The 288,358-nt window shown below is 46.4% G+C and overlaps 2 protein-coding genes across 9 annotated transcripts in view; both read right to left on the reverse strand.

Moving 5' to 3' along the window:
• Nucleotides 1-8,982: 8,982 nt before the first annotated feature.
• On the reverse strand, nt 8,983-161,571 carry abca4b (ATP-binding cassette, sub-family A (ABC1), member 4b). Of its 3 annotated transcripts, none has more exons than XM_038793871.1 (51): nt 161,262-161,570; nt 145,173-145,281; nt 129,877-129,970; nt 129,215-129,356; nt 124,387-124,526; nt 120,763-120,890; nt 111,759-111,956; nt 110,986-111,075; nt 108,784-109,024; nt 104,983-105,122; nt 103,200-103,316; nt 101,792-101,989; nt 98,871-99,076; nt 93,383-93,559; nt 92,050-92,272; nt 89,741-89,962; nt 86,657-86,861; nt 83,062-83,148; nt 81,019-81,423; nt 79,929-80,124; nt 77,639-77,770; nt 76,561-76,700; nt 75,386-75,523; nt 70,464-70,657; nt 68,785-68,872; nt 66,310-66,515; nt 63,995-64,034; nt 61,595-61,675; nt 55,114-55,385; nt 52,411-52,535; nt 49,122-49,220; nt 48,144-48,333; nt 46,753-46,847; nt 46,183-46,215; nt 41,693-41,798; nt 38,044-38,118; nt 35,967-36,136; nt 35,594-35,771; nt 34,686-34,801; nt 34,387-34,534; nt 32,107-32,230; nt 25,445-25,574; nt 20,847-20,964; nt 20,698-20,760; nt 20,470-20,576; nt 19,095-19,236; nt 15,289-15,423; nt 13,475-13,578; nt 13,288-13,380; nt 12,310-12,559; nt 8,983-9,875 (listed from the first exon to the last, which is right to left on the reverse strand). In XM_038793871.1, exons 2-51 carry the CDS (start codon nt 145,236-145,238, stop codon nt 9,756-9,758), a joined length of 7,287 nt encoding a protein of 2,428 aa, XP_038649799.1. In that variant the 5' UTR covers nt 145,239-145,281; nt 161,262-161,570; the 3' UTR covers nt 8,983-9,755. The 3 variants fall into 3 exon arrangements, with proteins under 3 accessions (XP_038649799.1, XP_038649800.1, XP_038649801.1); XM_038793872.1 differs by lacking the exon at nt 161,262-161,570 and adding an exon at nt 160,938-161,078; XM_038793873.1 differs by lacking the exon at nt 61,595-61,675 and having other exon boundaries at nt 161,262-161,571.
• A 14,319-nt stretch (nt 161,572-175,890) lies between these two features.
• Nucleotides 175,891-288,358, reverse strand: part of LOC119964422 (rho GTPase-activating protein 29-like) — a 128,811-nt gene continuing 16,343 nt past the window's right edge. For 3 of the 6 annotated variants that reach the window (XM_038793874.1, XM_038793876.1, XM_038793875.1), the window contains exons 3-23: nt 255,479-255,619; nt 248,717-248,810; nt 243,854-243,926; nt 242,719-242,779; nt 238,124-238,261; nt 235,540-235,604; nt 234,190-234,300; nt 233,608-233,688; nt 233,280-233,468; nt 232,755-232,892; nt 230,621-230,811; nt 228,958-229,133; nt 226,730-226,855; nt 223,669-223,767; nt 219,465-219,628; nt 203,786-203,974; nt 200,221-200,358; nt 199,897-200,129; nt 197,097-197,406; nt 181,955-182,063; nt 175,891-178,334 (exon numbers count right to left, since the gene is read on the reverse strand). In XM_038793874.1, the coding sequence (XP_038649802.1) occupies nt 177,433-178,334; nt 181,955-182,063; nt 197,097-197,406; nt 199,897-200,129; nt 200,221-200,358; nt 203,786-203,974; nt 219,465-219,628; nt 223,669-223,767; nt 226,730-226,855; nt 228,958-229,133; nt 230,621-230,811; nt 232,755-232,892; nt 233,280-233,468; nt 233,608-233,688; nt 234,190-234,300; nt 235,540-235,604; nt 238,124-238,261; nt 242,719-242,779; nt 243,854-243,926; nt 248,717-248,810; nt 255,479-255,619 (3,728 nt within the window). In that variant the 3' untranslated portion in view covers nt 175,891-177,432. Of the gene's footprint in view, nt 178,335-181,954; nt 182,064-197,096; nt 197,407-199,896; nt 200,130-200,220; nt 200,359-203,785; nt 203,975-219,464; nt 219,629-223,668; nt 223,768-226,729; nt 226,856-228,957; nt 229,134-230,620; nt 230,812-232,754; nt 232,893-233,279; nt 233,469-233,607; nt 233,689-234,189; nt 234,301-235,539; nt 235,605-238,123; nt 238,262-242,718; nt 242,780-243,853; nt 243,927-248,716; nt 248,811-249,068; nt 250,176-255,478; nt 255,620-288,358 lie in introns of those variants that run through there. The other 3 variants (XM_038793877.1, XM_038793878.1, XM_038793879.1) reach the window with 3 other exon arrangements.

Below are 288,358 nucleotides of genomic sequence, written 5' to 3' on the forward strand. Positions count from 1 at the left end.
CCAGGCCACCACCACCCTCTGTGTAAAAAAAACCTCCCCCGCACATCTAATGATGACCGTTATCGATTGTTGTAAAAACCTATCTGGTTCACTAATGTCCTCTAGGGAAGGAAATCTGCCATCTTTACCCGGTGTGGCCTACATGTGACTCCAGGCCCACAGGAATATGGTTGACTCATAACTGCCCTTCAAGGGCAATTAGGGATGGGCAATAAATGCTGGGCCAGCTGGTTACATCCAATAAACAAATACATTTAAATAAAAGGTACACCCACAGTGCTGGAGATCCAGTGCTTTGACCCAACGATAGTGAAGGGACGGCAACATAGTTCCACACCAGACTGATGTGTGGCTTGGAGAGGAGCGTGGCAGGTGGTGGTGTTCCCAATGCATCTGCTGCCCTCGTCCTATCAGGTGGAAGATGCTGTTGAAGGAGCCTTGGTGAGTTGCTGCTGTTATGGCCTGGTATGTACACTAATGTATCACTGCGCATAAAGAAAGACGTGCATTTATATAGAACCGTTCACATTCTCAGGATATCCAGAAAGCGTTTTGCAGCCAATAAACTACTTTTATAGCGTGAACACTGTTGTAAATAGAGCAGTCAGTTTGCACACAGTGATTTCTTACTAATAGCAATTTGGTAATGGTCAGACAGGCTGTTTATTCTTGGTTGAGGGATACATACTGTGCAGGAGGGTGAACTCCTCCACTCTTCTTTGTAACAGAGCCATAGGATCCTTTACATCAGCGTGGGATAGCAGACGCTGCCTTGGTTTAAAGTCTCAGCTGGTGGTAAGCGACAGACTGTGGTTTACTGTTGACCTGAGAGGGCGCCAATGGTGAATGATTTCAAATTTGCGACACCAAACATTGTGAGCGTCATATTTTCGGGGCGTGACAACAGGTTCTGCTGACTTGATAGCTGGAGAGCAGGCGGCCGTTGGAAAGCTGTTTTATTAAACAGAAATTAAGGAGGCCGCTCAGGGTCCAATGTCTTTTGTCCATCACAAAACCCTCAGATGGCAGGTAAGTGGGGGGGTTCTGTGATGGGCCTAGGGCAGGGGTGGGCAAACTTTTCCGTGCAAGGGCCACATTCAGAAATTCACAATTCACAAAGGGCCGCATAGTATATTAAGTAAAATAATTACTTCACCCGGTTATGATTCTGGGCGCCTCATATAGAACATAGAACAGTACAGCACAGAACAGGCCCTTCGGCCCTCGACGTTGTGCCGAGCAATGATCACCCTACTCAAGTCAACGTATCCACCCTATACCAGTAAGCAACCCAACAGCCCCCCCCCCCCCCCCCCCCCCCCCCATTAACCTTAAAAAAATTTTTTTTTTTTTTTTTAAATGACTTGGTGGGCCGCAGAAATACCTTTGGCGGGCCGCATGCGGCCCGCGGGCCGTAGTTTGCCCACCCCTGGCCTAGGGGGTACTAGGCTCCGTAGGAAGGGTGTGGCTCCATTGTGTGGCTGTGTGCGCAGGGGTTTATTAAACCCCAGAGCTTTCTCTCCAGGCAGAGGGCTTGCACGTGATTGACAGTTAACTGCCACTCAGTCAGTTTCCTGTTTAACTAGGCTAGTTAATGATGAAAGATATTTACCAGCTGAATTCCCACTTTGATCCAAATTCCCAAATGAAATGAAAACCGTTTATTGTCACAAGTAGGCTTCAAATGAAGTTACTGTGAAAAGCCCCTAGTCGCCACATTCCGGCGCCTGTTCGGGGAGGCTGGTACGGGAATTGAACCGCGCTGCTGGCCTGCCTTAGTCTGCTTTCAAAGCCAGCGATTTAGCCCAGTGTGCTAAACCACTCAGGCTGTGTCTCACTCACAATGAGGTCTCGCTCACTCCTCCTGTATCACTTACTCTCAATAATTTAATGTTGGAAAATCTTTGATCTCTGTGGCATTTATAACAATGCCATTAATAGACTTGCTTGAGCTTCTGTCACCTGTGTGATATCATTCATCTGAGTATTGTGGTGAATGTAATATATAGATGTATATATGTTAATTCACACTGTCTTTGTAAGCGCAGTAGTGCTATCCTACCACTAGGGGGAGTAGCGCTGGGAGCACTCAGGAACTTGTACTGGGCTCCACCCTTGGCTCCGCCCACGACTCCTCCCCCTAGTGCAGCTGTATAAATACCCTTGTCCAGAGTCAGCCTGAGTTCACTACGAGTTCATCAACGGGTAACAGGCTGGCTCTGAAGTAAGTCGATTAAAGCCTAGATTCACATCGGAAACACGTGTCTGGTGAATTGAAGTTTCCATCAAGTATCTTCTTCAGTTGCTCTGGAGAGTGCATCTGCTGCTATAAGATCCTTTCCAGGTGTGTATACCAGTTGAAAATCATAATGACGCATTTTAATTCTGATCCTCTGTAAACGTGGTGACATATCATTTTGATCCATTTTTATGATATGTACTAATGGATGATGATCAGTTTCTGCTGTGAACGTTGGTAATCTGTAGACATACTCATGGAATTTTCAATGCCGGTCAGAAAACCGAAACATTCTTTCTCTATCTGAGCATATCTCTGTTCTGTCGGCGGCATCGACTGTAACCCTGAAGTGAGTCCACATTAATCTTGGAGATGAAGTTCAGCTGCAAACTCTTAGACAATAGAAGTAGATCACCGAGCAATAGTTAGGGCGGAAGTCTTGGAGTGAGGAGGGTGTTGGATTCCTGTGCTTTGTGGACTAGTATCAGATAACAAACCCGCTTTGGAAGCTAACTATGGACTGGATGAGAACCTGCCTTGGTAACTTGAGCCCTTTTTTCCTTTTTTATGACCATGATGCGGGCTACCTGCCTTCCTGTGTGTTAATAAATTGTTTATCGATTTGACTTGGTCTTCTGGTTGCTTATTGTGTGTCCTTCAACCCCCACCTATATCCTTGCCCGACGCCTTGCAACGTCACAGTTGGTGGAGAATGTGGGCAGATGTTATGGGTTGGTAACAGAGAGCAAAGAGACGTGGATGCTCTTATCCCCAGCAGCTCGCCCAGGCAACACTGACTCAACAGAAGGCAATCCCGGTGCAACAAGAAGCAACTCAGCCACAAGTCACCACCAACCAGTTACCGCTGGAAGAGCAAAGACAGGGGCCGGGATTCTCCCCTACCCGGCGGGGCGGGGGGTGTCGGTGTGTCGGACTGGCGTGAACCACTCTGGCGTCGGGCCGCCCCAAAGGTGCGGAATTCTCCGCACCTTTAGGGGCCAAGCCCTCACATTGAGGGGCTAGGCCCACGCCGGAGTGGTTCCCACTCTGCCGGCTGGAGTCAATGGCCTTTGGCGCCACGCCAGCTGGGGCCGAAAGGACTTCGCCGGCCGGCGTAAGTCCGCGCATGCGCCAGTGCGTCAGTGGCTGCTGACGTCATACCGGCGTATGCGCAGGGGAGGGGGTCTCTTCCGCCTCCGCCATGGTGAAGACCATGGCGGGGGGCGGAAGAAAAAGAGTGCCCTCAGGGCACAGGCCCGCCCGTCGATTGGTGGGCCTCGATCGCGGGCCAGGCCACCGTGGGGACACCCCCCGGGGTCAATTTCCCCGCACCCCCCGCCCCCCCCCGCCCCCCCCCCCCCCCCCCCCCCCCCCCCAGGACCATGGAGCCCGCCTGTGCCGCCAATTCCGCCGGTAAGAGAGGTGGTTTAAACCACGCCGGCGGGAGAAGCCTGTCAGCGGCGGGACTTCGGCCCATTGCGAGCCGGAGAATTGTCGCGGGGGTCCCCCCCCTGGGGGTCGGAGAATTCCGCCCAGGGTTAACAGCAGCTCTTCAATCCCCTCCATGCCCTCCAATCCCTGCGCCTGGAATGTGTAGGGATGTTGAGTTACAGAAAATGACAGGCACGGATGACATGGAGGCAGGCTTGAGGATCTCTGAGAGAACTGCTAACCCCAAAACCACGCCTTAAAAATAATGGGCTGGGTTCACTGCTGCTCACCTGACTGGGGAAGTACAGAAGGCCGGCGATGATTCAGAGGAAGCTGCCAGTGAAGATTACAACTGGCTTAAAGCAGAAATCCTGACATGGCTGGGGGCCACCATGACTGCGAGGGCTCGACAGTTCCACACTTGGGCCCACCATTCTGACCAAGATCCTCACTCCCGGATGTTCAATTTGATTCATTTGGCTCACAAATGGTCCCAGCCTGAGACCTTGACCTCAGCCCAGGTGATGGAGGGGGCGGAGCGAGAATACTTCCTGAGGAATCTTCCCAGAGACATCAAACGGACAATGAGCCAGGGAATCCCCGATGGTGGACCAAGCAGTGGACCTGGTCGAGCGACATCTGGTTACTGAAGTGCTAATGAAGTTAGGGAAATTGGAGGAAATGACCCCAGAATGCACTCGAATTTAAACCCCCAAAACCCAGAACGAGGACTGAGACACTCCGAAAGGCTAGAGTCCCAGAACTAGAAGCCCATCGATGTTATGTCTGCTGAAAAATGGGGCATCTTGCTCGACAATGCCCATACCAGACAGAGCAGGATAACGCAGGAGAGGACAGGGTGGAGAAAAAAAAGAAAAAAACAGTCAGCTGGTTTTAAACCCCCTCAGAACTTTGATCTACAAATCTTTCATTCATTTCTGTGAAATTGCTTCACTAGGCTGCGATTGACAACTTCCACACACACCCAGCTGTCTGCATTGTTTCATTCATCTCCCTTTGCTTGAGTAGCTTTAAAGTTTCTCTGCAGGAAGCACTTAACTGTCTTTGATGTGGTCCAGGAGCTGTCAATCATAGCTAGATTCTTATAAACTTTGTGGTTACTTTCACAACTTTGCCTCCCAGGAATTGACAGGTGCTGTTTCCTCTGCCTGAGCCGGCAGGTGTATTGCCCAGGTGAGTGTCCAAGCAGTGTTTTTTTTTTCCACTGCCTTTGCCTGGACTGCTCTCTAATTTCCAGGCAGGCATCTCTCTTACGTGGGGTCTCTGGTGGGAGTCTCTATAATTAGGGGGTCTCTGGTGGGAGTCTCTATAATTAGGGATTTTCTTGTAGGGATGTCTCTAATTAAAGAGTCTCTGGTGTGGGTATCTCTAATTGGGGGGTCTCTGATGGGGGGGTGGTGGGGGAGCTCTGATGGGGTGGGCAGGTCTTGCATTTTGTGGGGGGGGGAGGGTGGCCCTCTGATGCACATTGGGGGAAAATCCCTGAAAGAGTTACCCCCGTGGCCCACCGTGATGTCCACTGCATCAAAAATACACTTGTCAGGACCGACACTAATTCTCACTATAGGTAGCATGGTGGTTAGCATAAATGCTTCACAGCTCCAGGGTCCCAGGTTCGATTCCCGGCTGGGTCACTGTCTGTGTGGAGTCTGCACGTCCTCCCCGTGTGTGCGTGGGTTTCCTCCGGGTGCTCCGGTTTCCTCCCACAGTCCAAAGATGTGCGGGTTAGGTGGATTGGCCATGCTAAATTGCCCGTAGTGTCCTAAAAAGTAAGGCTAAGGGGGGGGGGGGTTATTGGGTTACGGATATAGGGTGGATACGTGGGTTTGAGTAGGGTGATCATGGCTCGGCACAACATCAAGGGCCGAAGGGCCTGTTCTGTGCTGTACTGTTCTATGTTCTATGTCTATGTTCACCCACGTGATTCCCAGCCCAGAAGACCGGAGAATCACGCGGCCTGGAGAATATGGTGCCTGACCCGTTAATAGGATGCAAATGGTTCTTCATGACCCGTTTCCATCCTCCCACTGGCACGGGGCACGATCCTGACACCATTGGGGGACCAGAACATCAACGCTGGATTCTCCGCTGTATCGGGAACTCCACCATTGACGACGGGAAGTGGGGAATCCAGCCCAGGATATACATGGGGAGGGGATTCATTATCCCACAGGAGAAAAAGGTGAAAGTTATAAGGGAGCCCACCCCAACAAAAAGACAGGACCGGGAATTTCTTTGGTCAGTTATTACTGACGATTCATCCCCAACTTTACATACATGGCCCCTCTTTGCAGGATTTGACCAGATTCAGATTGGCGGACCGGGTTCAGGGGTCAGAGACAGCTGAGGGAGATGTCTCAGGCCTTCAGGATGCACTGTGTGCCCACCCCACCCTTCACTCTCCTGATTTCAACAGGCAGGTGCGGCTACAAACTGACACTGGTTTGGGAGCGATATTGTCACAGGGGTTTGATGGAAATGAATATTCACCCCTCCACATCAGCCAAAAATTGTTACCTGTTTATATTGTTACCTTGGGTGTTTATAGTGCAGACTGTGGGGTGTTTATATTGCAGACTGTGGGGTGTTTATATTGCAGACTGTGGGGTGTTTATAGTGCAGACTGTGAGGTGTTTATATTGCAGACTGTGGGGTGTTTATTGTGCAGACTGTGGGGTGTTTATATTGCAGACTGTGGGGTGTTTATTGTGCAGACTGTGGGGTGTTTATAGTGCAGACTGTGGGGTGTTTATAGTGCAGACTGTGGGGTGTTTATAGTGCAGACTGTGGGGTGTTTATAGTGCAGACTGTGGGGTGTTTATTGTGAAGACTGTGGGGCGTTTATAGTGCAGACTGTGGGGCGTTTATAGTGCAGACTGTGGGGCGTTTATAGTGCAGACTGTGGGGCGTTTATAGTGCAGACTGTGGGGTGTTTATATTGCAGACTGTGGGGTGTTTATAGTGCAGACTGTGGGGTGTTTATATTGCAGACTGTGGGGTGTATATTGTGCAGGCTGTGGGGTGTATATTGTGAGATTGTGGGGTGTATATTGTGCAGGCTGTGGGGTGTATATTGTGCAGACTGTGGGGTGTATAGTATATCATGCAGACTGTACGGGTATATACAGTGCTGAGTATGGTGTCTATTATGCAGACTATGGAGTGTATACATTTCAGACTGGGGTGTATACAGTGCAGACTGGGGTGTATACAGTGCAGACTGGGGTGTATACAGTGCAGACTATGGGGTGTTTATATTGCAGACTGTGGGGTGTTTATATTGCAGACTGTGGGGTGTTTATATTGCAGACTATGGGGTGTTTACATGGCAGACTGTGGGGTGTATGTAGTGCAGATTGTGGGCTGCATACAGTGTAGACTGTGGGGTGTATATTGTGTAGACTGTGGGGTGTATAGTATATCATGCAGACTGTATGGTATATACAGTGTAAACTGGGGTATATACAGTGCCGAGTGTGGTGTCTATTGTGCAGACTTTGGAGTGTATACAGTGCAGACTGAGGTGTATATAGTGCCAAGTGTGGGGTGTATACAGTGCAGACTGGGGTATGTATAGTGCCCAGTGCGGGGTGTATACAGTGCAGACTGGGGTGTGTATAGGGCCGAGTGTCGGTGTATATAGTGCTGAATATGGGGTGTATACAGTGCAGACTGGGGTGTGTGTAGTGCTGAGTATGGGGTGTATAGAGCGCAGACTGGGGTGTGTATAGTGCTGAGTATGGGGTGTATAGAGCGCAGACTGGGGTGTGTATAGTGCTGAGTATGGGGTGTATATAGTTCAGATTCAGACTCCATTAATCTGAAAGAATATCCTCGGGAGTGTGGACCTTGCGGTGTTTGGTAGGTGACCATTCAGAAATGTTGGAACTAGCCCCCAGTGTCTTTGCTGCTTACACTAACAGTATAAAGAGATTGTGAAAAGCCAATTCATTATATGCTGAGATAAGCGACTTGCTGAGATAACTGCACCCACTTTGACACAGGGACTAATGAACGGATCAGTAGGGCTGCTATTTCCCCAGGCTTTTCATTGCTAGTACTGTTAATGGCATTCCTCCCACTCCGAGTAGCAGTTCAGCCACATCATCAATATGTAACCTATAGGATTAGTTAATATAAAACTGAAGAGTATGCAGCGTATTCAGTATTTTATGATGGGTTTTTGTGCTGAATGGATCAGGGATGGACTTAAGCAGAGATTAAACTTGTTGAAGGTCAAGCTGGGCTGTCTTGTTATTTATTAGAATAAACTTGCCAATATTGCTGATCGAAATGGAAATTCCTGATCACGTCAGCGTTTCCTGACTAAGAGATCATGAGGAACAACATTATAAACGCTCCAACTGCAATTTCAGACATGCTCATAACAACTCTGACAATTTATTATTATTCATGTGCATGACATCTGTTCTCATTTCGTATGCCAAAGGCTTATTAACATTTATCAATTCAATGGTCGAGCATGCAGTCTCTGTATACAACATTTCTCCAGAGTTGTCAGCTCATAATAATAATAATAATCTTTATTAGTGTCACAAGTAGGTTGACATTAACACTGCAATGAGGTTACTGTGAAAAGCCCCTAGTCACCACATTCCGGCGCCTGTTCAGGTACACAGAGGGAGAATTCAGAATGTCCAATTCACCTAACAGCACGTCTTTCAGGACTTTCAGGACCCATTGGAAAGAGCACCCTACCCAAGCCCACACCTCCACCCTACCCCCATAACCCAGTAACCCCACCCAACACTAAGGGCAATTTTGAACACTAAGGGCAATTTAGCATGGCCAATCCACCTAACCAGCACATCTTTGGACTGTGGGAGGAAACCGGAGCGCCCGGAGGAAACCCACACACACACACGGGGGAGAACGTGCAGACTCCGCACAGACAGTGACCCAAGCTGGGAATCGAACCTGGCGCTGTAAACAGCATTGCCAACCCAACTCTTCACACAAGAATCTTTCAAAGTGAAAAATGTCGTACTGAGTTGATTGTTTTTTTTAAAATATAAAAACATGTTTGTGTGTGTGTTTGTGTTTCTGTGTGTGAGAGAAAAGATGGTTTGGGAGGGGTTGAAAGGTAGGAGCTTAGTGTGGATGACAGTGTGAGGTCACTACAGAGAACTGTGGCTGGATTTAGAATTAAATCCATGATGTTTTTGACCCATTCTAAGTACCGTCAAAAATGTATTTTTTTAAAAACACCTTTAATAGGTGATGAGGCTCTAGGGACATTCACATGTCGGTGCTGATATATCCCAGCCCACTGTCTGTCAGAATTTTATTAAAATGCAGGATTCAGAGCATAGACTACATACCAAGCACTGCTTTTGCTTCAGTGGCAGAATCAGGCATTGTGGCAACACGCTTTACAGAACTACTTCCTGATAAAGCCTATCCAAGTGGAACTGTGAGAGAAGATTTGATCCATTATTCTTTACAAAAATGCAGCCAGGGAGGAAATCTTCCCTTTCCTTTATCTATTTGGGTCTAGAAGATGCTGCACAGTCATTACAGGTCTCCAACCCTATTTCATATTAAATATGTACAGAAAACCACTTTTGAAGGTGTTATATGACAATGAATGTACAGGAATTTATACATAAATGTTTAATTTCTATGTAAGTATATATTTGCATGTTGCAGGTTATGGGGAACGCACAACATTAAAATGAATTCCCCTGCAGACATCTATGTTACAACTGTGAGATGATCATAGCCATGAACCATTTATAGCTATTGTGCTCCGCGACAGTAGACTTGCCATTAGAGTTCTTCAAACTTGATCTTTGAGATGGACTGCCCACTAATCTGCATGTCACGAAACCCGATGTTACCGTTTGCTGATCCTGGGAATCGTAGTCACGTTGATACTGTAGAGTTGTCACATGTGGGGTTTGCTTTACTGTCATCACCCCGAGGAGAGATTGTGATTTAGTCCACGTGGTGCAATCTGTTTATTGCTGGTTTGTTGGCACTTCCTCGAGATCTCTTCTCCTTATTTAACTCCGCAGTGGAAGTGTTGGTACGTAGTACTTGGCTAAGTGGGTTCTACTGGAGCTGGTGTTACTTTCACCTCCCTCCTGCCCCCGGCTGCTCGTGGGTGAAGAGCGATATTTTCATCCTCAGCTGTTTGCTGTTTGGCAAAGTTGACAAATACCTGCGCAAAGGTAAATTGAGCATTAGGTCTGGGAACTCGGCTACAGCACTAAGCCAACGTTGGATTAGAATTTGAAAAATGAAAATGAAAATCGTTTATTGTCACGAGTAAGCTTCAAATGAAGTTACTGTGAAAAGCCCATAGTCGCCACATTCCGGCGCCTGTTCGGGGAGGCTGGTACGGGAATCGAACCGTGCTGCTGGCCTGCTTGGTCTGCTTTCAAAGCCAGCGAATTAGCCCTGTGCTAAACAGCCCCATTTTGCATCTCCAGCTAAATGTACGACTCAAACGGCCAGCCTTTAATGAAAGAAACATCTCTTATTTATACAGAGCATCTTAGATGCAGAAAAGTGTCCCAAGATGCATCACAGGAACATGAGGAAACATGGACCTCAAGTCAAAGAGTGAGAGATTAAGAGCGGGACTCCAAGCTTGGTCAAGGATGTGTCTGAAGACCAGTGGTCCTAAAAGGAAGGCAGGGAAGTGGAAGGATGGAGGGGTTTATTGACCAAATAGAGGGAGTTGGCGAACAATGGCAGGGAGAAGAGAGAAAAGGACGCAGAGTAACAAAGAGGTCAGGAGTAATTGCTAGGTTGGAGGAGGTTACAGGGATAGACAAATGGATACATGCAAATTTTAAATTTGAGCCTTTGGTGCGCTGGGGCACAATGTTGATCAGCAAAGACTGGGTGAGGGAAGAACAGGACATGGTGCAGGATAGGATGTGGGCAATATAGTTTGGATGAACTGAAGTTTCTGCCTGCACTGGATAAGGGTTTCAGTCTTTGATAAGCTGAAACACAGGCAGGGGTACGATTCTCATCCTGATGGGGAGGAATGGGATTGGAAACTTAGCTCGGTATCGAACTTGATGATCAGCCATGATCATAATGAATGGCGGAGCAGGCTCGAGGGGCCGAATGGCCTCCTCCTGCTTCTATTTTCGATGTATGTTTCTATATCTGTTTCTATGTAATGCAGGAAACGTAGCCACCAATATTGTGCACTGCAAGCTCCCACAAACAGTCATGTGATAGGGAGCAGATAATCTGCTTTTTCTGATGTTGATTGAAGGATAAATATTGATCAGTCAGAAAGGGGACTCTGCGTAGTCAAGCAATATTCAAAATATTTGACTGATTCACACCTATAATTTGGGCATTGATTCATTCTCTACTCAGTGAAATAGAAAACTGCTGATTTATAGAACAAGTTGCACAAGTTGCTATTTTATATTAAGACTGTCAATGCAATGGGCTTTAATTCCTCATGGATAACCAAAATGTAAAATGAAAAAGTTCAATTAAAAATGCCTTTATACTAAAGGGCTGCCGTTGGCTACAGACACACACCTTCCTCTGCCAACACCTCGATTATAATGTAAGAAGCTTCAGACTGAAAGGGCTGAGAGTATCACAGGCCCGAGACAACATGGAACAGCAATTCAGTTATTGGGATACAGGGGTTGGATTTTGCTATGTGGACATGGGTTGCTGGTAGAAAACTTTTTATTGGCTCCTTGTGTGAAAGGGAAGCACAATGTACCCATGGAGAATCCCTCCTGTCCCAGTCAGATAGTCAAAGGGACAGGCAGCAGTGTGCTGATGTCCCGAAGCAGGAAGCAGTGTTTGATACAGTGAAGATAAGCGACACCTTCAGCTTAGCTGGTATTTCCTAGTTCTGACAAGGCATTCTTGGATGTTGGCAGTGAAGTGGGAGCTGCTCATTGGATCTCCTGGGAAGGAGGGAGGCTCCTCTGGAAAGTCATCAAGAGAGAATGCTTAGAAGATGAAAACACATTGGGGAGGATTTCTTGCCCATGTTTTCAATGGGTGGGAATGGTGGAGTGGATAGAGAATCGAGGGGGAATGACTTTTACACTGACGCGATTTCCCTGTTCGACTGTTCCCACCTTCCGCCAGTAACGGAATGGGGTTCCCACCATGTAATGACAGGAATCCTGTTTGAGAACATTTAAAAACGATTAGTGGGCCTCCCTGCTGTAACATCCCCCCCACACAGGAAACTCACACCTAGCGTCACATCATGTCGGCAGGGTTTACAGCAGGTTTTTAAGAATGGTAAATTGGTGACCAGAACCTGGCCAGGGTGCACAGGTACTAATAACCCACGGGGACGTGGGGGGAGGGTAATGCTTTGTCAGTACTTTGGCAGTGCCTCCTGGAACTCTCTGGGTAGCAGGGGGCAATGCCTGGGGAGGGGGGTCTATGGGGGAGGTGCCAGGTGTTCCATGTCTGTTGGGGGGGGGGGGGGGGGGGGAGGATTCCATTGTGGGGAGAGGGTGGTTTCTGTTTCCATGGTTAGACTGTGCTTTCCCCCCACCAAAAATTGACACTTTGAAAAAAAATAGAAAATTCTGCCAATTGAGTTTCGATGGAGGCAAAGGGAATATTTGACATCCTGTTTCCGTTACCTGGTCTAAAGTTGTTTGTGCAACCGAGTACTCTTCTATCTTCAGCTGCTCTTTGTTCGAGATCAACAACTGGAAGATTTTGGATAGTGATGACGAAGACAGCTGGTACTGGATCATGTTGTGATGTTTCTCTATTTGTAAGCTGTCGGGGAAGTTGCTTTTGAAGAACGCTTCAGCTGGATTCAGGTCGGGCGAAGCTCCAGGCTGACTTGCTTGAATCTTCAAAGTCACCACATAGCCGTCGCCAAACCTGACGAATGAAGGATGAGCCAGCCGTTTATAAAACACCTTCCCACTGTGTGATATTCATTTGATCAATGAGTGACGCACAACTCACTAAGGAAAGGACATGGTCTAATAATTCATTACAAGCAAGCTGCTGGTCTTCTCAGCTCCATATTAAGACTGATGAGTTGGGATGGACTGAACGATATTGCTTAATCATTTTTTAAAATTAAATTTAGCCAATTATTTATTTTCCAATTAAGGGTGCAATTTAGCATGGCCTATCCACCTAACCTGCACATCTTCGGGTTGTGTGGGTGAGACCCACGCAGACATGGGGAGAATGACCCAGGGCCGGGATCGAACCCAGGTCCTCGGCGCCGTGCTCTCTGATCTTCCTTAATCATATTTATCTGGTGATCTTGCCAAATAGATCAAGAGTGCATCAGATTATAACAGCATTGCTGTCACATCATTCACCCTCCTCAACAAATAATTACAAGTGCTGGAGTAGCACAGATTGCTTCCGAACTGTCAAAAATAAAGACCACAGGGCTGGATTTTCCTTTCCAGGGCTTGGGTTGAAATCTTTGTAAGTATCCATTTCAAACTTTGGCGCAAACTGCACCTGAATCCCCTCCTTCTGAAATGGATGGATAGAAAATCAGGGGGGGTTTGTGTCCAAGATTGTGCCAACGACCTGTTGTAACCCACCCAGGGATCTGCGAAAGCGGGCAAAGGATTTGGACCTACTTGTATTTCAGGTGCTGTATGGTACCCAGACACTTGAACTGCCCATTCACCATGATGGCCAGTCTTGTACAGAGAGCTTCACATTCCTCCATGCTGTAAGTGAACAGAAATAAAGGGTCACTTCTGGATGTTTAGTGCAAGGAAATTATTTAAGTTTGACGCGAGATGACTGAAAATGTGCAATCACCTGTGTGAGGTCAGAACAACAGCTCTTCCTTCTCGGATAACACTGAGTAGACAATTCCAGAGGAACCGGCGAGACTTTGGATCCATGCCTGTAGTTGGTTCATCCTAACAGAACATAGTAACATCTTAAAACATGAATATTAATCATGTTGAAGGCTAATGACTCATCGTCCAACGATGATCTAATTAATACGGGATACGCAAACATCTGGCTTGTTGTCATGTTGATAAAATGCTCCCTATTTTTCCAGGCTGCTATTATAACACTAACACATATTTGTCATTGAGGAAGGCTTTTTTTCCCCTCTGGTTATGGTGGATGATGGCCTGGCCAAACTTGTTGTCCATCGCTATTTGCACTGAGATGGGGTTGGTGGTGAGGCTTCTCCTTGGGTCGTTGCCATCCCCGTGGTGACGATGCACCCAGAATGGGACGGGATGGGGGGGTGGTGGGGGGGGTAGGGAATCCCAGAATACCGCCCCAGAAACAATGAAGTGACAGGGAAGCATTACCCACACAGCATTGCCTGTTCAACAGGGCAGAACGTGGAGATGTTAGTATTCAAATGACATTGTTGCTCCTGTCTTACTCAGTGGTAGAGGGACGTCTGAGGGGAAACTTGAAGCAATGCTAGAAGCCTTGGCACATCCGTCCTTGGCTAACAACAGTCAGGCAGTTATTGTTAATAGTGATTATTCCCATTCCTTCAGCGGGGCGGAATCATCCTTGCTCTGAAGCTGATAGTTTCTTTGATAAAACAGGGGATCATTAAGGATACTTCAATAGTGAAAGAGAGGCATGATGCAATCCTGTAGAGGGGTGCTTGCTACAGTAATATCCACCTACTGCAGACACTCACGAACTAATGTGGAACTTAGCTCCACAAATGAATTTGTACTTCGGCCATCTCTCCGGCAGGAAAAGGGAGAAATTTGGAAAAGCTATCAAATAACCAAATGAGCACAACTTGACGCAGTTAAGCAATAATCTACAGTAACACTTCGGCAGGGAGGGGGTATGCGATGTATTCTTCATTTCCCCAAAATTACAGAACAATTAGGTTGAAGTGGTTAGATTGTAATGAATGTGGAAGATTTTGCCCTCTCCTACACAGCTGAAAACATTTAAAAGTTCCGAAGCACCTTTGTTAAGGTTGTAGATAAAGGAAATCAATACAATCACAGAATTTACAGCACAGGAGCAGGCCATTCAGCCCATCGTGCCGGTGCTAGCTCTTTCAAATGGCGATCCAATTAGTCCACCTCTTACTTTTTTCTGACAAATTTCCTTTTTAAGTGGATATCCAGTTTTCTTTTGAAAATTAAAATTGGATCTGCTTCCATCACCTTCTCAGTCAGTGACCGGAATTCTCCGGCTGTTGCGATCCATTTTCCCGCCGGCAGCGCACCCCTGCCCGTCGGTTTCGCGGCGCCGTGGGATGGCTTCAGTGGGAAATCCCATTGACTCGCGGCTGGGGCCCAGAATTCCGGATCATAACAACAGTGTAGGAAAAATGAATTCCCTTCAGCTGGCCGCTCCTTTTACTCATCACTTTAAATCTGGGTCCGCTGATTACTGACCCCTCACCCCCACCCCGCCAATGGAAACAGCTTCTCCTTATTTACTACTATTACTGAGATGGTGCTGTGTGACTCCAGCCTTTGACATGCCTGACTACTCCCAAGAGGGTTACCCGGATGTCATGGTCAGAGCTATCGGTTATAATGCTTCCCGAGCGTTCAGGCCAAGTGTCCTCCTTGAGCCCGATACAAGATCCAGCTGCGCTGGGAATGCAGAAGCACAACACCACCTACCAGCAACACTACCGGAGGACTGCCGATGAGGGCAATGGCCGTGGAGAGTTTGCGTTTGTTTCCTCCGCTGTAGGTGCCAGCTGTCTGATTAGCATATTCAGCAAGATCCAGCTTTTCAATGCCCCAGTCCGCAACCTACAAGCGGGAGAGACAGAAATTCAGCAGCTTTTACACACTATTGGAACAGTCAGAAGATCCTTTTCTGTGGAACACCCATGGGCTCAGAGGCTTGAACATTCTGCGGTCGAGAGGTCACATTCTGGGCAGTGAGTGCTCAGTCTAACCAGCCCACTGAATATCTGTGTGTGTGGTGAAACTAAATCCAATTAGCAGCCTGGCACGTTGGCACAGTTGTTAGCATGGCTGCCCCAAGAAGCCAGGAACCCAGGTTCGATTCCAGCCTCGGGTGACTATCTGTGTGGGGTTTGCACTTCTTTCCCCCGTGTCTGCGTGGGTTTCTTCCGGGTGCTCCGGTTTCCTCCCACAGTCCAAAGTTGTGCAGGTTAGGTGGATTGGCCATGATAAATTTCCCCTCAGTGTCCAGGTTTGGTGGGGTTACAGGGATATGCGGTTACAGGGATAGATCGGAAGAGTGGGCCTAGGTAGGTCGGTGCAGATTCAATGGGCTGAATGGCCTACTTTTGCACTGTAGGAATTGTATGGTACTATCAGCATATTTAATAATAATAATCTTATTAGTGTCACAAGTAGGCTTACATTAACACTGCAATGATGTTACTGTGAAAAGTCCCTAGTCACCACATTCCGGCACCTGTTCGGGTACACAGAGGGAGAATTCCGAATGTCCAAATTACCTAACAAGCATGTTTTTTGTGACTTGTGGGAGGAAACCGGAGGATCCGGAGAAAGCCCATGCAGACACAAGTGGGATTCTCCCATTGGGCGGCTAAGTGCTGACAGGAGTGTTTTACTCCGGCATCGGCGCCCGTTCTGAGACCCGATTCTCCAGCCACAGTGGGGTAGCACAGCGCTGGAGCAGTCCACGCTGATCCCTGCGTGAACCCAGCGCTGCGGGGTGCGCGCACGCGCAGTTGGCCTGGCGCCGACTAGCGCTTGCGCAGGGCTACAGGAGCCGGTGTGGAGGAAAGGAGGCCCCACGACAGAGAGGCCGGCCCGCCGATCGGTGGGTCCCGATCGCGGACCAGGCCACTACGGAGGCCCCCCCCCCACCAGGGGCGGACCCCCCTTCTCCCCCCCCCCCACAGGCCGCCCCCGGACTCTTCAACGCCGAGGTCCCACTGGCTCAGAGGATGTTAGAACGGCGCCGGGAGGACTCGGCTTTTTGTTGACGGCCGCTCGGCCCATTCGGGCCGGAGAATCGGCGCGCCGGCCCGTGCCGGAGAGTCGGCACATACCCCGACCGGCGCCGCGCTGACCACGCCGGCCCCAGTGGTGCCAATTCCCTGCTCTGTGGAGAATCACGTCCTGGCATCGGGGCGGCGTGGCACGATTCGCGCGGCCCACCGGCGATTCTCCGACCCAGTGGGGGGGGTCGGAGAATTCCGCCCAGGGAGAACATGCAGACAGTGATCCAATCCGGGAATCGAACCTGGGACCCTGGCGCTGTGAAGCAACAGTACTAACCATTCCATTTGTGCTGCATTTCTTCAATACACATTGTGCTCTATTAGTATAAGTGATTCCACACAAACAAAGCATTAAATTGGCAATAAAGTTTAAAGGTTTTGAACTTATAAACACTAAAATTTAATTTGGAACTGCAAGATGTTGTCAATTCACGTAAAAAACAGAAGATAATTTTCACAAACTCCGTATTACCTCCTTTAAATTGCGAGACCAGATTTCTAATCCCTCTGAGGACTCAGCCCCCCATCTCTGTGACCTCCTCTAATCCCTACCACTCTTGCGATCTCTGCAACCACCTCTAGTCCCTACCTGCCCTCCCTATCTCTGTAACACCCTTGAGCCTCTATAACTCTCCTTATCTCTGTAACCTCCTCCAGCTCCAACAATCCTCCCTATCTCTGTAACCTCCCCCAGCTCCAACAACCCTCCCTATCTCTGTAACCTCCTCCAGCTCCAACAACCCTCCCTATCTCTGTAACCTCCCCCAGCCCCACAACCCTCCCTATCTCTGTAACCTCCTCCAGCTCCAACAACCCTCCCTATCTCTGTAACCTCCTCCAGCTCCAACAACCCCCCTATCTCTGTAACCTCCACCAGCTCCAACAACCCTCCCTATCTCTGTAACCTCCCCCAGCCCCACAACCCTCCCTATCTCTGTAACCTCCCCAGCCCCACAACCCTCCCTATCTCTGTAACCTCCCCAGCCCCACAACCCTCCCTATTTCTGTAACCTACCCCAGCCCCACAACCCTCCCTATCTCTGTAACCTCCTCCAGCTCCAACAACCCTCCCTATCTCTGTAACCTCCCCCAGCCCCACAACCCTCCCTATCTCTGTAACCTCCCCCAGCCCCACAACCCTCCCTATCTCTCTAACCTCCCCCAGCCCCACAACCCTCCCTATCTCTGTAACCTCCCCCAGCCCACAACCCTCCCTATCTCTGTAACCTCCTCCAGCTCCAACAACCCTCCCTATCTCTGTAACCTCCTCCAGCTCCAACAACCCCTCCCTATCTCTGTAACCTCCTTCAGCTCCAACAACCCTCCCTATCTCTGTTACCTCCCCCAGCCCCACAACCCTCCCCTATCTCTGTAACCTCCCCGAGCCCCCACAACCCTCCTATCTCTGTACACTCACCAGCCCCACAACCCTCCCTATCTCTGTAACCTCCCCCAGCCCCACAACCCTCCCTATCTCTGTAACCTCCCCCAGCCCCACAACCCTCCCTATCTCTGTAACCTCCTCCCAGCTCCAACAACCCTCCCTATCTCTGTAACCTCCTCCAGCTCCAACAACCCCTCCCTATCTCTGTAACATCCCCCAGCCCCACAACCCTCCCTATCTCTGTAACCTCCTCCAGCTCCAACAACCCTCCCTATCTCTGTAACCACCCCCAGCCCCCACAATCCTCCCTATCTCTGTAACCTCCCCCAGCCCCACAACCCTCCCTATCTCTGTAACCTCCCCCAGCCCCACAACCCTCCCTATCTCTGTAACCTCCTCCAGCTCCAACAACCCTCCCTATCTCTGTAACATCCTCCAGCCCCACAACCCTCCCTATCTCTGTAACCTCCTCCAGCTCCAACAACCCTCCCTATCTCTGTAACCTCCTCCAGCTCCAACAACCCTCCCTATCTCTGTAACATCCTCCAGCCCCACAACCCTCCCTATCTCTGTAACCTCCTCCAGCCCCACAACCCTCCCTATCTCTGTAACATCCTTGCCGTCAGCTGCCTCGGCCCTGAACTCTCAAAAACCCATCCTAAATGTCTCTGCTTCTCTACCTCTGTCCCCCGAGACTCTCTTAAAAACCTATCTCTTTGGTCAAACTTTGGTGATCTTTCCTATCAACTCATCACGTGGCTCGCTATCGTACTTTGATAAATAACATTCTTATGAAGTGCCTTGGGATGGTTTACTGTATTGAAGATATTGTACAATAACTAGGGAAGTGTGAAGCTGGTTATATTTGTATCATTCTGTCGAGATTCTTGGCTACGTTGGTGCTCTACATTGTTGCCGCCTGACAGTACCATCAACACTAAAATGGGCCAGTTATCTGATATCTGTAACCTTCTCAGTGCTTCGAGATGACAAGCATTGAAGTTGATTTAATTCAATGAGACATTAAAGCAAGTCCTCTCTTCTCCTTATACACTGGTCTCAATCAGGCAAAAAGTAATCATTGGCTGAATTACCCGCTCAATCTCATCCTCTGGAACTCCGCGCAGCCTTGCGTACAGTAAGAGGTGTTCACGGCCCGTCAGCAAGTCATCGATAGCGTCAAACTGAGGACAGTATCCCATGTTCTGGTGAACATCATCAATGTGGGTGAGAATACTGAGGAAGATTCACAAAACAAAGCACCAGAGTTTTAGGAGAAAGCATCATTAGCTAAGGAGGCACTCTTGTTTCTGATCGCTGCATTTAATTTCATAGACCATAATGCGTAGGAGCAGAAGTAGGCCATTCGGCCCATTGAGTCTGCTCCGCCATTCAATGAAATTATGTCTGATCTGATATAATCCTCAACTCCACTTTCCCGCCTCATCCCCATAACCCTTGATCCCTTTACTGGTTAGAAATCTGCCTACTGCAGCCTTGGGCCTCACAACCACAGTCTTCTGTGGTAAAGAAGTCCACAAATTCACTACTCTGTGAGAGAAGAAATTCTTCCTCGTCTCTGTCTTGAATGGGCGACGCCTTACTCTGAGATTATGCCCTCTGGTCCTAGACTCTCCCACATGGGGAAACAGCCTCTCAGCTTTGACAAGGAGTCATCGGACTCGAAACGTTAGCTCTTTTCCCTCCCTACAGATGTTGCCAGGCTTGCTGAGATTTTCCAGCTTTTTCTCTTTCAGCATCTACCCTGTCAATCCCCCTGAGAATCCTATATGTCTCAATTAGTTCACCCCTCATTCTGCTAAACTCCAATGAGTACAGACCCAATCTACTCAATCTCTCCTCGTAAGAAACTCTCTCCATACCCGGGATCAACCTAGTGAACCTTCTTCGAATTGCTTCCTGATGTGTTAGGCAGGCTGGGTCGACGTGGACTGCACTTGATGCAGTGTAGCGAGAGACAGACCTCTAACACGGGATAAGATGCAACACGATTTTATTTAACGTCTTAACTAATATACATGTTCAACTGTGGGTTGGCACTATGCTGACTTGACTGGAGACCTAGTAGTAGCCTGACCAGACTTTCCAGCTACCGCATGGTGTTTGCACTGGCTAGCTCATGAACTCTGACTGTCTCAGTGGCTGGGTCCAGAGAGAGCGGGAGACTTGGTGCCCTCTGGCGTTATAGTGGTAGTGTCCTGTTGGGTGATTGGCTGCTGTGTTCTGTGTGCTTACTGGTCATCCTGTGTGTCAATCACTGCCTGTCTGCACTCCATTATATACAGAGATGTATATTATGACACCTCCAACATAAGTATATCTTCTCTTAGATAAGCAGCGAATGAAAACAATTGCAGACTCATTTTCTGAAGGACCTCGTTGTAAAATATCTCAATTCATCTCCTAATGGCACCTACAAGTGTGTAGTTTATCTATCACTGCGGTTACCTGTAACCTGCTATTGAAGCTTCACCAGACGTGGGGTCGATGTCCCCCGTCAGCATTTTGAAGGTTGTTGTCTTTCCAGCACCGTTGACACCCAGAAGCCCAAAGCACTAAAGCACAGCAGAAAAGTACACGTTTAAGATGTTATTATCCTTTTCATGAAACACATCTACCGAGGAATCAGTGCAGATATCTGGCTGCCTACGTATATGTTTGAAAGATGAAGCATACCTCTCCTGGCCGAACACCTATACTGAGTCTATCCACAGCTGGCCTGCTTCTCCCCATGTAATACTGTAGGAACAGAGTTTGACATTAGTTCAATATATTAACCTGTCGCCTGCACACCCACATTCACGGGCTGGCCGGCTTCCACTCACCTTGCTCAGTTCCTTTATTTTGAGGATGTCGTGTTTGCCCGTACCTCGAATTCTTTCGCGCTCCTTAGCTACATCATCATCTTCTTCAACGGCAGGCAAGTTGGTGAGACTCGGTGGCCTGTATCAAATAGCAATAATAATAATGATCGCTTATCGTCACAAGTAGGCTTCAATGAAGTTACTGCGAAAAGCCCCTAGTCGCCACATTCCGGCCCCTGTTCGGGGAGGCCGGTACGGGAATTGAACCCGCTCTGCTGGCTGCCTTGTTCTGCATCGCAAGCCAGCTGTTTAGCCCACTGTGCTAAACCAGCCCCAAGACATTCAACATAGGCGCTGACACAAAGGCTACAGGCTGTTTGAAGTTTGAATGGCCAGGAATTGTGATCTCTGCGCCGCATGGTGTAGCCAACAGTGTCAGCCCTTTCCTCGTTGTCGAGAAAATGAAAGTGTTTTAAAGATTTACATTTAAAATTAGATAGTGTACTAAGGGGGCCACTAATTAAAAAATAGATTCATAGCAAATTGGCAGTAAATTTTTCTTTTCACTTCCTCACTTGAAGCCAGTTTTGCAGCTATCAATAGCGTAAAGCAATTTTACCTCGTAGGTTTCCACATCCAATCCTGCCACCAGGTTCCACTCATCCATTAGCTCTACCTTACCTGATCTCCATTGTCTCCTGGTTTCCCTGCATCTCCGATTTAAATTTTTAATCTTTGTGATTAAATCCATCCCTATTCCCTACCTATCTCTGCAACCTCCTCCAGCCCTGTGACACCCCAGTTTCTCCAGCCCGAGCCTCTGTGCATCCCCCCAGTTCCTTCCACCTGTTATTGATGAATGTGTCTTCAGTTGCCGAGATTCTGTGCTCTGGGATTTCCACCCTAAACACTTCCACTACCCACTTCCTCCAAGACCATTCTTAAAAAGCTAGATCCATCCATTTCCTTTCTGATTGAGTGGTGTAGTGGAGTGGTGTAACGACAACAATCTCTCACTCAATGCCAGCAAAACTAAAGAGCTGGTCATTGACCTCAGGAAGCAAAGTACTGCACACACCCCTGTCAGCATCAATGGGGCTGAGGTGGAGATGGTTAGCAGCCTCAAATTCCTAGGGGGCACATCACTAAAAATCTGTCCTGGTCCACTCACGTCGACGCTATCACCAAGAAAGCACAACAGCGCCTATACTTCCTCAGGAAACTAAGGAAATTCGGCATGTCCACATTAATCCTTACTAACTTTTACAGATGCACCATAGAAAGCATCCTATCTGGCTGCATCACAGCCTGGAATGGCAACTGCTCGGCTCTGGACCGCAAGGAACTTCAGAGAGTCGTGAATACCGCCCAGTCCATCACACAAACCTGCCTCCCATCCATGGACTCCATCTACACCTCCCGCTGCCTGGGGAAAGCGGGCAGTATAATCAAGGATCCCTCCGACCCGGCTTACTCACTCTTCCAACTTCTTCCATCGGGCAGGAGATACAGAAGTCGGAGAACACGCACGAACAGACTCAAAAACAGCTTCTTCCCTACTATCGCCAGGCTCCTAAATGACCCTCTTATTGACTGACCTCATTGACACTACACCCTGTCTGCTTCACCCGATGCCAATGCTTATGTAGTTACATTGTATATCTTGTGTTGCCCTATTATGTATTTTCTTGTACTTTCTTGTATTTTGTTTAATTCCCTTTTCTTCCCATGTACTGAATGATATGTTGAGCTGCTTGCAGAAAAATACTTTTCACTGTACCTCAGTACACGTGACAATAAACAAATCCAATCCAATCCAATCCAATGATTATGCTCTGGAGCACTTGACCTCCCCTGTACGGCTATAAAGTCCTTCAACCAATATCCGTCAGTTTTGATAGCCCCATTATAGGGAAGATATAACATTGATTTAAAGGTACAGCACAGATGTCTTGAAATACTGCAGGAATGAATGGTTCCAGGTATGAAATGAGACTTGAGAACCCAAGGCTTTTTCATTATGGACTGATCTAATAGAGGTCTTCATAATCATGGTGTAGGTTTTCCGGGCAAGATTCGAGCCTTTTACGAGCTGGGTAAAGGACTTTGAACTTTAAAGCAGTAAAAAAACAGCCATGTTTGGGGCTGCAGGACTTTGACTAAACTTCCCAGCAGCCTCAGCCCTGTGTGTGTGTTTAGAGAGGCAACTCTCGAAATCCACAAGCAGCAGAAACCCAGACAGGCCGGTGATTAGTTTATCTGCAAGATAAAGGAGTTTGTGACATCACCAGACTAGACCGGCAGAAGAACAATGCACCTGGGTTAGTTTCAATACAGGCGCTGATGGCCCTGGCCCAGAGGGAAGATAGAACCCATTTCCATAATGGGATAGCATTCAGCAACCTCCGGAGGGACAATAGGGTGCAATCAAGTACCTGATGCCGAAGATAACGATGTTAAGTCCACGTATTTTACATAGATGATTTGGAGTTGGGGACCAAGGGCAATGTGTCCAAGTTTGCAGATGACACTAAGATGAGTGGTAAAGCGAAAAGTGCAGAGGATACTGGAAGTCTGCAGAGGGATTTGGATAGGTTAAGTGAATGGGCTAGGGTCTGGCAGATGGAATACAATGTTGACAAATGTGAGGTTATCCATTTTGGTAGGAATAACAGCAAACGGGATTATTATTTAAACGATAAAATATTAAAGCATGCCGCTGTTCAGAGAGACTTGGGTGTGCTAGTGCATGAGTCACAGAAGGTTGGTTTACAAGTGCAGCAGGTGATTAAGAAGGCAAATGGAATTTTGTCCTTCATTGCTAGAGGGATGGAGTTTAAGACTAGGGAGGTTATGTTGCAATTGTATAAGGTGTTAGTGCGGCCACACCTGGAGTATTGTGTTCAGTTTTGGTCTCCTTACTTGAGAAAGGACGTACTGGCGCTGGAGGGTGTGCAGAGGAGATTCACTAGGTTAATCCCAGAGCTGAAGGGGTTGGATTAAGAGGAGAGGTTGAGTAGACTGGGACTGTACTCGTTGAAATTTAGAAGGATGAGGGGGGATCTTATAGAAACATTTAAAATTATGAAGGGAATAGATAGGATAGATGCGGGCAGGTTGTTTCCACTGGTGGGTGACAGCAGAACTAGGGGACATAGCCTCAAATAAGGGGAAGTAGATTTAGGACTGAGTTTAGGAGGAACTTCTTCACCCAAAGGGTTGTGAATCTATGGAATTCCTTGCCCAGTGAAGCAGTTGAGGCTCCTTCATTACGTGTTTTTAAGGTAAAGATAGATCGTTTTTTGAAGAATAAAGGGATTAAGGGTTATGGTGTTCGGGCTGGAAAGTGGAGCTGAGTCCACAAAAGATCAGCCATGATCTAATTGAATGGCGGAGCAGGCTCGAGGGGCCAGATGGCCTACTCCTGCTCCTAGTTCTTATGTTCTTATGTATGCTTCAATGGGGGCTAAAGATCACAGTAGCAGATAAGGCCGTAGCCTTTGCAAACTACGAAACTGTTGGTTGGGAAAGGGGCGGAGGTGGCAGGAGACTCAAATTTGGTGTATAAAAAGGATGGTCAGACCGGCCAGCGCTCTCTTCCTTTTTGTCACTCTTCTCTCCTCGCTCCTGCTCATCATCATCGTGCTCCTGGTGCCTGCCTTTCATTTGTTCCAGCACACAGCCTGAGACCCACTGAGCAGTTTAAGTTTGAACTTGGATTGCGAGTATCCTCTGGAAGTTGGCGAAGTTCCCAAGATTACTATAGTGGATGAGGCTTTTTGGGGAAAGGAGGTTGCACGCATCTATCATAGTTTTAAGACACTGCTAAAATTGTGTAAAGTAAGCTTTTACGTGGTGCCCGTTTAGTATTCCTTCCATAGTCATAGTTTTGTAAAGCGTAAGGCATTTTGTGGTGTTTTCTAGCATTTGGTGATATTGACCTTGAACATTTAATAAATACCTATAGTCGGCTTTCAATTGGAGTCCGTTTTGAGTTTTCAATTCCTCACCAACGATCTCTGACCAAGTCACAATAGTAAATCTCCCTTACCATAATTCCCAAGATTACTAGGACCGAGGGGGACCCTGGGCGCCTCGAAACCGCCCACTCAGGAAAGACTGCCAGATAAAGGTGGGCAGAGACTTTCCTTTCTTCTCTCTCCAGGGGGCGCTGTTCAAGTGGAGTAGGCGCAAGGTGGTTGTGAGTCCACCGGTAAGAGAGAGGGGATCACCCGGGTAATGGTGGGGCTCGGACAAAGGGGTGTCAAACCCAATATAAGCCCGTTGGGTGGAGTTAGAAAAAGGGGATCCCGCTACAATGGTTAGTCCCGATTATTAAATGGGTCTTTCCATTGAACTGGGAGGTGTTAACGCAGAGGCACAAATTCAATTTAATCCTAAAGAAATGAAAGGAAGGGTCACAGGTGATTTCTATCCACGGAGCTGGTTAAATGTGGAATTTCGAACCGCAAATTGTTATTGAAACCAAATTCCTAGCTTTTATGAAAGAGGAATATTAAAGGATGCGGGGAGTGAGCATGGATTAAATACACTGCCTCCAGCTGCCACATGAGACAGAGGAGTGAAATGGTGAAAGTTGGAGAGAAGGTTGTACATACATGTGGTTGAGGAAGAAGCGGTGCTGGATAATGAGATTCAAAAGAAAGTAGACAACTCCTTCCAGTGCCAAGGCAGTGAGGTTCTTGCCAATGAACTCCCAGTGGAATAGGTTAAAATAAAAATCTTCACCTGCAAAGCAAGATCCAGGGTATTAACTAACAAGCCCGTATTGCTTGAGAACATTTCTGAACAAATATTGACTGATTTTCAATGCTGATGTCAGAGTGTACAACGAGTAGCCTCTCCGACTGTGCTGAATAAGCTTAACTTATCATAGAATTTACAGTGCAGAAGGAGGCCATTCGGCCCATCGAGTCTGCACCGGCCCTTACAAAGAGCACCCTACTCAAGCCCACATATCTACTCTATCTCCGTAACCCTGTAGCCCCCACTTAACATTTTTGGACCCTAAGGGCAATTTAGCACGGCTAATCCACCTAACCCGCACATCTTTGGACTGTGGGAGGACACCGGCGGACCCGGAGGAAACCCACGCAGACACGGGGAGAACGTGCAGACTCCGCACAGACGGTGACCCAGTCGGGAATCGAACCTGGGACCCTGGAGCTGTGAAGCAACTGTGCTAACCACTGTGCTACCGTGCTGCCCTTGGATGATGCTCAGGGCATTACAGTTGGCCTCCAGCAAGGGGACTTTCAACCAAGGCTCCTGTCCTGGAATGCCACCCAGTGTCCCCTTTGTGAGATGTCTGGACGCAATTAGACTCAACATTGGTGTCCCCACAGTATTCCAGTGAAATGTCTGAGGGTACTGCCTGACTAGACACTCATAAAGAATGAGCCACTTGATACAATTGCCTTCAAACCAGCTGTAAAATAAGAGAGCAGATGGCATGGTGGCTCAGTGGTTAGCACTGTTGCCTCATAGCGCCCAGTTCCCGGGTTCAATTCGGGCCTCGGGTGACTGTGGGGAGATTGCACATCCTCCCACAGTCCAAAGATGTGCAGGTTAGTTGGATTGGCCATGACAAATTGCCCCTTAGTATCCAGGAGTGGTGTGCAGGTTAGATGGGGTTACGGGGTTAGGGCAGGAGAGTAGGCCTAGGTTGGGTGCTCTTTCAGAAGGTCGGTACAGACTCAATGGGCTGAATGGCCTCCTTTTGCACCGTTGAGATTCTCTGATTCAAAATAAACAGGTGTTGCCACTGCACTTGAACAACCGTAGAATCATAGGCCTGGGTTTTTAGAATGGCTGGGTTTCAGCGGCCACCAGACCTTAAGGGGGCGGTGCCTAAAGTTAAAACGGGGTTTCTGCTGCCGGCGACTCACACAACACCTTTCTAGCCGTGACCTCAACCCAATTATTTTCGAGCTCCCCCATAACCGGGAACGTTTCTTAAAAATTGAGGCTGGGAGGGAAATGGCCCGTAAGTGGCCAGTTATCAGTCAGGGTAAGGGTGGGCGGCACATCTGTGGCCTCGCGCACTCCAGTGCAAAATTGCAGAGAGGTAGGGGTGCGTGGGAACCGAGGGGGAAGCCCATTTATCCTATTTCATGCAAACTCGCCAGTGGAGGAGTTGAAATGTCAGGCCATAGAACAGTAGTAGCACAGTAGGAAAATGAAAAAAAATAAAAATTGCTTATTGTCACGAGTAGGCTTCAAATGAAGTTACTGTGAAAAGCCCCTAGTCGCCACATTCCGGAGCCTGTTCGGGGAGGCTGTTACGGGAATCGAACCGTGCTGCTGGCTTGCTTTGGTCTGCTTTCAAAGCCAGCGATTAGCCCTGTGAGCTAAACAGCCCCTTAGGCTATGAAACCCTCGGAAAAAAACGGTGCAATGCCGAAAGAGGCATTAAGGATCACAATTGCACGTGCTGTCAAAACAAGGATTCTTTTATTCTCTATCTAGACTCCCTCAAGTGATTTTCCAATCCCTTTAGAAGGCTGCTGTCGAATTGATATCCAGGATGGGCTCACCTTCCTCTGAGACACACCCCTAATGTGTGGGGATGCCAGGCAAAGGGGATGATAAAGGGGTCAAGAGCCACAAGGTGGAGTCTTCCATGTTTTGCATTCGACAAACATTCTCAAACAGAGGCAGCCCTGTGATGGAGAGTCCCACACACACACACACACGTGATGTTGCATGCTCTGTCCAGATTGGAGATGGCCACCAAGAATCTCATGGGACCTCTGGAATATACGTTTATAAATTGTACAATACAGTGCGGTGATACAGTTATCCGGCAGCTGTTCCTGAGCACTGCCAAAAATCTGTAGGAATACAAGTGACCCCCATTCTTCAAATCTGATGCAGGCATCGATTTGCAACCGGCCAGGCAACTCAACAAAAATAATACTACGAATGCTGGAATCAACAAACAGCGTGGATTCAGCCAAGATGGACCCAGTGTGCATGCAAGCAGGGACAATGATGGGGAGACATCTTTTAATTAAAAAAAATATATTCTTGTGTCCAGGATTTAGGTAACCCTAAAGGTAGCTAGAGTGCGGAGTAGTTGTGGAAAATAACATAGATGCATTGAAGATAAATCTAAATAAGCACAAGAGAATAGAAGGTATGTTGTTAGCGTTAGATGAAGATTGGGAGGAGGTACATGTGAAGCTTAAACAGTGCATGTACCAGTGAGGTGGATTTCTATGGCCGGTTTCTATGCTGTACACTGTCCACCATGTACACAGCACAAGTCAGGAGTGTGGTGGAATCTTCTCCACTTGCCTGGATGAGTGCAGCTCCAACAACATAGAAGTTCAACACCATCCAGGACCAAGCGGGTCGTTTGATTGGCACTCTATCCACCACCTTAAGCATTCAAACCCTCTACCACCGACACACACTAGCAGCAGTATGTGTGGTGATCGTAGATCTGACTAGATGCAATACAACTAAGCAAACACTAGAGGGAGCACGGGAGAGCTATAAATACACCGGGACAGGAAGTGAGCACACACTTCACGGAAGGCAGAACTGGTAGCAGGACACAGACACAAGCAGGCAGCATTTGAGGTAGCCGTAAGTTAAGCTCTGAAGAGAGAACAAATTCACAATAAAGCATCTCCACATTTGAGACTACGAGCTTTATTAAGACACGAGGAACAACACAGTATGTATCACCTACAAGATGCACTGCAGGAACCCTCTATTCTCCTTTGACAGCACCTTCCAAACCCGGGACTTCTGCCACCTAGTAGGACAAGGGCAGCAAATGCATGAGAACATGACCAAATGCAAGTTCTCCTCCAAGCCTGACTTGGAAATATATTTGCCGTTCCTTCACTGTGGCTGGGTCAAATCTCGGAACTCCCTTCCTTAGAGCACAGTGGGTGTAGCTACAGCAAATGGACTGCAGTGGTTTACAAAGTTAGTTCACCACTACCTTCTCGAGGGCAATTAGCGACGGGCAGAAAATTCCCAGTGACTTCCACTTCCCATGAAATAATAAAATAGTCTCATTGTAATGCGGTCAAAACAATGTTTAGTGACTATACCTAGGTGGCGCTAGTGGGCCTTATCCTTGTACTGCAATCCTTGCAGTCATGTTGCTCCTACTATGGACTTGGCCACTCTGTCCCTATCCCAGTACAATCTCAATATTGAAGTACATTGTGTTCATCCAGTCCAGGCAACACTCAGGATGTTATAACAGATGTTATAACTCGCACAAGACCCACGGGGATGGACCAATTAGCCTCCCCATGAGCTTCGTAGAATATGAGCTTCCCTACTGAGGGGCGGGGGCCCGTCGGCGGAGTAAAAGCCGTCCCAGAGCCGAGCAGGGTCTTCCCGGCTGGGAGCAGAAGTGCGCACAGTTTGACTTTCTTCACACCTGTTGTTTTGGATTCCGCTGTGGCCACTAAACAGGGCTACGGACTGATTGCTGGTGTTTTGGGGGCAGGAAATGGGTACAGAAGCCTTCGATGTGACATGTGGTGTCCATGTGCCCAGTCCATGCCCAGAAGCGTGGTGCACGCTGCATTGGTTTGGGTGTCCCAAGGCACTCGTGTGAAACAGGGATTAGGCCCCACTGTCCATTCAGATGGGAGGGTTAACATCTGTTTCAGGCTCCTTTTACCAAACTGGATGGAGCCTGAATGCAGTTTGCTGCTTCCTCAGACACACGTCAGTGGCCTGACTCTGGAATCAGGATGAGTCAGTGTGTGCTCCTGATGGTTTCATCCAACCCAGGCTCAGCTGCTTCCCTTGGCCAGTTCCTCAAACTGGTTAGTCCGCAGCTGGTCAGCAGCCTCTGGGGTTATGACTGCTGCCCACAACATGCTGATTGTACACAAGTGAGACAGGTGGACCAGCGTTCGGCTTCCTTCGGCCTGTCCAGTCACTGCTGCACCCAGTCCGCCTTCAAGCCACAAGACCCTAATTAAGGGGCATTTTATGGGGCTGCAGTTGGTTTGTTCACAGCCCTCTGCCAAGTGGGGTAGTCACCAGCTTCAGGGAGGTGCAATCCCTGCTGCGTCCCAGGGCACCTCCCCCCTCCCCAAATTTTATTTAAATACCTGTCCAAAAGCACTTCTACCTTGTGGTGCTCCAAGCCTTCCTACCTGCTGTGGTGGTATGATTTGCATAGCTGTCTGCCATTGGTGCAGAACACCGGCTTACCATTGGCCCTGGTCAGTCATGTGCCTCTCGACCGATTGGTTGAGACCAGTCATGTGACGACTCTCCGATTGGTCAAGAGGCTGAGTTAACCACGCCTCCATACCAAGGTATAAATAGTCAGAACGCCCGGCGGTCGTCCATTTATTGTAGTCGACCACAGGGCTACGTTCTAGCTTATTAAAGCCTAAGTTTTGTACAGCAACTTGTCTCACGTGCAATTGATGGCCCATCAATTTAATAAGCTAGATTTTTGAAGATGGAGCTCCGGATCAAGCCTGAATGCCTCCGCATCAGCCCGCAAACTCAGAACTCAGCAGAAATTTTTCAACATTGGCTGGCATGTCTCGAAGGATACCTGGAGTCTGCAAACAGCCCCCCCACCATGGCACAGAAGCTTCACATCCTCCACTCCAGCGTGGGCATAGCAGCCTACGCGATGATCAAGGAAGAGAAAGATTACGATGCTGCCATGCTTAAGCTGAATGGACAATTTCTTAAACCAGTCAACAGAGTATTCGCCCGACCTCTGCTGGCCACCAGACAACAGCTCCCCGGTGAGTCATTAGACCAATTTTACCAGGCCCTCGTTGTCCTGGGGAGGAATTGCTCCTGCCTCCCAGTTTCAGCCACTGAGCGCATGGAACTGCTAATCAGAGATGCTTACGTGGCTGGGATGCAGTCCCACCCTGGGCCTCCTGGCATGCTTCCCCACCGCCATCCGCCGCTCCCGACCTCCCTCAGGCCTGCGCCGCGGGACGCCCCGACAAATCCAGGGGGCCCCGCTGCTACTTTTGTGGGTTCACGAAACACCTGCGCCCGCGCTGCCCAGCCCGCTCCGCCCTCTGTAAGAGCTGTGGGAAGAAGGGTCACTTCTCCACTGTCTGCCAGGCCAAAACGGTCGCTGCTGTTCTGCGCAGCGACCAGGGATCCCCCCCCCTGCGGGCCCTTGCTGGCCCCTCCTGGACGCTGCGCAACTCCCTCCCCCCTGCCCCCGGGCCCCTGCGCCCGGCCTGCGTGCCTCTCTCTCTCCTCCGGGCCCTCCCGGTCCCCTCCTGGACGCCGCGCAACTCTCTCAAGGACCATTGCTCCCGGACTCCAGGACGTCAGCGGAACCACCACCATCGGCTGAACCGACGTCACCTACTCCACTGCGGCGGTCTGCCAGAACGTCACGGGCCACGAAAAGACTGATCGAATCGATTTAAATTACAACAGCTCGATGGACTTTGTTGGGACTTTGTGTACTATTGCTAATTGTCTGGGCCAGTGGGAAGCCAAAAATGTAATAAAAGAAAAGGAGAGAAAATTTTTGTTCTCCCGGCTGCTACTCATACCACCAGTTCTCTCTCCCCCCCCCCCCCCCAGCCCCCAGCTCTCGTTGATACCTCCCCCCCCCCCCCCCCCCGGCTTCTTTCTCCGCAAGGGGTGAATGTGGTGGTATGATTTGCATAGCTGTCTGCCATTGGTGCAGAACCCGGGTTACCATTGGCCCTGGTCGGTCATGTGCCTCTCGACCGATTGGTTGAGACCAGTCACGTGACGGCTCTCCGATTGGTCGAGAGGCTGAGTTAACCACGCCTCCACACCGAGGTATAAATAGTCAGAACGCCCGGCGGTCGTCCATTTATTGTAGTCGACCGCAGGGCTAAGTTCTAGCTTATTAAAGCCTAACTTTTGTACAGCAACTCGTCTCACGTGCAATTGATGGCCCATCACCTGCCTCAGCAGCACCTACCTCCCTCAGTGAGGCTGCTGAGGCTTCAGAGCTGCCAACCTTCCGACTAGGCCGGCAGCCTCAGAGGTCTTCCCACCAGCCTTAAGTGCTAAAATCCGCTGAGCCAGTCCCACTGCCAGTAAGTGCCGTCTTGGGACGCACATTCTGGCCCGATATCAGGGTTCCAAAGCCGGCAGCAAAATTCGGCGCAGAGAGATAAGAGAGATGTTTCTCCTCTGGGAAATACCTTGAAAATCCCTCATCGTTGTATCACTTCTGCTCATACAACATTGTGAATTTAAAGACATTTACTCTCTGGTTTATTGTCGAATCTACACTCTGAAGACTTACCAAACCTGGCATATACGTCAGTCACTGCTTGATTCATCGCCATATCAATCAGACCCCTACCCAAGCAGAAGTGGGGAAATATTATCAGAATATTTTTCAACATTCTATTGAACATTTGCAATGCCTGGAACAGAAACAAAAAAAAACACGATTGTCAGAAGTAGACACTGGTCGCAAGCCAAATGCCACTGAACCAAACAATAATATTAAAGTCTGCTGCATATGACCGTGTCGTTTATTATGCTTTATGTGTGCCAGCCATCCATTATCCTAAACTGTATCAATGCCAGCCATTATCACCCTGTATCCTTTCCATCTATTACCCTCTATTACTGCCAACTGCTTAACATTACATTACTGCCAGTCATCATTCATGCTTTATCAGCACCAGTCATCTAATACCCTGTAATACTGCCAGCTCTTTAATACTATTGATGCACTATCAATTGACCACAGAAGCGAAGTTGTAGTCCAAAACTGAAGGCTTTAATAGACAGCTCAGCAGCTCAGGTGCAGAAAGGAAGCTGTGGGGAACACACGGGCTCTTATACCCCGCCTTACAGGGCGGAGCTACCTTACAGCTCTAACCAATGAGTGACTAGTGTTACATACCATTGGGCCAATGAGCAGCGTGCCTTCTCCACCAATGGTGTCTCGGCATTGCTAGTTACTGTAATACATCTAATCATACTACCACAACAATGAAGGCATTTTAACACTGCCATCCATCTATCAGCCTGTACCACTGCCACCGACCTATCAGCCAATGCTACTACTGGTCATCTATTACTCTGTATCACAGTTGGTCATCTATTGCTCTGCATCTCTTTTGAACTTTGACAGAGAATCGTAACTGTGCTGAATTATACTGTATTGTAATTCACACTGTATTGCACTGCATTGTATTATGTCCTTGTGGGCTCTGTATGTGAGCCGTTGCGCGGCTCTGCCCATAGGGGGAGATGAGGAGCTTGTACAGGGCTCCACCCTTGGCTCCGCCCATAGCTCCGCCCATGGCCCCTCCCACTACCACAAGTATAACGCGCTGCAGCCGTAAGCCCTGCTCTCAGTTCCTCTGGTCGCAGGCTGGCTCAGTTGTAAGACTATTAAAACCACAGTTTACTTCCAATCGTGTCTCTAGTGAATTGACGGTCACATCAATTTAATAGTCTTAGAAAACTTGAGGAAAACTACTATGGAATCAGCCCTCAAACCTGATCGACTAGAACTCGACCTGCAGGCTGCAGAGGCGAAGGAAATCTTCCTACACTGGCTTCGATGTTTCAAGGCCTACCTGGCTGAATCAAGCACATCCGAGACTACAGAGGAGCAGAAACTCTGCCTACTGCACGCACGGGTGAGCCATCGTATCTCTATGCAACTAAATTGTACCACCTCATATACTGAGGCCCTGGCTATGCTCGACCGACTGTACGTGCGGCCAATTAACAAGGTCTATGCGCGGCACATTTTCACGACTCGCCGCCAGCGCCCCGCAGAGTCGTTAGAAGACTTTCTGCGCGATTTAAAAGCCCTTGCTCGGGACTGTAATTTTCAGGCTGTAATAGCCTCCCAACATATGGAACTCGCTGTACGTGATGTATACGTTGCAGGGCGTAGGTCTAACTATGTGCGTCAGCGATTGCTTGAAAAAGGGGCCCAGAACTTGGAGGACACGGTAGAGTTAGCTACAACTATGGAGGTTGCGTTCCGCAGTTTGAACTCATTCCCCGCGGAATAGGCAACCCCATCGTGGGCCCATCGTAACCTCACTTAAAATTGTTCAAGAGCCATGCGTTTTCACAGGTGCAGTTACAGAACCAATATAATCTTTAACGTTGGCGTACATTTAGATATGATTGGAACCCGGAGCAACAGGCCGAGAAACCTGATTCTGCAATGAGTGGTTAGGATCTGGGATTCGCTGCCTGAGATCGTGGCAGAGGAAGAATCCGTCCTGGATTTCAAAAGTTAATTGGACGGTTCTCGGAAAAGATTTGCCGGGCTCCGGGGAGAAGGCAGGGGAGTGGGACTGGCTCAGCAGCTGCTGCAGAGAACCAGCACCACAGGGCAGGCCGATTGGCCTCCCTCTGGGCTGTAACCACATTACCATTTCACGATGACAGGCACGTTTATTGGGTTTTATTGTATCGTTCGGTCTGGTTTTCCCATCAACAAACGTGGCCACCACCTAAGATACCAAATCAGGATGTTGCTTTCACAAAAATAGTCAAGAGTAAGGTGCGATTGGCGGCCATAGGAAAATCAGAGAGAACCTACCCTGTTGTTTTCAAACAGCTCAAGCACAAACGTGGCAGCACTGCCATTGATACCAATGAAGAGATTGATGCAGGACAAAGCCACATAGGCCGTGCTGGGGACGCTGAACATAAACGATGCTGGGTACATCATGGGAGTCACTGCCCACCTGGTAAAAGGGAAGAAACAGGAGTTATAATACTGGTGCTAACATTGGGCTGGGGGAGGGGGCGGTGGGGGGGGGGGGGGGGGGGGGGGGGGCATGACACAGGAAAGGTAACAGGAAACAAATGAAGCAGAATCTTGGGATTGTGTCTCACCCGTAAAGCAGCAGCAAAGCTACAAAGGCCGGCAGGTTATTTGGAGCAGTGTAAGCTTTCTTGTTGAACCCAATGAAGATCAAGACCACCATCACTGTGGTTACCAAATAGTTACACTGAAAAAGAAACACACCCACAGTTTCATTCCGAAGGCACCGTCACAAATGCCAGTGGATAACGGCCAAACCGTTTACAGCCCTTCCCGCCAGCAGAATCAGCCCAAGGCCAACCCCTCGCGAACAGAACGTGGCTGCGACCCACCGCGACCTGAGACACGCAGCAACTTCAAACAGCGAAGAAGACTTGAAACGTCAACTCTTGTTTTTCACCCTTCACAGGCGCTGACGGACCTGCCGAGCTTTTCTAGCATTTCCTGCTTTTATTTGCAAACAGAGGATCTGTGCGCGATGGAACTGGGGGAGAAAGCGAGAACTCCAATCATTTCGTCAATGAACGGCTTGCATGAAAAGGGCAACTTCACCCAGCTACCAACGGTCAGCATTGTATTCCTGAATTACCGTATAATGTGGAATTGGAAAGATATTCCCAGTCCATTTAAATCACTGACAGAGCATGACACTGCACAGATTCCATAATGATTAGGTAAACAGGACTCTGACAATTATATGCTCACCTCTTCTTTGGAATTAGTTCAGCTGCAGATTTCACACCTTTATCACTGAATTCTTTAAATTATTCTAAAAATCACAAAGTTTCTAGTTACATTTTAGGCCTCACACGTTTCTAATTCCATTGTGCTTGTGAATTGTGTCAACGGTTTCACAGTAAAACTGCAAAGCCGACCATCTCGAGGTGTTCGATAACACGTTATTGGACACTGTTGGCAGCTTTTATTCTTCTGTTCTGTTGAAGCACCATTTCAGCTGAACGCCAGATTGTGACCTTACCATATCCCAGAGGAAGTTGGACACCCAGTAGGTGGTCGGGCTCATCCCACTGACAAACTGCAGGTGTTTAGCATTCGAAACCCTCTCCTGAATCAGGTAGAGCACGAAGCTGGCCGGGACAAATGACATGGCGAAGACCACACTGATAGAAATCATCGCATCCACCGAGGTAGTAAGACTGAAAGGTAAGGAACATCAGTAAGTCCAACCGGACCAGGAGAGAGACTCGCTTACTTCATTTGATTGTCACCGCAAATTATACTTTCAGGAGATCGCTTACCAAAGGTTGGAAATAGCTCATTACAAACTGTAAGACCCAGCAGGGTCGTAAATCACTGCTCGTTAAATGTGCCCCAAGCCCTCATGAACTTACACCGTAACTTCTGATAGCTGTTCCTTGGTCAGGTTGAGTGGGTGATTTATGACGGTTATACCGTATTCCTCTGCAGTATGCCGGTCCGGCAGGTTTGCTCGGAGAATTGCATTGTTGGCCACGTTCATGAATGCAACAATGGCGTGCCAGCCTTTGTTGTTGAACCACACCTGCAACGGAGCGATATATTGAAACACTAATACAGTGAGCCAGACTCTTCAACACTCAATCACCCGGTACCAGGTTAGAGAGCTCGAGTGGATAACGAGGAGCGTCCAAACAAGCAGACTTTTAGACCCGAGTTTACATTGGGGTACATCAGCTGCCCAACTGACTTCACAGCCTGATTGAGTGAAGTAGCTTTAAAAAGGCATAGCATCATACATTGGTGTGCCCCGATGAGAGTTGTAGGGCACAGCCTGGTGCCTCTACTCACCGCATGCTGAGTTCTCAATCTCGGGCCATTGAGAGCAATGCCAAGTAAAGACAAGGCCCTTGCAAACTCTGGAAATATGGCTACTCTCAAAAGCTGAAATGGCGCGACGCCTAGCAACAGGTTACAGAGAGTCACTGGTAAAAGACGACAGACGAGATTCTCCGATCCCTCGGCCCCAGAGAGAATCACTGGCAGCGGGATTCTCTCTTCCCACTGCTTGTCAACGGGATTTCCCTATGAAGCCGCCTCACGCTGCTGGGAAACCCACGGGGGGGGGGGGGGGGGGGGGGGGTGCTCTGCCGGCGGGAATACAGAATCCCAGCGGCCGGAGAATTCTGACCCACATGTCTAAGAACTGTTTTACGGACACCATGGAGACGGTGCCCGACACAGTCTAACTACTGGAACTATTTTATTTTTTAAATTTCACTTGGAGAAAATGTTGCCTGTGTTATAAAACATATCACTCAGAATCGTTATGGTGGTAGAAGAAGGCCATTCGGGCCTAATGAATGATGCCAGCTCAGCCCTCTCAAATCAATGAAATGTCCCATTAAACCCATCCCTCAGGGCACTATGTGGATCTGGAGTCACATATCGGCCAGACCAGGTAAGGACGGTAGATTTACTTCCCTAAAGTGACATTAGTGAATCAGATGGGTTTTTACAACAATCACCAATGGTTTCATGGTTACCTTAAGACTTTTAATTCCAGAATGTTTTTATTGAATTCATATTTCACCATCTGCCATAGCAGGATTTGAACTCGTGACTCCAGAGCAGGACTCCGGGTCTCTGGATTACTAGTCCTGCGACAATACCATTGCGTCACTGCCTCCCCCATATTTACTAACACCAGGTCAAAGTCCAACATGTTTGTTTCAAACGCTAGCTTTCGGAGCACTGCTCCTTCCTCAGGTGAATCCTCTTCATTCACCTGAGGAAGGAGCAGTGCTCCGAAAGCTAGTGATTGAAACAAACCTGTTGGACTTTAACCTGGTGTTGTAAGACTTCTTACTGTGCTCACCCCAGTCCAACGCCGGCATCTCCACATCATAATTATTAAGTAATAACGTTACATGGCGGCATTTTTAAAAATAAATTTAGATTACCCAATTCATTTTTTCTGATTAAGGGGCAATTTAGCGTGGCCAGTCCATCTACCCTGCACATCATTGGGTTGTGGGGACGAGACCCCGCAAACACGGGGAGAATGTGCAAACATCACATGGACAGTGACCCAGAGCCGGGATCGAACCTGGGACTGCTGCGCCATGAGGCAACAATGCTAGCCCACTGCGCTGCCTTGTTACAGGGCGGTATGGTGGCACTGCCGTCTCACAGCGCCGAGAACCCGGGTTCGATCCCGGCCCTGGGTCACTGTCCGTACGGAGTTTGCACATTCTCCCCGTGTCTGCGTGGGTCTCACCCCCACAACACAAAGATGTGCAGGGTAGGTGGCTTGAACACGCTAAATTGCCCCTTATTTGGGAAAAAAAATAATTGGGTACTCTAAATTTTAAAAAAAAAATAATGTTCGGCCTTTCATCTTTGCATCTGTGTGCGTTTCAACTTCAGCAATCACTTAAGTCTTTGTTAGTCGCTATGAAACATAAATGATTATAATGTTCAGGAACCCACCTTGATATTTTCCTCGGTCTCCAAATACTTCATGAAAACATTCAGGCTTCTGAATGCCACCTGTGTATTATTGCCCTATTGCGAAAAAAAATGTAATTAAACTAAACAGACAATCACTGGGAATAATACAATGTGAATTTTATAAAAGTAATAAAATGGTAGGAGCAGTACATTTTTCTATCACTAGAGGGAGCAAAGAACACATGGCCTGTGAATGAGGCACCTCGCCTTCACAATCTGTTTCATAGAATTTACAGTGCAGAAGGAGGCCATGCGGCCCATCGAGTCTGCACCGGCTCTTGGAAAGAGCACCCTACCCAAGGTCAACACCTCCACCCTATCCCCATAACCCAGTAACCCCACCCAACACTAAGGGCAATTTTGGACACTAAGGGCAATTTATCATGGCCAATCCACCTAACCTGCACATCTTTGGACTGTGGGAGGAAACCGGAGCACCCGGACGAAACCCACGCACACACAGGGAGGATGTGCAGACTCCGCACAGACAGTGACCCAAGCCGGGAATCAAACCTGGGACCCTGGAGCTGTGAAGCAATTGTGCTATCCACAATGCTACCGTGCTGCCCAAACTTTTATGTGCACATACTTTTTAAGCACAGAATTGTCAAGTGTTTTACCTGTTTATTTGGATATGGTCAACACATGTTGCTTTTAAGTGACAGTTACGTTTTCCTGAGAGCAGAAATTTGAACAGATCTACCCAGAAGAGAACAGATGGCAGCATGGTAGCATTGTGGGTTTTACAGGGGCATTCCACCTTAATTGGCATAGAGATGGGTCTAATTAATGGATACAAGATTTACAAGTGCAGGCCAGATTTAGGAAGCCCGTGGCAACCATTGCTGTAGCTACCGTTTCATTGCGTGATCTGACTCAGGGGGCAGGACCCCCTCAACCTTCTTTGCTCCCAGGTGACTGCCCCAATCCTGATAGCAGCCTTTCCCCCTCCTGTTATTTCCCTCCACCCCCCCCCCCCCCCCCCCCCCCCCCCCCCCCACACCGCACCATGATGTCAGGAGAGTGATGAGTCCCTGCAGTACCCGAGCACTTACTGTCCATTCACCCCACCACCTTCACTGGCCACCTATTTCCCAATGGCCAAGTGCCCTCCTGCAGCGTTTGCCCCATCATGGGATCCACTGAGTTCCACAGGGAGGCCATGAGTGACTCTCCCGCTGTATGTCCGCCTCCATCCAACTGGTCTGTCCCAGGGCAGTGCAGCCAGTGCACGCCAATCAAAAGCTCAGTGACAAGCTCACATGGCTCCCTTTAACAACGTCAATTGGCCTTCTTAGCTCAGTCGGCAGGACAGCTGGTTTGTGAGGTGGAACGACACCAACAGCACAGGTTCAATTCCCGTACCGGCTGAGGTTATCCATTAAGCCTTTTAAACATTGTCCCCTCACCTGAGCAGTGGTGACCCTCAGGTGAATCACCATCAGTCAGCTCTTAAAGGGGAGAGCAGCCTCTGGTCCTTTGGGACTGTGGCTACATTGACATTTTAGACTTAGATTATCTGGCAGTATAGTTTAGACTTTGAGAGAAATCTTAACAGTTACTTATATGTACTGGGTTACTGTCTGAAACTGGAAACTTTTTTATAACAACTTTCAAAGTGACATGAACCTAGAATGTCAGCTTTTGAACTTTTTTCCCCATTAATTTTTAAGTAATAGTGACGTATTCAGGGCGTATTGAGTTTCTTTTTAATAAAGGTTCTAATATTCATTCCCCAGTCACCGCCAACTTCTTAGGCTTAGGTTTGAAGAAAGGTTGTTGGAGTGCCAATGCTTTATCACAGAGAATGGTTGTGGCAGAGATGACGGCAACAATTAAAAGGAAAGCTGTATAGATACTTGAAGTAGAGGAAGAGGCAGTACAATGGGAAGAGGCAGGGTGAGGGGAAGAGGCAGGGCTATGGGGAGATACAGGGCTATAGGAAGAACAGGGCTATGGGATGAGACAGGGCTATGGGACGAGGCAGGGCCATGGGAAGAGGCAGGGCCATGGGAAGAGGCAGGGCCATGGGAAGAGGCAGGGCCATGGGAAGAGGCAGGGCGAGGGGAAGAGGCAGGGCTATGGGAAGAGGCAGGGCTATGGGAAGAGGCAGGGCTATGGGAAGAGGCAGGGCCATTGGAAGAGGCAGGGTCATGGGACGAGGCAGGGCCATGGGAAGAGGCAGGGCCATGGGAAGAGGCAGGGCCATGGGAAGAGGCAGGGCCATGGGAAGAGGCAGGGCGAGGGGAAGAGGCAGGGCTATGGGAAGAGGCAGGGCTATGGGAAGAGGCAGGGCCATTGGAAGAGGCAGGGCTATGGGAAGAGGCAGGGCTATGGGAAGAGGCAGGGCTATGGGAAGAGGCAGGGCTATGGGAAGAGGCAGGGCTATGGGAAGAGGCAGGGCGAGGGGAAGAGGCAGGTCCAGGGGAAGAGGCAGGGCAATGGGAAGAGGCAGGGCCACGGGAAGGGGCAGGGCCACGGGAAGAGGCAGGGCCACGGGAAGAGGCAGGGTCATGGGAAGGGGCAGGGCTATGGGAAGGGGCAGGGCTATGGGAAGGGGCAGGGCCATGGGAAGGGGCAGGGCCATGGGAAGGGGCAGGGCCATGGGAAGAGGCAGGGCCATGGGAAGAGGCAGGGCCATGGGAAGAGGCAGGGCCATGGGAAGGGGCAGGGCTATGGGAAGGGGCAGGGCCATGGGAAGAGACAGGACCATGGGAAGAGGCAGGATCATGGGAAGAGGCAGGGTCATGGGAAGAGTCAGGGTCATGGGAAGAGTCAGGGTCATGGGAAGAGCCAGGGCCATGGGAAGAGCCAGGGCCATGGGACGAGTCAGGGTCATGGGAAGAGTCAGGGTCATGGGAAGAGGCAGGGCCATGGGAAGAGCCAGGGCCATGGGACAAGTCAGGGTCATGGGAAGAGTCAGGGTCATGGGAAGATGCAGGGTCATGGGAAGAGGCAGGGTCATGGGACGAGTCAGGGTCATGGGACGAGTCATGGTCATGGGAAGAGGCAGGGTCATGGGAAGAGGCAGGGCCATGGGAAGAGGCAGGGCCATGGGAAGAGGCAGGGTCATGGGAAGGGGCAGGTCCATGGGAAGAGGCAGGGCAATGGGAAGGGGCAGGTCCAGGGGAAGAGGCAGGGCTATGGGAAGAGGTAGGGCTATGGGAAGGGGCAGGGCTATGGGAAGAGGCAGGGTCATGGGAAGAGGCAGGGCCAAGGGAAGAGGCAGGGCTATTGGAAGAGGCAGGGTCATGGGAAGGGGCAGGTCCAGGGGAAGAGGCAGGGCCATGGGAAGAGGTAGGGCTATGGGAAGAGGCAGGGCCATGGGAAGAGGTAGGGCTATGGGAAGAGGTAGGGCTATGGGAAGAGGTAGGGCTATGGGAAGAGGTAGGGCTATGGGAAGAGGTAGGGCTATGGGAAGGGGCAGGGCTATGGGAAGAGGTAGGACAGATTGATTTGGTAACTGAGCTGGCAAACAAGATGGACTAAATAGTATTATTCTGCGCTGTTAATTTTTTGTCCAGTCACAACTTCCTCATTTAAGTAAACCAATAAAGGACCTCATAATAAAACTATCCCGTTGGTTTGAAAGGAAATCTAGTTTGAAGTGATAGAAATCTTAACTTACCCCAGTGACATTGAACATCCGACCCAACTGGGTGAAAAAGGTGTTGACCTGTTTATGATCAATGTGTAAAACTGGAAGTTTTCCCCCGATTGAAATCCCACCATACCTAGAAACAGCAGAACACCAAGCTGATAGTGTGTACCTTGCATTCACTAAAATATAAGTAAATACAGTAAATATTTTCAAATCAGTTCTCTCTCTGTATCAGGAAGTTGCTGGAGGCTGATCATTGAACAGGACTTTGCTGCAGGAGTTCTTCAGGAAAGTGTTCTTGACCAATCCCGAGGCCACCAATCCAGGACAGTGTTATTGACCAATCCCGAGGCCACCAATCCAGGACAGTGTTCCTGCCATTCAATCCAGGATAACAGGCGGGTTGGAGTGGCGAAGGACCAATCAGAGGCCCCTGAATTTTGAATGGTTCGCAACCCCAGCAGGAGAGGTGGGTGCAGCTGAAGTAGGTAGGAGAACCCGGGAGCGCCCGAGAATGGAGGGAATCTCTGTAGCATTCTGAAAATCTAAGAGGGTGGCCATCCCATCCCAGTCGGACACTCCTGGAGGAATTGAGGAGGCATGGTGACCCCCTGACTCACTGCTAGGAGGCCATCTCCAGCTAGGCTCTGGCTTCAGCCAGGGAGATCCTAGCGACGATATCAACTCCCCCCCCCCCCCCGCCAAACTGGCCCCTGAATCGGCCTACGTGGCTAATTGCCGCTGCCAAGCGGATATCCTAGGCTCCCTGACCACGCTTCAGGCAAGCTTGGTGGCAGGAAAGCATCAGGTAGCTAAACCGACAGGTTATTTTCTATGTTTGTTCCCAGCCCCACTTCCACGGGGCTGGGAAGAATGCACCCTGTGTCTGCTGTCTATACTACCGACAGGAAGCTCTACAGAAACTTGCCAAACCTTCCGCACAAACACTTCCCAAACTCCCACCATGCCAAAAAACAAGGGCAGCATGGCAACACGCTCCAACTGCAAGTTCCCCTCTAAATGCAGACATGGAAATACATCGTGATTCATCTTTGCTGAGCTTAACCCTTGGAACTCTCTCTCTAACAGCACTGTGGAAGTACCTTAACCACATGGACCACACTGGTTCAAGAAGACAATTTACCACCTGTGGTGAATCACAGTAGCGTAATTCACACTGTTATTATATATGATGTACTGTGTCTGTGTAAGCTCGGCACACAAGCAGTTGCGCGGCTCTGCCCCTAGGGGGAGATGTACTGGGAGTGTACGGGAGTTTGTACTGGGCTCCACCCTTGGCTCCGCCCATGGCTCCTCCCACCAACTGGTTGTATAAAGCTTGGCAGTCTGAGCCTGCCTGCCAGTTCATCTCGTCGCAGGCAGGCTCTGTGGTGAGATTATTAAAACCACTGTTCACGTCCAACCATGTGTCTTGTGAATCGATGGTCACATCACCACCAACGTCTCAAGGGTAATCAGGAGTGGGCAATTAATTGTGGCTTTGCCAATGCTGCCCACATCCTGTTTCTTACCTCGCCACCTTAACAATTCATGGCACAAGAATCACATTTCCCAATCACTGAATATGAATGGTTCATAAAAAAAATAATAAATTGTTGGAAGCGCTCAGAAACTCGATCACGTCTGTGGAGAAAACTGAGAATCTGATGGTTTGGTTGTAGCTGCTTCAGGGTCACCAGGAGTTTCCGATTTTATTTCAGGTTTCTGGGTTCTGCAGCTTCGCCTTTTTGCTTTCTATGTTTGCTACCGAATATATTACAGGCGCAATTTGGAAACTATGCATGGAAACTATGTTGTACAATAAAAATCAATAGAAGAATGGCTCCATTAAAATAGCAGAGAAATTTGAACTGAACATTTTAAGTGCTCGGATGATATCGCACCGTTTAATTTCCAGGCTATAATCATGAGATTTCAATGCATTGCAAGTTGTTTTAATCATCAGGTAACTTAAAACACACACCAAAAACAATGTTACATAGACGTGTGTGTGTGTGATAGAGTGAGTGTGGGATGTGTGTGTGTGTGAAGTGAGTGCGTGAGATATGAAGTGTTTGTGTTTGAGAGAGAATGTGTGTGAGATGTGCGTGTGAGGTGTGTGTATGAGGTGTGAAGTGTTTGTGTTTGAGAGTATGTGTGAGGTGTGTGTGTGATGTGTGTGTGAGATGTGTATTGGGAGGTGTTTGTGAGGTGCATGTGAATGAGGTGCGTGTGAGGTGTATGTGTGAGAGTGTGGACGACGTGGGAGGCGTGTGTGTGTGAGGTGTGTGTCTTGAGATGTGTGTGTTGTGAGGCATTTGTGACGTGTGTGTATGAGGTATGTGTGAGGTGTATGTGTGTGAGGTGTGTATGTGAGGTTTGTGTGTGTGAGGCTGTGTGAGGTATGAGGCGTGTGTGTGTGAGTGTGTTTGACGTGTGAGGCATGTGTGTGTGAGTGTGGGCAAGGTGGGAGGCGTGTGGGTGAAGTGTTAGGCGTGTGTGTGTGAGTGTGGGCAAGGTGGGAGGTGTGTGGGTGAAGTGTTAGGCGTGTCTGTGTGAGGTGTGAGGCATGTATGTGAGATGTGTGTGCGGTGTGTCTGCGTGAGTGTGTGAGGCGTGTGTGTGAGTGTGAGTCTGTGTGAGGCATGTGTGTGTAAGTGTGGGTGAGGTGTGAGGTGTGTGTGTGTAAGGTGTGAATCTCTGTGAGGTGTGAGGCGCGAGTGTGGGTGAGGTTTGAGGCTTGTGAGTGTGAGGTGTGAGATGTGCGTGTGAGGTGTGTGTGTGTGGTGTGTGCGTGAGTTTCTGTGAGGCGTGTGTGTGTGTGGGTGAGGTGTGAGGTGCGTGTGTGAGTGTGGGGAGGTGTGAGGCGTGTGAGCATGAGTCTGTGTGAGATGTGTGTGTAAGGCGTGTGTATGTGTGTGAGTGTGAGTCTGTGTGAGGTGTGAGGCGTGTGTGTGTGAGCGTGTGAGGTGTGAGGCGTGTGGGTGTGAGTGTGGGGAGGTGTGAGGCGTGTAAGCGTGAGTCTGTGTGAGATGTGTGTGTGAGGCGTGTGTGTGAGGTATGTGAGTCTGTGTGAGGTGTGTGTGTGAGTATGAGTGAGGTGTGAGGCGTGTGTGTGTGAGTGTGAGTGAGGTGTGAGGCGTGTGTGGGTGAGTGAGTGAGGTGTGAGGCGTGTGAGTGTGAGTGAGGTGTGAGGCGTGTGTGTGTGAGTGAGTGAGGTGTGAGGCGTGTGAGTGTGAGTGAGGTGTGAGGCGTGTGTGTGTGAGTGTGAGTGAGGTGTGAGGCGTGTGAGTGTGAGTGAGGTGTGAGGCGTGTGAGTGTGAGTGAGGTGTGAGGTGTGAGGCGAGTGAGGTGTGAGGCGTGTGAGTGTGAGTGAGGTGTGAGGCGTGTGAGTGTGAGTGAGGTGTGAGGTGTGAGGCGAGTGAGGTGTGAGGCGTGTGAGTGTGAGTGAGGTGTGAGGCGTGTGAGTGTGAGTGAGGTGTGAGGCGTGTGTGTGTGAGTGTGAGTGAGGTGTGAGGCGTGTGTGTGTGTGAGGCGTGTGAGTATGAGTGAGGTGTGAGGCGTGTGTGTGTGAGTGTGGGGTGGTGTGAGGCGTGTAAGCGTGAGTCTGTGTGTGATGTGTGTGTGAGGCGTGTGTGTGAGTGAGGTGTGTGAGTGTAAGTCTGTGTGAGGTGTGTGTGTCAGTGAGGTGTGTGAGTGTGAGTATGAGTGAGGTGTGAGGTGTGTGTGTCAGTGAGGTGTGTGAGTATGAGTGAGGTGTGAGGTGTGTGTGTGTGAGTCTGTGTGAGGCATGTGTGTAAGGTGTGTGTGTGTGAGTCTGTGTGAGTGAGGTGTGTGAGTGTGAGTATGAGTGAGGTGTGTGTGAGTTTGTGTGAGGCATGTGTGTAAGGTGTGTGTGAGTCTGTGTGAGGTGTGAGGCGTGTGTGTGAGTATGAGTGAGATGTGAGGCGTGTGTGTGTGAGTGTGGGGAGGTGTGAGGTGTGAGGCATGTGTGTGAGTGTGAGTGAGGTGTGAGGTGTGTGAGTGTGAGTCCGGGTGAGGTGTGAGGTGTGTGAGTGTGAGTCCGGGTGAGGCGTGTGTGTGAGTGAGGTGTGCGAGTGTGAGTATGAGTGAGGTGTGAGTATGAGTGAGATGTGAGACGTGTGAGTGTGAGTGAGATGTGAGGCGTGTGTGTGTGAGTGTGAGTCCGGGTGAGGTGTGAGGTGTGTGAGTGTGAGTCCGGGTGAGGCGTGTGTGTGAGTGAGGTGTGTGAGTGTGAGTATGAGTGAGGTGTGAGTATGAGTGAGGTGTGAGGCGTGTGTGTGAGTGTGAGTGAGATGTGAGAGGTGTGAGTGTGAGTGAGATGTGAGGCGTGTGAGTGTGAGTGAGGTGTGAGGTGTGTGAGTGTGAGTCTGGGTGAGGTGTGAGGCGTGTGTGTGTATGTAACACATTTACATTGAGGGCCACTTCTACCCTTTAACATACTGGACAAACTAGGTAGCGGGGATTTACAATGTGTGAAGCAAACAATACAATACCTTTTTTCATTGACCCAATATTTGCTCTTCATGCTGAAAGTATAAAGAAATGAAAAAGGTTAAATCTCAAGTTTTCCAATTTTCAGATATTGAATGTTATAGCAGCTGATAACGATTCCCAAACCTTTCTTCACCATCATTAAAAATGATGAATGAGTGAAAGGTAATCAGTGCATTTTCCTTCTAGGTTTGTTCTTTCTGGGAACTTCAACGTGATTGGCCACTTAGTCTGCACGATGACATCGCTGTGACGGGATGTCTCCTTGACTTGGCGGCTGAATAAAACCATCATCGGGGAAGCGAAAGTCTACACTGCCCGGGATTGCGAGATCTTCCCAGAGTTTCTTTCAGGGCTGGAGAGGTTGTTCAACAGTAGTTGTGACCTTTAAACTCTGAGCATCGCCTCATTCAGCAAGGGTTTCTTTTTTTAACAACACCTATCTGAGCTCGATGATAAGCACTGTCCACTTCATCATAGACCCCCAAATCATTCTGCTACTTACACGCTAAAAGATTTTATTGGTGAATTTTGGGTGCTGAATATGGAGATGTGTACAGGATGGGCCTTACCTGCTTTTGATTAGTTTGGGGTATGTCTTAACCAGGAAGTCCGATATGTTTCTCTGGGTAAGATTCTGCAGGATATCAGTTGTCCGCATGATTCGCTGTAACGGAGAAAGCAACTCATTTTGTTGGAAGAGCTAGAATTTGCTTTACGTTTTAAACATCTAACAAGCTTCTGCTAAACAAACAAAAAACAAGAATTAATCAGCAGGTCGTGCAGTGTCTGTGGGGAGAAACAGAATCCGGAACTTTCCGGCAGTTCACGTTGGCGGGATCTTCGCTGGGGCACCCCGCCATTGGTTTCACGGCATCGAGGAAGTGCGTTCAACGGGAAACCCTGTTGACAACGGCGGTGACCAGGAGATCCCACTGCTGACCAATCCCCTCCCGACAGCGAGTTGCTCGGTGAATCCCACCCAGAGTTAACGTTTCAGCCGCGATGACCTTTAACCCTGTTTCTCGCTTCCTCATCTGCTAAATCTTTTCAGCATTGTTTGTTTTTATTTCAGACTTCCAGCATCTGCAGCATTTCGCTTCTGTATTCTAACCAAACAAAATTGAACTTGTCGCTGTAACCTTTCTTCCATTTACTTTGGCAGCAGACTTAGCATCGAACAATTTCACTAAGATAATCTGACACTATCTGACCACTGCATTCATACCCACACAGAAACACACACACTCACACAAGCACAGAAACAAACACACACACACACACACACAAACACACACACACACACAAACACACACACACACACACACAAGCACAGAAACACACACAAACACACACACAAACGCACGCATACACAGAATTACACACACAGAAACAGACAAACACACACACAGGAACACACACCGAAATGTACACACTGTAATGCACACCCACCCACAAATTAACACATAGAAACACAGACGCACACATACAGAGAAACACACGCACACACACATGCAGACACATCCACGCAACATACACATGCATATATACGCACACACACATACACACGCACACACAAACATGAAGACTCACCCACACAAACGCACACATGCACACACATGTATCCACACACACATGTATGCACACAGATGTACCTGCACACACACATGTGCACACACATACGTGTACACACATGTGCACACACACATGTATGCATGCACACACATGTACGCCACCCACACGTGTACATCACCCACACGTGTATGCCACCCGCACGTGTACGCCACCCACACATATACGCAGCCCACACATGTCCACAGCCCACAATGTATGGCATACATACATGTACATGGCACACACATGTACGGCACACCCACATGTACGCCGCACACACAAGTATGCCGCCCTCCCAGGCATAGCTTTCATTTATTCATTTAGAATGAGAAGAGAGTTTAATTACTACCTGGACTGGAGGAAGACCACCAGCAGCTTCAGGGCAGTCAGGGAGCATAATCAGGCGGCTTCTTGTACTGCACTGGCAGGATGGGGATGAGTTGCTGGCAGAATAGACTGGAGATTGTAGCAAATTGACAATCACAGGGTCACGTTTTGGGATTTCCCAATCAGAGGTCTGATTACTGCAGGGGTAACCCCTGGATTGAAATAAATACAAGAGGTGTAAGATGCAGGCAGAACCTTGAAACAGAATTTTTTGTATTAAGATACGAACAGCTTGTTTTTATGTCCAGTGTTGATTTTGAAACATGGGCTGGAATTTCCTGGGTTCTTAGGGGATTGGCTGGGAGGTGGTAAAGTTGGTAGGTTGGCCCCTGGATGGCTAATTGAGCCACCTAAGTAGCTATCTCAGGGCCACTTCCACCTCTGCAGGCATTTTCCAGCATCGGGAGGGCCGAGGGCCCAGTGAAAACCCGACGGCCACCCGGCGAGTTCCGGGAGGAAGGGGAGCCTTCTCGAATGGCCCATGGGAATGGTCCATGGACAACATCCCCACTGGCAGCGGATGTTGCCGGGGAAGCAACGCAGATGGTGCTCCCTCAATGCCACTCCCCCCATCCCCAATCGGCAGGGCAGATTTCCTTCACTAAAGGGCATTAGAGACAAGATGGGTTTGTATGACAATTGTTGGTAGTTTCATTGGCACCACTAATGAGACAAGCTTTACAATTCCTGGTTTATTATTTGAATTTAAATTTCGCCAGCTGCCGGAGTGGGAATTGAACCCTTGAACCCCAGAACATTAGCCTGGGTCTCTGGATTCCTAATCCAGTGGCATTACCACTGTGCCACCATTGCCACCTGCAGAATGGGGGGGGGGGGGTCTCCTGCATTTGACTCAGGCAGTGGGACTTCAGCCGTCTCAAGACGATTCAGCCCAGGAAACAAGTGACAAGGTGAATGAAAATGGAATCAACTGTCTTACGCAATGGGATTCTCCCTCATACACCGAGTCCCGAATCCGGGTTTATCGACCAACACCTCTGCCAGTAGACTCATCTTCTTATCCCACGGGCGGTCGTTGCTGTCAAAATTAAGGGAAAGAGAATATTATTCAACAAATACGCACAGCGCAGGTTAAGACAAAGATTTTTTTTTTCCTGCACAACTTCACCAAAGTTTAAAACTTTAAGGTGACTTAAATTTAAATGCATGCGGGTGTCCACATGAAAAAAAAAATTCATTGATGGGATGTGGACGTCGCTGGCTGGGCCAGCATTTATTACCCATTTCTAACTTCCCTGGAGAAGGTGGTGGTGAGTCGCCCCAGTCCCTGAGGTGTAGGTACACCCACAGTGCTCTCAGCGACGGAGTTCTGGGATTTTGACCCAGTGATAGTGAAGGAACGGCGATATATTTCCAAGTCAGGGTGGTGAGTGACTTGAAGGGGAACCTCCAGGTACCGGGGTTCCCAGGTATCTGCTGCCCTTGGCCTTCTAGATGGGTTTGGAAGGTGCTGCCGAAGGAGCATTGGTGAGTTCCTGCAGTGCATCTTGTAGATGGTACACACGGCTAACACCGCGCGTCAGTGGTGGGGCGAGTCGATGTTGTCACTGTGCCTGGTCTGTGCTTTTGTCTGAGTTGTTGGATTGTCTGGTTTGAATGCTGTGGGATTGAAGTTTCATTAAGGGCAGATCCTAGTACTGCTGAATACATTCCAAACCAAGTCACCGTGATATATACAGATACCAAGAACCTGAGATATGTACTCTAATGGGAAATGGGAAATTTTATACACTGGCTCCATTTGCACCTAAAGAGCCAACAAAACACAAAAGCATGGACATTGCTACAATCCACAAGGTGGCTTCGTTCCAGGTTACACTTTGAAGGTTGTAAGTGCATTCAATAAAAAGAAAAATATGTACAAATAGGAATCTAAATAGTACATGTTACCCACCAAGAGAGCCAGTGCTGTAAAAATCTTGTTTGTATTTTATAAAACGTATTTCATATTCAAATCGCACCAGGTTGCAGGAATGATGATTATTAGTTCTAAAATTAGTTTTAAAACTGGTTTTAGGATTTCTAATTCAGTTGAAGGATGGGGGTCGCAATTAACTGATTTGCATTTCTAAGGTGCTTATCGTATCCTCAGTAATTCCAAAGTGCATCGCAGACAATGAATTACTTTGTTAAGCACAATCAGTGCTGGAACGCTGTAGGCCTTCTGCATAAGGAGATGATTGGCCACTTCATTTGTTTCAGTGACAATGAGCGAGGGGTGAATGTTGACCAGGACTCTGGATGCATTAAAAAAGAAACAAAAAAACTGCTGGAAATCTGAAATAGAAACAGAAAACGCTGCTTAAACTCAGGTCAGGCAGCATCTGTGGGGAAAGTAACAGAGTTAACGGCCAGGATACTCCTTTCCAGGACCTAAGTCCCCTCGCCGGCGGGAAAACTAGCGGCAACGATTCCGGCGTCAACGGGCCCCAAAGGTGAGGAATTCTCACCTGTCTCCGGGGCTAGATGAATGCCGGAGGGGTTGGCGCTGCTCCAGCTGGTGTGAAAGGGACTGCGTGATCTCGCGAATGCACGGAACTGCCGGCGTGTTTTGGTGCATCAGCGGGGGGCTCTCTTTTCCGTGCCAGCCTTGGCAGAGCCCTACAGGGGCTGGCACGGGAGGAAGGAGTGCCCCCACGGCACAGCCCCGATCGCGGGCCAGGTCACCGTGGGGCCCTCCCTCCCCGGGGTTGGATCCCCCCCCCGCCCAAGGACCACCCCAGCCGACTTACCTGCCAGGTCCCGCCGTGTGGGACCATGCGTAACCCATGCCGGTGGGACTGGCCAAAAACGGACGGTCGCTCGGCCCATCTGGGCTCGGAGAATTGCCGGTGGGGGGGGGGGGGGGGGGGGGCGCACTGCCAACGGCCCCCGTCCGGCTTGGTGTGAACCCCGCCGCGCCCGGAAAACAGCGCCGGAGAATACGGCAGCCGGCATCGCGGCGGGATTCGCGCCGACCCCCGGGGATTCTCCGACCCGGCTGGGGGGAGGGAGGGGGGGGGGGGGGGGGGGGGGGGTTGGAGAATCCCTCCCAACGTCTCAAGTCCATATCACCGTTCTTCAAAGCTGAACAGCGGTAGAAATGTGATGGGAGGGTTAGAGCGTGTGGAGCAGAATAGAAGTTCAGGGATAGGTGGAAGGTCAGGCGAGATTGACAAAGATATCACGGACACAAAGCAAAGGGAGTGTTAATGACAGCATGAAGTACTAAAGAAGGTTCTGATAGTGGCATTAAGGCAAGATAGCAGAACGTGTCAGTAAAGCAACAAAGGTCAGTACTCAGTCAGCTCAAAACTGAAGAACAAGTCACATATTCCCGGGTAGCGGAGGGGGGGGGGTGGGGGGTGTTTGCATTGGGAAAATCAAAGGAAACAAAGAAAAGGGCAACAGGAAGGAGAAAGGCCACAGTCTAAAGGTGCTGGAGTGGTCCGGAAGGTTGTAACGTGTTTAATCAGAAGCTGTGGTGTTGTTCCTGCAGTTTGTGTTGGGCTTAGCTGGCCGAGGATGGATATGTGGGCATGAGGGCAAGGGCGAGGGATGAAAGGCTACAATCAGCACCTTCTTCAGTCCCTGGTGCTACCATTAACACTTCCTTTGTCTTGTATCCACGGTAGCACAGGTGGCTAGCACTGTGCCTTCACAGCGCCAGGGTTTCAGGTTCGATTCCCCGCTGGGTCACTGTCTGTGCGGAGTCTGCACGTCCTCCCCGTGTCTGCGTGGGTTTCCTCCGGGTGCTCCGGTTTCCTCCCACAGTCCAAAGACGTGCAGGTTAGGTGGATTGGCCATGCTAAATTGCCCTTAGTGACCAAAAAGGTTGGAAGGGTTATTGGGTTACGGGGATAGGGTGGAAGTGAGGGCTTAAGTGGGTCGGTGCAGACTCGATGGGCCGAATGGCCTCCTTCTGCACTGTATGTTCTATGTAATCTTTCCCTAGTTCCCACCTGTCCCCGACCTTTTATCCTGCCCCACTTCCCGCCATCTCCCTCTCCAAATATTAAATCCATCAATCCTTCTTTAGCTTTGAAGAAGAAACTTACAGAGCCTGGTTCTCTCTCCATAGATGCTGCCAGACCTAGAAAAGGGAGCTACCATTGATCCGGGATGTCACAGATGCCATTTTAGCTAGTTTTTCTTACGGCCTATAAATTAAATTGCACATAATGTTAAACAAACATGGAATGGTCAGAAATCAATTTGAACAATCCTACCTGAAGAAGGTGTACTGTTTCCCGTACATCCACGGGTGAATCACTAAACTTTTATACTCCCCAAACGGAGGGATTATGAGCGAGAAGATCAGAGCCAACAGCACAAAGATTGCAGGCAGGAGAAACTGTTAAAAAGGAAGAGATTTAACTCGGCATTGAATCAGTTGCAAATCGTCGCAATCAGCAAAATCACAGTTTATAATTCATAACCATCTTGTCTCCGGGACTCAATGGGCTCTCAGGGGATGTCTCTGGAGTTTAAGAAACTCACGACAGTATGTAATGTGATACCAACTTGGCAGATAACTTTCAATGTGATATAAAAGAATGGGTACAGCTATCCGACAACTCGAAGGTATTTCAGAGGGTCAGCCTGACCCTTCTATAAGGCAAACCAGCCCAGCACTCAGTCACGATATCCCAGGAGGATGGTTGCAATGATTCGAGGATGGTTCGAAAGTCACTGCCGATCTGAATGCTCCCTATTTCTCTTCAGAACGTATTGGCTGCCTTCAGACTGAAAGAGGTAAATTAAAAAGAACAGGGCGGGGGAGATAAAGACTTTCATCAGTACAGCGCCTTTTCCAAGACACGTGGGCTGGATTCTCCGCTGTCGGAATTCTCCGCTGTCGGCATTCTCCACTGTCGGGATTCTCCGCTATCGGGATTCTCCGCTGTCGGGATACTCCGCTGTCGGGATTCTCCGCTGTCGGGATCTCCGCTGTCGGGATTCTCCGCTGTCGGGATTCTCCGCTGTCGGGATTCTCCGCTGTCGTGATACTCCGCTGTCGGGATACTCCGCTGTCGGGATACTCCGCTGTCAGGATTCTCTGCTGCGCCGGCAGCCCGCGGGTTTTCCCGAAGGCCTGGGACTGCCCACAATGGGAAACCCCAGTGACCGGCTGGCGAGACGGAGAATCCTGGCCAGGTTGCCCCAAACTGCTGAACATGCTAATGATGTCTAACCAACAAAAACAAAACCCTGCATTTATATAGCAGCGGTAACATAGTGACAGGCCCACGGTGCTTTACAGGAGCGTTATCAGACCACATTTGACACCAAGCCCCAGAAGGAGATGGGCCCACTGGGCCAGATGACCCAGAGCTCGGTCGAGAGGTGGATTTTAAGGAGGACTGTATGTTCAAACAGGAAAGGGAGCATGAAACACAGACGGTGGAATTTAATGTACCCCCACCCCATCCCACCCCATCCCACCCCACCTCCCAGGGGAGGACTGGGAGCTTGGGAATAGTAGTGGATGATGGGGGATGGGGGGGGGGGGGGGTGCTATGGAACGAGGTGGGAATGAAGATTCCATCGCCTTCCTGACTCTCCCCCAGTTAGGTCCAGAACAGGAAGGGTCAAGGGCGGCTTTCCCAACAAGGGGCCAATTGAGGCCCCACGATTAGCTAATTAAGTGACAATTCAGCGACCACTGCTCCCTGTGCCACTGCCAGTACTGGAGAGCTGCCCACTTCTGAGTGGCAGGTCTCGGAGGTGGCACATCCCCCCTGTAGACACGGAGGAACCTGTCGCCAATCAGCTAAGTATTTGATTGCCATTAAATTGGGTTGGGTGGGGTGAGGGGTACTGAAATGACTGAAGTGGGAAGGCCACTGACTCTCCAACTGATGGAAGGACCCATCAACATGACCCTTAAACTCCACCCAGAGAGTTACAGAGAATTCCAGAGTTTAAGGTCTAAGAAGCTGAAGGCACAGCCACAGTGGTGGGGCGGCTAAAATCGGGTATGCCCAAGAGAGCAGAATGGAATCAATACAGGGTTACGCAATGTGGTGATAGGCCTGTGCACAGTTTTGTACATAGTTGTCCATCAATGTATACAGTTATCGATGCGACCTCCAACCAGCTGGTGGCAACAGAGATCTACCATGTGACTTGAGATAGCCGCCAGTTGGTAGTAAGTCGTATAAGAGGATGGTCGCACTAGAAGCAGCTCCAGGATAATTCACAGAGTTACGTTATTCGTTACTGTCAGTATCACAATTCATTAATTATCTTTCCACATGTTAATCATGTTAATAAATGATCTTACTAGTAAAAGAACTAGATGTTCAGTGTGCAGTTGTACTACAGCCATAACACAGAACATAGCACTCAGGCAAGTGCTTTTGGGAGAAGAGGGAGTCACTTGAAGTCCTGTAGTGGGGTGAGGACGGGAGCTGGGGATGGCTGGGTTTAATTTAATCTAAGTAATGTTTTTATATTGCTGAAAAAAAGTGACATACTGTTGAAGCCTTTCATCTTGCACACATCAGGACAACTAAAGGAAACAACAATTTCTACTGCATGAAAAGAGAATTCTGATTGGTTGACAAATGGACTTTGATTGGTAGAGGCATTACCATAGTGATTGCAGTAGTGAACGGTTAACTGCCAAGCTTTTGTTTAATTTCAAACCAGGCAGTTCAACTCTGATTGGTCAACGAATTGCCACAGGCAATGCACATGGAAATGGCTGTCCCCCAAACTTTGTTTAGTTGAAAAAGACACATTGTGTGGACATGCCCCATCTGTTTCACACGACGAGTCCCTGTCTAACTTTTGTGTGCTATTAGAAGCTACTGCAGTCTTTGTGTGTTAAGTTACAACACGCTGCAAACACTGTGCATTGAGCTCAAGGCAAAAGAACATTCTGGGAATAACTTAGATTAGCCTAGACCTGATACTTTTAATTGTACCTGTGCCAGGAAATCCTTCTGACTGCGAACAGCATGGTTGAATCTTTTGATAAACATTGCCTTGAACTGTTGTTTAATCAGGTCTGAACCCTTGATCTGCCTGGAGCCTTTTCCATCTTTTCCACCCAGTTCCTGGTTGTCCACCGTGGGGGCAGGATCTGTACCGCCTGCCACTGTCTCTCCATTTGGTTTTCCCTCACAAGCAGATGGTTTCCTTTCAATACTTTGCCTTTTCTCTGGATCTTGTCCATTCTGGGAAGATGCTTTGGGTGCTGAATAGATATAAATTATTACTGGCATTTCAATTTTTGAACAGAATTGTTAAAATATATTGGGCGGAATTCTCCAACCCACCCTCCGGTTCGGAGAATCGTCGGCGGGCCGCGTGAAACGCGCCACGCCGCCCCGATGCCGGGACGCGATTCTCCGCAGAGCACCGATTCTCCGGCCCAGATGGGCCGAGCGGCCATCATCAAAAAGCCAAATCCCGCCGGCGCCGTTCTAACATCCTCTGAGCCGGTGGGACCTTGCCGTTGAAGGGTCCGGCCGCGGCTGTGGGGGGGGGGGGGGGGGGGGTTTCCGACCCGGGGTGAGGGGGGCCTCCGTAGTGGCCTGGCCCACTATTGGGGCTACGGATTGGCGGGCCGGCCTCTCTGCCCCCCCCCCCCCCGGCCTCCTTTCCTCCGCGCCGGCTCCTGTAGCCCTGCGCCATTTGGCGTCAGGGCAGGCGCGGGGAAGAAGGCCACTGCGAAAGCGCTAGTTGGCACCGGCCCAACTGCGCATGCGCGGACCCCGCGGTGCCGGGTTCAGGCCAGGATCGGCAGCTGGAGCGGCGTGTCCATTGTTCTCAATCCTGACCCCTACTGTTTATCCCTTGTCCATTGTTCTCAATCCTGACCCTTACTGTTTAACCCTTGTCCATTGTTCTCAATCCTGACCCCTACTGTTTATCCCTTGTCCATTGTTCTCAATCCTGACCCCTACTGTTTATCCCTTGTCCATTGTTCTCAATCCTGACCCTTACTGTTTAACCCTTGTCCATTCTTCTCAATCCTGACCCCTACTGTTTATCCCTTGTCCATTGTTCTCAATCCTGACCCCTACTGTTTATCCCTTGCCCATTGTTCTCAATCCGGACCCTTACTGTTTAACCCTTGTCCATTGTTCTCAATCCTGACCCCTACTGTTAATCCCTTGTCCATTGTTCTCAATCCTGACCCCTGCTGTTTATCCCTTGTCCATTGTTCTCAATCCTGACCCCTACTGTTTAACCCTTGTCCATTGTTCTCAATCCTGACCCCTACTGTTAATCCCTTGTCCATTGTTCTCAATCCTGACCCTTACTGTTTAACCCTTGTCCATTGTTCTCAATCCTGACCCCTACTGTTTATCCCTTGTCCATTGTTCTCAATCCTGACCCCTACTGTTAATCCCTTGTCCATTGTTCTCAATCCTGACCCCTGCTGTTTATCCCTTGTCCATTGTTCTCAATCCTGACCCCTACTGTTTAACCCTTGTCCATTGTTCTCAATCCTGACCCCTACTGTTAATCCCTTGTCCATTGTTCTCAATCCTGACCCTTACTGTTTATCCCTTGTCCATTGTTCTCAATCCTGACCCCTAATGTTTATTCCTTGTCCACTGTTCTCAATCCTGACTCCTACTGTTTAACCCTTGTCCATTGTTCTCAATCCTGACCCCTACTGTTTAACCCTTGTCCATTGTTCTCAACCGTGACCTGTACTGTTTATCCCTTGTCCATTGTTCTCAATCCTGACCCCTACTGTTTAACCCTTGTCCATTGTTTTCAATCCTGACCCCTACTGTTTATCCCTTGTCCATTGTTCTCAATCCTGACCCCTACTGTTTATCCCTTGTCCATTGTTCTCAATCCTGACCCCTACTGTTTATCCCTTGTCCATTGTTCTCAATCCTGACCCCTACTGTTTATCCCTTGTCCATTGTTCTCAATCCTGACCCCTACTGTTTAACCCTTGTCCATTGTTCTCAATCCTGACCCCTACTGTTTATCCCTTGTCCATTGTTCTCAATCCTGACCCCTAATGTTTATTCCTTGTCCACTGTTCTCAATCCTGACTCCTACTGTTTAACCCTTGTCCATTGTTCTCAATCCTGACCCCTACTGTTTAACCCTTATCCATTGTTCTCAACCGTGACCTGTACTGTTTATCCCTTGTCCATTGTTCTCAATCCTGACCCCTACTGTTTAATCCTTGTCCATTGTTTTCAATCCTGACTCCTACTGTTTATCCCTTGTCCATTGTTCTCAATGCTGACCCCTACTGTTTATCCCTTGTCCATTGTTCTCAATCCTGACCCCTACTGTTTATCCCTTGTCCCTGTCCCATTCTACCATTAGCAGCAGATCATTCAGCCTTTTCAACCCAACTTACTGGAACTCTGTCACCCTGCTCATTTGCTTCTCTATTCCCCCCTATTAAACACTGTTTGAAAACCCCTTCAACTGCATTTCTTCGCTCTCCACCAGTTAACCCCACTTCTCCATTGAAATTATTTCTTGAGATTACAAAGTCTGGGCTGGATTGCCCGGTCCTCCAGCCACCTGTTTCACGACCGCGCGCTGTTCGCTGGTGGGGGGTAATTCACAAAATGAGGGGTAATGCTATATAAATTAAGTCACTGGAGTCGGCCATACTAAAGAGTATCAAAAGCAGAACAAAGATGACAATGGATATTGCTGAAAAGAGAGACACGTTACTGAAGTTTTTCATTTTGTACTCATCAGGGCAAATACAAGAATGCCAAATTTCAAATGGTCACAAGAATTTATACTTCAGGAGAAAATGGTGCTGATTGGTTAGCAAGCCAAATGCAATTAACGAGAAGCTTCACTAACATGTCACCCATCTCAGCAGTTTTCAAGTTCAAGTGAAAATCGACAATTTAATATATAAAAGGGAATGTACCAAAATCATTCCTTCCCCTTTAGAGTTTCGAAATCACATTTCAATGTAATTACATTTGCAGGCTCCCAAACACGTTAATTTGTGCTTCCACGCAAGTATGCGTCTGACAGCCTAATAATTAGAAACCCATGTAATTACACATCTTCACATCAACGAGACACCCCTGTTCCATAACTCTTCTGTTCTTCCATTTAACCTGACTATCACTTAAAAGTGTCTTCTGCACCAGACATTTGTGAAGTGATTATTTTCCAGACGATGAGAGGGTACTCTTACTGGGGTAAAGCGTTGTGGATAGTGATTAAAGTGCAGGCACGCCTTGCCTGATGGCTCAGCAAATTCATTCAGAGAGAAGCTGAACCATACACATGAGGAAAGACTGATTATTACACTGCACTGATTACGCTCATCACATTCAGAGCAGCAATACCCTGGGATTTTCGATTAAGAAGGAGAGAAGAATAAAACTCTGCCAGGGTTCTCGACCCTTAAAACTACCCCGGAGCGCCCGAGGTCTTGTGGTACAGTGGCTGTGTACCTCTGGGCCAGCAACTCAAGTCCACTTTCAGGGCTTGAAGACCATGGTAGGTGCATTCATTACATGGCAAAGCAGGTTGATTATCAGTCCGTAAATCCTTCCTATATAGCTGGTGGCAAGAGTGGGAGAGTTTCCTGGTCGGCCATACTGCAGAAGACAGTGGCCAAATCACTGCAGCACTTTGTCAAGCATATTCATGGACCAGCCCAATGGGGAGTCCATGGTTACTATTGCCCTCTTAGAACTGGGTACCTGGAGAAGGAGTAGAAGTGCCCATGTGCGGACATTAGGTTTGGGCTGTGGTATCAGCCAACAATCAGATACACAATGCGTGAATGGCGGGCGGGTACCAGTTTAACAGTTCCTAGGCTGAACTATTAGCTTCAGTAGACTAGGAGAGAATAGATAATTGACAGAGGAAAAAGGTCAATGTCCTGTAGAATGTTTCACTATACTTATGCACTGGCTGGAGCATTGACATTATTGCATGAACTCTGTAGTTGCACGCTTCTGTGTGAGTTCAACACTGTGGGCTCGATTGTCTGGGGGTTTCGGAATCCCAATATTGGTACCAAGCGGGAGTCCCGAGCCCTGTACATCTGAAACCAGCAGCTTCCTCCTAAATGGCAACCTCCATTCCGCGGTCTCAAATGGTGACAACCCGGGAGTTTCAACAGCCTTGACTGAGGTGGGCACTGCTGAGGCAGCTCAGGGATCGGGCAGTGCTGCAACGCGGAGGCATGGAGGGAAGTAAAAAATGATCCGGGCAGAAGCTGCTGAACCCCTCAGAGTGAAGGGGAAATCCCCTGAGGGAAATGTTGGGGCCACGAGAGGGGCCTGACCTGCCGTGGCTATGACAACGGGGCATGGGGCCTCTGGCTGCAGCAAGACCACCTCCGCCGTGCCTGGCGGCAAAATGCTGGCGAGGCTGCAAAAGCATCCCCTAGAGGTGGCCTTAACTATGTTAATTGGCTGCCAACCTCATCCAAGTCCATTCCTAGTCCACCACTGAGAAGCTTCCCTGGTATTGGGAATGTGTTTAGGGCAGCACGGTAGCACAGTGGTTAGCACAGTTGCTTTGCAGCTCCAGGGTCCCAGGTTTGATTCCTGGCTTGGGTCACTGTCTGTGCCGGAGTCTGCATGTTCTCCCCGTGTGTACGTGGGTTTCCTCCGGGTGCTCCGGTTTCCTCCCACAGTCCAAAGATGTGCAGGTTAGGTGGATTGGCCATGCTAAATTGCCCTTAGTGTTCAAAATTGCCCTTAGTGTTGGGTGGGGTTACTGGGTTATGGGGATAGGGTGGAGGTGTGGGCTTGGGTAGGGTGCTCTTTCCAATGGGCTGAATGGCCTCCTTCTGCACTGTAAATTCTATGAAATGTGTTATGGAGCTGTCCCGTCGTGGCTGCCCTTTTCCAAACTCGGCAGCATGGGACCAAGAATATTCAGCCTCACATGGTAGAATTACCCACGTAGGCTGTTGTACCAGACAGAATAATTGTCAAGTTTAAATACACCCAGAAACTCATCAATAGGACAAGAATCAGGCTTCAGTCTATCTAGCGATTTTGTAACTTTTTAAAATTCAGCTCATTGATGTTTGAATTCGAATCATAGTCATATAATTCTTACAGTGCAGAAGGAGGCCATTCAGCCCATCAAGTCTTCACCAACCCTCTGAAAGAGAACTCCGCCTAGGCCCACTACCCCTCCCCATCCTATTAAACCTGTAATTCCACCTAACCTTTCGACATGATGGGGCAATTTAAAATGGCCAATCCCCCTAACCTGCACATCTTTGGACTGTGGGAGGAAACCGGAGCACCCGGAGGAAACCCACGCAGACACGGGGAGAGCATACAAACTTCACACAGACAGTTACCAGAGGCCGGAATTGAACCGTGAGGCCGCAGTGCTAATGTTCATCTCATGGGTTAGATAATAGTGTCCCTTCTTGGTGATATCTTGGTGAGCTGTACACTGTGGTTTAGTGAATAACTTGCTAAGTTTTGTCATGGATATAGGCTGCTGGATGTAGACTTCTGAATGTTGGCAACAGACATCATCTGTTGTTGGTACGGTGCCTATTCCAACTCTTCTGGTATTTTATCCTTTGAAGTAAACTTTGAGGGTTTTTTTAAAAGCTTGGAGAGTAAAATCCAAAGAAGTAGAGATTAGCTTCTTAGTTAATAATGTGGAAGTCATTAAATTTAATGCCCCATAATTACTTGTTTTCCCCTGTCAACAGAGTAGTTCTAAAGAACCTTTTTCATGGTGGTGATGGCAGCGGCGGGGGGGGGGGGGGGGGGGGGGGGGGGGGGGGGGGCAGAGATTTTGGAACTGTGATGTTTGTATACGTGTCGTAATGACGTTTGAACTGCCGCACTGGTTTCTATCACAGATAGCGTCAGGAATTGAGTTCAAAGGGCAAGATCCGAAATGCCGATAACCAAAATGGGAATGTAAAAAAAATATAGTTAATTTGCTCGTTGAACCAAGAATGTGATTTCCTTATTTAAATTTTGTTTGTGACGTAATAGTGAATTATGGAATGAACCATAGCTTTGCACGTCTATGTAGGGGGGATTGACTTTGTTTGATAACCAATTGGCAAGCAGCATCTTGGGGGGGGGAAATATCCAATCAAATGATTAGAACAGAAATAATGGAAATTTGGGAATGTAAGGAAACAGACTTTGACAGGACCAAGAACATTAATGTATGGAATTGAATCACAGAATGGTTACTGTGCAGAAAGAGGCCATTCAGCCCATTATCAGGGCCTTTACACATTCGTGTCAGTGACCTGCATATGAATTAAAAGTGAAATCTGCTGTAAAATGGGATATCGAAGGCTGAGATTATTCAGGATTCATATTTTGGGATAAAGCTACTGTCACAGAAGATACTGCTACATTCTCATCTAAATTATGGTCTGATATTTTATGTCTTGCTTATCGAATTAAGAGACCAAATGATTTGAGCTTCCTTTGTGCTCACCATTGTTAGCTTCAACATTGACAACTGTTGCTTTGCGTTCCTCTCTAAGGCTGGCTTCTGATTTTCTTGGTACCAGATAGTCTTGCATAGACCATGATTAGCAAAGAAAAGAACAAAGATGAAAGAAATTATTAGTAACTTGAATTAGTAATTTGACCTATAGATTATGCATTGGGCCAGATCTTGCTGGAGGGAATTCCGCATTAGTTCGATCACAGTTAGATCTTGCTAGAGGGAATGCCCCATTTGTTAGACTTTGCTGCCCTGTAATTTGTTGAAAACAGCAGTAAGGGCAATGGGGCACTTTCTCCGTCTCCTTATCAATGAGATTGAAAGGTTAAGAAAGATACAGCGGAATAACTGAGAAGGAAGAGTTTATTAGAGTTACCATAAATTTGATACAGAAAGAAAGAGAGAGAGAGAGGGAAGGAAGGATTGGATTAAGAGAGGAAGAAGGAAAAAACAACATAAAAAGTAATGCCTTTTTGAATTTGACATTTTTAAGGACTTGTAATTTACCTGACTGAAAGAGCCATTCTTCATTTTCTGGGCAGGAGAGGATGCTTGGCATTGTATTAACAATCGTTACATCATTAAAAAGTACTTATGCTGCTAATTATCAAAGTTAACTTGCACTGGTGAGATTAATGAGCAATTAATGTGCAAATCCAGCAAGTAGTTGAAAGTAACAGGGAAGCTAAGGCAGTGATGACATTTGTGTGAAACTGGCAGAGGAGTCACACATGTCAAACAGTAAATTCTCCTGAAGCCGCTGAATTTGCTGACTGATTGTTGCCTGAATAATGCATTGTTCCTTGTCCAGCAAGGTCCAGCCGGTGATATATAGTTGGCAGAATTCTTGATGGTTAAGGCTGATTCAGTGCAACGTATTCTATTATAGATACACAGATTTGCAGTTCTATAATCATTGCAAACATCATCAAAAGCAAAACCATAGTCTGTCCTGACAATTTCCTTTGCTACGTATGTACATTCTCCCAGTGAATATAGAATGTCACAAAGTCTTTACTTTGTTCAGCAAATACTAATTAACTGTGCAAAAGATGCAAATTTCTACTTCTCTTAATTTGCAATGTTGTTTTGGACATACTTTGAATAGATTTGTAAGCTTACGCTTCACTATCAAAAGAGAGGATATAGCTAAAACGTAGTCACAATGATCACAACAAGATGTCAGGCGAGGTTCAGTAGTAACACGCTTGGGAGAAAGAAGGTTTCAAGCCACATTCCACTCCACAATCTAGATTGCCATTTCTGTGCAGTACTGAGGGAGTGCTGCACTGTCTGAAGTGATGTCCTTCAGAGGAAGCATTAAACCCAGGCCCTGTTTGCCCTTCCATATGGACATAATTCACTAGACTATTTGGGCGGGATTTACCGGCCGTTCACATTGACGGGAAATTCCGGTCCCACGTTGGCACACGGGTTTCCTGGCGACGAGGTGTGCTGTCACCGGGAAATACCATCGGTAGATCCTGCTGGCGGACTGCCTCCGCCTCCAGTAAATCCCGCCCTTTGAAGACGAGCATGTGAGGCCTCTGAGTGCCCTAGGCGATATTTATCGCTTGACCAACATCAATAAAACAGATGACCTGTTCATTCATTTCCTTGCTGTTTGTGGGACCTCTCTGTGTTGCAATTTCTAATGTCACAACAATGGCTACTCTTCAAATGTGTTTCGTTGACTGTGAGGCACTTGAGGTGTCCTGAGCATATTCACTTTGGTGATGTTTTGTGTTACACAAGCAATTTTTTTGTTAAGTGCGTGGGCCCTTTAAGTGAAGGGGATGGTTTAGAACATTGGGCTAAACAGCTGGCTTGTACTGCAGTACAAGGCAAGCAGCGCGGGTTCAATTCCTGTTCCGGCCTCCCCGAACAGGTGCCAGAATGTGGCGACTATGGGCTTTTTACAGTAACTTCATTGAAGCCTACTCGTGACAATAAGCAACTATTAAGGGGCTGGTTTAGCACAAGGCTAAATTGCTGGCTTTGAAAGCAGACCAAGGCAGGCCAGCAGCATGGCTCAATTCCCGTACCAGCCTCCCCGAACAGGTGCCGGAATTTGGCGACTAGGGGCTTTTCACAGTAACTTCATTTGAAGCCTACTTGTGACAATAAGCAATTTTCATTTCATTTCATTTTCAAAAAGGTGGTGATTTAAAAGGGCCAACATGTGTCCAGCCCTCGGGGAAACTTCAGGATCCCTGTGAAACCACACACCTCAGAAGGAACGTGTCCTGAGCTTGTGAAGGCCTGTATATAAATGAAAGCGTGCTCATTATTCAAGCTGTATTTAAACTTCATCAAAAGCACAACCTGTACAGCCAATATGTTCCATATAAATCGCATATTTATGAGTTCTTAGGCTTGCTTGCCTACCTGTTCTGTGCACAGGATCTTCAGTAGCCTTCAAGAATATCTGAAAATAAAAAATGGCATTTAATTATGGGTGCCTCTCAGCTCTTTGACAAAGCAAATATCATTTGAAAATGTCAGGTAGAAGGAAGATACCCAACACTGAGCTCACAATACGGACGAAGGGTAAGCAATAGGTAAGTTTAGACATTAGATGCCGAGTTATTTGGAATTGCCCTCTGGGCAATAAGGTGGCAGCCTGGAATCCTGCTGGTTATGATGATGTTTGAAGTGCTATTTGACAATGCAAAGCAAATAGTGTCCAATCAATTTAGTACTGGCTTCCTTCAGTGCTGAAGGGTTTTAGGATTCTATGAATGGATTAGCTCTAACTTTGAGTTTATACTCATTATCTGGATTCCCCGGCTAGAGGAAATAGCTTCATTCTCCCTACCCCCAGCTCCTTTACTGGTCCTTAGCACCTCAATTAAATCACCCTTTAATCTCCGATATGCAAGTGAACACGACCCTAATCGACACAAGCCAGACAAGAATACATGCAGTATCTTTAAATGACAGGTGCTTCTAAATTCCAAACAGGGCCAATGTCCAATAAGTGTGAATCCCAATACTTGCATTGATTGTTCCCACTGATGTTATGTATTCATACAGCTGCTGAAAAGTAGAAGTATATTATCGCATTTCGCAACAATGAGATTTGTCATATTGGTTATTTTGCGCCATGGTAAGTACGCAGCAGTGATCTGGTGGACTAACACAAAATACAGACATCATTAATCTCTGTGGCGGTTCCTCCTCTTGGCCGCCGTGACTTTCATGGATGATGGGTGGGTACCCCGACAAAGAGGGTAATTTGTCCTTCCTGCATTGATGTGTTGCGCCCTGTTACACTTCCTCCCGTGGGAAGGGAAGCTTGGCAGGCTGTGGAACAGACAGCTGAACCAATATTATTTGTCTTGCTACTTGAAATTTAAATGACCTCCAACTCCTATTTACGCCATTATGCCAGGAATTCTGCAGATCATTCACCAAGGTCATGGTGGACGAGTGGGTGAATTCCTTCACGCCCTAAATTAATGACGGCATTGCAGAATCCGTGGACTTTTACGATAGAAATATCGGCGCAACACTTGGACCAATTCCGCTACTATTAAAGGGCCGACACCTGTGCCACGTGGAATACAGTCGATTCCAATTAAAAACGGTGCTGGATTCACCGGGTCCATGATCGACACTCAGGGGGCTGACAAGCTGCAGCCGCACAGACACACTCCCCACACACACCATCCTAACCAACAAGATGGCACTGGTTGTGCTGGGGCGTACCCATACAGCTGATGGGTCCACTGGAGCCAGAGGGCACCCAGGGCGTGCCCTGGGGGGGGGGAACACCTATACGACTCGTGGCACTAGGTTCAAAGTAGGCTGTTAGCGGCGTGCGCAGCTGCACGGCTGCCTCGCCGGCTGCTGCAATGGTGTTCTGTGCCCGTCCACCCCCACCCCAATGCCCAGCTCCTCGTCACCCCCCGCTACTCCACTCCTGCCCCTCCCCCCCCCCCCGGCCAGCGGCACAACTGTCAGCAAATTGTGGATTCTATTGTCTGGCATCCCACTCGCCTGAGTGCCAATTGATGCTCTTAATTGGCCAATTAATGGCCACTGAAGGGCCTCCTCCCCACCACCACTGTGACTGTACCCAGTGCCAGTGCCAAGTGTCTACCTGGCAGCCTTGTTGCCAGGATGGTTTTGGGAGGGGATGATGGTGGTTTGGGCAGCCCATGCTCAAAAGAGGCCCCTGAATATAGTTTCTGCAACCCCCCCCCCCCCCCCCCGCATGATGCTACCCTCCCCTTGCTGCCCCCCAACACTGATCAGATTCCTGACCAGCCCTGAAAAAACGGCCCCCTCGCCGCTATCTGCCAGCCTGGCCCTGCCTGAAACCTTTAGGCTCGGGTCTATGGCAGCTCTTCTTCAAGGACTGTCTACCTTCTTAGTAGTGGCCACCACTCCCGGTCACACTGCACGGGTTGGAGAGCTGCCGGCCAATCAAATGGAAGTCCCACCTCGCGCCCGTTAACAGCCCGATGGCTGCAAAATGGCTGCAGGCGGCGCAGACAAGCAGCGGCGAGCTCGGAGGGTCACTGCCTCCGCATAAACTTCAAGCAAGCATCATTTCAGAGCCTTCGAGTTTCTTTGCAATAATACATTCAACGGGAGACAGACAACTTTTGCAATTTCCAGTGAAAATTGTTTCAAATCAGCCATCAAGGAATTGATAAAAAGAACAGTTTCTTGTGATAAGTAAGAATCAGCCTTACCTCCTCCAGCGATGTGTCAGACACGCCAAAACTGCTGAGCCCCAAGTCTAGAAGAGTCTCCTCGATTTCTCGGAACAGGCTAGCATAGGCCCGATGTTTGAAGTCTTTACTGGGCAGCAGATAGTAAAGCTCTTGTCCAACATTTTCTATCAGCTTGGCCTCAGGGACATGATGTTTGATGAGATTTGTCAAGGCGTCTACATTGCCTGGATGAGTGAAAGAGCAGTAAAAGTTATGAGAGGTTATAGACTGCTATTTACTGCAGCTTTACTGCAGTCGCTGTCATCTTTATAACAAGAGGGCCAAGCATTCACATTGATGGTCCAAGTTTAAAGCGCACTGGGACTCTCACTATGGTCTGCACCCTGAGTACAAAGCTTATCACTGATAACAAAGGACAAAATATAGTCAGTACTGAGGGAGTGCTGCACTGTTAGAGGATACGCCATCTTTTTGATGTTAAATCGACATCCCTTCTGTCCGCTTTTGAAACAAAAAGCTGACGGGGGAGCTAATAGAGGTGTTTAACATTCTGAGTGGTTTTGATAGTGTGGATACAGGGAGATTGTGTCCTCTTGTGGGGAAAAGCACATCTAGAGGCCATCAATATAAAATAGTCACCAGAAAATCCAATTGGAATTCAGAACAAAGTTCTTTACCCAAAGAGTAATCAGAATGTGGAACTGGCTACCACAGGCTGAAGTCAATAAAATGGATGTATTTAAAAGGAAATTAGACAAGCAAACAAGGGAGATGGGAATAGACGGTTACAATGGTAGAGTTAGATCTGGAAAGATCCGGGGTGAGGTTTGAGTGGAGCATAAATGCTGGCATGGGGTGGTTGGACCATATGGTCTGTTTCTGTACATACCATGTGAATGTAAGAGGTATCCCATTTTTGATGAAAAGCAGGGACATTCTTTGCAATATCCCTGGGCAATATCTATTCCTCAATTGACATCAAAAATGGATCATCCGGCCGTTCTGACCTTGCTGCTTGCGGGAGCTCGTATACAAACTGGCTGCCACCTTTCCTCCATTTAAACAGTGACTGCACTTCACAGGTACGTCCTTTTCTGTAAAGTGCTTTGGGTGCTCCAATGGTTATGAATGGCACGAAAGAAATGGAGTTCTTTCATTCTGATTAAATGCTAAACACGCTGACATGACATTCTGTAATGCACCCGATTTTAACCCAAGTGTTAACCCTGTTTTGTTATGCTCTTGACGTAGCATAAGCTGCTTCCTTGATGTATACTCTGACAAAGGAAGATTCAGACTTGGAGATAGCTTTAACACATTTAATAAACTATTAACAATTCTCCTACTTGGATTCAACTCTCCTGTTGATCCTTCTATAGCTACTCAGACTGATGAACCAGTCTGCTACAATCCACGTGGTGGGTGTGATATGTTTCAAATTAACCCTGTGTACTCACTGAGAGTCTCCACTGGAAAGAGGAAGATCATGTGTGCTGTGTCCTTATATATGGGTTGGTGTAATGCCCTCCTGTGGTAGTGTCACCTCTGTGTGTATCGTGAATGCCCATTGGTCATGTCCTATCTTACTGGCCTATTGGTTGAATGGCTGTGTGTCATGTCTCTGGTGCTCCCTCTAGTGTCTATCTAGTCTATGTGTATTTACATTAACCCCTTGTGTATTTACAGTGATGCATATCACCACAAACCCCTTTCCTTTGAGTGGGTTAAAATCTGTTAAAATAGTGGAGAGAGTAACATTTTAAGAATAAGAATTCATTGAGCCGTTGCAGGTTAGTGTTGCAGTTATTTCTGGACTATCCACGTTATCGTGGAATGGGCGGCTAAAAGGTGGGAGCCCGTGCTCAGTGAGTGACAAGCAATGAGACAGACACTTCCATGCTTTACAAAGTGATGTGAGCTCCCATTGAATCACAGCCTTATGTAAACTGTTGTGTTGCATTTGCCAACCCGAGCATTCTTCCTGTTGGCCGACCCTGTGGATCTAACCTTTGGAACACTGTCAAACAGCTCCTCTTCCTGTCAACACACACACACACAACACTGAAAATAAAACTTGTAACGGCTGGGTGGGGTGGGGACGGGGGGGGGGGGGGGGGGCGGGGGGGGAACGGGGCATTGTGGCGGCGGCGGGGGGGGGGAGATGAGGGCTCAAGGAAATAACAAAGATGTGAAGTGGGATAAATTTGAACGGGTGACGTCACAGGAATGTCACCACATTAATACATGCTCATGTGCCATTTCATGAAAGATACACAGATGAATGGATACAAATGCTAGTGAACCTCTAAGAACCTTTTAGTGTTGACTAGCATTTGGGTTTGTCCGTAAAGATCTAGAACAGATCCAATACAATCCACAAAATGACCCTTGAGGCCCCAGCATAGCAGGGACGTAAGATCAGATGAACAAGCATGGTATTAAACAGTGCTCGGCTAACACTGATAAAAGCAAGGTGGAAAAAGCAAACCTTACCGTCTATTTCTTCTTCTGGCAGGGTTTCATCAATAGAGAAACAGTTGGAGCAGGAACAGCAGCAGCCTGATTCACAGGTACAGGTGGGCTGAGGGTTACAGAGAAGCAGAGATCAGCTGGAGGGCTGGACACTACCAGGAGCAAAGATCTTTCACCGCGTTCACTTGCATCAATGTGGAAGAAACCCTTTGATCCCTTTTAAATTCTACTCCTGACGCCATTTCCCCAAAGTTATAGTGTTTCTGCGGAAGTGCTTCCTCTGTGTGGGTTAGTGCAATTTCCTGCTTCGTGTGAGGCTGTTTAACCTTATTCCTGCAGAACATGGGTTGTGTGTGCGTGGTGGTGTCTGACAGTTCACTCAGGGAGGTGGGGCTGCTGTGGCTACATATATTTTTACATGAAAGTGATGGTGGAGACCCAACTTTCTTTCCGTCACCTTGCTGGCCAGGAATCTCTTCTCCTCTTACTGCCTTCCATTCGGAAGGAACTGCAGGTTGATACTCAACCTATTTGGCCACATTAATGAGCTCACCTGCAGCGGCGTGGGACTTGAACCGGGAGCTGCTGACTCAGAAGCAGCGACGCTACCCACTGCGCCACAAGATGCCTCCAATGGTGGCGTGAGGGACTCACAGCCCCCAAAATCGGGGGAATGGGTCAGTGACACGGCCGGATTTCTCAGGCTTGAGATGATTAAGTTGGCCCTAAGCGGGATCGTTGCTAGAGTTTGCCCAGAGGTGGCAGCCGTTTATCGACTTCTATGGGGAGAATTAAGCTGTCAGCGGGGTGGGGGGTGGGGGTGGGGGGGGGGGGGGGGGGAGGGAGGCAATGGGGGGTTTGGTTGAGGTGGAAAATAGTTAATAGTAAAAGGGGATTGAGGAATTATATTTGTAAGCCATGTTGGCTTGGGTTTGATTGTTGGATGGGTGGGTGTTATTTATTTTGTTGTTGTTCCTCTTAAAAATTGTTAAAATTATATACGCCTTAATTTTTTTAAATTATAAATTTAGAGTACCCAATTCAGTTTTTCCAATTAAGGGGCAATTTAGCCTGTTCAATCCACCTACCTTGCACATCTTTGGGTTGTGGGGGTGAAACCCACGCAGACACGGGGAGAATGTGCAAACTCCGCACGGACAGTGACCCAGAGCCGGGATCGAACCTGGGACCTCGGCGCCGTGAGGCAGCAGTGCTAACCCACTCTGCCACCGTGCTGCCCCTATATACGCCTTAATAAAAAATATTTTTACAAAAAGATGTCTTCAATGGGTAGCGTATACCTTGATATGTCTTGTCAGTGAAAGTGAAGTTGTCATAGGCTGCTTTCCCCTGTGAGGGGGAGAGCTGACTGGTGGTGATTTAACCTGAGGATCACCATTCCTCAGGCGAGGGGCAAGGTTGAGAAGGCGGAGCCTTCATGAATAACCTCATCCGGTACGGGAATTGAACCCGCGTTGCTGGCTTTGTCCTGCATCACGAACCACCTGCCCAGCCAACTGAGCTAAACCGCCCCCCCCCCCCCACCGTACATTATGGGTGAAGTTAGATTCTCAACGGCCTGTTCATTAGTGAGACCCATGTTCTGATTTTACAACCCAAGATCCTTGAGGGCAGTTTCCGCACGGACTAGGTGATCCAGCCTGTTATGTACCCAGTGAGATGCAGGTGCACTGACTTACTCCGACATCTTTTTTCCTTTGCTTTACTTTCTTCATCCTGCGAACCAGGGTAAGGTAGAAACCGGACCCAAAGCAACTCTTGAGAAACAAAGAGGAGCCACAACACTGCAGCTTTCCCTGAGAAATGATTGCGATCCGGTCACCAAGAAGATCCGCTTCGTCCATGTGGTGAGTGGAGAGAATGATGGTCCTCCCTAGAGTGTGAGAACGTGAGATGCTTTATTATCGCCGTTACCAAAACCGATGCTGCCACTGGAGGGAGCCTTCATACCAACCAGTGCTTTGTTGAACCAGACTCAACTTTTGAGACGTTTTGTTAGTAATGTTGCATTGTAGTTCTGTCTGGAATTAATTTGTTTCTGAACCAAAATGACTACGTGACCCGTGGCCTTTAGGATCAAATACAGGAGGCTGGAGGCCCAAACGTCTCTGCTGAGGATACAGGGGCTCTTTCTGACCTTTTAAAGCTTAGGGTTTTTATAAACCCTCCATTTATCTTGCTCGATGTAATGTATTTCATTACTCTTTGTTTATTGGTATAAGCGTGTGTCCATATTAAAAAAGGGAAGGTGATTGCCAGAACTAAGGGTGGGTTGGAAGGTCTAATATCAGCATGTTCTGCCCTGGGGCTGTTTGGCTACGAATTGATTCCAAATGTCCTTACACATTAGGTTACTGCTCATGACAGAACAAATCTGTGCTCCAGCTGAGGGACTGCGCTGCTCTGACTTTGCAGCCCAAGGTTGGCAATGCATAACAGCAAAAGAAAACAGCACTCGCTCGCAGCAAGGTGCAGGAGAGATGCCATCTGGATCTCTCTCAGCCTGGAGGTGTGACGCAGGAACATGTATCTCCTCTCAGGAGGGGAACACATTTCAAAGTCTTGTCTAGCAGGGTTCACAGGAGAAGAACGGTCCTTTATACTTCCATTCCCCACCTCCCCCACAACCTCAGGAGCAAAGTTTTCATATTGAGAGCCAAGGCTTTATGCATAAAAGGGTGCAGGCCAACCCAAACTAGCTCCCACAGGTTTAGATATCGTCAGCGTTAAGTTACTGCATCCTTACCTCTTTGCAATGTGAATATTAACCTGGTCCCCCTCCTTGCATGACCTCAGTGCTCATTAATGGAGGAGATGTCACCCTTGAAACACTACGTTCCTGTTTTGTTGAACTTACTGAAAGTGCCATTATCGCATGAGTTCAGATCCATGGGAGGATCCGGCTTCTCCCAGTTACTTTATACATTGCTGAGACGCAAGAGGTTTCGGAGCTGCAGACCTGCTGAAATTCTTCCCCCCCCCCCCCCCCCCCCCCCCGCCCATCCCCCCTTGGAATGTTCCCTCCACAGGGGAACATTGAGGCTATTAAAAACAAGCTTAGAAAATTGTTGTTATACTTGCTGAACGTCACTGACCCCAAGCTGGAGCATATTCAGAATCAATCTTTTTAAATTTGTCCTTGGGTGATTTTTTTGAAGAATTTACAATTAAGTGAAACATCAGATATAATATTCAAAACTGGGGGATGGTTTAGCTCAGTTGGTTGGACAACTGGTTCGCAAGGCCAGCAGCGCGGGTTCAATCCCCGTACCAGCTGAGGTTATTCATCAAGGCCTCGCCTTCTCAACCTTGCCCCTTGCCTGAGGTGTGGAGAACCTCAGATTAAATCACCACCAGTCAGCTCTCCCCCTTAAAGGGGAAAGCAGCCTGTGGTCATCTGGGACTGTGGCGACTTTACATTTACTATTCAAAAATAATAATGTCAAACCATCGGTGGAATCGTGTGCTCTTGCTAGTGGCGAGCTTGGAGGCAGGATGGACATTTCCTTAGGCAGGATGGTGGCCTACCTGAGCCTCGCTAACACTTTGCCTCCACCAGAATGAAGCTCTGTGCACTCTGCCCCGCCGCTAATTGAGGCCCTCAAAGTGGCCAATTAATGTCTTCTTAAAGGCCTCATCCTTCTGCCACTGGTATTAACCCAGCGGCAGACGGGTCTGTCGCCGTGCCACCTACAAAACAGGTGAACTGGCGGGTTGCTTGTCACCTCAGTGGGTGATGGGTGGGTGGGGGTGTGTTGAGGGGGAGGGGGTGGGGAAAGGGTCCTTTGATCAAAGGTCTGATCAATGGACTGAACATCATGAAAGGGAGGGTGGCCAGTAAGAGACAGCCCCTGCTCTTGCTTCCAATGCCCATGCTGTCCCTTCGACTCTGCACCGACTCTTGGAAAGAGCACCCTACCCGAGGTCAACACCTCCACCCTATCCCCATAACCCTGTAACCCCACCCAACACTAAGGGCAATTTTGGACACCAAGGGCAATTTATCATGGCCAATCCACCTAACCTGCACATCTTTGGACTGTGGGAAGAAACCGGAGCACCCGGAGGAAACCCACCCACACACGGGGAGGATGTGCAGACACCGCACAGTGACCCAAGCCAGAATCGAACCTGGGACCCTGGAGCTGTGAAGCAATTGTGCTATCCACAATGCTACCGTGCTGCCCAAACTTACTGTGCCAACAGATAATGTGGCACCTTAAAGCAGCAGTGACTGGATTCTATCTTATCAATCTCCCTTTCTATGTCTGGTTCACTGAAACCCCAGGGAAACTCCTGCAACGCTCCTTGCAGAACCCAGGAAACAAAGCCAAACTTTGGAGTCCGCTAAAACAAAATCAAATTACTGTGAATGCTGGAAATGTACAATTAAAAACTGCCATCAAGCTGAACATTAACTCTGCCTCCCTGCCCATGGATGCTGCCTGACCTGCATGATGTTTTTGAACGTTTGTTGTTTCTGTTGCTGAATCTTATTCTATAATTTTCCCTTTGTGCAGAAGTAGATTGCCGCATGTTCCAGCACAAGTGTTCTCCTGTGGCTGAGTAAAGTGATATCATGGATGTGATGACAGCCACATCTGAATAGACAGCAAGATCGGACACATTGGGCGGGTATCAGGAATGATAACTTGGCACAGCTACTGCAGCCGTTTCCAGATTTCAGTCATTCATCAACTCCCAATCTCCAGAAACTATTTGCGTGTGAGTCAGACGAGTGGTCGTTTTTCACTTGTCCGGGGACATCTCCCTTGACTCTGTGTGACCTTCCTCGTAGTTGCTCAGCTTATGGGCTGATCGTAGCTGCCCAAGTGTGGGGGAGATGGTGGCGTAGTGGGAATGTCATGGGACCAGTCATCCAGAAAACCTATGCTAGTAGTCTGGGCACATGGGTTCAAATCCCACTCAAGGCAGCTGGTGGAATTTAAATCCAATTAATAAATCTGGAATATAAAGTTAGTCTCAGTAGTGGTGACTATGAAACTATTGTTGATTGTTGTAAAACAAAACATCTGGTAGACTCATATTTTTTAGGAAAGGAAATCTGTCGTCCTTACCTGGGCCGAGATTCTCCCCTACCTGGCGGGGCGGGGGGTCCCGGCGTGTCAGAGTGGCGTGAACCACTCCGGCGTCGGGCCGCCCCAAAGGTGCGGACGTCACCGCACCTTTAGGGGCCAAGCCATCACATTCAGGGGCTAGGCCCACGTCGGAGTGGTTCCCACTCCGCCGGCTGGCGTGAACGGCCTTTGGTGCCACGCCAGCCGTGGCAGAAAGGACTTTGCCGGCCGGCGTAAGTCAGCGCATGCGCTGGAGCGTCAGCGACTACTGACGTCATACCGGCGCATGCGCAGGGGAGGGGGTCTCTTCTGCGACCACCATGGTGAAGACCATGGCGAAGGCGGAAGAAAAAGAGTGCTGCATGGCACAGGAGCGCCCGCCGATCTGTGGGCCCCGATCGCGGGCCCGGCCACAGTGGGGGCAACCCCCGGAGTCAGATCGCCCCGCGTCCACCCCCAGGACACCAGAGCCCGCCCGTGCCGCCAATCCCGCCGGTCAGGTAGGTGGTTTAATCCACGGCGGCGGGAGAGGCCTGTCAGCGGCGGGACTTCGGCCCATCGCGGGCCGGAGAATCGCCGCGGGGGGCCCGCTGACCGCGCGGTGCGATTCCCGCCCCCGCCGAATCTCGGGGGACGGAGAATTCGGGACACGGCGGGGGCGGGATTGACGCCGGCCCCGGGCGATTCTTCCGACCCAGTGGGGGGGGTCGGAGAATCCCGCCCCTGGTCTGGCCTAAATGTGAATCCAGACCCACAATAACATGGTTCATTCTTAACTGCCCTCCGAAATGGGGAGGGCAATTAGGGACGGGCAACAAATGTTGGTCTTGCCAGTGACACCCACACCCCATAAAATATTTTTTTTAAAGTGGGGCGAGACATTGGAGAGACAGTCCATGTAGTTTTCCTCGCTTGGTGCTTTAATTGTGAGCAATGTGATCGAGCAATGACGATACAAAAGCCCATCCTTGATTTCTATTAAGCCCATTTTTGGTCTGTAATTCTGATACAGCTTCATGTTTAGATAGGTTGCAGTTATTTGCAGTCTTTATTTTCAAGCTCCTATGCACTGATTCATTCTGTGTTATGGCTGCACAGGCTCGAGCAGCGCCCAGAGGTTTGTCTAAACTGGGGCAGTAAATGTTCGCAGGGTATTTGGTCGGGTGGAATATTGAGGCTTTAAGGACTATCTAACTCAGTTCCTACAATGGGCTGTGCATTTGCCCATCGAGCTAATGGGACCATTTTACCTCGTGGTACAGATAGATCTGTTAGAGAAATCTGTTACATCCAACTTATTTGTCTTAAATGTACTGGAATTTGAGAAACAGTGTGGGCTGAGAGTAATCGTACTCAATCTGATTAATGTGTCTCTTATCCTAATCCTAGTTAAATGGTAACTTTCTGGAGGAATAAGTCTCATAGTCTATAAGCAGAACATAACATAGACAAATGTTCATGGTAATTTAGTCACATGTATTAGACTTTATATTCGAGCAGGAGTCTTGGGAAGCACATCATACCTGCGCGGTATTTGAGTAAGAGGTCCCAGATGGACCGTCTGGAATAAGGATCTACTCCAGATGTTGGTTCATCCAAAATTATCACTTTAGCTGCTCCAATGAATGCTAAAGCTACTGATAGTTTGCGCTGCATTCCACCTGTGCAGGGAGAGACAGAAATCATTTATCATTACGACAACTTCAAATGTCTTTATTTTATTAATTCCTTGAGTTATAAAAGCGCACAGTGCTCAGCACATAGAATTGTTGCACATTCAGTAACAACAATTTATACTGCTTGAGAAGAGGTTGTTGATTGGCAAGTAGGCTGTATTTGATAAAGGTGTTGTCTTCTCTTGCAGTATAAATTGTTCTTCCCTTTGAGATTTGGTACTCTTCCAATTCTGTTCTGATGAGTGCAGGTCAAAAAGCTTCAACAGCATGTGGGATTTTTGGCACCCGCCCACCCAGGGACTGGAAATTTCTGATCAAGATCAATAAGCCTTTTAGTAGTCTGTCCCGCCCGTGTTAAATCCTTGGTGGGCGGGATTGGAAGATTTACCCACATGTCAAGTACTATACTACCGAGAGACTAACGATAATTTTGAACATATATTTGATAATGCAGCCATCATCTTCAAGGATAGAATATGCAGATGATGTCAATAGTATCCACGTGGACCATGACAAACCAGAACATATTCAGATTTATTCAATGTGACCTAAAGGCATTTGAAGAGAACATTTTCGGAGTGAAATCAGGAATCATGTTTTCACACAAAAGCTATTGGAAATCTGAAACTCGCTTCCTCAAAGAGCTATGAGAGTCAGGTCAATTTACACTTTCAAAACTGAGCTTGGTAGGTTTTTGAACTCGGCAAAGGTATTGAGGGACTATGAAGCAAAGATGGATAAATGCAGTCAGTATAGACCAGCCATGGTCTAAAAACTTGCATTTTGATAGCACCTTTCACTGCCCTGTTGTCCCGTAGCATTTTATACCAACGAAGTACTTTTGGACGTGAAGCCATTGTTGTAATGTAGGATTATGCATCAGTTGGAGCAAACTGTCACAAACCATAATGATATAAGGAAGAGATCATCTGTGATGAAATTAAATGGCAGAACAGGGCTAGATGAGGCACTCTACATACCGATGTGGTTAATGTCGTTCAGTTGATCATTTTTGAGATTACCTGATAGGTTTTGAGCCAACTCATCTCTCTTGTGAGGAAGTCCAATCTCATCCAGCATCACTTGTGTCTGCTTCTCTGCCTCCTCCGCTGTATAGCCTCTTAACAGGGTATAAAATAAGATATGTTCTGCCACTGTCAGGCTACCAGAAAAATAAAGATAAAAATCAGATTACTCCACATGCAGTTTCCTTCAAACTCTCGACTAAAGATCAACGTTTTAATCTTATTGCGAGAGAGACACAACCTTGCCCAGGTCAACATTCCAAGCATTCTGAGATTGGTTCACAGACTCACTCTGACAACTGAGCAGATTCTCAGACTGATACAATAGTCTTATCTTGATGGATGCCCCAGCTCTGGCCAGTGCTGAATCCTTCCCCAGAATCATCATCCCACAGGCCCTGGTCAGTGCAGCAGATGCTGTAGGGCAGCAACCAACATTAAATATTTCCCTGCACAAGGCATTCCCATACCAGGCATTCCCACAACGCGCCACTTTTTTTTTGGCAGGATAATTCAAGAGATGTCTTCTGGAGCAGAACCTGTCTCCGCAAAAAATAAAGGTCTGTTGTAGCCACGTCCACAAGCGAACGGGCCAATTTCAGTTTTTTTTTTCGTGTGGTCCTTAGCCCCAGTGTCAGCTCTAACGTGTATCATTTTGCAAAGCAACAAAACCCTTTCACAGCAAACAAAGTCTTTAACAAAAGTGCAACATGCTGTTTATCAACACCCACTAGGTGAAGCGTCTCACTTACTCTGGCTCATTGTTCAGCTCTATTAGTAACCTAATACCTATTAAAGTTTGAACTGAACTACATCTATTTTATGTGCCTTGTATCAATCACACAAAATATTAAAGCCAACCTTAACAGGGCTTATTCAGAATAAAGCAAAACGAAGAAAAGCGTTTTTTTTTTAAAACAGTGCACGGCACATGGATCCTCAAACCTAACACCTTCTCTTGGATCGAAACCTCACTTTCCACCATTTGCTTCAATCTCCCGTTTGCCTGGAAACTCATGCAATTGCCTTTACTGTTTAAAGCCAGATTCATTAGGATGGATGGCATCTTTCTTACTTGTTAAATAAAATATTGTGCTGGGGACACATGCCAATATCCTGTCGAATTGCAGCAATATTTGTTCGGATATCTTTGCCATTAATGACTGCAGTACCTGACGTAGGTGGAAACAGCCCTATCAGCATTGACCTGTTAAATACATGGGAAAAGCACATAGAAACCACTATTAGTAGATTCGAAAGATTCCACATGACCCTCAGCTCATGCAAGTTAAGCAGTGCCCATGAAAAAGGTGTTACGCTTTCTTTAAGAGGCGACGATTACACAATTTTGCTCAAATTTAATTATTATAAAAGGAAACCTGAACTTTTCAACACACAAATTCATCCTCAGGCACCATTTATTAATGCAGTCTGCTGTCTTGCATGCAACACTTGCTGCTTCTTTCTGTAGGGGTTAAGTTTGCATCATTACAATTCTTATTCTTTTCAGACTTTTCCCCTTCTTGAATATGTTAACTCCTTCCACTGTCTGCAAGTCAACCTCTGTATGGCCTACTCCTGTTTCTATGGTTCTTGACATTAGTGCGCATTTTACTAGTTATTTTGAATCTCTTCAAGGCTGAAGCTGTTTCATTTCCAATGGTTGATTGCACGTCGATGATTTTAAGGAAAAATGTGAATCTATCTTTCCCTCTGACACTCTCTGATTCTTTTTTTTTGTTTTTTTGTTTTTTTTTATAAATTTAGAGTACCCAATTCCTTTTGTCCACTTAAGCGGCAATTTAGCGTAGCCAATTCACCTACCCTACACATCTTTGGGTTGTGGGGGTGAGACCCATGCAGACACGGGGAGAATGTGCAAACTCCACACGGTCAGTGACCCGGGGCCAGGATTGAACCTGGGACCTCAGCGCCGTAAACAGCAGTGCTAACCACTGTGCCAGCATGCTGCCCCAAAACTCTCTGATTCTATCTGTCATCCTTTCTCCTCCTCTTTTTCTTGAAGCATTGGACAATGGTGCAATTGGTGCCTTCCTTACCTATTTCCTACGTTACAAACAGCATTACACCCTGAGAAACATTTCATTGGCTGTAAATTGCTTTGGGATGTTCTGACATTGTGAAAGGCTCTATATAAATGCAAACACTGATGGCAGGATCTTTTGGCCACTCCCGCCGGTGAGTCTTCAGGTCCTGCCGATGGTGACCCCCCCCTCCCCTCCCCCCCACCCCGCCACCACCACCACGGGTTCCCTGAAGGATGTGAACAATGGCAAACCCTTTTGACAGTGGGGGGAGCAGAAGATACCACTGTCAACCAATGCTTCTGTTGCCGCAAAACATGTGTGGGCGGAGGCGGGAAACACACCCTCCCTCAATTACTCCTCGCTTTATCTGTAGTATTTAGGTTTGTGGTTTGGAATTCCTGTGACAAATCTAATTGTTACATCAATTATGGCTACTTCTATGATCGCGAGGTCAAAAAAGTACCAAGCGCAGTGCTAGATTCTAGTTAATATTTATCTTATTATAGCCTTTGGGCTGGATTCATTGGAAAACCGGAAATACTTCACCCATTTTGAACAAACTGCAGCTTGTGATTCATATCTCAACACTCTCAAGCTGCTTCCTTCATTACCTTTTTGCACACGCACAGTCCAGTCTGGCATGTGCGCGAGCAAGAGTTTAAGAAAAGTGAGGAATTTTCCTGCTGCTGCTCTCTGAGGCAGAAAAGATTTGGTTCAAGATGAAGCAGTTTCACTATGACGTGATTGTGAAGGAGCTGGTGCTGGTGTTTGATCCCGGCTGGATTTATGAGAGTGGAGAGCAAGGAGCTGTGTAACTGAGATGCAGTGTGTTTCCAGGACTCTGTGCAATTGTGTGATTAACAGTAGCTATTACTGTACTTCAGTGAACTGCCACGTGTGTTACTTTGAGCCTGAATGATTGACTTTCCACAGTTCACCTAACAGTCGTGCGATGTATAATGATTTTAAAAATCGTATGCCGTGAAGTCACAAGGCTACCGAAGCATAAGGTTTAAATGAATGAAATTGAATTCCTTCCAATAACCCATAAAATAAATCTTTCACCTGTAACAGCAAGTACCTAAACTTCGTGTTTGAACTTTCAACATAAACCCGCTCATTAAAATTTGATTTGCATGGCAGCTTTTCCCAAAATGTGGTGCAACTATTTTCAATCTCTAGACAGCCACCAACCATGTTGTTCTTGTCGCGTTTGGCTTGCACAGGGATGTAAAAGGAACTGCGTGAAAATACCTTCTTCCTTTGCAACTGGCCAATGATTATTTTGGTCTCGTACAAAGGAATGTGAACTCTTACATTGTTGTTGTCTTCCCAGCTCCATTGTGACCCAGAAAGGAAGTGATCTGCCCTTCAAAGAAGTTAACGCTCAGTCCGTCCACAGCTGGCTTGTGCCCCTCTTCAAAAATCTTCACTAGGTTCTGAATAGACACTCCCAGTGTCAGACTTGATGGCTCCTTCTCGTAGAAAGGGTTTCCGGCCATGGCTGCCGTCACTGCCAACAGATAACAGCAAATAAACATAGTCACTGCTTCAATATTTGGGTTTGGGAATGGGGAACAGAGTTCAAGTGAAAATGTTACTGTTCCCATTTAAACATTTGGGATAACTGTCTGTGTGGAGTTAGCACACTGTCCCTGTGTCTGTGTGGGTTTCCTCCGGGTGCTCCGGTTTCCTCCCACAGTCCAAAGGTGTGCAGGTGAGGTGGATTGGCCATGATACATTGCCCTTAGTGTCCAAAGGTTAGGTGGGGGTTACGGGGATAGGGCGGGGGAGTGGGACTGGGTGAGGTGCTCTTTCGGAGGTTTGAATGGTCTCCGTCTGCACTGTAGGGTTCTATGGTTCTAGGAGGAACTTCTTCACCCAAAGGGTTGTGAATCTATGGAACTCATTGTCCAGTGAAGCAGTTGAGGCTCCTTCATTAAATGTTTTCAAGATAGTTTTTTGAAGAATAAAGAGATTAAGGGGTGTGGTGTTCGGGCCGGAAAGTGGAGCTGAGTCCACAAAAGATCAGCCATGATCTCATTGAATGGTGGAGCAGGCTCGAGGGGCCAGATAAGAACATAAGAACATAAGAACATAAGAACTAGGAGCAGGAGTAGGCCATCTGGCCCCTCGAGCCTGCTCCGCCATTCAATGAGATCATGGCTGATCTTTTGTGGACTCAGCTCCACTTTCCGGCCCGAACACCATAACCCTTAATCCCTTTATTCTTCAAAAAACTATCTATCTTTACCTTAAAAACATGTAATGAAGGAGCCTCAACTGCTTCACTGGGCAAGGAATTCCATAGATTCACAACCCTTTGGGTGAAGAAGTTCCTCCTAAACTCAGCCCTAAATCTACTTCCCCTTACTCCTGCTCCTAGTTCCTATGTTCTTATGATTACCTGGGTTGATTTTTTCCTTTTCCTGTTTCTCTTTTTCTTTCTTTTCTTTCTCAAGCTTCTCCTTCTCGAGTGTCTCCTTCGCCAGCCTCTCCTTCTCCAGCCTCTCCTTCTCCAGTCTCTCCTTCTCGAGCCTCTCCTTCTCCAGCCTCTCCTTCTCTAATCTCTCCTTCTCCAATCTCGCCGTCTCAATTTTCTTACATGTTTTCCTATCGTCCTTTGGTTTGTCATTAGATGCGGGCTGTGTTGCTGATTTCTCTGCAGCTTGTTCTGTAGGTTTGTTCGCTTGTTCTCCCGATTGTTCTGCTGCTTTGTCTTTCGATTTGTCTTCTGTTTTCTCAGCCGGTTTGTCTGCTTTCTGTTCTGCCACTTTCTCATCTTTTGCACTCTCTTTGACTTCCTTTTTATCTTATCAAAGTTAAAGAAAAAAGGTAAAATGTGCTGACTTTGTGTGCTGAGTATGAGAGGGGATTTAACCCATACTTAGTCAGTCCACAATGACGGTATTTAAAAAAGCGAAGCATTCACTCAAAATATATCTAAGGGCAATTATTTCAAACTAACTAGGCCGAGAATGCCGTTTTTCCTCAGTTTTCTCCCTCTGTCTTCTCAAGGCAGGTCCTACTGCTAGGGTAGCCTGTGTGTGTCAGTGGTTCATTTGACCACACATCAAAGGTGTTGGTTAACTATAGGGAGTCGGATCCTGTTGAATTTTTTTGTACATTGTGTCCTTAGCTGGAGCATTCAAACGTCCAGAAAAACTGGTAATTCTATTGTACGCATGCTCACTCATGTCCCAGTTCGACGGTGTGCAAGATAATACTTTAAAGCAAAGAACAAAGGAAAGTACAGCACAGGAACAGGCCCTTCGGCCCTCTAAGCCTGCGCCGACCATGCTGCCCGTCGAAACTAAAATCTTCTACACTTCCTAGGTCCGTATCCCTCTATTCCCATCCTATTCATGTATTTGACAAGATGCCCCTTAAACGTCACTATCATCCCTGCTTCCATCACCTCCTCCGGCAGCGAGTTCCAGGCGCCCACTACCCTCTGTGTAAAAAAACTTGCCTCGTACATCTCCTCTAAACCTTGCACCTGGCACCTTAAACCTATGCCCCCTAGTAATTGACCCCTCTACCCTGGGAAAACGTCTCTGACTATTCACCCTGTCTATGCCTCTTGTAATTTTGTAGACCTCTATCAGGTCACGCCTCAACCTCCATCGTTCCAGTGAGAACAAACCGAGTTTATTCAATCTCTCCTCATAGCTAATACCCTCCACACCAGGCAACATCCTGGTAAATCTCTTCTGCGCCCTCTCTAAAGCCTCTGGTAGTGTGGCGTCCAGAATTGAACACTATACTCCAAGTGTGGCCTAACTAAGGTTCTAGACAGCTGCAACATGACTTGCCAATTTTTATACTCAATGCCCCGGCCAATGAAGGCAAGCATGCCGTATGCCTTCTTGACCACCTTCTCCACCTGTGTTGCCCCTTTCAGTGACCTGTGGACCTGCACACCTAGATCTCTCTGACTGTCAATACTCTTGAGGGTTCGACCATTTAGGACAACGTTTTGTAGCACATCATCAAAACTACACCGTTACACTGACAGCTGCAGATTTGGCAATTTGCCAAAAAGGAAATACCTGAAAGATGAACTTGTCCCACTGAAGCTGTACACTGACAGCAGTATAAATGGCACTCAGTATCTAATGCTTCAAGCTTCAAATTTGACAAGGATTTAAACAGCTTGCTTGACCTTCTTTAAGTGTGCAATAATGATTGGAAAGTGTAAACCACCTCATCACTGTTAGTTAGAGACTACTGGGCTACATTTAAGTGTTGAACTCTGCTCTCCCCAACTCAGGAATGAAGTGAGCTGGCAATATAATCACAGGCTTCCCATTCTGGCTGTCTTCGAGATACTCCTGTAAACTACGCCAGTGTAATTAGACAGTAACAAGAATCGGTCATGCAGGGAATCTCAACAATGTAAAAAATGCCATTCTGTTCACTCAGGTGCCTCATTTATCTATGAACTCACCATCTGTGGCAGGCTGTGGCTTTTCAGAACCAAACCAGTAGGAGGTCTGTAGTGGAAAATACCAAGGAGAAGGTATTCCGTATTGACCTGTAAAGATGGGAAAGAGTGGCAGAATGAAGCATGATTAGCGGGTTCTGATTCTTGACTTTGACGACACAAAAGGAAAAGATTTGTCCATCCAGTCCCCCATTATGTTCCCTCCTTTACTGAAGGTGTGGACACTTGCTGACTGCTCCCAGTGACCTCTGTGGGTGAACGTATACATGGTCTGAGAACACGACCAATCTCCATAATGGACAGCCTGACATCCACTCACATCGGGAGTAATCCCTTGGCTCAGGTACTGGAGAGAAGATGGGAATTGTTTCACCTCTCCCCCAGTGCTGTGTGATTTCTGTCCGCTCCTAGCCCCCCCCCCCCCCCCCCCCCCCCGAGTGGGGGTGAATAAGGTGCGAGGAGCGGCCTCCGAGGCCGTCGTGAAACTCGGCCGAGTTCACGACGGCCTTCCCGATTCCGCGCGAGAGCGGAGATTCCGCACCATGAGTGCGGTCAGGTAAGAACGTACTTCTTTTATCGCTTATTTTGTGGTTCATCATTTGTGAGGGCTATATCCTGTTAGCAAGAGGAGCAGGGGCTGGTTTAGCATACTGGGCTAAATCGCTGGCTTTGAAAGCAGACCAAGGCAGGCCAGCAGCATGGTTCAATTCCCGTACCAGCCTCCCCGAACAGGTGCCAGAATGTGGCGACTAGGGGCTTTTCACAGTAACTTCATTGAAGCCTACTCGTGACAATAAGCGATTTTCATTCATTTAATTTCAGGGAAGAAAGGTCCCAGAATAATTGATATTATTTAATATGAATTGCTTCCAACGGCTTAATTTAATTTAAAGGGGTAAGTCATGGCAGGAGAGCTCAAAGCTGTGGTGTGCTCTTCTTGCTCTACGTGGGAGTCCAGGAACATCGTGGATAAATGTGGTAGAAAAATCAGGAAGGCAGGTTATTATTTGCATGGCTATACATTGAGAGAGCAGAATGTGCGACGAGACCTGGGTGTCCTTGTACACCAGTCGCTGAAGGTAAGCATGCAGATGCAGCAGGCGGTAAAGAAGGCAAATGGTATGTTGTCCTTCATAGTGGGAGGAGTCAAGTATATAAGCAGATATGTCTTTATGCACTTATATAGGGCCTTGGTGAGACCACACCTGAAGTATTGTGTGCAGTTTTGGTCTCCTTGTCTGAGGAAGGGTGTTCTTTCCATAGTGCAGCAAAGACTGATTCCGGGGGTGCTTGGACTGACATATGAGGACAAATTGAGTCAGTCGGGTTTATATTCACTGGAGATCAGAAGAATGATGGATTATCTTACTGGAACTTCTAAACTTCCAACAGGACTAAACAGGGTAGATGTAGGAAGGACGTTCCCAATGATGGGGGAGTCTAGAACTAGGGGGTCACAGCCTGAGGATATGGGGTAGAGTATTTAGGACTGAGGTGAGGAGAAATTTCTTCACCCAGAGAGTGGTGAATCTGTGGTATTCCCTGACACAGAAAGCAGTTGAGGCCATACATTTCAGGGGAGGTTGTGGCCTAGTGGTATTGGTGATGGACCAGTAATCCAGAGACTCAGAGTCATGCTGTGGGGATCGCGCCATGGCAGATGGTGAAACTTGAATTTAATTAAAACGAAACCTGGGATTAAACGCCGAAAGATGACCATGAAACCACTGTCGATTGTCGTAAAAACCCATCTAGTTCACTAATGTCCTTTAGGGGAGGAAATCTGCCATCCTTACCTGGTCTGGCCTACATGTGACTCCAGACCCACAGCAATGTGGCTGACTCTTAAATGCCCTCAGGGGTTGGCAATAAATGCTGACTCAACCAGCGATGCCCACAACCCACGAATGAATAAAACAAATATTGTATGTTTCCAAGAGGAATTAGCTTTAGCTCTTGGACAGAAAGGGATTAATGGTTATTGGGGGAAGGTGGGATCAGAGTATTGAGTTGGATGATTAGCCATGATCATAATGAATGGCAGAGTAGACCCGAAGAGCCGAATATCGTCCTCCTGCTCCTATTTTCTATGTTTCTATGTAAGATCATGGCTGATCCTCTACCATAATCCCACTTTTCCACACTATTTCCATATCCATTAATTATCTTGGGACAATTCACCACTGTTCTGAATATACCCAATGGTTGAACATCCACAGATTTTCTGGGGTGGAGAGTTCCAAGGATTCACCATCCTTTGAGTGAAGAAATGTCTTCTCATCTCAAATCTAATTGATCATTTCCTTATCCTAAACCTGTTGTAGTATAAAGGGCTAATAAATGGGGCATGCTAATCTATGACATAGATGTTGATGTATCTCTGATTTCAGTCAGTTATGTGTTAGACTCTTGAGAGAGAGGTTGGAACACCATGCTGAGGAGCTACGGGTCTACCCTGTTTAGATGTGGTGCTAATAACCAAGTCATAGAATCATCATAGAATTTCCAGTGCAGAAGGAGGCCATTCAGCCCACCAAGTCTGCACCAGCCCTTACAAAGAGGACCCTACTCAAACTCACGTATCTATCCTATCCCCATAACCCAGTAACCCCCACTTAATTTAACTTTTTTGGGGGGCACTAAGGGCAATTTAGCATAGCCAATCCACCTAACCCGCACATCTTTGGACTGTGGGTGGAAACCGGAGCTCCCGGAGGAAACCCACATGGGGAGAATATGCAGACTCCGCACAGACAGTGACCCAGCCGGGAAACGAACCTGGGATCCTGGAGCTGTGAAGCAACTGTGCTAACCACTATGCTACCGTGCTGAATACAATTTGCCTACTAACCAAGTACCACACCTAGAGCCCCTAGATTAGAAAGGCCACCTCATAACAACTTGGCCACGTTCTAGAATGTCCAGTCAGGAGAAGCATTTTCTCAGCATTGACCATGTCGACCTTCTTGAGAATTTGGCATTTTTTAAATTGGACTATTTCTCTTCTAAACTTCGGGGAATACAGGCCCAGTCTGCTCAATTTGTCCTCTTAAGACATTTTCCTCATCCCAAGCTGTGTTTGTGCTCATGCCAAACATTATCCATTTGACTCAAAACTTTAAGAACTTAGGTCATGGCTTGTGTCAATCTTCTTTCCCCTAATCAGGTCTCTACACCGTGAGACAGCTTCTACCGTGGACACAAAAAAAGGAAACACTTGAGATTCAAATTCGGTCCCAGCACTGGCCAATTACCATGTTAGTTCCAGATTATTTGATTGCAATAAAAAGCAAATGGCAAGACACAAGAAAAAAAAAATTACAATGCACACTGTGGACTATTGGAGACATCCCTAAAGAAGTGAATATAATCAAATTGTCCATCGCATAACAGCAATCAAACTGTTGGACCTTGAAGTGACTGATCCCTTGTATGATTTAAAATTTAATTTATACTCTGCTGAATGAGTTGCCACAGTGAGAGGTCCATTGAGTAATATTTGTTTAAAGGCCATCATTGCAACAAAGAAATGAGGCTTCTGTGAAACAATAATCTTCTTCTGAGGATACATTTTCCAATGAATCTCTTCTCAGCTTACCTGGGAATACAGCATCAAGATACCAGGCAAGTACTCCATACAGAAGGGCATCAAAGAGCATCATCTCGATGGAGATCAACATATTGTACCCATCTCCCTCAATGGGGCTGGCACGGATATTATCCCACTGAAGTCCCACACCCTGCTCCTCATAACGAGATAGATACTCAGTGCCAAAGCCAAACGCCACCGGAGACAGCAAACTCTGAAATTCGAAGAGGCGCAAAGAAGATTCCGTCATGGCCGCGTTGCAATAATTCTCGTTAACTTCCAACAAGGTGTTATCAATTGAACTGTGGTGAAGGATTTTACTGTTCTGTTTCTGGTCTTTTAAATCAAATCACACCACATAATGGTTTTGACGGGAAGGAAACTTTCAAAAGCCATTGCTTTGATTCCCTCTGCTCACCCAGAAGAGAAAAATGTTACGATTGGCTCATTTTCTCATACTCGCGCCGACACCTCTTGAATGCCAAGAGCTGCGGCTACCCTCAGTAAGAAAGAAATAATTTAGATTCATCTTGAGCCTTTTCCGACTTCCAGACATCCCAAAGCACGTTACAACCCATGAGCGACTTCTCAAGTTTAGTTACTGTTGTAATGCATCCAATTTACAAATAGCCACTGTCCCACGTGTATCAACGGGGTTTATGTCTTATTTTTCATAGAATTTACAGTGCAGAAGGAGGCCATTCGGCCCATCGAGTCTGCACCAGCTCTTGGAAAGAGCACCCTACCCAAGGTCAACACCTCCACCCTATCCCCAATAACCCAGTAACCCCACCCAACACTAAGGGCAATTTTGGACACTAAGGGCAATTTATCATGGCCAATCCACCTAACCTGCACAACTTTGGACTTGTGGGAGGAAACCGGAGCACCCGGAGGAAACCCACACACACACGGGGAGGATGTGCCGACTCCACACAGACAGTGACCCATGCCGGAATCAAACCTGGGACCCTGGAGCTGTGAAGCAATTGTGCTATCCACAATGCTACCGTGCTAGGGCTGGTTAAGCTCAGTGGGCTAGACAGTTGGTTTGTGATGCAGAACAAGGCCAGCAGCGTGGGTTCAATTCCCAAACCAGCCTCCCCGAACAGGTGCCGGAATGTGGCGACTAGGGGATTTTCACAGTAACTTCATACGTGTGACAATAAAAGGTTATTATTATTACTATCCAGATAACCTATTTTTTTGTGTGGATTGATGGATAAATGTTGGCCAGGACACCAGAGAGAATTCCCCTGTCCTTCTCTGAAATCATGCAAATTATGCAAGAGTGGGCGGGGGTGTTGTTTTAATGTGTTAAATAGACGATGGTGCTCCTGACAGAGCAGCTCTCCGTCATCACTGTACTGGAGTGCCAGCTTAGATTTTGTGCCCAACCCTCTGGAGGAGGGCTTGAACCATCAGCCTCAGAGGCCATCATGGCTAACGGAACAACAACAACAACTTGCATTTATGTCACATCTTTAATGTTGTAAAACATCACCCAGGTGATTATTGTAGTATAAAGGTATCTTGTTAATGCGGGACTGAGAAACAGTACCGCCCACAGTGTTATGTAACGAGACACATGACCTGAGACTAGGGTCAGTTGTGGACTGTATAGAGACCTGTGCAGAAGCAAGCATGGAGTTTGCTCATAGCTTAGAGACCTGTGCAGAAGCAAGCATGGAGTTTGCTCATAGCTTAGAGACCTGTGCAGAAGCAAGCATGGAGTTTACTCATAGCTTAGGCTATATATCCTGTGTATACGGACATTGTTATGTGTTATCACTAAACACTTAATGGTCAGCCATACAAGACTCAGAACTTCTTTGTGCAACCTACTGAACATACATCAATTATCAGGCAAAGCATCGACACTGAGTCACGTTGTGAGGTATTAGGACAGATGACTAAATGCTTGGACAAAGAGGTGGCTTTAAAGGGATGTCTTAAAGGAGGGAAGAGAGGCAGAGAGGTTTAGGGAAGGAATTCCAAAGCTAAAGGCATGATTGCCAATGGCAGAATTATTCAAATCGGGAATGTTCTGGAGCCCACAATTGGTAGGTATCGCAAAGGCTTGGGGGGGGGGGGGGGGGGGGGGGGTCGGAGGAGGTTTCAGAGAAAGGGAGGAGTGAGGCCTTATAGGGATTTGAAATCAAGGGTGAGAATTTAAAATCAAAGCATTGCCAGACCAGGAATTAATGTGGGTCAGCGAGCTCAGGGGGAAATAGACAAATGGGATGTGAGGCAGGTTAGGACACAGACAGTAGCTTTTTGGATGACCTCAATTTTACCGAATGTGGATAATGGGAGGTCAGCCAGGAGAGCATTGGAATGGCCGAGTCTAGAGGTAACAAAGGCAGGGACAAGGGAAGAGCTGCGACACAGGTTGAGTCAGGGGGATGTTACCGTGGCAGACATAGGCAGTTTTTGTGATGGAGTGGATGTGAGACTGTGTTCAGAACCTCTCTTCAGGGTCTGATACAACGCCGAGATTGCTCAGCCTCAGACATATTCCAGGAAGAGGGTGGAGCCAATAGCTGGGAAGTAGTATTTGTGACGGTGACTGAAGACAATGGCTTCAGTCTTTCCAATGTTTTGCTGCAGGAAATTTCTGTTCTTCCATTTCTGGATGTCAAACATGTAATGTTTTAATCAGAATTAGTTGAAGGGATGAGAGTAGTGATGAGAAGACGGATCTGAGTGTTTGTAACATACATAAGAAGATTAAGAAGGATAGATCTTTGTGAGACCCCAGAGGCAGTGATATGGGTGCAGGAACAAAGTCATTGCAAGTGATTCTCTGGCTATCACTATAGCTAAGTATACTTGTAAGTAGAAAAGTAACATAGCTACGACATACTTAATACATTACTGATACCACTGGAATGAGTTTGAAAGGTTAGAACAGCAACTCTGGATTATTTTTCAGGTGTGTAACACAAGCTCACCTCCACTGCATTGAAACTTGTAAATGGACACTCTAAAACACCTTCCATGATCTGTATCTTGAATGCCTTTGTTCTGGGGTCAATGTGAATGGGTGTGAAACTATTCAAAGATTTAAATGTTTGAATCCATTAAACTTACCGCGGCCAACTTCATGTTTGTGGTCATACGGTCCTGCCAGGCGTAGCAAAGGATGTGAGGCAGGTAGAGGGTGAAGTAAATGATCCCACTACAAGCTGCAGCCAGGTTCGCCTTGGAGAAGAAGACGCTTAGGAGGAAACATTGCATAATGGTGGCCACAGTAAACACCAGGAGAAACCCAAAGAGAAGGAAAGAGTTGCAGTAGTGAAGCACATTTCCTCTCTGTAAGGGGGAAAAAAACACATGAATAAAGTGCAGAATAATGGGTGAGTAAGACAAACTCCTAGAGGTTGAGAGAAAGATCACAGCAGCAAACATTCAGAGATTGGCCCTGATTAAACACGTGTTACGCAGCCTGATCTGTAGACATTAACAATAAATATACAAAAGATGAATGACAAAATAAGGTCTAACTTCATGACATCGATGGCGCTCATTAAACTCAGATGTCAATTAAGTATTTTTAAAGGACGGCACTCGGAACAGTGGTTAGCACTGCTGCATCACGGCGCTGCGGACCCAGGTTCGAATCCCGGCTCCGGGTCACAGTCCGTGTGGAGTTTGCACATTTTCCCCGTGTATGGGTGGGCTTCACCCCCACAACCCAAAGATGTGCAGGGTAGGTGGATTGGCCATGCTAAATTGCCCCTTAGTTGGGAAAAAATAAATTGTGTATTCTAAATTTATAAAAAAGAAATTATGTATGTTTACTTGTAGGATAAAGGTTGGATAAAACTCGATCCAGGTAATTAATAATAAACTGGGGCAGGATCTTCCAGCCCTTCCTGCCAGTGGAACCCCCCCCCCCCCCCCCCCCCCCCGTGGCAGCTTCCCTGGCAGCAGGGCAAGCGAGCCATGAAAAGGCCGGTAGACTTTGGCAGGATGAGAAGATTCTGCTGGTGGACACCGGCTCGCTGCGTTTGCTGCAGGAAAACCCACCGTGGTGGGCTGGAAATCCCGGATGAAATACATTTAAGAGCTGAGAGTTGGATCAATCTACAATCTTCTCTGTTATGACGTATTAACTGAAGCTTCATCGATATATTGTCTTGCTCAGCTGTCACCTTTTGCATGAACTCCAGGTCACCTGAAGCCATGGACAATGAGGCGGTTAAAACCTACCTGTGCCATACAATCCCATGAAATGCTCCAACCAAGGGTCACCGTGGCAGCATTATCATCTTGGAGTTGGAAGATTGTGGCTTCCAGCCCAACTCTGAAATTGATGTGATCGAGCTCTGAGTACTCTGTGCAGGACTGAGGGGGTGCTGCATTGTTTCAGTGGAGACATTAAACCAAGACCATAGCTACCTGTTCTGATGGATGTAAAAGATTCCATGATGCTATTCAAAGGCCAAGGAGCCCCCAGCCAACACCACAGACACACAAAAGAAATCTGATTAACTGGTAGGTTATTTATCTCACGGTTTGCGGGTCACAGAAGAGGCCCTTCGGCCCATCAAGCCTGCACCAATAAAAAAAACCTACTCTAGCACTTGGCCCATCACCTTGAATTTATGACATTCCAAGTGCTCATCTAAGTACTTTTTAAAGATTGTGAGGTTTCCCGTCTCTGCTACCCTCTCAGGGTGAGCATTCCAGAATCCCACCACCCTCTGGGTGAAAATCGTTTTCCTCAAATCGCCTTGAAACCTCCTGTCTTTCACCTTAAAACTCTGCCCCCTTTGCTATTGATCCTTCAACCAAGGGGATCAGCAGCTTTCTATCCACCCTGTCTATGCCCTTTGTGATCTAATACACCTCAATCAGATCCCCTCTCGGGCTTCTCTGCTCCAAAGACAATAACCCGAGTTTATCCAGCCTCTCTTCATTGCTAAAATGCTCCATCCCGGGCAACATCCTGGTGAATCTCCTCTGTGCCCTCTCCAGCAGAATCACATCCTTCCTTCCTGTGTGGTCTTTGCAAGGTGATTGCTGTGTTTGTCCACAAAAGTAATTAATTTGCTGTGAAGTGCTTAAGAGCATCTTGTCAACATTAAGCTGTTCTATATAAGTGCAACGCGATTGGTTAGAACAAGCAGCCACTTGGGTGTCTGCCTGCATTTGAGTGTCTCCACCCCCGCTTTTCATATCGCCACCATTTGGTGAGGATTTTGGCAACAATGCAAAATCACGCTTCAAATAAAGGAAACTATCCATCAATATTAATTCCCTTGCGACATAGGAGAACAGCTAGCTACCACTGTACTCAATCGCCACCTGCATTCATGCTTTCATCTTGTACATGCCTGGTATTCTCCGAGTGTGAATGCTAAAGGCTTAGATTGTGTTGATGTCCGAATTCTTACCATAATCACGATGGTCGCCAACACTGTACTGGCCGCCATCATGGTGAAGCTGTCGATGAACCAGGTGACCCAATGCACCCAGTTACTGACTCCCATGATTTTCAGGGTCTCTTTCAGCCTCATCTCCTTCTCAAGCACAATGCTCTTCACAATCATGGAGACGGTGTAGATCCAGGAAAGCACCATAAACATTGGGAAGCAGCGGGTTAACGCTAGCATGAAGCTAGGGTGAGAATCAGCAGGGGAGTTGGGAGTTTGGAAGGAATGTGGACAGGGGCAGCGGGAAAATAGCAGTAGAAAAGTATTTAATGAAAAAGATGAGACATGAACAAAGATATAAGATTTAATATTTAACATTAACACATCGGTAGCCATAATTGTCCACTTATTTCTTTTCTTTGCCCTTTTCTGATTCAATCCTTTAGGGGACTCAATCGTAAGGGGAATAGACAGGCGGTTCTGCGGACGCAATTGAGACTCCAGGATGGTATGTTGCCTCCCTGGTGCAAGGGTCAAGGATATCCCGTCAAGTGGTCTAACAGGAGCTGCAACTGAACACACTTCTTGCACGTGAAGGAGCCAGGGACAGTGGACGTGTCCCTGAGCTCCCACATCGCACACGAGGAGCATGACATGGGTCTGGGATCTCCTGCCATGTCTTAAATCTTCGGTTAACTTATACAACTACAATTCCAAAAAAAAACAAAGAAAGAAATAAATATACCAATGAAAAGAAAAAGAAAAAACAAAAACTACTTACCAGTCATTTACCAGGGATAAAAAGCACCTCCTCCCCCCCAAGCTTCGAATTCCCACCTCGCTTCAAATTCCCAAACTCACTCTTAGCTGTGTCTCACTCTGTCTGTGTCTTCTCTGGCTCACTGGGAGAACTCACTCCCAGGTGAAAGGTCTGAAATGTTAATGATGTTCCTCCCTCCACAGATGCTCCACAGATTTCCAGCACCCAGAGTAATTTGCTTTAGTACCACATTTTCTAAACTTGTGTCACACGATAAATGTCTTCAAGAGTTGAAGTACCAGGTGAGGGGTGGTTCATGATGTGTTTCAGCATGGCCACTACCTTACATAGCAGCCATTCCAGAATATGCTTGACTTAAAGACCACCATGGCAGTGTCTAGGGGCTAATTAATGGTTCTCACTCTCCCAGGAGTGAACCTCATGACTGAAAATCAGGTCCAAAAATCTTAGGCCGCTTTCACCTCGATGGGTTAATCTTACCACCAGAAATCACTTGCAAAGTTTTGAAGTTCTAACAATTTTTAAATAAATTAGGAAACTTTTAATAAAAATTCCAAATTTGACTTTACTCACATGTCATCAACAAAACAGGGATATGGCATCTGCTGGACATAGATCCCTGATGGCACCTCAATGTTGGTGTGAGTCTTGATAATTCCATGTTCAATCATGTCTTGTAAGTAAGCAAAACCTCCCCAGATGTAGCGCATGTCCTCTATTGGGTCAGCTCTTGGGCCTGGATCCCAGTACCTGAAGGAGAAAGAGTTATTGGTTCTATATAGCATATAGAATAATTGGGCCTGTATGGTTAAGACCATCATGCCAAGGAATAACAGCAGAGGCCTTATGACAGCAGGAATTAAACCAATACGTCACCATTAAAAAACACTTCCTCATCACAGATCCCACAGCCCACCCATGTGGCTTCAACCTGCCATGCCAGCACTGGGCACTCCCCAACCATTTCCACATTGACCAAGACCTTTGTGCAGCAAATGGGGCCTTGCAGGAAACCTGGACTGCAGCTGTGGTGCATCCCAATCAATGACTCACATCATTGAAAACTGCCCCCTGATAAAATGCAGCGGAGGGCTTAGAGAGCTCCATCGAACCACTGTGGAAGCTAATCTCTGCCTTGGTAATTACTGTACACACACACACACAACAAAATAGAACTAATAATGAAGTAAATAGGAGGTCACGAGCTGGGGGGGGGGGGGGGGGGAGAGGGGGGGGGGAGGGGGGGAGAGGGGGGGAGGGGGGGGAGGGGGGGGAGGGGGGGAGGGGGGGGAGGGGGGGGGGAGGGGGGGAGAAGAGAGAGGAGAGAACAGGTTCAAATTAATAAAAGACAAATGGAATATATTGGAATATATAATGGCATGGAATATATTTCAAAAGAGAATAAGAAAATAAGTCCCTGGAATGGTTTAAACACAATCAGACAAGGTGATGGGGTGCGTGCAATAATGTAGGTTTCTTCTGGAGTTGTTGACAATCTAAAATGTGCTCAGTGGCCTTTCTAATGTATCTTGTGATTTGTTGTGTTTAATTGGCAGCTTTGGGTGAACTGGTGCACAGGAATGGTTCAAGCAGCTCGTGATTATCGCCCCTGAATCTGAAGCATTACTGGCCCCTTGGCTCATTTGAAGGAAACATTACCTGAGGCATTTCTCTTTATAACATCATATTGCAAAATCGGGCGTACAGACACAAATGTTATATAATCCTTTAATGGTTTATTAGAGGGTATTTTCTTAAATAAATTAAGCATAATTACTCTGATTAGTTAATTCAATTTTTCATTATCTCTGGTTGTTGAACAACAGGCCTACATTTATATCTGATCACCCAATAAATCTACTGTTTGTGAAGAATAAGGGATGCACAGCATGCTGGGATTCCACGCTGGGGCTGGATTTTACACTCCGCTGCCAGTGTTTGAAGGCAGGGGGACACATGTAACATCCAGGAGGTGGCCTTCCCATCACCCCATACCTGTCTGGAATTTCAAAGGCGGCGGGGAGGGATGTGGGGGAGGTGTCAGGTGGCCCTTCCACCCTTGGTCCTTCACTTAAGGGCCTCATTCTACTCGCAGTGGACGGAGGCCAACACCATGAGAAAAGATCAGCAGCGATAGTTGCGTGGACTGGTGTCTGAAAATTAAGTGGACGGGGAACTTCCTTTATGGGCTCCCTGGGCCCAACTTAGGCACACCAATGCTCGCCCCAACTCCCACCCCACGCGTCATCCTTCCTCCCCAGCCACCACCCTTAGCCTCCTACTGGACCCTTGAGCCTGGCTCCCCAAGACCCCCAAGCCCAGACTTGCCTGGGTTCCTCAGCATGGTGAGACTGCCTGCAGTGCCAGTAGTCACCACCGCTCTCAGCTGGCGCCGTTGGGACTACAGAATTGTCAGCCACCAGGCAGCTCTCTCAGACGTGGCAGAAAGGAGCAGGAATCTCTCTTCAAGTAATTAACGCCACTCCCATCATTACATTTCTGCAGGGTAGCTGACAAGATGGTGGACAGGCTCTTCCCTGATATTTTAGCTGGGGATGGGTAGGGGAGCACAGTGCCTTGTAAAATCCCCCAGTATTTCTGTCAGCTAAGTCATCAACCACCAGGACTGTTACCCCATTCTCACCAACAGTGTGGACAGAGGATCTTTTTTTTATAAATTTAGATTACCCAATTATTTTTTCTATTAAGGGGCAATTTAGCGTGGCCAATTCACCTACTCTGCACATTTTTTTTTGGGTTGTGGGGCGAAACCCACGCAGACACGGGGAGAATGTGCAAACTCCACACGGACAGTGACCCAGAGCCGGGATCGAACCTGGGACCTCAGCACCGTGAGGCGGTTGTGCTAACCACTAGGCCACCGTGCTGCCCGGACAGAGGATCTTTAAAGGAAAAGACAGTTTGTGACAGAGTAGACAGGCATCTGAAAATTTTTCTGAATAGATGGGTCATAAGACCACTTTCAAAGATGGCGAGAGAAGACGAGGGATGGATAGATTTACTGAAGAATGTCAGAGTTTTTTTGAGATGTCTAGACTATCAACAGTGGTGGGCACAGAAAGCAAGCGACTCAATAAACGGGAAGATATTGAGAGGGGTTGAGGAAATGAGAGACGTAGGAGTGCATGTCCACAGGTTCTTGAAGATGGCAGGACAGGTGGACAAGGTGGTCAAGAAAGCATATGGGATGCTTTCCTTCATTGGGCGAGGTATTGAATACAAAAGCAGGGATGTAATGCTGGGACTGTTTAAAATGCTAGTTAGGCCACAGCTGAAATTTTGTGTCCAGCTCTGGTCACCACATTACAGGAAAGACAGAATTGCCCTGGAGAGAGATGAAGGAGATTGCAGCTAGGAGGAGAGATTGGGTAGAGTAAGTTGTTTTTCTTAGAGCAGAGGAGGCTAAGGGATGAACTAACTGAGATGTGCGAAATGAATAGGGGCTAGACAGAAAAGGTTGGTTTCCCTTAGCGGAGGGGTCAGTTACCAGGGGGGTAGACTCCTAAAGTTCAAGGGAACATGAGGAAAAGCCAGAGTGTGGTGGGTGTCTGGATTCCACTGGCTATGTCGGTGGTTGAGGCAAAGACTCTGAACTAATTTAAAGGTACTCGGATCTGCACCTGAAGTGCTGTAACCTGTGTGGCTATGGACCAGGTGCTGGAAAACGGGATTGACGTGAATGGCCGGTTCCTTTTTTCTCCTTTTTTGGCCAGCACAGACAAAATGGGCTGAATGGCCTCTTTCTGCACCGTAACCTTTCTATGCTTCTTTGGTCACATGACTGGAGAGCATGGGAACACATAGGACTGGGGAGGAGATTGCAAAAGCAGAACAAGTGAAGCTGTGGAGGGATTTGTGGATGGACAGAGCAGGTGAATGAACAAGGCTGGCAACATCTGGGAATGTGTGAGGAGCAGTGTGCAAAGGAGGAAGAGGAAATGGGGTCAATTCCAAAGATGTTGACAATCCTTTGGCACACCCCCAAGTGATTATTCTTCAGACCTGAACCCAGGTAGTATTGTTGTCAGACCTGGTGCCCACAGAGGGCTACATACCATAGGCCTTTTTCCACCCATAGTAAATGCTCACAAAAATGCATTTTCCAATGGAGGTTATTGGATTTTGATCAGGAGTGGTGTGCCAACTGGCATTTCCCTCTTTCCTCTGGACATTTCACCCTTCAACTATTTCCAGGTAACTTAGTACAGGTCAGACATCAGTCTTGAAGACTTTCTGAATCGGAACGGCCCAAGTCCACACCATGTGGTGTCTTTGCCCATTGAGCCATCACAATAACTGCAGCAGAAGACTTTTGTCCAAGTTTCTGCTCTGATTTAATCACAGTGGCCCTATAATAATAGCATAAATCCTACTTTTGGCACTAGTGCATTCTCACGCTATTGAAAAGATCAGATTATGCAGCTCAACACTACTTTTGTATTACTGTTCATTCGAGGGAGGAAGCCACCCTGCGTTCTCTTCTGCACGGAGTTGGCAATGGCACTGGGCTGGAGGCTGTTGGAATGGAGGTCCGATTGGCGAAGGAGGTATGAGTGAGTGGCATGTTTCGTTACAAGACAAAATAGAACACTATGGGGTAGATTGTGATCTTCAATGAAATGGAATGAAAATCGCATTAGCTCTTTAAAGGGTGGGCGAGATCCACTCTGCCAGATTATGCCCAGTCGATGAAGATACAAATCTGTTACGGTTGGCCGTGCGGAACGGGTTCGGGTGGCGATAAGGTAAAACGGAATGTCATGAAACAAAGAGGAATGATGACGAAATACCTACACCAAAGCTCAACGGAATCAGCCGCCTTGGGGAACATTCAACTTGCTCTACTTTGATTTATTGTGTGAAACATTCGTCCATTGTATTAGCGTTACAATTCCAGGAGAGAATGAATTGAGTTTCAATGTATTGAGCTCCCACCATTACGCTTCATGTCTCTGCCAATGGACAAGGCTTTTATTGTACTGTTTGGCCCATTAGAAAACACAAGCTCAGCAAAGGCTTGGATTTTCTTTTTAAAGTTAGATGCTGAAGCAACAGATAGGATATGCACCGTATACGGGATGGGGCCAGTGAGGTAGGGTCCATGGGACCTGTTCAATTTTCACCTCAACCAAAGAAAGCAACCCCATCTGGATGTAATTATTGTTCCTAATCTTTAGTTCAAGGCTTCGCATGGAAGGACCGAGGGCTGCGACCACGTGTGGTTACTTGCCACTTTCCTCCCCATTTTCTATTAGCAGAGACAAAACGTTTTCAAACCTATTTATGGCTCTACCCCACCTTATCCTTGCAATCCTCTACCAAACCTTGGAGCCTATCGTTCACTCGTCACTTCTCCATCCCTAGTCAACCGCACATGCCCTCTTCCTACATCACAGTACTGATGAAAAGGTCCTTTCGTTCGCTCCGCTCATGTTGCTTGACCTGCCAAGTATTATCAGCCTTTTCTGCTTCTATTTCAGATTACCGCATCTGCAGTATCTTGTTCTCGTGTACAATGCATAGCATTGATGTTGGTGGTGTTGGAGTGAGGGGAAATCACTCAAACCTGCCACCACCCCTGCCAATACCCAGCACCTCCCCAATAAAGTTGTGGCACTAAATTTCAATGGACCTCATGTGTAGTGATATCATGGCTGTGTTGTAATTCACAGACTGACCACTAGGAGTCTCATTGGCATATAGGTGAATGTTAGCGTCAGGTGACCTCAGAATGACTAGGGAGCTGGGAGAGAGGTTGTTTGTGTGTGTTATACTGTTATTCATCTGTTGTTTTGTATATATTTGACCCACAGTTTACATTAATAAATTGTTTTTAGCTTTAGCTACAAGTGTTCTTGTAATATAAATCAGGCCATCCAACAAGAACATTACACCCATGCAACGGAAGGGCGAGTCATTGTAGTTGGGGGTCAGATGGACAGGGTTAAAGGTGGTGCAATGCCTGCAGTGCCTTGCAGAGTTTGCAGCCGTTGGTGCTGTCCATTGACTGGAGCTCACTATCCTGTTCATGCAAACTGACCTGTCTTTTATTTTATTTGTTCTCTCCACTGCATCGATGTCCATTCGGATTTTGTACTTCACATGAGTTGGGAGCTTGTTCGACCAGGGGTACAAGTCCACAAACACAATGCCAGCCCAAAACTTGTTCTCCTCCAACAGATAAAGTGCCCGGTGGGTGAGCTGCCCCTCATCGGAAAGGCCTTCGAATTTATCCAGGTTCAAACACTGCAAATAACAAAAGAGGTTATGACCTGAAAGCTACGGCTTTGGCAAAAATCGAAGTGAGAAGATTGCAGCTAACGGTGCCTCTAATTATTTGCTTAAAATGCAAAGCAGTCATTAACCTGGCTTGACCCCCCCACTGCTGTCTCTAAGTTATCAGGATGCTTGTCTGGTATTCAACAACAGCAGAACTTGCACTTATTTCACATTTTTTGTTTACTAAAATGTCCCAGGGAGCTTCACGGGAGTGTTAGAAAAATATACCTTCATGCTATGTGTTCGGGCAGATTACCACAAACTTGGTTTTCATTAGCGTCTTAAAGGAGGAATGCGGGGTAGAGAGTCAGACATCATTATATCCCCCTGGCCCTTCTTCCCCCACTCCCTCTTCCACCTTCGAGACTTTCGTCGATAAAACGGCACACCCGAGAACTATTTTAAATTGAACGTTGACCTTCGGACAAAAGGTCACTAGGTTCAAACTGGGGAGAAAAATGCATGATTGGCTTCAGAAAGTTCCTCCCGTAAAAGCGATCAACAGAGTTTCACTTTCAAACAGAGGAATAAACAGGCCATAATCGTGGAACCTTTGAAGAAATGGTTGGACGCCACAATGGCAACGACTGAATAATGTTTCAGACTTGTGAACTGATACGTTCTGAATGACTTTTCTCACCTACATCTATCGCATGATCTTTGAAAAGATAAATTAAAAGGAGCTTCTCTGGGTACATTTTCCAAAATTAATAATTCTCCGGACAAGAAAGGTGGGAAGGTGGCTGGATATTGCGGGTAAATTTCACCAAGTTGTCAAGGATTGCAAATTGGGAGTTAGGCAGCAACTTTGATCTTGTTTTGCTGAGTGAGTTATCAGGAAACATTAACCCACAATTACTTTACCTCAAAGTATTGATAAGGTTTTTAATCCCTCATGTCAAACTGTTGTAACAATGTCAAGGCACCTTATCTACTGATTGGGTGGCCATTGAAGTAAATGCGGTTGCCAGGGAATGAAATTAAGTTCCGTAAACGGCTGGTGTAATTCTCACATTTCAAACTGGTTCCAATAAAATGTGTTGGCATAATTAGTTTGGTTTTATTAGCATTAAAGAGACGTCTATAGAAAGCTGAGAGTTTCAGCGTGAACGATGGAGCCCAGTACATTGGAAACGCAGCAATCCACAGAACCGCCAGCTACTCAACCAAAAAAATGGTGATCCTCAACTGAGATAAGGACCTCCCGAATAGGACTGAAGCAAAACAACAACAACTTGCATTCATATAGGACCCTTCACTTAGTAAAATACCCTAAGGCACTTCACTGGAGCGTAATCAGACAAAAACTGACATTTGAATCAAAGAAGGTGATGTTAGAATAGGTGGCCCCATACTTAGTCAAAGTGGTGGGTTCAAAGTAACATCTTAAAGCAGGCGAGAGAAGGAGTGAGCCAACAGAGTTTGGCAAAGGAATTTCAAAACATTGGGCTTAGATGGCTAAAGGGCATATCTGCCAATGGTGGAGGAAAGGAAGTGGGGTACTCACGAGAAGTGAGAGTTCTCGGAGGGCTGTCAGATTGGAAGAGGTTACAGAGATGGGAAAGAGAAAGGCCCTGGAGGGGTTTAACCACAAGCTTGAGAACTGTAAAATCGTAATGCGGGATTCTCCGACCCCCCGCCGGGCCGAGGAATTGCCGGGGGACGACATGTATCCCACCGGAGTTTTGGCGGGGGCAGGAATCGTGCCGTGCCGGTCGGTGGCCGCTGGCAGTGCACCCCCCCCGTGATGTTCCGTCCCACAATGGGCCCGTTTTAGACCAGTCCCGCCAGCGGAAATTAGACCTGGTACTTACCGGCAGGACCTGGCTCTGTGGGCGGCCTCCGGGATCCTCGTGGGGCGGGGGGGGGGGGGGGGGGGGGAAGGGGGATCTGGCCCCGGGGAGGGTGCCACCGCGGTGGTGTGGCACGCGATCGGGGCCCACCGATCCACGGGAGGGCCTGTGCCGTGGGGGAACTCTTTCCCTCCTCACCGGCTGCTGTGGACCTCCGCCATGGCCGCTGCGGAGAAGAACCCAGCATGCGCTGTGATGACGCCAGCACACGCTGGCCCGTGCTGGAGGATTCCGCACCTTCCGGGCGGCCCGGCATCGGAGTGGTTCACGCCACTCCTCGGCACCCTGCCGGGTAGGGGAGAATCCCGGCCGAGGTGTTGATGGACCGGCTCCAATGTAAGCAGCGAGTACAAGAGTGATGGGTGAATGGGACGCAGTGCGAGTTAGGGTATGGACAGCAGAGTTTAGGATGAGCTTGCTTATGGAGAGCAGAATATGGAGGGTCAGGCAGGTGAGAAGAGGCACAGGCACATGGGAGCACTGCCACCTTCATGTTACACGCCACCTTGGCCTGGAAAATATCATTACTCATTCATCGTCTTTGGGTCAGAATCATGGAACTCCCTCTATTTAGCACTGTGGGAGATTCCTTCACATGGCCTGCAGGAATTCACACCTTCTCAAAGATGATCAACCAATGCTGCCTTTGCCAGTGATGCCCACATACTAGGGATGAATAAATAAAAGGTGCGTATGTGCAAAGCTCAGATGCTTTATTTGTAAATATGTAGCTCTCTCCCCTGGCTGTGGCCAGCAAACAGATTCATCAAAAACAATAGTTAATCTTGGCAACACAATCAGTTTCAATTAAATTCAGCTATTTTCTTACCTCCATGTAATTATTGAATAGGCTTAGGAGCTGGTCTGTTAAATTAAAAATATTTTGCCAGTCAAAGTTTGGCATGCCTTCTGCACGTTCGAAGGATTGTCTGTTGTGCAGGAAGTTTAAGATGTCACTTGCTGTCAAATCTATGTCCTCCAGTTGCCTGTCTATGAAATATGACACTGTGGGGTTTTTTATTGAGTCCTAGGTGAAATAAAAAGCAAGAAATGTGTCAAGAAATGTTCACTTGCAGGTGGCACTGTGGCGCAGTGGTTAGCACTGCTGCTTCACGGCGCCGAGGACCCGGGTTTGATCCTGGCCCCAGGTCACTGTCTGTGTGAAGTTTGCACATTCTCCCCGTGTTTGCGTGGGTTTCACCCCCACAACCTGAAGACGTGCAGGTTAAGTGGATTGGCCACGCTAAATTGCCATTTAATTGGAAAAAAATAATTTATTTTAAAAAAAGAAACGTTCATTTTTTAAAAATTTGTGTTGGGAACGCTGTGCTAATGAAGCTTCACATTGATGTTGAGAACATTTTGCATTTTGGATTACCTTCAACAATTCTCATATTAGGTATAGAATTGTTATGTGGAGTTCAAAGCAACTCTATCCCAAGAATGCAGCATAGATGCAAGATCGGGAAATTATCCCTTACGGCACTGGTTTGACAATTTCCCACTTCCTAGGCCAACTATCTTCCAGAATCTGAGAGAATGATAATTAATGCCAAATGGTGGGCAAGTGGTGTGCTGTAGGACACTCTCTCTAGGAAGGAGCTTAAGGTGCCCAGACCCCTTTCATGTGGCACCTTAATAACATTGTAATTAAACCTCTAAAATAAACCCACATTCATGCAGGATGTGCGTTAAGTATAAAACGGGCAGCACAGTGGCGCAGTGGTTAGCACCGATGCCTCACGCGCCAAGCGATCCCAGGTTCGATCCTGGCTCTGGGTCACTGTGCGTGTGGAGTTTGCACATTCTCCCTGTGCCCATATGGGTTTCACCCCCACAACCTAAAGATGTGCAGGTTAGGTGGATTGGCCACACTTAATTGGAAAAAATGAATTGGGTACTCTCACTTTATTTAAAAACAGAAGTATAAAACTGTTGGGCATTTTAGAAGTTTAGCATTCTGTACAGCCATTTAGTGAGTCCCACCTCCAGTGTTTATGATCCCTATTAACCTGACAAGGAGATGCAAGGCACTGATTCAGAGAGAGAAAAACAAGCCACCAAGGCCAGATAGAGAAAACAATGAGAGTAGGAAGATGTTAAACATCTTTAATCTGTTGCTATCTCTATCACAGACAACAAAACGTTCACGGTGACAGAAGTTAAAGAGCTGAGAGATGGCTGGTTGGCAGCTGGGGATAACACTTTACTCACTTGTCCTGATGGTTAACACTTACTCGAATTATATTTATCTGTACGCTGTTTTGGAAGAAGTTCCACAGCTGAGGTTTCACCTCTTCCCAGATCTTTCCAATCCTCTTAAGTCTGTATAGTTCCTCGAAAGTGGCATTAGCCTGTAAAGAAAATTCCACCAACATGTGTCAATGTGCGCTGCATTTAACTATTTCGTGGCTGTACGCATGTTCAACGCGAGCCTGAACAAACACTCCTCCCGTAAGACCATAGGCTGATTATTCATCTGAACCACTATTACCTCAGGATGAGCTGTGTTAAAAGTTGTATATGTGCGTGTGTGAAATAAAATGGAGTCGATAAAATAAACTGACATATTCGAGAAAGATGAGGAAGGGACTTCTTCAAAGTGCAGTCGACTGATGCAGGGATCTGTATCTGATAATGTTTTTAAAGAATTCTGGCTGGCTGCACATTGCGCTTTAAACTCAGTGCAGAGTTGAGTACAAAAGGCCTGTCTGGCCTTTCTAAAGAGACCCAACACGTGCCAGCTTGGTAATCAGAGATTCTGGAACATGGACCGCCATTTACCAGCTTCGCCCTGTCTGAGCAAGGATAACATCTTTTCAAAGTTCTAGCAAAACAGAGAGGCAGATGTCTATAATTACAATTCAAAAGAGACAATGGCATTAAACATGGAGCAGAGAAAACGGGCCATTAAAATTCATTACACCGTGCCGCATCTAGAAATATTGTTCAGCCCTTTCTGGCACAACTTTAACCCTCCTACATCCGATGGGTGAAGCAATGATTGATTTATGCTTAACAAGAGAATAATAATTTGAGGAAGCTCTCACATGGATCCCACAAGGAAAGAGAAGAAATTCAAACATGTGGAGGCGGGATACCGAAAAGGAGATGAGAGCCGAGGGCTATACATAATAAAATTGCTTATTGTCACAAGTAGGCATCAATGAAGTTACTGTGAAAAGCCCCTCGTCACCACATTCCGGCAACTGTTCGGGACTTGCAGGAGGAAACCGGAGCACCCGGAGGAAACCCACCCAGACACAGGGAGAATGTGTAGACCCCGTACATACAGTGACCCAAGCCGAAAATCGAACCTGGTACCCTGTCGCTGTGAAGCAACAGTGCTAACCACTGCGCAGTTGACTTTCCAATCATCAAGTCATTGGAACAGAATGGTTTAAACTATTAGCAAAATATTACATTCTAATTTATCCAAAGTTTGCATCCATACCATTATGACAATACAAAACAGCTCTCTAATGCAAACAGCATTAAAAAAAACTCACACAATCAATTTTGCCCCTGATAATAATAATAATCTTTATTAATGTCACAAGGGGATGGTTTAGCTCACTAGGGGCTGGTTTAGCTCACAGGGGCTGGTTTAGCTCACTAGGGATTGGTTTAGCTCACTCGGCTAAATCGCTGGCTTTTAAAGCAGACCAAGCAGGCCAGCAGCACGGTTTGATCCCGTACCAGCCTCCCCGAACAGGCACCGGAATGTGGCGACTAGGGGCTTTTCACAGTAACTTCATTTGAAGCCTACTCGTGACAATAAGTGATTTTCATTTCATTTATTTCATTTCATTTCAAGTAGGCTCACATTAATGCTGCAATAATACTGTGAAAATCATTTAATTGATATTATACACTGAACAAACCTTCATGATATGTTCCTTTGAAGAGATTAGGGTTTTGCAAGTTACATAGGTATATTGCTATTTAGATGCAATGTATTAAATCACCTAAACGTCTAAAATTAATCATCAAAGTAAAGTAAAAATCATGCACTCTTACATTTTTGATCAGCTGCTGGGTTGCTGGGGAGTCTGGGGCAAACAGAACCTTTCCCATCAGGAGTGGTTTCATCACATTCCAGATTATCTTGGTTGCGGGGTTGGACTCCATGTTTTGATTAAGCGTGTTACAGAAAGGAGCTACAATGAACGTTTACCAAACATTAGTATTTGTACCATCACAGACTGCTTCTTAGTTCCAGTAAAGATCACCATAAATACACAAAACCCTGTCTATCTATATTCACTTCGACCTCCATCCCACCACTGTCAGTATTCGCCTCCCTCTTCTCTCTGAAGGTCATGACGAACATTTGGTTCATGGGCCGGGATTCTCCAAAATCCCGGCCAAGTGTTGACGCCGGCGTCAAAACCAGCGCGAGCGACGCCGGCATCAACAGGCCTCCAAGCCCAGTCATTCTCCCCTTCCTCGGGGTATAGCACGGCATCGGAGTGGTGTGCGCTGCACTGTCACTGAAAGCCAGCCCTACACGGCCGGCGCAGGTCCGCGCATGTGTGCCATGGCCGTTGCAGGTCTGTGCATGCGCGCCACGACCGTCTCGACACCAGCCTTCGGGAACATGGTGGAGCCCTACAGGGGCCCAGCGCGGAGAAACATAGCCCCCCCCCCCCGAAATAAGCGCCCCCACCACTTGGTTGCCATGATCGCGATCCTGGCCACCATGGACGCCCCCCCCCCCCACACCTGGAGACGGCTCCCTGCGGGTGGGACCATACGCGAATGGCGCCGGCGGGACTCGGCGAAACGTGGCAGGGAGTCGCCGCTTTAAACAGTCCCCGACCGGCGCCGTAGCGACCGCTGCAATTGCCGTTGATTCTCCGGTCACTGGAGAATCAGCTGCCCGGCGGCAAGGCGGCGTGGCGGGATTCACGCCGATTCTCCGACCCGGCGTGGGCTCGGAGAATCCCGCCCAAGATTTCTAAGTCAGGGTCACTGACTGATAACTCAGCAAAGTGGATATATTTTTTGCTTGTAATACATGGAGGGGAAGTAATGACACCTGTGAAACTGGGGAGGAAGAGAGGCCCAGGAATCACTTTCAATCACTTTACGCTTCCAATAGGCAAGGAGATTCTCCCTTCTGGGGGCTAAGTCCCCACGCTGGCGCCAACCACTCTGGCATCAACAGCCCCCGAAAGTGCGCAATTCTTCGCACTTCCGGGGACTAGTTGGATGCCGTTGGGGTTGGCGCCGCTCCAGCCGGCGCTGAAGGGACTGCGCAAGCTCGCGCATGCGCCAAAGGGCCGGCGTGATTCCGCGCATGCGCAGACCGGCTGGTGTATTTTGCCACATGCGCAGGGGGTTCTCTTCTCCACGCCGGCCATGGCGGAACCCTTCAGGGGCCAGCACGGAAGGAAAGAGTGCCCCCATGGCACAGGCCTGCCCACAGATCGGTGGGCCCCGATCGCGGGCCAGGTCACCCTGGGGACCCCCCCTGGGGTCGGATCCCCCCCCCTGAGGACCGCCCTAGCCGCCTTATCTGCCAGGTCCCGTCGTGTGGGACCAATAGTAACCCACGCCGGCGAGACAGGCTAAAAACGGATGGCCGCTCGGCCCAACAGGGCCCGGAGAATTGCCAGGGGGGTTGCTGCCAATGGCCCCCGACCGGCATGGCGTGAACCCCGCCCCCGCTCAAAAACCGGCGCCGGAGAATACAGAGGCCATTTTTCAGAGACTGGGGGGTGGGATTTTCCCTTTGGGTTCCTGGACCCGACCCCTGGGGCAAACAATCACTGGTCTGAATTTTTACTGGGGGGCCCCCCCTGATTGGGCCTGCAGATGGGCTTTTCATCCAAGTAAGGACAGCGGTTGGGGTCCTGAAGCTGGGGGCCCAATCTTGGGAGGCTTCCAGCTGGAAGGACTCAGCAAGCAAGGTTAGTCAAGGAGAGAGTGCTTCAAAATGGAGGTGCCTGTCTCCAGTTTTTTTAAACTTAAATTTTAAAATGGATCTTGCACCCAGACAAGGAGGGGGGCTGTAGGGGTTATGGCGACAGTGGGAGAATCCATCCGTACAATGGCCTGCAGCTGTTCCTGAATTGGTATTGGTCCCTTGGTTCTATCTCCATGGAGACATCTCCAAGGCATCTAAATTGGCACCCAGGGCCTGTGAACTCCAACTGCAAAACCCAGTCAGCCTCCTTTATTTGGTCTCAATATGCTCTTAATGAGCACTGTGAGCTATCTCCTTGTGTGAATAGCTGGTGCTACCAACTTCCCATTTTAGCTCTGCAGAAAATGGCTGGAGGCGGGCAGAGCCGGGCACCCAGCAATCCTGTCGGAGGCGAGGTGGGGCTATTGTGAACTTCGGCCGGCCTCTATTCCAGGTCCCTGGGCTATGGGGCACAGAGGGCAGTAACTGAAGATCCTGCTCTGGGAGTCTGTGATGTAAAGATTGGACATCCAGATCCTAACGATTCGGTGGGTGTGTGGGTGGGTAGCCGGTACGTTTGGTTAGTTCAGTTGGGTGGGAAGGAGGTTCCCATTCCCGGACCGTACACATCCAAACCCAGGGAAGTCCAATGTATCCAAACACCGGAATCAATGTGCGAGTGGACACCCCAGCCCAATAAAACTTGGACATAAAATTCTCAATTCAGTTTTTCAGATCTAGGGCTGGATTTTGCGGCCCTCCACCAGCGTGTTTGGAGGTGGGCGTGTTCATAGAATCTCCACAGGAGCACCCCACCCAGGCCCACACCCCCACCCTATCCCTGTAAATGCACCTAGCCTTTTTTTTTTGACACCAAGGGACAATCTATCATGGCCAATCCACTCATACATCATACATCTTTGGACTGTGGGAGGAAACCGGAGCACCCGGAGGAAACCCACGCAGATGGGGGGGAGAACGTGCAAACTCCACACAGTCACCCAAGGCCAGAATTGAACCCCGGCTCCTTGGCGCTGTAAGGCAGCAGAGCTAACCACTGCCAACGTGCTGCCCGACTTGTCTGCTGCCTTCCTGCCCGTCTCCAGCTCATCCTATTTTATGTGGATTTGTGGAGCGGCTGGGGGGTGGGGGGTGGGGGGAGGGGATAGTCACAGGCGACCTGCTCACCCTTGGGCCTATTGGGGTCCTCAATTACTGATCATTTAAGTGCCCCTTCCTGTCCCAGCCACTATTTTATCTGCGCAGAGAGCAGTCCAAACCAAACAGGTAGCCCAGCAGCCTTTACTTGGTGAGCTGGTGTTGAGCGAGAAGCGGGAGAACCACCCTTGGAGGCGTCCTCTGTACCCATCGGGAAGATTCCCCCCATGAGGTCATGCCCCCTCCTTAAAACAGCCCCCTGTCTTACAAACCTGCATCCCCGCCCCCCCCATCCCATCCCCCCCTTACAGCCCTGACCGGGACCAGCCAGTCAGGCCCTGCCAACACACTGGATTTCCCTTCAGTTCAGCTTCTGTAACTCTCTCTTCTCCGGCTTCTGGCTATTGATCACCCGTGGCCTTCGCTCGAACCTGCCTCTGATTGGTCAGCAGCTCTCTAAAGTGGGGACCCCCTCCCTAGCTGAGGGCAAAAGTCTTGGCTTGAGCCAATCAAAACCCTGCCAAATGTAAAGTTTCCACAGGGCAGATGGTTTTTTTTTCATGGACCACCTCCCAACTGACTTTAGTTGGTGCGAACAAACACGACCTCCCATAAAATCCAGCCCCCCCCCGACCTCCCATAAAATCCAGCCCCCCCCCACCCCCCCCCCCCCCCCCCCCCAAGTGTCCAAATTCTTATTCCAATCTAAAATCTCAAGAGAATCTATACAAGGTTTGACAGTAAACACTTACTGGCTGTGTCATCATAAGCATAATTTGACTCTTTCTCTGTGTTGTTAATTCCAAGGAAAGCCTTGTAATTGTTATCTTCGTACCAGTTGAAAGAAAAGACACGAGAGCCTCCTTTCTCAGGATAGCCGCAGATTAGATTTGATAACAATTCCGTCAACTGACTGAAGGATGCTGGTCCGCCTTCAGAGAAAAGCGGATAAACCACTTGGAGCAGATCTTTAACGCTGTCCCTCGTGATAAACTGGACGGAGAGCAATGAAACAAAAAAAAATCGTAATATCGATCTCTTGCACTTTGAATAAATATATAAAAGCAGCAATCAAAAGAGAAAGTTTTGAATGCGGGAAAGACAAACTCCCGGGAACTTGCAGCAGAATTGGCCACAGACTGAGACAGAAAGGAGTTAATGTTCAGAGGGAGATCCTTCAAATGAAATGAAAATCACTTATTGTCACAAGTAGGCTTCAAATGAAGTTACTGTGAAAAGCCCCTAGTCACCACATTCCGGCGCCTGTTCGGGGAGGCTGGTACGGGAATTGAACCCGTGTTGCTGGCCTGCTTTGGTCTTCTTTAAAAGCCAGCGATTTAGCCCAGTGTGCTAAACCAGCTGGGAGAGAAAATGATAGCATGAGATTCTACTGCTCCTTATTTCTTTTGCCAACAGTCCAGAATGTCCAAACACAGGGTGGGATTTTCCAGCCCTTCCCGTCAATGCGATCTTCCAGTCCTGCCAAAGGCACCCGCCACGCCTGCGCTGGGTTCCACGGCGATGGGACAGTCGAGCCATCCAGAACGCTGGAGACATCGGAGTAGCCCGGACGATCCCGTTGGCGGGCAATGGTGAGCCACCTCAGCTGCCCGAAAATACGCAGAGGGGGAGGCCAGAAAATCCGGCCTGTAGTATTTAAGAGTCTATGGCAAATGTCGGATTCAGTTTAAGATGATTAAAGGATTGCACAGGGTTGTTAGAGAGAAATCAATTTCCTCTGATGGGGGACGGTAAGGCCATTGATTATCCTTGAATCCCTGGAATGGGAGATTAATCTCCAGGATATGGCTCTGATTAACCTTGGAGACAAATCATAGGTTACAAAGTATCTTTCTTCATCTTTTTAACCATGTTTAATTACTAATTATTAAAAAGTAATTGGGGATGCGTGGGAAGGAATATTTTAAAAAAAAATTTAGATTACCCAATTATTTTTTCCAATTAAGGGGCAATTTAGCGTAGCCGATCCACCTACTCTGCACATTTTTTTGGGTTGTGGGGGCGAAACCCATGCAGACATGGGGAGAATGTGCAAACTGCACACGGACAGTGACCCAGAGCCGGGATTCGAACCTGGGACCTCAGCGCCGTGAGGCAGCTGTGCTAACCACTAGGCTACCGTGCTGCCCTCGTGGGAAGGAATATTGACCAACAGTCAAGGATCATCCAGTCACATAACTTTGAGGTTGGATGCTTTTCAATTGGGGTGGGAAGATGGGTGAGGCAAGCAGATGGACAAGTTAGGCAATAAATACAGGAATGCGGTATGAAGGCTTGGGTATGGAAGTGGAGGTGGGAGCTGAAACACACCAATCAGAGTTGGCAATGCTACCATGATCGCCTAGCTGAGTTTTGATTGCCCAAGGTCACCTGCTGAGCAATGGGCTGGTGCAGGTTGTTACTTCCAGCATTGAACATCATGTGGTCAGTCAGTAAGAATTGCATTGCCATATGGATATTGACCTAATGTATCATACTGCATGCAAAATTATTTTTTTTTTTCAGTTTCCCCTCAGTTCCATGTGGGTGTGGGTCCGTATAATTCAGAACTAATTAACCTGACCATCTAGCTCACAATAACAAAAAATACTGGACACTCTCAGCAGGTCTGACAGCATCTGTGGAGAGAGAAGGGAGCCAACGTTTCAAGTCTGAGTGACCCTTCATCAAAGTGCTGACAAAATCCAGACCCGAAACGTTAGCTCTCTTCTCTCTCCACAGATGCTGTCAGACCTTCTGACATTGTCCAGTATTTTCTGAGTTTGTTTCAGATTCCAGCATCCGCCGTAATTTGCTCTTATCTAACTCACAATGGTTGGGCGAGAGGAGTTTGGAGGTTCTGGTACCTTTCCATTGACAGTGATTGGATGGATGAGAGAGCTTATTACCAGCGCCCTCAAACACAAGAGGAGAATAAACGATTATATCCTTACCTCTTCCAATAGGGGGGATGCATCATTCATAATTCTCACCCAGAAATACAGATCGATTCCATCTGAATAACGGTTTAGCACTCGTGGAAGCTGAAAAGAAGACACAGCACATTTATCTGCTTTTATTTCTGCGCCAGAGGCTTAGCTCAGGGTCAGATATGATGCTGAGTTTGCCAATCATCTGGTTCAGCATCCCACTCCTATAAACTCCTCCAGTCCTACAGCTAACCCCCACCCCACTCCCTCACTGCCCCCTCTCCTTCACCCAGAACTCCCCGTCCTCCAAGTCTGGCCTCTTGTGCTTTCCACCATCCCATCACCCAATGACAGACATCAAGATTGCACAATCTGGGATTCATTCCCTAAACGCCTTCACCTCTCCTTCCTGATATCCATTTTTGTCGGAGTATCTGAGTAAATGTTGATAATCTATGCTGCCTTGAAAATATTGTGGATATTAGGAAGGAGCAATATATACATATGACATTTTCATATCACATTTGTCCTGTACTCCTGTGGCTAACTGGATTGTATCCAGTGCCATGGTGTTCAAAACATTTGGAAAATAAATAATCTGCAGTGGTCAGTGATAATTCCACCTTGACACTCAGGTAAACATGAGAGCAAGAATTAAATCGGACAACTCTTCACTATGCTATTGCAGATATCTGTACAGATAACTCGTACAAGTCAAAAAATCCATGTCTCGAAGACATTTAGCAGCATGCAACATGCTTTTCAGCAACGCCAAATGGCCAAAATAATGGACCTACTGTTTGGAAGAGTTTAAAGAAGTCCACGTTTGCGTAAAGTGCGTCTTCCACTCTCTGAAGCCGTTGCTGGGAGAGGATACACATTCCATTCAGAACGGTGCGCATTCCTCGGTGACTCAGGAAGATGAGGAAACGATTCAGGAGGACCTGGCTGCACGCGATGTCCTTCAGGGCTATATCTGGAACTCCGTAAGCAAACTAGAAGTAAACGGGACCAAGAACATTTACAAACAGCATTAGCGGACAATCCAGAGTAGCTGATAAAACCTATTCTTCATCGGCAAGCAACCATTGATTATCATTGTCAGGGCCTATGGACATTAGAAAAAAAGTTTTATGGAAGTATTTTTGAATATATAAAATAAAAATACATTGCGAGTGGAAGATGGCTACATGCTTTGAAATGTTGTAGATTTGGGAGTATCAAGGATTAGGATTTGAACAAATTCGACAACAAGTCTCTTTCTAATATTATGGCCAAAGATGTCTGGAGAGCAATGCAGAAATACAATGATTCTAGTCAGTGATAAAGCAGCTGTTGTTCAAGAACGCTCCATCTCTCCCATGTTCTTAACATAAGCTAAACAGAAGTGGGTGGGGAAGAGGAGTAGTACTAGAAGATTAACAAAAACTCACAACATAGCTTCATCAGTGTCCCCCCCCCCCGTGCCTCAGCTTGGCGGGGGACCTCCTGGAATTTTTGATGCTCAAGAAGGGGAAGTTTGAGCTGAGGGGCGGATGGAAGGGTTCTACAATTCATGGGCATTGTTTATCACGCGCCTTCAAGAATTGGATGCCATCGAACATTCGGGGGAGGGCGGCTATTGGGCGGGGTTGATCACAGCGTGTGGTAGTCACCACTGTTGTATTATATTGTATATATGGGTTTTACGGTAAGGTCCTTGTCCTACAGGTACGGGGGTAGATCCCTGCCTGCTGGCTCCGCCCAGTAGGCGGAGTATAAATATATGTGCTCTCCGAACAGCAGCCATTTTGTCAGCTGCTGTAGGAGGCCACACATCTCTGTGTAATAAAGCCTCAATTACATTCTACTCTCGTCTCGTCGTAATTGATAGTGCATCACAGTGTTTATGGGATGACCGTTTATTCTCTTTTGTTTTTGTTTTGTTTGTGGTATTGGGAATATATTGGTGATGTTTTGGTTTGTACGTTGAAGGGGATGATGTTTGGGGGATTGATACTGGATTTGTTATTATTGTTGGTTATCTTTTGTTGTTGCGTATTTGAGGAAAATGTGGAAAATGAGGAGAATAACATTTTTTAAAAACATAGCTTCATCATTTTCTTTCGTAATCCACATAAAAGTATTGCAAATCAATTCCCCTTCTGAAACATCCCTCAACACGCTGTAACACCATTCAATCCCAGCTCAGAAAGTCAAACCACAAATCTGAATCAAACTACTCGAGTGCTGTACCCCCCACTGGGACACATTTGCAACTATCTCATCCATGACATTACCGTCGATCATAATCGACTAAATTGCGTGGTCTCTCTTGTACAAAACTAACTCATGAAATGTACCAAGCTCACAACTCTGACCCAGTTGAAGTCGGCAAATTCTTGGTAACCGGGCAACCGACATCAGAAGCTTGTTATGCAATGGATGAGTCAGAGAATCGAGGTTAACTTTGCACATGATCAATATATCATCTTTCAACCCCACCAAAGACACAGAATGTGGTGATCTTAGGAACCTAATTGTCCCTCTGTGCATTGACTTCAACAAATGTTTTCGGACTGATTCTCGTTCATTGTCTGGGTAATTGGATTGCTGTGTCGTAAGCTTAATTACGTGCATGTCTGCAATGGGCCGGTCAAATATTTCAAGATGTTAAAAAGCCAAAAGGTTAAGCAGCTATGATTTTACGAGTTGAAATTTATCCAATTTATTTTGTTTTCAGTCCTTCTTGCTTTTATTATCCGTTTGCCTGATTGGAAAGCATTCCTTCCCTCCCTCCCTCTGTCCCAGATAATCCCAGGGAGGGTTTAGCTCAGCGAAACAGCTGCTTTGGAGCACACACCCGCCTGAAGGCAGATGTCAGTATATGGTTCCCGCCCTACTTTCCTTTCCTAAATACCCAGCCAACAGTGCAGTAATGTTATATTAAACTCCCCAGGTTGGTTTCAGTCTTGGCTTCCTCAGCATTCCGACACCCCAATAACAAAAGCAAAATCCCGCAGGTGCTGGAAATCTGAGATAAAAACAGAAAAAGCTCGGCGGGCCTGGCAGCGTCTGTGGTGAGAGAACCAATATGACTTCTTCTTCAGCACCAGTCAATCACATTGGCCGGCAGTTCTCCAGAGTTCATCTTCCCCGGTCCTGATGGGTGGACGTGACACCTCTGCACTAGCTAAAGCTTCCCAAGGGTATTGTCGCCTGGGGGCCAGATTTCACGCTCGCGAGTTGAGGACTGATTTTCAGATTGGCGGCGGGTAATCCCAGTTCCTTAAAACCCACCCTTCGATTCTTCCTGCAATTATTCGGCTGTTTGATTCTTTAATAGAATCAGGAATGTTGACTGTCATGAAGTGTACTGAATGAATGATTCAGATTTGGGCATCTTACAGAGTTGCTCCAAGTGGGAATGAGGGTCAGTCAGCAACTATAATTCAAGAATGGTCTCAATCTCTACAATTGTTTTAGACTACCAGTGGCAGAAAGGGGCAGAAACACAGATTTAAGGTGATTGGCAAAAAAAAACATTAACAATACGAGGAAAAGTTTTTATTCTTTTTCCACAATGTTGTAATCTGGAACACACTAACTGAATGGGGATTCAAATGTAACTTGCAAGGGGGAATTGGATCAGTTCTTGAAAGGGAGAAATTTACAGGGATAGGGGGAAAAGAGCCGGGGTGTGAGTGGGACAAATTTGATAACCCGACCAAAGAGCTGACACAGGCACAATGGGCGAATGGCCACCTTCTGTGCTTCTATAGCAATCTATGATTCCATAATTCTAAGTCTACTGTGCATCAAATCAGGAACATGGTTATCCATAGAATCCCCACAGTGAGGAAGGAGGCCATTCGGCCCATCGAGTCAGCACCGACCCTCCGAAAGAACACCCTACCCAGGCCCACGGCCTCCCCCGTAACCCCCCCGCCCCACCTTTGGATACTAAGAGGCAATTTTAGCATGGCCAAGCCACCTAACCTGCACATCTTTGAACTGTGGGAGGGAACCGGAGCACCCGGAGGAAACCCACGCAGACACGGGGAGAAAGTGCAAACTCCACACAGACAGTAACCCACGGTCGGAATTGAACCCGGGTCCCTGGTGCTGTGTTCAGAGGCAGCAGTGCTAACCACTGTGCCATCGTGCCTCGATATGTACTTGAAAATTCAAATATTAGCCATAAGCAGACTGCCTAGTGTGTGATTGAAGAAATGTGGAAAGGTAGGTGTTGTCCTTCAAATGCTAATTAAAGTTTAGTTTGTGAGAATGCTTCATCCTTGGGTAGTTTGGTGGGAGAAGGATATATATGTGGTCAAATTGTACTGGAAACAATGCCATCTGACTACGCTCAGTTGCATGTGGCCTGGCACTGTTCTGGTCATTTATGTTCCCTGGCAGTAGGGGATGTTGGGTTATTTGCCCAGTATTCTGACAAAAGTAAGGGAGGGGAGGAAAGAAAGAGAAGGAAAGAAAACAGAAGGGGAAGTATATTCACCTAGCATCTTTCATGACCTGAAGAAGAACTTTACAGATAACAAAGTGTTCCTGATTCGTAGTCACTGCTGAAGCGAACGGAAAGATGGCGGTTAATTTGTGCACAGCAAGCTTTCCCAAACAGCGATGTGACAATGATCAGATGATGGACAAAATTCTCCGGCCATTGAGATTCTCTTTTCCTACCCGCAGTGCGCCCCCACCCGCGAGTTTCCCAGCGGTGTGGGGTGGCTTCAATGGGAAATCCCATTGACAAGCGGCGCGTTGCCAAAAAACATGCCAATGTGGTTTTTGTGGAAGTGACGTTGGTTGAGGGATACATGCTGACCACGGCATGGGGAGGACTCTCCTGCGTTTCTTCAAATATTTCCATGGAATCTTTAACACTCAATTGAGAGGACATTGCTCTTGGTCTGAAGAGAGCCCACTTGCTACAAGTGATCTCAATGATGGCAACTGTAGCCCCCGACAGCATTGCTCTTTATGTATCGGTACTATGGGTCTAGTTTAAAGGCAGCAGTCACAAATACAATAAGACCTTTGACTTCAGATGCCTCATGAGTTACATTAACCTCTCTAGGTACAGGCTCCAAATCAAACAGAAACTTTCCCAGCTGACACCAATCTTTGGAAAATATCTTTCAATTCAATCGCGTGGTGAATAACTCACTTTATGTCTGAAGACACAGCTTAAAATGGGTTCCAACAGTAAAGCCACAAGTCAATCCTCTGTGAGCCTCGCTAAATCATTCGACATTCCAGCAGTTATGTGTGAGGTGCGGAGATATTGTACCACTTGTTTGCTCAGATGCTATTCAGGACTCATCCATGTGTCATAACCACAAACACCCAGAAATACACACGGGCCAACACTTCACAAAAGTGCTGACAGTTCTTTAGGAACTCTCCGGCTCGAAGTTTCCAAGAAGGTTAAGGTGGTTAAGTCTGGGTAATGTTGAATCACAGCATTCGTGGATGTTTTCTCATTATTTTATTATTTGCATGTGAAAAGGTCCTTTAGCGCTGTTGTCCAATTTTGTTATTATCCCAGCACTGTCAGTCAGTACAGCTTTCCACACTGGTGCATTCCACCCGTTAAAGAATTTGAGGCCACACACCATTACCAAAGGGAACATTCTGATGCAGATTGTAATTACTTCAACTCTCAGACATTTTGCGAGAGAAGAGCTGCTCTTTGTCTGCAAACTTTGGTGAAGGGCGCGCACAGCTATAGCAAGTAAATCTGTTCTGATTCTCATCAGCTCTTTTTTTAAAAGGTGTTTTCATTCATAAGGACCTGATTCTGATTTTTAATTATATGGAGGGATGAAATATCACATTAGTTTGGAAAATAATTTTGTTCATGACATTTTCCACTTTGCAACATACACAACACTCAACTCTATACAGTTTGTATACTAAACTGACCCCACAACCAACCCCATATGTCCCTCCTTTATGCAACCCCCCCCCCCCCCCCCCCCTTCCTCCCGCTTGCTGATGACTACCAATTCTTAAAGAAGGATATAAAGAGCCTCCACCTGGAATAGAATCGCTCCCCCGACTCCCTAATCGTGTACTTAATTTTTTCCGGGTGCAAAAACTCAGATAGCCTCCCCGCAAGTCATTGCCCTGGAAGGCCCCATGCCTGCCACCCTAGTGGAATCCTTCTCCAGGCTATCAGGAAGGCAAAGGCCAATACATCGCCCTTTCTCCTCCTGCAGCTCCAGCTCATCCGATACCCCAAAGATGGTCATCCACGGGCACGGTGCCACCGTTACCCCCAAAATCGCTGCCGTAATCTCAAAAAAGGAAGCCCAGAACCTCCCCAACGTTGGGCAGGACCATAATATGTGTGAGTGGTTTGCCGGCCCCCTTGAGCAACATGTATCCTCCACCCCTGGAGAAAAACCCACTCATGTGTGTCCTAGTCATGTGTGCTCTTTAGGGGCTGGTTTAGCTCACTGGGCTAAATCGCTGGCTTTTAAAGCAGACCAAGCAGGCCAACAGCATGGTTCGATTCCTGTACCAGCCTCCCCGGACAGGCGCTGGAATGTGGCGACTAGGGGCTTTTCACAGTAACTTCATTGAAGCCTACTCGTGACAATAAGCGATTTTCATTTTTCATTTCATTTCTTTGCGCCACTTTAAACTTAATCAGCTCAGTCTCGCACATGAGGAAGTCGAGTTTACCCCGTGTAGGGCCTCACTCCACATCCCCCCCCCCCCATCAAGTGTGCAACCCAACTCTTCCTCCCATTTGCTCAATCTCCTCGAAAAAAGCCCTCTCTCTCTCCATCAACTATCCATCAGAGATCTTCATAGAATTTACAGTGCAGAAGGAGGCCATTCGGCTCATCGAGTCTGCACTGGCCCATTGGAATGAGTACCCTACCCAAGGTCAACACCTCCACCCTATCCCAATAACCCAGTAACCCCACCCAACACTAAGGGCAATTTTGGACACTAAGGGCAATTTATCATTGCCAATCCACCTAACCTGCACATCTTTGGACTATGGGAGGAAACCGGAGCACCCGGAGGAAACCCACCCACACACGGGGAGGATGTGCAGACTCCGCACTGACAGTGACCAAAGCCGGAATCGAACCTGGGACCCTGGAGCTGTGAAACAATTGTGCTATCCACAATGCTACCGTGCTGCCCCTCCACCTCCATCTTCATCTCCATCCCTAGACACAACCTTATCCACCAGAGAAGGGGGGAGCAACTGAAGAAACGTAGAAAGCTACTTCCGAACAAAGTTCCTCACTTATAGATATCTGAACCTATTCCCCCCCGGAAGCTGGAACTTCTCCATTAGTTCCTCCAGCCCTGCAAACCTATCCTCCATGAACAAATCCCTAAACCTCTCTACACCTTCCTATTCCCAGGCCCTGGACGCCACATCCATTCCTGCTGGGATAAATCTATGGTTCCCATATAGCGGCGCCTTTAATGACATAATCCCTGGTTTAAAATGTTGCGTAAACTGTTTGCATACTCTTTAGGACGCTGTTACCATTGGGTTTTCATAGTACTTCGCTGGTGAAAATGGAAGAGGAGCCATCATCAGCGCTCTCAAACACAACCCTATACAGAGAATCGCCGGGGGCCGGCGTGAATCCCGCCCCCACCATCTCCCGAAGTCTCCGGCACCAGAGATTCGGCGGGGGCGGGAATCGCCCCACGCCTATCGGCGAGTCCCCCCCCCCCACCGGCGATTCTCTGGCCCGCGATGGGCCGAAGTCCCGCTGCTGTCATGCCGGCGGGAATCAAACCACCTACCTTACCGGCGGGACCAGGCAGCGTGGGCGGGTTCCGGGGTCCTGGAGGGGCGATCTGGCCCTGGGGGATGCCCCTACGGTGGCCTGGCCTGTGATCGGGGCCCACCGATCGGCGGGCGGGCCTGTGCCGTGGGGACACTCTTTTCCTTCCGTGTTCTCCATTGTCTTCACGATGGCGGACACGGAAGTGACCCCCTCCCCTGCGCATGCGCGAGGATGACGTCAGCAGCCGCTGAGGCTCCGGCACATGCGCGGACTTCCGCCAGCTGGCAAAGTCCCTTTGGCCCCGCCTGGCATGGCGCCAAAGGCCTTTCCCGCCGGCCGGCGGGGCGCCAACTACTCCGGCGCAGCCCTAGCCCCTCAATGTTAGGGCTTGGCCCCTAAAGGTGCGGAGAAATCTACACCTTTGGGGCGGTCCGATGCCGGAGTGGTTCACGCCACTCCATCCCACCGGGACCACCCGCCCCGCCGGGTAGGGGAGAATCCCGGCCCTGATGCCAGGCCATTACATGCTCACTTTGTACCAGCCATTAGGATGCTCATGGCCCAAAGGTCAGCCTTCCTTTGATCCCTCTGTACCAGGGGTAGAATGTGCTGATTGTGGGAATTCTGGGGACATGGCAACAAACTGTCTCTCCTGCCCCCAAACACTAAATAACGAAAATACCCAAATGTTCTGGATCCAGGGCATTAGATGATGCTATGAATCAGAATAAGACAGTGATATTAATTGGCATCTTTCTTCTGAACAAGAATGAGTATCTCAATCACCTAACACATTTCAAAATGAACTATAAGACCATAAGACAGAGGCCATTCAAGGGCAGAACGGTGACCTAGTGATTAGCATTGCTGCCTCACGGCGCTGAGGTCCCAGGTTCGATCCCGGCTCTGGGTCACTGTCTATATGCAGTGTTTGCACATTCTCCCCGTGTCTGCATGGGTTTCGCCCCCACAACCCAAAAATGTGCAGGGTATGTGGATTGGCCACGCTAAATTGCCCCTTAATTGGAAAAAATTATTGGGTAATCTAAATTTATTTTAAAAACCAAAAAAAAAATTAGGAAATTCAGCCCATCGAGTCTGCTCCGCCATTCAATCGTGGCTGATATTTTTCTCATCTTCATTCTCCTGCCTTCTCTTCATAACACCTGATCCCCTAATTGATCAAAAACCTATCTATCTCTAGCCTTCAAGACAATCAGTGATTTGGCCTTCACAGCCTTCTTCGGCAAAGAGTTCCACAGATTCACTATCCTCTGGCTGAAGAAATTCCTTCTCATCTCTCTTTTAAAGGATCGTCCCTTTAGTCTGAGATTGTGCGCTCTGGTTCTAGTTTTTCCTACAAGTGAAAATGTCCTCTGAATGTCCACTCTATCCAGTCCTCGCAGTATCCTGTAAGTTTCAATAAGATCCCCGCTCATCCTTCTAAACTCCAACGAGTACAGACCCAGAGTCCTTAACCGTTCCTCATACGACAAGCTCTTCATTCCAGGGATCATTCTTGTGAACCTCCTCTGGACCCTTTCCAAGGCCAGAATGTCCTTCCTTAGATACGGGGCCCAAAACTGCTCACAATAGTCCAAATGGGGTCTGACCAGAGCCTTATACAGCCTGAAAAATACATCCCTGGTCTTGTATTCTAACTGTATCAATATGTGATGAGAAAGGGACTTAAAATTATAAAGATGAAATAATTTGATTTAAGTGGACATCATGGAACTAGAATAAAAACAGATAATGTGAGAAAAACTCAACAGATCCGGCAGCATCTGCAGAGGGACTTACAGAGTTAACGGGCCTGATTTCAATTCTGTTCAATTGGATGGGTTTTGAATGTGTTAAATTCATGTTTCGGGTCGTTGACCGTTGGTCAAGAACTGGCATTACGGAGCTCTTGGTTGGGTGAGTTTGTGTCTGTAGAAAGCGGAAAGAGTGTGTCTGAGGAGCAGCGTGGCCTTTCCTCATTCCTGACTTGCCGAGGTTAGCACACAAGCGGCATAACCAAAGCAGCACTCACCTCTTCAGGCCGCACTTGGGCGTTGATCAACTGATAAACAACCGAGTCTGAAAGCCCAATATCCTTGAGTAAGAAGGAGGTCAGAGCTTCATCATCCTTCAGAATATCTCTGATCCGAATACCTCTCCCTGAGAATAAAATAGGAATATCGTGAAAACAGAAAAATAAGGAATGGAAGATCTTCTTATCCATCAACTTATCTTTTGTTTCACTTTGTTACGTTAGTCAGAATGCGATCTCAGATGTTATGATATACTCCTGATAGTTGGTGAAGGAAGAATTATGTCTGTTCTAGCTCTTTGTAAGAACAATTCAATTAGTTCCACTGACCTGCTTTCTCCCCAGCGCACTGCAGTTTTTCTCAAGGACATTTTCACAGTAACTTCATTGCAGTGTTAATTTAAGCCTACACGTGGCATAATATAGATTATTATTATTCTCTTTTGAAAGTTACTATTGAACCTGTTCCATCATATCTTGCCATATAAAAAAAATTCTCTTCATCTCACCTCTGGTTATTTTGCCTATAACTTAAACCTGTGTCGCCTAGTCGCTGTCTCTTCTGCCACTGGAAACAATGGGTCGCACCTACCCCGAGATCGGACATTCCTGCCCAGGGTCAACGGATCTTTAAATGGTTCGTCAACTTGTTTGTCCGGCCCGCGACGATTCCCTGCGGAAGGCAGGACTGGAAAATTTACCCCAATTTCTCCTTACTTACTCCATCAAAACTCTTCATGGTTTTGACACCTCTATTAGATCTCTTCTGAACCTTACCTGCTCTGACAAGAACCACCCCAACATCTTTCACCTATTCACGTGACTGAAGTCCCTCAGCCTTCGTACCATTCTAATAAATCTTCTCTGCATCCTGTCCAAGGCCTTCAAAAATACGTTTCCCAGAATTGGGCACAATATTCTAGCTGAGGTTTAAATTTTAAAAGTTCAGCATAACTTCTTTACTTTTGTACAATATGGCTCTATTTGTACTCTGTTTGTACTCAATGTCCCACAAAATCCAACATAATAATAAAAATACTCTTTAATTTTGTCACAAGTAGGCTTACATTAACACTGCAATGAAGTTACTGTGAAAACCCCCTAGTCGCCACACTCTGGCATCCAGGAGTGGCATATAGATATGACTCGCATTGTCTAAGATCCATTATTGGAAAAGGGAGACATGTTGCTGAAGCTTTTGGCCTTACACTCATCAGGACAAATGCCAAATTTCAAATGATCACAACAATTTATATCACAGGAGAAAATGGCAAGTTGACCCTGATTGCTAGAGGCATTGCCCATGGAGAAAGAAACATGGAACTATAGGCTCCCCACACTTCTGCACTATTGTGCGCTAATAAGTACACTAACAAGCAGTTTAATATGAGTCAAGTTTGGAACGAGGTATATTCATGCTTGTTGGAAGTGACAATACATTCATACGCAGGAATTTAATTTAAATAGGTATTTTTTAGACTGGAGGACGGTAGACATTAGCTACCCGAAGGGTCGGTGCCAGGATCATTTGGATATTGGAATACAGAGTAAAATTTCAAAATTTATCAATGATTACCAAACTTGGAAGAGTGGCAAAGAGAGAGAGGATGATATAAATCAGCTGAAATAGAACATAAAAATGGCTAACAGAATGGGCAGACAAGGGGCAGATGGAATTTAATACACCTTTTGACAGGTTTAAGTAAGAACATAGAACATAGTACATTACAGCGCAGTACAGGCCCTTCAGCCCTCGATGTTGCGCCGTCCTGTGAAACCCCTCTAAAGTCCCTCTACACTATTCCCTTATCGTCCATATGCCTATCCAATGACCATTTGAATGCGCTTAGTGTTGGCGACTCCACTACTGTTGCAGGCAGGGCATTCCACGCCCTTACTGCTCTCTGAGTAAAGAACCTACCTCTGACATCTGTCCTATATCTATCTCCCCTCAATTTAAAGCTATGTCCCCTCGTGCTGGCCATCACCACCCGAGGAAAAAGGCTCTCAATGTCCACCCTATCTAATCCTCTGATCATCTAACGAAAACAGCCTCAAGTCCTTCAGCCTTTCCTCATACGATCTTCCCTCCATACCAGGCAACATCCGTGTAAATCTCCTCTGTAACCTTTCCAATGCTTCCACATCCTTCCTATAATGTGGCAATCAGAATTGCACGCAATACTCCAAATGCGGCCGCACCAGAGTTTTGTACAACTGCAACATGACCTCATGGCTCCGAAACTCAATTCCTCTACCAATAAAAGCTAACACACCGTACGCCTTCTTAAAAACCCTCTCAACATGGGTGCAACTTTCAGGGATCTATGGACATGGACACTGAGATCTCTCTGCTCGTCCACACTACCAAGAATCTTACCATTAGCCCAGTACTCTGTCTTCCTGTTATTCCTTCCAAAATGAATCAGCCTCACACTTTTCTGCATTAAACTCCATTTGCCACCTGTCAGCCCAGCTCTGCAGCTTATCTATGTCCCTCTGTAACTTGCAACATCCTTCTGCACTGTCCACAACTCCACCGACTTTAGTGTCATCTGCAAATGTCCTTCTGCGCCCTCCTCCAGGTCATTTATAAAAATGACAAACAGCAGTGGCCCCAAAACAGATCCTTGTGGTACACCACTAGTAACTGGACACCAGTCAGAACATTTCCCATCAACCTCCACCCTTTGTCTTCTATCAGCTAGCCAATTTCTGATCCAAACTGCTAATTCACCCTGAATCCCATGCCTCTGTATTTTCTGCAATAGCCTACCATGGGGAACCTTATCAAACGCTTTACTGAAATCCATATACACCACATCAACTGCTTTACCCTCATCCACCTGTTTGGTCACCTTCTCGAAGAACTCAATGAGGTTTGTGACGCACGACCTACCCTTCACAAAAGGTAGACAATGGAACTATTCCTATTAGCTGATGGTACAGGGACTCTGGGGCACAGATTTAAAGTTTTGGGCAAGAGATGCAAAACCCAAATCTTAAGTACAATATTCAGTGAGAATTGCATACTCTCAATTCATTGTGAAGCAAGACCTGTTACTCTCGAAGGGACCTACATTGTCACTCGCTACTTAGGAGTGTGGCGGAAGTAGGGACGATCAATGAGTTCAAATGAAAATGAGATAGGCATTTGATAGAAATAAAATGCAGAGCTATGGGGATGGGGGGACACAGGGGGGGGGGGGGGGGGTGCGGAATGGAACTGACAGGCCTCCTCTACAGAGAGCCAAAGTAGACTGAATGGCCTCCCATACCAGAAATGAGTTGATGGCCCCATGACAAATGTGCTTACACTTCAACAGGTACTTCACTGGCATCATTCACCACTCAATCTCCTTTGTTTTGAAATGTGCTGGGGTCGTGAATGCACGTCTTTCTCTTTTATCACCAGGTTAAAGTCCGACAGATTTATTTGGAATTACTAGCTTTCGGAGTGTAGACCCTTTGGAACGAGCTGCGCTCCGAAAGCTAGTGATGCCAAATAAACCTGTTGGACTTTAACCTGATGTTGAAAGACTTCTTACTGTGCCCACCCCAGCCTAACGCCGACATCTCCACATCATTTCTTTTTTTATAATAAAGGTGATGAGAGCCTCTTGCCTGCAACTTTTCTGGGATTGATCCTGAGCATATCCATGAATTCAGACAGAAAACACACATCGTCCCAGATCTTTCTCAACTTATAGATTTCAGGCTTATCAAACAGCAGCTCTTGAACGTCCGCATATACTCGAGCAAGTCTAGAAATAAGCATAGGAGAAAGTTAGCCTCCATAGTCTGTGGTCCAAACCTATTAGAAACTGTTGTAACCTGCACAGATTCTATTGGGGAGGGACAATCGGTCACCCCATGGGTCTCGAGGAATATGAGTTCCCCCAATAAGGGAGTGGGGGAAACGTTAACCTTTTCTGTTGTATAAATAGAGCCGGCTAGTTTGGTACCGGCTGGCGAGAAGACCAGTAGCGAACTATTGGTGCTGTGTAAATATTAGTGTAAATAAAGTTACATTTTGTTTGACACACAAGCCCGTGTTGCACTCTTCGTGGCCCTCACAAAAGAAACTTCAGCTGATATCTTTGAGCAATGTACATGGGTAAATATCAATGTTGAAGCAGAATGTAAGTTTTTGGACCCAGCCCTTAGACTACACAGAGTCAACTGGTCACAGCCAGGGTTGTGTTGTGACAAGTTACCTCACTGGGCCTGTGAGAATTGAGAGGATGGGAGAAGTAAAACCAGTTCAATCTCCCTTTGCTGATTACTGCCACTGCTGTTTCACAGAATTTACATGGCAGAAGGAGGCCATTCAGCCCATCGAGTCTGCACCGGCTCTTTGAAAGAGCACCCTACCCAAGCCCACACCTCCACCCTATCCCCATAACCCAGTAACCCCACCCAACACTAAGGGCAATTTTGGACCCTAAGGGCAATTTAGCACGGCCAATCCACCTAACCTGCACGTCTTTGGACTGTGGGAGGAAACCAGAGCACCCGGAGGACACCCACACACACACGGGGAGAACATGCAGACTCCACACAGACAGTGACCCAAGCCGGGAACCGAACCTGGGACCCTGGAGCTGTGAAGCATTTGTGCTAACCACTATGCTACCGTGCTGCCCCCCTGTGCAACAGTCATGTTTTGATATCAGGTGAGGACAGGATTAGCCTCAGCCACAATGTTCTCCATTGTTCAGTACAGCTCACTGACACTGCTCACGCATGAGGAATAATTATTTTCAGCGAAGAGGTTGTTTGCCTCCTGGGACTGCGGTCCATCCAGAATCGGTGCGGTTACACGCAGAGGAGGGAACATTGACGAATCACTCTCCTCCTGTAAATCTATAGATTAAAGTGCTATTGACAGAATGTACAACAGACTGAATGCAGCCAACAGCAGTTAATTTCCCTAAGCTTCCTGATACAGGATAACATATTGTACCTTAACATTACAGGATCACAGAATGGTTATAATTGAACAACAAACATGTTAAACTAATTAGCACAATGGACTAGATCAGTGCACATACCCAAATAAAGACCTAAGCATCTGAACTTTCATGACACATTCCCAAAATCAGATTGTTCAGGGAGCGGGGTCGCATTAATGCACTGCACCATGAGTCAGGGGTCAAGTATTTGATCGCAGCCACTGTTATATGTTACAATTGAGCTCAGTCTGGCCATCAGTTGCAATAAAAAACCACGCCGGGTTGATGGGAGGAGGAAAACTAATCAGACTGAAGGGACCTCGTCATCTCCCAACCTTCACTCACAGGTCTCCTCAGTCACTGTGCAGTGGAACCACACACCAGCACCTGTCACAAACCTCAGGGTAGGACAGGAGGGGTTGTAGATATGTCAGAAAACAGTGAGAACGTATTCAGGGATAACTGAAACATCAGCAGCATTCACAACTAATTATTTTAGGGTCTTGTTAATGTCTTAAAATTGTTTTTACACTAATGTGCAAACTCCGCACGGACAGTGGCCCAGAGCCGGGATCGAACCTGAGACCTGGGCGCAATGAGACCGCAGTGCTAACCACTGCGCCACCGTGCTGCCCTATCAATAACTTATATTTGAATAGCGCCATTAATGTAATGAAGTGACCCCAGGTGGTTTACAGGAGCATTATAAAACAAATTCCGACACTGAACCATGTGAAAGTTTGGTCAAAGAGGTAGGTTTTGAGAAGTGTCATAAAGGAGAAAAATGAGTTAGTGAGGCGGAGATGTGGAGGAGGGGAATTCCAGAGCTCGGGCTTAAGGCATCTGAAGGCATGGCTGCCAATGGTGGAGCGATTGGGATTGGGATTGCACAAGAGGCCAGAATTAGAGGAGCGCACATATCCCAGAGGTCAAAGAGTCACAGTTTTAAGCACAAAAAGAGGCCCTTCAGCCCATTGTCTCTGTGCCTGCCATCATGCCTATTCTTTTGGGGGTTAGAGGAGATCAGAGAGTTAGGGAGGGACAAGGTCCCAGAGGAAGGAGGATGAGAATTTCAAAATCAAGACATTGCTTGTCTGAGAGCCAATGTAGGTTGCCGAGCTCAGGGGATGATGGGGATCAGGACTTCCTGTGAGGTACAATATGGGCAGGAGAACTTTGGATGACCTCAAGTTTACTCAAGGCAGAATGGGCAAACCAGCCAGCAGTGCGCTGGAATAATTGAGTCTGGAAGTAACGATGTCACGGATGAGGCTTTCAGGAGCAGATGAGCTGAGACAGGGGCAAAATCGATTACTGTTACAGAGATGGAAACAGGCAGCCTTAGAGATGTCGTGAATAGGAGGTCGGAAGCTCATCTCAAGATCAAACGTGACATCCAGGTTGTGAACTGATTGGTTTAATTTCAGCCTGGTGCCTGGGAAAGGGATGATGTCAGTAGCTCGGGAATATAGTTTGGGCAGGGACCAAATACAAATGGCGTCAGTCATCCAAATATTTGTTGGAAATATGCTAATGTGACACCCCTATTCAAAAAGGGAGAGAGGCAAAAAGTAGGAAACTATAGACCGGTTAGCTTGATCTCTGTGGTGGGGAAGCTGCTGGAATCAATCATTAAGGAGAAGATGACTGAACATTTGGAAAGACAAAGTTCGAACCACCATTGTCAGCATGGTTTAATGAAGGATAAGTTATGCTTGACAAACTTGCTCGAGTTCTTTGAGGATGTAACCAGGAAGGTGCATAATGGGGTAGCTGTGTATGTGGTATATCTAGACTTTCAGATGGCGTTTGACACGGGGCTGCATAAAAGACTGATCCAGAAGGTGAGATCTCAAGGGGTTGGGGGTAGCGTACTAGATTGGAGTGAGGATTGGCTGACTGACAGTAAACAGAGAGTTGGGATAGTAGGTCCTTCTCTGGCTGGTGAACTGTAAACAGTAGAGTGCTGCAGGGGTCAGTCCTTGGACCTCAACTGTTCATAACCTATATAAATGATCTGCAAGCAAGGACAGGGTGTAACATAGCAACATTTGAAGATGATAGGGTAGGTGGATTGGCCATGCTAAATTGCCCTTTAATTGGAAAAATTAAAAAAAAATCCATGCTGGCTCTTCATAATGAAACCATATTTTTCCATGTGACTGCTAATTCTTTTTTTTTTAATTTAGAGTACCCAATTCTTTTTTCCAGTTAAGGGAAGGGTGGCATGGTAACACAATGGTTAGCACTGTTGCTTTACAGCGCCAGAGACCCAGGTTCGATTCCCGGCTTGGGTCACTGTCTCCGCGGAGTCTGCACGTTCTCCCCGTGTGTGCGTGGGTTTCCTCCGGGTGCTCCGGTTTCCCCCCACAACCCAAAGATGTGCAGGGTAGGTGAATTGGACATTCTGAATTCTCCCTCTGTGTACCCGAACAGGTGCCGGAATGTGCAAACTCCACACGGACAGTGACCCGGGGCCGGGATCAAACCCAGGTCTTCGGTGCCATGAGGTAGCAGTGCTAACCACTGCACCACTGTGCCACCCGTGACTGCTAATTCTATCATGAATAATTGTTTCTCGAAGCTTGCCCAGTACTGATATTAAACTGATGGGTCTGTAATTGCTGGGACTATCTTTACAATCTTTTTGAACAAGGGCAGAACATTTGCAATTCTCCAGTCCTCTGGTACCTCCTCTGGGTCCAGTGAAGACTGGAAGATTATGGCCAGCGACCCTGCAATTTCCATTCTCACATCTTTCAATATCCTTGAATGCATTTCACCTGGCCCCGGTGCCTTATCAACTCTCAGTACAGACAGTCTATTCAACACTTCCTCCTTATCAATTTTGTACCCTTCTAGGGACAGAGTTTCCTCGACTGTCACCATATCATGGGTAGCATCAACCTCCTTGGTAAAGATGGATGAAAAGTATTAATTTAATATCTCAGCCATGCCTTCAGCCTCAACGTGCATTAAAGGAAGTTTTGCCGTTTGGGTTTCGTGGAAGAGAGGGACACGGCCGAGGTAGCCGATCTAATTGCCTCACTCTTAGTGACAAAAGACATCCATGAGCTTGTTCCGGCAGATGGTAGTGGAGGGAATTGGGGTTTAAGAAATAGATCTGCAGTGGAGATAAGGAGCCGGGTTAGATTTTGTGTTCCTGGATGATTCTGGAATAGTTTTAACAGTGGCGGCAGACCCAGCCAGATGTGTCAGTGGATGGCGAAGCCAGTTGTGCACCATATCCTTTCAAGTCTGTATCCTTTGGACTTAAGTGACTGGAGATGAGGGGTGTACTGAGGGGACAGCCAAGGCAGGAAAAAGTAATGGTTTCAGTGGGGAACGGTGGAGGTGCGAATGCAGCAGAGTAGATTAGGTACACTTAACTTGTTCATTTGTCACCAATGCTGTTCTGCCAGCATTCATTTCCATCGGTAAGGTTTCAGGGTGTTTAAAATGTTTACTGCCGCCGCAGATCCTTAAATGATACTTACATGGAGTTGTTGTAGTTTGAAACCACGCCGGGATGTTCTCCTGGAGTCGGGTAGCGGAAGCAGGGGTTCTTCACGTTACAGAAAATTCCCTGTAACCATGGCAACATTCCTGCAGAGGGCATCGCTTTATTGGGAAAATGGCCTAAATAGGGGGGGGGGGGGGGGAAACAGGCAAAGAGGTTTCAAAATATGTTGTCCGTAAGCTCATTCTTCCCAGAAACTTATTTAAATTCTCCTTTGAAAACAAAGCTGCTGATTCCAAAGAAAGGAGCTCTGTTTCTGACTTTGTTTCTTGCGATTGTACTGATACTTCAGCGAAAGCAAGTGTCCCTGGAACTGTGTCAACTATTCAGCTTCAGCAGAAAGCTTCTCCATGCCACCACTCTGCTGTTGCCATTCTGTATCCATGAAATATGCACCTCTTGGGGAAAGAGATTGATGAATCAGGGCAGCTTGAGCCTTGCAATTATTATCCCGACTAAAAACAGACGGGGGGAACTCCTGCCAACATTATCCACTTGATAAATCTTACCCTTGGCAGCTCCCCATGACACGCTGCTGTGCTCAATCTCTAGCTGATAAGGCCGGAGACTCCCGGCCTCAAGTTGCAGAGAAGACATTTAGAAATAACCAGACATGTTGCAAAGTTCACTTTCACTTACACTCATGTTGTTGGTAGAGTGGATTCGATTTCCGTAGCCAGACCAATACAAGGAAGAGAGAGAGAGGCCAGACAAGTTCCACCAGAAAGCGGAGCTGGTAAAAATTAAGAAAATGGGGTTAGTTCAAGGGTTGCATTTAAACAAAAAACAATGGACTCATGGTTTAGAAATAGCTTATTAAATTGTTTTGCATCCCGGTTACTTCCATTTCACCCCTTTTCAAGTTTAATTTTGGCTCAACGATTGTCCATAACCTCTTGCATAATCATATTAACAATTTGTCCGCCATTGATGTATACTTTTGTGAGTCCCTTTCAAGGTAGCTGCGTCAGTGTTAGGAATTGGGGGAAATTAAGATTAAATAATGAAATTGGGATGAAATAAAATAACAAAGGGAGCTTATAATGGCAGGTTTGGAAATGAGAATTAGCATACCAGTGAGAAAAGCAAGTGTTTGCCTATGTGACCAGGGAAAACATTGGAGTGTAGAAAAGGTAACGTTGAAGTGGAAAGATAAGGAATTGACATGCATATGTTAAACGCTGAATCCAGTGGATGGGTAACATCAAAGGAAAAGAATGGTATATACATAGCACAATGACGGGAGAAAGAGACACAGTAGAGCCAGCTACCACCCAGCTGCAGAAAACAGTCTCCCGAAAACATGTTGTTGCTAAACAGGCAACCGGTTAAGATCCAAAACTTGAACCGAGCAGATTTCGCCTGTACAGAAACTGAAGATGGTTTTCCCAAAAGTGATCGGGGCATTTTGGTGGCACAGCACCAGAGACCCGGCCTTGAGTGATGTCTGTGTGGAATTTGCACGCTCTCCCTCTGTGTCTGCGTGGGTTTCCTCCGGGTGCTCCGGTTTTCTCCCACAGTCCAAAGATGTGCAGGTTAGGTGGGTTGGCCATGCTAAATTGGCCCGAAGTGTCCAAAGATGTGCCGGTTAGCTGGGTTTATGGGAGAGGGTAGGGAGTGGGCCAGGTTTCGGAGCACTTTCAGAGGGCCAGTACAGACTGATAAACCAAATGGCCTCCTTAGAACAGTACAGCACAGAACAGGCCCTTCGGCCCTCAATGTTGTGCCGAGCCATGATCACCCTACTCAAACCCACGCATCCACCCTATACCCGTAACCCAACAACCCCCTCCTTAACCTTACTTTTTTTAGGACACTACGGGCAATTTAGCATGGCCAATCCACCTAACCCGCACATCTTTGGACTGTGGGAGGAAACCGGAGCACCCGGAGGAAACCCACGCACACAGGGGGAGGATGTGCAGACTCCACACAGACAGTGACCCAGCCGGGAATCGAACCTGGGACCCTGGAGCTGTGAAGCATGTATGCTAACCACCATGCTACCCTGCTGCCCTGTACTGCACTGCAGTGCCCTTCTGCACTGTAGGGATAACCTGTGCAAAGCAATTATCTGCTGGATTTAGCTCATAGAGTTATATAATATTGGAGTTGTTTGAGACCAAAGGGGTGTCGCATGGTTCAGGAAACATAGCTAGTTGGGAACCAAGGGGCAACTTGATGTAATGCTGTGTGTGTATAGCCATGAGTATAATTAAGTGTGTAGCGTATTACAGTCCTTGTGCATTTCTTTTTCCTTTTTAAGTTAGTAAATATTATTTAATAATGGATCACACAATGACTGGACTGTTCGTCCACAGTTTGTATACCTTTTCTCACAGTATACCAAATTGAAAATATACACCACTAAGAACCGGTGTTGCAAAATACCCTTCTGGGTGGTATACCCTTGCATTTAACATCAAAGGGGTTCTTAACAGTCAGGAAAAGATGTTACATTTTTCTGGAGTTACAACTTGCAAATCAGGCACACCGTATCTTAAAGAAAACTCACAACATAATTCCAATTCCACCCCCCCCCCCACCCCCAGCCCGCAATGTACTAAAATGGCACCACATTAGGCCGCAAATCATGTTGCATTTCAGGACTGATGTGTGCACTGGGCTCATGGTTACTGGGAATTGCAACAAGACTCCCAATTAAGTATAATTAGAAGCACGACTGCATTGACTGCCATCAGCTCTGATCAGTTTAGCACTCAGTTTAAAAAAAGATCAAAGTCAGCAGTGTCTTTGACCGACAAATGACATACCTCGGAGAAAGGATCAGGAATAAATCACACTCCTTCCCTTAATAGACTTAATGAAAGCTTTTACAGCATTGACCGCAACACTGCTCTTGCCAAGCTCGGATGACATGGTAGTAACGTGACTACTTAATGCAGAATAGGTACGTCATAAAACCAGCCATTTACCTGCCGAGTTCAATAGCCGGTATATTCTTTACAAACTTGTCCCTATGCTTTAATTATTGGCGACAACATATCAAAGGTGCATTGTATTTCAAGAGTTCTCCCATTTGACTCGAGCTAAGGAGTGTTCTGCCTTGGTTCCCTGAAGGCTAAAAATGACTTAACGTTGGATGAGCAAAATTCATATCATCAGCAACAAGATTCTACTCACAGTATTCTTTTAAAAAAAAATCTTTTGTCTCATATTTTTAAACAATTGTGTATATGCATCACATTTTCATACCTGTGTTAATTTACTTTATTGTACAGAAAGGTTTATTTTGTCTTTCTTTTAATTGACCCTTTCTACATTTCGCTGCCCTCTGGGTTGGTCTATAGACCCTCCCCCCTCCCGGCCCCCCTTGCCCCCCACTACCTTGCATTATCCCCCGTCCCTTCCTCCCACTTCCCCCGTTGGCTTCAGCTGTGCTTTGCTCCCCCCCCCCCCCCCCCACAGTCCTGTGGCTCCTCATCTATCTTGTTTTTTTATTCTTAGCTTACTCCTTGTTGCTGGCCTCGAACAGGTTTTGGAACAGGCCGATGAACTGCCCCCGAGTATCCAGGAAGCCTTCCTCTGACCCTTGGATGGCGTACTTGATCTTCTCCAGGTGGAGAAATTCCGAGAGGTCAGTGAGCCAGTCAGCAGCTTTGGGTGGTGCTGCCGATCGCCAGCCGAGAAGGATTCTCCGGCATGCGGTTAGGGAAGTGAAAGCAAGGGCGTTGGCCCCCTTCCCCATGTGTAGTTCTGGCTGCTCCGATACCCCGAAGATTGCCACTATTGGGCATGGCTTCACCCTCACCCCCACAACCTTGGGGCAAGCCCAAAACATGTGGGTGTGGTTGGCCGGGTCCCTCTGGCACCGTTCACATTTGTCCTCCACCTCCGGGAAGAACCTGCTCATTCGGGTTCTGGTCAGGTGTGCTCTGTGCACCACTTTGAGCTGCATTAGACTGAGCCTTGCGCAGGAGGAGGTGGAGTTAACCCTGCTCAGTGCTTCGCTCCAGAGTCCCCACCCTACCTCTGTCCCCAGTTTGTCCTCCCATTTTTGTTCTGTCTCCTCCAGTGTTGTTCGAACTCTGTCCAGTCACTATTTGTATATCTTCCCACATAGCCCCCTCTCCTTGCTGCCTGTGCCTATCAGGCATAGTACTGTGGTTTCTGGGGCACCGGGGTACCCTACTGTCTCTTTGCGGAGGAAGTGTTTTATTTAGAGGTGTCTCAATGCCTGTCCTTTTGTTAGTTTCCACTTTCTCGTCAGTTCCTCCAGTGTCGCCAGTCTGCGCCCTACGTAAAAGTCCCCGACCGTCAGTGTGCCCCCGTCCCACCTCCATCTTTTGAAGGTGGTATCTAGCATGGCTGGGGGGATTCTGTGATTGCCGTAGATGGGGGCCGTGGCGGACATTTTGGTTATCCCGAAGTGTTGTCTCAGTTGGGCCCAAGTTCTCAGCGTGGCCGCTACCACTGGGCTCGTTGTGTATCTTGTTGAGGAGGATGGGAGTGCTGCTGTGGCCAGGGCCCAGAGGGTCGTTCCTTTACAGGAGGCCTCCTCCATTTGTACCCAATCTGTGCCAGGTTCTTGTACCCATCCCCTCATTCTTTCTGCCGTTGCTGCCCCGTGGTAGTATTGTAGGTTCGGTACAGCCAAGCCCCCTCTGACTTTTCCTCTTTGCAGTGTCGATTTGGGAATTCTCGGGTTCTTACCCCCCACACAAACACTATGATTAGACTGTCTACGTTTTGAAAAAGGCCTTGGGGATGAAGATTGGTATGGATCTAAACAGGAAGAGGAACCTGGCAGGACGTTCACCTTGATCGTCTGCACTCTCCCCACCAGGGAGAGTAGGAGTGAGCCCCACCTTTGAAGGTACTTTTTGACTTCCTCCACCAGGCTGGTCAGGTTCCACTTGTGGATCTGTGTCCAGTCTCCGGCTATCTGGATCCCCAGGTAGCGGAATCTGTTCTGGGCCGTTTTACACGGGAGCCCCTCCAGCTCTGTCCCTCCCCCATTTGGGTTCACTGGGAATGCCTCATTTTTGCCCAGGTTACGTTTGAAGCCCAAAAATGTTCCAAATTCTTTCAGGATCTGCAGCCTTCAGTCCCTCCTGTGGCTTTGAGACATAGAGGAGCAGGTCATGTGCATAGAGTGAGACTCTGTGCTTTCTGACTCCTCTCCAGATTCCCTTCCAGCTTTTCGCGTCCCACTGGGCTATCGCTGGAGGTTCGATCGCTGGCGCGAACAAGAGTGGGGACAGGGGGTACTCACGGTATTCTCACAGATAAAGCTGAATCATTTACTCAACCAGCAGCCATTCCCTTTAGTAAAAGACAGCTGAGATATTTGAACAGGACGATGTGTCTGCCATGTCCATAAACTAGTCAAGCAGTACAGGTGGAAACATCAGACTATACTATGTGAGGGAATACTTCCATCAGCCCTTCGGGAAACTACGAATGGAGAGCCCACCTCAAGTATGTTAGATTGCACTGCAGGTAATGGACCCAATTTTTGTAATAAACCTGCAAACGGAACTCCAAACCAGCAGAATTTAACGACATAGTTTGCAATCAAAGGTGAAGGATGCGGTTCATCGGATTCAAGTTAAAGTCCGGTTTTGGGTGTGTTTGGCGGGGAGTTTTGCGAAGGCTGCGGTGGTGAGATTGTGGCCCATATTCAATGAACGGGATCCTCAGTCCCGGCCGTCGGCCGATGGGGTTCCTCATTGTGGGCACCCCCACACCGTCGGGAAACCCGCGGATGTGAGTGCGCTGCCGGTGAAAGGGAAGATCCCGCGGACGGAGAATCCAGCCAACAACACTTAGAGCCAGAAATTAACCCCCACGAGATTCTAAACATTCCTGGTTCCCTCGACGTCTGATTCACCAGACTCGCGCGTCAACTTCTCACAGCTTCTCACCGCTAACAAGGGGGGCTGCTTTTAAACGCTCCCTCACCGCTCACTCCCAGTCAGCACACAAACATGGCAGCACGCCGACGTGGCCAGGCCTCGCGATGCTGCGCATGAGTGGGAGGCCACCCTGTCCCCCCCCCCCCGAGGGGATCGGAGGACCAGCAACAGGGTCAGCAATGCAGCCTGGGAGGCAGTGGCTGTCTGTGCGGCCAACATGACAAGGTCGTCCAATGCCGGAAGAAGTCCAACGACCCTCAACGAGCTGCAAGGGTAAATTACCACCTGTCTCTTTGCATCAGTTCCGCCTCCCACTCCTCAAGTTCCCAAAACCCCTCCCACACCCCCATCCCCAATTGACGGGATGACACCTCCCACCTTCCCCAAAGAGCAGGAGGGGGAATTGGGAGGGAGGGGAATGGTGGGAGGGAGGGAAGTTTGGGGGGGGGCGGGGGAGAATGGGGGGGGGGGAGGGGGGGAGGGTTCAGCTGATGGAGACAGCCTTGTCCGAAGAGAATTAGGAGGCAATGAGGGACTTGCTGGTCCTCCTGCCATGTCAGATCCTTGCTGCGGCCTGTCCTACATCCTCCGGCTCCTCCTTAGGCTCAGTCTCCAGCCACTCCTGGTCCGCCTCAGACAAGGCTGCTCCTCCTCTTTCTCCTTCAGCATGTCGCCCAACTGCTGTGTCAGATTGTGGAGGACCCAGCAGACCATCACAAAGTGGGAGACACTCTGAAGGGTATCGCCAGAGGTCAAGGCATCAGAACCACATTTTCAGCAGTCTGATGCCCCACTTAGTGACAGCACGGGTGGCAACGTGGGCCTCGTTATAACCTCGGTCTCAGGCCTCTGCACCGGCATCATCAGCAATGACCTCAACAGGTATGCCTTGTCCCCCACGAGCCAATCTGTCATCCTGGGGTGTTCCTCGAAGACATCATGGATCTCCACATGCCCCAGGATGTTGCTGTTATGCATGGTCCCAGGGTAGCGGGCAACCACTGGCATGATTCTGAGGTGGTGGTTACTCACGATCTGAATATTCAGGGAGTGGAACCCATTCCTGTTAATATAGGGCACGCCCTGATGCCCCGGTGCTCGCATGGTGACATGCTTTCCATCAATCACCCCCTGGACCTGGGGCATCCAGGCGATGGCAGCAAATCCTGTAGCCCAGGTACTTTGGTACACCTGGCTCAGCTCAAAGGAGATACAGTCACCTCCCGGATGTACCTGTGGGTGGAAGATTGGGATATGCCAGTCAAGCCCTCGCTCGGGCCCTGGAATGACCCAGTGGCATAGAAGTCGAGGGATGCGGGTGGCCTTCAGGGCCACTGGGTGTGGGTGTCCGCCTATTCCATGGGGTTCCATGTTCGTAAGGATGTGGCACAGGTGCCGCACTGTCTCACTACTGAGACATAGTCATCTGTGGCACATGGTGAATGACCAACGACGCCTGTACACCTTGGGCCGTCGCTGACCTCCCCTCCTGGGTCTCTCCTCGGCCTGATGGGCAGCCGGGACTTCAGGGTGTGTGGCGGCCCCCTGCACATGGGGCGCCGCCTCCAGCCTGTGTTATCGCTGATGCCTTCTACAGAGGTCTTCAGGTGTTGTCTTCACCTGAGGAAGGAGCAGTACTCCGAAAGCTAGTGATTTGAAACAAACCTGTTGGACTTTAACCTGGTGTTGTAAGACTTCTTACTGTCTTCTACAGAGTCTTTCCTCACCTGCCAAAAGCAACGTGAGGGAAGCCTTTGCAGGATCGACAACAGAAAATATTGTTATATCTGCAAGGAATTGGAGAAGGAAGGAGACTGACAGTCAATGAGTCTTCCATCCCAGGACCCTCAAATCCCCACTCTTACCATGACTGTCCCACCTTCTCTCAGAGTGCCATCCAGCGAGCCAGTTGTGCTGCACACTCACCCCCGGCCACATCAGGATCCACAATGAAAAAATGAATGAAATGAAAATTGCTTATTGTCACGAGTAGGCTTCAAATGAAGTTGCTGTGAAAAGCCCCTAGTCGCCACATTCCGGCGCCTGTTCGGGGAGGCTGGTACGGGAAAGGCCCCAGACCTCAGCCAGCAGCATTAGGGCGGACGTGCTCAGCTGCCCTCTGCTCATCCACCCTTTGGCCATGAGAGGATACATTTCCAGGGCCCGTATCCCTCTATTCCCATCCTTTCGTGTATTCGTCAAGATGCTTCTTAAATGTCACTGTCGTACCTGTTTCCACCACCTCCCCTGCAGCGAGTTCCAGGCACCCACTACCCTCTGTGTAAAACACGTGCCTCGCACATCGCCTCTAAACTTTCCCTGTTGTACCTTAAATCTTTGTCTCCTAGGAACTGACTCTTCGATCCTGGGAAAAAGCCTCTGACTATCCACTCTGTCCATGCCCCTCATCATTTTGTAAACCTCTTTCAGATCGCCCCTCAACCTCCATTATGCCAGTGCAAACAGTCCGTGTTTATCCAACCTCTCCTCATAGCTAATACCTTCCAGACCAGGCAACATCCTGGTAAATCTTTTCTGAAGTCTCTCCAAAGCCTCCACATCCTCCTGGTAGTGTAGTGGCCAGTATTGGACGCAATATTCCAAATGTGGTCTAGCCAAGGTTCTATAAAGCTGCAACATGACTTGCCAATTTTTATACTTAATGCCCCGGCCGATGAAGGCAAGGTATGCCTTCTTGATTGCCTTCTCCACCTGCGTTGCCATTTCCAGGTGACCTGTGGACCTGTACACAGATCTCTCTGCCTGTCAATACTTCTCAGGGTTCTGCCATTTACTGTATATTTCCCATCTGCATTGGACCTTCCAAAATGTATTAGACTATAAGACATAGGAGCAGAATTAGGCCACTTGGCCCATTGAGTCTGCTCCGCCATTCAATCATGGATGATATTTTCTCATCCCCATTCATCTGCCTTCTCCCCATAACCCTTTGCAGCACAGTAGCATAGTGGTTAGCACAATTGCTTCACAGCTCCAGGGTCCCAGGTTCGATTCCCGGCTTGGGTCACTGTCTGTGCGGAGTCCGCACGTCCTCCCCGTGTGTGCGTGGGTTTCCTCCGGGTGCTCCGGTTTCCTCTCACAGTCCAAAGATGTGCTGGTTAGGTGGATTGGCCATGCTAAATTGCCCTTAGTGTCCAAAATTGCCCTTAGTGTTGGGTGGGGTTACTGGGTTATGGGGATAGGGTGGAGGTGTGGACCTTGGGTAGGGTGCTCTTTCAAATAGCCGGTGCAGACTCGATGGGCTGAATGGCCTCCTTCTGCACTGTAAATTCTATGATAACCCCTGATCCCCTTATTGATAAAAAACTTATCTATCTCTGTCTTAAAGACACTCAGTGATTTGACCACCGCAGCCTTCTGCGGCAAAGAGTTCCATAGATTCACCACCCTCTGGCTGAAGAAAGTCTGAGGTGGTGTCCTCTGGTTACAGTTTTTCCAACAAGTGGAAACATCCTCTGCAAGTCCACTCTATCCTGGCCTCGCAGTATCCTGTAATTTTCAAAAAGAACGAGTACAGACCCAGAGTCCTCAACCGTTCCTCATACGACAAGTTCTTCATTCCAGGGATCATTCTTGTGAACCTCCTCTGGATCCTTTCCAAGGCCAGCACATCCTTCCTTCGATAAGAGGCCCAAAACTGCTCACAATACTCCAAATGGGGTCTGACCAGAGCCTTATACAGCCTCAGAAGTACATCCCTAGTCTTGTATTCTAGCCCTCTTGACATGAATGCTAACGTTGTATTTGCCTTCTTCACTGTCTACTGAACCTGCACGTTAACCTTATGAGAATCGTGAACAAGGACTCCCAAGTCTCTTTGTGCTTCTGATTTCCTAAGCATTTCCCCATTTAGAAAATAGTATATGCCTAAATTGAAATGAAAATCGCTTATTGTCACGAGTAGGCTTCAATGAAGTTATTGTGAAAAGCCCCTAGTCGCCACATTCCGGCGCCTGTCCGGGGAGGCTGGTACGGGAATCGAACCGTGCTGCTGGCCTGCTTGGTCTGCTTTAAAAGCCAGCGATTTAGCCCAGTGAGCTAAATCAGCCCCTAAATTCCTCCTTCCAAAGTGCATAACCTCACATGTTTCCACATTGCATTTCATTTTCCACTTCATTGCGCACTCTCCTAGCTTGTCCAAATTCTTCTGCAGCCCCCTTGCTTCTTCAATACTACCTGTCCCTCTACAGATCTTTGTCTCATCTGTTAACTTAGCAACAGTGCCTTCAGTACCTTCTTCCAGATCATTAATGTATATTGTGAAAGGTTGTGGTCCCAGCACAGACCCCTGAGGCACACCACTAGTCACCGGCTGCCATCCTGAAATTGACCCCTTTATCCCCACTCTCTGCCTTCTGCCTGTCAGCCAATCCTCTATCCAGGATCTTATCCTTAACACCATGGGCTTTTAACTTATTTAACAGTTTCCTATGCGGCACCTTGTCAAAGGCCTTCTGGAAATCTAAATAAATCACTTTAACTAGTTCTCCTTTGTCTAACTTCCTTGTTACCTTCTCAAATTACCTCACACTTGTCCAGATTAAACTCCTGTACCATCCCTCCGTCCAAGTCTCCAAACGATCTATATCCTGCTGTATTCTCTGACAATCCTCTTCACTATCAGCAACTCCCCCAATCAGTCTTGTCCGCAAACTTACCAATCAGACCAACTACATTTTCTTCCAAATCATTTATAAAAATCTGTACTATGAACAACAAAGGTCCCCGAACTGATCCCTGCGGACCATCACTAGGTCACAGAATCACAGAAAAATACAGTGCAGAAAAGGCCCTTCGGCCCATTGAGTCTGCACCTCCGCATGAAAGGCACCTTATCTGCCGATCCTAATCCCATTTGCCAGCACTTGGTCCATAGCCTCGCGTCACAGCCTTCCATTCAGAAGAGCACTCTTCCACCGCTACCCTCTGTCTTCTATGACCAAGCCAGTTCTGTATTCACCTTACCAGCTCTCCTCTGATCCTCAGTCGTGAAGCCCTGCTCTTTAGTGTTTGATTGTTGGCAGCCGCCTCTATGGTTCTGACATTCCTGGAGAACAGGCACTGTGTTCAGGCATCAAAGGTTGTTGGACAATTACCCTCCGAGACATGGCACCTGTGCCTTTGAGGAGGCATTTGAGAATTCAGGAGCGTGAGGTGCTCTCACAACTAACTAGACTAATTCCTCTTTTGAAGTAGCCTTCACCTGTGAAGCTAGAGGCTGCTCACAGTCAAAGGGAGTGAAATTGACTTTCAGAGAGAAATTGAGAAAAGCCACAGCAGGGATCTGCCCCAGAAGAGTTTGATAGGACAGACAGGCTATAGCTGTGGTTGCCCCTGTTATGAGTCTCCACAATATGTAATGATGGCTTGAACGCCTCACAGACACAAAGCCCCTCACCCCAAGCCCAGGGGCCACCCCCGACCAAGAACCCTTCACTCCCACCCACCCCCCACCCCCGTCGAAGAACAGCCCCCCTGAAGGTTCCCCCGCCTCCCTGAATACTTCTTGAGCTGCATGCCGGTAAATGGAAATGGCTATTCAGCGTCACACTTTCCCTCAGTAACCATTGCGCCAGCTTCCTGTTTTTGAAACGGAGTACTAAACGGCCTGCGTGACGTCCCGCTGAGGAGTTGGGTGATTTCCTGGAGGCGGCTCCATTCGACTTCAATCTCGTTAATGAGATTGAAATGAATGCAAATTAGCGTTAATGATATTCTTGCCATCGGAAGCGGGTCAGATGAAACGCAAAATCGTCCGTGCCCGGCGTGAATCTTGATTTCGGCCTCTCCCGCTATTCGCCCAGCACGCCCAAAAACTCCCTGTATTAAATTACGGGAGCATCTCAACATCGATATTCCTAACCCCCTGTGGAAATTTTCATAAACTCCATGGAAACCCATTAGGAGAAATCCTAATGCATTCATTTTGCTCATCGGTTTTGAGCCTCCAGACAGTTATAAGTTTCCGGCTCTGAGCTCTCGCTCAGTTCAAAAGCTCCACTTTCCACTACATAAATCCTCTTTTTTCCCTTTTAATAAATTGCTTTGTTATCCTTTGCTAGGGATGCACCGAAGAGACAATCTACAGACCTAACTGTTTCCAATGCTTCCAATATCCAGCCACTAAGAGATAGATAATGATATCTCAGGCTGATCTTATTGCTACCTTACAACTACAAAGACCTACAGCACCTTCTAAGTATTATTCCTTACCAGAGGTGACTGGGAACACTCGCTTCTACAATCAGTCGAAAGCAACTGCAATGATTGCTTTATCATGCCCAATGTCAGTTAAGTATATCACATGTATAAATGCATCAAAATATCACTGTAATATTCCTATATTAAATAGTTACTGAGTATTCTTCCATGACATTGCAATATACGATGAATCTAAATTCCCAATTGCTAATTATTATTTTAACTTATTGCAAATAATTTATATTCCTTTTCGGTTTCCACTTAATCTAAAACATAGTTGTATTTAGCTTGTTTTTGTAGAAATATTAGCCTAGATTTTGCCGTGGGAATGACGGCGAAATTCTAGAACATAGAACACTACAGCGCAGTACGGGCCCTTCGGCCCTCGATGTTGCGCCGACCTGTGAAACCATCTGAAGCCTATCTGACCTACACTATTCCATTTTCATCCATATGTCTATCCAGTGACCACTTAAATGCCCTTAAGTTGGCGAGTCTACTACTGTTGCAGGCAGGGCGTTCCACACCCCTACTACTCTCTGAGTAAAGAAACTGCCTCTGACATCTGTCCTATATCTATCACCCCTCAATTTAAAGCTATGTCCCCTCGTGTTGGTCATCACCATCCGAGGAAAAAGACTCTCACTGTCCACCCTATCTAACCCTCTGACTATCTTATATGTCTCTATTAAGTCACCTCTCAGCCTTCTCCTCTCTAACGAAAACAACCTCAATTCCCTGAGCCTTTCCTCGTAAGACCTTCCCTCCATACCAGGCAATATCCTAGTAAATCTCCTCTGAACCCTTTCCAAAGCTTCCACATCCTTCCTATAATGTGGTGACCAGAACTGCACGCAGTACTCCAGGTGCGGCCACACCAGAGTTATGTACAGCTGCAGCATGACCTTGTGGTTCCGAAACTCAATCCCCCTGCTGATAAAGGCTAGCACACCATATGCCTTCTTAACAGCCCTATTAACCTGGGTGGCAACTTTCAGGGATTTATGTACCTGGATGCCGAGATCTCTCTGTTCATCTACACTACCAAGAATCTTGCCATTAGCCCAGTACTCTGCATTCCTGTCACTCCTTCCAAAGTGAACCACCTCACACTTTTCAGCATTAAACTCCATCTGCCACCTCTCAGCCCAGCTCTGCAGCTTGTCTATGTCCCTCTGTATCCTATAACATCCTTCAGCACTATCCACAACTCCACTGACCTTCGTGTCATCTGCAAATTTACTAACCCATCCTTCTACACCCTCTTCCAGGTCATTTATAAAAATGACAAACAGCAGTGGCCCCAAAACAGATCCTTGCGGTACACCACTAGTAACTGAACTCCAGGATGAACATTTGCCATCAACCACTACCCTCTGTCTTCTTTCAGCTAGCCAATTACTGATCCAAACCGCTAAATCACCTTCAATCCCATACTTCCTTATTTTCTGCAATAGCCTACCGTGGGGAACCTTATGAAACGCCTTACTGAAATCCATATACACCACATCAACCGCTTTACCCTGATCCACCTGTTTGGTCACCTTCTCAAAAAACTCAATAAGGTTTGTGAGGCATGACCTACCCTTCACAAAACCGTGTTGACTATCGCTAATCAACTTGTTCTTTTCAAGATGATTATAAACCCTATCTCTTATAACCTTTTCCAACATTTTACCCACAACCGAACCAATAGAAAGATGGCGAATGCGCATGCGCCTTTCTGATGGCCCCCCCCCTCCCAGACAATGGCAGCCGTTACCTGGGATTCTCAGGAGGTTTGGGAGTCCAGATGTGTGCAGAACAACATGGAAATCCAGAAATTGTTGGCAGTGAGCCAACGTTCCTCTGCAGGATACATTGAGGAGGATCCCACATACTGGATTCCCCACTGCTCGTGCACTGACACGATCTATCTGCTATGTTGAATGAAGTGCAACTGGGTTTTTAATAGTGTGCTAACTTCATAATTACTCAAAAACACCCTCTCTGGCCTTGAAAAACAAATGCATGTGGAATGTCAACTTTCTCCATAATGATTAAAAATTGCACATATTTTTTTATTTTTGTACTATTTGATGACAAAGCTTGTTTATCTTTATTTTAGCCTCATCCCAATTCCATCAGAAACATTTGTTCCACTATTTGAAAATGTCAATTATAAAGCTCAATCAGTTCTTTTAACTACCCATTTTGTTGGATGTGGGCACAACAATGCGATTGGTCCCTAACCTGCTTGCACCCATCATTCTTGCTGTGTGCCAAGCCATCTCCTTGAACCCGGTGTCAGATATAAACTGCATCGGGATAGGGGAGGTAACCTTACCAGGACGGGTAGATCTTTGTGGGTAGCTTTTTTTTGAGGTCAGCTTTGCTTTGTCGCTGATCGCGAAATCCAGGTCACATTTAATGTAAAGAGAGCTAAACATTTTCCCTGCATTCATAAGCATTGTTGGACATCTAACTTGGTTTTCAGAATAATTATGACTATTAACAAGTTTCGAGATGTCAAATATCTTTGGAGTCCACGAGCAGAATGAGGTTGCTTTCGTCTTCCTATTCTGGATTATTTGGCAGCACTGCTGCCTAATAATAGAGCAGCGTTGAATTCTCAGGCTGGTAACTGGTGTTAGATGCTAAAGAATGGAGTGGAAGCCACAGAGAGGAGAGATCTTCCATCTGTGCTCAACTTCAGAATCATATTCAACCTTTTGCTAGGAAAACTGGAATTGCATACAAGCCTGCATAGCCATCCAAATTTGAGTCAGATAACTGAATACAGAGTCCTGTTGTCCATACCCAAACTCACACCAAGTCCCATTTACCCATTTAAGCAATACCTTGATTTTAAAGTTCTAATCCTTGTTTTCAAATCACACCCTGGTGTCTCCCTTCCCTATCAACCCCCCAACCCCTCTGAGACACAGGCACACTTCCATTCCTTGAACGTCTCAAATTTTAATTGGTCCACCATTGGTGGGTGTGCCTCCAGCAACCTGGACAGCACGCTAGCACAATGGTTAGCACAGTTGCTTCACAGCTCCAGGGTCCCAGGTTCGATTCCTGGTTTGGGTCACTGTGCGGAGTCTGCACGTTCTCCCCGTGTGTGCGTGGGTTTCCTCCGGGTGCTCTGGTTTCCCCCCACAGTCCAAAGATGTGCAGGTTAGGTAGATTGGCTATGCTAAATTGCCCCTAGCGTCCACAAAATTGTAGGTGGGGTAACGGGGATAGGGTGAAGGTGTGGGGATAGGGTGGAGGTGTGGGTTTGGGTAGGGTGCTCTTTCCAAGGGCTGGTGCAGACTCGATGGGCCGAATGGCCTCCTTCTGGACTGTAAATTCTAACCTCTTCATTCACCTGAGGAAGGAGCAGTGCTCCGAAAGCTAGTGTTTGAAACAAACATGTTGGACTTTAACCTGGTGTTGTAAGACTTCTTACTGTGCTCACCCCAGTCCAACGCTGGCATCTCCACATCATGGTAAATTTTATGAACCTGGGCCCCAAACTCTGCAACTCCCTGTCCACCTCTCTTTCCCTCTTCTAGACCACCCTTAAACCTACTTCCTTGACCAAGCTTGACCACATCTGCTTCCGTGGCCTGGCATCAAATTTTGTTTGATTATTGTCCTGTGAAATGCTTTGGGGTGTACATTAAAGATGCTATGTCGACCCAAGTTGTTGTAAAGTGAAAATAGGTGACTGAACTCATTGGCTAACCCAATTTCTGAACTTGTTGACACAACATTTGGTCCCACCTTAATGGCCTCCTCATTTCACTTCCTTTCCACTGTTAAGTGATGTGGGAATGAATGCAAAGCCTTTGTTCGTGCACTGACCTTCTGTCTCTTCCTGAGAGTCCAGTTCTTCCACAGCAGCAGAGAAATCTGATTGGAGGAGCTCATTGTCCCACCTCTCTCCCGCTACAGTAATTTAGGATGTGCAATTCTAAAAAAAGAAACAGCAGTGTCTTAAGATATTAGTTTACAATTGACTTGGACAATTGAATTATTTTCAAAAACAGGAAGGAGCGACAATTCAGGAGATGCAAGTGCTTGAGCTCAGAGTTCCTTAGCTTCCTCAAATAGCTCGGCGGGTTAGACCAGCGATGATGCAGAGCAGGAAAGCCCGAGAATGTTTGTTATGTTGGCTGATTTTAGTCAGGGTAGCAGTCGTGCCGCTGAAAGCTGAAACAAAAGAAAGCTGGGAAACTGAAATAAGAACACATGAAAGCAGCTGGAGCTCAAGCCTTGGATCACTGTCTGTGCGGAGTCTGCACATTCTCCCCGTGTCTGCGTGGGTTTCCTCCGGGTGCTCCGGTTTCCTCCCACAGTCCAAAGATGCGCAGGTTAGGTGGATTGGCCATGATCAATGCACGGGGTCACGGGAATAGGGTGGGGGAGTTGCCCTTGGTAGAGTGCTCTTTCGGAGAGTCAGTGCAGACACGATGGGCCGAATGGTCCCCTTCTGCACTGCAGGGATTGTGGTAGTCACCACTAGTGGTGTATTGTGTGTATTACGGCACTGTCCGTATATTACTGGTACGACGGTAAATCCCTGCCTGCTGGCTCCACCCAGCAGGCGGTGTATAAATGTGTGTGCTCTCCGATGCTGCAGCCATTCTGGTTCCAGCTACAGGAGGCACAACATCTTGTTCAATAAAACCTCGATTGTTCCACCATTCTCGTCTTGTGGTAATTGACGGTACATCAGAGATTCCATGGATCAAATGTCAATCTTTTGGATGAGATATTGAGCTGAAGCTTCAGCTGCCTGCTTGGGTGAATGTAAATGATCCCATGGCAATATTTCGAAGCATTGGAAATGTACCACCACTGGTTCCTTCGCAAGAGCCTCCAAATTCAGTGTCAAGAAAGGACCAGCAGCGTCCGCTCCCAAGCCAACACACCCACCATCGAGGCGCTAATCACTCAAAACCGGCTCCACTGGGCGGCTCATGTCATTTACAACCCTGCCACAAGACTCCTGATAAGCAACTGCTCCGCTCGGAACTCGATTGTGTGATGGAACCATCAATTCTACGGACACGTGCTTGTAGGATTAGAATAGCGGTTTTAATATACTTACAACAGAGCCAGCCTGTTCGCCGTTGAACTTTCGATGAACTGGCCGGCTGGCTCTGTGGCACGGATCTTTATACAGCAGCTCCAGGGGGAGGAGTTCTGGGGGGAGCCAAGGGGGGGGCCCAGTACAAACTCTCGAGTACTCCCAGAGCTACTCCCCCTGGTGGTCAGGTAGTGCAACTGCACTTACAATATCGGTACATATATATGATGTGGAGATGCCGGCGTTGGACTGGGGTGAGCACAGTAAGAAGTCTTACAACACCAGGTTAAAGTCCAACAGGTTTGTTTCAAACACGAGCTTTCGGAGCACGGCTCCTTCACCTGATGAAGGAGCCGTGCTCCGAAAGCTCGTGTTTGAAACAAACCTGTTGGACTTTAACCTGGTGTTGTAAGACTTCTTACGGTACATATATACAATGGGAACAGAGTGACATTGGTAACTTATAATACCGTGTGAATCTCATTCACCACATTGTGACAAGAGATTTCAGGGGGGCACCAGAAATGTCTTGGTGATGCACCTTCCCTGAAAAGGTCAAACATCCCTGGTGGCTCATAGGAGACTTTGGCCTGCGACCGACCAAGATGGAGACGGTTCGTTTAGGAAGGGACCAAACACATTGAGAGAATTAATCAGTAACACACAGTGGCAGTGTTGGGGTGTGGGAGTGAGCGCCCAAACCTCCATAAGACCCAGCTACCTGATCCACCTGCCTGCATGTGACAGTGTGCAGACTGTACTTTGGACGTAACAGCCATTTCAGAACTCATCGAACCGGGATGGATGCAAATCACCCTCCATCCCGAGGGTCTGCTGAAGGAGAAGGTGGCTTGTGGGGGGTCTGCTTTATGTTTTCATTTGTTTATGGGATGTGGGCGTTGCTGGCTAGGGCCGAATTTATTGCCCATGCACAATTGTCCTTGAGAAGGTGGTGGTGAGCTTCCTTCTTGAACCGCTGCAGTCCGTGTGGTGTAGGTACACCCACAGTGCTGTTAGGGAGGGAGTTCCAGGACTTGAACCAGCGACAGTAACTGCATTTCAAAATTACTTCATTGTAAAGCTTTTTGATATGCCTGGTGGTTTTATATGAATATGTCTTTTAGTTTGGGAAATAGACAGCAGGTCAGTCAAGTTAATATTTCAAATGGGTACCCTTCATCAGAATTGCTTCTCAGTCTTCAGTCTGAAGGAAGGGTACGTATTTAAAATGTCCTCCATAGGTGCTGATTGACCTGTTGTTTATTTCCAAGGTTTTGCGGCTGGGAATGGTGAAAATCTAGCACTATCTTGTGACCAATACACATATATGGATGTCAGTCAGGTTGGGATCAGGATTGGCTGTGATGTGCTCCTATGGTGGAACAGTTCTGACACTCACTTTCCATTGAAGACAAATAGCCACTTGGATAAGGCACTAAAGATTGTCTGTAGAGCCATAGCACAGTGTGGGCCTAGCAACCTTCAGAGAGAAGAAGGGACAAAACAGACCTGAAATAAATAAATAAGAAAATACCAGACCCCCAGTTTCATGTCAGGGCAGAAGGATCAAAAGCTTCACCTTAACATTCCATATTAAACCAGAACTTCTACCTGAAGCACTAGTGATAATGCTCTCCACTGGCGAGCACAGTCCTTAGAGTTTCCTGTACAGAAAAAGAGTCCATTAAAATTCCAGGATAGAAGGAAGTTAATGAAACGGAGTTGATGCAAGATTATTTTGGAGCTGCCTGGTTTACCTTCCTTTAGCCTTTTTCTTGGGTTCACATAATAATATAGCCCAGGAGGCCATTTAGCCCATTCTGCATGTGCCAGCTGTTTGGTATAGCTATCGAATTGGTCCCACATCTACCCCCACCACTTTTCCCGTCACGCCGCTCTTTCATCGGGGCTGAGAAATGAAAGTGATTAGCATGTCATAACTTCTTTTCCCTCCAAGCATTTATCTACTTCTCTTTTGAAAGTCACGGTTGAATCTTTTTCCTCTCAGGCAGGACATTCCAGGCCGCAGCAACAAGCAGCGTAAAAAACAGTTTTCTCACGTTTCCTCTGCTTTTTATTTTATCAGTCACCTTAATTCGAGATCCATTGCCATTCGGGCCCTTCTGTGCTGCAACTAGTCTCTCCTTATTTACTTAATCTATACCTTCAATAATTCCGAACATTTCCATCCAACGTCCTCTCAACTTTCCCCGTTCTGAGGCGAACGATGCCAACTTCTCCAGTCTCTCCACATAACTGAAGGTTCTCATCCCTGATACGGTTTTGGTAAATCCTCTCTGCGGCCCTGCCATCGTTCCCAGAGTTCCCTGCAGCTGAGGATTGGACAAGATGCTGCAGCAGAGAACTAAACAGTGTTTTATAGAGGGTTAGTGTAACTTCCTGTTCTCTAAACCCCTATTTATTAAGTCAAAGGTCCCAAACTCAGGGGCTGGTTTAGCTCACTGGGCTAAATCGCTGGCCCTGAAAGCAGGCCAGCAGCACAATTCGATTCCCGTACCAGCCTTCTCGGACAGGCGCTGGAATGTGGCGACCAGGGTCTTTTCACAGTAACTTCATTGAAGCCTACTTGTGACAATAAGCGATTTTAATTTTCATTTTCATATGTCATTTTAGCAGCCACCTCAACGTATTCCTGTTCTCTTCAAAGACATGTCTACGTGCACCCTTGGTCTCTGTTCCTGTGTCCTCTTTAAAATTTAGTTAATATTGCCTTTCCTCATCTTTCCTACCAAAATAGATCACCTCACAGCTGTCTTTTAAAAAAAATAAATTTAGAGTACCCAATTATTTTTTTTCCAATTAAGGGACAATTTAGCGTGGCTAATCCACCTTGCCTGCACATCTTTTTTGGTTGTTGGGGGTGAGACCCACGCAGACACGGGAAGACTTTGCAAACTCCACATGGACAGTGACACGGGGCCGGGATCAAACCCGGGTCTTCGGCGCCGTGAGGCAGCGGTGCTAACCACTGGGCACACCGTGCCACCCTCAACTCTCTTTTTAAAAAAATTTTGCCTGCCACCTGTCTGCCCATTTCACCAGCCTGCCTATGTTCTCCCGAGTTTACGTACCACCCGGCTTTGTTTACCATATTTCTGAATCTCGTGGCATCTGCAAACTTTGACATTTTGCTCTGTGTACCCAAACTCAGGTCATGAATATAAATAAAAAGAGCAGTTATCCAAACACTGACTTTAGGAAATGCCACTGCAGATTTCCTTCAAGTCTGCAAAACCACTCTTTGCTTTCTGTCCCTCAGTTAAATTTATATCTATGCTGCCAGTGTATCTTTAATCCCATTCTTTAATTTTGCTAACGAGTCTATTCTGTGGTACTTTGTCAATACCTTTTGGAAATCCACACACACAACATCAACCATTCTCTTATTTCAAATCTTTGATCAAATAAGCCAAACGTGATTTGCCTTACAGAATAGTACAGTGCAGAAGAGGCCCTTCGGCCCATCGAGTTTGCACCGACGCATGAAAAACACCTGCCCTGCCAAGCTAAACCCATTTGCTAACTTGGCCCATAGCCTTGAATGTTATGACATGCTAATCACTTTCATTTCCCAGCCCATATTTTGCCAACTAACAGTTAATTTTGCCCTAGTTTTGAAGACCTCTAAAAGGAGGCTGTCTGCTCTGTAATTACTGTATTTGCTGCTCTTTTTCAACAGAGGTGTAACATTTTCAACCCTCCAGTTGTCTAGCACTCCCCCTGTAACCTGAGGAGGATTGGAAGATTGTGGTCAGGACCCTCCGCAGTTTTCACACTTGCATCCATCCATAACCTACGAGGAAGCCCATATGAACCGAGTGACCTTTCTACATTGAGGGCTTCCCAGCTTTTACACACATCCTTTATATCTATTTTTATCCGATCCAATATCGCCACCACCACCTCCTGTACTGCTCCATTGGCAGTAAAGTTGCCATCGTCCCAGGTGACCAAAAGGCTGCTGACTGGTGGCGATTTAACCCGAGGATCACCACACCTCAGGTGAGGGGCAAGGTTGAGAAGGCGGAACCTTCCTGAATAACCTCAGCCAATATGGGAATTGAACCCACAATGTTGGCCTCACTCTGAATCATGAACCAGCCCTCCAGCCAACTGAGCTAATGAAGGCCGATGTAAAGTGGCCATTTGTACTCCATCTCCAGAAGAACATTTTTTGTTTGTCCCTAATTGACCCCTAACTGACTACAGTTCAGGTACTTATGTTTTTATAAAAGGCCTTTGAGTTCCCTTTTCCGATAACCATTAATGTATTCCAGTTGTCCCTCTCATTCTCTTTCTTTAGATCTTCAACTCAAAAGGCCGGACAGGTTGAGAGTGCCAATTAATAAAGTAAACAGTATCCTGGGCTTTACGAATAGAGTACAGAGTAGAAACGTAAGGAAGTTATGATAAACCTGGATAAAACATTGGTTTGTTCTCAACTGGAAAACTGTACCCAATACTTCAGAAAGGAGGTGAAGGTATCAGAGAGGGGGCAGAAAACATTCACAATCAATGGTTCCAGGAACTTGGAACTTCAGTTACAAAGATAGATCGGAAAAGCTGGGGCTGTTTTCCTTGGAGAAGAGAAGGTTGAGAGGATTTCAATCGAGGTTCAAAATCAAGAGGGAGGGATGTGGACAGAGTAGTGAGGAAGAAACTGTTCCCATTGGGAGGCGGAGCGAGAACCAAAATTCTCAGATTGAAAATAATCGGCAGAAGAAGCAATAGTGAGAAGAGAAAAAGCCTTTATGTGCATTGTGTGGCTAAGGCGTGGCGGGCACTGCCTGAGAGTGTGATGGAGGTAGGTTCACAGAATCCCATTGTGGGACCCAGTGAACACATGTGGCAAGTTTCGGTTGCTTGAGGAACTTCGTTCAGAGCTGATGAGCTGAGGTCTGAGCTTTGGATCCTGGGACACATCAGAGAGGGGGAGAGCTACCTGGACGCTATGTTAAAAGAGGCAATCACACCCCATAGATTAACTACCTTGAATTTGGCCAGTGATCAGGGACAGGAGGGTGTCGACTATGAGTGAGGTAGGTAGAGGGATCCAGGCGTTGAGTTACAGGAGCTTCAGCCCTTGTTCTTGTCCAACAGGTTTGAGATTCTGCTCCCTGTGTGGATGAGAGCGGGGACTGTGGGGAGCATGAACAAACTAACCACAGCGCCATGGTAGAAGAAGCTATTCAAATGGGGGAATAGAAAAGAAACGTAGTTGTAATTGGGGATAATATAGTTAGGAACAGAGACATAGAGCAGCACGTAGGGCAGAACATAGACAGAGGGCAGCACGGTAGCATAGTGGTTAGCACTATGGCTTCACAGTGCCAGGGTCCCAGGTTAGATTCTGACTTGGGTCACTGTCTATACGGAGTCTGCACATTCTCCCCGTGTCTGCATGGGTTTCCTCCGGGTGCTCCGGTTTCCTCCCACAGTCCAAAGATGTGCAGGTCAGGTGGATTGGCCATGCTAAATTGCCCTTAGGTTAGATGGGGTTGCTGAGTTACGGGGACAGGATGGAGGTATGGGCTTGGGTAGGGTGCTCTTTCCAAGAGCCAGTGCAGACTTGATGGGCCGAATGGCCTCCTTCTGCACTGTAAATTCTATGATTGTACTCTGTGACCAGGATCGAGAGTCCTGTGTTGACTACTTGTTGCATGTGTTTGGGATAGCTTATCTGGGCTGCAGAGGAACATGGAGTGGGAGGGTAAAGATCCAGTTGCCGTGGTCCACGTAGGTACCAATGACGTAGGTAAACAAGGGTAGAGGATCTGCTGAAGGAATATGAGCAGCTAGGAGCAAAATTAAAAAGCAGAACCAAAATGGCAATAATCTCTGGATCACTACCTGAGCCACGAGCTAATTGGCACAGGATCAATAAGATTAAAGAGGTAAATGCGTGGCTCAAAGGTTGGTGTGGGAGAAATGGCTCGAATTCATGGGATATTGTCACCAGTACTGGGGAAGGAGGGAGCTGTTCCGATGGGACAGTCTTCATCTGAATCATGCTGGGACCAGAGTCCTGGTCAATCACATAACTACGGCTGTAGAGAGGGTTTTAAACGAAATAGTAGGGGAGAGGGTTCAATTGCATGGAAAATTAGAAAATCAGAGTTAAAGGAGAAGGTAGATGTGCAGGTTAATGATGAGGACTTTAAACTAGTTAAAACAGGTTAGTAAAGTTTCTCGAACAAGTAATAGAACAAAGAGTAGGGAAAGTGGCAGGAATCTAACTTCAGACACAGCAGATAAGGGGACAACTATGAGAAGGAGTGGTGGTCAATGCAGGACTGAGGGTGTTGTACCTAAATGTGCACAGTATACAAAACAAGGTAAATGAGCTTGTGCGCACATTGAAATTGGCGGGTATGATGTTGTGGGCATCACAGAGACGTGGCTGCAAGGGGATCAGTACTGGGATCTAAATATCCACTGATACGTGTCCATTGAAAGGTCATGCAGATGGACAGAGGGTTGCCTTGTTAGTAAGACTTGATTGGGGAACTTAAGGTGAAGGAACCCTTAGGGGGCAGTATCCACAATATGATATAATTTACCCTGCAGTTTGAGAGGGAGAAGCTGGAATCAGATGTAATGGTATTACGATTGAGTAAATGTAACTACAAAGACATGAGGGAGGAGCTGGTCAGAGTTGATTGAAAAAGGAGCCTAGCAGAGAAGACAGTGGAACAGCAATGGCAGGAGTTTTATGGGGTTATTCGGGAGACACAACAGAAATTCATCCCAAGGAAAAGGAAACATGCTAGGATGAAGCAACTATGGCTGACAAGGGAAGTCGGGGATAGCATAAAAACAAAAGAAAAAGAATACAAAGTGGCAAGGATTAGTGGGAAGCCAGAGGATTGGAAAACAACAAAAAACAGTAAGGGGGAGAGTAGATGAAATAAGAGTGTAAGCTAGCTAGTAATATAAAATAGGTTGCAAGAGTTTTTTGATGTATAAAACGTATGATAAGAGAGTGGCGAGAATGGACATTTGACCACTGGCAAATGAGGCTAGAAAAGTAGTAATAGGAAACAAAGAAATGGCAAAGTAACTGAATAGGTACATTGCCTCAATCTTCATGGTGGAAGACACCAGTAGCACACCAGAACTTCAAGAGAGTCGGAGGTCAGAGTTGAGTGTAGTGGCCATCACTAAGGAGAAGGTGTTGGGGAAGCCGAAAGATCTGATGGTGCATAAATCACCTGGACCAGATGGACAACACCCCAGGGTCCTAAAGGAGATAGCTGAGGAGATTGCCGAGGTATTGGTGGTGATCCTTCAGGAGTCACTGGAGTCAGGGACATGTCCCAGACGACGAAAATGGCTAATGTAACACTGCTGTTTAAGAAGGGAGGGAGGCAGAAGATGGGAAATTGTAGACTGGATATTATTAAGGATGAGATTGTGGAGTACTTGGAAGTTCATGGTAAAATAGGACTGAGTCAGCACGGCTTCATCAAGGGGAAGTCATGCCTGACAAATCCGTTCGAATTCTTTGAGGAGGTAATGAGGAAATTAGACAAAGGAGCACCAGCGGATGTGATCTGAAACCAAAGAGAAACTGCTGGAAAATCTCAGCAGGTCTGGCAGCTTCTGTAGGGAGGGAAAAGAGCTAACGTTTCGAGTCTAGATGACCCTTTGTCAAAGTGGATGTGACAAGGTGCCCTATAGGCGGCAGCTGAATAAGATAAGAACCCATGATGTTAGGGCCAGGTACTGGTATGGATAGATGGTCAGCAGAAAGCCGGGAGTGGAGATAAAGGCGTCTTTTTCAGGATGGCAGCCGGTGACTAGTCGTATTCCACAGGGGGCAGTGTTGGAACCACAACTGTTCACGATATACATTAACGATCTCAAAGAAGGAACTGAGGGCACTGTTGCTAAATTTGCAGATGATACAAAGCTATGTAGTGGGACAGGTTATGTTGCCGAAGCAGGGAGGCTTCAGAAGGACCTGAACAGGAAAGGAGAGTGGGCAAAGAAGTGGCAGATGGAATACAATGTGGAAAAGTGTGAGGTTATGCACTTTGGTGGGAAGAATAGAGGCATAAGCTATTTTCTAAATGAGGAAAGGCTTCAGAAATCTGTAGCACAAAGAGACTTAGAAGTCCTAGTTCAGGATTCCCTTAAGGTTAACGTGCAGGTTCAGTTGGCAGTCAGAAAGGCAAATGCAATGTTAGCAATCACTTCAAGAGGGCTAGAATACAAGAGCAGAGATGTTCTTCTGAGGCTGTATAAGGCTCTGGTCAGACCCCATTTGGAGTATTGCGAGCAGCTTTAGGCCCTGTATCTAAGGAATTATGTGGTGGCCTTGGAGGAGTTCTTGAGGTGGTTCACAAAAATGATTCCCGGAATTTAGGGCTTGTTATATGAGGAGTGGTTGAGGACACTGGATCTGTACTCGTTGAAGTTTAGAAGGATGAGGGGGGATCTTATTGAAACTTACAAAACACTGAGAGGCCTGGATAGAGTGAACGTAGAGAATATGTTTCCACTTGTAGGATAAACTAGAAGCAGAGGACACAATCTCAGACTAAAGGGACGGTCCTTTCAAACAGAGATGAGGAGGAATTTCTTCAGCCAGAGGGTGGTGAATCTGTGGAACTCTTTGCCGCAGAAGGCTGTGGAGGCCAAATCACTGAGTGTCTTTAAGACAGAGATAGATAGGTTCTTGATTAATAAGGAGATCAGGGGTTATGGGGAGAAGGCACGAGAATGGGGATGAGAAACACATCAGCGATAATTGAATGACGAAGCAGACTCGATGGGTCAAATGGGCCAATTCTGCTCCTTCATCTTCTGGTCCTATTCTTTCTCATCCTTGTAAATGTGAATTGTTCCACATTGCTGCAATGTCTTGTAGAGATTCGTCATTACACTCTTGGTTTTAGATTACTGTCTACGTCTATAATACTTACAATTTTATGTGTCTCTTTTACATCTTTAATCCATTATAGATTATAAATCATAACTCCACATAGTATTTACCATGCAGAAGGAGGCCATTTAGCCCATCGAGTCACAAAAGAGCACCTTACTTAATCCCATGCCTCCACCCTATCCCCGTAACCCAACCTGACCTTTTTCCATACTAAGGGGCAATTTATCATGGCCAATCCACCAAACCTCAACATCTTTGGACTGTCGGAGGAAACCGCAGCACCCGGAGGAAACCCACACAGAGACAGGGAGAAAGTGCAAATTCTGGCTGGTTTAGCACTGGGCTAAATCGCTGGCTTTGAAAGCAGACCAGGGCAGGCCAGCAGCACGGTTCAATTCCTGTAGCAGCCTCCCCGAACAGGTGCCGGAATGTGGTGACTAGGGGCTTTTCACAGTAACTTCATTTGAAGCCTACTTGTGACAATATGCGATTTTCATTTCATTTTTCATTTCAAATTCCACACAGACTGTCACCCGAGGCCGGAATTGAACCTGGGACCCTGGAGCTGTGAGGCAACAATGCTAACCACAGTGCCACCGTGCTGCCCAATAATGGCTAGCTCTTCATTTTCTTCTCGTTCTCCGTCTTATGGCTTCTCCCATTACACTTGGGGTTGCCACAATGCTGAGTAATCACCATTCACCATTTCTTCCTGTCAGTCGCCCATCCCTCTTCCGGTCCCCCTGTATATATAATTCTCTCATTGCCTCACCTTTCCACCTGGTCTGATACCTTTCTCTTCTCCTTTTTCCTGGCCACCCCAACTGCATCACTCGCCTCACAACATTTCCTATGTATCTCCCCAACTGATGACCGTTCCATTCCAATCTCTTCCCTGCTACTTTCGCCGATGCTTCCACAATCTTCACTGACCCCCTGATATACTGGATCCTGATGTTGTCCTTTCTGGTCACTCCACACATCCATCTCAACATTCTCTTCATTTCCCAAAATCATTCATTCACAGTTAACGACAGTGTGTGAGCCGCCTCACCATTCGTACCTTGCCCCTCAATCTTTAGAACAAATTTCTTGTGTGACATTTCGCAAATGATTTTTTGCATATCCAAATAGGCTACATTCCATTTTTTTTTTTACACGTTTCCTAAGTGCGCACTGTGTTTTTATAAACTTGTTGGTTTTGATCAGCACTGTTTTCTTCGTACATACTAACTATCCTTTAATTTGGTTTGTTGTAGTTTTTCTAAGAATACAGAAATGCAAGTATAGTGTGCACTACCACGTGTTGAAGCAGGGTTCATGAAGCAGGCTTTGTCCTCTGGGCTTGTGTTTACCATTTGATGGTTAGCATGAATTCTCCAGACTCCTTTGTGCTGTCCCACAACTTTGAAAGCCATGTCCGACTGAACTTTCAGAACACCAGCTGCCGAGACATTTGGTCCTTAACTGACAACAATATCTCAGCAACTGTTGAGTTGCCCTATCACTCCATCTTTGATGCTGTCCCCAGGAAAATCTTCACCGTGCCTCATCTGAGTTATTTTCTGGGTACTGTCCCCATTTTTGCGAACTCAGATCCAAAGGGTACAGACTTTAAATATACCTCATCACAACACACAGACTATCCATCAGCATTGACCACATCCAACTCTACTAGGCCTTGGCCTGTATCTTAGAATCATCTTGGAGGGTGGAGATAACCCATCTTTGTCTATTACTACCAATTTCTTAGGGCCCTTGCCCCTGTCACCTATAAGACCATAAGATGTAGGAGCAGAGTTAGGCCACTCAGCCCATCGGGTTCTGCTCCGCCATTCAATCATGGCTGATATTTTTCTCAACCCCATTCTCCTGTCTTCTCCCCATAACCCCTTATTAAACAAGAACCTATCCATCTCTGTCTCAAAGACACTCAGTGATTTGGCTCCTGCTGCATCTTTTGTCTCTAATAACATGTGGGATGAGTGGATGGGGTGTCAATTAAGTGGGCTGCTTTGTCCTGGATAGTGTCAAGCTTGCTGAGCATTGATGGAGCTGCACCCATCCTGGCAAGTGGCAAATACCCCAACCCAATCCTGGCTTGTGCTTTCTACGTGGTGGACGGGCTTTCGGGAGTCAGGGGGTGAGATACTTGCTGCAGAATTCCAAGTCTCTGACCTGCTTTTGTAGCCACAGTTTCTGTATGGCTGGTCCAGTTAAGCTTCTGTCAAAGCAAACCTCAATGATGCTGACGGTGAGTGGATTCAGTGATGATAATGGTGCTGAAGGTCATGGGGAGATGGTTAGATTCTCTCTTGTTGGTGATTATCTGGCAGCTGTGGGACATGCATGTTACAGCCCATCCTGTGCTCCTTTTCTGTTTTGCCTTTGTTCACAAAGCCATACCTTTCCTCTCCGTTGCTCAACTCTTGTCCTTTCTCTCCAAATCTGTCTGGCTTCCCTCTCATCTCCCTTCATGATTCCTCCAAACTCAGCTCATACACGAGTCCAATTCTGGTTCCCTCGATCCTGGACCTGCTAAACTTCTGACTACCCAACTTTCTTTCTTGGTCTTCATTATAGTTGATACTGTTAATGATTAGCTCGCACCTCCTTGTTTTCAATTTGTTTACAGGATATGGGCGTCTCTGTCAAGACCAGCATTTATTGCCCGTCCCTCACTGCCCTCGAGAAGGTGGTGGTAAGCTGCTGTATTGGACCACTGCAGCCCTTGTGATGCAGGTACACCTTCAGTGCTGTTAGAGACAATTCCAGGAGTTTGACTCAGTAACATTGAAGGAATGGAAACCTATTTTCAAGTTAGGATGGTGTCTGACCTGGAGGCGAACTTGCCTTTCCACAGACCTTCTGCCCTTGGCTTTCTAGGTCGTAAAGGTTGCATGTTTGGAAGGTGCTTCAGGAGCCTCAGTGGGTTGCTGAAGTGCATCTTGCAGGTAGTAGACACTGCTACTACTGTGCACCACTGATGGAGGGAGCATGCTAAAGGTGGTAGATGGGGTGTCAATCCAAAGAATAACAAAGAAAAGTACAGCACAGGAACAGGCCTCTTCAGCCCTCCAAGCCTGCGCCGACCATGCTGCCCGTCGAAACTAAAATCTTCTACACTTCCGGGGTCTGTATCCCTCTGTTCATGTATTTGTCAAGATGCCACTGAAACGTCACTATCGTCCCTGCTACCACCACCTCCTCCAGCAGCGGGCTTCTTTGTCCTGGATGGTGTCAAGCTTCCTGAATGTTGATGGAGCTGCACCGATCCCGCCAAGTGGAAAATATTCCATCACAATCCTGACTTGTGCCTTGTTGCCACAGTTGAATGGCTGGTCCAGTCGAAACCTCCATGATATTGACAGTGAGTGGATTCAGTGATGATAATGGCATTGAAGGTCAAGGGGATATGGTTAGATTCTCTCTCTTGGTGATTGTCTGACAATTGTGGGGCATGCATGTTACTTGTCAACTTCTAAGTCCAAGTTTGAATATTGTCCAACTCTTGCTGCATTCAAGCATGACTTGTTTCAGTGACCGAGTATTTACATATCAATAACCAAAGTTTAATGTAAGCATTTTCACACACATTTGATTGTCAGGGATTGCAATAGAATGTTAGTGCTAACATCAAAATTCTAGTTTTCAGCACACTAGTTCCACACATTTAATTAATTCTACTTCAAGTAATCTATGGAAAATGAAATTTAGTTTAGCAAATAATTATTTTAATTTAAAAAAAGAGGAATGTTTTTAAGCTAAAACCTATCAGAAGATTACACCATCTATTTAGTTGTGAAATATCAATATTAATTAAATGAATTAAAGTTCATTTTATTAACAAGATACAGGTTTTATTATTTATGTGTAAGATCATTTATAATGGCATTACCATTTACAATGTTCATTGCACATATGCCAACAGCAATATAAAGTTCACAGAAACAGCTTCTAATATCGAACATTGAACTCTTTTCCATAAGTTACATACTGTAATCTAAATCTCATTAACTGGTTCATGATTGAGAAGGATTATTACTAAATCCAGCACACATGTATTTTCATGCTCATCCATGCGGGGCCATCATATTCATAATGCTGCTGCATTCGGATTTTGTCGCTTCTCTACGATAATACTTAATCCAATTAAAATAAATTCTCATGACAGAATAGGATTTTATTCTGCTGACGTGCCCAGAAATGTGGACCAGCAAACATTAGCTCCTTCTTCCAAATTGGACCAAAGTCTCAGGCTGGTCATAGTGCTAAAAATCAATTAATATTTAACAATTTCAAATCTATTTCACATATTCATTTCTTTGAATGCTGCTTTACAAATTAACCAAAAGATACACATATGTGAAGAGGTGAAACAGACCAGGTAGCTTTACTGCAACACAACCTGTGCTTCAGTTAACACAATGCCAACCAACTATTTAGATACATTTTCTTTTATATCTGTATCCAGCTAAATCTGGCCGGAGACCCACAATGTATTAATTAATACTTCAATTATCAAACACATTGGGCGGCACGGTAGCACAGTGCTTAGCACTGTTGCTTCACATGGCAGGGTTTCAGGTTCGATTCCCAGCGTGTGTGGAGACCTGCATGTTCTCCCCGTGCCTGCGTAGATTTCCTCCGGGTGCTCCAGTTTCCTCCCACCAGTCCTGAAAGATGTGCTACTAAGTGAATTGGACATTCTGAATTCTCCCCCCGTGTACCCAAACAGGCGCCAGAGTGTGGCGACTAGGGGCTTTTCACAGTAACTTCATTGCAGTGTTAATGTAAGCCGACTTGTGACAATAAAGATTATTATTATTATTCAGAGTACATACTGGGAGCTCAATTTGGGGTATTCAGAGCTTCACTGCAGCTATTTCTCGCAATGATGACTTGGTCTTTTTATGTTTAGTAAATCACAGGCAATATTCTCGTCCTTCTATGGAACATGTCAGTATGAATTGTACAGAGGCATCTCTAAATGAAGTGAGAATGGCCGAGAAACTGGTGCCCATTTGATAGGCACCAAATGGGCAGCGTTGCATTCCCCATTTGTAGGACTTGCTCAGGTGTTCAGAGCACACAGCTGAATCTGATGTTCGGCAGCCTAATTTCATCTGCGTTGGATATAATGCAGGTTTTTGGACCCTATGTCAAATGCACTGTGAATAACCACAGCAGGTGCTCAGCAGCCAGAACAATAGTTCTTAAAGGGCCTGCTGGGAGTTGCCACCCAAAAAGTAGCTTCTTATTTATCTCAGGAGGAGCAAATGCTTCTCTGGAGACACATTGAAGCTGCAGGTACCAGTCAGCTACCGTTTATCTCCTTCTCTACCATGAGAAGCTGGGTTGACATCTGAACAACCCATTTTGCTGCCCCTGTCACAGTGGAGCTGCCTCTGGGATCCACGAATGGTGTCTGCAGTTTACCATTGCTGTCCGACCAAGGCTGCCAGACCAATTTGTCGTGGTCAGGCATATTACATATTAGGTACCTGTATCACTCACTGTGCCCGGACAACATCCCAAATTCTGCACCATCAAACTTCTCGGCTAACATTCTGCGATTTAAATCGTTTTTTATACATTGCACGTAGTTTATAATTTAGAGAAATACCTTTAGATATGTAGATTTAATCTGGAGCATTACCCCATCACACTTTCAGCATTTCAAGAGTGTGAAACCGTTTCACATTACATTTTTCCACAAAACTAGGGATCCTGTGCGCTCCCAGTACAATTCCAGAGACCAAAGGACTTTATTGAAATGCGTATCTACACAATTCCTGCATTCCGATAGCTGTTAAGCATGGTTTGAGCTATAATCTATACTAAGCAGTATGGGCCTGCATCGGATTAATAAGAACCTGTGTTGAAGGTAAACCATGCAAATTCAACAACTTGTTGAATGCAGAGAAAAGGAAAGTGGCCATCAGCTTACCTCAGATTGAGAATCGACATTTGAAAGCTATGTCCAAGGGCAAAACACTCTTCTTACGAGAATACATTTCGAAGCAAGTTCCTAACGACGCACATCTCGCCAGGAGCTGCTCCAAACTACACAGCTCAAATGGATAATCTGATTGTTTTAATCCCCTGCTCAAAATGGAACATCTGCAGCAAAGCAGTATGTGCGAGAAAAACAAGTTACTCTTGATTCACCTTCTCCACTGGTTTGGCTGAAGTGAACACCAGTTGAAGAAGGTACACGTTTCACTGATGTTGGATTGAAACATTTGAAACAATCGCATGAAGTCAAATCGCAATAGGGTGCTTTGTTCATCGATGACCTACATTTCCATGGCTCATTATGATGCCATCCCTCTTAAATTATAGCAAATCATATGCAAGGCTGTCATTATTAATTAATCCAAATAGATGCGGTACAATTAAACCCTCGACAGACTCAGTAACAGTGAAAGCTGGACACAAATAAAGTAAAATTCTTAGGATAGCTGGCGAAATAATATCTGCCTGTTCAACTGTAACTACATTTATTTTTTATTCATTCAGGAGTTCCATTTATTTCAGTGTTGTGGAGATATCTAAATATTTAGCAGAAAACATTAATAGTGATCATTTTAATCACATGTAACTATTCACCGTATAGATTTTTCTGTTACTTCCAAATCACAAACAAAACCACAGGTTTTTGATTGCTTAATATAATTTAATGCAAGTTTCCCGTATGCATAAATATCATTGTTCTCCATGGCAATACACAATAACAGACATTTGCTGTTTTCTCCACCAAGAAGTAGCTTTCTTTAACTGCTACTCACATTTTTGTTTGTTATGTCCCTGTAAAGTTCCTTAACTTGGTTCACGCCTACAGAATGGCTGGAAGCACCAGAAAGAAAGAAATGAAAGGGCAGATATTCCTAAAATTCAAATAAAGGTTGTTGTTGTTTGTATTAAATACTTGAATTTGAGTATTCGTCTTAATAGTCCACTGCTCCACTCCTCATGCAAGTAAGCCAATCTGTCTGATTACATTTCACCATATGGGCTCTGGGTTGAATTAAGTTTGCCTGCGCAAACATAGGAAATAAGTAACAGCAGCAACCTATATTTATGTAGCACCTTAAGTGCACCGAGACTTCCTAAGTCACTTCACAGGAGTATTATAAAACAAATTGTGGCATCCAACCACTTAAGGAGATATTAGGTCAGATGACCAAATCTTTCTTGGTTTAAGGAGTGTCTTGAAGGAGGAAAGTGGGACGGAGAGGCAGAGAGGAGTAGGAGGGTATTCCAGAGCCAGGGTCCTGGGAAATTGAAGTCACGACCATCAAACTTGGGATGCACAAGAGGCCAGAATTAGAGTTCTGCTGATCCCGTTTCCTCTGCAGTGGGGCAGCGCTTCTGAGGAGCGCCAATAGCTGGTGGGCCACTGATTGAGCTTGGCCATGCCCATCCCCTTGATGAACAGCTTGGTTATGAATGTGTGCAGAGGGGAGGTTTGGGTGTTGTACCAGATGCCTGGAGGATCTCTGAACATTTAAAGGACACAGGCAGCAGTGTAAGTAGCACCAAAGGGGCGCATTTAAAGCAGATACTGAAGCAACAGTGGTCTGAGCCAGGCCATCCCATTCCCAAGGGGGAGACGCTGAATCCACAGACTTGGCACCAAGTCGCTCCCCATTACTGCCCCTAGCCGGAACAGCCACCCTCCCCCCCACTGGCAAACCTGACAATGTTTGAGGCTTTTCTTTAGCCTCCCACTTCCCCTCTGCAGCCATGGCACCCGGGCTCCGTTTGTAAATACTTGCACTAATTCGCGCCCGCAAGACTTCCGCTCAAGAGGAGCGGGGGGTGGGGGGGGGGGGGGGGGGATGTGAGGAGCCCTGCTTAGCATGAAGTGTCCCAACAGGCTAATGATATTAAAATTCATGCAAATGACGCTTTTGCACGGATCCACCGGCACGGGGTGCAAGCATCAATATTGCCACTAGCGAGGGACTGGAGCATGGCATTGGACTCGGCACCGGGTGTAAAATGGATTGTTTCCATTTTGTGCGATTCTCCGTCTGATCGTGATTCTTATTCCGGCGTTGTGAAGCGGCGAAACCAGCCCATTAAAGTTTATTGTTTTGAGCCAAGGCTTAGAAACGCCAAAGTGTATTATGAAGCTCACTTGACCCATCTCATTTATGTTAAATTTGGCCAGGATGAGCACAAGAGCCGTAACTTCAGGTGTGATTCATCAGACTTCCAAGGCGCTTTTATCAAAACAAAGTTTATTATAAGAATGTAGTTAACATCCATAAAACAAGAATTTGTTATCAATTAAAAACATGAAAAAAACACACAGCAGCTACACTAATCTATGTATATAACTCTTAATGAATCCCCCTTAGTAACTGTTCCAATTCAATACAAAATCCAATACCAAAACCCCTTTCTAAGGGCATGGCCCAGCACACTGTAATCTTGCTTGAATGGGACTGGTCCTTTCCCTGAGAATCAGCCTCCAACCAGCAGATTCAAAACTCCTTCCGGAAAGCAACTCTACCTTTAAAGTTACCAAGGCTGTTTGCCACACCCAATGTGCTTTCAGTTGACTGGAACAGCTTTAAAATAAAAAGAGAAAACAGGGAAACACTGCTTTTTCTTCTGCAGTCGAAAGCAACACACCAACATTGAAACTCAAACACTAAATCCCCTCTCACCTGACAGCCACAGCATAGCTCCACCCACAAATGACATCACAGAAGCCGTGCTACAAGCCATGTGGAAGACCAAACCTCTCCTAAAGGGACGCTCAAATTAAATTATTGAGGGTAGAATGTGGGAGACCAGCCAGGAGTGTGTTGGCATATTCGAGTCTAGAGGCAACAGAATACATGAATTATGGCTCAAGCAATAGATGAACTGAGATGGGATGAAGCCAGGGAATTGGCCCAGAGACCAGTGAAATAGGCCATCTTAATGATGACACGAATAGGAGGTTGGTAACTCACCTCAGGATCAGAGTAATTTCACAAAAAATGCATTGGCCATGTATATAGGCTATGTGTAAAGGCTTAGAGATTTCATATACCAACTTACAAATACTTCTATAAAGCAAGTCAAAAGTCAACTCCTGCCTTGAAATCCAGATTATTGAATATTAATACCTGCATGAAAAAAAGTTCATGAAGGCATCCCAAATCACTTTGCAGCCACTTCGTCCTGTAATCACTGTCATTGTTAAAGGATTAAAGTTTCAGTGACAACGGTGGATAAAGGAATTTAGGTGTTAATATGAGAACTGTGAGGGAGCTGAGGTCCCAGGTTTCGATCCCGGCTCTGGTTCACTGTCCGTGTGGAGTTTGTACATTCTCCCCATGTCTGCGTGGGTTTCCCTCACAACCCAAAGATGTGCAAGGTAGGTATTCTGGCCACATTAAATTGCCCCTTAATTGGAAAAAATAATTGGTAATCTAAATTTAAAAAAATATGAGAACTTGGATTTTCAAGACACTGATGATCACATCCACATTGTGTATAGATGTTCCAAACTTCTGTTCTAGATATCACTGGACTATACTCCTGCATGCCACATGATCAGCTATTTATCTTTACTGCTCAATATCAAGTATTGAGATAATACAAGGCTGCAAAATCAGAAGTATTGTATTATGTGCATTGGGTGCGATAATCTGGCGTGTATTTTTAGCGATTTATGCACCTGTCCTCCCAAATTTCTTCTGTTCAATTTAATTTCTTTCTTATTCCAAAGAATAATTGACCTATATCTCTCACAGAATGAACCTCCTTCTTAGGGAGTACCCTGGGAGTTCCTCCTATCGTCCGCTCCCCTGAATCTGATCCCACTACTGAAGATCAAACTGTTTCCAAGGCTATCACTGCCCTCATCTGCTCTGGAGAATCTTCCTGCAAGGCCTCCATCTGCTTCCCGAACTTCAATAAAACTGGCCTCATAGACCCATCTTTCAGCCTGTTCCTGCCCCACGGATTTTTCTCCCCTTGTCCAATCCCTTTCCACCTATATCCATGACTCTTCTGATGCAATCTGTCACTTTAAGTTTCAAATTTCTATGGTCTCCTTTTGACCAAGGACGTCCAATCATACTGCACCTCCATCGCTCACTAGGACAGCCTGAGAGCTCTCCACTTCTTACCTAAACAGAAGCCCAATTAGACAGCATCCTCTGCATAGCTGAACCTTTTCTTACATTGAACAGCTTCTCCTTCAACTTTACCCAAGATAAAGAAATGAAACTTATAGCTGTAAATACATGCATGGTTCCTAGCTGTGCCCACCTTTTCGTGAGGCATGTGGAACATTATTTGTTCCAGTCCTAACAGGTCCCAGGTTCGATTCCCCGCTGGGTAACTGTCTGTGTGGAGTCTGCACGTTCTCCCCGTGTCTGCGTGGGTTTCCTCCGGGTGCTGCGGTTTCCTCCCACAAGTCCCGAAAGACGTGCTTGTGAGGTGAATTGGACATTCTGAACTCTCCCTCAGTGTACCCGAACAGGCGCCAGAGTGTGGTGACTCGGGCTTTTCACAGTAACCTCATTGCAGTGTTAAGCCTACTTGTGACAATAATAAGTTATATTATATTGTATTTTTCAGTATATTTATGATTGATGCCATTTCCTGCTCTCACTGTGAACTGGAATATTTCATTGAATTTACTTCCAATAACCCTAGTCCGCATCCTGCCTGCACATGGCCTATCGCTGGCCCTCCTCTTCCTTGGGCTGAATTTCAATCTGGACGCGGAGTAGCGGTTTGGTGTGCAAATGGCAACTTTTGATTTTTGTTGTTGAGAAAATCGATTTTCCTCCCCATTCACGAACCCTGTGCCATTTTCCTCTGGCCATTTTGCTGGCTGGGAATGCCTGGCGTGAAAAACGTACATCCCCTTGTTGAGGTTGGGTTCCCCATTTTTAGTAGCGGATAAAAATTCGATTTCCTCCCGTACACCACTTGGACCTGTTGCTACAGGGTTTTGGAAGCCCATTAAAAGCACAACAGGTTTGAGAGTTCACAAAGAAAATGGAAAGCATGCTGAGGATTCTGGAACATTGAGAAAGATAAGTTTAAAATATTTTGACAGCTTCAATGGTTACTATTAGGTACTGTATTTTAATTACTTTTAACAGAGATTAATCAAAGGGATTTGTCCTGCAAACAGGAGTTGACTCTTACACGGGACAGTATTATATAATTGTTCGCACACATTTACAGTATATTTCCAATGGATAAAGTACCATAATGTATTAAAATAATATTCCTCTGCTGTCATGTTTTTGTGCTCTGATTTTATTGCACCCTACAGACCTGACTGTTTAAAGTAAAAATCTTGCATCAGATTGTAGTAGAGTGGTCTGCATGTGCTCCCCCTCCATTGATTGGCAGGCACTCCACTTATGAATTGCAAGTGGATATATTATTATGAATGTTTATCCGAGTTTCAAAAGCTTCAGCTCAACAGGTAGTCTTATTGCACAGTGTTTTATGCTGTGACTATTTCAAGCATAAACCTATAAGAAAGCCATTCTTGCGTAAGTTAAAAGAAAGAATTAAAGTTTATTTTTCTTATCAACTGAAATGTAAACACAATAGCACCCACTCACTCATTCACAAAAAAGAACACACCAACAGGGTAATACATTTGAAAAAGATGCAGCATGCACCAAGAATCAACACGTTCTCTCTTTGTTCACTGAAGACAACAAAAGCGGAAGGCTTCTGATGATGAATTCAGTGGCTTAATAAAAGCAATAGTAGGTTTCTTGCTTTTCCAGTTGGTGTGGTCAAGCTCTTGTAGTGAAGATAGAATTCTGCAGGTAAAATAAACAAACCCCAGTTCCCTGCCTGTAGGTACGTTTCTAGGCACAGTCCTGTCCTTTACTGGTTACGATGGCTTCTCTCTGTAATCTTAGAGGGTCTACCTTGAGCTGTCCTTGTGAATTCATAACGTGTTTCTTATTACAAGCCAGTTTCTGTCATGTGACCATGGTATTGCTGTTCCCAGTGCCCAAACAAATAGTTTGATGGGCTAACAAATTGTCACGCAATGGGGAATGTTCGATATACCATCAGTAATGGCTAGAATCCGAGTATCTTTATTTACATTTCTGTGAGCCGGGCAAGTCAACAGGTATCGTTATTTCTAAATCACTTTAATTGAAATGAAGCAGAACAGACATCAGCACTTTGGAAAGGTTGGTTGGATTGTGAGGCTTTCCAGAGGTATGCCCAGGCATGAGTCAGCCCCTGCCTGTACAGAAAACACAAAAGGCCATCTGACCCCTAGGGCTACCTCTAGTTAAGGTAAAATACCCATATTCCATGCTACATTTAAAAAAGTTGAAATGTCTATAAATGCATGGGCATATGACAGGTGTAACGTTTTCTATACTAATGCTGTTCCATTCCTCCAGTTGCATTCGTTTGGATGGTGGAACCTTCCTTACCAGCACTTCTGATATGACTTTCTCTAACCCTAACCTCATCATGGTTGGCAGGCTCCTTCCTCAATTGTGTCCTTTCTTTTTTCCACACTTCTGCTCTCCGCCCTTCCCCTCCCTCAGATCCACAATAGGATCCCCCTTCTTCTCACCTACTCCATATCTAGTCTACAGATCATCTTCCACCATTTTCAACACATCTTCCCTCCCAGCACTCCAAAGTGACTGCTTCCTCTGGAATACTCAATCCCTGTTCTACACACCTTTTCAGAAGATACAAAGCCTGCCATTTTACCTCCTCTCTCACTATCCAAGAATCCAATACACACCTTTCAGGAGAAAGTGATTTACACAAGAATTAAGAGGAGTGCCCCTTATGCCTGCTCAGCCATTTGGTGAGATTATGGATGATTTGTTTGTGGCCTCAACCCTACTTTTATGCTATCCCCGACAACGTATGATTCCCTTGTAAAATCAAGGATCTATTCAATTAAACATTAAAAATATTGAACAATTCCCCCTCCATTGCTCTCTAGGGAAGAGAATTTCAAACACTACCGAGCTGGAGGAAAACATTCGCATCTCAGTCATAAATAGGGCAGCACGGTAGCATGGTGATTAGCATAAATGCTTCACAGCTCCAGGGTCCCAGGTTTGGTTCCCGGCTGGGTCACTGTCTGTGCGGAGTCTGCACGTCCTCCCCGTGTGTGCGTGGGTTTCCTCCGGGTGCTCCGGTTTCCTCCCACAGTCCAAAGATGTGCGGTTAGGTGGATTGGCTATGCTAAATTGCCCGTAGTGTCCTAAAAAGTAAGGTTAGGGTGGGGGGGGGGGGGGGGGGGGTGTTGTTGGGTTACGGGTATAGGGTGGATACGTGGGTTTGAGTAGGGTGATCATTGCTCGGCACAACATCGAGGGCCGAAGGGCCTGTTCTGTGCTGTACTGTTCTATATCTATATCTAAATAGGAAATTTCTCTCCTTTTTTTGTCTATTCCTCCTGTCAAAGTGGACAAGTTCACCTTTTACCACATTATACCAGCTAGGTCCCACCAGAATCGGGATGGGATGCGGACAGTAGATCTCACAAGAGGCCTCTTCTGGGATTCCTGCCGGTCATTACGCCTTGTGAGGTATAACGAGATCTCGCGAGACGTCACAAGTTGGATCCCGTCCACAGTGGGTGAGACCCAGACTTAGAGTTACGTAAACTTTGCTGACCCTAGATCTAACTGGCCTCCGGCATCTACCGGCCTTGAGAAGACCCCAGGTGGACCCGTTTAGCACTGGTCCCCACAAATGGGGATCAGGTGGAATGGCACTTTTGGGAGTGGTCTGCCAGGTGATTGGAGGCCCCCAGCTGGTTGGCATCGGAGCAGGCACCCTGACACTGCTGAAGCCACCCTGGCAGTGCCATGGTACCCAGGTGGCACTGCTGGGCTGGGATGGTCACTGCAAGGGTGCCCAGGCTGGCCGTGCCAAGGTGGCATTTTACCAATACCAGGCCCGGGGTGCCCTGCCCATATGAGGTGAACCCCCAAGAGGCGAGTTGGGGCGTTTGGAGGATGGTCCGGGGTGTTGCATCGTGGTGGGGATTGTGGGATTGGGGTGCCATTTAAAAATGGCATGCCGATCTCTTCCTACACTGACGAGCGGAGCTCCCCAGTGTAGGAAATACTACTGAGTGCGGCCTTGGCTGGGAGATCCCCATCGAGGCCTGAAAAAGAGTGAGCACCAGGAATAACCCCGCTAATCCCTTCAGAGCAGGCTGTTTTTGTTTTGGTTAGATCGTGTCCTAGCTCTGCTAATTTGTTTCCCCATTCATATCCATTTGTAGATTCACCTCCTCTTCGTGACTTTATTCTCATAACCATCTTTGTGTCATCAGCAAATTATTAAGCTTGTATTCAGTTCCCTCAAACAAATCAGTGATGCAGAGCACAATTCAATCAAAAATTTTAGTTTTTGGGCATGTTTGGCAGGGTGTTTCTTGCCAGCTTTTTGGGTGAGAAGCACACCGCTATTTGACCACACCTACGGTGCGTTCTACTGGCTGTTCACGATGGCGGGATATTCCGGTCCCACGCCGGCGCACGGGTTTCCTGGTGGGTGCAGTCACGGGGAAATCTCATTGACAACAGCGGGGTCAGTAAATTCCACTGGCGTGCCGCCTCCGCCGTTGAATGACACGCAGCAGGTTGCCCACACACTGAATCAGTCAGCACCAGACTGTGCAGTTATGTCTTCCTTTAGATGAGGTTGTCTTCAATTCATGATTCCTCCCGGATGGTAAATGAACTGGAGAAACCATCAGGTGCAAAGGGTCGGGGTTGAGTCCCGGGCTGTGTTGCTCCCAGTTGCTCTTGCTGGTCTACCTGCTGATTAGACCTTGTGCATACTGCTGATTTAGCTAGGGGCTGGTTTAGCTCACTGAGCTAAATCGCTGGCTTTTAAAGCAGACCAAGCAGGCCAGCAGCATGGTTCGATTCCCATACCAGCCTCCCTGGACAGGCGCCAGAATGTGGTGACTAGGGGTTTTTCACAGTAACTTCATTGAAGCCTACTCATGACAATAAGCGATTTTCATTTCATTTCATTTTCATTTCAGTCTCAACAGTGATGCTATACACAGTCAAATGTCACAGCACTTGCTGTTGGGGGCAGTAGAAATGTTAACAATACATTCAGCAGTGGTTAGCACTGTTGCTTCACAGCGCCAGGGTCCCAGGTTTGATTACTGGCTTGGGTCACTGTCTGTGCGGAATCTGCACATTCTCCCAGTCTTCGTGGGGTTCCTCCCACAAATCCCAAAATACGTGCTGTTAGGTGAATTGGACATTCTGAATTCTCCGTGTGTGTGCCTGAACAGTGTGGCAACTAAGGGCTTTTCACAGTAACTTCACAGCAGTGTTAGTGTAAAACCTCCTTGTGACAATAAAAATTATTATGAACATAGCCTGACAGTGCCACACAGGCACCCTGGCAGTGCCAAGGTACTAGAGGGCCACCCAACCAAGTCCCAGACCATCCAGGAATCTCCAATGGTCTGGAAAACCCACACAAGTGTCATTAGGCCTGATGCACATTTGTGAGGTCCAGTACTAAACAGTGGCTAGTCCAGGCCTCACTGGGAGGCCGTTCATTCACAGGCACCAGGAGAATCCGCCGCATTCATATTTAAAATGTGCTGTAGCACATTTAAATATGTTAATCGCTGGGCGAGATCCAGATCGTGATGTCTCAGGAGGTTCGGATGAATCTCACGAGATGTCTCAGGGGGTCTGAATCTTGCAAGAGGCCCCTTGCGTGATTCACCAGTCTTGTCGCTTCACCAAATTGGGCGTTATGAGAATGTGCAGACTCTGCACAGACAGTGACCCAAGTCAAGGAATTGAACCTGGGGCCCTGGAACTATGAAGCAACTGTGCTGCCGTGCCACCCACTGAAATTGCGCACATAATTGTGAATAGGTGGGGTCCCGGCCTGGATTCCTGTGGCATGCCACTGCCAACCCAAAAATGACACAGTAATCCTGTTTCTTGTTAGCTAACCAATCCTCGACCATTGCTAATATATCCCCCACACTATGAGCTCTTATTCTAGATTGTTTGATGTAGCACCATATCAAATACCTTTCAGAAATTCAATTACACTTGATCCACATTGTCACCTCAAAGAGCTCCAATACATTAACCAAACAAAATCATGTTGACTCTGATCACAACGTGTCCTGCTAAAACTGGCGTAACAATATATTTTAGCATTTTCCCCATGGCAGATATTAGGCTCACTGGCCATGTAAAATCATAGAATTTACAGTGTATGGGGCCATTTGGCCCATCGAGTCTGCACCAGCCCTTGGAAAGAGCACCCTACTTAAACCTGTGCCTCCACCCTATCCCCATAACCCCACCTAGCCCTTTGGACACTAAGGGGAAATTTAGCGAGGCCAATGCACCTAACCCACACATCTTTGGACTGTGGGAGGAAACCGGAGCACCCAGAGGAAACCCATGCAGACACGGGGAGAAAGTGCAAACTCCACCCAGTCACCAGAAATGAACCTTCGTCCGTGGAGCCGTGAGGCAGCAGTGCTAACCACTTTACCGTTGTTTCCTGCCTTCCTTCAAAAAATAATTAATATTTGGTATTTTCCAACCTGATGGGACCTTTCCAGAATCTAGGGAACTTTGGAAAATCAAAACCAGTGCATCTATACTATCACAACTGCCACTTCTTTTTCAGATGAAGGCTCTCAGGTCCTGGGGACTTGTCAGCTTTCAAAGCTCATGGGCGGGATTCTCCGTAGCCCAGCACTGAAGTCGGGGTCGACGATCAGGCGGAGAATGGCTTTCGACACTGAAATCGGGGCAGGCACCGGTTTACGATGCTCCGCCTCCAAATTGGCATCATCAGCAGTCGCAGCGACGTTGGCGCATCATCAGCCAGCCCACCCACAATGCCCTGAAGGGCTGAGCTCCCGATGGCATGGGCCACGTGTGGTCCCAGCCATTGGGAACCTGACGTAGCTGCGGGCATGTCCAGTGCCGCCACACTTGGCCGAGATCCAAGCCGCTAGGGCTGGGGGGAGTGGTGGGGGGTGGCCATTGGAGTTGGCGGGCACGCGGTCCAGCACGGCCGGCGCCATGTTTCCCACGCATGGTCAGGCTGGTCAGCCCTGCGCATGCGTGGTCCGACGATTCTCTGCTGGTGTTACACGCGGCGCCGGTGCTAGCCCCTCACCGGTACCGGTGAGGGATTCACACCCTTTTTCCCGTCATGGAGCACAAAGATTCTCAGTTGGCACTGGCACTTAGCCACAGAAACGGAGTCCAGTCTCAGCTTTTTCAGTACCCTTTTCCTGGTGACTGCAATTGCTTTTAAGTGTCTCCTTTTAACTTTTGATTTACAAGTATTTCCAGGGTGTTATTTGTGTCTTCTACAGGAAAGACAGAAAAAATCTGCGTTCTTCCGCTATGCTTGCACAATTTATGTCCTGTATTTGTTGCTCACGTTATGGTCTCTACATTAGAAAAGCCATAGACTGGGTGATCACTTCTACTCAGTACATAAACATGATGGCAGGTTTCCAGTCCCTTGTCATTTTAATTCTCGCCCTTGTTCACACTCTGACCTTTGTGGCCTTGACCTTCTGCAGTGCTCTCAAGGTACAGCACTCCACCTGTCAGCTCGGCCCTTTAATCTTCTGGATTCAACCGTTTGACAATTTTAAATTGTAATCGCTGCCCATGTTTTTTTTTAAATTCATTTGTTTTTTTTTTCATTTCTCTTTACTTTCAGATGGCAGTTACTCAGGAGTCCTGGGTGGGATTCTCCCAGCCCTGGGCCGGGCTGGAGAATCCCCGTGAACGGGCCACACTGGCAAGCGATTCTCCGGCAGAGAATCGGCGCCAATGACACTGGTGTGGTTGGCACGGTGCCAGTTGAGGGCTGCACTCCGCCCGACGATTCTCCTGCCCGATGGGCTGAGTGGCCGTAAGAAAAGAGCAGAGTCCCACCAGCGCCGTTCTAACCTGCTCTGAGCCAGTCGGACCTCGGTGTTAAAAGGTCAGGTGGCGGCCTGTGGAGGGTGGGGGCTCCATGTGGCCTGGCCCGCACAACTCCGCACTGGCGCAACTGCGCATGTGCAGATCCCGCAGTGCACAGTTCGCGCCGGGATCGGCAGCTGGAGTGGGGCAAACCGCTCCAGTGCCGTGTTGGCCCCCTGTAGGGGCCAGAATTAGTCCTGGGAGCAGCCTGTTCACGCCGTCGCATTGGAGAATCGCGGGATTGGAGAATCCCACCCCTGACATTCGCACCCCCTCTAGACACATCTTTTGTTTTACTGCCCCATTACCACTTTTTGGCCTTTTAGTTGTTTTAATCTCTCCTGCCCTCTGTTCTATCACACACCTCCCCTTTTGTCCATCATATCCACCCCGCTGCCTTTTTATTCATTTATTTCTAACTTTCCTGAGTACTGATGAAAGGTTGCTGACCTGAAACTTTAAACTGTTTTCTCTCTCCACAGTTGCTGCCAAAGTTGCAATTTCCAGCCATTGTTTCCCTCCTGATTTGCATGGATACATATCAGATAGGAGCAGGCGGAGGCCTTTTGGCCCTTCGAGCCTGCTCTGCCATTATCACGATCATGGCTTATCATCCAACTCGAAAGCCTAATCCTGCTTTTTCCCCATAACCTTCAATCCCATTCGCCCCAAGTGCTGTATCTAGCTGCCTCTTGAATATATTCAATATTTTAGCATCAACTACTTCCTGTGGTAATGAATTCTACAGGCTCACCATTCTTTGGGTGAAGAAATGTCTCCTCATCTCTGTCAGAAATGGTTTACCCTGAATCCTCAGACTGTGACCCCTGGTTCTGGACACACTCACCATCGGGACCATCTTCCATGCATCAATCCTGTCCAGTCCTGTTAGAATTTTTTAAGACTCTCTGAGATCACCCCTCATTCTTCTGAACTCCAGAGAGAACAATCCTAACCTCGTCAATCTCTCCTCGTATGACAGTCCCACCATCGCTGGAATCAGTCTGATTTCTAGCATTGACAGAATGTTACTTTTCAATTGGTGCTTGAATAATCTTTACACTTAGCCAGGTTCACAAGGACTAATTGGTCACAGTACTATTAGAGAACTAGGAGACTACAGGTAAGCTGGGAGTTATGATCGGTTTCAGACGCGATGGGCCGAATGGCCTCCTCCTGCATTGTACGTTCTATGATCATCTTGCCCATGCAAGTGTGATTAGGATTCTATTAGCCAGGCACAAAGAAATATGCATAAATTAATATATATATTGAAATGTGGGCTCTTGGCCTGGGAGCAATTGGATGAGCAAGAGTAAAAAGCTGTGCTTGGTTTTCCTTTCACCACAAAGATGCTGAAGCCAGTTAACTCAGCATAACTTTAGCAAGAACCTGTTCATCGGCATAATTTAGTAACGGGTTACATTTATGAGGAAAACAGTGGAATTCAGTTATTTCTTATACTCTTGATAAACCTATTCCAATTTCTGCTCAATTTTGCATCCCCTGTCCATCCTCAAAAAAAATCTGCTTATTCTGAAGTGCTTCTTTGGGCTATTGATATCACATGAAATTCCAGGACATCACAACGCAAGCACACCAAAAAGGCATTGGATGACTGAATCCAGCACTGCTGGAATCAATACAGTCATCTGAGATATTGCTGCGGAATTGATGTTCTGGTTGTGAATGTAGAGTCTGAATTGTACAACATTCAACTTCTAAAATGAACCCGAATATTAGAGCCAATTAATGGCCACATGCTGGAGGATGTTGTTGCAACTAATTTATATGGTGCCCTTCATGATTGCAGGACACCCCAAAGTGCTTCACAGCCAGTGCGATTGTAGTTACTGTTGTAATGCAAGAAATGTAACAGCTAATTTGTGCAGTCAGCTCCCGTGAACAGCAGTGGCAATGACATTAAAAAAAAACACAGGGTAAATTTTCTAGTCCCGTCCACTATGAGAATCGGCATGGGTGGGACGGACAATTTAACGGACCATTGAAAGGTTAGTTGACCTCGGGTGGGGATTTCTGGTCCCGGGGTAGGCAGAACTGGAAAGTCCCACCCACAGTGATGGCCAATAAACTGGCGATGTCTCTCCTATTCATTTTAAAATAGTGCCATGAGAGGGGTTACAGTGGGGATTAAACATTTCATGGAAAAGATGGCAGTGTAGTGCTTCCTCAGTTGATGTACTGAAGTGCTTGCCTCGATTTGAACGCACAAGTTCTGGAGTTCTGGACTTGAACCCAGAAGCTTCTGATTCAGATGAGAGTTCTAACAATGGAGCCACAGCTAAACAGACAAGGTACATACTGGAATATCTTCACCCTAGCTCTAATAACACATAAAGAACAAGGTTCAAGTATCATAATTTGGCAAGGACAGCTCAGCTAGAGATGCAAATACATTTTTCCAGTACATCGCCAGACTAAAATTCCAACATGCAGGCAGCCATTTTTAAAAAGTCACACTTGTGTAGCCAGGAATTCTCCCGTCTCCGCACACCCAAACTGGGAGTAAAATCTGTGCTATTGCGTTAGAAATCACATGGCATTCTTTGTATTACTGAGCTTTGTTTTCACCAATACACATTTCAGGAAATAAAAACAACATTTATTATAATCTAGTGCCTTACAAGGAGGCTATGGTTCAGAATTTCCAATTCTGCAATATAGTAGAATGATTAATACAGAAAAAAGCAACTCAACTTCATTCTGCAATCACCACCAGTATTTTCACTGTCCAAAGATAGCTTGTGTCAACTGCAAAACACTCGACATTTTAACACATATACAACATCAAAATGCTCACATAATGTCTAATTAACCACGTTTCACCCTTCCTTCTTTTGAGATCGTCATAAGATTTCAGATCGCCCATCTGAAGGAATACTGAAAACAGTGCATCACTGGTAAAACGTCTTATAAAACATTGCAACATTCTTGGGAGTAGTCATCAGAAACATTGATGTGAAACAATGCCAATTTACATCGTAAAATTTGCTAAGGCTTAACTAATCCACCTAAAAGCATTACTAATACAACAAAAAACCAGAAGTTCATAATTGTCTTATATGATTGTGTCCAGTTAGTTTACATAAATGTAACATTTATAGAATATACATATATAAAACCTAAATTTTAATAAATTACATAAGGCAACTTTGAAAAGGTTAAGACTTTTTCAACTCATTACATTTCATATACAAGAATTAAAATATTTAGCTTAGTGTCTCGTGTAAAAAGTAATGTAAACAAAAATCATACATGCAACAAAATGAACATATATAAATAAGAAACTGAAGCACAAATTAAAAGTTATGTTCCAATTCACATTTTAAGATACAGTCCCTAAAAGAACACCATTTTGGCCACTGACTAGACTACAAACATCATATTAAAGTGAAGACTAAGGCCGGGATTTTCCAGACCCGCCGTAATGGGACTCGTCAGTGGGGAATGCAGTGGACAAGCCAAAAGGCCATTGGCTTTCGGTGGGAACAGATGATCCCAGAGGCGTGGGGCCGGAATATCCCGCATTACAGTCTTGCACTTTAGAAGTCTCTTTGTTTAGAATATATGGATAAAACATTACAATTGAAACATTTCAGGGTTCTGCACATGAAGGAACATGCCTTTTGGCCTGTTTGTGCAGTTTTTAAAGATTGCTATAGTAAGTTTTGATTGCACAATTAATAATGGCAGCGGAAGATTCAAAGCTTATAAGACTTTGGACGATTACAAAATATTCTATAATTATCATATTACTATTGCCATTAAGTATGGCTGTTAGTTATACTGTGCCATGTATTTAACATTTATCTTACTGGGTAAACATACACTTTGACTGGTATATTACTTTAGAATTTTAAAATCAACTAATTTAGAACTCAATATTAATATCTCAGATTAATTGCTTGAGCTTTGTTAGAAAGTTAGGATAGTTTCAGAAATATGAACATTGAAACATACAGCTACCTAGAGGAACTTCTCCAAGGCGCATCTTCACTGTCATAGTTTTGTGTTCCAGATTATGTTATGGCACTGTTTCCTCAATTTAGAAAAATAAATCATTTCTCAATTATATGAAAAGGTAACTTGGTAGATTAACACTAGAGTTCAGGTTATTGGCCTTTAAACAAAATGGGCTTCTCTGTATTCAAAGTCTGATGGAATGCGTCTTGATCGGAGTCTTTGATATGTCAGTTTATGTTCTCCTTGGGCTTCTTTGGCTGGACTTGGATTCTCCATTTTCTTTTTGACACCATTTTCATTACCGTCTACAGGATTAAATGTTCCATTGCCACCTTGTACAGAGTCAGAGCAATCAGTTAATGCTGCGACAGGTTTGGACAAAGAATCTCCAGGATGCTTGATTGTATTAGAGGGAGGTTTGTAAAAAGTGCCAGGTGGAGGTTGCAAGGTTCTTGGAGGACGAAATACATAAAGGGAGGGAGGCTCTGATGAACTCCCATCAGACTTTGTGGTCCTTACTGGCTTAACAGTCACCGTATATGGCTTATTAGGAAGTAAACTACTTGCAAAGCTATTGCCAGCACTACAGGTAAGAGACGGGGAGAAAGAATTGTCATTGCCCTTGTTTTCTGCAGCAGCATTTGCCATAATCATTGCTGTCTTCTGAGTAATATCATAGCATTTATACTGTTTGTCCCAAGTTCTACGTAATGATTGGGTATCATAGTACGAATATCTGCAGCATGTAGGTGCGCGAGCTGGAATTTTCACCTCCGGGATTTCCTCAATAATAGGGCTCCTTTCACTGTTTGTGTTGCTGCCTCCTTTTGAATTTTTGTCATTCAGGGTGTAAGAAATCATGGTTTCAGGAACAGGCAAGCTTGCAGGTCTTGGAATAACTGGTTTCAACCTGGGAGGTCGCATATTGACTTTAACAAGCTGTTGACTGGCTTTGTCAATTAATGATGACTTGCTGTTCTTCAGCACACCTGATTTTTGAGGGCTTTGTAGACCTTTCCGCAATGCAACAGGATCTTCTGCATTGAAAGATACATTTGAATCTAAAAGGTCATATAATTAACACTGTTACAAGTTCTCAAAGTAGTGATAAGCATAAGTTCTCAACGTAATGATAAGCTAAATAAACATCTGCATGAATTTAATGATCAATAATCATGGCCCAGAGTCTATGGGCGTGAGTCAGTTGAAGTTAAATTCTGCTGAATAGCGTGTTTACATGGGATTTCCACATGCTCCTCACAGATTGGGGAATAATTTTGCCTGGTAGGTACAATCGCACCCTCCCCCACCCACCAATCCCTTACAGGCCCTTTTCTTTTGTCCCCCTACCATACCACCCGATCTTGGGAAGGCCCCCTCTCCTTGGCAAGGCCACAATGGGCCTGACCCCTGGCAGTGCTAAACTGGCATCAGGGTACCCTGGAACTGCTGGCCTGGCAGTGCAATTGTGCCTAGTGAGTGCGCCAGAATTCTACCTTACCGTGTCGCCGACCACCTGAAGGTCTCCAACGGCCTGGCTGAACCGCACCCCGTTACAGCCCATCCACTTTTGTGTGGACTAGTACTAAACAGCGCCCAGGTGCGGTCTCCCAGGAGTGTCCGGTGAGTCTCGGGCGCCGGGTGAATCTGGTGTCCAGGTATTTGCGACTCATTTAAATTTTCAGATCCAGTTCTCGCCAGCGGGTGCGAGATCCAGATTGCATTGGGTGGGCAGAGAATGTCAGGTGACTCGGAATTGGGCCAGCCCAGAGCTTGATTTGGGGCTCACTAGTGATTCACCCGTTGCGCCTGGATCCCCACTGGCACAATGGGGTTGCCGAATCGCTCCCTACCGTTTTTGATGACAAGCAAAGCACTTTTCCCTCCTTGCTGGGTTAGGAATGTCAAGTATACTAAAACTTTAAGTGGGGCTTGAACTCAAGATTGTCTGATTAAGACATGAGAACGCTTCTACCAACATTTAGCCTATGAGTTACTTTCATGATGTGGAGATGCCGGCATTGGACTGGGGTGAGCACAGTAAGAAGTCTTACAACACCAGATTAAAGTCCAACATGATTGTTTCAAGCACTAGCTTTCGGAACACTGCTCCTTCCTCAGGTGAATGAAGAGATATAGCTGGTCATGTAAGACTTCTTACTTTCGTGAAATATTGCATATTAACTTAAATAATCCTATTGCCATGTGGCAGTAATATTACTCTAGCTTGACACCACTATTATCAAATTAATTTGAAGGAAGTGATTTCAATGATTGCTTTCACTTAACTCTTGAAATCTCGAAAACAATCACGGGCCAGGGTTTTCCATTCTCTGCTGTGATGGGGATGATCGGGCAGAGAATGGAGCATCTGCCAAAAAACGGGTTTGGCGCAAGGCAGCATACCTGTCCCCAGTCTTCACCCCTATGCCACCACCTGTAGCAGGCTACCCATCCCGGTGGGAACATGCAAAGTGCTGATTTGCATGCAATTAATGGGTTGGAAGCCAGATTCTCCCCTTCCCGTGCGCTGCTTTGAGCCCCACAGAGGGAAATCCATTGGGTGGGCTTTGGTGTACATATACACCGCAACAATGGCATGGTGGGCCTGGGGGGGGGGGGGGGGAGAGAGAAGAGATGGTTAAGAGCTGGTTTAGATCAGTGGGCTAGATAGCTGGTTTGTTATGCAGAACAAGGCAGCAGCGCGGGTTCAATTCCCGTACCAGCTTATCTGAACAGGCGCCGGAATGTGGCAACTTGGGGCTTTTCACAGTAACTTCATACTTGTGACAATGAAAGATTATTATTATTATTATTATTAAGAGGTGGTCATCCCATTGCTCATGTGCCCCTCTGCTGCTGTCAGAAGGGGGTTCCCCAAGGGCCCTGGGTGGGTGAGGGCTATGGGCAAGGGCTTGACCCCAGGGCCCTTCCCTGGGATGGAGGGGTGGTCCCGAGTCTGGATTGCCCCTTCCAGCCCTGGGCGACTTGAAGGTCAATCTTGGCATGGCGATCTCAGGCAGCCCTCTGTTCAACAGCATCATCCTGGTCAGCGTAAAGTGGCCTTCCCACCCTGAACTGCTCTGCCTGACAACTGATGAGCAGTCCGGGCAGTTCAGTGAAGAATCAACGCAGGAACATTTTCCCTTTCCCAACGTCTGCTCCCTCAGCCCCATGCCTTTGAAACTGCAGCTTTGTGAAGTGTCAGAGCCTTCCAGAAAATCCTCAACATTTGAAAAGACTTCAAATCGTGACATCCTTTGAACCACCAATTTCAGAGCCGTACTTATACTAGTCTGTAACTGAAAGCTTCATGATTCAGACACAACTTCTAGGGGGGTTGTTTATTTATCTTTCCCTTCATGTTTCAATGCATCTCAAGTGTCCTCCATTGAACTTAACCACAATGTTTAAACACTCTGGTTATGATTGACAGCTCCTGACCCCTTCAAAGCAGCTAAATGGTTTCACTTCCTCTTTTGTAACCAAAGCTGTGGTGAGGAGTTGTCAATGTGGTCAAAATCAATGGTGGGTACTTCTGATTCATTCAAGTTGAAGGGAAAGATAAATAAACAACCCTTCTGGAAGCTCTGTTGAAACCATTAAGCTATCAAGCTTTTCATTCCGAAGTGTCTCAGGGGACTCAGATTTTAAGTGCTGCGGACTTTCTAGGAAGGCTCCGACACTTCAAAAAGCAGCAGTTTTATAATCATGGGGCTGAGGGAGCCGGTGTGAAGAAAGGGAAAGTCGTCTTGACTGGAACCTTCAATTAACTGTCTGAACTGCTCTGCACCCGTCAGGCAAAGCAGTTCAGAGTGAGAAGGCCACTTGAGCATTTAAGCAGATCAGACCAGGATGAGAGGGTTGCCCAAGATCACCATGCCAATTGTGATCTCTAGGTTTCCAAGAGCTGTAAAGGACAGTTCAGACATTGGACCCCCGTCCTGGGGAGGGTCTAGGTGTCCACCGCTCCACCACAACCCAAGCCCACACAAACCGCAGGACCCTTGAGAGACCCTCCCTCTGCAGCCTGGCAGTGGCAAAGACGCACAGGAGCAATGGGCTCATCAACTTGACTCATCATGCCTGGCTGGGTGTCAGTGTCAAGGTGTCAGTGCCATGGTGCCGGGAAAGGGGGGGGGGGGGGGGAGTGTGCGGCATGATCTGGAATTCCTGTGGTGGTGGGGGGGGGGGGGGGGGGGGGGGGGTGGAGCTGCTGGTGCCCATTCAAAATGGAGGTCCAAGACCGGGCAGGGAAACCAGCCCACTTGTTGCCTTACATAAATTTGCATGTCAGAGGTATGGGAATAGCACCTGGGCAATGCTCCTAACACCAGCTGGGGTGAGTCCTGATTCTCCACTGGAGGCAGCACTTAACACTCCGAACGGAGAGTCCTGTCCACTATGTTGATAAATAAACACAGAAAAAGCTCAAAATATTCAGCACGTTTGGCCGCATCTGTGGATAGGGAAACATGTAACGTTTCAGATCAAAAACCTTTCATCAAAACTGGCAACGGTTAGAAACATACCCTCTATCTATTTCCAGCTCTGATGAAAAGCCATTGATCTGAAACGTTAATTCAGTTCCGTTGTCCACAGATGCTCCCAAAGATACTTTCTTACATTTATAGTATTTTGCTTTTGTACCAGGTATACAATTATATATCAAGCTACAAACCTGATTCATTGTCATTTCTCTTCCATTTTAGATCCTTCCCCTCATTTAGGATCTCACTGGAAGATGCCATTTCTGAAGATTCCCTTTCAATTTCTGTCAACCTAAAACCCTGCCGACATAAAATATATCACTGTTACATTTGCAAATGGGGGCGATATTAACATATTATAACAAAACATTGTATTTCCATTTCACTTTATATTTGTACAAAAATGATGTTGTTACAGAAAACTCATAAATCATTTGAGGAATCAGTGCATGGACTGGGGTGAGCACAGTAAGAAGTCTTACAACACCAGGTGATTCACCCGAGGAAGGAGCAGTGCTCCGAAAGCTAGTGTTTGAAACAAACATGTTGGACTTTAACCTGGTGTTGTAAGACTTCTTACTGTGCAAACCTGAAGTTAAACTAAAAACACATCCCCATTTAGCAATGGGAATTGCATTCTCCAGAATAGATTAGAATAAAAGGGAGACAATGGTGTAGCGCTATTGTCACTCGACTAGTAATCCAGAGAACCAAGGTAATGCTCAGAGGAGGGTTTCAAATCCTACCACAGCAGATGTTCAAATTTGAATTCAATAAAAATCTGGAATTAAAAGTCTAATGATGACCATTGTTGATTGTTGTAAAAAGCCATCTGGTTCACTAATATCCTTTAGGGAAGGAAATCTGCCATCCTTACCTGGTGATTCCAGACTGACAGCAATGTGGTTGACGCATAATAATAATAATAACTTATTGAAGTAGGCTTCAATGAAGTTACTGTGAAAAGCCCCTAGTCGCCACATTCCGACGCCTGTTCGGTGAGGCGGGTACGGGAATTTAAGCCCCGCCGCTGTCTTGTTCTGCATTAGAAGCCAGCTATTTAGCCCACTGTGCTAAACCAGCCCCTATGTTGGTATTCAAAATGCTCTCTGAAATGGCCGAGCAAGCCACTCAGTTCAGGGCAATTAAGAATGGGCAATAATGCTGGCCTGGCCAGCAGTGCCCACATCCCATGAACAAATAAATGAAAAAAAATGTCAGCAGAGTTGGACGGGATGGGGGGGGGGGGGGGGGGGGGGGGCGCAGAGATAGGAGAGTTAAAATAGGGAAGGCAGGACAGGAGGAGAAGGGCAGGAGGGGTTATTTATTGTAACATACAATTTAGCATCTGCTCTTATTTGTTGTTTACATAAATGCCTCAATAATATATTTTTTTAAAATGATTTTAAAAAGAGGAAACCAGTGGAGGTGGAACAAGGATTTATTGAACGATGTACAATACACAGCCCAAGGCAGTATTTCTCTCTCAAACCAATCCTTGTTGCGACAGCCAACAACTGCGGGTCCAGCTTGGACCGGCTTTTATGTGTAGTCTTTATGAGCTCCAGTGGGTGGTCTCCTCCCCCTACCAGGGAAGCTCGTATGCCACAAGTTCCATGGAGAGATCAACAATGGTTTCCCAGTGGTCCGCGTGGGAATTACGACACCCTCCCCACCCAAAGTCCGAAAGTTCCCCTTCGGCTGCCAACAAATAGGGGCCTTCTGCGGTGCTTCGTCTGAGGCGGTTTCAGCTTGCAGGGGCTCCGGGTGGGATGGTGTGTATCAGTTCATTGACTGTCTTTCTCTGGCCGACCTCTGAAGTGTTATCGCTGGGACCTTGGTCCCGGATGGCATGGTGGCAGTGATTAGCACTGCTGTCTCACAGCTTCAGGGACCCATGTTCAATTCTAGCCTCGGGTGACTAGCCGTGCGGAGTTTGAACTTTCTCCCAGTACTTTTAGAACAGTACAGCACAGAACAGGCCCTTCGGCCCTCAAATGTTGTGCTGAACAATGATCACCCTACTCAAACCCACGTATCCACCCTATACCCGTAACCCAACAACCCCCCCCCCCCCCAACCTTTACTTTTTTTAGGACACTACGGGCAATTTAGCATAGCCAATCCACCTAACCCGCACATCTTTGGACTGTGGGAGGAAACCGGAGCACCCGGAAGAAACCCACGCACACACGGGGAGGACGTGCAGACTCCGCACAGACAGTGACCCAGCCGGGAATCGAACCTGGGACCCTGGAGCTGTGAAGCATTTATGCTAACCACCATGCTACCGTGTTGCCCTGTGTGGGTTTCCTCCGGGTCTCCAATTCCACCCCCCCCCCCCCCCCCCCCAACCAACCATGCAGTCTAAAGATGTGCTGGTTAGGTCGATTGGCTATGCCAAATTGCTCCTTGGTGTCAAAAAGGTTAGGTGGGGTTACTAGGTTCCGGGTGGACTTAAGTAGGGTGCTGTTTCAGTGGGTCGGTGCAGGATCGATGGAATGAATGACCTCCTTGTTCGCTGTAAATTCTAAGACACAACATCATAAGACAGCATGGATACTTCTGTGTCCATTTCCAAACCAGAGTTATCCTCCTGCTGGACTGGGTGCGCGGATGTAGACTGTTGGCTGAGAGACGGTTCTTGGCACGGAGCGGATGTCAATGCTGTCAGTTGGTTGTCGTGCAGTGTCAGTTCCCGCTTCTTAAGGTGGTTCAAATGCCTCCGCTGAACTCTCCCCTGTATCCTAACTTTGTAGGAGACTGGTCCTGTTCTCTCCAGCACGACATCTGAAAGCCAAAGTGACCCGTCTCCAAAGCTGCGGGCATTAACTGCGTCCAAGTGAAACTTTTCTTTAAAATTTAGATTACCCAATTATTTTTTTCTCCAATTAAGGGGCAATTTAGCGTGGCCAATCCACCCAACCTGCACATCTTTGGGTTGTGGGGGTGAAACCCACAGACATGGGGAGAATGTGCAAACTCCACACGGACAGTGACCCAGGGACGGGATTTGAACCCGGGTCCTCAGCGCCGCAGTGCCACTGCAAACCACTTAGCCACTTGCTGCCCTCCCCAAGGGAGACTGCTGCCCTGGTGCCACTTCAGCACCTCCTGCTGCACTTCCAACTTTCTCCGAGTTGCGGAAATGTGAGGCAAACGGATTCTAAGCCTTCAGCCCATCAGCCGTTCTGCAGGGGCCATTCCAATTGCCAACTGTGGTGTTGTGCAGTGGTGAGAAAGTCACCTGCCCATGGAGCCAGTGGGTTGCTTTTTTTGTTTAATGACCCATTTGAAAGTCTGAAGCAGGCTGTTGGATGAAGGATGGTACGGGCAATTCTGATATGCCTGGTGCTGTTCCATTTTGTAAAAGGTGGGAAAGTCCTCACTTGCCCCATTGTTCAATACCAGGACTTCAGGAGTTCCATAGGTTTTGAACGAGCACTGGAGTTTTTCTACTGTGGCCCTGGACGTTGTCAAGGCCATCTTGTACATGTCAAGCCACTTTGAATGGGTAACTACGATGATTAGGAAGATGGACCCAATGATAAGCCCTGCAAAGCCCACGGGCAGTCGCACCCATGGGTGTCCTGGCCATTCCCATGGATGTAGGGAGGTGGCTGGCAGGAGCTTCTGATGCTCCTGTTTGCTGGGCAGCTGCGAACGACCATCTCAATATCCCCATCGATATCGGGCAATCAGACATATCTACGGGCCAACATCTTCATCTTAAAAGGCGCCTGGGTGCCACTGTGTAGGTCCTTCAGCAGGGTCTCCTGACCCTGCAGCAGGATTACTATGCAAGCTCCCCACAACCTGACACCGTCCTCCAAGATGAGCTCAAGCACTTCTGTGCAAAAGCCTGTAGGGCTACAGGAAGGGTCCCCTGAATTCTGCAGCTCAAAAGCATGTGGCGGAGTTTTGCCAGTCTGATTCCGCTGCGTCCATGCTCGCACCTGCGCAGCCATCACTGGCTAGGTGTCCAAATTAAGAGTTGCAACCACTTCATCCGCCACTGGCGACGATGGGCAACTTATGGGCAATGGTAGACAAGTGATCGCGTCAGCATGGGCAATTTTTATACCCGGGGGTATTGGAACGAATATTTATAGGTGGCGGGTAGCAGCACCCAACACTGAATTCTAGCTGATGTGATGGGTGGGATTCCCTTATACTCCCTAAAAAGTCCGAGCAGAAGCTTGTGGTCAGTCACAATACAGAAGTGTCTCCCATAAACATATTGGTGGAATTTGTTGACTCCAACCCCTACGGTTCGAGTCTCAAGCCCTTGTTCTCGATTTGAGCATTTTGATGCTGAGCGTCTGCCAGGGTCCTGAAGGGGAAAGCAATGGGGTGTTCTGTGCCATTATCCCATCTGTGGGCCAGCACAACCCTAACGCCATAAGGGGAGGCATCGGATTAGCGGCTGAGCTGGATCGTAGTGAGTGAGGAGCTGTGTGGATGACAGGTACTCTTTTACTCGGCGAATACTTTTGTCTTGTGGGGCACCCCAGGACCACTTCTGGTCCTTGTTCAACAGTACGTGGAGTGGAGCCATTAAGGTGGCAAAGTTGGCAATTAACTTTCCATAATAATTTACCAGGCCCAGGAACGACTAGAGTTCAGTGATGTTTTTCGGGGTCGGGGCCCCTCTTATGCCCAAACCTCAACTTCCACTGGATGTAGACTATCCCTGTCTACTCTATGGACTATCCCTGTCCACTCTATACCTCAAGTAAGTCACTGCTCTAGCACGGAACACACACTTGCTTCTCTTTAGCCTGGCACCCACTTGGGAAAACAGCCTGAGTATTTCTTGCAGGTTGTCCGTATGCTCCTTCTCCATGGTGCCTATGATGAGCATGTTGTCTAGATAGGCGGCGGCCACCTTCGGCAGTCACTGCAGGATATTTTCCATTACACGCTGGAAATCGCCGGGGCAGATGAGACCCCAAATGGGAGGTGGGTGTACTCAAATAACCCTAATAGGTGTTTATAGACACAAATTTTCTGGGCTCTTGACCTGTAATAGGCTTGGCTCATGTCAGGTTTCATAGAACACCCTCAAGCTATTTCTGTGTACATCTTTTCCACTGGTCCAGGCGTGAAGCTCTATGTAATGTGATTTTATCCCCGCAGAGCGGGACAGATTTGTCAGGCTTCACCACCAGCACCATGGGTGCCATAAGACCACATGACACAGAAGCAGAATTAGGCCACTTGGCCAATCGAGTCTGCTCCGCCATTCAATCATGGCTGATATTTTCTCATCCTCCTTTTCCTGCCTTCTCCCCATAACCCCTGAACCATTTGCGGAGTGGGTGCGGCCCACTCCACAAATTGTACAGGGTGTATAATCCCCAGATCCTACAGGCACTGTAGCTCTGTGTCAACCTTAGCAAGCAATGCGTAGAGGACCTCACCCTAAAGTACCGGAGCTGAGCAGTAGGATGCACGTAGATACAGACCTTGGCCCCTCTTATCCTGCCCAAACTCTCCTGGAACACATCAGGGTATTTGCTCAGTCCGTCGTACAGATTTCTGGTGCTCATTTGAAAAACCTGTTGCCAATTGAAACGGACGACTTGCAACCAGTCATGTCCCAGCAAATTGGAGTCCCTGTACCACAACCAAGAGAAGTTGGACTGACTGTTGCCCGTGTCTTACCAGTGCTACGGTGGTGCCCATGATGCTCACTAGTCCCCGGTATAGGTTGTCAACCTCGCTTTGGTGTCGCGTGATGTCAGTGACATGATCCCTCGGCGAAGTCATCAAAATTTCTGATGGTCTACGATGGAGACAGCAGCTCCAGTGTGCATTTCCATCACTCCAGAATGACCATTTACTTGTGATGTGACCGGGATCGATGCTACCTTTGGGACAATCACACAGTTCAGCTGTATCAAACAGTCTTCCTCATCCAGGGGCCCACGTGCAAGGCCCTGGCTCGTGGTGATCTTACCAGCTGCTTTGGATGTTCAACTCAGTGGCTCTGGCCATCATGTGTCCTCCAACCACACATTTAGCAGTGGCCGGCTCTCCCCCTTGTCCTCAGGGGAGGTATCCCGCAGGTCAACATTGGCTCCCAAGTGCTTGGCCCGGCTGTGAAACTGCCTCACAGGTTGCCCTCTGGGATGTGACATGGCCCGATTGGCATTACCCAGTGATCAGTGGGAGTTCGAAAGGGAGGGTGGGCAAAATTGTGGAAGCCATAGGCCATGAACTCCTGTACTCTATTCTCTGTGTGCTCACAGGACAGTAGAATCTAGATGGCCCGTGTTAAATCCAAGGTCTTGTTAATCCCACAAACCAGACTATCCCAGTCACCTTGACCGTTTCACCAGGAGACTACACTGCCGTAGATCACTGAAGGTTTAGCGTCATGATATTCAGCCACCCACGCGACCAGCTCATCAAATCATTTGGAGTCTGGTTGGCCGGGTAAATGAGACTTTTATAATTCCAAAGGTCAGGGCCTTGTAGGCAGTAGAGATGATGTTCTGATGGTCTTCTCCCAAAATACCATTAGCCTCAAAGAAGTACCTTGTGCATTCAACATACTGGCTCCAGTCTTCCAGGCCTGCATCGAAGGCTTCCAGCTGACTGAACAGTGGCATCTTGAACTTATATCCATATGTTTTGGGATAGTAATCGCCCAGGCGTTTATATGGTTCCACAATACATTCTGGAGTTTCTTTTTATCCTCGTTGCCAGTTTAGTAACTTGAGGCAACCATCAGCAGTGGAACAAGGATTTATTGAACTATGTACAATACTCTGTCCATGGCAGTAACTCGCCCCCAATCCAGTCATTGTTGGGACAACCAGCAAGTGCGGGCCCTGCTTTTATGTGTAGTCTTTAACAAACTCCAGCAGGGTGGCCTTTGCCCCCTACCTGGGAAACTCGTACTCACAAGTCCCATGGGGAGATCAACAATGGTTTCCCAGTGGTCCATAGGGGGTTATGACAGTACAGAATACAGTTCTGCTCACCACATTAAAGGAAGGATGTGATTGCACGAGAGAGCACAGAGATTTATAAGGATGTTGCCAAGGATCGGGAATTCTAGCTGAAAGATAAATTGGATAATCTGAGGCTGTTTTCTTTAGAAGAGAAGTTTGAAACGAGATTTAAATAAAATATACAAAATCATAACAGGATGAGAAAAACTGATAGAAAGGACCTATTTCCCCGAGCAGAAAAAGGTCAATAATTGTGGGCATAGATTCAAAGTACATAGAACAGAGAAAAATACAGCACAGAACAGGCCCTTTGTCCTAGATTAATCATACATTATCATAGAATTTACAGTGCAGAAGGAGGTCATTCGGCCCATCGAGTCTGCACCGGCTCTTGGAAAGAGCATCCTACCCAAGGTCAACACCTCCACCCTATCCCCATAACCCAGTAACCCCACCCAAAACTAAGGGCAATTTTGGACACTAAGGGCAATTTATCATGGCCAATACAATAACCTGCACATCTTTGGACTGTGGGAGGAAACCGGAGCACCCGGAGGAAACCCACGCACACACGGGGAGGATGTGCAGACTCCGCACAGACAGTGACCCAAGCCGGAATCAAACCTGGGACCCTGGGGCTGTGAAGCAATTGTGCTATCCACAATGCTACCGTGCTGCCCTTAAAAACAAGTTAATCTACACTCCATCATTCTACCGTAATCCATGTATCTATCCAATAGCCGCTTGAAGATCCCTAATGTTTCCGACTCAACTACTTCCACAGGCAGTGCATTCCATGCCCCCACTACACTCTGGGTAAAGAACGTACCTCTGACATCCCCCCTATATCTTCCACCATTCACCTTAAATTTATGTCCCCTTGTAATTGTTTGTTCCACCCGTGGAAAAAGTCTCTGACTGTCTACCCTATCTATTCCCCTGATCATCTTATAAACCTCTATCAAGTCGCCCCTCATCCTACTCCGTTCTAATGAGGAAAGGCCTAGCACCCTCAACCTTTCCATGTAAGACCTACTCTCCATTCCAGGCAACATCCTGGTAAATCTCCTTTGCACCTTTTCCAAAGCTTCCACATCCTTCCTAAAATGAGGCGACCAGAACTGCACACAGTACTCCAAATGTGGCCTTACCAAGGTTTTGTACAGCTGCATCATCACCTCACAGCTCTTAAATTCAATCCCTCTGCTAATGAACGCTAGCACACCATAGGCCTTCTTCACAGCTCTATCCACTTGAGTGGCAACTTTCAAAGATCTATGAACATAGACCCCAAGATCACTCTGCTCCTCCACATTGCCAAGAACCCTACCGTTAACCCTGTATACCGCATTCATATTTGACCTTCCAAAATGGACAACCTCACACTTTTCAGGGTTAAACTCCATCTGCCACTTCTCAGCCCAGCACTGCACCCTATCTATGTCTCTTTGCAGCTGACAACAGCCCTCCTCACGATCCACAACTCCACCAATCTTCGTTATCGTCTGCAAATTTACTGACCCACCCTTCAACTCCCTCATCCAAGTCATTAATGAAAACCACAAACAGCAGAGGACCCAGAACGGATCCCTGTGGTACGCCACTGGTAACTGGGCTCCAGGCAAAATATTTGCCAACCACCACCACTCTGACTTCTATTGGTTAGCCAGTTCGCTATCCAACTGGCCACATTTCCCACTATCCCATGCCTCCTTACTTTCTGCATAAGCCTACCATGGGGAACCTTATCAAATGCCTTACTAAAACCCATGTACACCACATCCACTGCTTTACCTTCATCCACGTGCTTGATCACCTCCTCAAAGAAGTCAATAAGACTTGTAAGGCAAGACCTACCCCTCACAAATCCGTGCTGACTATCCCTAATCAAGCAGTGTCTTTCCAGATGCTCAGAAATCCTATCCCTCAGGACCCTTTCCATCACTGTCCTCTCCAACAATATGCCCCTCTCATTTGTAAATACTGAAGAAAAGTACTCGTTCAAAACCTCTCCTATCTCTTCAGACTCGATACACAATCTCCCGCTACTGTCCTTGACTGGACCTACCCTCACTCTAGTCATTCTCATATTTCTCACACATGTGTAAAAGACCTTGAGGTTTTCCTTTATCCTACCTGCCAAAGATTTTTCATGCCCTCTCTTAGCTCTCCTAATCCCTTTCTTCAGTTCCCTCCTGGCTATCTTGTACCCCTCTAGCGCCCTGTCTGAATCTTGTTTCCTCAGCCTTACACAACATAGAACATAGAACATAGAACGATACAGCGCAGTACAGGCCCTTCGGCCCTCGATGTTGCACCGACATGGAGAAAAAAAAACTAAAGGCCATCTAACCTACACTATGCCCTTATCATCCATATGCTTATCCAATAAATTTTTAAATGCCCTCAATGTTGGCGAGTTCACTACTGTTGCAGGTAGGGCATTCCACGGCCTCACCACTCTTTGCGTAAAAAACCCACCTCTGACCTCTGTCCTATATCTATTACCCCTCAATTTAAGGCTATGTCCCCTCGTGCTAGCCACCTCCATCCGCGGGAGAAGCCTCTCGCTGTCCACCCTATCTAACCCTCTGATCATTTTGTATGCCTCTATTAAGTCACCTCTTAACCTTCTTCTCTCTAACGAAAACAACCTCAAGTCCATCAGCCTTTCCTCATAAGATTTTCCCTCCATACCAGGCAACATCCTGGTAAATCTCCTCTGCACCCGTTCCAAAGCTTCCACGTCCTTCCTATAATGAGGCGACCAGAACTGTACGCAATACTCCAAATGCGGCCGTACCAGAGTTTGGTACAGCTGCATCATGACCTCATGGCTCCGGAACTCAATCCCTCTACCAATAAAGGCCAACACACCATAGGCCTTCTTCACAACCCTATCAACCTGGGTGGCAACTTTCAGGGATCTATGTACATGGACACCGAGATCCCTCTGCTCATCCACACTACCAAGAATTTTACCATTAGCCAAATATTCCGCATTCCTGTTATTCTTTCCAAAGTGAATCACCTCACACTTCTCCACATTAAACTCCATTTGCCACCTCTCAGCCCAGCTCTGCAGCTTATCTATGTCCCTCTGTAACCTGCAACATCCTTCCGCACTGTCTACAACTCCACCGACTTTAGTGTCGTCTGCAAATTTACTCACCCATCCTTCTGCGCCCTCCTCTAGGTCATTTATAAAATGACAAACAGCAACGGCCCCAGAACAGATCCTTGTGGTACGCCACTCGTAACTGAACTCCATTCTGAACATTTCCCATCAACTACCACTCTCTGTCTTCTTTCAACTAGCCAATTTCTGATCCACATCTCTAAATCACCCTCAATCCCCAGCCTCCGTATTTTCTGCAATAGCCGACCGTGGGGAACCTTATCAAACGCTTTACTGAAATCCATATACACCACATCAACTGCTCTACCCTCGTCTACCTGTTCAGTCACCTTCTCAAAGAACTCGATAAGGTTTGTGAGGCATGACCTACCCTTCACAAAACCATGCTGACTATCCCTAATCATATTATTCCTATCTAGATGATTATAAATCGTATCTTTTATAATCCTCTCCAAGACTTTACCCACCACAGACGTGAGGCTCACCGGCCTATAGTTACCGGGGTTATCTCTACTCCCCTTCTTGAACAAAGGGACCACATTTGCTATCCTCCAGTCCTCTGGCACTATTCCTGTAGCCAATGATGACCTAAAAATCAAAGCCAAAGGCTCAGCAATCTCTTCCCTGGCTTCCCAGAGAATCCTAGGATAAATCCCATCCGGCCCCGGGGACTTATCTATTTTCACCTTGTCCAGAATTGCCAACACTTCTTCCCTACGCACCTCAATGCCATCTATTCTAATAGCCTGGGTCTCAGCATTCTCCTCCTCAATATTATCTTTTTCTTGAGTGAATACTGACGAAAAGTATTCATTTAGTATCTCGCTTATCTCCTCAGCCTCCACACACAACTTCCCACCACTGTCCTTGACTGGCCCTACTCTTACCCTAGTCATTCTTTTATTCCTGACATACCTATAGAAAGCTTTTGGGTTTTCCTTGATCCTACCTGCCAAAGACTTCTCATGTCCCCTCCTTGCTCGTCTCAGCTCTCTCTTTAGATCCTTCCTCGCTTCCTTGTAACTATCAAGCGCCCCAACTGAAACTTCACGCCTCATCTTCACATAGGCCTCCTTCTTCCTCTTAACAAGAGATTCCACTTCTTTGGTAAACCACGGTTCCCTCGCTCGACCCCTTCCTCCCTGCCTGACTGGTACGTACTTATCAAGAACATGCAATAGCTGTTCCTTGAACAAGCTCCACATATCCAGTGTGCCCAACCCTTGCAGCCTACTTCTCCAACCAACACATCCTAAGTCATGTCTAATGGCATCATAATTGCCCTTCCCCCAGCTATAACTCTTGCTCTGCGGGGTATACTTATCCCTTTCCATCACTAACGTAAAGGTCACCGAATTGTGGTCACTGTCTCCAAAGTGTTCACCTACCTCCAGATCTAACACCTGGCCTGGTTCATTACCCAAAACCAAATCCAAAGTGGCCTCACCTCTTGTTGGCCTGTCAACATATTGTGTCAGAAAACCCTCCTGCACACATTGTACAAAGAACGACCCATCCAATGTACTCGAACTATATCTTTTCCAGTCAATATTAGGAAAGTTAAAGTCTCCCATAACAACTACCCTGTTACTTTCGCTCTTTTCCAGAATCATCTTCGCCATCCTTTCCTCTACATCTCTAGAACTATTAGGTGGCCTATAGAAAACTCCCAACAGGGTGACCTCTCCTTTCCTGTTTCTAACCTCAGCCCATACTACCTCGGAAGAAGAGTCCCCATCTTGCATCCTTTCTACCACCGTAATACTGTCCTTGACTAGCAGCGCCACACCTCCCCCTCTTTTGCCCCCTTCTCTGACCTTACTAAAGCACCTAAACCCCGGAACCTGCAACAACCATTCCTGTCCCTGCTCTATCCATGTCTCTGAAATGGCCACAACATCGAAGTCCCAGGTACCAACCCATGCTGCCAGTTCCCCTACCTTATTTCGTATACTCCTGGCATTGAAATAGACACACTTCAAACCACAGACCTGAACACTGCCGCCCTCCTGCGAAGTCAAAACTGTGCTCCTGACCTCTCTACTCTCAATCTCTCGCACCCCAAAACTACAATCCAGGTTCCCATGCCCCTGCTGAATTAGTTTAAACCCCCCCAAAGAGTACTAACAAATCTCCCCCCCAGGATATTGGTGCCCCTCAGGTTCAGATGTAGACCATCCTGTCTATAGAGGTCCCACCTTCCCCAGAAAGAGCCCCAGTTATCCAGAAATCTGAATCCCTCCCGCCTGCACCATCCCTGTCGCCTTCTTCCTCTTAACAAGACATTCAACCTCTCTTTTCAACCATAGTTCCCTCACTCGACCATCTCTTCCGTGCCTGACAGGGACATACATATCAAGGACACGTAGTATCTGTTCCTTGAACAAGTTCCACATTCACTTGTGTCCTTCCCTGACAGCCTATGTTCCCAACTTATGCATTTCAATTCTTGTCTGACAGCATCGTATTTACCCTTCCCCCAATTGTAAACCTTGCCCTGTTGCACGCACCTATCGCTCTTCATTACTAAAGTGAAAGTCAGGGCAGCACGGTGGCGCAGTGGGTTAGCCCTGCTGCCTCACGGCGCTGAGGTCCCAGGTTCGATCCCGGCTCTGGGTCACTGTCCGTGTGGAGTTTGCACATTCTCCCCGTGTTTGCGTGGGTTTCGCCCCCACAACCCAAAGATGTGCAGGCTAGGTGGATTAGCCACGCTAAATTGCCCCTTAATTTGAAAAAATGAATTGGGTACTCTAAATTTATTTTAAAAAACACTAAAGTGAAAGTCACAGAATTGAGGTCACTATCTCCAAAATGCTCCCCCACTAACAAATCTATCACTTGCCCTGGTTCATTACCAAGTACCAAATCCAATATGGCCTCCCCTCTGGTCAGACAATCTACATACTGTGTTAGAAAAGCTTCCTGGACACACTGCACAAACACCACCCCATCCAAACTATTTGATCTAAAGAGTTCCCACTCAATGTTTGGTAAGTTGAAGTCACCCATGACTACTACCCTGTGACTTCTGCACCGTTCCAAAATCTATTTCCCAATCTGTTCCTCCACATCTCTGCTGCTATTGGGAGGCCTATAGAAAACTCCCAACAAGGTGACTGCTCCTTTCCTATTTTTGACTTCAACCCATACTACCTCAGTAGGCAGATGCTCCTCGAACTGCCTTTCTACAGCGGTTATACTATCTCTAATTAACAATGTCACCCCCCCACCTCTTTTACCACCCTCCCTAATCTTATTGAAACATCTATAACCAGGGACCTCAAACAATCATTTCTGCCCCTCTTCTATCCAAGTTTCCGCGATGGCCACCACATCGTAGTCCCAAGTACCGATCCATGCCTCAAGTTCGCCCACCTTATTCCTGATGATTCTTTTTTGAAGTATATACACTTCAACCCATCTCTGTGCCTGCAAGTACTTTCCTTTGTCAACGTTCACTTCCCCACTGCCTCACTACACACTTTGGCGTCCTGAATATTGACTACCTTAGTTGCTGGACTACAAATCCGGTTCCCATTCCCCTCCCAAATTAGTTTAAACCCTCATGAAGAGTACTAGAAAACCTCTCTCCCAGGAACCAGGTGCCCCTCTGGTTCAGATACAACCCGTCCTGCTGGAAAATTTCCCACCTTCCCCAGAATGCACTCCAATTATCCAAATACTGAAGCCCTCCCTCCTACACCATTCCTGCAGCCACGTGTTCAACTGCGCACTCTCCCTATTCTAGCCTCGCTATCACGTGGCACCGGCAACAAACCAGAGATGACAACTCTTGTCTGTCCTGGCTTTTAACTTCCAGCCTAACTCCCTAAACTCGTTTATTACCTCCACACCCCTTTTCCTACCTACGTCGTTGGTACCAATGTGCACCACGACTTCTGGCTGATCACCCTCCCCCTTCAGGATCCTGAAGACACAATCCGAGACATCCCTGGCCCTGGCACCCGGGAGGCAGCATACCTTCCGGGAGTCTCGCTCGCGACCACAGAATCCCCTATCTATTCCCCTAACCATTGAATCTCCTATTACTATTGCTTTTCTATTCTCCCCCTTCCCTTCGGAGCCCCGGAGCCAGACTCAGTGCCAGAGACCTGGCTGCTAGGGCCTCCCCCCGGTAGGTCATCTCCCCCAACAGCATCCAAAATGGTATACTTGTTTTGAAGGGGCACGGCCACGAGGGATCCCTGCACTGTCTGCTTGTTCGTTTTATTTCCCCTGACAGTAACCCAGCTACTCTTGTCCTGTACCTTGGGTGTGGTTACCTCCCTGTAACTCTTCCCTATAACCCCCTCTGCCTCCCAGATGATCCGGAGTTCATCTAGCTCCAGTTCCCTAACACGGTCTCTGAGGAGCTGGAGTTGGGTGCACTTCCCGCAGGTATAGTCAGTGGGTACACCGGTGGTATCCCTCACCACCCACATCCTACAGGAGAAGCATGCAACTGCCCTAGCCTCCATCCCCTCTTACCTTACAGAATATAGCTGCCCTGTGGCACAACTGGACCTCCGCCCTCCGATTCTGCTCCCAGTCAGCTGCACTCTCGGTAAACTCCTGGCTCCCTTCTCGCTCTTTGCGGAAATGAAACGAAAGGAGCACCTTGCTCCCTCCTCACCTAACTCCCTCAGTCACCAAACTCTCACTGTAGCACTCAAATGCACCAAGTTCAGTGAACAAAGTCTGCACTGTAGCTGGATCACTTTTATACCGTGACTCTGGCCTCTGAAAACTGGCCTAATTCAATTAACTAATTAACAAGCTCCAGCTGCAAGTACCTACAAGTAGAACCTTTGTTTAAAGCTGATTGAAAATTCACCTTCTTCTAAACCAAACAGCAACTTTTAAGTTAATTAACTAAATAAAAGACTAAATTTTTGATAAAAATGAACCCTTATACTCCCTCAGTCACCAAACTCTCACTATAGTACTCAAATGCAGCACTCAGTGAAAAAGTATTTGACAAAAAGACTAGAAGGCGGTGGGAATCTGGAACTTATACTCTGAAAGGGTGCTAGTGGTAGAGATAGAAATCCTCATTGCATTTAAAAACACTTGGACATGCACTTGAAATGCTGTAACTGACAAGGTTAGAGATCAGGAAATGAAAAGCGGAACTAGGCTGTATGGTTCTTTTTTTGGCCTGCATGGACGCAATGTGCCAAGTGGCCTTCTGTGCCATTTGTAATAGGTTTTCTAGTGATAACTAGCACTTACTTCTTTGTTAAGTATTGGGTGATCTTTGTTTTGTGTGAAACCATCTTCCTGTGATAAAGTCCCAATCTCGTCTTTCTCATCAATCAATAAATTTTCAGTTTCTGATTGTGATGATGGTGTCAGTGAAGAAACAAATATATTTTCATAGTGGGTTACGAATAGCTCCACCATTTGAGCCTGATATGGATAATCAACAAGAGAAGATAGTGATGCAGTTGCATCTGTTTGCCTTGGCCGTATGAGAGTTGGTCCAAAAATAATTCCAAGATTGCTGGCTGACATTTTATTTTCTTCTTCCTTCTCTGCCACCCTGTTGAGAAAAATGTGAATGCACAATGTTTTAACAATGTGGCCAGCTGCTGATTTATGGCTTTAAAAAAAGATTCACTTTTGTTAACCTTATCTGTAAGGTGTGGAAAATTCAGGATGAAAATAAGGCCACCAATTTAACATTAATGAGCTAGTAGTCTCATTCCTATACATTGAAGGTAAACTCACAGCTCTTTAAAATATTTAACTGGCTGAAAAAAAAATCACTGCTTAATATCGTCTTAAAAATGAAGAGAAACAATTCCTAGTGACATAGTGGACAGTATTTAAAGGACAGATTTAAGGTTGTTAATAAAAGAACCAAAGGGTGCCATGTAGGAAAAAAATATACAGCAATTTTCATGGTCTGGAATGCATTGCCTGAAAAAGTGTGGTGGGAGCAGATTCAATTGCAACTTTCATAACGGAACTGGTTAAATATTTGAAATGAAACAAAATAGTAGGCTTTAGGGACAAAGGAGTGGGGCAATTTTCGATAGTTTAAATAGCTGACTTTTAAATCAGACCAAGGCAGGCCAGCAGCATGGTTCAATTCCCGTATCAGCCTGCCCGTACAGGCACTGGAATGTGGCGACTAGGGACTTTTCACAGTAACTTCATTAGAAGCCAATTTGTGACAATTTTAATTTCATTTTTCATAATTGGCCTCACCTGCTGTATCAGTCTATGTATCACCATAAAATGCCTTATTGATGGACTCACTGACAGGGGATTACAAAATTAAAGTCCTTCTTCATTTATAAAAGCAAAATACTACGGATGCTGGAAATCGGAAAGAAAAACAGATAAAACAGATAAAGCAGAGGCGGAATTCTCCGCCGCCCCCCCCCCCCCCCGGTCGGAGAATCTCTGGGCCCCAATGGGCTGAGCGGCTGTCCGTTTTTGGCCCGTCCTGCCGGCGTGAATCACTCAACTCACGTACTGGCGGGACCTGGCAGGTAAGCTGGCGGTGGCCTGGCCCGTGATCGGGGCTCACCGATCTGCGGGCGAGCTCTGTAGGGCCATGGCTGGCGCGGAGAAGAGAACCCCCGCACATGCGCCAAAATACGTTGGCCGGTCTGCGCTTGCACGGAACTACGCCGGCTGTTCCGTGCATGCGGAGATCACTCCGTCCCTTCGGCGCATACGCAAACTCGCGCTGTCTCTTCGGCACCGGCTGGAGTGGCGCCAACCCCTCCGCCGTCCACCTAGCCCCCGAAAAGTGCAGAGAATTCCGCACTTTTGGGGGCTGTTGACGCCGGAGTGGTTGGCGCCGGTTCTCCCGCCGGCGTGCGGACATAGTCCCCAGAAAGGAGAATACCGGCCCAGGTATCTAGAACAAGAGGTCACGGATATAGGCTGACAGGTGGTAGATTTAAAACTGAGATGAGAAGGCACTACTCAGAGAATGGTAAATGTGTGGAATTCGCTGCCCCATAGTGCGGTGGAGTCCGAATCAGTAAATGGTTTCAAGGACATAGATATTTTTCTAATAAAAAACGGGTTAAAAGGATATGGGGAATAGGTAGGGAGATGGCCACAGGAAGAGATCAGCCATGATCTGATTGAATGGCGGAGCAGGTTCGAAAGGGCTGAATTGCCCAATTCTGCTCCTAATTTCTATGTTCCTATGTATGGCAGCATTTGTGGCAAGAGCAACGGAGTTCACATTTTGAGTCCGTGGGATTTTTCTTCAGCTCTGAAGTTGTCATACACAGACTCTGAATGTTTACTCCGTTTCTTTTTCGATAGATGGCATCAGACCTGCTGAGTCTTTCCAGCATTTCCTGTTTTTATTCCCTCCTCATTCAGTTATACTCCACATATTGAAAGAATAATTCAGCAGGGAATATTCTAACACTGACAGAATAGCAAGAAGTTTTGCAACACCAGGTTAAAGTCCAACAGGTTTGTTTCAAATCATTAGCTTTCGGAGGGTAGCTCCTTCATCAGGGGAGTTGTTATGAGCACAGACTTAAAATAACCCATAAAACTGAAAATGCACAAGCATATAATCAAGGAATCCTTCTACAGTCACAAGTAAAAGTGTTCAAATGACTTTTGGAGCCTCGATGGATCTGGGTTGCACAGCAGAATAGTGGTGCACTAAAACGAAGTACACTGGAACAGGAAAATGAGTGGGGCAGGTGGGTATTACTTCTACCGTGGCAACTGCAACTTGTCCATCTCAGATGGATAAATGCAGATTTGAGTCCAATGATGCTTACTTCCTGATTGGCACCATTTTAAGCAAGATATGTCATCACTGTAGTGAGGGAACTCATTGAGGGACATTACAGCTGGAAAACTCCTTGTACTCAATTAGAAACCATTCAAGTGAAAGGTGAGAGTAGATTAGACAACCATAGTAAGATTTTTAAACCAGTGCATGAATGAAAAATAGAGACATGGTGAAGGGGAGGAACAGCAATGTTCAAAGGTTTCCACACATAGCAATTGTCAAATGTCAATAATTTGAACTCTTACATACCTGTGGAGATGGCCCACGAGGTACCGTAGTGTGTTATAATTGGCTTGGGGCAGCTGCCGGAGTAGATCTTTCACCTTAAAAAGGATTCTCTTCATTCCAATGTTGGTTGACCATTTTTTGTGTGCTGTCAGGCTGCTAGATTTCCCATCGTTTTCATCACTAATGTTATGGCTTTCCTTGGCCAAGCCAATAAATTCATTGTAAAGGCGGAATGATAGCAATGGCTCTGGAAGCTATTGGACAGGAAAATAGGTGATTACATTTTGACGGCAAGAATTACTTTTTAAATGAATCTTTGCAAAGTTTTATTGTGTGTGGGTTTACCTGACGGAGGAACAGTTTTAGTACATTGCTGATATCATGAGCATACAAATCTGAGAGCTCTACTAAATCTTTCCCATTTTCGAAAGCTTGGCACAGTTTTTCAACTCGCGATTTTGCTCCATTCACCCGATAAATACCCTTGAAAGACAAGTGAATTAACATTTTTCATTAGTTTCATGTAAGAAGTATAACTGAAATTGAATGTGGTTATTGCATTAGATAGTGCAAATGTTATAAGATTTGTTATGTGCAGAGGATTTAGAGAATATCAGACAATGTTTGTGACATTAAAATGTCAGATAAGCTTTCCATGTAGATTGTAAGAGTACAATACTTCTTTAAAATATACATTTTTGGTTTCAAATATTTTTGAACTTTTCCAACAGATTGTACTGTTCATTAATACAATCAATGCCAACGTTAGGATAATCCTGCCATCATCCACCGCCTCTAGCAGCCAGAGGTTGAGGGCTGAAATTCTACCACAATGTTGTAAATGTAATCCAATAAAACTGGACAAGCAAAAAAAGGAACCATGGAAGCTGACATTGCAATTAAAAACATATCGTTTCACAAACATCCAAAAAAGCAGGCCAATACTTCCACCTTATTTGGCTCTAGCCTATATTATAGATTTGGCTGTTAAGGCTCTTTAAATTGGCACAGCATGAAATTTCGCAGCAAGAGCAATTGTTACAATAATTCACTACTCGAAAAGACAACAAACGATGGGTAAAGCTGCTGAAAATAAAGATATGTTCCCAAAACTTTTTGTCTTGTATTAATCAGTATAGACAAACAGAATGCCAAATTTCAAATGATCACAGAGAAAAGGGCTCTGATTGGTTGGCAAGCTCATTTTGATTGGCGAGTGATTACCATCGGCTGAGTGGTTACCATGAAAAAAGTAATGGGGAACCATAGGCTCCCCATGTTTCCAGGCAATTCAAAAAAGATGCAAGGCTCGAATATATTCCTTTCGTTTGCAGAGATCGGGTTCTTGTGCATGAATGTATGTTGCTTCAAGCAAGGATAAATGAACCATGTTATGAGTTCAACTAACTATCTGAAATTGATAGCTAGTGTAGCAATTAGTCCACTCAGGATTGTTCAGCTAGTTCTGCCCAATTGCAGAATCACATCTATCAGTAGAAGTTTGTTTGAAAGCGCAGGCTAATTGAATACAGTCTATATTCTGCCTATTACAAACAACTAGAGGAACACGTTGTTGATTTGGCCATCCAATTGTTGGGACGTACCTGGCATCATGGGGAGGCATGGTGGCACAGTGGTTAGCAATGCTGCCTCAGTGTCAGGGACCCACGTTCAATTCTGACCTTGGGTGACTGTGTGGAGTTTGCATTTTCTCCCAGTGTCTGTGTGGGTTTCCCCACACAGCTTTTGACAAAGTCATCGGACTCGAAACGTTAGCTCTTTTCTCTCCCTACAGATGCTGCCAGACTTGCTGAGATTTTCCAGCATTTTCCCTTTCGTTTCAGATTCCAGCATCCGCAGTAATTTGCTTTCCTCCAATGTTGGCGTGGCAGGTTGAAGCCAGGTGGGTGGGCTTTGGGATCTGAGATGAAGTGTTTTTTGTGGTGGCGTGTTGGTTCCATTCCTGCTGCCTTAGGGCATTTGCTATTATTCCTTGGCATGGCGGCCGTGGCCACATAGGCTGGCGTGATGGGAGGTGAGCAGCAGGTAGATTAGTACTTGTGTAGTGGCAAGCTTGGGTAGATGTAAATCTTCTCTAGGAGCTTTCTCCTTACAATCTCCTTCCTTCTGCAAGGGACTGGGATGTTACTCAGGACTGGGAGCCAGGGGAGTTGAGTTGATCAGAGGGTATCCGAGATGATACCCATTGTTATGTTGAGCTGGATATCTACAAGACCCGTGTGGGATGGGTTGTACCATACTGGTGCACAGTACTCTGCAGTCGAGCAAATGGTATAAAGAGCTGAAGTCCTTCAGGTTTGAGCATCTGCACCCCATTGTCACCTCAGATTTTCCGAGGCAACACATGTTTTGATCTTTGTTGCTGTTTTGCTCAAATGTTTTCTGTATGTCAGTGTTCAGTCAAAGATAACACCAAGATAAATGGGACGTTGTTCACGATTCTTGCCATTCAAAGAGATGCTAAGTTCCCTCTTCGAGCTGGCATTGTGGAGGTGGAATATACTTGAGTTTTGGTCCTGCTGGGCTGAAGGCCCCATGTCTTACAGGAGTTGGCCAGCTTTGTAACATTATTGGTTAGTGTTGCCTCTAGTTTAGAAAATGTCTGAGCCAAGAGGCACAGATAGATATCGTCAGCAAAGATGTACTTCCGAAACAGGGTTGAAGGTAGATCATTGATATAGGGACTGAAAAGGCTTGGGGCTAGAACTGATTCCTGGGGAAGTCTTTGGGATGGTTTCCTCCAGGCACTCGTCTCATCACTCATGTGTACCGGAAACCATCTATCCTTGGAGTAATAGTTTGATAGTAACCCACAGAGGGAGGGCTCAGATTTTGACAAGGAGACCAGTGTGCCAGACCGTGTGGGTGGTCTTGGATCAGTGTTCACATTCTGCCACTCATCAGTACCCTGTGAAATCCAGGGAAGCCAATGATCTTATAAGCAAACCAAATTCAGCAAGCTCAGGCTCAAGAATCCCAGTATCACCACATCTAAAGCTGCCAACATTTCTGGCAGTAAACTGGTGATATGACATCTCCAGGCAACGGGAAAACAGTTTTGAGCAACTGCATGTTAATTCAGTTTGATAATTTGGTTCAAAATAATTTGCAGCAAACAGATAGTTTTGATGGTAACAGCTATAATACTTACTAATAAAATTACAAAAATTCTTCCATTATTATAAAAACAAATATGTTATTTTGAACAACTGACTGGTAATATATAGTCATTAGCCACTGGATTTTCATTGAGGAAGGAAGTTCTTGCTGTAGAGGGAGTGCAGCAAAGGTTTACCAGACGGTCCAACTTCGGCTGGAAAGTTGTGGTCAACCATGGCCAGATTTATGCCCAATTTGTATCTAATGAGGTGCGGTTGAATCTCCCAACCCTTTAAGGGACAACAGCCCACCTCCAAGAGCTGATGGTCAGTCAGCCCAAGATAGTTATTTCACATTAGGATTATACCATGAAAGAGTGGTGAGCTCAGGATTTTATCATAAAGTAAACAAGTGCAATGTGAAAACATCAAACGTTGCAGTGTAAATTATAGAATAGTAATTTCATCAATTCAGTGCAAAGAATTGATTTCATTTCTAAATAACAATACATGATTTCTAACTAGAATAACACTGATAACCTGTTTATTTTTCTTTTTGGTTTGGAGTTATCCACAGTTTTAACATACGGAGTACGTTTTCATATTCTCACAACACCAGAAGATATTGAAATAACATTAAGTTTTTAAGAAAGCAATTGAACTAAGATGATTGACTTAAGACTTTTCCTTTCAAATGAACAAAAATGAAAATATTTTCAAACAGAATTTAGCTGTATAATTCTATAATAACGTCATGTGCAGGACATATGCTTAGTGAGTTATGATCTTACCTTTATATTTAAAGCTCGGCTTTCAATCTCAGATGTGCATTTTTTAATAATGAAGGGAATTCCATCAGAACTATTTTTTGCAGCTTGAGTGAAATCCACCCCAAACAGGTGCAGTCGGCCATGAAGTTTCTTATGGCCACACTGTATAGCCAGAGTCTCGAGACACTTTTTGTGGCATGCCAAAGTACACTGTCAAGTGAAATTAAATGCAAATATTAGCTCAGAACACTAATCTCAATTTAAGACGGAGTTCAAGACTTGAGCACGGATCAGTGTAATCTGGGCAGAATCAACCGGACCAGTGAGGAAGTTTGTGGACAAAAACTCAGAATCCTTGTTGTTCCCCGTGATCTTTCACGCTGGTTTCAGATTCAATTACCCTGCTTACAAAACTGATAATGCCCCTAGATCAGAATTACGAGATTCCGTTGGTTTGGGAAGGCTCTTTTGATTTTTGCTCATTTTGTTCAGACAAAGATGCTATTAGACATGCAAAAAGTGTTTTTATAATCAAGAAATATTTAATTTATTAAGAATCTGACGTGTACACAACGGAACTGTTAAATGGTTCAGCATAATTTTTTCCAGTCATTCAGTAATTTTAAATCAGGTTAATCAGAGTGGGAATTCACTAAAAGCGTTCATTTTTCATGATAAATTAATTTTCTGCTATGTTAACTGAATTGCACTGGTTAGGATGGCAAAGATTGTTAGTTCTGTGATAACAGCTTCATGTAATTCTGGCAAAAATTGTTTCAAACAAGCTGCAATATATTATGACTAATAATTAGAATTAGAATTAGAACAGTACAGCACAGAACAGGCCCTTCGGCCCTCGATGTTGTGCCGAGCAATGATCACCCTACTCAAACTCACGTATCCACCCTATACCCGTAACCCAACAACTCCCCCTTAACCTTACTTTTTAGGACACTACGGGCAATTTAGCATGGCCAATCCACCTAACCCGCACATCTTTGGACTGTGGGAGGAAACCGGAGCACCCGGAGGAAACCCACGCACACACGGGGAGGACGTGCAGACTCCGCACAGACAGTGACCCAGCCGGGAACCGAACCTGGGACCCTGGAGCTGTGAAGCATTGATGCTAACCACTATGCTACCGTGCTGCCCCTAATAATAATAAGAATTTGGTTTTTACACAACTGCTTGACTGTATTACATCAAATGATGAGCAATACTACAAGCTGTTTTCCCCACAAAGTTCAAGATGATCAGACTAGAACTTTGTGGACTACCATTAAGGCAATTAACTTCCAACTGTCCTGAGAAATCAAACAACTACAAGTCCATAATTATACCCAATAAACTGGGGTCTAATTACGTGCATACTGGCCTTGCACTGTCTTGTTAACCATCTGTTATCTCGAAGTGTCTGGTTCTTTGCAGCTTGTTGCCAAACAACACTTTTTATCTGCAAGTTCAGCACATGACAGAAGGACACTAAACTTGCTGTCCACAGACAAGGTTCGATGGGAAATTGTTAACCAGTGACGGCAACATAAAATTAAAAAAAAAAAATGGGGCTGCATTCTCCATTCCCCCAGCTGCATGTTTCTCAGCAGCACACCATTTGCTGGCAGTGGGACTCTCTTCCTGCCCCTTGTCAATGGGATTTCCCATTGAAGCCATCCCACACTGGCAGGAAACCCACGAGCGGGAAAAGAGAATCTCAATTGCCAGATAATTCCGGTCATGATCTTCTATTACACGCCCGATCACACTGGTACATGCAAATGAAATGTAGCGGAAGCTTTAACTGTGACAGGGATGCATAATGGGAAACCGTCATAGTAGTATCTATTTTACAGTCCAGTCAAAGTTGAAAGTTCCGGCATCATGTTTCTTATACAAACAGCTCAACAACTGTTTCCATTTGCAGACTGTCTCTAATGAACAGAAACCTGACCCTTATTCTCTGTCACAAGTATTCAGATAGCATTTAATTTGATGACTGTAAAGTGTTGATTGAAGAACAAGTAGGAGGTCAATTCAAAAGACAGGAAATATTGAACGTAGGCCATTTTGTAAACCAAATAAAACAGATTTACAATCAAAATATTTGAGCAGAAATGGACTTCCAGTGACGGTGGGCGGGAGGCAGCCGCACATTGGAGGGCTCCCGCTCGAGAACGGCATTTTCAGGGTCTAACGCCAGGTCCCAAGGGTACAGAGGCGGCAAAAAAGGGAGATGTCGACAACAAGTAAAAAAACGGCCGTGAAAAAAGCAGCTGAAAGTCCGCCGGGGAGTGGAAAGGTCACCGCAGGGACGGCAAGAAAAATGGAGCCTGTGGCACCAGCGGAGGCTGCATTGCCCACGGCTGAAGAAATGACTAAGGTGATGGCTGCGGAACTCGAAAGGCAGTTTACAAAACACATGGAGGCGATGAGGAAGGAGATGGGGGCGGTATTAAAAGTGCTAGTGGAGGAGGCGATTGCCCCGGTGAGGGCGGTGGTATTGAGCGCAGTGGTGGAGGTACGGGAGCAAGACGAGGCGCTGAAGGAAGTGGAAGAGACATTATCGCAGCACAGTGATCAACTTACCTCAATGGGGAAGGAGATGCGGAAGGTGATAGAGATCAACGAGGGTCTGCGAGCCAAAATGGACGACTTGGAAAACAGATCCAGACGGCAAAATCTGAGGATTGTGGGTCTTCCCGAAGGAGTGGAAGGCCCGAGGCCGAATGAGTATTTTGCCACAATGTTGGCAAAGCTATTGGGGGAGGGTGATGATCTCTCCCAGTATGAATTGGATCGGGCTCATCGGTCGTGGAGGCCTGTACCAAAGGAGAGTGAGCCGTCATTCTGTGTTTTCGTAGGTACAGTGTGAAGGAGAAGGTCCTGTGCTGGGCAAAGCAGAAGCGGGTAGTGCAGTGGGCTGGAGCTGGTGCATATATCAGGACTTTACAGTGGAGCTGGCGAGGAGGCGGGCTGCCTTCAGCCGGGTGAAGAAGGTGCTGTACATCAGTAAGGTGCGGTGCGGCATAGTATATCCAGCTAAGTTGATGATGACCTACAAATCCAAGGACTTTTATTTCGGGAGGGCGGAAGCAGCAGAGGAGTTTGCAAAGGCAGAAGGACTGTGGCTGAATTGAGAATAGGTCATGTACTGATGTAGCCTCATGTAACTGTATTTTTGCACTACGGCGGGTGTATGTGCTAAATGAGCCATAGAACAGAACAGGCCCATCGGCCCTCAATGTTGTGCCGAGCCATGATCACCCTACTCAAACCCACGCATCCACCCTATACCTGTAACCCAACAACCCCCCCCCTTAACCTTACTTTTTTTAGGACACTACGGGCAATTTAGCATGGCCAATCCACCTAACCCGCACATCTTTGGACTGTGGGAGGAAACCGGAGCACCCGGAGGAAACCCACGCACACAGGGGGAGGACGTGCAGACTCCACACAGACAGTGACCCAGCCGGGAATCGAACCTGGGACCCTGGAGCTGTGAAGCATGTATGCTAACCACCATGCTACCCTGCAGCCAATGTTGTATATACTTGGGACAAGGGAAGAGAGGGAACTTTCACTTGCAATGATGGTTCTTTGGAGCTTGGGTGTGTACGTGGGTTGTGTGTGCTAAAGGGGATTTCTTGGTTTTCCTGGGGCCGGGCAAGGGGGAAAGAGACCCGGGTGGGGGCCTCCACGCTGGCCGGTTTAAGCCGGCCAGTGAACGGGAGTGAGGTGGGGGGAGGGGCTGTGGCCATCGGAGCCTGGCAGAATAGGTCCCGATGAGTCTAGCCGGGGTGGAAAGGTAAGGTGGGGGGGGGGGGAAGAAGAGGAACAGAGGTTGGGAGGAGTAGTTTTGTAAGAGGAAGTGGAGGGGAGGAGTTGGTGTCCTCCTTTGCAAAGGCAAAACCAAAGTATGTATTTAGCTGTCAGCCATTTCTTTGTTTCCCCATTATAAATTCTCCTGTTTCAGACTGTAAGGGTTTAAGACATTTGTCTTTCACAGTCCGTTTTTATGTTCCCCGCAAGCTTAATCTCAAACTCTATTTTCTTTATCAATCTCTTAGTCCTCCTTTGCTGAATTCTAAACTGCTCCCAATCCTCAGGTCAGTTGTTTTTGCTAGCCAATTTGTATGCCTCTTCTTGGATCAAATGCTATCTCTAATCTCCCTTGTCAACCATGGTTTGGCCACCTTTCCCATTTTATTTTTGTACCAGACCAGAATGAAGAATTGTTGCAATTCACCTATGTGCTCTTTGAATGTTTGCCACCGCCTATCCACCATTGTCCCTTTAAATAATGTTCCCCAATCCATCATAGGCAACTCATGAATCATACCATCGTCATTTCCTTTTAGATTCAGGACCCTAGTCTCAGAACCAACGACGTCACTCTCCATCTGGATGAAGAATTCTATCATATTATGATTGTTTATTCCCAAGGGGCCTCGCACAACTAGTTTGCCAATTATTTTTCTCATTCCGCAACACCCAGTCTAGGATGGTCGGACCTCTAGTTGGTTCCTCAACATTTTGATCCAGAGAACCATCCCATACACGCTCCAGAAATTCCTCCTCTACTATGCTGTTACTAATTTGATTTCTCCCAATCTATATGCAGATTAAAGTCACCCATTATTACAGGTGTTTCTTTATTGCATGTGCCTCTAATTTCCTGTTTAATGCCATCCCCAACATCACCACTGCACTGAGGGTCCATATACAACTCCCACTAATGTTCTTTGCCCCTTGGTGTTTCTCAGCTCTACGTAGGTTCCAGATAGTCAGAGCTAATATCCTTCACTATTGCGTTAATTTCCTCTTTAACTGGCAATGCAACCCCAACTAGAAATGCAACCCCAACACCTTTTCAGTTTTGTCTGTCCTTCCTAAAAACGGAATACCCCTGAATGTTCAGTTCCCATCCCTCGTCACTGTGCAGCCATGGCTCCATAATTCCAACCATATCATACTCGCTTACATCTATTTTTATGATTAATTCATCCACTTTATTGCAAATGCTCCGCGCATTTAAGGCACAAAGCGGTAAGGCTTGTTTTTTTAACATTTCTTGTCCCACTTCTGTTATTTTTCACTGTGGCCCTGTTGATCTGGCCCTTGATTTCTCTGCCCATTACCTTTCTTATTCCCCATTCAGTATTTTGTTCTTGTCCTCGTTTCCCCCTCCTCGACTACTTCCATAGGTTCCCATGCCTCTGCCATGCCATTTTAGTTTAAAACTTCCCAGCCACTCTAGTAAATACTCTCCAGAGGGCGAGTCCTGGTCCTGCCCAAGTGCAATCCCTCCAGTTTGTACTGGTCCCACCGTTCTCAGAACCATTCCCAATGTCCCAGAAATCTGAAATGCTCTCCCTTGTACCATCTCTTCAGCCACGTAGTCATCTAATTTATCCTATTTCTGCTCTGACTAGCGTGTGGCACTGGTAGTAATCCTGGGGCCACTGCCTTCGAGGTCCTACTTTTCAAATTACTTCCTATATGGGCAGCACGGTAGCACAAGTGGACAGCACTACAGCTTCACAGCGCCAGGGTCCCAGGTTCAATTCCCCGCTGAGGGCTTAAGTGGGTCGGTGCAGACTCAACGGGCCAAATGGCCTCCTTCTGCACTGTATGTTCTATGTTCTATATTTTGATTTGAGGTACAAAAAGAAGGGATGAGGTCCTATGTCATTTGTACCAATGTGTACCACATCTCCTGGATGCTCACCCTCCCCTTCCTATAGCCACTTGGAGACATCCTTGACGTAGCACCAAGGAGGTAACATACTATCCAGTAGTTTGTGCCATAGAAATGCCTATCTATTCCCCTTACAAATGGATTGTTGCAGTCAATGCGGTGTATAACACCCACAGTACTGATGGGACAGAATTTCCAGGATTTTGAACTAGTGATAGTGAAGGAACAGCAATACAGTTCCTGCTCAGGATCATGTGTGGCTTGGAGTGGGTATTGCAGATAATGGTGTTCCCATGCATCCAAATGCCCTTTTTCTTCCAGGTGGTATGGGGTCACAGGTTTGGAAGGTACTGTTGAAAGTGGCTTGGTGAATTGCTGAAGTGCACTTTGAATATGGTACACACTGTTGCCATTATGCGTCGGTGATGGAAGTGGTGAATATTTAAGGTCATGAATGGGGCACTGATCAATTGCGTTGCCTGGTCCTGAATGGTGCCAAACTCCTGATGTTTGTACTTCAGGAAAATGTTTAATCACGCACTCGGCTAGCGCCTTATAAATGCAGAGAATGATTTGAGGAGTCAGGAGCTTGAGTCAGCCACTGCAGAATTTCCACCTCCAACCTGCTCTTGTAATCATAGACCCATAACCAGTCCAAAGATGTGCGGGTTAGGTGGATTGGCCATGCTAAATTGCCCGTAGTGTAAGGTTAATGGGGGGATTGTTGGGTTACGGGTATACGGGTTACGTGGGTTTAAGTAGGGTGATCATTGCTCGGCACAACATCGAGGGCTGAAGGGCCTGTTCTGTGCTGTACTGTTCTATAACCTCCTCTGAGTGGCAATCTCCAGCAGATTGCCTCTCTGGATGGACGTACTCATGTTTTCCAAAGCCCCTGTCCTGCCCACCCTTCCTCCGTTAGGCTGTGTGACACAGGAGCAGCAAAGCTTATCCCCAGCTGCAGCAATGCAGAGTAACTGGGTGTAGAGAAGAAAGACAAGCCCAGATTGAGAGGGTGGTCAACAGTTGGACGGGGAAGTGTGTTGGTCTGGGTGTTTAGTTATTTTGGAGTTTGAACTGATATTTTTCTTCTAACTCTTTGAGAGCAGCTATCAGGGCAAAACTGGCAGAACCATTCGAAGGTTGATGATTTAAATCCAGTGGAAGTTAATGCTTCTGGACCTCCCCAGGAAATCCCTTACATGGGAACTTTCTAGAGGGATTCCCCAGCCCAGCAGTGGGGTAGAGCTCAAATGCAACAGTGGGGAACAAGGAAGTTATCGTTCATAGTATTTAAATGGCTGGTCCAATTCAGTTTCCAGTCAATGGTAATCACCGCGATATTGATAGAGGTGCCAGTGATGGCAATGCTGTTGAATGTCATGGGGAGCTGGTTAGACACTTTCTTGTTGGAGATGGTCATTGTCTGGAACAATTTTACTTGCCACTTATCAACCCAAGTCTGAATATTGCCCAGGTCATACTACATGCAGACATGGGCAGCTTGTGTAACTGAGGAGTTGAAAATGGCACTGAATATGGAGCAATCACAGCAAACCTAATATCCTGAAAGGTTATTGATAAAGCAACTGTAGATGATTGGGCCTAGGGCACTACCCTGAAGAACTCCTGCAATGATGCCCTGGGGCAGAGATGATTGCCCTCCAACAATCACAACCATCTTCATTTGTGCTAAGCTGTTAGGTGAACTGGACATTCTGAATTCCCCCTCAGTGTACCCAAACAGACGCCGTAGTGTGGCGACTCGGGGATTTTCACAGCAACTTCATTGCAGTGTTAATGGAAGCCTACTTGTGACATTAATAAAGATTATTATTATGACTCTACCACTGGAATTCAGCTCTCGACAAAAGCTGTAATGAGGTGTAGAGCTGACTGAGCACAGGCTGCTGTCAGGACCCATAATCTACGCTATGTTCAGTGCCGTCAACCATTTTTTTTGATATCCTGCGGAGTGAATTGAATTGGCAGAAGATTGATGCTGGGAACCTCAGGAGGATGCCGAGGATGGCACTTCTGTCTGAAAGTGATTTAAAATCCTTGTTTTTATATGATGTGCTCGACTCTCCCATCATGGAGGATTTTTTAAAAATGTGTTCATGGGATGTGTATGTCACTGGCTGGGCAAGCATTTATTGCCCATCCCAAATTGCCCTTGAACTGAGTGGCTATTTCAGAAGAAAATTACTGCAGTCAGGCCAGGTAAGAACTGCAGATTTCCTTCCGTAAAGGACATTAGTGAACCAGATCAACAACGGTTTCATGGTCATTTTAATTCCTATATGTGCCATTGTGGGATTCCAGCCTGGGTCCCCACAGTATTATTCTGGGTCTCTGGCTTACTCGTCCAGGAACAATAGCACTAGGCTACCGTCTCCCTGACATCTGTACAACCTTTTCCTCCTGTTGGTTATCATTCACAACTCCATGAGGCAGAACTGCACAGCATTAACCTATTGGTTGTGGGATCACCTTTCTTTGTCAATTACATGCTGCGTCCATTCATTGGCATGCATGTAGTCCTCTATTGTAAAATCATCAAGTGTTGCATATATTAACATTTCTCTCCTTCGACCGCACCTTCCAAACCCACAATCTCTACCAGCTAGAAGGACGAGAGCCGCACATACATGGGAAAACCCCCACCAGCGAGTTCTCCTCCAAGTGACACAGCATCCTCCGGACTTGAACTATATAATTGTTCCTTCAATGTTATTGGGTCAAAGTATTGCAACTGCATTTTGGGAAATCAGACCATAAGACTGCTCCTTCTCCCAGCTTACAAGCAAAAACTCAAGCGGGAGAATCCAGCTAAGAAGGTTGTGCAGTGCTGGTCCGAGGAGACAGAAGAGCTCTTACGTGACTGCTTAGAGACAGTGGACTGGTCCATATTTAAGAACTCAGCGAATAACTTAAATGAGTATGCCACCACCGTCACAGACTTCATCAGCAAATGTGTGGACGACTGCGTGCCAAAGAAAGCAGTACGTAAGTTCCCCAACCGGAAACCATGGCTCAACCTAGAGATTGACTCCCTACTGAAGAACAGATCTGAGGCGTTCAAGGCAGACGACCCTGTCCTATACAAGAAATCCAGGTACGACCTCCGCAAAGCCATCCGAGATGCCAAGAGAGAATATCAAACTAAGCTAGAGTCACAGACAGACTCTCGGCGGTTGTGGCAAGGACTAAACAACGTAACGGGCTACAAAGTGAAGACGAGCAGTATCTCTGGCAGCAGCGCACCCCTCCCCGATGAACTTAATTAATGCATTCTATGCTTGGTTCGAGCAGTTAACCAATAATCCGCTGCCAAGTGCCCCAGCAGCCCATAATTCACCCATACCCACCATCACAGCTTCCGAAATCAGATCGGCCTTCCTGAAAGTGAACCCACGGAAGGTGACGGGCCTGGACGGGATTCCTGGTCGTGCACTCGGAGCCTGCGCAGACCAGTTGACAGAGGTATTCACAGACATCTTTAACCTGTCCCTACTCCACTCCGAGGTCCCCACCTGCTTCAAGACGACCACCATCATACCGGTGCCAAAGAAGAACCAGGCAACGTGCCTCAATGACTACCGCCCGGTGGCCCTGACGTCAGTTGTAATGAAGTGCTTTGAGAGGCTGATCATGAAGCACATCACCTCCATACTCCCGGAACGCCTTGACCCACTTCAATTCGCATACCGTCACAACCGGCCCACATCAGACGCCATTTCCCTGGCCCTACACTCATCCCTAGAGCATCTCAAAAACAAGGACTCCTACATTAGACTCCTATTTATTGACTACAGCGCCGCCTTCAACACCATAATCCCAGCCAAGCTCATATCAAAGCTCCAAAACCTAGGATTTGGCTCTCCACTCTGCAACTGGATCCTCGATTTTCTTTTTTTTTAAAATAATTTTTATTGGAATTTTTTTACAGAAAATATAAAATATAACAACCAATGAAATGCAACAAAATAACCCATAACAACTGTAACACCCCCCAGACCGTATCAACGCATGTATCATATCCCCCCCCACCCCAACAAATGAACTTAAAAATAAATTAAAATTAAATAAACAAACATAGTCATCATCCCCCCCCCCCCCCCCCCCCCCGGGTTGCTGCTGCTACTGTCCCAGTACCCTATCGTTGAGCCAGAAAGTCGAGGAAAGGTTGCCACCGCCTAAAGAACCCTTGTACCGATCCTCTCGGGGCGAATTTGACCTTCTCTAGCTTAATAAAACCCGCCATGTCATTGATCCAGGTCTCCACACTTGGGGGCCTCGCATCCTTCCATTGTAGCAAAATCCTTCGCCGGGCTACTAGGGACGCAAAGGCCAAAACACTGGCTTCTTTCGCCTCCTGCACTCCCGGCTCCACCCCAACCCCAAAAATCGCGAGTCCCCAGCCTGGCTTCACCCTGGATCCTACCACCCTCGACACCGTCCTCGCCACCCCCTTCCAGAACTCCTCCAGTGCCGGGCATGCCCAGAACATATGGGCATGGTTCGCTGGATTCCCCGAGCACCTGACACACCTGTCTTCACCCCCAAAGAACCTACTCATCCTCGTCCCAGTCATGTGGGCCCGGTGCAGCACCTTGAATTGGATGAGGCTAAGCCGCGCACACGAGGAGGAAGAACTAACCCTCTCCAGGGCATCAGCCCATGTCCCGTCTTCGATCTGTTCCCCCAGTTCCCCCTCCCACTTAGTTTTCAGCTCCTCTACTGACGCCTCCTCCACCTCCTGCACAACATTGTAGATATCAGATATCTTCCCCTCTCCGACCCAGACCCCCGAAAGCACCCTGTCACTCATCCCCTCGCGGGAAGCGAAGGGAATCCCTCCACCTGCCGTCTAGCAAATGCCTTTACCTGCAGATACCTGAACATGTTTCCCGGGGGAGCCCAAATTTCTCCTCTAACTCCCCCAGGCTCGCGAACCTCCCATCAATAAACAGGTCCCTCAGCTGCCTGATGCCCGCTCTGTGCCAACCCTGAAATCCCCCATCAATGTTCCCCGGGACGAACCTATGGTTTCCCCCTTAACGGAGCCTCCATCGAGCCCCCCACTGCCCCCAAATCTTGAGGGTAGACGCCACCACCGGACTCGTGGTATACCACGTAGGAGGGAGCGGCCACGGCGCCGTTACCAGGGCCCCCAGGCTTGTATCTCCACAGGACGGCCTCTCCATCCGTTTCCATGCTGCCCCCTCCCCCTCCATCACCCACTTGCGCACCATCGACACATTGGCTGCCCAGTAGTACCCCGAGAGATTGGGCAACGCCAGCACCCCCCCGCCATCTCTACCCCGCTCCAAGAAGACCTTCTTCACCCTCGGGGTCCCATGCGCCCAAACAAAGCTCATGATGCTGCTGGTCACCCTTCTAAAAAAGGCCCTAGGGATAAAGATGGGCAAACACTGGAAGAGGAACAAGAACCTCGGGAGAACCGTCATTTTGACGAACTGCACTCTACCTGCCAGCGATAGCGGCACCATGTCCCACCTTTTAAATTCCTCCTCCATCTGCTCCACCAGCCTGGTAAAATTAAGCTTATGGAGAGTCCCCCAACTCCTGGCCACCTGCACCCCCAGATATCTGAAACTCTTCACTGCCCTCTTAAACGGGAGCCTCCCAATTCCCTCCTCCTGATCTCCCGGGTGTACTACAAATACCTCGCTCTTGCCTAAATTTAACTTATAGCCCGAGAAGCCCCCAAATTCCGCTAACAGCGCCATCACCCCCGGCATTCCCCCTTCTGGGTCCGCCACATACAACAGCAGGTCATCCGCATACAGCGATACCCGATGTTCCTCCCCACCCCGCACCAGACCCCTCCATCTCCCTGACTCCCTCAACGCCATAGCCAGAGGTTCAATCGCCAGTGCAAAGAGCAAGGGGGACAGGGGGCACCCCTGCCTGGTCCCACGGTAGAGCCTAAAGTACTCCGATCTCCTTCCATTTGTAACTACACTCGCCATCGGAGCCGCGTAGAGCAGCCTCACCCATTTGATGAATCCCTCCCCAAATCCAAACCGCTCCAGCACCTCCCACAGGTACCCCCACTCAACTCTATCAAACGCTTTCTCTGCGTCCAGCGCCACCACTATCTCCGCCTCCCCCTCCACTGCCGGCATCATGATAACGTTTAGCAGTCTCCGCACATTCGTGTTGAGCTGCCGTCCCTTGACAAATCCTGTCTGATCTTCGTGTATCACCCCTGGCACACAATCCTCTATCCTGGTGGCCAGGATCTTTGCCAGCAACTTGGCGTCAACATTGAGGAGCGAGATAGGCCTGTATGATCCACACTGCAAGGGGTCCTTATCCCGCTTTAGGATCAGAGAGATCAGTGCCCGCGACATCGTCGGGGGCAAAGCCCCCCCCCCCCATGCCTCATTGAAGGCTCGCACCAACAGGGGGCCCACCAGATCCGCATACTTTTTATAAAGTTCCACCGGGAACCCATCCAGCCCCGGGGCCTTACCTGACTGCATTTGTCCAATCCCCCTGACTAGCTCCTCCAACTCTATCAGCGCCCCCAGCCCCTCTACCAGCTCCTCTTGAACCCTTGGGAAACATAGCCTGTTCATGAAGCTCTCCATCCCCCATCTCCCCATCGGAGATTCCGACTGGTACAGTTCCTCGTAGAAGTCCCTAAAGACCCCATTTACTTCTGTCCCCTTCTGCACTACATTCCCACCCCCATCCGTCACTCCACCAATTTCCCTAGCAGCATCTCGCCTACGGAGCTGATGCGCCAACATCCAGCTCGCCTTCTCCCCATACTCATATACCGCGCCCTGCGCCCTCCTCCACTGTGTCTCCGCCTTTCTGGTGGTCAACAAGTCAAATTTGGCCTGCGAACTACGCCGTTCCCCCAGCAACCCCTCCTCTGGTGCCTTCACGTATCTCCTGTCCACATCCAGGAGCTCCCCCATCAGTCTCTCCCTCTCCCTCCTTTCCCTATGGGCCCGGATGGAGATCAGCTCCCCACGGATCACTGCTTTCAGAGCCTCCCAGACCATCCCCACCCGGACCTCCCCCCTGTCATTGGTATCAAGATACCCCTCAATACTTCTCCGGACCCTCCTACACACCTCATCAGCCAGCATCCCCACATCCAGGCGCTAGAGCGGGCGCTGGTCCCGCGCCTCCCCATCTCCAGATCAACCCAGTGCGGAGCATGGTCTGAAATCGCTATGGCCAAATACTCGGCCTCCTGCATCCTCGGGATCAATCCCCTGCTCAGGACAAAAAAATCTATTCGTGAATAAACCCTATGGACATGGGAGAAAAAGGAATACTCCCGCGCTCTCGTCTCCCAAACCTCCAGGGATCCACCCCTCCCATCTGGTCCATGAATCCCCTCAGTACTTTGGCCGCCGCCGGTCTCCTACCCGTCCTTGAACTGGACCGGTCCAGTGGGGGATCCAGCACTGTGTTAAAGTCTCCCCCCCCCATGATCACGCCCCCTGCCTCCAGGTCCGGAATGCGGCCAGCATCATCCCAATTCAGGGCATATACATTAACCAGCACCACCTTCTCTCCCTGCAGCCTACCCTTCATCATAATATATCTGCCCTCCTTGTCCGACACCACCTCAGCCGCCTCGAACGCCACTCTCTTCCCCACCAGAATCACCCCCCCGGTTCTTCGCGTCCAATCCTGAGTGAAAAACCTGCCCCACCCACCCTTTCCTCAGACGAACCTGGTCCGCCACCTTCAGGTGGGTCTCCTGGAGCATAGCCACGTCCGCCTTCAACCCCTTCAGATGAGAAAATACCCTAGTTCTCTTAACCGGCCCATTCAGCCCCCTCGCGTTCCAGGTAATCAGCCGGATCAGAGGGCAACCCACCCCCCTCCCCCGCCGGCTAGCCATAGCTTGTCGACTGCTCGCCCCAGGTCAGCTCGCCCCACCCGACCCGTTCCCCATGGCGATAACGCCTCTCCTCTACCCCCCCGGCCCACACCAGCTCCTTCCTGACCATTCCAGCAGCAACCCGGTATCCCCCCCCAACCCCCCCAGGCTAGGACCCCTCCTAGCCGCGACGCACCCTCCATGGTACTTCCGTGAGTCAGCTGACTTCTGCTGACCCCGGCAGCTCCCGCCAAAACCTATCCCCACCCGGCATGGGGTCATCCCCCTCTTGCCACACCTCCTTGGCACCGCTTCAGCGCGGGAAAGAAAACCAGTAGAGGCCACGCCCCCACCGCCAGCTCCACCCCCCTGCCCCGCGGCGCGGGAAAGCAGAGGAAAGCCCGTGCTTTCACACTGCCACACCCCACCCTTATGACGCAGCTCCCCAAAATCCAGTTTCACCCCAACCCCCAGCCCCGTACAGAAGAGAACATATAAAATACAAACCCCCAACATTCCCCACACCCATACCCAACAAACAGACCCGCCCGGAACATAGCAAAAAGAAAACCAGCATAAAAAACACACATGTCAAAGTTAGATCCTCGATTTTCTGATCAACAGACCACAATCAGTAAGAACGAACACCAACACCTCCTCCACAATAGTCCTCAATACCGGTGCCCCACAAGGCTGCGTACTTAGCCCCCTACTCTACTCCCTGTACACACACGACTGCGTGGCAAAACTTGGTTCCAACTCCATCTACAAGTTTGCTGACGATACGACCATAGTGGGCCGGATCACGAATAATGACGAGTCAGAATACAGGAGGGAGATAGAGAACCTGGTGGAGTGGTGTAACGACAACAATCTATTCCTCAATGCCAGCAAAACTAAAGAGCTGGTCCTTGACTTCAGGAAGCAAAGTACTGTACACACCCCTGTCAACATCAACGGGGCCGAGGTGGAGATAGTTAGCAGTTTCAAATTCCTAGGGGTGCACATCACCAAAAATCTGTCCTGGTCCACTCAAGTCGACTCTATCACAAAGAAAGCACAACAGCGCCTATACTTCCTCAGGAAACTAAGGTAATTTGGCATGTCCACATTAACCCTTACCAACTTTTACAGATGCACCATAGATAGCATCCTATCGGGCTGCATCACAGCCTGGTATGGCAACTGCTCGTCCCAGGACCGCAAGGAACTTCAGAGAGTCGTGAATACTGCCCAGTCCATCACACAAACCTGCCTCCCATCCATGGACTCCATCTACACCTCCCGCTGCCTGGGGAAAGCGGGCAGCATAATCAAGGATCCCTCCCACCCGGCTTACTCACTTTTCCAACTTCTTCCATCGGGCAGGAGACACAGAAGTCTGAGAACACGCACAAACAGACTTAAAAAACAGCTTCTTCCCCACTGTCACCAGACTCCTAAATGACCCTCTTTTTGACTGACCTCATTAACACTACACCCTATATGCTTCATCCGAGGCCAATGCTTATGTAGTTACATTGTATATCTTGTGTTGTCCTATTATGTATTTTCTTGAATTTTGTTTAATTCCCTTTTCTTCCCATGTACTGAATGATCTGTTGAGCTGCTTGCAGAAAAATACTTTTCATGGTACCTCGGTACACGTGACAATAAACAAATCCAATCCAATCCAATCCCCTTTCCAACAGCACTGTGGGTGTTTCTGCACCATATGGACTGCAGCGTTCAAGACAGCAACTCACCACCACCTTCTGAAGAGCAATTAGGATTGGACAATAAATGCTGGCCTAGCCAGCGACACCCACATCACATGACAAATAAAAAAAATGTTATCCACTCTAATATAAAAACAAACCTTGATCGAGTGTCTCAGGTTTACCATTGGTAAGGTAGTAACTTGTATTTTAAAACCACTGCTGTTTAAAATAGAAAATCAAGGATAAAATACGATGTTGTCAAGTCATAACAGCCGTGTAATTTTCAGCATGAATTATTCCAATAGTCGGAAATTTTAAAATGTTTATAACGCACTTTACAAATAGGTCAGTTCCTTCACTCATTAGGAATGCAAACAGTCTTTTAGAAAGTAACTACCGCTTCAACCAAAGATTATTTACCTCTTCACACTCAGCTCCATGAAAGACAACAAGGCTGTCACATTCTCTACACTTAGACGGAGCTCGCAACTTTCGTAGCTTGTGTGTTTGTGCTGCCTTTGACATGAGGATATTGCGGAAGGGCCCTGGAGAACTTGTCATCTCTGCCACAATTTCATTTAAACCTATGTTACAAGTAAAGGAGGCAGAGCACAAATTAACTTACAACATGGTCTTCCAATATTCTTAACTTGTGACATACAGTTCAAGTAAATAAAAGGGCCAAGAAATGTGGGATACAGTAATTTCTGGATAATCTCTGCACTTGAATGGAGAGGTCTGAGCAGTCTCAATTTGGGCTTTCAACCTCATTAACATCAATGCAGTGTGGCAGGAGGAACTAGTTGAGACATGAACCAAGCTTAGATGTTGCAGCTGCCCTTAATAAAGTGAAATGCAGAGTGGAGGGTGGGAAATAAGATACAAGGCAAAAAGATGGCCTCAGGGAAGGAAGAGATCAGACTTCAGGTGGGGCGGACGATAACATACCAATGCATATTATGTTAATTCATGATGGGAGAGCTTCATAACCTTGAATTTTCAATGTGAGGTGAGACGAGCACTTCTTCTCACATGAGTTCACAGTCACACGAGGATGGGACCTTCCTGCCAGATATTGCCACATTATGCTGTTTGAGGTCAGCATGTGGATGAGCGAGCACAGGGGGAGATTCAAAGATCAGAAAGGCTCCTGTAGAAATGGTTCTGCACTTTAAAATGTTCATGGCATGCACTCCTGCCAAGAATGCATCCACCCTGTCCAAATCTCTGGCCAGAACCAAGTACAAGTTTCTTGCCCACCATATTGGGTTTAGGAGGCCAGTTAGCCTCTTGAGAAATGGGAACTGTTGAACCTTGGGGCCAACAAACAGCTTCTGATGCTAGGACTCTGTATAAAATTTCAATCTGCTGGACTCAGATATGAATAGCCATTGTGAATAATAAAATGTGTTTTTAACCAAATTTCTAGCATACTTAATACTTAAAACATGAGAAAAATTTATAATTAATGTACAATTTAGAAAATACAAACAGAATAGTAAAATGCAGACTATCTACTTTTTGCATAAAAATACAGGAATCCATAGTGACTAGAAAATTAAATTAAAATGTTTTATTACGTTATTGCTGATCAGCACAATCTTCAATCCATCTAAAACAAATCGTAAAATGTTGATAAATGAAAAATGGCTATCAATTTAATTTTTTTGACTATTTTCCATGTCATTAAGAAAATTTGAATACACAAACCGGACATACATACATGGGTCCTTCTTAAATGGAAAACCGTTTTAGTGCAATTTTTCAACACATACGGTTACAATGCACAGTTTGTATTCCACCACGCGGATGGGGAAGAAAAGTCTTTCAACCCCCTGGGAGCCATGATGTGGAGATGCCACGTTGGACTGGGGTGGGCACAGTTAAGAAGTCTTACAACACCAGATTAAAGTCCAACAGGTTTGTTTGGAATCACTAGCTTTCGGTGCGCAGCTCCTTCATCAGGTGAGGGAACCTGAACTTTAACCTTGTGTTGCAAGAACCTGAACTTTAACCTTGTGTTGTAGTGAACCCCTTGGGAAGCATGAAAGACTCCGGGCTGGATCTCCGATTCTGGGGCTATGTCCCCACACTGACGTGGGAATGGTGGCGTTTTACCCCAGAAGCAATGGCTCAAAACGGTCACCCGCTTTGCTGGGGGCTAGCAGGACAGCAGTGTAGAGCACCCAGCTCTAGCTGCCGCTACGCCCCGGAGAATTGCCGGGTCCGTGGCTGTGCTCACGCATGGCGGCGGCTTGCTTCAGAAGCGCCGTGCTACATGGCGGCCGCTGTTCGCGGACCCGGCCCACAAAATGGCCCCTCCCCCCCTTTCGATCAGCTTGCCTGCCCCGGACCACCCCACCACAGTGCCCCCAGCCCCGAATAATGCCCCCCTCCCCCGCCCGTGGATCGACTGTCCCTCGACTGTGGCGGCACTGGACTGAGTCCACAGCCGCCACGCCGGGTTCCCAGCGGGCAAGACCACACGTGTCCCACACCTTCAGGAACGTGGCCAGTCGGGGTGGAGCATCGGGGGCGGGCCTCAGGCAATGCCCCAAGGCCGTCGATGCATGGGTCGAGCGCCGAACGCGATTTCAGCATTGGTGACCGGAGAATCCCGCCCCCATCTCCTGATGGTGTTAACACTATGCTGAAACTTTGTAAATATTTCTGAGATGACACATCAAAATGCAATTACCTATGCAACCTACATGGGCTAATAGCATTTCTCTGGAATCTCTCTCTTTCTCTCTAGGACATATTGTGCACAGATTTGCAAAGTCACCAACCTGACATCTACTGCTGAGATCTTTTGGGAATAAAACATGGGAAATATGTTCCATAAAACTACACCCAGATAGACAACTGAACAAAATGGTAGCAACATGGAATCATGCATAGAGGCCAGTCAAGGAACAGTTAACTGTATTCTCTTTTATTTTACCATCCTCACAAATTGTAAAAATTCTCATGTCTATCTTCTTTTTTTGCCATCTGTACTAGTGTGTATGTGGGCCGAGGCAAGTGCGAGAGACTTTGAACGGTGGGTGCGATTTACCTAGTTTTTAAAAATTCTTCAACTAATTTCACTTACTTTGTTCTTTGTTTAATCTAAAAAAACCTGTCTGATGAATTCTTCACAACCTGAAATAGGGGGACTCCTGATGTATTGGTAAAGCACATCTTCATGACTCTGTTATGGTCAGACCTGAAGGGGTAGAACAGGGGAGTCATTTCACCCCTCCGGAGGAGACTCGATGGCCGTCCTCTGCTTCTATGTCTTATGATCTCCTTATGTGGTCGTAATTTCATTTTCATTTCAATATAAACTTAACAACATGCAAGAATTGCTGAAGCAATTGGCACATTTCAGGCATCAGTCTGAAGAGAAGTCTGCCTACCAAATTGAAACTCTGAAGAGCAATTGCCCTGCCTACTCTGCTCTAAGCATGCAAGGCTTGGGACTGTGTAACAGCATCATGCAAGAAGCTCAATCATTTTCAACCGAGCTACATTTGGAAGCTTCTGAAGATCAGATGGCAAGGCAAAATACCAGATATTATTGTGCTCACTCCAGCTGGCATGCCAAGCACCCACACCACATTGAGACAGTCATAACTGAGTTGGGCTGGTCAAGTAGCCAGAATGCCAATCTTCTATGGGGAGCTCGAATCTGGGGTGCGCTCTCATGGCAGCAATACTGCAACTAGCACAAATACAAAATTGTGTCATAGATGTTTACAGCATGAAAACAGGCCTTTTGGTCCAACTTGACCATGCCGCCCAGTTTTTACCACTAAGCTAGTCCCAATTGCCCGCATTTGGCCCTTTTATCTCTATACCCATCTTTCCCGTATAACTGTCTCAATGCTTTTTAAAAGACAAAATTGTACCTACCTCTACTACTGCCTCTGGCAGCTTGTTCCAGACACCCACCACCCTAGGTGTGAAAAAATTACCCCTCTGGACCCTTTTGTATCTGTTCCCTCGCACATTAAGCCAATGCCCTCTAGTTTTAGACTCCCCTACCTTTGGGAAAAGATGTTGACTATCTACCTATTTAACTTTAGGCAAGTACCATGGTCAGCGCAGGCTTGGAGGGCCAAAGGGCCTGATCCTGTGCTGTATTGTTCTTCACCTTATCTATGCCCCTCATTATTTTATAGACCTCTATAAGATCATCCCTAAGCCTCCTTGCTCCAGGGGAAAAAAGTCCCAGTCTATCCAGCCTCTCTTCATAACTCAAACCATCAAGTCCCGGTAGCATCCTAGAAAATCTTTTCTGCATTATTTCTAGTTTAATAATATCCTTTCTATAATAGGGTAATCAGAATTGTACACATTATTCCAAGTGTGGTCTTACTAATGTCATGTACAACTTCAGCAAGGCGTCCCAACTCCTGTATTTAATGTTCTGACCAATGAAACCAAGCATGCTGAATGCCTTCTTCACCACCCTGTCCACCTGTGACTCCACTTTCAAGGAGCTATAAACCTGTACTCCTAGATCCCGTTGTTCTATAACTCTCCCCAACACCTACCATTAACTGAGTAGGTCATGTTCCGATTCAATCAAACCCACAAGAACAAAAGTAATGTACATATGGAATAACTAAATACACACCGTTGTCGGACGGTGATGGTGGTTCTCTTTCATCCAAATCATCTGCTGAAGACATAGTGCCTGTTGAAGGTGTTCGGGGCAGCCTTCGCTTGAAATCACCTGGAACAGCCAATAAAATAATATTTTTTGTTAATTTTTCATTCGTAATGTAGGTCAGGACTAAAACTAATCGGATTAAGAAATGAAATGAAAATCGCTTATTGTCACGAGCAGGCTTCAACGAAGTTACTGTGAAAAGCCCCTAGTCGCCACATTCCGGCGCCTGTTCGGGGAGGCTGGTACGGGAATCGAACCGTGCTGCTGGCCTGCTTCGATGTAATATATTTGAAGATTGAATGATGTACTAAAATAGTAGGCTGTTACTAATTTCAGACACAAAAGACTCAGTAGCATTTGCAACAGTCCATGGAGGTTTGTAGAAAAGAGGACTTGAATTTTATTTTTTCCTTCAGTACTGTTCATAATTAGTCTAGATTATACATTTGTGTTACCATTCTACTGAAATGCAGTGTGGCAGCATCTCTCCATTTATCTATCTGGTCCTGCATAACCTCATTGCAGAATTAGGAATGGGGATATTTAAATATTACCCCTTTTTAAATGTTGTTGTGTGTCAGAGGGTTTGAAGTGTCCTAGCCAAGTATCTTCAGCCTCTTTACCACTGAATTTCCCTCCACTATAAAGGAGAAAGTAGAAATGTTTGGTGATGGTTGCAGTGTTTGTAAAAACATAAGAGATAGGAATAGGAGTAGGACCTTCAAGCTAATTTTGCCAATTTCAATAAGATCACAGCTGTTCTTCTGTCTCAGTAACATATTCCTTCATATTCTCATATCCCAATTCCCTTAGCAGCCATTCACTTCTGACTTGAATACACTCAACAACTTTAGTATCCATAGGTAGAGAATTCCAAAGATTTGCAAGCCCAAATTTGTGTGAACAGATTTCTCCTCATCTTAGTCCTAAATGGTAATACTGAATGTGCTGTTAAAAAGCCAGTTACACGTAAAACATTTTAAACAGTGATATCATGCCCACGTCCCAAGGAGTATTACTATTTCTAAGTCTTTCCACCTTTAAAAAAAAAACTTCTGCTTTTCTATTTTTCCGATTGAAGTTGATAGCTTTAACATTATATTCAACGTGCCACATTCTTGCCCACTTAATTAACCTACCTCTATTGTTATGCATCCTCTTTTATGTCCTCCTCAGAGCTTACTTTCCCATCTAACTTGTATTGTCAGCAAATCTAGATCCATTACACTTGGTTTCTTTAACAAAGTCATTGGGCACAGCCCAATGGCCATGCTGTGCCAGAAAAGCAGCTCGCCATGGTGCAGCATTGGCCGATAAAAGCCGGGAGACCCTGCTCCCAGGACCTAACTGGCTCGGAATGCCTCGTGAGATCCAACATGATGTCGCGAGACTTAGCAATGTAAATCCCGACAGGGCGGGATCAGTTTTTGGCAGATCTGATTCCTGAGGCACCTGAGGCTTTGGAATTCATCCGCTTCGCCTCAGAGACCTCGGGCAGGCGCCATTCAGCACTGGTCCCCACAAACGGGTGCCCTGACATTACTGGTGCCACCTGAGCACCCTGGCAGTGCCACCTGGGAGCTAGCCTGGTACTACCAAGGTGCCCAGGTGGCATTGCCAGCAGGCATGAGCACGGTCAGGGTGGCACTGCCATGGTGCCAAGCTGACATATTTTGCGTGGACGCGATCAGGCCGGGGGTGCCCAGGACCTTCCCAAAGTACGTTAGGGCTGGGGGAAGTCGGGGATCGCTTTGGGATCCTCAGATTTAAAAATGCTGTCCAGGTCTCTTGCTACACTGGACCTCCCCACAGTACAAAACAGGGCTATTTGCAGCCTTGACCGTGCGTTCCCCATTGTAAAACGCAAGTCGCGTTGAGTAACCATGTGCTAAACATGCTCACTATGGGACTTTGTTCCCATTTGGTTGAATCGAGACCATTGATACAGATTGCAAATAGCTGAGGCCCAGGACTGACCCTTTTGGTACACTAGTTACAGCCTGCCAACGCGAATAATTCCCACCGTTTTCTGTCTGTTAATCAATTGATTATTATTGGGTGCGATTCAGCCAACACGTTGAGATGGGGGAAAATCGCTGGAGGGTCACAAATCTGGCATTGCGCCAGGCATCAAGCCGATTGCAAGTCACCCGCCTCACTGTACCCAGTGAGGGTGCGATCCAGATAACAATATTTATATGAATATTAGTATAATTTAAATATGCCGATGTCGCTTTCATCCAGCGCCCAGGAGTCACCAGACGTACCGGCAAGGCCTCAACCGTGCACCAATTAGTACAGGTCTCCACAAGCTGAGACCAGTCGTGATGGTTACTCAGATGTCTCAGAGGCCATTGGTCGGGGACAGGGCAGTAGTCTGGCACTCCCCCAGGCAGTAAGTCTCTTACTCCAAGAATGGTGAGTGATCCAACGATGGCTTCACCTCAGCTGTAACGTCAACCAAGAGATGTCAACCTTTTAAATTTTGATTTTTAAACATTCCAAAACAACGTGCCTGCAGGTCGTATTTGGAAGCTTTCTCAATTAATTGATTTTTAAGTGTCTTTTTTTAAAACATTTTTAATTGTAATGTTTAGGTGAAATGTGGTGAACATCTAATTCCGAGAGGATGGAAGTATTTTCAGTTTCTGCATTTCTTTCCTGTTAAACTTTATCAAATAAAAACCCCACCTGAACTTGTTAAAAAAAAAAGCTGGCTGCTGCGGCTATTGCCTGCGAATTTGCACAATAGGAGACGCAGAAGATGTTAAAAAAAAATTCTACGTAATCTTGCTGCCTGAAGGGAGGCAGAGAGCAGGTCGTGCCCCCCCAAATATTGACATCATGTGCTTTGGGTGCGATTGCAATTCCTCCATTTTGTCAGCAGCAAGCAAGGTAAGAGACAAAGGTGGGTCGCGAAGGTCGGCCGGTTGGTAAAAATGGGTTCCCGGAAATAAATTTTGAAAAACATTGCTCTAGAGCACCCAGAATAGAATAATTGTAATAGAAGCTTCTGGTTACACACCTGGACTAGCAGAGGGTGAATCCATGGATCGCGACTCACTGCTTCCTCCTCCGCTTTCTGAATCACTATACATACCGCTCCCCTGGGTGCCCAAGGGCCAAGCTCTAAATGGCCCATGATTCCGGACTGTTGCAACAAAAACAGTGAAGTATTGGTAATGATACACAATGATAATATTGCCCGAAGTCATATCCATGACACAAATCGATCATTTAATATAAGCAGGCAGCAAAATTACAGACCAAAGATAAACTATTTCACATGGAATAGTAAAACTGAAGGATATGTAGTAGCAATGAGCTACAAATGCAAGGTGGAGGAGCATGGAAAGATGCATAATTGATCTTTTATTCTGCAAATCCTCACGGAATGAAGTTTGTTGAACAGACCTAGAGGGGAATGGAAAAACTGACATGGAACTTTACCTTGGGCACATTGTGTCGATTAGTGATTTCAATCTAGTGAAGTCTGTAATCGGAACTTTATTTAATCTCTGCATGGGTCCTGAGGTTTGCCCATAGTAGACACTAGGTAATTTGGCAGGATAGGTTAACAGCAAAAGGCGGTGGGGCATAAATTGGCATTGGAATAATAAAGGGCTATTGGGGTGGGTGGAAGGGCATCAGGGCATAAAACAGCCATGAGGAATGGGTGGGGGGCAAAGGCTGGCTTGCAGAGTACGAGGTGGCATGGGGAGTGTCTTGGCGAGGGCTGGAAGGATGTTTCATGTTTTACTATTCCACCAAGCCCGTCCCTACAGCCAGCAGCCTCCTCAGTTCTTCCTGGGATGCCTGCCCTGACATTTAAAAAAAATTCAAATTACAGGGCAATTTAGCTGGGCCGATCCAGCTACCCTTCACATCTTTGGGTTTGTGGGGGTGAGACCCACGCAGACAATGGGAGAATGTGTAAACTTCACAACGAAAGTGACCCAGGAGATCAAACCAGTGAGGCAGCAGTGCTAACTACTGCGCCATCATGCCATCCCGCCTGCCCGGACTTCTAATTTAGTTCAAACCTTGGAGTGAAAATCAAAGGCTGGATTCTCCGACCCCCTGCCGGGTCGGAGAATCTCCGGGGGGGGGGGGGGGGGGGGGGGGGGGGGGGGGGGGGGGGCGGTTTACGCACGGTCCCACACGGCGGGACCTGGCAGGTAAGTCGACAGGGACGGTCCTCAGGGGGCGCGGGATCCGTCCCCGGGAGGGGCCCCCATGGTGGCCTGGCCCGCGATCGGGGCCCAACGATCTGCAGACGGGTCTGTGCCATGGGGGCACTCTTTCCTTTGGCACCGGCCCCTGTAGGGCCCCACCATGGACGGCGTGGAGAAGAGAACCCCCCGCGCATGCGCAAAACACACCGGTGGGTCCGCGCATGTGAGAGATCACGCCGGCCCTTTGGCTCATGCGCGAACTTGCGCAGTACCTTCGGCGTCGCTAGAGTGGCGCCAACCCCTTCGGCGCTCACCTAGCCCCCGAAACAGGTGAGAATTCCTCACCTTGGGGGCCCGTTGACGCCAGAGTGGTCGGCGTCGGTTTTCCCGCCGGCATGGGGACTTAGTCCATAATTCCCTTTGAGAAGATGATGGCGAGCCACTTTCTTGAACTGTTGCAGTCTGTGTGGTGTAGGTATGCCCATATTGCTTAGTGTTCCACCACCGTAGGTGCAGGACACCCTTCTCTTCTTCCCCACCAGGGCCTCCTGTGCCACGTTTGGGAACCTGTGCATTCTCTCACTCAGTTTGATACATCCTGAAACTTGCCATTGTGAATCAGCCAGCCCAACAGACATCTTCAGTGGAAGTGGGTACATGGAAGCATTTATACTGCTCCATGAAAATTTCATCTAAACCATCACTCAAGTGCTAAACCTGTAAGCGTCTTCTTTAATACGTCTAGGCAAATTCAAATTACAGTACTCAGCGTGAGGAATAAAGTTTTGTGTTAAAACTAGACTTTAAATAGACATGTCCTATTAGCAAAACACTCCTTCACCAATTAACCTCCTGGATATTTAAAATCAATTCAATGAAAACCTACAACTAGAGAAAGATAATTATTCTCTGAAACTCAAACATTTCATCAGGCAATTAAATGAGTTGAAAACGTGAAATATTAATGGAACAGTTATAACGGAGATGCAAGATTTAATGTAAAGCAATCAAGCATCATTATATAATGTTATCAGGCATTGAACATATTGCACAAGAAAAAATAATTCACTTAAATTACCTTGTAGATCAGTGCTATTGTTTAATTGTTTCTCTCCATTATTACTGGATCTAATATGAAGAGGACTTTCAACATCAAGTGACTGAAGAGGAAGATCACCCGAGGTACCCGAAGTCTGTGACAAATTTCCTTGTGATGAATGGGGGCTATTTGTTGCTCTTTTAAGAAATGAAAGCCTGCAGAGGAAAAAAAACTGTGAAAGGAAATATGTTCACATCATTTTGCTACAATCAATTTATTCGTATCAGTTTGGAGGTGAGGGAGAAATATCACTGGATGGATATCTCAATTTATCCCCAATAGGCGAAGCAGAAGTTAACGGCTGGGTTTTCACATAGTCATGGCGGCTCTGCAGACCTTTAAAATTGGCATTGGGGCATAGAAGTCCCACCCTCATTTCTGACAGATCCCGATTGGGCAAAGGAGGTGGAGTGTGACTCACACAAGGGAAACCCAAACTCAGCAGGGCCACTTGATCTCAGCTCAGAGTTCAAATAGACCTCATTCACGCTGTAGCAAGGGCCTTATCCTGCAGTGTGGGAGTCAGGCCTTTATGGAGATGTAAACGCTTATGAAAGTTGTAAACGATTATGAACGTTGAATAAGCAATGTAGAATTCTGATGCTGCCAAGTTATTTAAATCCCCACCCATTTAAAACTTTGGAAAAAATAACGAACAGCCTTCTTCTGCCGGTGAAAGTTGAAAAATCTGTTCTAACAATCTATTTTATTGACATTAATGATACCTTTTGGGGTAGAAGACTATTAATGGTTAGTTGCTTTCCACAAGCTACAATTAACTCAGCAGGGATCTGTATGTTCACGGATCGAGTGCCAGTTCAAGGTTACTAAAAGGTTAGCTATTTTTGATGTGGAATGTTTGTTTTGATAAAGGAATAAGTACTGGAGGTAATTTAAATGTTTTGAATAGACTTTCGTGAAGGGAAATGTTTATTATATTGACAGTGGTAATAGAATTTTAGATCTTCATTTTATTTCATCTCCCAACATGGCTCAGGAGGTCCTATGGTGTATACTGGGCAAGCTGGCATGGACGGTGGTAGCTTGGGGGCATGAGCTAGCATGGATGGGGATAAGGAGCATGAAGAAGTGTGAGGTGCCAGTGCTACTAATTTTAATGAAATGAATTGAATGAAGTTCCAGAGAACAGAGGTGGACTTTTAAACAGGCTGCCTTGGCACTCAGCAGCTCCTCTGGTCGTCCCCCTTATCCTGCACTCACCCTTCAGAGTCTTGCCACCGAAAGCACTCCTCGCTCTCCTTCCCTTCCCTGTCCCCTAGGTGTGCTGGGCCAGGAAAATCTTACACTTGAGCTATCTCACCTCAGCAGTGTAAATCTAATAATTCAATGAGGCCATTGGTGGTGGGGTGGGAGATGGAGATTGCAAGCAAGTATCTACATTCTGTACCACTGTGCCTCAGAAGATCTATTTGTTCCAATATAACCAACCCATTGTCCCACTCTTGCAAGTATGCCCCTTCCCCAACTTAAAGACTAACACTAAATACAGAAAGACTAGCATCCAATGCACTTTTTAAAAAATATATATTTATTCTTTCGTAGGATATGGGTAGCAGCATTTGCTTTACATCCCTAATTTCCCTTGAACAAAGGGTCGTTGAGTGTCAACTACATTACTTACCCACCATTTGATGAAACTGAAAACTGAAATAAATAAGGCTCCATAGCAACTTCCTCCTTTGGCAGACTTTTGACAAATTCTGAATACTGTTGTCCTGGCTCATATAGCTTGGTATTTTCACAAAGTGATTGATAGTTAACAGGAAGGGAGACCACTTGGGCATGCTGCATCTGAAACAAGTTAACTGTCACCTGAAAGAATCATAATTATTTTTATTGAAATATTTTCTGCAAAGAATTGCAACTTAAATCACCAAGTTTTAAAAAAAGTAACAAGATTAATACGCAAACGTGATTTTCAGAACATGGGCTGGAATTTGGAAGATGAAAGGCGTGATTCAACAGATAAAAATTTATGTCCGGTTTTGAGCGACTGTAGTGCCGAGAAACATCCCGCTGTTTTTTTTTTTTGCCTTGCTCCGCTGAGGCTGCACGTCATTTCCTGCTGGCAAGCCCAGCAGGAAAGGCTCCTCGCAGATCTGACTGTCGCGATCTCCCCCACCTCAGGGAAGCCTCTGGGAACGCCCCACCAACCTTACGAAAGCCCCTGGGAACACCCGATCACACCCCCCTCCACCTGCTAAGGCTCCTCAGGCCCGATCCCTTGGAGTGTCAAACTGGCACCATGGCACTGTCATTCTGGCAGTTTCCCTGCCAGCCTGCAAGTGCCACCCAGGCACCCTGGAGTGCCAGGGTGACCCTCTGCCCTGTCCCCAAACACGAGGGGTCTCCAATAGACTGGGAGACCCCCCCCCCCCGGTGCCATTAGGACTGGTTCATGTTTGTGGAAACCAGTACTAAATGGTGCCTTGGCGAGGTCTCCCAAGTGCTGGGTCTCAGGCTAGGTCCCAAGAGAATCCCGCGAACGCATATTTAAATGAGCCGAATGGAACATTTAAATCTGCAGATCTGCATCACTTCAAGTGAGGGTAAGGTCCAGAATGTGACATCTCCACTAAATCTCGCAAGGCGTTTCGAGTGTCACAAATCTCATGGAGAGGCCGTTCATGAGATTCTACGACCTCATCCAACCAAGTCGGGGACACTGAGGGTGTTGAACTGCACCCAAGTGCTGCCGCCGGTATTGAAGAGCGTGTGATTCACACTCCCATTGGGGGAGCTATTCAGTAAGGAAGTCAGGATATGCAAATAGAGCAGCACGCTGCCGGCGCAAATTACCCCGCCTAGGTTCGGGAGTCCGATCTGGACCCACAGCTCCATGCCAGTGAGGAGAGGGACACCCTCCTCCCCATGGTCGGCCGCAGGTTCAAGCTTGCCCTCCTGCACAATGCCTGGGAGCTGGTGGCAGAGGCAGTCGGTGATGCCAGCCTCATCAGGAAGGAAACAACTTGTGATCCGGAGGGGTGGGGTCACTGGTGAGGCCTCTGCCCTGAGGGGACCCAAAGAACCAAGGAGGGTGCAAAAAGGTCAGGGTGCAGGAGTCCTTTGATTGGAACGAGATCTGCCAATCCCCTGCTTGCTCTTCAGTGGGCATGACTTCTGTGGAGCTGCAACACTTGGTGGTCCCCTGATTGAGTCTGGCCACGCCCACCCTCTTGAAGAAATAGCTGGGCAAGGGTTTTGAGAGGGCCTCTGAGCATTCAAAGGACAGAGGGAGCACTCAGCAGTGTGAGCAGCCAGAATGCTGCAAGTAGCACCAGAGGGGTACGTTTAAATCACATACTGCAGCAATGGCGGTCAGAGCAAGGCCACCCCAATCCCGAGGGGAATCTCAAAGTCCACTAAGTCGCTCCATGCTACTGCCTCAGCCTAAACAGCCACCCCAAGCACGCCAATGTTTGAGGCTTTTTCAATTTTTTCTTTAGTCTCCTGCTCTCCCTCCGCAGCCCTGGCACCCAGGCCCACTTGTAAATTCTTGCACTACTCCGTGAGATTTCTGCCTAAGAGGGGTGGAACATGAAGCGTCCGAGCTGCTAATAATATTGAAATCCATGCATATGACGGTTTCGCATTGATCCACCTACACAGGGCGCAAACATTGATATCGCCGCCAGTGAGGGAACGGAGCATGGTGTCGGAATCGCTGTTGGGTGCTAAACTACCCACGATTCTCCACCTAACCACGATTCGCGTTTCTGGCATCATGAAGCGGAAAATCCAGACCATGGTCTTACCGATTTTAAGGTGAGATCACACTGGTAGACTAGTTCACGTAGTTGTGTCAGTATATCACTCTTGATGTTTTCCATATTGCTTCGTTTTTCATTGGCATCTGAAATAGAAGCTTTGAAATGTTCTTCAGCTTCTTCAGCCTGCAAAAACATATTTTAAAATTATAAATCCTGCATGAATCCAGTCATTATTGCCCTAATGTCAAAAGTAACTGGGTCTTTAAGGCAAAAATCATGTTACAAAAATTAAATTGCATCCATTTAAATTGGGAATGTTTGGATGGAATCTTAATTCTACATCTCAGAATGATGATAGCTTCAGTTAGCATTTGAAATGATCAAACTGTTGTTAACACTTAATAAACACTTAACACTGTCGAGTTAAGTAAATTCTAAAGCATGTAATTCAAATCTTCAGTCTATAACCTTAAATTGAGTTATGCAGCATTCTTAAAAAGCTACAAAAAAGTGGTTACATTTACTCTGGGAGAAAACATTCTGTAGGTTTTAATATGGCTGAAAAGTTACTTTTTGTAGAGCATCTTCTTCCAGTTTTCTTTTTTTTTCAAGATGTCTGTTGTAATTTCCAGTTGGTCCACTACTTAAAGTCAAATGTTCTTCTTCGGCTCGAATTGTAGAAGACCTTGCCTTCTCATATTCTTCTTGGCGTTGAATGTACAATAGATTCGCTTTCCTATGGGATGTTTCTGCCTCATGCTGTCAAGCACATAAAAGGTTTTTAATGTTTAACGGATAGGTAAGTCTTAAAAAAAAAACAATTAATGAGGAATACTCCAGAAAGATGTTTTATTAATCATACTTAAGGAAAGGTTAAAGCTCATCTTAAAGGCTGTACCATTTTCCTTTGCTCTCGCTGCCACTGCTCTTTAATTTCTTTACGCTGCTTATCCAGTTCATTTCTTCGCAACAGAAGTGGCTGTGAAACATTTAACAAAGTTGTCTTTTATACCATAGCTGGCAACCTTTTGATTTTTAAAGATATTAATGGATTCAGCTGACTATATTTCAAGAGTCAAACTGCAATTCCAAATGTTGATAAATGCAGATGAGTAATCCCAAAGGTTATACAAGATATCAGGCTAATTTTGTACACCCAATTCTCCTGTATACACTATACCTTCTATCACTTGCCTATTAATTCAAGGAATGTCATAGGGACACCAAAAAAGTAAAGAATGAAAAACAGAAATGAAAATCATCCATTCCCAAAAATATGGAAAGGTTTGAAAGCTTAGGGTTAACCTACAAGTTATTTAAGAAAGAGACTTGAAATAAAAGTCATGATTCAGTATTCAGTGACTGCAATGGACAACTGGTATTATGAAATACAAGTAAATATTTACTTGCAATCGTAAAGTAGTAACCATTCTCCACAATGAACTTGGCAAAAGAAATACAGAACCTGTAAAAATCTCACCTGAATAAACTTATTTGATTGAAGGCTTGCTCCAGTTTGCAGAAGAGTCTGGCTATACTCAATATCATATTCGAAAGCAGACACATACACCGATTGAAATGGCATGTACACCTATTCAAAAAGAATTACAATTTTTAGTCAGAGGACCATTAGTTCACCTCTCTTTTTCCTAAGTGGTAGTTGATCAAGTATGTCAGATAGATCTACAGGGAGCCGTTTACACCACGCGCCCACCACCCACCCCCAACCTACCTCCCGGAAACATTGCTGCGGAGAATCTGATAAGAGCCTTCCTTAATTGTTTCAGAATGGCACTTCTACCCCGATCTGGGAGAAAACCCCACCTTAGCAAGCTGCCATCCAACGTGATTGACTGGTGGCTCTGTAGTCCCAGCAGCACCAAGATTGTGTGGTAGTCAGTACTTTAAAAAAAAAATTTAGAGTACCCAATTATTTTTTCCAATTAAGGGGCAATTTAGCGTGGCCAATCTTTTGGGTTGTGGGGGTGAAACCCATGCAGACACGGGGAGAATGTGCAAACTCCTCACGGACAGTGACCCAGAGCCGGGGTTTGAACCCGGGTCCTCAGCGCCGTAGGCAGCAATGCTAACCACTGTGCCACCGTGATGCCCTTGTGGTAGTGAGTACTGAGACTACTGGCAGCCCCCACAAAGACCGATGGAGCCCAGATTCAATGACAAATGGGTTTTTGGACAAGCCTGACTGCCAGATCTCAGCAAGGAGGGCTAAAGAGATGTGAGCAGCTAGGTTTGAAAGGCCAGGGTGAAAAGAGTTAAAGGACTGATCCATTTTTTTTATTTGACGGGGGTTTCCCCAGTGTCAAAGGCGACCTCCCAAAGGAGGTAATCACCCCGCTCCCTTCCTGCCAGACGGCTGTCCACTCAATGGAAACTGCTGGGTTACCCACTTCTCATTGGCCACTTAAAGGGCCTCAATAGGTCTAAGGGCAGGTGGGCTGCCTGGAACCTTCCCTGCCCACTAGAAGGAAGACAGGTTGGGAGGAGAGTGGAGCAGTAAAATTCAGCCCCGTGAATCTGAATGAATGCAGAAACTGATCTATTTTCCATCTGAAACCTCATCAAATCTCTTGTTTTGAGTTATTGCACACAGTATCACTGTCCATGCATTCAAGAAAGTTGATCTGATGTGTTTTTTCGTTTACCCTGAATGTATGTACTCCTACCCCTCTCCCCCACTAATTGTACCCGTATATGGCAAGAAAGTTGCTTCAAGAAAACATGAAACATTGGTAACTTGTTAAATAGCTTATTTTAGAACAGCACTTGCAGAAATAATATATTTTCCAAAATTAGACCTGATGATATTTACCTGTTGTCCAATAAAGGTTTTAGCTGTTTCTGCCAATTTCGTAAAGCTTCTTGCATATTCCATATCTGGTTTAAAAAAAACCCTAGTTAGAAATATATGCCCTGTATAAATAGCAACACGAGTGTGAGAGGATGTGGCCAACTGGGGACCAAAAAAATCATCTTGAAGAGACAAAGTATGGTTAGGATAATAAATTAGTACTTCGCAAGGAAAGGATGCTGCCAATGTCACAGTAAAGGAGGTTACAGTGCTGAAATGAGGTTTGATAAAAATATATTAAAAGCTGGTTGCATTCAAGGCAGATAAATCATTTAGTCCAGATGAAATATATTCTAGATGGTAGAGGGAAATGTAGGTTAAAAATTGCAGAAGCTGTGGCCAAAATCTTCCAATTTTCCTTAGATATGGGAGGGGACTGAAAGATTGCAGATGTTACAAAAATGTGCTCAAAAAAGGCAGAGAAGGATTACATAGGATATAGAGCACCAATGCAGTTAATTTAAGCCAAACAGTCCATGCTGGTGCTTATGCTCCATTTGAGCCACCTCTTGCATTTCCTCATCTATTAGCATATCCCTTTGTTCTCTTCTCCCTTGTATGCTTATCCAGCCTCCCCTAAATGCATTTATACTAATTGCTTCAACCACTTCCTGTAACAGCAAGCTTGCATTCTCCCACTCTTGAATTCCTGTTTGATTTTCTTGGTGGCATATATTGATGGTTCTAGTTTTGCTCTCCCCCACAAGTGAAAACACTCTGCATTGCTGTTAAAACCTTTCATAAATTTTAGAAACTCTTCTAGATCACCTCTCACACTGCTCTTTTCTAGATAAAAGAGACACAGTCTGTTCATCCTTCCCTGCAGTTAGGGTATTATCCTGGTAAATTGTGTTATTTTTTGTTTTATTTTGCACCCTCCCCAGTGCATCTACATCTTTTTTTATTATGATGGTGACCAGCATTTAAATATTAATGATCTGACCCTGGGAATATAGGGCACACCCAAGGTGGCACTGAAGTAAGGGAGAATAGAGAGAGGAAAGAAGGACGAAGGAGGAAGAGGAGAAGTTTAAGAAGCATTTTCCAGGAGACACTAGAGGCTTAGGGAGAAATTCCAGAGCTTATGGCCCCGGCAGCTGAAGGTATAGCCACCAATGCTGGTCCAATCAGGAGGCCAGAATTAAAGGTACACAGTTCTCAAAGGATTGTGGATTCGAGGACAATATGGAGATAAGAAGGGATTAGGCCATGCAGAAATTGAAATCAAGGATGCTAATTTTAAGTGACATGGAGATGCCGGCGTTGGACTGGAGTGGGCACAGTAAGTAGTCTTACAACACCAGGTTAAAGGCCAACAGGTTTAGCTTTCGGAACACAGCTGCACTCCGAAAGCTAGTGATTTGAAGCAAACCTGTTGGACTTTAACCTGGTTTTGTAAGACTTTTTACAGTGCTAATTTTAAAATCAAGGCATTGTTTAACTTCAAATCAGTCGGTCAATCTAGGCCAGCAGGCACAGGGTTGATAGCTGAACTGAAACTGGTGAGAGTTAGGAGAACTTTGGATGATGTCAGGTTTAGGGAGGTAGAATGCGGGAGGCTGGCCAGATTTGAACCCATGACCCCAGAGCCCTGTGCCTCTGTACTGATATGATGTGGACTACTATGATTCACCTGAGGAAGGAGCTATGCTCCGAAAGCTAGCAATTCGAAACAAACCTGTTGGACTTTAACCTGATGTTGCAAGACTCCTTACTCTGTACTCCTAGACCAGTGATATTATCACTACACCCATCTCCCCTCTTAACACGCCCAAACGCTGGAAAATAAAGCATGGATGAGATGGTAGTTTGCAAGGAAGGAGCTGCCAGGGGGCAGTTTTTTGATGACGGGTGAGATAAAGGCAGATTTAAAAGGAAGGGGAACGGTACCGGTGGAGAACTGTTAACATTATCTAGCTCAGGAAGGGAAACTGGGTATGTGTAAATTTAGTGGGAATGGGGCTGAGATGGTAGGAGGTGAGTCTCATGTATAAGATAAGTGGGCTGCACAGTGGTTAGCATAGTTGCTTCACAGCTCCAGGGTTCCAGGTTCGATTCTCGGCTTGGGTCACAGTCTGTGCAGAGTCTGCACGTTCTCCCCGTGTCCGCGTGGGTTTCCTCCGGGTGCTCCGGTTTCCACATAACACGGGGAGAAAGTGCAAACTCTACAGACAAGTCACCCAAGGTTGGAATTGAACCCTGATCCCGTGAGGCAGCAGTGCTAACCACTGTGCCACCGTGCCCCTCATATAGTCTGTAAATTATGATGGACTGCATAGTCTTCTGTGCTGCATAATTCCATGATAAACAATTACAGTGACTTTTTCCCCAATGGAGAGTTAAATAATTAGCCAGTATTACATTAAAGCATAGAAGTTCTATAATGGCACATCTAAATACAGAAATTAGATAAGCTGCCATTTATTTCTGTAGAAAGGTTACTGAATGCGCAAGTGACACAAGGGACATTGATAGTGTCGCATAATCCAGGCAACAGATTTACAATTATTTTGACTAGGAAGACAATACACAGTGAAGAACTTACCCAGATTTAACCGTTTTTCCAACCAGGCTAGAACGTCTTTGGTATACTTTGACCAGGTTTTTGCATACATCAAAGCTGACTCTATCCCACTGTCATTTTTAAGTAACATGTTGTCAACCTCCTCTGCTCGGAGAGCCCCTGAAAACAGAAGTGCAACAAGGAAATGAGGAGGATGAAATTAATTAAATTAAGATATTACGGGCAACAACAGATATGGTATGGTAGATTGTGAGATCCTATTTATTGTGGTTTTGAAGTCCAGAATGGGCGTGGATGGGTGGTGGTGAAATAGCCATAAAATTAGAACCAGACCTTTCAGGAATAAAATTAGCAAACAACTCTACACACAAGGGTCAGCAGGAGTTTGAAATTCTCTTCGGCAAACACCAATGGATGCTTGATCAACTGTTAATTTTAAATCTAAAATCAACAGTTTTTTGAGAGTCAAAGGTACCACAGGTTATGGGGCAAAGGTAGGAGTACAGACTTAGGTCTCAGACCAGCCCTGATCTTGTTGACTGATGGAACAGGCTCGAGGAGCTAAATAGCCTACTTCTGTTCCCATGTTCTAGAAACAAGCTACAATGTTTGGACTGTCACTATTCAATGTCATTATTGTGACCTTGAAATATACCTTAATGGAAGTTGAAGCTAAATAATGTCATGGTACTTTGGAGGCGAGGAAGGACAGAGAATGCAATAAGAAAATTATTTGATTGAGATGCACAAAATTGTGAAGGTCTGGATAGAGTGGATGGAAATGGTTTATTGACTTTCGCAGAGAAGTCAGTGACTTGGGGGACATGGATTGGCGGGTAGATAAGGAAAAGCTTTTTCACTTAGACAGTTACAGGGGTCTGGAATTCACTGCCTGAAAAGGTTCAGTAAGAGACAGAAACCCTCAACTTTAAAGGTATCTGGATATGCATCTGAACTGTCGTAACCTTCAGAGCTACGGACCAAATGTGGGAGAATGTGGGATTAGGCTGGGTGGCTCATTTATCAGCCAGCACAGACAGGATGGGCAAGTGGCCTCTTTCTATGCTGCAAACCTACTTTCTTTTTTTTTAATTTTAAGAGTACCCAATTCTTTTTTTCCCCAATAAAGGGGCAATTTTAGCATGGTGAATTCATCTACCCGGCACATCTTTGAGTTATGGGGGTGAAACCCACGCAGGGGAGAATGTGCAAACTCCACACGGGGACAGTGACCCGGGGCAGGGATTGAACCGGGTCCTCGGCGCCGTGAGACAGCAGTGGCTAATCACTGTGCCAGGGTACTGCCCTAGTGTGCAGCAAACGTTCTATGATTTGAACTGCTGAATCACTGGCAATGTAAAATGTTTACAGTTACTGGCTGCGCAGCATGCAAATATAATACAACTATATAATACAACTATACAGTAAAGATCCTAGGATCTGGATAGTCGTCTCCTTATAGAAAGTCTACATTTTAAGGTCAACAAATATACTATTTACACAGGAAATGTTTTATTAATGCATAATAAAATGTCTAATTCATTAACTGCAAAATTGGTCCCAAATGTTATATACTTCATTTCTAACGAAAGTGCAATATTTGCAATAGCCTCATGGTGACCCGAGCTAAATGATTTGGTATTCCAAAGTTACTTATTACTTTAGCTAACCAAAAATGGTTTGCTTCCAGTCATCACTGCATGCTGGCTGGCACCTCATTGTAGTAGAAGGAACAAGAAAGCGTCCCATGGTGTACCTTGCTGTGATTAAGTCACCTATCACCAATGTACTAGTGATGCACTTCAGTCATTGTATCCTGTAAAAGGAATTAAATTTATACGGTGCCTTTCATAATCTCAGTTTTTCTTACAGCCAATGAAATACTTTCATGATGGATACTCACCATTGTAATGTAAGGAAATTTGGTCAATCTGCATACAGCAAAGTTGCACAAACATATAAATGACAATTAATCTGTTTTAATGGTGTATGATGAGGGATAAGCTGAATGGGCAGTATGCCGAGATACCTCTTCTGCCTTTTTAAAGTAAGGTTCTAGGGACCTTGTATGTCTACCCTAGAGGGCAGATGGGGCCTGATTTAATATTTTATCCAAAAGGCAGCACACCTCGAACAATGTAACAACCCATCATTATTGCAGTGGAGTGTCAGCTGACATTATGTACTCAATGATTGGAGTATGGGCATGGACTCAACCTTCTGACTCAGAGGTGACATTGCTACCACGAGTCAAAGCTGAAAACTAATTTTGGACATGACCGGTGTTGATTTCACAAGAAAATAGTTTGCGATTTGAAATGCAGTTTCCATTTCTTTTCATTTTGCACATGGAACTACTACTTGATTGGTCATCTTCCAATGCAATCTGGACACTATTTTGAAGTAGTTATGTATATGGCTTGTATTTGTGTCTCAACTACATTATTCGTCACTGGCAAAAACATTTAGCATGCTGGAAGAATTTAAGAGGCCTCAAAGCCAAATAAGTTGTAGCTCACAAGCAAGTGAAGTATTGTGACCACAGAGGAGTCCATACGAGCGGCATAAAGAAACTAGTTATTTATTATATAAGTAACTACTCACACAGGTCCCAGTAGGGACTTCTCTGCTCGGCTCCTACTTGGACCATGCTTTTATGCACAGTGTTCATTGGGGTTGCTCGTACTCAACGAGGCTAACGGGGAGACAAATTGGTCCAACCCCGCAGGTCTCGTGCGGGTAATAACATGAATTGGAAAACACAGTTGTTTTGATATTTCAATTAAAGATCACCAATTTCCCCACCATTCTCCATTGCCAGTGTGTGGAAACTTGAGGTCCTAAGACATACTAAGTAGCAGTTGAATTGTTGTCCTAATATTAGTCTTCAAATCACCATCATAGATTATATATATTATTGACTGTTGGTAACAATTTGCAACATTGTCTTTAAGCTGCCCACCAATAAATATGGGGCACGATTCTCCGCAAATGCGGCGAGTTATAAAGGCTCCCGTGAAACTGGCCGTGTTTCACGACAGCCTCCGCGCCCCCTCCCGGGACCCGATTCTCCCCCCCGGGCGGGGCTAGCAGCGGGGCCCTGTGAACCACCGCATCGCGGCCTTAGCGACCGTCGCTAGGTCCGCGCGCCAAGCGTCATGCCGGCTGACGCGCACGATAACGTCAGCCGCGCATGTGCGGATTGGACGCCTCCAACCCGCGCATGCGCGGGGCCGTCATCTCCCTCGGCCGCCCTGTGGACTGATCCTGCGGGGCGGCGGAGGGAGAAAGAGTGCGTCCGTTACGGACGCACTGCCCGCGATCGGTGCCCACCGATCGCGGGCCCATGCCCCCCTTGGCACGGCCACGGTACTGCCATGCTAATCGGGGCCCTGGATGCCCAGAACGGGCATGTTGCGGCCGTTTTTACGACGGCAGCAAGCAGGTGTGTTTGCTGCCGTAAAAACGGCCGTAAAGGCCTGGGAACTCGGCCATCGGCCTGGGGAGAATCGCTGTTCGCCGTAAAAAACGGCGAGCAGCGATTCGTGTTGTGGTGGGCGGGGGAGAGAATAGCGGGAGGGCGTGAAAAATGTCGGGGACGCCCTCCCGCTATTCTCCGACCCGTCGTGGGCAGCGGAGAATCGCGCCCATGGGATCGGAGCAAGTTTAGGAGTAGATTGGTTTGGGTGGACAGTAAACTGATTAATCCTTGAACCCGATAGCAAGCTATCCACATCTAGAACGGGTTTAATAACTTTGTGATCAGAGCATTGCTCAGCTTTGGTAAATGTTGGGTGATTTCTTTGGGAGTGTAGTTGGTATACTTGCATCCAAACCACCAAATGGAACCTATCCAAATCCTGCAGTAACCAGTATGATTCATATGTTCTGGGTGAAATTGCTGAGAGTTACAGTCTGCCAACTACAAGGTGTGGAAAGAATAGATGATAGCGAGAATGCCAGAACAAAATCCTAGCAGATAAAAAGATCTATTTGATCCAGGATGACATGTGTGGGTTGCAGTCACTAGATCCAAGATTAGATATGATGCAGGTGTTGTTTTTGAAAGGTAGACATATGGAATTCATATTGCACTCAGGATAATATCAAAGATGGGCACTAGCCATATAATTCTAATTCAGATAAAAGACTCCTGGGGTCTCAATCAGGTAACCAGAACTTGCAGAAGATTCCAAGATTAAAAACGCAACGGCTTTCTGCAGCCATACAAACTCCTCATGTACATGTATTTGACTGCACTCAATTCTTTCTCACCTGGTGGTTAAAAATGAATAGAACGGAATACTGATAAAGGTGAGGGGAGAGGAAAAAAGGAGGGAAAAATAAACTGGAATCTAGCACCAAAATGCTTAGTAGATACTATATAAAAGACATACAAGATCACAAAGCCAGAGTGAAAATTTCTAAAATGTTTGGAGGAACAAATATATGGGGGTGAAAGAAAAAAGTTGTTTTATTTATTAACTACTTTTCACAGCCTCAGAATGTTCCAAATTGCTTTACAGCCAGCTAAGTAAATTCTGACATGCATTCACTGATGTCTCAAGCAATGACAAATATTATTGAAATATGAGATTTTAAAATGATTTTGATACCTTGTAGATCATCCTTTTCCTGAATTGATCCTCTAGATCCCATGGACAGATTTTCATAAGACTTTTAAATTAAAAAGAAACAATTAATCACTAATTTTACAGAGTTGGACCAGAGAGTAATTAAGAAAATGCACTTCAGAACCAGGAGCAGGATTTTTCTGCCCCACCCGTCCAGCGACCGGAGAATGCCGTTTGAGGTCAATGGACTTTTCCATTGTCTGCATTTTGTCCGTGGCGAATATGCGGCGGGTGGACAGAAGAATCCAGCCCCAGGCGTCAGCAGGGAAGTTTCAAATACAGTTGTTTTCATTTAACAGCTGTAACTCAATTACAAATAGCATTCCTTAAGATTGTAATAGATATCTTTCATATAAATAGTATGAAATTGTAAAATCAGTACCAAATCAACAAATTGAATCTAATTTTAGTTTCTGTAACTTGACAGCAGGGGCGGAGAATCTAACAGGAGTCCAAGGGCAGCACGGTAGCACAAGTGGATAGCACTGTGGCTTCACAGCGCCAGGGTCTCATGTTCGATTCCCCGCTGGGTCACTGTCTGTGCGGAGTCTACACATTCTCCCAGTGTCTGCATAGGTTTCCTCCGGTTTCCTACCACAGTCCAAAGACATGCAGGTTAGGTGGATTGGCCATGATAAATTTCCCTTAGTGACCAAAAAGGTTATGCAGACGTATTGGGTTACGGGGATACGGTGGAAGTGAGGGCTTAAGTGGGTCAGTGCAGACTCGATCTGCTGAATGGCCTCCTTCTGCACTGTATGTTCTATGTTCCCCAAAAGTTGGGATTTCCTGTTCCCATTCTCTTCGTTCCCACCAATGATGTAATAGGGCTCCCGCCATGAAAGATCTGGAACCCTATTATCATACACATTATCATTAGCTGGCCTCCCTGCTCTATTGTACCCCATGTTAGGATTACAACTGCTTTTGACAAACAGGGACCTGGTGAAGGCAACCCACAAGCAAGTTAAGCTGCCAGCAGGAAGAGAGTTACACCCGCGCAGTACACCGGCAGTGGGCTTCTGTTGGGGCCAAATGGTCTACTCCTGCTCTTCTAAAAGATCGTATAATCGTGCCACTATTGTTTCTTGCTATAATAATGTTTCTGTGAACTTACACGACTTCGCCCATTCAGTGGAAGTCCCATAGATGAACTATAGTCCACGTCTCCCATGAGGAAGTCAGAAATGCTGCAATCAGAATTGTTTGATTAAAATATTTGTTTTAAAGTTATATTTCTTACAGCTGACTTTCAACTTATTTCATTCCTTTTCTTCTGGAAAGTCAGTAATTTATACAATACATAATACATCTTGTAAGCTAATCATAAGTGTGCATGATTCAATTTTATTCATGGTCCTTTTTAAATAGATATTTAAATATTCCTTTTTACATTTTCAGCTAAACTCCTCAACATCTGTATTACTTTTCAAATACTGCTTTCCAGGGCATTTGCACATAGGTCAAGTAAGAATAACTGCCCTTGACATCAAGGCAGCGTTTGACCGGGTATGGCATAAAGGAACCCAGGAAAATCTGTCAATAGCAATCAATGCTGGCCTTGCCACTGATGCCTACATCTCTTGAAAGAATAAGGAAACATCTCCACAATTCTAAACTTAACTTCTCTAATCAGTGTTGCTGAAAGAGTTCAAATAAAACACAAGAGGTGTGTGGGATATGCAAATGTGACAATACACATGCAAGTACATATATAAATGTGGTTTTGGCAATGAATACAAGGTCCATTCCCGGCGGCTCCTGCTGTGGCTGGGGGTGCACGCACTTGGCGATCCGGGAGCCAATTTGCACGCGACGACCACCTCAAGGTCATGTAGGTGTGTGAACGCTTTCCAGGGTGAGCGCACGACAGCTACATCCTGGGGCAGTCAGAGAATCCTGGCATCTTCAAGGGACACCCCAGGATGACCAGGAACACACGGCCATGTTGGAGGAGTAGGACGACAAGGAGGGGCTCGAGGATGAGCCCGAAGAGGACCCGTGGGAGCAGCTGGAGGTTAGAGGAGCCCCCCAATCTTCTTAGCCTTCCATGCTCTGTCACTTTGTCTATGTGCCCCCAGGACACACATGGAGGCAGCCTGCTGCTACCATGTCCTGTGGCCTTTGATGTCCCTGGCAGATGTCTTCTGAAGAGCCTGGGGCCAGAGGGCCCCGGCCACCTTGGTAGTGGCGCATGCCATGTCGTGAGACCCTGTTCTGCCTGCTGACCACAAGACGCCCCATTGTCAGTATGTGTGTGTGTGGGCGGCAGGACACGACTCGGGAGTGTTGGTGACCGCCACTGTGTCCCCTTAGGACGGCTCCGGTTCATCCTCCAGCACTCCTCCTTCCGGTTGGTACCAATAGGGCCCTGGGGGTGGTGGTGGGGCACTAGGACAGAGGGGCAGCTGGATTGAGCTCCAGAGGCCTCTGTGCCATCTGGCTCTGCCAGCCCTGGCGGCTGCCCATTGTCTGCACCATGTCGTTGCTCTCAGTAATACTTCTTGACCGGCCACGCTGTGCAGTGCCTCGCCGATGTCTGCCTGCCCCTGGGACATGCCCCACAGCACACCTGCAAGGTCCACTTGTGATGGGACACTGCCCCCAGCGACTGGGAAATGCTCTGGAGAGCCTTAGCAAGGTCCACCTGTGTTAGGGTCACGTCACTGGGGCATGCAGTCGAGGCCGTCAGCCATGGCCGTCACTGACTGAGCAACGACTTGGAGGCAAGCACTCGTGCTGCCGATGTCGTGCTCCAGGTTTTCCACTGCACCCGCCACCCTAGCAGTTTTGGCCTCAGTGCCACGCATTGCCAGTGCTATTTACTGAACTCCTTCAACTGCTATGGATCTGCTGGAGTGTCGCTGACACCCCCCTTGGAATATCACGGCCGCACCCTAGCGTTTGTATCAGCTGTGGGATAACCTGGTCCAGACGCACAGCATCTGACTGGGACCTCCGACTGTGTCCCTCCCTGCCTCCACCTGATGGGTAGTGGCGGCACTGCTGAACTTGCTTCATTATTATTGGACGGCGAATGTGGATAAGGTGCGAAGAAGGGGTAGAGCGGGTTGGGTTTGGAGGAGGAATTTTGTAAGGGGTCCATTTAAGCGCAATGGTGACAGCAGCGTGGCCAATGGTTCAGAGTAGGTATTCAGGGAGTCTGGTGGCGCAGTCCACAGTGAAGATATGGAATCAGTTGAGGAGGCCTTTTAGGGTGGAAGAGATGTTGTTGTTAACACCACTGTGCAAGAATCATGGGTTTTGAGTCAGGGGGATGGATAGTGTATACAGTGGGTGGAGGGAAGTGGGGTTGGCCAAGGTGAGGGATCTGTATTTGGAGGAAGAATTTGCCAGTCTGGAGGAGATAAGGGAGAGGGTAGAGCTGCCGAGGGGGAGTGAGTTCAGGTATCTGTAGGTTAAGGACTTTGCGCAAAAGATCTGGAGGGGGTTCCCAAAGTTGCTGGGATACACCCTGCTGGAGCGACTGCTGCTTCCGGATGTGGAAGGGGAGGGAAGAAGGTGGCGAAGGTCAAGGAGAAATGGGAAGGGGAGTTGGGAGGGGAGCTCAATTGGGGAGTATGGAGTGAGGCACTGTATAGGTATACGGGGCCTGCTCCTGTGCAAGGATGAGCCTGATACAGTTTAAGGTGGTGCACAGGGTGCATGTGACTCGGGCGAGAATGAGTGGGATCTTTCAGGGGATAGCAGATGTGGGAGAGGGTTGGGCGGGGGCCAGCGAATCACCTGATAGGGGTGTTTTGGGGTTGTAACCTGTTTTCATACATGTTTGTAATAAAATACATTAAAAATAAAGTCCTTGGAGTGCTCCTGCAAGGTGTTCACTTGGGAGATTGGGGGACCACCCAAAATGGGCTGGCACCAGCCGATGGGGATCCTGCAGGAGAATGGGCATGTGGTCAGTGGGAGGGAAAAGGTCATTATGTCTGGCATGAGCAACTCATGTGTGACAGACCATCTGGGTGGGGGCCAGTGGATCCTCACCTCTACAGCGCAAGCCAATCTTGGCCACCCCTGCAACACCAGGGCCTGTTCCTCGTAGGGAGTGAGGACTCTAATATCTGGCACCCCGCCGCCCATCTGGGCCTCTCCTGTTTGTGGTTGGCCAACTGCTCCTGTGGGAACAGAGAAGGGTCATCGTGGGAGGTCAGGCGTGAGCACCGCCACTGGACGTAGGTGGGGTGCACAGGCACTGTTTTGTGCACAGGGGGTGCCAGTGGCCAATGCCAACTCACCCATGCGGTCTGGTAGAGGTTGTTGAGCTTCTTGTAACACTGGGTCCTCCCAGTGACAACCCCTGCACCTGGAGTGTGTCTGAATTGTGGGGTCGGTCTGTGCAGTGGCATAGTTGCTTGCTGTCTGGGATTTGCGCTGCAGGATCGGTTTAAAAGCTGCTCCCCCTCGTTAGAGGAGAGCTGCCGCACACGGTCTAGACAAATCAGTCTTTTCCTACATGAAGCCCATGGGACATCATTAACTGCCCTAATAAACATTAGGCGCCGGTGACGGCCTCACCAGGTCGGTCATCGGGAAACACCCGACTGTTCTGACTTGCTACCACACTTGAAAAACATTTGTTAGGGCGGCATGTGGCGCAGCGGATAGCACTGGGACTGCGGCGCTGAGGACCCGGGTTCGAATCCTGGCCCTGGGTCACTGTCCGTGTGGAGTTTGCACATTCTCCCCATGTCTGCGTGGGGTGAAACCCAAAGATGTGCAGGTTAGGTAGATTGGCTACGCTAAATTGCCCCTTAATTGGAAAATAAAAAAATAATAATTGGGTACTCTAAATTTATATTAAAAAATTTATATATCCCGCCCCAAATGTGAACAATGGCAACCCATAGGTTATTTTTGGAACTAAACAAATTTACAAAAGCAGAGTGTGTTTTTCACCGTTGAAAATTTTAAAGTAGATTTCTCATGTTCTGTCCAGTTTAACCACAGCTCTAAGCTTGTAGAGGATTTATTCAATGACACGGTTATTTTAAATTTGTGGCTATAACAGGATATGGTAAAGCAACAATCTTAATGGACAGTTACAAAATGCACGTATAAAATAAAAATTAAACTGAGAATAAAATTATTTTGACTTTGGAAGCTCTGGTTATATCGTTGGCTTATTATTCATGATAAGCGCTAACGGTGGTTTTCATAAGTAAGGACACTAAATTCAATATTTTTCATGGATCTCATAGTGACTAATAAAGTGTTAGCAGCCCTATGAAGTAAAAAGGACTCAATAAAGTTACTGCTAAAACTGAAACCGAAATTTCACCTAGTGCTCAAAAATGCAATTTAAAAAAATAAATGAAACACACAAATGTGGCTGCTATAACAGTGTTGTGGGTAAAAGCTCCAAACAATAGCATTAATCCGTATGACCATTTAGCCGTCTGTGTTGAATTAATTTAACCTTACAATTATGCCATTATAAATGGTGAGAGACAAGGTTGGGATTTTTTTTTTTTAAATTCAGTTTGGGTTTGCATTCTTGAATGCAACCAGTGACGAGCTGTTAAGTGCTCACATGCAGATGTAGGTTAATAACAGGATGATTGGCTGCAATAGTTGAACAGCCTACTGAGATGCACAGTATAAATTCATGTTATACTGTTATGTCATACTTTAGGAAACAACTAGAGCATTATTAATGCTGGTCGTGCTACATCCTAACAAGAGTTAGAATTTACGGGAGAAACAAAAATTATGGCAGTGGGAGTTGAGAAAAAGGAAGAAGATGCACACAATTGCCAAGCAACCAGTTGAACGTGAAGACTGATGCAATACAATTTTTCATTGAATTATTATTTTTTTATATATAAAAGCAACATATACTTCAAATGACAGCTACAAAATTAATTTGCGGTAGTTCAGCTTTATCATCAATATTGTGTGTCTAACTATGGGTAAAACAAGTTAGAGAAGTCAAACTCGTTCCAAAAGTTGTGTTACTTACACATTACCAAATGTGAATGCCAACGTGTCAATAGAAGCAAATATTTCACTGAAATGTTCTCTTTTGTCTTCAATTACTTCATTGTAGTTTGCACCTGGTGGGAAATCATAGTTCATTAGAACAGCACAAGATAGATATTAGCATTCACTCCATGAATATAAAGGTTAAACGATCAGCATTATTACACTGAACATACCAATTAAACACTGAAGCATTTTCAATTTTAAAGCACAAACAATAAATGGTTTCATTGTAATCTGAAGAGTCTGTGAATAGCACAATCTAATATATAGCACTAAGTGGATCCTACCAACACAATTATAACCAAATACATATATAAAATACACCAAACCTTTTGTCATTCAAGCATAAAGAAAATGCTCATATCCACTCGGAACGTCTGACATACTGAAATTAGGACTGCAATCTTGTCAAAGCACCAGTTTCCTGTGTCACTAAACGTACTAACGGGAGAACAGTAATGTAAATAAGCATAACCAAGTCCTCTTTAATTAACTTCCTTTGAAGGAGCTACAATGCAATTTTCTTAGTACAATTATTACAACATAAAAAGCAATGCTGTAGGGAAGAGATTTTTCAGGTTCTATAAACCTGTATAAACATTCACTGTAAAGACCTTGATTCTCCAGAAGCTGCCTATTACAATCTAATGTTTCAGTTCCTTCCCCTCCCACTCCTCTACAGAAAGAGCAAACATTGAAGTTTGGAATAAAACTCAAGTATACCACAATGACCTAAATATCTGTCTGAATAACCAACTTACCCCTCAAATTACACAAGAGAAGCTAATTTGATCAATTAAGTTCATTACTTAGCAGAGAGTCACTATTATGTAATAATTACATGAGTTCCAGTGGATCATAAAAGCAGTTGCTAAAATCCTAATTTAGCACCTCACTTACAAAATGGTAACTGGTCAAACGGCACAGAATAAGTAAACTGGGTGACTTTTTTCCTGTTCCAGGAAAAGTTTTTACATTTAGCGCTTTGATCTCATCAAGTTTTGTTTTAAGGAAACAAACTTCCTGCAGTTTTGTTCAGATGTGAGTAATTGAACTTACAAATGTGAGCAGAATATCTGAAAAACAACTTCAGTTTGAATTTTAGGGAAAACTGTAATTTGTGGTTCGATATTTTGTCACATCTTTCAACTGCCAAAATTATTTAGCAAGCATCCAAAGTTTCCAGCAACTTCCTGCAAACTTCCTGAGTAGCAGATAGTTTTTAGCCAACTTCATAAACATAACCACACCCATAGTTTGTTTTTAAAATGTATTTACAGTACACACAAGATTACCAGCTGTGGTTTATGAATTAGAAACCTGTAACATCTTTTACCAGGTATGCCTCATCCTTTGCTAGTCTATTCTTACTTTGCTCCATTTTTCTGGTGTAAATAGAGGAGCATATGGCTAATAGACCAAGGGAATAAAACAAACAGCACGCCATAAAAAAAGGCTTCAATAAATCACAGCCCAAATCTTCTGGTCTCCCGATCGTTGGAGACTAGACAGACGACTGATGCGCCAATCTGGATCTTGTGGAAATTCTCATGCACAGGCCTACATGGGAAGTCCAGGAAGTTTCAACTTCTTTCTGATGGGCAATTGCCTGCTCCAGCGGGTCCTCCGTGAATGTCTCTGACTCAGTAAAAGTTGGAGACTTTGGACAGTTCCAATGTACTTCCCCAGATATTTCCCAGGATTGAAACCTAGTCAGCTTCCACCACTGCACCCACCCCCCAACTTCATCAACCCTGACTACCCTCCCTAACCTTTTTTGGCCCGACTACCCCCAGGCCCACCTGCTCCCTCACCGATTCAGTAACATTCAAACTGGACATTTAAACTCCCCATATGACATGAAAAAGAGGCATGTCTGGTCTTCCCCCGACTCTTTTCTGCTTTAACGGAGATCTGTTACGGATCCTGCACTGTGTTCTCCTGGAAAAGCCTGAAGTTCCTGGAAGAAATGTGGAGCAGCATGCAGTCGGGGGAATTTTTGAGCAGAGCTACAATCCGATGAGATTGCTTCTCTTCAGATGATCCAGGTCTGCATCTTCAAATTAGCTGCCATGCCATTGCAAATGCACTAGTGATAATTTACCAAAATTCACTAGACTCTGGGGTGGTCCCGGCGGATTGGAAATTGGCAAATGTGACACCACTGTTTAAAAAAGGAGGTAGGCAGAAAGCTGATATGCCAGTGAGCTTAACTTCGGTAGTAGGGAAGATGCTGGAATCTATCATCAAGGAAGAAATAGCGAGGCATCTGGATGGAAATTGTCCCATTGGGCAGACGCAGCATGGGTTCATAAAGGGCAGGTCGTGCCTAACTAATTTAGTTGATTTTTTTGAGGACATTACCAGTGCGGTAGATAATGGGGAGCCGGTAGATAATGGGGAGCCAATGGATGTGGTATATCTGGATTTCCAGAAAGCCTTTGACAAGGTGCCACACAAAAGGTTGCTGCATAAGATAAAGATGCATGGCATTAAAGGTAAAGTAGTAGCATGGAGAGAGGATTGGGCTAACTAATAGAAAGCAAAGAGTGGGGATTAATGGGTGTTTCTCTGGTTGGCAATCAGTAGCTAGTGGTGTCCCTCAGGGATCAGTGTTGGGCCCACAATTGTTCACAATTTACATAAATGATCTGGAGTTGGGGACCAAGTGCAATGTGTCCAAGTTTGCAAACGACACTAAGATGAGTGGTAAAGCAAAAAGTGCAGAGGATACCGGAAGTCTGCAGAGGGATTTGGATAGGTTAAGTGAATGGGCTAGGGTCTGGCAGATGGAATACAATGTTGACAAATGTGAGGTTATCCATTTTTGGTAGGAATAACAGCAAAAGGGATTATTATTTAAATGATAAAATATTAAAACATGCTGCTGTGCAGAGAGACCTGGGTGTGCTAGTGTATGAGTAGCAAAAAGTTGGTTTACAGGTGCAACAGGTGATTAAGAAGGCAAATGGAATTTAGTCCTTCATTGCTAGAGGGATGGAGTTTAAGACTAGGGAGGTTATGCTGCAATTGTATAAGGTGTTAGTGAGGCCACACCTTGAGTATTGTGTTCAGTTTTGGTCTCCTTACCCAAGAAAGGACGTACTGGCGCTGAAGGGTGTGCAGAGCAGATTCACGAGGCTAATCCCAGATCTGAAGGGGTTGGATTACGAGGAGAGGTTGAGTAGACTGGGACTGTACTCATTGGAATTTAGAAGGATGAGGGGGGATCTTATAGCAAAATATAAAATTATGAAGGGAATAGATAGGATAGATGCGGGCAGGTTGTTTCCACTGGCGGGTGAAAGCAGAACTAGGGGGCATAGCCTCAAAATAAGGGGACGTAGATTTAGGACTGAGTTTAGGAGGAGCTTCTTCACCCAAAGGGTTGTGTATCTATGGAATTCCTTGCCCAGTGAAGCAGTTGAGGCTCCTTCATTAAATGTTTTTAAGATAGAAATAGATAGTTTTTTGAAGAATAAAAGGATTTAAGGGCTATGGTGCTCGGGTCGGAAAGTGGAGCTGAGTCCACAAAAGATCAGCCATGATCTCATTGAATGGCGGAGCAGGCTCGAGGCCAGATGGCCTACTCCTGCTCCTAGTTCTTATGATACGGTTCAATAAAAGACCTTCAAAAGGCAGTTCATTGGCTACAAGCATTTATTGGGTTACGGGATAGGGGTGGAGGTATGGGCTTGAGACGGGTGCTCTTCCCAAGGGCCGGTGTAGACTCGATGGGTTTAATGGCCTCCGCTGCACTGTAAATTCTATGATGATTCATAGAATCCATACAGTGCAGAAGGAGGCCGTTCAGCCCATCAAATATGCACCCACCCTCCGAAAGTGTACCCTATCTTGGCCCCCACCCCAGCCCCCTAACCCAGTAACCCCACCTAACCTATTGGACATGAAGGGACAATTTAGCATGGTCAATCCACCTAAACTGTATATCTTTGGACTGTAGGCGGAAATCGGAGCACCCGAAGGAAACCCACGCAGACACGTGGAGAACGTACAAACTCCACACAGACAGTCACCTAAGGCTGGAATTGAACCCCGGTTCCTGGTGCTGTGAGGCAGCAGTGCTAACCACTGTGCCATTGTGCAGCCCCACGTGCAAGGTACTGCATAAAAGCTAGCCCTTTCCTTTCTCGGGTGCTGCTCTGAAGCATCAGACTAGGTTATATATTCAAGACCTGCTATGTGATTTGAAAATTCAGCCTTCTGGCTTAATAACAAGAATGCTATTGCACAAATAAAGAGAACAATTGCTGATTGAAAGGATAGAAATAGCAGCTGAAAAGATGACGCAAAATATTTTTAGTGATTTGATTGCAAGGTTTTCATGACCTCAAATTTTAAATTTTTTTGAAAAAATTTAAAAATGAAGTAGACAATGTACACATTTCCTTTCCAAATATAAATGCTTTAAAGTCAGTTATTTTGTCAACATTTATGATGCAAATTCCTTCCCTCCAGTTGTTAATAAAGGCCATCATGATTTAACAGAGCCACTAGGTGGTGCTATTTTAGCTCGATTGCTTCTCCGTTAACCATCTTTTTTTATATATAAATTTAGAGTACCCAATTCATTTTTTCCATTTAAGGGGCAATTTAGCATGGCCAATCCACCTAGCCTGCACATCACAACGTGAAACCCACGTAAACACGGAGAGAATGTGCAAACTCCACACAGACAGTGACCCAGAGCCGGGATCGAACCTGGGACCTCGGCGCTGTGAGGCAACAGGGCTAACCCACTACGTTAAGCATCTTTAACCTCAAATGACCTTAGCTGCCATATGCTTTCCTAAAAACCCACTTTTCACAGTTTTACAACATTAATGGCAAACAGATATACATTTATCGATTGAAATATGGAAAATGTTAAACTTCTGGCATTTGACAACATTTGCAATTAAAAATTCCTATTTAGGAGTAGAAACTTGCCACGTTACAACTGCAACCACCTGCCAATATACGTACTGTACAGACCATTATAAATTCTTGCGTCTACATATATAAATAAGACTAGGGAGAGATGATCTAGTGGTAATGTCACTCAACGAGAAATCTAGAGGTGCAGGCTAATGTTCAGGTGACAGGAGGTAAAATAACACCATGGCAACTGGTGGAATTTTAATTCAATTCATAAATTTAGTTTTAAGAAGACACGGGGAGTCCACACCAAGTTGAACAAAAGAAACAAAGGTTTATTGATAAGGCTTACTGTACATTGCTCCCAGTGGGACCCAATAGGGTCTGAGGCAGCCGGTCCCAAATCGGTTGGCCTTGTATACATTGGTAATTAAGGTTCCCCCCTGGCCTCCTTAGCAGGGAGGCTTGTATTACACAAAGGACATGGGGAATACAATCATCCCCACCCTGTAGGTCCCGTGCGGAAGCAGGTTATGGCATCTAGAATTAAGAATTCTGATCTCTCAGTAACTATGATTTTTTGACCTCAAACTTTTAAAAAAACGAAGCAATTTAAAAATGCAATTGTAAAAACCCACCCAGTTCACGAATATCCTTTAGGGAAGGAAATTTGACGTACTTAGCTGGTCCGGGCTACTTGTGACTCAAGACACACAGCAATGTGCTTGACTCTACGTTTCTCTCTGAAATGGTCTGCTCCACCATTCAATACAATCACAGCTGAAGATCCTCCTCAACTTCACTTTCCCGCTGATTTCCCCATATCTCAATTCTCGGAGATGGTTAGCCCAGCCTTGAACATAGCAAAGCAAGCCAAACAATTCAAGGGCAATTAGGGATGGGCAATCAATGCTGGCCTTGATGCGACACCCATATCTCATGAAATAAGAGAAATATAAAAACAGAATCTAGTATTTAAGAATGAGTATCAATAAGTGCCCGTGCCTTTGTGTACTCCATAGAATCTACAGTGCAGAAGGAGGCCATTCGGCCCATCGAGTCTGCACCGGCCCTTGGAAAGAGCACACACCTCCTCCACCCCATCCCCTTAACCCAGTAACCCCAATAAACCTTTTTGGACACTAAGGGCAATCTAGCATAGCCAATCCATCTAACGCGCATATCTTTGGACTGTGGGAGGAAACCGGAGTACACGGAGGAATCCTATGCACACACAGGGGCTGGTTTAGCTCACTGGGCTAAATCGCTGGCTTTTTTTAAAAAGCAGGCCAGCAGCACGGTTCGATTCCCGTACCAGCCTCCCCGGACAGGCGCCGGAATGTGGCGACTAGGGGCTTTTCACAGTAACTTCATTGAAGCCTACTCGTGACAATAAGCGATTTTCATTTTCATTTCATTTCACATGCAGACTCCATGCAGACAGTGACCCAAGCCGGGAATCGAACCTGGGATCCTGGAGCTGTGAAGCAACGGTGCTAACCACTATGCTACCGTGCTGCCCCAACTTATTTGATCCTGATGCATAACATCTCACCCCGAAACCCTACAGCCTTGAAGTGATAAGAAGTGAGGGTGTGTGTGCTGGACAGAGCGCACAAGAGGAAGGGGCATGAGCAAAAGAAGTGGCACGGGAAGATGACATATAAACAGAGCATGGAGGATACACATCTAGAATATTGCAGGACTATATATGGTGCTTTTAAATAGATCAGCATTGATGTATTACAAGTACTTTACTCAATCTATCTGAAAAGCAGTTTCAACAATTTGAGTTAAATAATTTGCCAATCCATTTGACAGATCACTATTACTATACAGTTGAAGAACTGGTCAGTCTTACCTTTTACTTTAGAAATGACTGTCCCTGTCGCACTTAGGATGTCCACTGAATTTAATGACTGATGCTTGTTAATTACAACCTTTAATACTCTTAAGAGCTCTCCTAGGCGTTCATGGGCCATATGATGTAAACTTTTACTTTCTGAAAGAAAAATATTTTATACATCGTTAGGTTAGCTCGTTAAAGAGACTTATGTCCAAAAGTTTAATCATTTCACCATGTGCTGAAAGTGCTTTACTCAGAACTTTAGAAATGCAATAAACTCTCCGACTCCACAAAATTGCAACCAATAAGGAAAGATCAAATAGCCTTTCATGTCTGCTCCACCATTCAATACAATCATAGCTGAACATGTTCTTCAACTCCACTTTCCTGCTGATTTCCCCATATCTCAATTTTCTGAGACGGTTAGCCCAGCCTTGAACATGCTCAACGATGTAGCATTCAAAACCTGCTGGGGAAGACAATTTCAAAGATTCATAACTCTCAAAGCATGAAAATCTCTCCTCATGTCAATCCTGAATGATCAACCCCTTATCCTTAAGCTATGCCCCCATGTTCTAGATTCCCAGTCAAGGAAAATAAACCCTGGTGTGTATCCTGTCAAGGCCCTTGCATGTTTTAATAACATTATCGCTCATTTTTCTAAACTCGAGAGCACAGCTAAATTTATTCAACCTCTCATCATAGGCCAACCTTCTCATCCTAGGAACCATGTACCACATCCAATGCAAGTATGGAGACCAAATTGTATACAGTATTCCAAATGTAGTTTCAAGCTCTCTACCAGGGCTTCCCAAACTGTGGGTGTGACTTGAGAGTTGTGAGCTCAGAGACGGCAATGGCTGCCGTGAAACTGAGACTGATTTCTGACAGGCGCGAGGGCTCATTTGAATCTTTGTGTTTTTGTTGGCGGGGGGCCTAATGGACAGCTCACGGTCCAATTGCTGCAGCAAAAAATGTCTGTGAAAATGTAGGTGTTCGCCACCAGAACAAAATAAATTACAATTTTTGTAGTTGCCCTTCAAGAATCACGAAGGCCGTTGGCCAAAAAGACTGGTTGAAAAACTCCTCTTAAAGAAACCTCACCAGCCCTCAGCCTGAAACCTCGATCTAAACATTGATCTGGCTGAAGATATTTTTGAGGGTGGGTGGGCAACATAGTACACTATTTACAAATTATCCATACATTCTCGAAGGCAAAGACTGGTTGATCTGACTGGGAAGGAGTACATCTTTCCCAATGTTATACCATTATGGAAAAGCAGTGAGCTCTCACTATTCTGGGTGTTCTTTCTTTAAACTGGGAGTAAAAAGCTCTGTGAACTAGGTTTGCCTGTGCCACTTCAAGTTGCCAGCAGTGCTGAAGGAATGGTATGCCCAGTGACTGTTGGTTACCCTCTAGGCCAGGGGTGGGCAAACTACGGCCCGCGGGCCGCATGCGGCCCGCCAAAGGTATTTCTGCGGCCCAACAAGTCTTTTTTTTTAAGGTTAATGGGGGGGGGGCTGTTGGGTTACTTACTGGTATAGGGTGGATACGTTGACTTGAGTAGGGTGATCATTGCTCGGCACAACGTCGAGGGCCGAAGGGCCTGTTCTGTGCTGTACTGTTCTATGTTCTATATGAGGCGCCCAGAATAATAACCGGGTGAAGTAATTATTTTACTTAATATACTATGCGGCCCTTTGTGAATTGTGAATTTCTGAATGTGGCCCTTGCACGGAAAAGTTTGCCCACCTCTGCTCTAGGCCAAAACAGAATTAGAACAACCATCCCGCTTCCCACTGTTCAATGACGAAAGTACACCCCTCCCCCACTCAACAACCAAAACACTCAGCCAAACTTTCACTCCGGAGTTACAAAATCTGAGGCATTAAAATGGGATCACATCAGGAATTGATTTGGGAAGCACTGTCCTATACAATTGTTGCATGGTTTCCTTGTTCTTGTATTCTAATCACTTGTAATAAAGGCCAATGTGCCATTTGCCTTTCTAATTTTTGGTAGTGTCTGGGAGTCAATGGCCGTGCTTGCAAGACCTCAACAGAGCGCCGTTTAGCACTGGTTTCCACAAACATGGAACAGGCGTGACGGTACCTCGGAGGGGTCTCGCAAGCCATTAGTGGCCCCTGAGTAATCAGGAACAGAGCAGTATTGAACCCTGGAACTACCCCTGGCACGGCCAGTCTGTCACCCTGGCAGTGCCATGTAGAACCCAGTGTAACATCCACACTGACTTGTAGGAATTTTTTGCTCGAGATTACCCAAATTAGAGAAGCATCCACAAAGGTGCCTCCCATTTTGAATGTCTCCAATAGGCCCAGGTGGAGGCCAAGCACAAACAGCAGAAGGAACATACCAAAATCCAAGCATTCCACCCACCTACCTCATCCAACACCACTGATCCACCCGCCTCATCAAACACCACTGACATGGCAGAGTTTGTGGACCCAGCATTGGATTTTTTTAAAGTCACCTCAGGACCCACAACCCTGCAGCAGAAGAAAATCATCTTCAGTTCTGAGGGTTTGCCCAAGAAGGAAGACATTCCTGGCTAGCTTACTCATTATATTTTTTTCCTCTTTTTAAAAATTGACTTTTTGTTGGCTCGCTGCTGGTTTCGAAAACACCCCCAATCCTCAGACGAGCTATTTTTTGCAACATTGGAAGCCACTTCTTTTAATCTAATACTATTCTTAATTTCCTAAGTAAGCCACGGTTGGGTTTTTCTAGCTGAGACTGTTTTTCAATGGAATGTAGTTCTGAAGTTGATTTATTTTATATAAATGTTTCCCACTGGTTTATTTACTGCAATACATTTTAGTCTATTTATCAAATTAACTTTAGCCAGTTCTCTCCTCGTACCAATGTTTACGATTAATGGTTAAGTTTAAGATTCTTATACACGATTGTGGTCTATCACTTTCAAACTTAACATGGAATTTAATGGTACTATGATCACTATTTTCCAGAAGATCTTTTGCCACAATACTACTAATTATCCATGCTTCATTACACATTACTAGATCGAAGATAGCTCTTTATGCCTAGTTGGCTCCATCACCCATTGTTCCGAGAAACGGTCACAAAAACTGATACAAACTCTCTTTTAAAAAAAAAAATTTAGAGTACCGAATTCATATTTCCAATTAAGGGGTAATTTAGTGTGGCCAATCCACCTATCTGCACATCTTTGGGTTGTGGGGCCGAAACCCACGCAAACACAGGGAGAATGTGCAAACTCCACACGGACAGTGACCCAGAGCCGGGATCGAACCTGGGACCTTGGCGCTGTGAGGCAGCAGGGCTAACCCACTGCGCCACCATACTGCCGATAAACTGATACAAACTCATCTTCTGGACCATTCTTGTCAATTTTATGGTTCCAATCAATATGAAGACTTTTTTTTAATAAGTATATTTATTGAGATTTATACTTTATTAAAATAATGTAAAAAGTTACGAAATACATTGCCAAAAGTGAAGATGGGGGGGGAAAAAACAAAATGTCTAACCTACATAAGTACAGCATCGAACAGGAGAATGACATCACAACTGGCTTAATACGATCATTAAAACATAACTAGAAACCCATATAGCTCCACCATTGTGCTCCAGCGAATTTGATGCACCCAGCCTCCAAAATCAAGATTACTAAAGCATGGCAGCCAATTCTCAAATTCAATCGGGAATTCAGCTCCCATCTCTCACCAGGGACCAGGCCCAGGGGCACTTCCCACCCGGCCCCATCTCTCAAACCCATCAGTATAAACAACACATCATACAGCAGGATTTCTACGACACAAAGGTCGCCCATAACTACGGGCAGTGTTCTTTTAGAGTGCAAGAACCCTCTCATGTGCCTCCACTACTCTGTTAAAGGCACCCTGCAATCCCTTAAGTGAGCTCGAATGACCTGCACCGCAGAGCCGAATGACCTGCACCGCAGAGCCAAAATTCTAAGTCAAGGCAACATCTTTGATGGCAGCCATCATCCAATACACACAACACTGCTAAGGCGAGAATCCGTTCAGCAGCAACTGTGCCACTACCAGCTGAGCCCCACCCCAGCCCACTCCGGCAGCCAAGAGCAAAATGAGGATTTTAGCATTTTATCTTGGCTCTTACTCTCAAAGATCAATCAGGAATTTCCAGGGAAACACGCAAGCCGCGTAGCCCAAGAAAAAACAATGATGAAATGTGCATCAGGATGAAACAGTGAGCTGGAGCTTGCAAATATGCAACTGCTTCTGCACGGAACCCCTCATTATAGCGTTTCTATATGAAGATTTTGTTCCAGACTACAAGAAGATTAAAGTCCCTCACAATTTTTACATTGCCTTTGTCACAAACACCCAATAATTTCTTGTTTAATGACTCTGCCCAAATGGTGTCATTAGTTAGGGAGCCAGTGTTTTCTGACTTTTGGTATTCCTAATTTATACCCATACTGATTCTACTTCATGATCTTCTGAGGCAAGATCCTTTCTCACTAATGTACTCGTGTCATATTTACAATCAGGGCTGGCCCTCTTCGTTTGCTATTTTGGCCATCTTTATGAAATGGTGTACCCATGATCAGATTGTAACTAAGTCTCTGCAATGGAAATTAAATCCAAATCATTTTTCTCTATTTGTGCTACTCGTTCATCAATTTTTAAAAAAAATATATAAATTTAGAGTACCCAATTATTTTTTCCAATTAAGGGGCAATTTAGCGTGGCCAATCCACCTACTCTGCACATTTTTGGGTTGTGGGGGCGAAACCCACGCAGACATGGGGAGAATGTGCAAACTCCACACGGACAGTGACCCAGAGCCGGGATCGAACCTGGGACCTCAGCGCCGTGAGGCAGCTGTGCTAACCACTAGGCCACCGCGCTGCCCTTGTTCATCAATTTTATTGCAGAAGCTTCGTACGTTCAAATAAAGAACCTACAATTTAAATTTTTTTACTTCTATTCCCGGTTATGCCCTTATTCACAAATATCCAAATTTTGTTAAACACCCTGCCCCTTCCTTATATAGTCTTTAATCACACTGCTATAACAGTTTGGATGCCTTGACCTCTCTTTGGATTTCTAAATCTGTCTTCACCCGAGCCCTCCCACGCCCCCTAGTTAGTTTAAAACTCTGTCCAAAGTCCTGAGGCGAGATTCTCCCGAATCCGTCCGATGGCCTGACGCCGACGTAAAAAAAAAAAAGCCGCAAATCACTCCAGCATTGGGCCGACTGGAAGTTGAGGAATTCTCTACACTTCCGGGAGCTAGGCCGGCACCGGAGGGGTTGGCGCGGACCAACTGGCATCGAAGGGACTGCATGAGTCAGCGCATGCTAACCCCCCCCCCCCCCCCCCCCGAGGACCGCACCAGCCGATTTACCTGCCAGGTCCCGCCGTGTGGGACCATGTCCAAACCATGCCGGCGGTACTGTCAGAAACTGACAGCCGCTCAGCCCATTGGGGCCCGAAGAATTGCTGGGGGTGGGGTAGCTACCAACGGCCCCCAACCGGCACGGCGTGATCCCCGCCCCTGCCCGAAGACCGGCGCCGGAGAACACGCCAGCTGGCATCAGAGCAGCGGGGCGGGATTCACGCTGCCCCCCCCGGGATTCACCGATCCTGCCCTGGGTTATAAAACTGACACTGGTCGAATCGGGGCCCATCCCAGCGGAATTGCTCAGTGCTGATGCCACTGCCCCATGAGTCAAAACCCCTTCTTCCCACACCACTCTTTGAACATGCATTTAATTCTCTAATCTACTTGCCCCTATGCCAATTTAATCGGTGGTTCAGGTAACAATTCAGAAATGATTATCTTTAATGTTCTGCGGTTTAATTTGGTCCCTAGCTCCTCAAATTCTGAGGTAGAACCCTCTGCTATGGTTCCCACGTGGACCATGGCAGCTGCCGTTTCCCCCTCCTACAGTTCCTGTCCAGCCACAAGGAATTGTCCTTAATGCTGGACAAGCAACACCACCTTTGGAGCTATCAGTTGTGGCTGCAAACAACAGTATCTATTCTCCAAACTATACGGTCTCCTATCGCCATCAGATTCCTCTTGTTCCCCCCATGTGAATGGCATTGTTCACCATGGTGCCATGGTCAGTCTGGTCATCCACCTTGCAGTCCTCTCCACACAAGTAGCATACACTTTGTTTCTGTTGGACAAAGTCAAGGGCGGAGGCTCCTCCATCACGACATACCTGCCTGACCCAATCACACCCTCCTCTCCCTGACTATTGACCAACTCGGAGTTCTGCTTAACCTTAGGGGTGTGGCTGCTGCCTGGAACAAAAAGTGTTCAGGTAACTCTCCCCCACACTGATGCTCGCCAAGTCCGCCACTCACGCGCAGCAACTTTTGAGGCAAGGACCCTTGAGCTGCAGACACTACTGCAGATATGGTTGCCCAGGGTTACAGTGCATTCCAGAGATACTCAGATGCTGCCGTCACAGCACACAACCAGTCCTGCCATTCCTATCCAACCTTTTTTGTTTAGTCAATCAGTTAATAATTTACACAGCCAAAGTAATAAAGTTGCATTTTCAACTTGGGAGACAAGAAAACTCATAATACTGGAAGCTGAAAGAAAAAGGAGCACTTCTTTGTCCCTCTGCATCAATTTCCCAACCGAATCAAATTTCCACATACTCACTCGAACTACATCTCACTCAGGCGTAGAGGTGCAAACGTTTTTTAAGAAGGTAATGATTGTTATATGGAGAAAGGCTACATCCTATAAATGGATAGCTAGTGACAATGGAAAACCAACTTTAAAAAACTGTTCCAAAAAGACTGAGGAGTGGGGTGAAGAAATTTGACAAGTTGACGGAACATGGAATGCTTGGTCATAGAAGTGTTGGGGATGAAAAGGCGATTGTGCCTTTTAAAGGGAAAAGTGGCAAAACCAGTCTGAAGGAAAGGAAGACGCAGGAAAAAGGGAAGTGAGTAGAGTGGTGCAACAGATAGGCCAAAATTTCCAATAATCTACCACAGCAGCAGTCCAAAATTGATACAGAAACAGGTCGCCTGTCCTATTGTAGAATGTTTGAAGAATATTCATTGAATACTTGTCCTAATGTTTATTGAGCCAATGGAACTAGCAGAAAAAAGAAGTTCCTTTACTTTAGGATAAAGTTTACCAACATCCTACTGCAACACAAAATGTCACCAGTAGCATACAGAATTAAACTTGACATCCATTAACCGCCTTGTCCTCCGAAGTGGCATAGGTTGCAAATTTGCGAAATGCTGTTGAAGAAACATTTTCAAGTTTCTGCAGTATATCCTGTAAATAGTGCGCATTGCAAGTGTCAGTGGTGCAGGAAGTGGTTATTGACAGATAGGCTGTTGATCAGGCGAACTGCTTGGTTCTGGACTGTTACTGCAGCTGCACGGTATTCCATCATACTCCTGACTTATGCTTCATGATTGCTGGAGGGGCTCGCGGGAGTCCGGGCCATTCATGGTCAGACATTTGGCACCAAAGATTGGCAGGCAAAAATTTAACTGAACAATGGGCTCTCTGTAAAGATGAGGAGCTGGATTCTCCGATTTTGAGACTAAGTGCTGACGCCGGTGTAGGAACGAGATTACAACAGAAAAACGGCACAAAGCTGCACCGATCCTCCATCTGGTTCGGGGCTAGCAGGCACGCAGAGTAAAGGCCCCAGCTCTAGCTGCAGATATGGCCAGATAATTGCTGAGTCCATGGCCGCGCCAACACACATGCAACATGGCGCTGCCCGCCCGCAGATGCAGCCTGGCAATAGAGCCCCCTCTTGGCCAGGCTCGCTACCCCAGGTCCACCCCCCACCAGTGCTCCCAGCAAAGCCCCCCCCCCCCCCCCCCCCCCCCACCCCGACTGTGGCGGCACTGGATTCACTCTGCAGCTGCCACGCCGGGTTCCCAAAAAAAAACCCAAAATAGCATGAGTGACCCACGCTGTCGGGATCTCGGCCCATTGGGGCGGAGCATCAGGGGAGGGACTTCAGTAACATCCTGAGGCCGTCCATACGGCATTCTTTGCGTGTACGCCATTCGAGGGGACAGAGTATCGCCCCCGATTTCAGCACCAACGGGGATTCTCCGGCTGATCACCAAATGCGATATCGGCATCGGAGACCGGAGAATCCCACCTGAGATATTTTGGTAACTGCCAAGGTATATTTCCAAAAAGGGGGAAAGTAGAACAAACAAATTCAGAGCTCCCTGGATGACAAAAGATATGGGGATTAAGGTAAAGGAGAAAGGATGATTATGACTGTTGTCAAGTGAAGGTGAATAATACAACAGAGAACCAGGCCGAATATATAAAGTTCAAAGGGGAATTGAAGAAGCAAATAAGCAATGGCAGTTAACATAAAAAGGAATACAAAAACTAGCAAGCATGAAGGCGGAGCCATGGCTATGGCATTAAAAGCAATACTTTTGCATTGGTCTTTACTAAGGATGTTGTGCAGGTCCATAGAATCCCTATAGTGCAAAAAGATCCCATTCGGTCCATTCAGTCTGCACTCTACATAGGCTCACACTCCTGCCCAATCCCCATAACTCCAGACATTGGTCATTGCAATCCACCTCACCTGCACATCTTTGGATGATGAAAGAGGAGCACTTGATGAAAGAGGAATACTTGATGGATGTAAAAATCGATAAGGTGATGATACTGGGTAAGTTGTCTATAATTAAAGTTGATGAGAAATCATGTGCATCCAAGGATACGGAGGGAATTGAGAATGGAAATTCCAGGGGTACGGGCTGAAATGTTCCAGTCTTCCTTAGACTGGGGGTGATGCTAGAGGACTAGAGAATTGCAAATGTCCAAGAGCCCAGAATCTACAGGTCTGTCAGTTAAACGTCCACAGTGAGGAAGCTTTTGGAATGATAATTAAGGACAATAAGTTACTGGGACAAATATGGGTTAATGAAGGAATGCTGGCACAGACTTGTAAAGAATAACTGACTAGAGTTTTTTGATATGGTATCAGAGTTGATGAGGGTAATGCTGTTGATGTGGTTATATGGACTTCCAAGCAGCATGTGATAAAGTTCTGCCCAACAGACTGTGACAAATATAGAGCTCATGGAACAACAGGGCCTGCAGCAACATGGATAGAAAATTAGTTGAGTTACAGTAAACAGAATAGTGATTAATGGATGTTTTTCAGATGCAGGTTTGTGGTGCTTCCCAGGGATTGATGTTAGCACACATGCTTTCCTGATATATATTAATGACCTGGACCTTATATAATACAGGGCACAATTTCAAAGTATGCAGACAATACAAAAATTGCAAGTATTGTAAACTGTGGTAATATACCAGAGGATAGTGTAGAAATTCAGAAGCGCGTAGACAGATTGGTACAATGGGCAGACAAGTGGCAGATGAAATCTGCTGCAGAGCAAATCTGCTGCAGAGCAATGTGAAATTATTCATCTTGGTTTGAAACACACAGAAAGGCAATTAAAGGATACAATTCTAAAGGGTTGAAGGAGCAGAGGAGCCAGGGTGTACACATGCTTAATTGAAGGTGGCAAGACAGGCTAAAGCAGTGTTTTCTCAAGTGGGGGTCGCAACCTGTGGGTGGGTCGCGGGATAATGCAAAATGGATTGCCAAAAGGTCTCCAAAAATGATCCCCAAGGATTGCCTGACCCTTTTTCCCATTTTCTCCCTAGAAGAGATCTGGCTGCAGTGCAGGGTGTGGGCACAGGAGGCTGATGTAGAGGCCGGAGCTGTGGACTTTCTGCCTCCTGGGTCATTGTTTATAGTCACCGCCTCCAGCCGACACAGCCTCCAGCAGCCACTCCCATTTCTACAGCAGCTGATAATCCAGGTTAGTCAGCAGCAGCATCTACAACTGAAGAGTTTTAAAGAAATAAATCAAATATATTTTGAATTTATTTCCTGTAGATACTCCTTCTGCACTAAGTTAGTTTCCATTAGTGCTTCGCGCTCCTTTTTTTCAGGCCTGCATCTCCCACCCAAAGCCAAGTGACTGGAATATGTTTCCACAAGTACCTCATTTAGTAATTCGTAACTCATAGCCAGAGTACTCCCTTATACTGGAACTAGCTCCAGCACAGGGGTGGGCAAACTTTTCCATGCAAGGGCGACATTCAGAAATTCACAATTTTAAAGGGACGCATAGTATATTAAGTAAAATAATTACTTCACCCGGTTATGATTCTGGGCGCCTCATATAGAACATAGAACAGTACAGCACAGAACAGGCCCTTCGGCCCTCGACGTTGTGCCGAGCAATGATCACCCTACTCAAGTCAACGTATCCACCCTATACCAGTAAGTAACCCAACAGCCCCCCCATTAACCTTAAAAAAAATTAATTAAAAATTTTAAAAAAAGATTTTTTTTTTTTTTAAATGACTTGGTGGGCCGCATAAAGACCTTTGGCGGGCCGCATGCGGCCCGTGGGCCGTAGTTTGCCCACCCCTGCTCTAGCAGATGTATCCTGTGGGGATCTCCCCACCTTTCAATTAGTCCATTGTCACAAAGCTGATTTATGCTTGCCCCATTCTGAACTCAGTTCTGGGACAATGGGTCTGGATTCTCCACAAAGCAGAAATCTCAATTTGAAAGCCTGGTTTGAAGGAGGATGTGTTATAAACAACTATCTGAATCAAAGACTTTACTTATTATTTTACCCTGCTTTTCCCCTCGGTGTTAGTTTGTCAAATATATGGCGATATATACATACACACACACGCACACAGACACACACGAGGGTTAACTAGTTTTACGTGCTGCATATGTTATTGTTATAAATAAAAAGTAAATTGTATTTAAATTTACAAACCTAGTGACTGTAATTATTTCTAAAAAATTATTATTGGTTAATTCAATTGTGTTACGACTTCAGGCCAAGGGGGGCTGGAATTGGCTGTGCCCTAGCCCAGGGTGTCATAACAATTCTTATTCTATGTATTATAGTCGTTTGGTACAACATGTGGCCATTTATGAGGGTAGTTAAGGTCAATCATATTATTACAGGTCTAGAGTTACATAATGGTCAGACCAAGTAACGCTGCAGATTTATTTTCTTGCAAATAGACATGAGTGAATCAGATGGGTTTTTAATGGCAATTTGGTAACTTCATGGTCACCATTACTGATATTAACTTTTATATCCAGATTTATTTATTTAATGCAGGTAATTTTAAATGCTCAAGCTGTGGGGAGGGGGGAATTCACAACTCTAGGTTATTGGTACAGACTTTTGGATTGCTAGTCCAGTAAAATAATTATGATACTGTATCCCTTTTTGCGCAATGCATTTTAACGGAGTAAAAATATAATTCAGAAAAAGTGTGGTGTACAGAAACATCAGTGGACTTGAATTTATTGTGAATTTGCTACAGGAAACAAGTTCACACTTAAGTTGGAGGCAATTTTAGCAAGACACACAAGCTTGCTACCTCAAATTATTTCTGATATATACAAAGCCAGTACCAACCTTACTCTTACGTCTCAAAAGCAGTATTATCTCTCAGCTATCAACATATACAGGACTCCAACATTAGCCTGTGTCCTTGGAAAGAGCATCTAAATGTGGCTATGGATGCCAAAGTTCAACTCTCCTAACAGGAAATGTTTAATAATTAAAGACAATAGCAAACAGTTTATTTTTTTAAAAAAGCATATTAACTTTAGGATTAGGGTTCGGAGTTACAAAGAAAATGCAAGAACATCTAGCGCTGTATTCTTCTAAACTTAATTGAGAGCAGTAGGGAATTTGATAGACCTGCTCAAAATGATAAAAGGAATGAACAAGGTAAGCAAAAGATAATTGCCACTGGTAGATAAATTGAAGGTATGGGGCATTGGTCTAAGAGAAGCACCATAAAGAAATAAGAAACATGTTTATGTACACTGATCGGAATATCAAATGTTTCACCATAAATGATCAATGCTAAAACCAATTATAGCTTTCAGGAAGAACAGAAAATAATATATAAAAGGATAAGGGGGAAAAATCTAATGTATGGGGAACAAAATAGCAGGAAAATGAGACTGTAAAACCAAAGCAAAAGGATCCAAATGCAGGCAAGAATGACTGAGTAGCCTCCTATTACGCGGAAATCTTTAATGCTTTGGAGAGAATTGCAAGGGTATAGAAGACAGTCTAGTGCAACTCATTTTTCTCTACATTATAGCTTCAACTACTATCAAAAATACTTCACTAGCTGTGAAATGCTTTCAGACGTCGAGTTTGTGAAAGGCACTATGAGTGTTAGTTCTTTTGTTATCTGTACGCATTTAATTCTTATCAATAGATAGCTTGTTCCGACAAATTCTAAAACTCTAATACAGGCCAGCTATTCACTTCTACCTTCTTTAAACACATACTGTGTGGTTACCATATCATATTGACTCAATATATGTTATTGTATTTTGTAGAAGCATCTATACTAGTGGCACACCAGGACTCTGGAGTCATATGCCATGCTATGGTAACATCGTTAATCAGTCTCCATTAGTTGTCAGCAAGCATGGTTTATAAATAAGTTACCTGTTGTTTTCCAATTAAAAAGTTGCTTTGTTTCAATAAGGAACACATACGAAAGAACTGGCAGCAAGATCTGCTGGTATAATTAACAGGCTGTCTGCATTTGACACTTCAGAAATGTGCATGACATCAGATAAAATGTTAACAGAGCTTGTATGGGCATACACAAGAGTTTATAATGAAACAGCATTAGTCTCATCAGCTTAGATTTTGTACGTTTCCTCTGAATGCAGTCTATTAGGAAACTTAAAATTTCAAGTCCATGGTCCAGATTAGCAACCCTTTGTGGTGTTGCTTATGTAGAGTTGGAGGATCTGTTGTTTTGTAATAATGGCACTCACCACGTTCGAGACAAAATCTATTTTAAGTAGATTATACCTTGTAAAGCACTATTATATTATATATTTATTATTGTCAGAAGTAGGCTTACATTAGCACTGCAATTAAGTTACTGTGAAAATCCCCTAATCGCCGCACTCCGGTGCAGGTCGAGGACAGAGGGACAATTCAGAATGTCCAATTCACCTAACAAGCATGTCTTTCAGGTTTATTGAACTGTTGCACGCAAAGGGCATTCAGGGATGAGGGACAAAAAAAAAGGGAAAAATGATTGATTGATTTATGGGTTTCCTTTGGGTGCTCCAGTTTCCTTCCACAAGTCCCGAAAGACGTGCGCTTAGGTAATTTGAACATTTTGAATTCTCTCTCTGGAGTGTGGCGACTAGAGAATTCTCACTAACTTCATTGCAGTGTTAATGTAAGCCTACTTGTAACAATAAAGCTTATTATATTGGTATCTGATATAGTTTATGCAGTACATGGTTGAGTTATTTATGTCCGTAAATATCCGAGACTTATCATCTAACCTCTGTGACAATATACATGTCAGTCATTGGAACAATATGAATATTTATAACCGAATCAAACAAACTCTGGAAAAAGCATCTTCCCATCTCCCTCATCTAGCCATCTACATGAGTCACTTTAATAACCATTATAGAAACTCTGATTACTTGAAATCCAATAAACAGGATGATTGTTTGCAAAGTTGAATGCTTGTCATGAATTTCCACTGACCAATGATCATAAACAGTATGATTTACAATTTAGCAATATGAAATTGAAGTCACTTGCCTGCCATCTATTGGATCATATCAAATCACCCACAACTAGTACCACGTGGAGACAGTGAGATAAAGAGACGGAAAGGAATATTTCCATTTATATAGCACCTTTCACAGCCTTAGGACTTCCTCAAGTGCCTTACAGTCAATTAAGCATTTTTGTAGCTGCTGCAATGCAACAGAAAGAACAAGAGAGAATGGGTGGGACAGGAGAGAGTGGGAGGTAAAAAGTGAGAAGAGTTGAAGAACATGACACGAATAATTTACTAATTCATACTGCAGGGGGATTAGAAACTTTTCTAACATTATATAGTGTGCCCATTTATCAACTTCAAACAAATAATATGGTACCCTTTTGGGCTGGTTAGAAAACCTTGGAAACTCAAACAGTACAATTGTTCTAACTGTACTTGCCACTCAAATACACAGCTAGCTCCTGTGTGATGGATAATCTGCAGGAACACGAACATCAGATATGTTAAATGCAAATGTTAGTGGGAGTTTTGACTGCATTAGTACACATCTACAGTATGTGAACAAAATTCTTAACAAATCAATTACACTATTCTAAAACCTTCCACGAATGTGGAAGAACAGAGAGATCTTGGGGTTCATGTCCACAGATCTCTGAAGGTTGCCACTCAAGTGGATAGAACCGTGAAGAAGGCTTATAGTGTGTTAGCATTTATTAACAGGGGGCTTGAGTTTAAGAGCCGCGGGGTTATGCTGCAACTATATATGACCCTGGTGAGACCACATTTGGAGTACTGTGTGCAGTTCTGGTCACCTCATTATAGGAAGGATGTGGAAGCATTGGAAAGGGTGCAGAAGAGATTTACCAGGATGCTGCCTGGTTTGGAAGGCAGGTCTTATGAGGAAACGTTGAGGGAGCTAGGGCTTTTCTCTTTGGAGCAGAGGACAATGAGATGATGAGGGGGATGGATAGAGACAATTTCCTCGGGTGGACGTGGCAGTTACAAGGGGGCATAACTATAAGATTCAGGGTGGGAGATGCAGGAGGGATGTCCGAGGTAGGTTCTTTACTCAGAGAGTGGTTCGGGTGTGGAATGGACTGCCTGATGTGATGGTGGAGTCGGACACTTTAGGAACTTTCAAGCGGTTATTGGATAGGCACATGGAGCACACCAGAATGACAGGGAGTGGGATAGCTTGATCTTGGTTTCGGACAATGCTCGGCACAACATCGACGGCCGAAGGGTCTGTTCTGTGCTGTTATGTTCTATGTTTGCCGTTTCCAATTATTTAAAATATATATAATTTAAGCTTAACCAGTAGTTCTATTCGACAGGGCCATTTCTGGAATTTACTGTCTAATATATTCTCCATTGCTTCCCCCTCTTTTAAGCCAGTCCTTCAAATATCTCTCTGGACAAGCCTTTTTTTATTTTTGCCACCTTGCCTAATTTCCCTATGTGGCGCGGGGATATGGTGAGATGTATAAAATTGAGGGGCATAGATAGAGTAGGCAGAAAGGAACTTATCCCCTTGGTGGAGGGATCAATAACGAGGGGACATAGATTTAAGATAAGGGGCAGGAGGTTTGGAGGGGATGTGAGGAAAAACCTTTTCATCGAGGGTGGTGGGAGTCTGGAACTCACTGCCTGAAAGGGTGGCAGAGGAAGAGATCCTCAAATATTTAGATGTGCACCTGCGATGCCAAGGCACACAAGGCTATATTAGTCCCAGCAACTGTCTTTCATCAAATATCCATATATCTCAGAGCTCAAATTTTCTCAAGATTAAAATCTAATTTGAACAAAAATCCATTATAATTTACTTTTGGACTTTCTCCTCACCACAGTTCAGGGGGGCACAATCCTCACAGTTCATGGGGACACAGTCTGAAAAATGCACCAACTTATTTTTACACAACAGAAAGCAACATTTGTAAATACAAATGCTGAAAGAAAATATATTGGCATTGAATTACATGTTCTCTCAAAGCGAATATTTTCACCTAGTTTAAATGTTACTTACATGACGATTACCAATTGTGATCCATTTGCAATTCATAGTTCTCAATCTCTATTTTGGTGTCTCCTGTCCAGATGTCTAAAGCCTTCCTGCCCCAGGTAAAAGGCTTTCCCTCCTTCTGTACACGCCAAAGACTCAGTGGTGCATTGGGGAAACTTGATATTTGCACAGTCCCTTCTTCAGTAACTTTGCTAAGCAACTTGGGCGGGGGTCTCTGCAGCAAGAATTTACCACCCTGAAGTGCTGGCTGACTTCAACCACTGTACTAGACTCCTTTAAGCTCCATTGCACCCCGCCAACAAATCTGTAGCCAACAAACAGCATGGGGTGTGCCAAATTCAAGCAGATATGGTTATCAGCAGGCAGCACCGAGTGGCACAGGCAGTCAGTGCCATGCTCCTTGCACTTACTTTTGGGCGTAATTTGATTTCCAAGACCATGTATGGGAGAATTATAATTTGTACCATGAGGATTATTTTCGCTGGAGATGTCTTTTTGAAGGGCAAAGACTATCAAGAACAAAGAAATAGTAGATTTGTTTAAACAAAAACTACATTGGAGCATGACAAATAGGAGAATATTTTATCTGGATATAAATGAACTGCAACTCCAGCATATACTTAGCACTCTCAATCTGCATACTATGAATCCATAGAATATCTACAATGCAGAAGGAGGCCATTTGACTCATCGAGTTTGCACTGACCCAACAAAAGAGCACTCTACACAAGCCCAACCCATGCATTGATCATAACCTGCACATCTTTGGACTATGGGGAGGAAACCGGAGCACCCAGAGGAAATCCATGCAAACATGGGGAGAATGTGCAAACTCCACACAGTCACCCAAGGACAGATCGAACCTGAGGCTGAGGCAGCAGTGCTAAATATTGTGGCACCATAATTGTATCATCATGTGCTGATGTAAAAATCACCAAGGGGGTAAACAACATAATTTAGTTTCTCAACAACATGACTTCAGGCCTGTCTTACTCCAGTGGTGTGCGGAAGATAGCGTGTAGCAAACAACAGCTATTACAGGTCTATTTCAGATATACTTTAAAAAGTGACAGATGGAAGCTTTTGGGAGTACTGGATCCCAATTTAAATATGCTATAATTTGCCCAAGGAGACAATCAGATTTAGCAAACACTGGGTGCGATTCTCCAGAAAAATTTCTAAGTTCATTTGTGGGGGGTTTTTCAGGGAATTTCTTCCAGGTGAGTTTTCCACTGCTATTCAATGAAACGTAGGGCGTGATCTTCCCAAAAGGGAACAAAGTTCCCGAATGAGCGCATTTAGCCACGCATTTCCATGCACTCGTAGTGCTGAGAAACACGTGGCTACTCAACACGACTTGCTTTGAATAAGGGGCCTAAATGGGGAACACACTGCCGAGGCCTGTTTGTTTTTTTTTTACAACGGGAGCTCTGTTGCCGGAACTCCCCGTTGCAGGGAGAGATCGGGACGCCATTTTTAAACTAAGCTATGGGCACGACCTTCCCAAAAGGGAACATAGTTCCCAAGCCAGTGCATTTAGACACGTGTTTCCCAGCACTCGCAGTGCCGAGGTACACATGGCTATTCAACGCGACTCGCTTTGAATAAGGGGCATGAACAGGGAACACGCGGCCGAGGGCGCACATAGCCGCGTTATTTTACAGTGGGGAACTCCGTTCACGGGAACTCCCCGTTGTAGCGCGAGATTGCACCACCATTAAAAAATTGCGTCCTGATCTCAGAGGCCCCAAAAAGAATTCAGAGCTCCCCCCGCCCAGCCCGAATGTAACATGGGATAGTCCCTGCCTCCTCCCCACAACGGAATAACCCTGGGCCTATTGCCCATGTGGAAAATGTCATTTTGGCAGTGCCAGGGAGCCACGGTGCCAGTGCACCACCCTGCAGCTGGGGGCCTCCGATCCCCTTGGAGACCCACACGAGTGCCATTCTGTCTGGTCCCCAATGTGGGGATCAGTATCAAACGCCGCTCGCCCAAGGTCTTCAAGGCGAAGGTATTGAATCCCAAATCCTCAGGTACCTTGGAAATCTGCTCATCAGAGTAAGGCTTACTGCCTCGCTCGAATATGCAGATTTACCCAAAACTGACCCTGCCCATTGTGGGTGGTATTCCCCTTGCAACATCTCGCAAGATTTTGCAAGCCAGGTAGATCACGGGAGCGGGATCTCCCGGCTTTCACCGGCCACGGTGAGCTGCATCTGGCACATAGGCAGGAGTGACTATCACACATTCCTTGCGTAGATGATGTTCCATGCGTGCACATCCTTTATTATGTGGTACGACACTACCACAATGTAAATGGCATAGATTCAGAACAAATCTTGCAACTAAAAACTGGGCATCCAAGAGGCACTGAGGGCCATCAATAGCAGCAGAATTGTATTAAATTACAATCTGAACCTCGTGGCCTGATGTATCCCTCACTCTGCCATCATCATGAAGCCAAGGGAATAAAGATTGCAGGAGGGCATGCCAGGAGCAGCACCAGACATTCCTAAAAATGAACTTGCTGAAGTGACAACACTGCACAACGTGCATTACAACTAGCAGAAGCAGCATGCAATACATACCTCCTCAGCTAACTAAACAATCCATGCCAATATGTATCAAGGCATAGAATACGATTAAGGCTTGGGCAAGTAACATTTGCACCACACAGTAAAAAATATCCTAACCGTCTCCCCTTAACATTTAATAGGAACAAAGGAAATGGGAGACGTCCATTTTATTCCTCGAGCCTGCTCCATTATTCAACTAGGGGCAGCACGGTAGCATAGTAGTGAGCACAGTTGCTTCACAGCTCCTGGATCCCAGGTTCGATTCCCGGCTTGGTTCACTGTCTGTGCGGAGTCTGCATGTTCTCCCAGTGTGTGCTCGTGGGTTTCCTCCGGGTGTTCCGGTTTCCTCCCACAGTCCAAAGATGTGCAGGTTAGGTGGATTGGCCATGATAAATTGCCGAGTGTTCAAAAAGGTTAAGTGGGGTTACTGGGTTATGGGGATAGGGTGGAGGTGTGGGCTTGGGTAGAGTGCTCTTTCCAAGGGCTGGTGCAGACTCAATGGGCCGAACGGCCTCCTTCAGCACCGTAAATTCTATGAAATTAGATCAAAGCTGATTCTTACTTCATGCCATTATCACATACTATCCCTTACCCTTTGACATCTTTAATATCTAAAAATTTATCAATTTCAATCTTGAACAAACTCAATTACTGAGCTCCCACACCCCTCTGGGATAGAGAATTGCAAAGATTCGCCACCCTCTGATCAAAGAAATTCCTCCTCATCACTCTACTAAATGACTCATTCGGAGAGTGTCCTCTGGTTCTAGACCTCCCAGCCATGAGAAAGATTTTTTCTGTAAGAATTTTGTAGTTTTCAGTGAATCACCCAGTCCTCATCTCTACAGTCTGGAGAACATAGGCCCAATTTCCTCAATCTTTCCTCACAGGACAATTCTAACATCCAAACCATCAGTCTGGTGAACCTTTGCTGCATTCCCTATATGGCAAATTTATCCTTCAGTAAGGAGATCAGTACTCCAGGTGCGGTCTCACCCAAGGATCCATTTAATTGTCGCAAGAATTCCTTACTCCTGTAAAGAAAATCTCTTACAATAAAGGAAAACACATGTGGCCTTCCTTATGGCTTGCTGCATCTGCATGTTAGCTTTCAGTGACATATGAACAAGAACACCCAGGTCCCTTTGGACACTCAACACTTCCTAGTCTATAACAATTTAAAATATATTCTGCATTTGTTTTTCTGACAAAATTGGATAACTTCACATTATCTGCCATTTGTCATGGTCTTGCCCACCCAATTAGCCTATACCCTTGGAAACGTTTTTGCATAGTTCTCAACTCACATTCCTACCTAGTTTTGTGACATCAGCAAAACGATGCTAAGAACTTCAACACTAGAGTAGGCTATTAAAAGGAAGCAAAAGGGTAAAAATATGCATTTTGTTTCCAATTGGTTTGATGGGTTCTACAAGCCATACTACCTCGATGGGCAAATTTCATGAGTTTGACCTATGTTCAGAAAAGGTTTAGGTTGGTATTCACTATTTGCCAGGTCAAGGCTGGTAGTTTTAAATTGAGATAGTTTGACTTTCATTACTTATTTGTGTGTACTTAGTCAAACTGCTTTTAGCCATGTGGCGAGGATCACAGAAGAGGAAAGATGAGGGCATGTCACAGTTCGCATATCCACTTTATAACTGCTAAGAAAATTAGTCCAGGTGATCATAGCTTACCAGTCACTCACAAAACAGTGCATTCTATCAGAGGCGAGCTGTTTGCCCTCCCCAAACAGAAAAGCCTGCCACAGGTTCCATTGTGCAAATCTGTGGATCAAGATGTTATGGATATGAAATTCCATTTGTGACATACCTTGTGCCATCAGCTGCTTCCTGCATGGTGATTTGTGAAAAGGGTTTTCATCAACATTATCCTGTATACTGCTCCATTGAGCTCCTTGTCAGAATCTTCTGCAGTAGAACTGATCTCTGACCTCTCCCTCTGTAAACTGGCAAAGTATCTATTATCCCCCACCTTCCTGGAGCCCAGTCATGCTGGCAAGATATACCAGGTGGTGAAGCCAAATTGATTTGTCTTTAAGGTGCAATGTTAGTATCTGAGCTGGTGGCTGCAAAGTGTCAGCTCAAGAGAGAATCAGTACATCACTGCTGCTCTCTCTCCTTGTACTGCTGTGGCTGGGCAGCCTGCCTGAAAGCAGAAACTCAGAAGTTGAGGAGATGTAGTGAGAAGCAAAATGTCCATGGTCACATCAACAGCAGCTTGCTCATCATGTCAGATAGTAGAATAAGATGTGCTGAGTTGAGAAGGGGCATAAAGGCAAGCCAGTCCATGTTGCAATCATGTCCTCTGTAGGGTTCAGGGGACATCAGGGGACACAGGTGCCAGTGTACTTTAGTGCTCTTCTCCCCTCTAATTGCCACATGTGATTATTTTTGGGCAACATGCCTATCACAGATGAATATAGAGCTACATGAATAGATAGAGCTACCTGGAGGAAGGGAGATGGCTAGCAGCTGAGAATACGTTATCTGAAGGTGCGTGAGATGAGGTATCTGGATATTAGAGAAGAGCCTGCCTCCCATCCATTGACTGGCTACACCTCCCGCTGACTTGGGAAATCAAACAAACATCGTTTCCACCCAGGTTATTCACTCTTCCAATTTCTTCCAGGGCTGGTTTAGCACACGGCCAAATCGCTGGCTTTGAAAGCAGACCAAGGCAGGCCAGCAGCACGGTTCAATTCCCGTACCAGCCTTCCCGAACAGATGCCGGAATGTGGCGACTGGTGGCTTTTCACAGTAACTTCATTTGAAGCCTACTTGTGACAATAAGCGATTTTCATTTCATTCATTTCAAACGTTTGAGAACATGCACGAACAGATTCAAAAACAGCATCTTCCCCTCTGTTATCAGACTCCTGAACGATCTTCTTATAGATTGATCTGATCTCTTCACACATCTTCTCTACTGAGTAGTAGTGCACTCCTGTATGCTTCACCCGATATCTGTGTCTATGTATTTACACAGCCAGGTTAAAGTCCAACAGGTTTGTTTCAAACACGAGCTTTCGGAGCATGGCTCCTTCTTCACCTGAAGAAGGAGCCGTGCTCCGAAAGCTCGTGTTTGAAACAAACCTGTTGGACTTTAACCTGGTGTTGTAAGACTTCTTACTGTGCTCACCCCAGTCCAACGCCGGCATCTCCACATTATGTATTTACATTGTGTATTATGTGTGCCCTATGTTTTTTTTCCCCCATGTGTGGAATGATCTGTCTGGACTGTACGCAGAACAATACTTTTCACTGTACCTCAGTACGCATGACAATAAAACAAACCCAAATGAGAGTCTTCTTTGCCAGGGACAAGTGCTGGGTGAGTAAAGAGGGTGTGGTGCATTGCGTAGCATGAAAGGTTCATGGTGTGGTGATAGGAGATTCATGTGACAATGCACTCACTGCCCTTGACAGTCCATATAAAGTCATTCAATTTTTTGGTGCACCTCTCCTAGGTTCTTAAGGCAGAGTCTGTTCCCACTCTTTTGAAGGTGATCCTGGAGGGCTTCCTGGTCCCCCACAAAACCAAGGTGTCCCTTCTTCGGCCTACTTCCACAAGTAGCACTTGGAAGCGCCACTTCTCCTGGAGTTCATGTTGCCAAGATTTAACTTTAGCAATATTCGTCATGCAGCTTCTCTTTAATAAGGACAGCCTATTTTTAGAAGCAATAGGCTGGCTGCACCATGTGGTTTCTGAACAGCATTACTGGGTTCTCCTGCTGAATGCGGAGGCAGCTTTAAGAAGGCTAGGCCTAACACGACAATCATGCAGAGGAGATGGTTGCAAATTTAATAACTGCCCACATTGATCTGACTTGGCCTGGCATTTAATGAAGCATGAACCTTACGCCCGAAAATCAGAGCAACTCAATTTCTAGCCCTATGAAATTTTAATCACTACTTTGATTCAGATTAGTTTCAGGATACTGATACCACTGCAAATCATTTACGATATGAAATTTGCGTCAAACTGCCATTCAAATATTTTCTTCACATCACTCACGGTTATCAGCCTGACTATCCCATACATAGCTGAGCACTTGTCATAAAGACAAAGAAAAACAAGGAACAAAGTAAAACTGCAAGCAGTTGGTGAACTCTGCAGAGATGTTGTTGAGGAAGGAATTTCAACACGCAAATTTTGCTACCTCAAGTGACATGCCGGTTACACCACAACAGGAAGCTGCCCTCAAGAGCGGAATGAAAGCGGATATTGCACAATTTACTACATGATGTTAAGATTACTAAATAGCAATAAATGGATTTTTAAAAGTTAAGTCACCATTAATAAAGATTCATACTGGAATCAACCAATTAAGTTTTCAAATTACTTAGTGGGTAACCTTCTAGAGATTACAATAAGTAATAAGACTTGGATTGGATTTTGTTTATTGCCATGTGTACAGAGGTGCAGTGAAAAGTATTTTTCTGCGAGCAGCTCAACAGATCATTAAGTACATGAAAAGAAAAGGAAATAAAAGAAAATGCATAATAGGGCAACACATGGTACACAATGTAACTACATAAACACCGGCAATGGGTGCAGCAAAACAGGGGTGTAGTGTTAATGAGGTCAGTCCATAAGAGGGTCATTTAGGAGTCTTGTAACAGTGGGGAAGAAGCTGTTTTTGAGTCTGTTTGTGGGTGTTCTCAGACTTTTGTATCTCCTGCCCGATGGAAGAAGTTGGAAGTGTGAGTAAGCCGGGTGGGAGAGGTCTTTGATTATGCTGCCCGTTTTCCTCAGGCAGCGGAATGTGTAGATGGAGTCAATGGATGGGAGGCCGGTTTGTGAGATGGTTGGGCTGTGTTTATGACTCTCTGAAGTTTCTTGTGGTTTTGGGCCAAGGAGTTGCTATACCAGGCTGCGATGCAGCCAGATAGGATGCTTTCTATGGTGCGTCTATATAAGTTGGTAAAAGTTAATGTGGACATGCTGAATTTCCATAGTTTCCTGAGGAAGTATAGAAGCGCTGTTGTGCTTTCTTGGTGGTAGCATTGACATGGGTTGACCACGACAAATTTTTGGACACGTGTACCCCATGGAATTTGAAACTGCTAACCATCTCCACCTCGGCCCCGTTGATGCTCACAGGGGTGTGGACAGAACTTTGCTTCCTGAAGTCAATGAGCAGCACTTTAGTTTTGCTGGCATTGAGGAATAGATTGTTGTTGCTGCACCACTCCACTAGGCTCTCTATCTCCGCCCTGTATTCACATTCGTCGTTATTCAATACAAGGATAGAATGTCCTATAGCCAAATTTGCAGACAACAAAAATAGGTGGGAGAGTAAGTTGCACTGAGGAAATAAGAACCTAACAAATGGATAATGAATAGGTTAGGAGAGTGGGCCAAAATGATGCTCATGGAGTTTAACGTGGATAAGTGTGAGGTCATGCATTTTGGTCAGAAAAATGGGATGGCAGATTATCTAAATGGGGAGCGACTTCAGGGTGCTCCGTTGCAGAGGGATCTGGGGGGCCTCGTCACAGAAAGTTAGCATGCAGGTAATAATAATAATCTTAATTAGTGTCACAGTAGGCTTACATTAACACTGCAATTTCTCAATGTTAGTGAGAACTCTCGGGTCGCCAACGGCGCCTGTTCGGGTACACCGAGGGAGAATTCAGAATGTCCAATTCACCAAACAAGCATGTCTTTCGGGACTTGTGGGAGGAAACTGGAGGACCCAGAGGAAACCCACGCAGGCATAGGAAGAATAGAACATAGAACATAGAACAGTACAGCACAGAACAGGCCCTTCAGCCCTCAATGTTGTGCCGAGCCATGATCACCCTACTCAAACCCACATATCCACCCTATACCCGTAACCCAACAATCCCCCCCTTAACCTTACTTTTATTAGGACACTACGGGCAATTTAGCATGACCAATCCACCTAACCCGCACATCTTTGGACTGTGGGAGGAAACCGGAGCACCCGGAGGAAACCCACGCACACAGGGGGAGGACGTGCAGACTCCACACAGCCGGGAATCGAACCTGGGACCCTGGAGCTGTGAAGCATTTATGCTAACCACCATGCTACCCTGCTGCCCTAATGTGCAGACTTTGCACAGACAGTCGAACCTCGGACCTAGCACCGTGGAGCAACAGTGCTAACCATTATGCTACCGGGCCACCCGTACAGCAGATAATAAAGAAAGCAAATGGAATGTTGGCATTTATCGCTAAAGGAAAAGGGTATAAAAAAAGGTAAGGAAGTGTTGTTGCTACTTTACAAGGCATTAGTGAGACCACGCCTGGAGTATTGTGCACAGTTTCTGTCCCCTTATTTGAGGAAAGATGCAGTTGCATTGGAGGCAGTTCAGAGGAGGTTCACTAGGTTAATTCCAGGGATGAGGGGCTTGTCGTATGTAGAGAGATTGGACAGTTTAGGCCTATCCTCTCCAGAGTTTAGAAGAATGAGGGGAGATCTAATTAAGGTATACAAGATGATAAAAAGGTATGGATAAAGTAGATGAAGTAGACGTGGAGCGGATGCTTCCACTTGTGGGGCATTCTAGAAAGGAAGGTCATAGTCTTAGGATAAGAGGTAGCAAATTTAAAACCGAGTTGAGGAGAAACTACCTCTCACAAAGGATTGAGAGTCTGTGGAATTTGCTACCCCACAGTGCGGTGGATGCTGGGACAGAGAGTACATTTAAGGAGGAGTTAAGACACATTTTTAATTGGTAATGGGTTGAAAGGGTTATGGAGAACAGGCAGGACGGTGGCGTTAAGGCCAGGATAAGATCAGCCACAAATCGAATAGCAGAGCAGACTCAATGGGCCAAATGGTCTAATTCTGCTCCTATATCTTATGAACTTAAGTAAAAGTAATATTGTCCTTTCAATAAATAAATGCACCGATAAAAAAAATGTGGTTTTGCACAGGCAATTTTGCGCAGTGGATAAGAGAAGCAAGCAGATGTTAGGCACAAATAACTTTACAGCCAATTAAGTATTTTTAAGTGTTTTAATGTAGGGAATATGGCAGCCAATTTGCATTCAGCAAATTCCCACAAACAGAAATGGAATACTGGCCAGATAATTTATTCTGGTGATTGAGGGATAAATATTGCTAATCTTCTTCAAAACACTGCACCTCAGACAGTGCAGTACTCTCCTCAGTACTGTAGTGCTCGGCTAGATTACTGTCCTCAAATCTCCAAGTGGCCTTTGGATTAACAAGCTAGTCACTCAGGTGGGAGAGGGCTAAATTAACTGACCTTCACGCATTAATTAAATCATTCATTCGCTGTGTGCTCTTTCCAAAGGTGGATCCTTGGCTCATTGTAGACCAGTCATTTTTCTTGCAAATTTGTGGTCAGTTTTGTTGTCAGTTGTGACTTGATATTGCCTTCCACTCATGGTTGGAGCAAGGAGACAGCTGCGAGGTCTGCCTCAGCCGGAACAGGAATCAAATCTGTGCTGTTGGCATTATTCTGAACCATACGGTAGCAATCTGAGCAACTGGCCCATTACTCTTATGGTTGTAGGGAGCAGGCAGCCCCAAGGTCTACCTCAGCCGGAACAGGAAGCGAATCTGTGCTGTTGCCGGTATTCTGAACCACATTTCTGGCCAATTGAGCGAACTGGACAATGTAATGTATCAAGAGCTTCCAAAGTGTTTGGTAAAATTAAAAATGACATCTAAAACAATATTATACTTGAAAGTTTAAAATACAATGTACCATGTATTTCAGCTATTTCACCATTAATGTGCAAGTTACCCTTTCCCTGAAATGCAATTTTGAGTCATTTTGATGGTTAATTTCACTTTTATCAGTAACAATTTCTAATTATGGAAATATAAAATTGGTTATACATTGTGTATTTTGAATGTTTTATCAATTTGTATAAAATAAATTTGAAAATAAAATTTTACCAATAACAGTCTGGAGGGCATTTGATACATTTAAGTTGTCATAACCAGCAATATCGTTTAGACTACTTGATGTTATTGTCAATCACAAGTAAAACAGAAATTCAATTTGATGCTGAAACCAACTGTTCCATTTAACACTTAGATTTGATAAAAACTACAACCCACAGTAAATTCTACCACAATGAAAGCATCAAAAGCTACACAAACAGGATATGTTCTTTCCTTGTTAATGAACTATGCACTTTATTGTAGCTCTGATAGCTCATACATAGCTACAATTCTTAAAGTACACTTGCTACTTTAAAAAAGTACATTTTATAATCTAAATTACAGTACACAAGCCTTCTCTCAACCTACTTCATCTCCAATGTCTTCACATACCTAAAGTTTGGCATCCAGAATTGGACGCAATATTCCAGATAAAGCTGAATGAGGCTTTTATAAAGTTTGAACATAATTTGCTTAATTTTGTACACGATGCCGCTCTTTATAAAACCCAGCATTTATTATGCCTAACGTTAACCACTTCCTCAACCTGCCCTGCCACCTTCAACAATTTGAGCACATATACCTTCAGATCACTCTTATCCTGCCTCACCACAAGAATTCTGTCCTTTATTTTACATTGCCAAAATGTATTATTTCACATTTCTCTGTATTGAATGTTATCAGCAATGAATCCATCCATTCCACTAACCCACCTACTCCTCATGGAAATTCATCACAACCTCAATTCAGGATACTTCAAGTTTTGTACCATCTGCAAATTTTGACCTTGTATTCTACACAAAGTCATTAATGTAGAACAAAAAAGCAGCGTTGCCAATAGCAACCCCTGGAGAACCCCATACATCTTGCAGTCCAAAAACAATGTTCACACATGGGCAGCTTGGTAGCATAGTGGTTAGCACAAGGGCTTCGCAGCACCTGGGTCCCAGGTTCGATTCCAGGCTTGGGTCACTATCTGTGAGGAGTCTGCACATTCTCTCTGCGTGGGTTGCCTCCGGCTGCTCTGGTTTCCTCCCATAAATCCCGAAAGACGTGCTGTTAGGTAATTTGGACGTTCCGAATTCTCCATCTGTGTACCCGAACAGGCACCAGAATGTGGCGATTAGGGACTTTTTACAGTAACTTTATTGCAGTGTTAATGTAAGCTACTTGTGACAATAAAGGTTATTATTCCTTTTGTATTTCTTGTCACTCTGCATCCATACACTCCAATCATGATATACCTGAATGACAGACGAGACTCAAAAGATCCTGTACTTTAAAAAAAAAGTATTTCATAGGATGTTGGCATCACCAACGAGGCCAGTATTTATTGCCCATCCTTAAATGTCCTTGAGACGGTGACAGTCAGCTGCTGTCTTGAGCTGTGGCAGTCCATGTGGTGTAGATATACTCTCAGCGCTGTTAGAAGATGTGTCAAGGAGCAGCACGGTGGTGCAGTGATCAGCACTGCTGCCTCACAGTGCAGAGGGCCCAGGTTCGATTCTGGTCCCTGGTCATTGTCCGTGTGGAGTTTGCATATTTTCCCTGTGTCTGTGTGGAGCCTCACCCCCACAACCCAAAGATGTGCAGCGAAGGTGGATTGGTGACTTTAAATTACCTCTTATTGGATAAAGAAATGAATTGGGTACTTTAATTTATTTTTTTTAAGTTGCTGTTGTGCATCTTAGAACATAGAACATATAGTGCCAAAGGAGGCCATTTGGCCCATCAGGTCTGCACCGACCCACTTAAGCCCTCTTCCACCCTATCCCCATAACCGCTCCTAACCTTTTTGGTCATTAAGGGCAATTTAGCATAGCCAATCCACCTAACCTGCACATCTGTGGGAGGAAACCGGAGCACCCGGAGGAAACCCAAGCAGACACGGGGAGAACGTGCAGACTCCACACAGACAGTGACCCAGCAGGGAATCGAACCTGAAACCCTGGCACTGTGAAGCCACAGTGCTATCCACTTGTGCTACCTTGCTGCCCATCTTGGCATATGGTGCACAAAGCTGTCACCATGGTAGTGGATGTTAAAGGTGGTGGATAAGGCGTCATTCAAGTGATTTGCTGCATCCTGGATGGTATCAAGCTTTGAGTTGCTGGAGCGGCACTCATTCAGGCAAGTGGAGAGGAGAGTATTCAATCATACTTCAGCCTTGTACATGGTAAATAAACTTCAGGAAGGTAGGAGGTGAATTACTCATCGCAGAATTCCCAGCCACTTGTCTTACCCTTGTAGCCAGTATTTGTATAACTGGTTCAGTTTAGTTTCTGTTCACTCTTGTTGCCACAGTATTTTTATGACTTGTCCAATTGAGTTTCTGTTCAATGGTATACAAGATTTTATTGGGGGTTATTCAGCAATGTTAATGCCATTGAATCTCAAGAGATGATGTTAGATTATCTTCCATTGGGAGATGGTTATTCTGTGGTGCTGAATCTTACTTGTCACATCAGCCCAAGCTGAAAAACGTTTCCCGGTCTTGCTGCATCTGGACACGGACTGCCTCAGTATCTGAGGAGTTGCGAATACTATTGAACGTCATTCATTGACAACTGCACATCTCCACCTCAGACTTTATGATGGTGGGATTGACGGAGCAGCTGAAGATGGATTGGACTATAATACTACTCGGAGGAATTTCTGCAGTGATGCCCTAGAACTGAGATGATTGGCCTCAATCAACCACAACAGGCTTCCTTGGTGCTAATATGACACCAACTAGTGGAGAATTACTCCCTCACTTCAATTTTCCCAGGGCTCCTTCATGCCACACTCAGTCAAATGATGTCAAGAGCACCTGACCTGGAGTTCAGCTCTTTAGCCCATGTCTGGATCAAGACTGCGCAGAACCCAAGATGAGCATCAATGAGTAAATTTCTGCTGTCCAAGTGCTGTTTAATAACACTGACGACGCTGACAAGATTTTAAATCTAGTACAAAAGCTTAGATAGTGAAAAAGCTTTCCGTTTTTAATTAACAAAACAATTGCTCTCCCTTGCTTTAAAATGTTGTTGCTTACCATTCATCTTATAGCAGATCATCAGAGGCCAGCAGGAGAGACTAAAAACATTAAATGAAATTATATGCAAGTACATTGACAAGTTTAGTTAATCTTACTTTTTTGCATTTATTATTTTTTTAAATTTAAATTTAGAGTACCCTATTTTTTTTTCCAATAAAGGGGTAATTTAGCATGGCCAATCTACCTAACTTGCACATCTTCAGGTTGTGAGGGTGAAACCCACACATGGGGAGAATGTGCAAACTCCACACAGACAGTGACCCAGGGCCGGGATCGAGCCCGGGTCCTCCGCGCCGTAAGCAGCAATGCTAACCACTGCAGCACCGTGCCATCCCATTTTGCATTGATCTGTGCCAGAATCAACTATTCATTTCAAAAAAGTTTATAAACGGTCTAACAATGAGATAATTTGATGTCGCCCATCGTCACACAACGGATACCGAGGGTGTGCATGGTTGCTTAGAATGAGAAACATAAAACAAAATGCCCATCAGGAATTCAACAAAATGGGGCAGCACGTGGCCCAATGGTTAGCACTGGGATTACAGCGCTGAGGACCCGAGTTCGAATCCCGGTCCAGGGTCACTGTCAGTGTGGAGTCTGCACATTCTCCGTGTCTGCATGGGTTTCACCCCCACAGGTTAGGTGGATTGGCCGCGCTAATTTGCCCTTTAATTTGAAAAAAAAAATAATTGGGTACCCTAAATTTAACAAAAAAGGAATTCAATTAAATGCTGCAATGTTCATAACCATAAACTGTGGCTCAGTAAATCTTTCCCCTTATTAATGCTTATGCAATTGTCACATTTTGGGACTTGGGTTCCCCCTTCCCAAGAAAAGGATTTGGGAAGGGGTTTAAAAGAAAAAAGGTGAAATTGTACAAGTTTAAATGGCCCTGTAGTTACTGATAGGGAAAGATTGTTTCAGGAATCACTGAAGTTCGTACGTTCATAAGATATAGGAACAGAATTAGGCCATTTGGCGCATCGAGTCTGCTCCACCAGATATGTTCCTCATCTGCGACCTTCAATGTTACAGACCAAGAACTAGATTGCAAAATCAGCCAGAGGATTTCCTCTCTAGAACACAAGACCGAGGAGCGGGAGTGGGCATTTTAGCCTCCCAAGCCTAACACCCTCAATGTGATCATGGCTGATCCCATCCAGGCCTAAACTCCACCGTCCTGCCCGTTCTCCATAACCCGTCAACCCATTACCAATTAAAAATCTGTCTAACTTCTCCTTAAATTTACTCATGGTCCTTGCATCCACCACACTCTGGAGTAGCAAATTCCGCAGATTCACAACCCCTTGGCAGAAGTAGTTTTTCCTCAAATCAGTTTTAACTGTGCTACCTCTTACTCTAAGATGATCCCTCGTTTTAGAATGCCCCACAAGACAAAGTATCAGCTCCACGTCTACTTTATCCATACCTTTTAGAATCTTGTAGACCTCAATTAGATCTCCCCTCATTCTTCTAAACTCTAGAGAGGATAGGCCTAAACTGTCCAATCTCTCTACATACGACAAACCCCTCACCTCTGGAATCAATCTAGTGAACCTCCTCTGAACTGCCTCCAACCTCATTATATCTTTCCTCAAATAAGAGGACCAATATTGTGCACAATACTCCAGGTGCGGTCTTACCAATGCCTTGTATAGTTGCAACACTGTTACCTTTATACTGAATTCCTTTTGCTATAAATGCCAATATTCCATTTGCTTTCCTTATTGTCTGTTGCACCTGCATGCCCGTTTTCTGTGACTCATGCACAAGGACACCCAGATTCCGCTTCATCGGAGCATTCTGAAGTCTCTTCCCATTTAGATAATAAGTTGCCTTTCCATTTTTTCGATCAAAATGCATGACCTCACACTTATCCACGTTAAACTCCATGAGCCACATTTTGGCCTACTCTCCTAACCTATCATTTTCCATGGTCGGCACGGGCTTGGAGGGCCGAAGGGCCTGTTCCTGTGCTGTACTTTTCTTTTTTCTTTTTTGTTCTTTGTTATTTCATCATTGCAACTTATTGTCCCACCTATTTTTGTGGCATCTGCAAATTTTTTATTTTTTTTTTAAATAATTTTTATTCAAATTTTTCAACAACAAATTTTCTCCCAACAATAAAATAAACAAGGTATAGAAATAAACAGAAAGAAGGACCCCCCCAATACAAAGCAATAAATTAACAAAACAAAAAAGGAGAAAGTAGCAAACAAACCGTCGCAACAACAAACCCCCTTAACAGACCCCTAACCCAGCCCACCTCCCCGAGTTGCTGCTGAGATTGACCACCCTCTAACCCCCTGCCAGAAAATCGAGAAAGGGCTGCCACCACCGGAAGAACCCTTGTACCTACCCCCTCAGGGCAAACTTGACCTTCTCCAGCCTGATGAACTCAGACATGTCGTTAATCCAGGCCTCCGGGGCTTCGTGTCCCTCCACTGTAAAATAATCCTATGCCGGGCTACTAGAGACGCAAAGGCCAGGGTGCCGGCCTCTCTCGCCTCCTGCACTCCCGGCTCCGATGCTACCCCAAAGATCGCGAGCCCCCAGCCTGGTTCCACCCTGGAACCAACCACCTTGGACAAGGTCCCCACCACCCTCTTCCAAAACCCCTCCAACGCCGGACACGCCCAGAACATGTGGGTGTGGTTCGCCGGGCCACCCGAACACCTCCCACACCTGTCCTCTCCCGCAAAGAACCGGCTCATCCTAGCCCCAGTCATGTGCGCCCTATGCAGCACCTTCAGCTGAATTAAGCTGAGCCGTGCGCAAGAAGAGGACGAGTTCACCCTCCCCAGGGCGTCCGCCCACGTCCCCTCGTCGAGCTCCTCCCCTAGCTCCTCCTCCCACTTCGCTTTCAGCTCTTCCACCGAGGCCAACTCCTCCTCCTGCATCACCTGATAAATTGCCGAGATCCTACCCTCACCGACCCACGTCCCCGAGAGCACCCTATCCTGCACCCCCCTAGGCGGTAGTAGTGGGAACTCCGCCACCTGCCGCTTAACAAATGCCCTAATCTGCATATACCCGAAATCATTCCATGGGGGGAGACCCCCTTCCCCTCCAACTCCTCTCAAGTCGCAAGCTTCCTATCGAGGAAAAGGTTCCCCATCCGCCTGGTGCCTGCCCTATGCCAACTCAAAAAACCACCATCTATTCTCCCTGGTGCAAACCAGTGATTGCCCCGTATCGGGGCCCACACTGAGGCCTTCATTTCCCCCCCTATGCCGCCTCCACTGCCCCCAAATTTTGAGGGAAGCCACCACTACCGGACTTTGCCGGGGGGAGTGGGAGCGGGGCCGTCACCAATGCCTCCAAACCCATACCCACACAGGACGCCCCCTCCAACCTCTTCGATGCGGCACCCTCCCCCTCCATCACCCACCTACGAATCATTGCCACGTTCGCAGCCCAGTAATACCCACACAGGTTGGGCAATGCCAAACCGCCTACCTCCCTGCCTTGCTCCAGGAATACCCTCCTCACTCTCAAGGTCTTCCACTCCCACACGAACCCCAGAATACTCTTATTAACCCTCCTAAAAAAGCCTTCAGAATCAATATGGGGAGGCACTGGAAGAGAAACAAAAACCTCAGGAGACCGTCATCTTAACTGACTGGACCCTACCCGCCAAAGAGAGTGGCAGCGCATCCCACCTCCTAAACTCCTCCTCCATCTGTTCCACCAGCCTCGAAA

The sequence above is a fragment of the Scyliorhinus canicula genome, chromosome 4, assembly GCF_902713615.1.
Source record: "Scyliorhinus canicula chromosome 4, sScyCan1.1, whole genome shotgun sequence".
NCBI lineage: Eukaryota > Metazoa > Chordata > Chondrichthyes > Carcharhiniformes > Scyliorhinidae > Scyliorhinus > Scyliorhinus canicula.

Excerpts from the sequence above, each read along its gene's own strand:
- abca4b (XM_038793871.1), bottom strand. The coding sequence starts at position 145,238 with ATGAGCTCCTCCAATCAGATTTCTCTGCTGCTGTGGAAGAACTGGACT. Across the intron at positions 99,077-101,791 it reads TATTCAATAATTACATGGAG|TGTTTGAACCTGGATAAATT; the intron begins GTAAGAAAATAG and ends TGTTATTTGCAG. Across the intron at positions 20,965-25,444 it reads CGCTTCTTCCTCAACCACAT|GCCACCGAGTCTCACCAACT; the intron begins GTATGTACAACC and ends TATTTGATACAG.